This window comes from Dendrobates tinctorius, unplaced genomic scaffold (assembly GCF_039654945.1).
Source record: "Dendrobates tinctorius isolate UK_male_01 unplaced genomic scaffold, ASM3965494v1 ptg000155l, whole genome shotgun sequence".
NCBI lineage: Eukaryota > Metazoa > Chordata > Amphibia > Anura > Dendrobatidae > Dendrobates > Dendrobates tinctorius.
Window position 1 is genome coordinate 21726220 of NW_027361822.1, and position 288358 is coordinate 22014577.

General features: G+C 44.9%; 4 protein-coding genes across 7 annotated transcripts in view; all 4 read left to right on the forward strand.

Moving 5' to 3' along the window:
• Positions 1-402: 402 nt before the first annotated feature.
• LOC141051015 (uncharacterized) lies at positions 403-149604 on the forward strand. Of its 2 annotated transcripts, none has more exons than XM_073547802.1 (11): positions 403-649; positions 8062-8208; positions 8338-8517; positions 58920-59043; positions 59123-59220; positions 144001-144150; positions 144278-144457; positions 144541-144664; positions 144748-144845; positions 145044-145134; positions 147427-149604. In XM_073547802.1, the coding sequence occupies exons 1-11, from the start codon at positions 623-625 to the stop codon at positions 149223-149225; spliced, it is 3018 nt and encodes a 1005-aa protein (XP_073403903.1). In that variant the 5' UTR covers positions 403-622; the 3' UTR covers positions 149226-149604. The 2 variants fall into 2 exon arrangements, with proteins under 2 accessions (XP_073403903.1, XP_073403902.1); XM_073547801.1 differs by lacking the exons at positions 403-649; positions 8062-8208; positions 8338-8517; positions 58920-59043; positions 59123-59220 and adding exons at positions 102457-102674; positions 126963-127112; positions 127242-127421; positions 127495-127618; positions 127700-127797.
• A 21836-nt stretch (positions 149605-171440) lies between these two features.
• LOC141051016 (uncharacterized) lies at positions 171441-211798 on the forward strand. 3 transcript variants are annotated; one of them, XM_073547803.1, is made up of 11 exons: positions 171441-171564; positions 187726-187833; positions 187963-188142; positions 188226-188349; positions 189047-189144; positions 202311-202460; positions 202590-202769; positions 202853-202976; positions 203060-203157; positions 203356-203446; positions 208356-211798. In XM_073547803.1, exons 1-11 carry the CDS (start codon positions 171538-171540, stop codon positions 210152-210154), a joined length of 2979 nt encoding a protein of 992 aa, XP_073403904.1. In that variant the 5' UTR covers positions 171441-171537; the 3' UTR covers positions 210155-211798. The 3 variants fall into 3 exon arrangements, with proteins under 3 accessions (XP_073403904.1, XP_073403905.1, XP_073403906.1); XM_073547804.1 differs by lacking the exon at positions 171441-171564 and adding an exon at positions 171565-171650; XM_073547805.1 differs by lacking the exon at positions 171441-171564 and adding an exon at positions 171714-171736.
• Positions 211799-246352: 34554 nt separating this feature from the next.
• Positions 246353-249768, forward strand: LOC141051153 (uncharacterized). Its single transcript, XM_073548019.1, has 2 exons — positions 246353-247101; positions 249274-249768. Exons 1-2 carry the CDS (start codon positions 246390-246392, stop codon positions 249516-249518), a joined length of 957 nt encoding a protein of 318 aa, XP_073404120.1. The 5' UTR covers positions 246353-246389; the 3' UTR covers positions 249519-249768.
• A 22468-nt stretch (positions 249769-272236) lies between these two features.
• LOC141051049 (uncharacterized) overlaps positions 272237-288358 on the forward strand; it is a 25582-nt gene continuing 9460 nt past the window's right edge. The window contains exons 1-6 of the mRNA XM_073547868.1: positions 272237-272281; positions 279466-279607; positions 282010-282159; positions 282289-282468; positions 282550-282673; positions 282757-282854. Of these exons, the coding sequence (XP_073403969.1) occupies positions 279506-279607; positions 282010-282159; positions 282289-282468; positions 282550-282673; positions 282757-282854 (654 nt within the window). The 5' untranslated portion in view covers positions 272237-272281; positions 279466-279505. The remainder of the gene's footprint in view (positions 272282-279465; positions 279608-282009; positions 282160-282288; positions 282469-282549; positions 282674-282756; positions 282855-288358) is intronic.

The following is a 288358-nucleotide window of genomic DNA, read 5'->3' on the forward strand; positions in this document are numbered from 1 at the left end:
CACCTCGTACACACACGGCTCTGCTCCGTACACACACGGCTCTGCTCCGTACACCTCGTACACACGGCTCCGCTCCAAACACCTCATACACACATGGCCCCGCTCCGTACACCTCGTACACACACGGCTCTGCTCCGTACACCTCATACACACACGGCTCTGCTCCGTACGCCTCGTACACACACGGCTCCGCTCCGTACACCTCATACACACACGGCTCTGCTCCGTACGCCTCGTACACACACGGCTCCGCTCCGTACACCTCATACACATGGCTCCGCTCCGTACACCTCATACACACACGGCTCTGCTCCGTACGCCTCGTACACACACGGCTCCGCTCCGTACACCTCATACACATGGCTCCGCTCCGTACACCTCATACACACACGGCTCTGCTCCGTACACACACGGCTCTGCTCCGTACACCCTGTACACACGCGGCTCTGCTACATCCCCCCTGTAAACCCCTCCTGACCCCACACAGAAACTTCCCCTCATCCAGCACCAATGACAACCAGCACAGCAGTCCTGCATACACTGAGGCCCCTGATCATGTGACCCCTGACTCCTCCCCTCCTGTGACCTCATCCCAGGTCCTGTGCGCACAGAGCAGCCATATATGTGGAGTGCGGCTCTGCAGGTGGAGGTAGGTGCTGGAGATTCCCCATTACTGGGAGCAGGGGGCAGTAACCCCTTCACTGCTGAGACTGTTTTGGTGCTTTTTGTTGCCGCTTTCTAAGAGTCAAAACATTTTTGTATCTTTTCCTCTGATAGATACATATGACCCAACTATGGAAAGCAGGAAGTAAGTAGTGATGAGCGACACTCATATATATATACTCGTGTATATATATTTATACTCGTTGCTCCGGTATCGTCTGAGTATTTTGGCGTGCTCGGAGATTTAGATTTCGTCGTCTCAGCTGTATGATTTGCGACTTGTAGACAGGCTGAATACATGTGGGAATTCCCTAACAAACAGGCAATCCCCACACATGTATTCAGGCTGTCCAGCAGTCGCAAATCATACAGCTGAGACGACGAAAACTAAATCTCCGAGCAAGCCAAAATACTCAGACGATACCGGAGCAACGAGTATAAATATATATACACGAGTATATATATATGAGTGTCGCTCATCACTAAAAGTAAGGTGCCACATATGACTCAGTACGGCGCCCTTTCGCAGCCCCCCTCTCGGTATAATGTACTCTCAGTCCTGTCATTCCCCCACTCACGCTCTGTGCCCATAGCCATAAGTTCCCTTAGACATTCTATTTACAATATCAATTAGTTCCTTAATAGAGCTTGAACATGTGATCTTTTGATTGCTTAGGCCTCTTTCACACATCAGTTTTTTGCCGTCAGGCGCAATCCGGCTTTTTTTTGTAAAACCGGATCCGGCAAAATGCAATGCCGGATCCAGTTTTTCCCCATTGACTTGCATTAGCGCCGGATGGCATTGCGTTTCATCCGTTTTTTGCCGGATCCGGCAACTTGTCTCATTCCGGCGTCTGGAAAAAACGGCTACTGTAACGTTTTTTGTCTACGGCGAAAAAGCCGGAAGCGCCGGATCCGACGCTTCCGGCTTTTTGCTACAATGAAAGTCTATGGGCGCTGGAATGCGCCGAATCCAGAAAAAGACGGATCCAGCCACCGGATCCGTTTTTTTAAGTCTGCGCATGCTCAGATCCAATTGGCCAGCCCCCAGGAAACAGATATAACCTGCTAGACGGATCCAGCAGAAAAACGGATCCGTTTCTACAGTTCTCCAAAATTTATGCCGGATCCGTTTTTTCTAAAAATAGCCGGATCCTGCCTGACGGCAAAAAACTGATGTGTGAAAGTAGCCTAAGCTGATACACTGCACTACTTATGTAGTGTTTTATTATCTAACGTGTCGTTATGACTGACATGTAGTCTATTGGACCTCACCTCTGGTAGGATCTGATAAGCTGGGGGGTAAGACATAAAGGCCACTGTAAAGGGTACTAGGGCATAGCGAGATCGTTAGCGAGATCGATGAAACGTCACAGGTTTTGTGCCGCAACAGCGACCTCGCCAGCGATCTCGCTACGTGTGACACATAGCGGCGACCGGCCCCCCTCTGCGATATCGCTGATCGTGCTCGAATGTCCTGGGCCATTTTTTGATAGTTGGTGTCCTGCTGGCCAGCATGCATCGCTGTGTTTGACGCCATAACAATGAGGAGCGACCTCGTTGACGCACGCCTATCGAGGTCTGAGTCATCAGAATAGCTTTTGTGTGACAAGGTCCCAACGACCGCCGGATCACTGCTGTGTCGTTGAGTAGATCTGCCTGTTTGACAGCTTACTAGCGACCATGTAGCGACGTACCAGCGATCCTTACCAGGTTGTATCGTTGTCGGGATCGCTGGAGCGTCGCTATGTGTAACGGTACCTCAGTCTCTGTATTTCCTGCTCAGTCCTGACAAACGTGATCCATACAGACAAGCAATGGCTGAAGCAGTGATGAGCATAGCAGTGGTTGAGATCATAGAGGAGCTGTCCTAATAAGATATTCAACCAGTGTTCCTGTCCATATGAGAGGAGACAATTCAACATCTACACGTTATGGCTCCTCATACACTAATGAGGAAAAAGGAGAACAATGTTTTGACTTTCAGGCGCCATATCTCACCATCCTCTTCTGCTTTGAACGTGAGACTACCATCATTTTATAGACGATCATCTTGGATATCACATACATAAATTGGACTTGCAAGTTGCAAAAATGTAGCATATGATTAGTTATGCAGACTCTTGTCATGTCACTGCATTGTTATTGTTTTGCTGCTAAAAATCTAAATTTTAATTTTTTTTTAGTATTTTGTAAATCCGCCTTTTGATTTTCAACACTACCTGATTCCTTCTGAGCATGCTGTAGATCATATGTGTCACGCTGCGCTCACCTGGAGGCGGGACTTTGGTCCCGACGGAGCCGCGCCCGCTCCGGGGGGTCCCATCGGGTGCGCATGCGCACTTCTCGTACTCAGGTTTCCATCTCCCCCATGCCGTGTATTCGCTTGCGCGCTCCTGTCTGTTCAGTCTCCAGGTCAGTCCTCTCTATGGTAAAGGAGGACCTGACCCGGAAGCTGTAGTGGTCATGTGCTATCAGGCTAGAGGACCTGACTCGGAAGCTGTAGCGGTCATGTGCTATATCAGGCTACCTCCCCCTATGGGAGGTGCCTGATTATTGTTGTGCTTCCTGGCTTGGTCTGCTGTGGCTCTGCCTGGCCGTGCGCTGTATTCAGGTCCCGTACTCTGCCTTACCCTATTGTGCTCTCTGCACCCCGGTACTCCCATCCTCGCCTGTTTCCTGCAACAGCCTCTCAGTCCTGCCTTCGGTGTTCCTGTTCCATCCTGCTCCAGTCCTGCCGTCCTGCTCCAGTCCTGCCGTCCTACTCCAGTCCTGCCCTCGGTGTTCTGTTCCATCCTGCTCCAGTCCTGCCGTCCTACTCCAATCCTGCCACCGGTGTTCCTGTTCCATCCTGCTCCAGTCCTGCCATCCTACTTCAGTCCTGCCTCCGGTGTTCCAGTTCCATCCTGCTTCAATCCTTCCGTCCTCTTCCCATCTTTTCTCCTGTGTTCCTACTCCTGTCATCCCTCCTCGTTCCAGTCTATTGTCTTACTCCATTCCTGCCTCCTGGTTCCAGCTCTGTTCTGTCATCTATACTTCAGTCCCACAGTCCTACTCCGGTCCATCCTGAGCCGCCCCTCTCGGTACCAGCTACCGTGGTACTCGAACCCCTGGGCCTGCTCCTAACGGTCCCTGTATAGGGGTCGGTTCCACCTGGCAGTTCGCCCGGGGCCCCTCAGTGCCACGGTCCAGAGGGTCCACTCCTGGAGTTTCCGGCTTCAGACCACCCACTCCAACAATATGCAAGCATGTGTGGGCTGAAATCTGAGCCCAGATCTCTTCTACACGTTCCGAAACTTGGTGCATACAGGTCAACTCACTTGGGTATTTATACAGTTTTTTCTACAACTCTACCCACAAGTATTCGATTGGGTTGAGGTCTGGGGAAAGTGGGGGCAAATCCAGCTCTACTTCATTGGCATTGAACCATTTCTTCGCTAATCTTGATGTTTCGCATCGGCTTCTTCAAAAGGGCCTATCCCATGAAGAAGCCAACATAAAATGTGTTGGAGCTCATCAGGGTGCACACAAGCACTGACATACTCTATGGGTGAGTTACTCTTGCTGCCTTATATAGCCATCTTCACTTCACAGGTTGGGTGCTTTTCTTTGCCCGTTGGCATCCATCACTGATTATATGTGAGCCTCTCTAAGTCCTATTGGACTTAACATCATCTACTTTGGCTTTATACCTGAAGGTCACACAGTGTTTGGTTAAACCCCTCCCTTTATACCTTACAACTTGTGTTATTTCCCTGCAATATGTATGTAACTTGTGGTGCAATATATGCACCCCTGTACTTCTATGGAGTATTGACTACCTGCATGCTCTTTAACATTTTGTGTCTTCACCATTTTCCTGACACTTCACTTTTCTATTTTAAGATATTCAATAAAATGTATTCTCTATACACTGCTGGGGCAGCACATACCCAAATGGAGATCTTGGGAGATGAGATCTCCATCTGCGCAAGTGCAGCCCCGGCAGCCATATTCCCGGAGTCCACCTCATAGTTAACCATGGAAGTGTGGGGGCTCCGGGCTTTCACAAAATGTTGGCGAAGCCCCCGTACCACCGAGCTCCCGCAGCATGGCACATCCGAACACCCTTTCTCCCAGTCTGGGGTCCGCAGCATCGCCCCACTCCCGCCTCCGCTAGCAGCGACTCTGGGAACCTGCTTCACCGCAGCCACCACCCCTGGTAAGCAGTATGACGCATGGATTATAAGAAGCACCACCATGTTATTAAAAAAATATTTTTTTCCTATTTTTCTTCTCAAAAGTTGGGGTGTGTCTTATAATCCGGTGCGTCTTATAATCCACAAAATACGGTATACTTGTAAATGAGATCTCCTCTGAGGTGTCTTTTTCCTAAGCTAAAACAAGTCCAACTTTTTCAACCTCTCATCATGTGAGGCCTTCCATCCCTTGTAATAATCTAGTTGCCCACCTTTGAACTGACTCTAAGTTCTGAATGACTTTTTTAAATGTGGAGCGCAAAACTGGATCCCATATTTTAGATGTGGCCTCAAGAGCGATTTATAAAGGGGTAACAATACGTTGGGATTGCGGGAATTTCTCTCTCTTTTTAGACACCCTAAAATCTTGCTTGCTTTTGTGGCTGCTGCTTGACATTGAGTGCTGCTGCTCAGCTTACTTGTAACCAGAATACGCAAGTCCTTCTTCTGTAAGCTCAAGTATGGTCCCATTTAATGTATATGCAGCAATAGCATTGCTCCGTCCTGGGTTCATTACTTTACATTTATCTACAATAAACCTCATTTGCCAACTGTTTCCTATTCAGACATCTTATCCAGACCGTTTTGCAAAGTTGTAATGTCAAGGACAGATTTTAGTATCCTACATAGCTTGGTGTTGTCAGCAAAGACTGACACTTTACTCTCAATCCCATCCACAATGTCATAAATAAAGAGGTTAAAAAGAATCGGTCCTAGTACAGATCCCTGCGGTCCCCACTGCTGACTGTGTCCCATTTAGAGAACGTACCATTTATGATGACTCTTTGTTTCCTGTGATTTAGCCAACCTTACCCATCTGCATATAGTTTCCCCCAGTCCCTGTGTATGGAGCTTCAGTATAAGGCTGTTCATAGAATGGTAGGGTTGGAAGGGACCTCCTGGGTCATCTGGTCCGACCCCCTGCTCAAAGCAGGATTCACTAAATCATCCCAGTCAGATGTCTGTCCAGCCTCTGTTTGAATATTTCCATTGAAGGAGAACTCGCCACCTCTCGTGGCAGCCTGTTCTACCCTCACTGAATCCATGCTGGTAGTCAGTTATATTATTCTCTGCAATATATCTCTGCAGGACATCTATTATAATGCCCTCAAAAATTTTGCACACTACTGATTTCAGGCTTACTGCATGGTAGTGAACACCAAAACATTGGAGCAATCAACACGATAATACCGGTAATGCTGGATATTAAAGGAGTCTTTAATTCAATCATATAAATATTAAAATACAGACATATAATGCAGCATATACGAAACATAGAGATATTTGTTCATAGGCCGAGAATGCCAGGTAACAGAGAATCCTGCACAATGGGGTAGGTATACATGGGATAGGGAGTGAATTCGAATGAATTAAAAAGTAGGGGAATAGATCATGTTAAGATGGGGATCCGTGGTGGCGACAGTATCCGTATCCTCACGCAGAAGGAGTGTCGCTGGATTGTGACATTGGATACCATGGTTCCTGCAGAGCTCAATGAACAGCTTAGAACAACAATCACTTTTTATATGTTTTTAATTTTGTGTGTCTTTCTTTTATTTAAACAGTAATGAATTATCTTAGAGATTCTGCCATCATTCCCCGCTATGTGGACGCATATTTCATGTGGACTATCAATGAAACTCTCTGGACATCATCGTCATCTTAGTTCCTATCAATGATGTAATAATATCTGATAATCATGATGTGCTTTTGTACACCTTATTTATTAGTTTTCTGTGGTTAGGTTGCAATATTTTTTTAATGATGCATTCCTATGGGTGCGGAATCGCCACTATTCCGCAAAAAGAATGGGCATGCTGCAACATTAGCACAGCATGTGCAGAATGCCATGGGATTGCAAGGGATGCTTTTTCTTGTTTTTGCTGCAAAATCGCAAAAAACGCTACGTGTGCATACAGCCTGAAAATTACATTGAAATTTACCATATTATGGTCACTGCATCCCAAATGCTCCCTGACCTGTAGATTTATTTCACAGAACCAGATCCAGCAGATTACCTCCCCTGGTTGGTTCTTAAGCCCCCGTTACATACAGCGAGATCGCTAGCGAGAGCGCTGCTGAGTCACAAGTTTTGTGACGCAACAGCGATCTTGCTGTGTGTAACACCTATCAGCAATCGGCCCCCCCGCCGGGTATTGCTGATCGTGCAAGAATGTCCTGGGCCTTTTTTTGATAGTTGGTCTCCTGCTGGCCAGCACGCATCGCTGCGTGTGGCAGCGGGAGACCAACGATCACTGAGCTCTCAGCGCTGTAAGCAGAAGCTGGGAGCTGGTATCCAAGGTAAAGGTAACAAGAGCGCGTGTCGCTTAGTTACCCGCTGTGTTCCTTGGTTATCAGCTCCCAGCGCGAGCATGCTGGTTTCCAAGGTACACAGCGAGTAACTAAGCGACGCGCGCTCTTGTTACCCACATCGTCACTGGTCCTGATCGCTGGTGAGACCTGCCTGTTTGACAGCTCTCCAGCGATCATGTAGCGACACACCAGGTCATATCGTTGTCGGGATCGCTGGTGCGTCGCTATGTGTGACAGGGGCTTTAGAGTTGTGCCTATTTGCGCAACAGCACAAGGTGAGCAAATTTCCTTATTTGCTACCAGTAATGAAATAATCTTTTACTACACTTAAATATATCTCGGTTATCGAGGTTACACCCTGCAGCAATGATGCAGATTGCCAATTTTCTTGGCCGAAAGACCACTATCGAAAAGCTAGATGATGCTGTTTCTCTTTTCTTGGGAAATCTTCTTCATGGCTGCCCCTTGATTCGAACCAGTGACCTTTCTCTTGTGAATCAACCTGATAGCACATTCAGCAATTAAGAAATGTGAGAACAGATTGTACTTTGTGCTATACAGGAAGAAAAATTACAGTGACAAGACAATAATCTGCATAACTAATTATATGCAAAAGAGTTGTAGGTCCAATTTATGTATGAGATGGCCAAGATGATTGTCTATATAAAATGATGGTAGTCACATGTTGTAAGCAGTAGTGGAGGGTGAAATATGGAGCCTGAAAGTCAAAAGGTCACAACTTTACGCTTTTGCTCATCAGTATATATTAACTTCATTTTCTCCAGTAATTGTATTATTCCATAGGATCCTTTATGATGTTACATTGGCTCATCTTCTTCCCATTCAGGTCCCTACAATATTGGATCCTTTCAGTGGAGATCTTCATAAGAGAATTTTCTTGATTGACCCATTAAGGATGGATAGGGAGAGGGACAAGATGGCGGAGAGGATATTACACCTCACCCTAGAGATTCTTTTCTGGCTTACTGGAGAGGTGAGAGATTCTGATGACGTCACATTACATCACTCATATCTATGGGAATAACAGATGGACAGAACTGGAGAGGTGAGGACTCTGGAAATGTCTGTAGAGAGATTTATTAATGTGTCTCTCCATAACCAGGATTACACAGTAGTGAAGAAGACCTCTAGTGAGCGCTGTCAGGCCCCTGTGCTTGAGGGATGGGGAAGACCCCTGAGCCCAAACTTGGGGACTCCACCTCACACCTTGATAAATGAAGACATCAATGACCAGAAGGTCCTAGAACTCACCTACAAGATGACTGAGCTGCTCACTGGAGAGGTGACACTGCTGGGAATGCTGGGACATAATACAGTAACATTATGAAGGGATCGGGGGGATGACGGTATCACTGTATGTGTCAGGTTCCTATGAGGTGTGAGGATGTCGCCGTCTATTTCTCCATGGAGGAATGGGAGTATTTAAAAGGACAAGAAGATCAGGGCAAGGACGTCATGATGGAGGTTCCCCAGCCCCTCACATCAGCAGGTAATAGACAGGACGAAATACATATGGCCTATAATTATCTGTATGTAAAGAATTCAGTCCCTGTATGTGTTTCCTCCAGTTCTATCCAGTGAGAGGACAACACCAGAGAGATGTCCCTGTCCTCTTTTTCTACAGGACTGTAAACCAGAAAATCCCAATGTTCCTCAGGATCATCAGGTAGATGGAGAGAAGGTGTCATGAGATCTCCCCTATGATGTGTAGACGGCTGTGAAGGTCTTGTGCTTAGTCTTGTTTTATCCACCAGTATTATATGTTTTATACTTGTGTAATGAGAACGGTGGAGATGGCAGGATTAGAGCTGATCACAGATGTGACTTCTCCATCTGTCTGTAACTTGTACAATATTTATTTCAGGGTGTAGATCTGACCGATATTACAGAGATATACGTGACGGGTGATGAGCAGTATAAAGAGGAGATTCCTACATGTGACTACCCAGGTGAGTAGTAATCACTAAATGCAGAGAAGTCACAGATTCTTCTCAGTCACTGGTTGTGGCTGCTTTGTTGGCGGTGATGTCCCACCATATCGCAATGAAGTGCCATACTGCCACTAGACCACTGCATACTCCTCTATCCAAAACTGTCATTATTACTTTGGGCACTGCTCATGTGTCCCTACTTCTTGGTAGGGACATAAAATGGCATTTGTTTTTTTACTACATCTTTTTTTCTAGAGGTTTGCTGTGTAGGATATGTTTGTGGTGTGATTGGCCTGCCTTTCCTTTGTGAATCTGCAATTCCAAGTAGACTTTTAAAAATTGTTTCCCTTGTCTCTGCCTAATGTCTGAGACCTAAATTCAACATACGGTATATTAGCTTTTGACTATGTCATGGAGTTTTCTGTAAATGTCTAATATGTTTTCAAGAAGCTTTACTGACAGAAAGATTTGGCCTTTAAGATAGTTTAGATGTCCAAGGGCCACCAAGCCACATACTCCAGGGATGTTTCACCACTAGTTACTAAATCACTCATGATGAAAGCTGTCGGGGATGAATGTGATCAGTGTATTATTGTTGTCTACAGTACTTAATGCCCAATATTCTGATTTAACCCCTTCCCTTGGCATCCAGTTTTGGTGGTCCTAACTAGACCCTATTTCTCAAATCTGCCATATGAGATTGCTTGGGTTTTTTTGTGACACGTTATATTTTTGGTTGATTTATGAAAATGATGTGTTTATTTATGAAAATATCTGAAATTTGCTACAGATTTAGAAGAATTGGAAATGATCAAAGTTCAAATTGTTATGCCCTTAAAACAGTTAGTTGTGCCACACAACATAGCCTTGTGGTCCTAAGAAGGCCATATTTCTCATGTCTGCTATACAAGATTGGTTTGTTTTTACTGTGACGCACTGTTCTTTTTGTTTAGAATAATTGGAAATTACTAACCTTTGATTTCTTAGTTAGTTAATAAATAACTTTCACCATATTTTTACTTTAGCCAATTTTTTTATATGATGTTAGAAGACTTAAAAGTTTAGCAGCAAGTTTTCATATGAATAGTCTTCATTATAGGAAATTTAAACAGCATTTTTCTTGAGACTAGATAATTTTTAAAGTGACCGAGAGGCCTACAGTACCAGTCAAAGTTTGGGCACCTGTTCATGCAATGCTTTTCCTTAATTTTAATGGAAACCACAAAGGAAAACAAATGGAAACAAGGTGTAAAGAAAAACATGTGAAACAAATCAGAATGTGTATTAAACATTAAATTTCTCAAAGTACCACCCCCCTTTTTTCCTTTGATGCCAATTTTATATCCCCTTGTCATTCTTACAAGCAGCTTCATCAGTCATCACCTGAAATGGTTTTACAACAGTATTGAAGGAGTTCCTGGAGATTCAGAGAACTTGTTGGATGCTTTGCCCTTCACTCTATGTCGCTGTGTCTAATTCATCTCAAACCAACTGAGTTGTGTTGAGTATTGGTGATTGTGGTGGTTCTGTCATCTGATGTTGTCTCTATACCTCCTGTTCTTGGTCACATAGCTTTTACAACGCCTGGAAAGTTTTGGGTCATAGTCCTGTTGCAACACAAATTATGGTATCACTAAGTGCAAACCTGTTTGTATGGCGGTCTCAGTAGAACACTACGGCAGTCATGCTTGGTAAGTGTGCCTTAAATTTTTAATAAGTTACCTACAATGTCACCAGCAAAGCATGCCCATACGACTTTATCTCACCCTCCATGCTTCACGGTGGGCAACACACATTTAAAAATGTTCTACTCAACATGAATGCTGGCACCAAAAACTCACATTTTGACTCCAAAAATCACAGTGCAGATTTCTTCTGATACAATGTCCAGTCATTGTGTTGCTTGGCCCAAACAAGTCTTCTTCTTGTTTGTGGTGCTTAGTAGTGGCCTATTTTTATCAATTTGTAAATACAGTGAAAGAAATAATTATTTGATCCCTTGCTGATTTTGTAAGTTTGCCCACTGACAAAGACATGAACAGCCTATAATTTTAAGGGTAGGTTAATTTTAACATTGAGAGTTAGAATATCAAAAATAAAATTCAGAAAATCACATTGTATAAATTATTTAAATTTATTCACATTTTGCAGTGACAAATAAGTATTTGATCCCCTACCAACCATTAAAAGTTCTGGCTCCTACAGACCAGTTAGAAGCTCTTAATCAACTCGTTACCTGCATTAAAGACCGCTGTCTTACATAGTCACACTTATAAAAGGCTCCTGTTCACAGACTCAATTAATCCATCAGACTCTAACCTCTACAACTTGGGCAAGACCAAAGCGCTTTCTGTGGATGTCAGGGACAAGATCATAGACCTGCACAAAGCTGGAATGGGCTACAAAACCATACGTAAGGCACTGGGTGAGAAGGAGACAACTCTTAGTGCAATAGTAAGAAAATGGAAGAAATACAAAATGACAGTCGATATCGATCTGGGGCACCATGCAAAATCTCACCTCGTGAGCTATCCTTGATCATGAGGAAGGTGAGAGATCAACCAAAAACTACACAGGGGAACTTGTTAATGATCTTAAGGCAGCTGGGACCACAGTCACCAAGAAAACCATTGGTAACACATTACACTGTAAAAGTTTAAAATCCTGCAGTGCCCACAAGGTCCCCTGCTCAAGAAAGCACATGTGCAGGCCTATCTGAAGTGTGCCAATGAACATCTGAATGATTCTGTGAGTGTTTGGGAGAAGGTGCTGTGGTCAGATGAGAAAAAAAAATTGAGCTCTTTGGCATTAACTCAACTCGCTGTTTTTGGAGGAAGAGAAATGCTTCCTATGACCCAAAGAACACCGTCCCCACTGTCAAGCATGGAGGTGGAAACATTATGTTTTGGGGTGTTTCTCTGCTAAGGGCACAGGACTACTTCATCGCATCAATGAGAGAATGGATGGAGCCATTTACCTTAAAATCCTGAGTGACAACCTCCTTCTCTCTACCCGTTCATTAAAAATGGGTCATGGATGGGTGTTATGAATGAGTCACCGTAGGAGGCAAAAGCAGAAATACAAGCTAAGTCCAGAAAACCAGAGAAGTTGGCAACTATCAGATTGCAGACCCCTGAACCTATCAACACAACTAGCAGTAGCCGTGGGGGGTTCCTACGATGCCCTAGACCCCTCGATCACATCCGGAGAATTACATAGGCCTAAAGAAAGAAAGGGGAAATCTAAACTGCCCCAGAGCAGACCCCAAAGCAATAGGCAGCCCCCAACATATAATGACGGTGAAGCAAGATGAAAATACTAACACAGACAGAAAGATAGATTGAGCAAAGACGGGGCCCAAAACTACCTAGATAGGAAAGGACAGGAAGGCTGCTGTCTGCAATCTGCCAAAACCCTATCAAAGACATAAGCCAACAAGCTGATATGAAAAAGGCCCTGAAGCAGCTAGGCTTCAAAAACTAAATCAGCACTCAGGTATTTTCAGAAGACAGAGCTAAATGAATTCAGCACACCCCAGCAGGGAATGGCAGAAATCCAGAAAAACAAAGCAAAACAAAGACAAAGCACCAAAGCAAAAGGCCGAGCAGCAAACTTAGCTTTAGAGGAGCAGGAATTCAGACGGGTCTCCAAGGATCCCACAGAGAAATCACCCGCAGGGCAGAAGGGCGTCGGCAGCCTTATATCCAGTCAGTAACTCCACTCAGCCAGTCATCATCATCAGCCTCAGGTGTTTGATAATCAGGCTCACTACCTTTCTTTACCAGAAGAGGGAGTTCCTCGGGCCTCAGTAATGAAGGGGAAAATGAACTCACAACAGATGGGTCTTCTAGCAAGACAATGACCCAAAACATACAGCTAAGGCAACAAAGTAGTGGCTCAAAAAGAAGCACATTAAGGTGATGGAGTGGCCTAGCTAGTCTCCAGACCTTAATCCCATAGAAAACTTATGGAGGGAGTTGAAGCTCAGAGATGCCAGGTAACAGCCTCAAAATCTCAATGATTTAGAGATGATCTGCAAAGAGGAGTGGACCACAATTCCTCCTGACATGTGCACAAACCTCATCATCAACTAGAAAAAATGTCTAACTGCAGTGCTTGCCAACAAGGGTTTTGCCACCATGTATTAAGTCTTGTTTACCAGAGGGATCAAATACTTATTTCTCACTGCAAAATGCAAATACATTTATATAATTTCAATACAGTATGATTTTCTGGATTTTATTTTTAATATATTATCAATGTTAAAATTAACCTACCCTTAAAATTATAGACTGTTCATGTCTTTGACAGTGGGCAAACTTACAAAATCAGCAAGGGATCAAATAATTATTTCCTTCACTGTACCAACCAGCCAGAATTAAGAAGCCGTCCTACTCTGCACTCAATACCTGTATTAATTACACCTGTTTTGACTCGTTACCTATATAAAAGACACCTGTCCACACACTCGATCATACTTCAACCTCTCCACCAGGGCAAAGACCAAATAGCTGTGTAAGTGCACCAGGACAATAGGCAAGCAGCTTGGTGAGGAGGCAACAACTGTTGGCAGAATTATTAGATAATGAAGGAAACACTAGATGACTCTCAGTCAGGGGTTCCTTGCAAGATTTTGCCTCGTGGGGTAAGAATGATTCTGAGAAAGGTCAGGAATCCGCCCAGAACAACATGGTAGCACCTGGTCAATGATGTGAAGAGATCTGGGACCACTGTCTCAAACATTAGCAATAGTTACACACTGCGCCGTCATGGATTAAAATCCTGCAGAGCACTCATGGTCCCCCTGCTCATACCTTAAAATCCTCCAGAGCACTCGTGGTCCCCCTGCTCACACCAGAACATGTCCAGGCCCATTTGAAGTTCACCATTGACCATCTTGATGATCCAGAGAAGGCATGGTCATGTGGTCAATCGAGACCAAAATAGAACTTTTTTTGTATCAACTCCACTCATTGTGTTTGGAGAAACAAGAAGGATGAGTACAACCCCAAGAACACGTCCCAACCATGAAGCAAGGTGGGGGAAACATCATACTCTGGGGTTGCTTTTCTGCAAACGGACAGAACAACAGTATCATATTGAAGGGAGGATGTATTGGGTCATGTATCACGATATTTTGTTCAACAACCTCCTTCCCTCAGTAAGAGCATTGAAGATGAGTCTTGGATGGGTCTTTCAGCATTGCAGTGACCCAAAACACACAATCAGGGCATCGAAGGAGTGGCTCCGCAAGAAGCATTTCAAAGTCCTGGAATGGCCTAGCCAGCTTCCAGACCTAAACCCAACAGAAAATCTTTGGAGGGAGCTGAAAGGCAATGTTACTTAGCGACAACCCCGAAACCTGAAAGTTCTTGAGAAGATCTGTATGGAGGAGTGGGACAAAATCCCTGGTGCAGCGTGTGCAAAATTGGTCAAGAACTACAGGAAACGTCTGACTTTTGTAAATGCAAACAAAGGTTTCTGCACCAAATATTAAGTTCTGTTTTTCTATTGTATCAAATACTTATTTCATGCAATAAAATGCAAATTAATTATGTAAAAATCATACAATTTGATTTTCTGGATATTTTTAAGATTCTGTCTCTCACAGTTTAAGTTTACCTACGATAAAATTACAGACCTCGCCATTATTTGTAGTTGGGAAAACTTTCAAAATCGGCAGTGTATCAAATACTCAGTTTCTCCTGTGTGTTGTAAATACACCAGTCCCAGTGTATCCTTTGTGATGTATATGCACAAGTCTCAGTGTCTGCTGTGTAATGTATTGTGGTGTTAGGGCACACAAAATGCGTGTGTTCTTGCCTTAGTTGTCTGCCGACAAATTATATAGGAGGTTTACGGCCGGAGAAATCACAGGACGTGGACAATAAGTTGTGTCTCAAATGAATTCTGGTTTATTGGTTGAAATGTACAATAATTTATAGGAAAAATAAGAGGCTTTACCATGTTACCTCATTGTCTTATCTCACCCTTACTGCTAGTCATTGCTGATTTCTGTCGCCCACATGTCATTATCCATATTACACTAATGGTTAATGGATTAGGTCAAGCTAACATCTAGTCTGGCACGTAGCATGTCGATCTTTGATCGAGATGAGAGGAGTGGGGACTGGTACACCTTGGTACAGGCTTATTCAGTATTATTCATTCTTGATTAGCTCCGTGGATCACACCATTATATAAGAGTCCACTTGAGTGTTGTATAACCTGTTGACAGGAATGACTTAGAGCATGTACACATTTTAAGTAATATCTGTGATTCTTATACATATTCAGTAAAGCGTACATTTTGAATATCTTCATAATTAAATAATATCCTTAACAGTGGTAGATCGACTTATTTAACTTTTTAAAGAAGTAGACACAGTATTCACGTATGTAAATTGTAGTAAGCGATTGATAATACCTACGATGAATGTTAATATGAACCATTTTTTATTTGGTTTGCAGTAACTTATTTTCTTTGTTTTTTATTTAGTTTTGATTGTTTCTAAAAACAAAATTAAAATGTGAATTTATTTTGATATCTTTTACAATAAAAATGATCTGATTGAAAAAAAAAAAGAGGTAGACACTGGAATGCTTTGTTTAAGTTTTCAACTGGTTTAATAAAATTGTATTGCATAAACCAATCCATAATTAGTAAAACAAACACGGCCCTTCTGGTATAACGGGAATGCAAAAAATGGCAGACAGTACGCTCTGTGTGGCTGTGGGGATCCACCCGCTCAGAGGAACAAAGCAAGGTTCTGTTCTCTTTAACACGAGGACAGCTCTGGAGTTCTCCTCTCCAGACACACTGAATGTGTCCAGAGGATCTGTATTTACTTTCTGGACCAGACCCTTGGGGTGGAGATATGGGGAAGAGCCTCCCACCCACTCTTTACTGTTCACAAAAACCCAGTGCTTAATATGGCCGATTAACCCCCTCAGCATTTAGTAAGCCGGAGCTTTTTTCCAGGTTCATCACTGAGGCTAACATTCTGAGTGGCACATATCTCCCCTCCAGTATTTTACCAGTGACCGTCTTACAGTATATACAGCATTCTCTGTGTCTCCTATGTGTAGCACAGTATATACACCAGTCTTGGTGGCTCCTATGTGGTGTATATAAATCAGTCTCGGTGTCTAAGGTTGAAACATTACATGGGCATTAATGAATTTCCCAGTTTGAAGAGACATGTGGTTTGTATACATCCATGTTCGTAAGAATGTACTGCTATGATCAGTTCTGTTTAAAACTTATCATTGCTAAGAGTCAACCGACGCAGATGCGGAAAAGCAGTTGCAAGTAGCAACATCATTCAAGGGAACCTGTCACCCCCCCCAGGGCATTTTTCAGTTAAAGAGCCACCTTCAGCAACACTAAGGCTGCAGTCTGTGAAGGTGGCTCTTCTTTTTCTGACCCCTAGTAACGCTGAAATAGCGACTTTTATAAATAGCTCCTCATACCTGTAATGTGTCCCATAGGTAATAATCTTTATTTACATAGCGCCAACATATTCCGCAGCCCTTTACAGTTGTACAGTTTCAAACACAACAGTCATAAGTAATAACGTTAACAATACAATAATTAAAGCGTATAATGTGTCCCCCTGTATCAGCCGCCTACCATCCGTCTATCATGCCTGTCCGGTGTCTCGGCGCCGCCCACCATCTGTCCATCATGATGCCCCTGTGCATCACTGCCGCCTCCTGTTTTGAATGCAGGCGCCTGCGCTGTGACAAGAGTTCTCGGCCATGCGCAGTGCGCGCTGCCCAAGAACCGACATGAGGCTATTGCACTTGCATGTTGCGGAGGCCCCAGCCCCGCAGTGTGAATACATCATAACACACTGCGGGGCGGGATCTGGGGCCTCCACAACACGCAGGCGCAATAGCCTGATGTCGGTTCTCGGGCAGCGTGCGCTGCGCATGCCCGAGAACTTTTGTCACAGCGCAGGCGCCTGCATTCAAAACAGGAGGCGGCAGCAACGTATAGGGGCATCATGATGGACAGATGGTGGGCGGTGCCGAGACACTGGACAGGCATGATGGACGGATGGTAGGCGGCTGATACAGGGGGACACATCATACCTATGGGACACATTACAGGTATGAGGAGCTATATTTAAAAGTCGGTATTTCAGCATTACTAGTGGTCAGAAAAAGAAGAGCCACCTTCACAAAATGCAGCCTTAGTGTTGCTGAAGGTGGCTCTTTACCTAAAAAACGCCCTGGGGGGTGACAGGTTCCCTTTAATACCACCTAACATAGCACATCTCATCAATCTGCTACAGCCATCACATTTGGGAGAGTTAAGTAAATGTTTGACCAAATATAGTAGGATCATTTTCAAGCCTATAATTTTGAACAGTCCATGAATTATGGAATAAATATCTAAATGGGCCCTTGGCAGAAAAGAGTTCCCCTCCCCTGTTTTTACAGTAATGATGGACTGTCATTTCTCTTTACCTATTTGAGTGGTTCTTACCATACTCTGGCTTTAAACTGTTGTGAAACAAGATTCAACACTACATGGTACTGTGTACTAACACTGCCTCTGCAAAACACATTGAGTGGTCATAAACACTTTCTGAAGGCCAGTAATTTGATAAATGAGCTCTTGACAAGGCAGCTTGTTCAATGGCGGTCATTCCAGGTGACTTCCTGATTAAATCTGCTTCAGAGAAAGCCAAGGGTGTATAGTTGTCATCAGAGTAAAGGTGGATGGTTTGAGAAATCTAAGGATGAACACATACTTGTTTCATAGATGCTTCCTTAATCATTGTTTCTAAATGTGTTTTATTCATAGTTTTTCTTCCTTCAGTCTTATTCTACAATATGCACATTCCAATAAGAACAAGTAACTATTGCATGAACAGGTGTGTTAATTTTTTTGACTGGTACAGGAAGTTTATTAACCTTTTAGGTACTTCACAGGAATTAACACATTGGAACACAATAATTTTTTTTTTTTTTTGTTTGCTAAAATGTTTATGTAGCCCCAATATTTCTCATTTTCACAATGGGAAAGTCTATTGTAGGATTGGGGACTGTTTTTTCCTTAGGTAATAATTGAAACGTGCTACATAACTTGCAGTTTCTATAGACATTTATATAGAAATGTTGTAAGAATATACATTTTAAGCATGTTTTATCCAAAATAATTAGTTTTATTTTTGGCAGATGACTCTACCAATGGATCAGAAGGACAGCTGACATCTTCTGTTTTTAAATCAAATCACCTTTTTCTCACACAAGATGAAACTGAAGTGAATGGCATTATTCCAGATATACCATCATCCCTTGACAGCAAAGATTTATCATCTGATTCTTTTAAGCAGATCCTGTCTCCTGATTCATCACAGACTATTGAGAATAATAAAAGTCACAAAAGGGTAGTTAAAAATCAAAGCAATTTTACAAGAAAAAAAACATTTTCATGTTCGGAATGTGGAAAATGTTTTTCCCTGAAAACGAACTTTGTTACACATCAAAAAATACACAGACAGGAGAAAAGATTTTCTTGTTTAGAGTGTGGGAAATATTTTAGCCAGAAAGTACATCTTGCTACACATCAGAGAAGTCACACAGGGGAGAAGCCATTTTCATGTTCAGAGTGTAGGAAATGTTTTACACAGAAATCAAATCTTGTTAGACACCAGAAAGTTCACACAGGAGAGAAACCATATTCATGTTCAGAATGTGGGAAATGTTTTGCAGATAAATTACAACTTACTACACATCGGAGAACTCACACAGGCGAGAAGCCATTTTCATGTTCAGAATGTGGAAAATGTTTTGCAAAGAAGTCAAATCTTGTTAATCACCAGAGACTTCACACAGGGGATAAGCCATATTCATGTTCAGAATGTGGGAAATGTTTTCCAACTCTATTACAACTTGTTACACATAAGAGGAGTCACACAGGGGAGAAGCCATATTCATGTTCTGAATGTGGGAAGTGTTTTGCAAATAGATCACATCTTGCTACACATCAGAGAACTCACACAGGGGAGAGGCCATTTTCATGTTTAGTATGTGGGAAATATTTTAACCAAGCATCACATCTCTCTACACATCAGAGAAGTCACATAGAGGAGAAACCATTTTCATGTTCAGAATGTGGGAAATGTTTTGCACAGAAGGTAGGTCTTGCTACACATCAGAGAATTCACACAGGGGAGAGGCCATTTTCATGTGTAGAATGTGGGAAATGTTTTTCAAAGAAGTCAAATCTTGTTAATCACCAGAGAATTCACACAGGGGAGAAGCCATATTCATGTTCAGAATGTGGGAAATGTTTTACAGAGAAATCACATCTTGTTGCACATCAGAAAGTTCACACAGGGGAGAAGCCGTTTTCATGTTCAGAATGTGGCAAATATTTTACTCAGAAGTGTAGTCTGCTTAAACATCAAAAATATCACATGGGATAAGCCATTATCAAACCATGAAAGTGCGTGTTTTTTTTACTTTCAGATCATATTTTGTTGGCCATCAAAAAAACTCATATATGGGTAGAAGCAATATATTTAAATTACAGATTATACAAAAATCATGTAAAAGAAAGTCCTAGTGTAGACAAGTAAATGATAGAGCAAAATCAATTTAGAACCTATGAAAGTGAAAAAATTTAGTTATTAACAGACATCTTTATCTAAAAAGCAATACTCCATGTGCACTGAATATTTCACTTAAACATTTATATATAGAATATATAGAGAGAAGTATTGCAACCCCTCGCTACAAAAAAACAACATATCCTCCTGTCTCTTCTATCTAACTTCCAATCTCAGCCATTTGCCATTCATTACTTTTTCGTTTGGTCTACAATCTCCATATCTGTACAAATTTCTTTCACTTATCTGACAATAATAAAGTTCATATTGCAAATTGCTATTTATATGCAGTATATATGATCTTGTCCTTCTTTGTAGGAACAATTGGTGGGACCATTTTTTTTTTAACCACCTTCAGTGCTAAGTATAGTTGTTTTTTCCCCACCATTGGGAAAGAAGTTCCTTCTCTGTACAACAATACACATATTATTTGTATATGTATATATTGTATATTATTTGGTACTCAAGAACATGCGCACGCATGCGTTCGATACGCAAGCATTCTTCAGAATGAGCAGGTCCACGAAGTGTTAAACATTGTATTTATTTTTGTTAAAACAAACCCCAAACTATTCTTTAATTATATAAACAGTAAAAAGATTAAAATTGATGGTGTCGGCCCTTTAAAGAACAATGAGGGTGAAATCATAGAGAGCGATGTGGGAAAAGCAAATGTTTTAAATACTTTTTTCTCAACAGTGTTCACACAGGAAAAGGATTTGCCAGGGGAAATGCAGAGTGATAATGTAAACTCCCCATTAAGTATTACCTGCCTAACCCAGGAAGAAGTGCAGAACCGCCTTAGTAAGATTAAAATTGACAAATCACCAGGCCCTGATGGCATTCATCCTCGGGTATTAAGGGAGTTAAGTAATGTGATAGACAGGCCTCTATTCCTTATATTTAAAGACTCTATAGAAACAGGGTCTGTTCCTTTTGATTGGCGGCAAGCAAATGTGGTACCAATATTCAAAAAGGGGTGTAAAAGGGAACCTGGAAACTATAGGCCGGTAAGCTTAACATCTGTTGTGGGTAAAATTTTTGAAGGGTTTCTAAGAGATACCATTATGGAATATCTCAATGTTAATAAATGTTTAACTCTATATCAACATGGATTTATGAAGGATCGCTCCTGTCAAACTAACCTGATCAGCTTCTATGAGGATGTAAGCTCTCAAATGGACCAAGGAGAATCATTGGATGTCATTTATCTCGACTTCTCTAAAGCATTTGACACTGTCCCACATAAAAGATTGGTAAGTAAGATGAGAAAGCTTGGGCTAGGGGAAAATGTGTGTAGATGGGTAGGTAGCTGGCTTAGGCTACTTTCACACTTGCGTTTTTTTGCTGCGCGCTTTTTGCGCACACAAACGCATGAAAAAAGCATCATGCATTTGTGTGCGTTATTTTTAAAAAACGCGTGCGTTTTTTTGCGCTTACGTGCGCATTGTAATGCGCACGTATGCTCACCCATAGACTATAATGGGTGTTTTGCTGTTAAAAAAAAAACGCATTGTGTGCGCATGCGTTTTTTGGGGGCAAGTCGGACGGACAAAAAATGCAACAGGATGCATTTTGTGTGCCCGAGCGCACACTACAAAAAAACGCATGCGCATACAAACGCATGTGTATGCGCACCTATGTGCACCCATGTAAAAGGGGAAACCGGCCTTAGTGATAGAAAACAAAGAGTGGTTATTAATGGTGCATACTCAGATTGGGCCAGGGTTACTAGTGGGGTACCACAGGGTTCTGTATTGGGCCCCCTACTATTTAATATATTTATTAATGATCTAGTAGATGGCTTACACAGTAAAATATCAGTATTTGCAGATGATACAAAACTATGTAAGGTAGTTAACACAAAGGAGGACAGTTTGCAACTACAGACAGATTTGAGTAAATTGGAGAATTGGGCTGAAAAATGGCAAATGAGGTTTAACACAGATAAGTGTAAGGTTATGCACATGGGAAGGAGAAACAGGTGCTATAATTACTTACTAAATGGGAAACTGCTGGGGAAATCAGACATGGAAAAAGACTTGGGCATCTTAGTCAATAAGAAGCTAAATTGGAGTGCACAGTGTCAGGCAGCTGCCACCAAAGCAAATAGGGTCATGGGATGCATTAGAAGAGGTCTGGGGACATGAGATAAAAGCATAATTCTCCCTCTGTACAAATCACTCGTCAGACCACACTTGGAGTATTGTGTGCAATTTTGGACGCCGGTGCTCAAGAAAGACATTAGTGAACTTGAAAGGGTTCAAAGGCGAGCTACTAAAATGATAAATGGAGTTGGTTCACTACAATACCCAGAAAGGTTATCAAAATTAGGTCTATTTACTCTACAAAAGAGAAGACTTAGGGGAGACTTAATATATATCTACAAGTATGTCAGAGGGCAATACAGAGATCTCTCCAATGAACTGTTTGTACCAAGGACTGTGACCAGAACAAGGGGGCATTCTCTTCGTTTGGAGGAAAGACAATTTCTGCACCAGCATAGAAGAGGGTTCTTCACGGTAAGAGCAGTGAGGCTCTGGAATTCTCTTCTTGAGGAAGTGGTGATGGCCAACTCACTGAATGAATTTAAGAAAGGTATGGATGCTTTTCTTGTGAGTAACAGTATAGAAGTTTACGAATAACAGAATATTATAGGTAGATAGTTGACCCAGCTTAGGGGGAAGCAATTTTTTTCCCTATGGAGAAAATTGGCTTTTTTCAGTACAGTACTATTAATAGTGGGCACTACAACAAATGGTTGAATAACATTCCTAACAATCAATTTCACCGGATTAGAAAAAACTGCTCATTGGATACTGACTTTAAAGATCAGTCCAATATTTTAAAGAAAAGATTTTTTGCCCAAAAATACCCTTCACACTTAATTAAGAATGCCTTTAAAAACTCAAAGTAAATCAGAGAGCATTGCTGGAGCCTAAAGAGCAAGTAATTACTGATAAGAACTTTTCAATGAATTTTATAACGCAATTCACCATTGAACATAATGAAATCCGTGGAATTTTTCATAAGAATTGGCATATATTACTGAACGATCCCATTCTGAACAATATCCTTCCTAGGAATCCCGGGGTTACATTCCGTAGAGCCCCCACAATCAAGGATCTAATAGCCCCCAGCCGCCTGAGAGCTCATGCTAGCCCCATTAACGGTTACACCCTGAATTCAACTAAAGGAATCTTTAAATGTGGCACGAGGAACTGCTTATGCTGTTCTAATATAAATCATAAAGCTAATTATATAATTTCATTTTCTACTAAAGAGAAATTTATGATCCCTTTTGTTCTAAATTGTAACTCTGACTTTGTCATTTATGTCATTGAATGTCCCTGTGGTAAGCAATATGTAGGGAGGACCACACAACCCCTACACCTCAGACTGAACTCCCATCGGCATAATATTAAAAAAGGCCTGCTTACTCATGGGCTGTCCAGACATTACGCTTTGGTACATGATAAGAATTTGAAATTATTAAAAATTAGCCCTATCGATCATATACCTAAATGTGCACCGAACAGATCTACGAAATTAAATAGAAAGGAAGCCTATTGGATCTACAAATTAGGGAGTCTGAAACCACAGGGTTTAAATGAAATAACTGAGGTTTTTACCTAGACAGTGGAATTTTTGTTCACACCCATATTCACATGCTCTGTAACCTAAAAAAAAAAAAAAAAACCCTCATGTGTATAGATGGCTTCTGAGTTCTTTGCGATAATTTCTCTTTGTTCTATTTAAATTTAAAATTTTATATGCACTATTTGTGTCAGTTTCCCTTGTTGATAATGTTAACCTAGTTATGCAGTCCCCGCCTTGTGGTTTTTATATATTTTTTTATAGATTTGTTTGCACTTAATGCAATACCTAATTGCAATTTTATATTTATATTTATAATTAATTTTACAATACTGTGCCTCCTTGGTCTAATGAAAAAAACTATTTATGTATTTACTTAAATATTGCTTGTGCGTTAGCTCTAAAAGAGTGTTATATATATGAAGATCCTGTATAGCCTGCTATCAGGTTCAGCTCCTTTTGCCCTTGGGAGCAATCACTTTCATACCTCTGTCTTAAACATTATCTCTGTTAGTTGCATTTTTTGAAGAATTTTTTGAAGTGTTTTTTTTTTCTTCTTTAATTAAGCCCGGGTAAGCGCTACTAATTCTACTAGTCTGACATGAAAGAATGACCCCGGCTGATAATAGTATCTCATTTCTCCTTTAACTCAGCTCCCATGCATATATTGCCTAGCCATAGAGATTAGTGAACAGTGCAAGAATGTTACTGCCACTCCTTCACAGTGAAAAGACTTATGTGTCACATGTTGAACACAAAAGCTGCCTGCGATCTTATTAATGAAGCCACCCATTCACTCTGCTGCTTTATCCTGCGTTTTTACTTTGAGCAGTAGTTGGCTCCTGCACAGCGTCCTGTGTGTTGCTGCATCTGATATTAACCCCCTTTTTTTATGTGCTTCGTGTTAAATCTAAAATTTGCCCATGATCTTTGTATTAGTGAAGTAATGAATCCATGCTGTCTGCGTTCTCATTCTGAGCAGCGCTGACTGCTGTGCAGCTTCTCGTGTGTTGCTGCTTTTAGCATCCTTTATTATTTTTTAAACCCATTTCCTCTATACTAAAAAATAACTTTATATTTAATTTTTTAGAATTTAACTAAAATTATATATTTTTATTGGTAAAGAATTAAAATTATGTTTTTACTTTTTTCCCCTTTTTATATAAAGATTGTAATGCTTTCAATGAAAAAAAGCGGTTTGCTGTTTCCATACGATAGTCCACTTGTAAGGTATCCACCTCTAAACAGGAATAAACTCCCCCCTTCCCTTTTTTTTTTTTTTTTGGTTAAATCGTAAATTTGACTTTATTATCTGTTTTGTAAACGAAAATTTAATCAAAAAATCTTTTAAAATACGTATTCTTTTGTAATATATCTTAGGTTAACTGTTAATCATGTGGTGTCATTGAACTTTGACACTGCACCATCTGACTTGTTGGCACTCATTTTTTTTGAAATCCAGCATCCTTTCAAACCTATTTATGTCTGTGATACCTGTATGTATTTGTGGTATTTCCTGATGAAGGGGGCATGAGACCCCTGAAACGCGTAGAATAAAACCACTGCAATCATACAGCATTCTCCTGGAATTTGTCTAAAGCGGCAGCGCGGAATATAGCTAAAAACTCCCTTTGGATTCATGATTTCTTTGGTCGCTGAAGACCTGTGGATCTGCAGCAGCCGCTACCTACACGCTCTTATCTCATCCTAACCAGGTGAGCATATTTCATAATATACTGTCTTTTGTAACGTGGATAAGACCCTATTGCGCTTTTTTGTCTCCCCCTTTTTTTTGCAATTGTTAATTAAGGGACGCACCACCCCCCCTGGAAAAGAAACAACCACAGCAGCTATAATATATATGTATTTAAAAAAAGAAAAGTATCCCAAAATTGACAATAGAGCCAAATTATCACAGGTAATGGTGACTAGTGCACCAGATCACCCCACCGTTATAAGTAATTTACCATTGTACCAATGCAATATGTGGACAAGTGAACAATATTACCTGTATATCCAAACAAGCGCTGCTACTCAACGTGGTCCAGAGGGGCGTGCGTGCCCACCCCAACGCGCGTTTCTGCCTTAGCCTTCGTCAGGGGGCAATAATTTGGCTCTATTGTCAATTTTTGGGATACTTTTCTCTTTTTGAGATACATATATATTATAGCTGCTATGATTGTTTCTTTTCCAGGGGGATGGTGCGTCCCTTAATTAACAGCATATTTTGCACATTGTTTTCCATCATTCCCTCATGTTCTGTCACTGTGTTGTTCTGTGTATAATTCTTTGTATGAAATTTTAACAATAAAATATTTGCATTATTTTGGAAAATTTCTCTTGGAACTAGTACACTTTTTTTCGTGCTTTTTCATGTAATATTGTAATGTGGTAGCAACAGATTCATCAAGTTCTAAGTTGGGTCGCTCTTTTGCCAGGATGTAATTGTGCAGAACAACACACCCTTTCACAACCTCATCAATTGTCTTAGTTTTTAGAATGATGGGTGTTCCCAAAATGCGCCATTTAGATGCCAGCAAACCAAAGGCACACTCCACAGTTCTTGCCCTTGTCAGTCGGTAGTTGTAAATCCGTTTGGTGTGATTCAAGTCCCGACTTGAGTACGGTTATATGAGGTTGGCACACTTTTGAAACGTCTCATCCCCAACCACAACAAACAGCATTGGTGGTCCTTCAGTGTTCGGAAGAGGTCATGGCTGTGGAAAATTGAAATTATTCCCATACAAACGTTGGCCCATGTCAGAGTTTTTGAAAGTCTGTGAGTCATTTCCTCATGCAAATGAGCCAACGTCCATGGCAACAAATCGACAGTCAACATCTGCAATTGCTATGAGAACAATAGAAAAATATTTTTTGTAATTGAAATACTCGGATTCACTTCCAGCAGGTTTCCTAATCCGAATGGGTTTGCCGTCCACAGCCCCAAACAGTTAGGAAAATTACAAATGTCCTGGAATTTTGCAGCATTTTCCAGCCTGAGTTCAGTTGTGGGTTGGGGGAAGAATTTCTTCACGCAGAACGTCACAAAAGCACGGCAGGTGTCTCCAACAATCTCAGAAAGGGTGAAAACTACATTGCGGAATTGAAAATGTAGAGATGAAAGTCTCTCCGGTAGCCAGGAATCTGCAGAACAGAAAGTGGGGAAAATAAAATCAGTACATGGCTTTTATAACAATAATATTATTGACAGGTGTTTCTTTTTCAAAATTACATACCTTAGGGTCACCAACAGACGTTCCTCAGCAGGAATTGCTTAACCTAGCTGTGTGTCCTGCCTGGTGATAGATCCTCGGACACGTTGCAGCAAGTCATCGAAGCTCTGTTCTGACATCCTCGTGTAGTCAAAAAACTTCTGAGGGTTTGCACGCAGCTCAGTGTACAACAAGTGGTAGGCTCCACGGCTTTCTTGGACTTCAACGATGGGGTGTTGCCAGTAGCGACAACGACGTCTTCTCCATCTTTCTCTTCTTTCTTCACAAGCCACAGCAAAGGCAACAGCCAATTTCAAGTCCAAATCCAGATTATGATAGAAGCTCTTCATGCCAAGATCCATCTTGCACCTGGATACAGCAGCAAAAGTTGAGGATTTCATCTGTACAAGGGTCTATATATAGAATTTCCATGAGACACGCACATTGGACGTGGCTTTTGTCAAGGAAATTCTCCTGGAAAAGCATCCTATCGAACGTATGCGCATAAGTAACGCAAACGCATGCAAACGCTGCGGGGTTTTTTGGCATCATGCGTAAGCTGATGCTGGTAAAAATGCTGTGATAGCATGCATTTTGGCATGCGTATGTGCATGCAGATGATATGCTGTGCAAATATTTGCAAATGTGAACTTAGCCTAAGTGCTAGCTGGTCTTTCACTGTCTTTTTTAAACTACAGCACTATAGCTGGACATCCAAATGAGACTATAAAGTATAGAAAGCCACAGTCAAATGGTGATAGGGCAGACAAATGAGTAAATGAAACCATCTATTACAGTAAAAAGATTGAATCAAGGATAATTGAAACTTAAAAAAAAAACAGAAAAGGTGTTTGCTGTGGCTTGGTGGACAGAGGGGCTCAGGGGCTTGAACCCAGACGCAAGATAAGTTGATTAAAGCATTTTTTTCAGCATTGGAGTGGTGCTTTTAATTTAAGGTCCCTGACTCTAGACTGATACTCACCGCTGTCTTCACCTTTCGCTCCTGTCTCACTGCGTCATCTTGTGACTGCAGCTTATGACTGGTCAGAAGTTATGTCACAAGCTCTCAGTGCAACTTATATGATGGCCAGAACGAGGCTGTCATAGACTTGCATTGAAAAAGGTCCTCCGGCTCCCACAGCAAACACTGAAACGTCAGAAAATGCTGAAGATCAAGCAGTAGTGGCAGCAATAGAAGGTGAAGACTGCAGCAGGTATGTACAGGAGAAGGGGCAAAGACCTTAGATTAGTAACACCACTTCAGCGATGCAATAAAAAAAAATGCTGGAGTGGTGCTTTAAGATTGCATACTGTTATTTATTCTGTGATCTACAAGTCCATAGACTGCACTATATTACATAAATTGGTGTAATTGGCAAAAACAGGAATATAGTAAGCACAATACCCAAACCCATTTCCCTTGAACAGGGAGTGGGCAACACTCAAAATACTAGTATATCATAGAGACCAAGTCACAAGTGACATACAGATCAGGAGTGTTACTCATAATTCAAATCAAAACAATACTTTATTTAGAAAGAATATAAAATTTGACAAAATATAAAAGCAGTTGCCTCAAACCCGTTACCACCTAGGCAAGGAGAACAACTACAGCAGCAGGAAAAAAAAAAAATATATATATATATATATATATATATATATATATATATAAATAATTAGAAAACAAAAGGACTAAAATTATTCCCTAAAATTATAATGCAACAATTCCCCGCGCTATACTGAGAGGTATACGTATGCTGGTTATAAGTGGACAGTAGTATTAATAATACTCACTATTTGGAGAAGTAGCTGTAGGGTATTCTGTGAGGGTTCCAATATCCTCAACCGCCAATTTTGAAGGTGGAGTATTCTGAGAGGATTATGTTCCTCAGCTTATGAGTGGTGCTGGTGGAGTAATAGAGGTAAAATACCGTATTTTTCGCTTTATAAGACGCTCCGGATTATAAGACGCACCACAATTTTTGAGGAGAAAAATAAGAAAAAAATATTTTTTAATAAAATGGTGGTGCCTCTTATAATCCTTGCATCTTATTGCTTACCAGGGTTGGTGGCTGCGGTGTAGCGGGGTCCCAGGCTCGCTGCTGGAGGAGGCAGGCGTGGAGTGATGCTGCAGGCCGCATTCAGGGATGAGGGGGGGCTCCGATGTGTGCCGTTGCTGCTGCAGAGTCTTGTGCTGGTGTCAGGTTTCTCCACTTGTCCGGCGGTTGGAGGCCGGTGCTGCGGGTGCCTCCGGTGCGGCGTTGTGTGCCCATCGATGCCCGGGGCTCTGCCGACATTGTTCGACAGACCAGAGCCCCAGCATTTCCTCAGTTCCCTGTATACGTGCGCTGAAGTGCCGGTAAAAAAAAAAAATGGCCGCCGGCGCGTGCGCAGATGGGATCTCGGGACCCAGTTCTCGAGAGATGAGATCTGAAATCTCATCTCTCGAGAGCTGGGTCCCGAGATCCCATCTGCGCACGCGCGGCGGCCATTTTTTTGCAGGCACCACCGCGCGCACACAGGGAACCCAGGGAAAATGGCCGCCGGCGCGTGCGCAGATGGGATCTCGGGACCCAGCTCTCGAGAGATGAGATTTCAAATCTCATCTCTCGAGAACTGGGTCCCGAGATCTCATCTGCGCACGCGCCGGCGGCCATCTTTTTACCGGCACACAGGGAACCGAGGAAATGCCGGGGCTCTGGCCTGTCGCACAATGTTGGCAGAGCCCCGGGCATCGACGGGCACACAACGCGGCACCGGACACACCCGCAGCAGCGGCCAGCAACCGCCGGACGCCCCCGATCACAGCCTAGGTAAGGCATGTCCGCTTTGTAAGACGCACCCCTGTTTTCCCCCCAAATTTTGGGGAAAAAAAGTGCGTCTTACAAAGCGGAAAATACGGTAGTTAATATTAATGGCTATACACTGCGTTTGAGAATTGTGCAGTGTGTGTTATGCACACTTTAAAGGTACCACAATCTGTAACTGTACTTACTGGTCCATCTGGCGGCTTATGATCCCTTATTGTAGACCTTTATGCATTTAGCAGCAGTGAGGCATGTGTGACTCAATGGGTACTATGCCAAAAAGGCTAGTGAGAAATAGCAGGATAGTAATTAAAGATAAAATTATATAAATAAAGCAGTCGTTGTCCAAATAGACCCTTCAGAGCAGTATGCAGTAGCCCAAAAGGAGCAGTAAGCTGGAGCACCAGATGTAAAGGTAAGTATACTGTTTAGAAGGCACTAGTAGTACGAACAAATAAAAGCTGGGCAGGCAGTCCTTGATGGGAACTGTGTGCACTTGTGCAGCTTCAAGCCGATAGCAGCAGGATGGGAGCGTTGATCGCCAGGGTAGGAGTACCGGGCGGTACAGCGTGTGGAGAGGAGTGCAGGTGCACCTCGCGTGCTCCGGCCGGAAGCGACACTGAGGACGCGGCGGATCAGGGGGCGGAACTTCTGTGATGTCACAGGCAAAACAAGGACGGGTGCGCGAGAGGCACAAACCGACGCGTTTCAAGGGTGTCTCCCCTCTTCGTCAGGGCTATCCTGAATTCCTGTCAGCCCGTCCTTAAATAGCTCTCTCAGCTGTGATTGGTGCCCTTGTTTGGTGGTGGTTATTAAGCTCCCATTTGTCCACAGTTGATCTAATGAGGCTGCATTTAGTTTAAATTGCTCCATGTCAGTGATTATTACACTCCTGTTAGTTAATTGTGCAACGCTGCTTTGGTCATTTGGGAAATGTTCCTAATGCTAATACAGTGAAGGAAAAAAAAGGGGGGGGGGGTTGCCTGTCTGAGTATATGAGATTTAAGAATACCTTTTATTCACAAAAATTCCTTTAAAAACTGGTATGTACCAAGTGGGACTGTTAAAATACTCTTTATTGAAACAAGTTTAAAAATATGGAAAATACCTAGGACTAATAGGATTAATGAACTTGTGGTCATATTGTATTAAAAAGTCCCTGTTCTTTCACCTAAAAATAAAATTATATAAAAAAGGGGGTCATGTGTAATAAATATAGACGTAAAATGTGCCTAACTAGAGGGAAGGCTTATTAACCCTCTGTTTGATCATATTGGCCTGATTATTGCCAAACTATTTTTCGGTTTCTATAAGCAGTTTTAGAAGGGCCACTTAATATGGTGGTAATAGTGGTTTCCGAAAGGAGCCACTCCTTGGCTGGGTCCTTCCCTGGAGGAAGATCTGGCTAGTCCTGTGTTTGAGACTCTTAAATGAGGTTCCACAGACTTTATTTGCATATTCGTATTTCCCAGGGAGCAATGGACCTAGGATTTCACTGATTGAGCGCCTTTGCCGGCTGCCGCAGTGTTTTCCTTGACTGGTCTCCCTGAGCTCAGTGAATGTTTCGTGATTATTTAAGGACGGGCTGACAGACATTCAGGATAGCCCTGACGAAGAGGGGAGACATCCTTGAAACGCGTCAGTTTGTGCCTCTCACGCACCGTCCTTGTTTTGGCTGTGACGTCACAGAAGTTCCGCCCCCTGATCCGCCGCGTCCTCAGTGTCGCTTCCGGCCGGAGCACGCGAGGTGCTGGCGTGCACCTGCACTCCTCTCTACATGGTGTACCGCCCAGTACTCCTACCCTGGCGATCAACGCTCCCATCCTGCTGCTATCGGCTTGAAGCTGCACAAGTGCACACAGCTCCCATCAAGGACTGCCAGCCCAGCTTTTATTTGTTTGTACTACTAGTGCCTTCTAAACAGTATACTTACCTTTACATCTGGTGCTCCAGCTTGCTGCTCCTTTTGGGCTACTGCATACTGCTCTGAAGGGTCTATTTGGACAACGACTGCTTTATATATATCATTTTATCCCCACTTCAGACATGCAAGTGTCAGCTAACTAGCAGCTTAAAACTCAATACAGGCTTATCTTTAATTACTATCCTGCCATTTCTCACTAGCCTTTTTGGCATAGTACCCATTGAGTCACGCATGCCTCACTGCTGCTAAATGCATAAAGGTCTACGATAAGGGATCATAAGCCGCCAGATGGACCAGTAAGTAAAGTTACAGATTGTGGTACCTTTAAAGTGTGCATAACACACACTGCACAATTCTCAAACGCAGTGTATAGCCATTAATATTAACTATTTTACCTCTATTACTCCACCAGCACCACTCGAAAGCTGAGGAACATAATCCTCTCAGAATACTCCACATCCAAAATTGGCGGTTGAGGATATTGGAACCCTCACAGAATACCCTACATCTACTTCTCCAAATAGTGAGTATTATTAATACTACTGTCCACTTATAACCAGCATACGTATACCTCTCAGTATAGCGCGGGGAATTGTTGCATTATAATTTTAGTTTAGTATTCCCACAGGACCTGACACAGTCCTGTTATTTCACCAGCTGCATCTGGGTTGATTCTTTCTTTTAGGCAGGTAGCGCCCGTGGTAAAATTCTATATAACCTAAAATTATTCCCTTTCGTGTATAAGGTAATCTTTTCCCTTTTGTGGCATTGTAGTTCAATAGCTTTTGCAGCTTAATGCAACCAGTGCCCAGTGCAAAACTATTTGCAAAAAATCTTATTATTGCATTGTATCCTGTGCTTATGAATAAATTCATGTACTGGATTCAACAAAAGCAATTGCAATTATACCAATATTAAATCACATATAGCAACACATATTGCACTTATTACAGCAACAATTACTGAAACCAGAATACCAAGGTACCCAGCTTTCCCTTAATTCACATGTCCAGATGGACTTATCCAATCACCAAATGCATGCTGGTTCTTATACCCAGTTCTACTAAGAACGATATTCAATCACATATTGCAGCTGCTTTCACTCAACAATAAGTAACCAGGTATCCCACTTTCCCTATTTTACTGTGTCCAAATGGGCATTTACCTGCTAACCAGGAAAGGGGTGTGAGGGGGACCATGTATACTAGGATAAGGGGGTGAGGGGACCATGCATACCAGGATTGGGGGGTGAGGGGACCATGCATACCAGGATAGGGATGAGGGAGTACCATGCATACCAGGATGGGGGGAGGGGGGTGAGGGGACCATGGATACCAGGATGGGGGGGTGAGAGGACCATGCATACCAGGATAGGGATGAGGGAGTACCATGCATACCAGGATGGGGGGGGTGAGAGGACCATGCATACCAGGAAAGGGGGGTGAGAGGACCATGCATACCAGGAAAGGGGGGTGAGAGGACCATGCATACCAGGATTGGGGGGTGAGGGGACCATGCATACCAGGATAGGGATGAGGGAGTACCATGCATACCAGGATGGGGGGGTGAGAGGACCATGCATACCAGGAAAGGGGGGGTGAGAGGACCATGCATACCAGGAAAGGGGGGGTGAGAGGACCATGCATACCAGGAAAGGGGGGTGAGGGGACCATGCATACCAGGAAAGGGGGGTGAGGGGACCATGCATACCAGGATAGGGGGTGAGACCATGTATACCAGGATAAGGGGGTGAGGATACCATGCATACCAGGATTGGGGGGGTGAGAGGACCATGCATACCAGGATTGGGGGGTGAGGGGTACCATGTATACCAGGATAGGGGGTGAGACCATGCATTCCAGGATACAGGCGTGAGAGGACCATGCATGCATACCAGAATAGGGGGATGAGGGGACCATGCATACCAAGATTGGGGGCTGAGGGGGCCATGCATACCAGGATAGGAGGGGGGCAGCACATACCAGGGTGGGAGACCATCTAATATATAAAGCTCAAAGTGTGTATGTATGTATGTATGTGTGTGTGTGTGTGTATGTCCGGGATAGGCATCCGCACCGTCGCAGCTACAGCCACAAAATTTGGTACAGTCAAACGTCTGGACCCCGAGAGCGTCCTAAGCTATGTTGTGAGGCGAAATTTTAACCCCGCGCGTTCCAATTCACCAAACAATTTTGCCCCTGTCTACATACTGGGGGAAAAGTGTGTGCGCGTCAAGCCCCGCCCCTCATTATGATGTCATAATGCCCCTATTTGCATACTGGGGAAACTGTGTGCGTGTCAAGCCCCGCCCCTCATTATGATGTCACAATGGTTGCCATGGTGACGCTGATGTTATCATAGGTTGCAGGCCCCGCCGCTCATTATGATGTCATAATGGTTGACTATGGATGGATATGGGCACTGGACTGTGGGATGGAGGATATGTATGATGGGTATATGGGCACGGGCCTATGGGATGGAGGATGTGTGATGGGTATATGGGCACGAGCCTATGGGATGGAGGATATGTATGATGGGTATATGGGCACGGGCCTATGGGATGGTGGATATGTATGATGGGTATATGGGCACGGGACTATGGGATGGAGGATAATTATAATTTGTTATAACTAACCACAGTTAGTTACTATGCCCGGGCAGCGGGCATAGTAACCAAAAATCCTCGCCACCCAGGCTTAGAATGGGTTCATAGCTAGTGTATGTGTGTATATATATGTATGTGTGTGTATATATATATATATATATATATATATATATATATATATATATATATATACACACACACACACACACACACACACACACACACATATATATATATATATATATATATATATATATATATATATATATATATATATATATATATATATAAAATTATTATTTTTTTCCTGCTGCTGTAGTTGTTCTCCCAAGGTGGTAACGGGTTTGAGGCAACCGCTTTTATATTTTGTTTGTCAAATTTTATATTCTTTCTAAATAAAGTATTGTTTTGATTTTAATTATGAGTAACACTCCTGATCTCTGTATGTCACTTAATTGTGGCTTGGTTAATATGATATAAAAAGAGGCACATCACTATTAATCCCATCTTCTACATAGTTAATCAAATTGAATAATAGCGGGGACAGAACTTAAAGTTGGGGTCACCACTTGCGACCAGAGAGCATTCACTTTTTTAGCCAGTTTTCAATCCAATTAAAAACGTTACTGTTTAATCCAATAGACTTTAATTTACCCCTTAGGGGTCTATGTGAGACAGTGTGAAATGCCTGTGCAAAGTCAAAAAACTATATCCACAGCTCCCCCCGTCCAGAATTCAGCTCCACTCCATGCACCTCAAAAACAGCCCCACTCTGTGTACTTCATACAGTACACGGCTCCAATCCGTACACCTCGTACACACGCGCCTCTGCTCTGTACACCTCGTACACACATGGCTCTGCTGTGTACCTAGTACACACGTGCCTCGGCTCCGTACACCTCATAGACACACGGCTCCGCTCCATACACATTGTACACACACGGCTCCGCTCCGTACACCTTGTAAAAACTTGACTCTTCTCTGTACACCTCGCACACACGGGTACACCCCATACACAACACGGCTTTGCTCCGTACACCCCGTGCACACGCGGCTCAGCTCCGTACACCTCATACACACGCGGCTCAGCTCCGTACACCTCGTACATACAAGGCTCAGCTTCGTACACCTCGTACACAGGTGGCTCCGCTTCATACACCTCGTACACAGGCGGCTCCGCTCCGTGCACCTCGTACACACGCGGCTCCGCTACGTACACCTCGTACACGCTCGGCTCCGTACACCTCGTACACGCGCGGCTCTGCTCCGTACACCTCATACACAAGCGGCTCAGCTCCGTACAACTCGTACACACGCGGGCTCAGCTCTGTACACCTCGCACACACGTGGCTCTGCTCCGTACACCTCGCACACACGCGGCTCCACTCCGTACACACGCGGCTCCGCTCTGTACACCTCGTACACACGCGGCTCCGCTACGTACACCTTGTACACGCGCGGCACAGCTACTTACACCTCGTACACACGCGGCTCTGCTTCGTACACCTCGTACACACGCGGCTCAGCTCCGTACACCTCGTACACACGCGGCACAGCTACGTACACCTCGTACACAGGTGGCTCCGCTTCGTACACCTCGTACACAGGCGGCTCCGCTCCGTACACCTCGTACAAACATGGCTCCGTACACCTCGTACAAGCGCGGCTCCGCTACGTACACCTCGTACACGCGCGACTCCGCTACGTACACCTCGTACACGCGCGGCTCAGCTCCGTACACCTCGTACACAGGCGGCTCCGCTCTGTACACCTCGTACACATGCGGCTCCGCTCCGTACACCTCGTACACGCTTGGCTCCGTACACCTCGTACAAACACGGCTCCGTACACCTCGCACACGCGCGGCTCAGCTCCGTACACCTCGCACACGCGCGGCTCAGCTCCGTACACCTCGCACACTCGGCTCTGCTCCGTACACACTCGGCTCTGCTCCGTACACCTCGTACACACACGGCTCCGCTCCGTACACCTCGTACACACACGGCTCCGCTCCATACACCTCGTACACACACGGCTCCGCTCCGTACACCTCGTACACACTCGGCTCTGCTCCGTACACCTCGTACACACTCGGCTCTGCTCCGTACACACACGGCTCCGCTCCGTACACCTCGTACACACTGCTCCGCTCCGTACACCTCGTACACACACGGCTCCACTCCGTACACCTCGTACACACACGGCTCCACTCCGTACACCTCGTACACCTCGTACACACACGGCTCCGCTCCGTACACCTCGTACACACACGGCTCCGCTCCGTACACCCCGTACACACTCGGCTCTGCACCGTACACCTCATACACACGCGGCTCCGCTCCGTACACACTCGGCTCTGCTCCGTACACCTCGTACACACTCGGCTCTGCTCCGTACACACATGGCTCCGCTCGGTACACCTCGTACACACACGGCTCCGCTCCGTACACCTCGTACACACACGGCTCCGCTCCGTACACCTCGTACACACACGGCTCCGTTCCGTACACCTCGTACACACTCGGCTCTGCTCCGTACACACACGGCTCCGTTCCGTACACCTCGTACACACTCGGCTCTGCTCCGTACACACACGGCTCCGCTCCGTACACCTCGTACACACACGGCTCCGCTCCGTACACCTCGTACACACACGGCTCCGCTCCGTACACCTCGTACACACACGGCTCCGCTCCGTACACCTCGTACACACTCGGCTCTGCTCCGTACACCTCGTACACACTCGGCTCTGCTCCGTACACCTCGTACACACACACGGCTCCGCTCCGTACACCTCGTACACATGGCTCCGCTCCGTACACCTCGTACACACTCGGCTCCGCTCCGTACACCTTGTACACACTCGGCTCCGCTCCGTACACACTCGGCTCCGCTCCGTACACACTCGGCTCCGCTCCGTACACACGCGGCTCTGCTCCGGACACACACGGATCTGCTCCGTACACCTCGTACACACACGGCTCCGCTCCGTACACCTCGTACACACACACGGCTCCGCTCCGTACACCTCGTACACATGGCTCCGCTCCGTACACCTCGTACACACTCGGCTCCGCTCCGTACACCTCGTACACACTCGGCTCTGCTCCGTACACCTTGTACACACTCGGCTCCGCTCCGTACACACTCGGCTCCGCTCCGTACACACTCGGCTCCGCTCCGTACACACTCGGCTCCGCTCCGGACACACACGGCTCCGCTCCGGACACACACGGCTCCGCTCCGGACACACACGGCTCTGCTCCGGACACACACGGCTCTGCTACATCCACCCTGTAAACCCCTTCTGACCCCACACAAACTTCCCATCATCCAGCACCATGACAACCAGCACAGTCCTGTACAGTATATAGACTGAGGCCCCTGATCATGTGACCCCTGACTCCTCCCCTCCTGTGACCTCATCCCAGGTCCTGTGCGCACAGAGCAGCCATATATGTGGAGTGCGGCTCTGCAGGTGGAGGTAGGTGCTGGAGATTCCCCATTACTGGGCTGCACAGGGGGCAGTAACCCCTCCATTCCCGGAGATAGCGCCCCCTGCAGGTGGAGGTAGGTGCTGGAGATTCCCCATTACTGGGCTGCACAGGGGGCAGTAACCCCTCCATTCCCGGAGATAGCGCCCCCTGCAGGTGGAGGTAGGTGCTGGAGATTCCCCATTACTGGGCTGCACAGGGGGCAGTAACCCCTCCATTCCCGGAGATAGCGCCCCCTGCAGGTGGAGGTAGGTGCTGGAGATTCCCCATTACTGGGCGCAGGGGGCAGTAACCCCTTCAGCGCTGAGACTTTGTTGGTGCTTTTTTGTTGCCACTTTCTAAGAATTACAAGTTTTTGGTTCCTTTTCCACTGATAGACACATACTAATATTTATTATTATAGCGCCATTTATTTCATGGCGCTTTACATGTGAGGGGGGTATACATAGTAAAAGCATGTACAGTAATCATGAACAATACAAGTCACGACTGGTACAGAAGGAGAGAGGACCCTGCCCGTGAGGGCTCACAATCTACAAGGGATGGTGAGGATACAGTAGGCGAGGGTAGAGCTGGTCGTGCAGCGGTTTGGTGGTTACTGCAGGTTGTAGGCTTGTTGGAAGAGGTGGATCTTCAGGTTCCTTTTGAAGGTTTCCATGGTAGGCGAGCAGGGCCGGACTGGGACTAAAATTCAGCCCTGGCATTTGAAGTTACACAGGCCCACTAGTCACATGGTGACTATATAATATCTTTGTACACTTGTAGTTTACAAGAAGTGAGAGGAGATTAACACGACTATATAACATGTAGTCACAGCTGTGCCCAGTATTTCAGCTCAGTCCTATTTATTGCTTTTAGGTACAGTACTCCTCCCAAATCTCTGTCCCCTTTTGTATGCATGATTACAGAATTCCTGGCAGAACTGCTCTCTACTGGGCAACCAGACCCCCTGGTCATAGCTACCCCTATCATACCTCCCAACTTTTGAAGAAGGGTAAGATGGACAAAGACTGCAGCGCGCACAGCGCGCCGTTGCAAATTTTGGCCACGCCCAGCCACACCCTTTTCACAACTAGTCACACCCATGTCCACACCTAATCGCACCCATTTAGCACTGCTGATCACACTGACTGGTACTGAGGGCACAGTGGCTGGCATTATGGGCACACTGACTGGCACTAAGGAAGAGAGAAAACAGAGAGAGAGAGAAAAAAGAAAACAGAGAGCGAGAAAGATAGGGGAAAGAAAGAAAGAACAGTGAGAGACAAAGAAAGAACAGTGAGAGACAGAGAAAGAACAGAGAGAAAGAAAGAGGGGAGAGAAAGAAAGAACAGAGACAGAAAGAACAGAGAGAAAGAGAGGAATGAAAAAGAAAGAAAGAGGGGAAGAAAGAACAGAGAGAAAAGAGAAAGAAAGAACAGAGAGAGAAAGAAAGAACAGAGAGAGAAAGAAAATGAGGGAAAGACAGAACAGAGAAAGAAAGAAAAAGAGAGAAAGAAATAAAGAAAGATTCTACAAAGATACTATAGCAGCCCGGCTCCCATTGTAGTGCCCACCTGAGCCTCCCGGTGCAGGACCTATCATGATCCGCTCACATGACATCCTGCTGTCTGCGCTGTCGGAGGAGGACACGGTGATGGATCTGAAGCATTCCTGGTTCCGTCACAATCTCCTCAAGAAATTATCTCATTTCCGGTCAGCTTCCAGCACATCACTTCAGGTGGAACGTCATGTGTGTGTTTTAAAATGCTCCTCGGGGCTCCGCCGTGTACTCCTGTGTCCGTGGGAAAAGCCCGCTTTGTATGCTTCGTACACACTTGGCTCCGCTCCGTACATCCCGTACACATATGGCTCCACTCCATACACACACGGCTCCACTCCGTCCACCTCGTACACGCGTGGCTCCTCTCCGTACACCTCGTACACGCGTGGCTACTCTCCGTACACCTCGTACATGCGCGGCTCCGTTCCGTCCACCTCGTACACACGGCTCCTCTCCGTACACCTCATACACACACGGCTCCACCTCGTACACACACACGGCTCCGCTCCGTACACCTCGTACACACGGCTCCTCTCCGTACACCTCGTACACACGGCTCCTCTCCGTACACCACGTACACGCGCGGCTCCTCTCCGTACACCTCGTACACGTGCGGCTCCTCTCCGTACACGCGTGGCTCCGCTCCGTACACCTCATACACACGGCTCCTCTCCGTACACCTCGTACACGCGGCTCCTCTCCGTACACGCGGCTCCGCTCCGTACACCTCATACACGCGGCTCCGCTCCGTACATCTCGTACACACACGGCTCCGCTCCGTACACCTCGTACACGCGGCTCCGCTCCGTACACCTCGTACACACGCGGCTCCGCTCCGTACACCTCGTACACACGCGGCTCCTCTCCGTACACCTCGTACACACGCGGCTCCTCTCCGTACACCTCGTACACACGCGGCTCCTCTCCGTACACCTCGTACACGCGGCTCCTCTCCGTACACCTCGTACACGCGGCTCCTCTCCGTACACCCCGTACACGCGGCTCCGCTCCGTACACCCCGTACACACGCGGCTCCGCTCCGTACACCCCGTACACACGCGGCTCCGCTCCGTACACCTCGTACACACGCGGCTCCGCTCCGTACACCTCGTACACACACGGCTCCGCTCCGTACACCCCGTACACACGCGGTTCCGCTCCGTACACCTCGTACACCCACGGCTCCGCTCCGTACACCTCGTACACCCACGGCTCCGCTCCGTACACCTCGTACACGCGGCTCCGCTCCGTACACCTCGTACACACGCGGCTCCGCTCCGTACACCTCGTACACGCGCGGCTCCGCTCCGTACACCTCGTACACGCGCGGCTCCGCTCCGTACACCTCGTACACACGGCTCCGCTCCGTACACCTCGTACACACACGGCTCTGCTACATCCACACTGTAAATCCTGACCCCACACATACTTACCTCAACCAGTACCATGACAACAGCAAAGCAGAGTCTTGCAGACGGTAGAGGCAAGGCTGTGCGCACAGGACCTGTGATGAGGTCACAGGAGGGGCGGAGTCAGGGGTGACATGAAGGGTCTGGACAAAGGCTCCTGATCATGTGACCCCCTGACTCCTCCCCTCTTGTGACCTCATCACAGGTCCTGCGAACAGAGCGAGCAGGCAAGCGAGTGCGACGCTGTGAGTGGCTGTGGCTGTGGCGGGTCTCACGCTAAGGCCAGGATGGGGTGCGTGGGGGGGTGTGGCGGCTTATCTCCCTGCAGTGCGGGAGGAACTTTAAACTATCACCGCCGTGCTGCAGAGGGCCGGCGGCAGGAGCAACAGTGGCCGCAGCAGCTGGCAAGGGGCCAGATGATCGGGAGCTGCCGCCCGCGGCCCACATGACAGCGGCCCAGCGGGAAAATGCCCGGTTGGTTATATTGCCAATCCGGCCCTGTAGGCGAGAGTCTGATATGTTGGGGTAGAGAGTTCCAGAGTAGAGGGGATGCGCTGGAGAAATCTTGTATGTGATTGTGGGAAGAGGAGATAAGAGGGGAGTAGAGCAGGAGATCTTGTGAGGATCGGAGGTTGCATGCAGATAAGTACCACAAGACGAGGTCACAGATTATGGAGGAGACAGGTTGTGATTGGCTGTATGCCAAGTCTCTGGGCAATGAGTAGCCAAGAAAGGGATAGAGGGGAGAGGGTGGGGAATAGTGGGGAGACAGGTGGATTAGTCGGCAGCCGGGTTTTTGGATAGATTGAAGGGGTGTGAGACAGAGGGGAGGCCACAAATCAGGAAGTTGCAATTGTCGATGCGGGAGATAGAGTGCATGCACTAGTGTTTTTGCAGATTTTTGATTAAGGAATGTACAAATACAGGAAATATTTTTGAGTTTGTGTCGGCAAGAAGTGGAAAGGGCTTGGATATGTGGTTTGAAGGAGATACTGGAGTCCAGGATTACCCCGAGACAGCAAGAAATCAAACAGAGAAGGATGAAACAGCAGACAGACACTGTGGGATTCTGATTAGTACGGAGGTGAGATCGGGTCTAGAGAGGTAGATCTGTGTGTCATCAGCATAGAGATGATACTGAAAGCTGTGGACCTCTATGAAATGTCCTAGGCCAAAGGTGTAAATGGAGAAGAGCAGAGGTCCTAGAACTGAACCTTCGGGGACACCAACAGATAGGGGACAAGCTGAAGAGGTGGTGTGGGAGATGCTAAATGTCCGGTTTGTAAAGCCCCCGTTACACACTGCGATATCGCTAGCAATATCGCTGTAAAGTCACCGATTTTGTGGCGTTGCAGCGATATTGCTAGCGATATCGCTGCATGTGATACTTACCTCCGACCGGCTCCCCCGCTGCTCATCGCTGACCGCGCAAGAACTCCCTGGACCATTTCTCGTCGTCAGCTTCCTGCTGGGCTTCCTGTGGCGCCGATGAGCGACTCGTGGACGCGGGCGGGAGGACGCAGGATCGCCGCATCTGACAGGTAAGTAGCGATCCCCGACCCCTGCGATGTCGCTGGTGAGATCTGCCTGTGTGGCAGCTCACTAGCGACCACCTAGCGATGCACCAGCGATCCTGACCGCGTCATATCGCTGGTCGTGATCGCTGGTGCATCGCTAGGTGTAACGGTACCCTTAGGTATGAAGAGATCCAAGATAGGGCTAAGTCTGTGATGCCAAGAGATAAGAGAATCTGTAGTAAGAGGGAATGGTCGACTGTGTCAAAAGCAGAAGACGGGTCCAGGAGGAGGAGGACAGAGTAGTGTTGCTTGGATATGGCGGTTAGTAGGTCATTAGAGACTTTTAGGGCAGTTTCAGTGGAATTATACAGTCATAAGCCAAATTTTAAGTTGTCAGAGAGGAAGCAGGAGGAGAGGTGGAAGGACAGTTCAAGATGGATATGTTCCAATAGTTTTGAGGCCTAGAGGAGAAGTGATATTGAGCTGTAGCTAGACAGAGGATTGGTCAAAGGAGGGCTTTTTGAGGATGGGTGTGATGGAGGCTTGTTTGAAGCATGAGGGGAAAACACCAGTTGTTAGTGATGGGTTGGGGATGGGATGAAGACGGGATTGGGTCGAGTGCACAAGTGGTGAGAAGTGATATGGAGAGTAGAGAGGAAAGGTGATATTCGGTAATGGAGGAAAAGCTGGTTATGGAGGAGGATGGCTGAGTAGTTATGAGGAGTGGTTGTAGGCCAAAGCTAACTCTGACGTTATAGATCTTCTGCTTGAAGAAAGAGGCAAAGTCTACAGCTGAGATAAGAGGAGAGGGGGTGATGCTGGGGATCAGAGGAGAGAATTGAAAGTGTTGAATAGCTGTTTAGGGTTGTGAGACAGGGAGGATGTGAGAGTTGAGAAGTAGGTTTGTTTTGCTGCAATGAGTGTGGACTTGAAAGTTGTGAGGGACTGTTTGAATGAGATGAATTGCTCGTTGGAGTGGGATCTTTTCCATCTCCGCTGAGCAACCTTGGACGCCCACCGCAGTTCTTTAGTCAGGTGTGCCTGGGTTGCCTGTTCGTTATATGAGCTTTGGTATGTGTGAAGGGGTGACTGATTCAAGAGCTGCATCTGTTGTGGTGTTATATAAAGTGGTGACGTGACAGAATCTACATCATGTAAGGCACCTATGTCTGCAAGAGGGAGAAGGAATTCAGAAAGTGAGTGTAATTCGAGGCGTTTGAGATTTCTGTGAGGGTGTGCAAGTTTGTGGAGGGAGGATTGCGCACCAGGAGAGGTGAGTTACAGAGGATAGATAGGGAACACAGGCGGTTGAAGATGAGGTCCATTGTGTGGCTGTCTTTGAGTGGCTGCAGAAGACCATTGAGCAAGGCCTAATGAGGAAGTGAGAGATATAAGCTTGGAGACAGCAGAGTGGGAAGTGTCAATTGGGATGTTCAAGTCTCCCATGATGATAGTGGGGATGTCAGAAGGAAATTAAGTAGCTATGTGGTGAAGTGGTAAAAAAAATATTGTGGTTGGCTATTGGGGGCGTTAAATGACAGCTAGTTGGAGGGGGGGTAGATGCGCACAGAGTGCACCTCTGCACATACTACCCAACTATAAAAAATTAAGGAAACACGTATTGCTCACATAGTAGAGTGCCCATTTGTTGAGTGCACACAGTGTAATGCTCCAACAGTATAACCAATCCTTCATGTAGTATCATGTTAATGCGTTCTGGCCATGCCCCAACACATAGTGTAATGTTCCCGCCTTCGGTAGGATCTGATAAGCTGGGGAGTATGCCAGACATGGAGGCCATTGTAAGTCTCTGTATTTCCTGGTCAGTTCTAACAAACGTGATCCATACAGTCAATCAATGGTCTAAGCAGTAACTAATAGCAGTGATTGGGAGCATGGAGGAGCTGTCTTAGTAAGATATTCCATTTATGTTCCTGTCCATTCGAGATGAGAGAATGCAACATCTCCTCATATGTGTCCCTCATTATATTTTTTTTCTTAATTAGTTTATTAACCACAAAATAAAATATACAATATACACATTTGCATACAGTATTAAGCACGATACAGAGCACACATACTTATATATATTATTAAACATAGAACAAAATGTGCACTCTTATTTATATCCAAGGTGATACATGCGTAGCTTACGGGTTATTTGCAAAAGGACAATAAGCCGTATACAATGAAACATTTATGGGGGGCGTGGCCTGAGCTGGCGATGGTGTAACACGCACGGCTCAGGATCTCTGAGGAGGCATCTCCTAAAGCGACATATAAAGCAAAAGAAAATCGCTCTCTTCGATAACCCACGGAAGGATTGTTTTCTCGTTACTCAGAGGTACATTCTGATACCCCTTGTCTGAGCTTTGGGCATTAAAAAAGACATTTTTGAAATCTGAGGCCTTTTCCCGCCATTTTACTGCAAGGTGACACCATTTTGAACTGTGAGTGAAAAAATCCTTTCCCTGCTCCCTCCATTACCTACCGGCTGTCCTTGTCCTCAGAAAAAGTATCTCCACGCTTGTCAACCACATTTTAAAGATTTTTATTGTCTTTTGGAGATATTTTTTTACAAAAATCCTGTCATATACCAGCTGATTGGCGGAAGGATACAAAATAGTCCCCACCCTGTGCCTAATCTGACAGGATTTCTCTCGTTGCATAATTAAAAGACATTGACTTTTTTTTTTTGGAATCTCCTCTTGTCTGTTTTAGACCCTTTGGAAGTCCCAGGGTGTCCTAATTTAGCTATATTCCCCTGCTTTGTGCGAGGCTGCGGGAGCTATAACGGCTGTGGAGGGATCTCTTTCATCTCAACGTCCTATCTCAAGTACGCCATTTTCCTGTCATAACAGATCTGTGAGGTGGAAGGACACAAAATAGTCCGTGATTTGTGCCTATTTCTATGTTACCTCCGCTCCCCACCGCTCCTGTGCGGCTCCACTGTGGTGATCTGCCTTTCTTCAGCGGTGCCTTGTATCAGCTGGCGGCTCCCTTGTTGCATATTTTATGAGCGGGGACTGACGTCACTGAGCCCTGTGTGAAGACTAGCCGCCTGTCACAGCTGCATTTAAAGTCACAGGGAGCGCGTCTATATCGGCGCACAGTTAATAAAGGATTTTACTGTATGCATCATACAATATTAAAAGTGCCATCTGATTCTGTAGTGTAGACACAAGAATTTTCTATATTTTTTGAATGTTTATTCAGTATCAACATCACCAATAATATCAATTCTCTCTAATATAATCCCTGCAAGGCAGGATTCAAAAAAGGGCACAAGATGAGTCACAAGGCTACTCCAGTGTCCAAATCAACGAACCACTACCGAGGACCAGCTGACGGTGCTGGAACCTGGTTACTAAGCAGAAGGTACCTGTGCTAGAAAGCACTACCAAGGACCAGCAGACGTTGCTGGAACTCGAATACCGAGAAGGAGGCACCTCAGCCAAAGGCACTGCCGAGAACCAGCTGACGGTGCTGGAACCCAGATGGGTAGCAGAAGGTACCCATGAAAAACAAAGTTGCAAGGCTGCGAGCCGGCTGCAGTTACCAAAACCCACAGTCCTACAGGGGGTGCTTGTCCTCTTGGCACTATGGAACCAGCCTTTGTTGCCAGATCCCGCAGCCCACATAGGAAGCCCATAAACTGCAGGCACCATAGACTCGGCTAACCCGACCGCAACACGACAGGACAACGTATTGGTGGCAAAGTGACGTTGACACTACCCAGAAACAGCAGGCGTGCTGGAACCAGGCTGGGCAGGAGGGAGTACCCGTGCCAAAGACACTGCTGAGAACCAGCTGACGGTGCTGGAACCCGGAGGGGCAGCAGAAGGAACAAGAGCCAATGGCACTACCGAGGACCAGCTGACGGTGCTGGAACCTGGTTACTAAGCAGGAGGTACCTGTGCTAGATAGCACTACCAAGGACCAGCAGACATTGCTGGAACTCGGATACCGAGAAGGAGGCACCTAAGCCAAAGGCACGGCCGAGAACCAGCTGACGGTGCTGGAACCCGGATGGGTAGCAGAAGCTGCAAGAGCCAGTGGAACTAGCGAGGACCAGCTGGCGGTGCTGGAACCAGAGGGGCAGCAGAAGGAACAAGAGCCAATGGCACTACCGAGGACCAGCTGACGGTGCTGGAGCCCGGTTACTAAGCAGGAGGTACCTGTGCTAGAAAGCACTACCAAGGACCAGCAGACGTTGCTGGAACTCGGATACCAAGAAGGAGGCACCTCAGCCAAAGGCACTGCCGAGAACCAGCTGAAGGTACTGGAACCCGGATGAGTAGCAGAAGCTGCAAGAGCCAATGGAACAAGCGAGGACCAGCTGAGGGTGCTGGAACCCGGAGGGGCAGCAGAAGGAACAAGAGCCAATGGCACTACCGAGGACCAGCTGATGGTGCTGGAACCCGGTTACTAAGCAGGAGGTACCTGTGCTAGAAAGCACTACCAAGGACCAGCAGACGTTGCTGGAACTCGGATACCAAGAAGGAGGCACCTCAGCCAAAGGCACTGCCGAGAACCAGCTGACGGTGCTGGAACCCGGATGGGTAGCAGAAGGTACCCATGAAAAACAAAGTTGCAAGGCCGCGAGCCGGCCGCAGTTATCGAAACCCACAGTCCTACAGGGGGTGCTTGTCCTATTGGCACTACGGAACCAGCTTTTGTTGCCAGATCCCGCAGCCCACATAGGAAGCCCATAAACTGCAGGCACCATAGACTCAGCTAACCTTACCGCAACACGACAGGACAACGTATTGGTGGCAAAGTGACATTGACACTGTAGTTGTGTGAGTGTGGACAGAGCAGGAGAAATTGCCGGACACACAGCTGGGGATCAGATGACATTTCTGAACCCCAATAACACTGGATCATATGTTGACTGTGCAGAGAGCACTTCTGAGCAGCAACTGGCGATGTTGGAGCCCAGGGTCAATCAGGGTGTAGGCTGAGGCCTAATTTCATCAAGTTTAATATCTGTTGTAGACTACTACTGATTTTAAACGTGCTCCAATTAGGCCTCTGGCTCCACTCTGTCTCTAGTATTTACCCTGGCCTCCAACACCGCCAGTTCCTGCTGAGAAGTACCGTCTGCACAATCAACACTTGTTCCTGTGTTACTGGGGTTCAGTAACGTCAGCTGAATCCCTGATGTGTGTCCGGCAATGTCTCCTGCTCTGTCCACATTCCCACTACTATGTTGTGGGAATGTGGACAGAGCAGGAGACATTGCCGGACACACATCAGGGGATCAGCTGACGTTACTGAACCCCAGTAACACAGGAACAAGTGTTGATTGTGCAGACGGCACTTCTGAGCAGCAACTGGCGGTGTTGGAGGCCAGGGTAAATACTAGAGACAGAGTGGAGCCAGAGGCCTAATTGGAGCAAGTTTGAAATCAGTAGTAGTGTGAATGTGGAGGCAGCAGTAGACATTGCCAGACACACAGCAGGGGAGCAGCTGGCATTAATGAACCCCACTAACACAGGAGCTAGTGTTTTTCTCTGTGCAGACGGCACTTCTGAGCAACAACTGGCGGTGTTGGAGCCCAGGGTCAATCATGGAGTAGGCTGAGGCCTATTTGGAGCAAGTGTAAAATCTGACGTAGTTTGAATGTGGAGGGAGCAGGAGATATTGCCGGACACACAGCAGGGGAGCAGCTGGCGTTACTGAACCCCACTAACACAGGAGCTAGTGTTTTTCTCAGACGGCACTTCTGAGCAGCAACTGGCAGTGTTGGAGCCCAGGGTGTTGTGAGTTCATTCTCTGGTTTACCAGTTGTGAGTTCTCCTTCCAGACTCCCTCTGGTGGTAACAGGAGGTAGTGAGGCTGATTTGATCGGTGGAGATCAGACACCTGAGAATGAGGATGACGATTGGACCTCAGGAGGCTCAGATTGGATTTAAGACAGCTGACGCCCTATTCAGTTGCTGGTGATTCCTTCTGCTTGTCAGGTCTTGGTTCTCAGCTCTGTTCCAGTCAGCTCAAGATAAGTTTTTTGCTAATGTTCACACTTGATTTTGTTGTTCTATTCAGTTTTTTGTGTGGTCAGCCAGCCCCAGCTTGGGCTGTGCTGAATTTCTACTCTTATTTATCTGTATTTGCCAATTTGCATTTTGTCTCTTATTAGATTGGCCTCTTTTTGCTCTGTCTCAGAATATTTCAGAGTGCTGATATAGCGGGAGAAGTCTAGTGACTTCAGGGTTAATTTTGCTATCAGAAGTGTTGGACATTATTTTGTAGGGTTTGGGGCAGATTGCAGACAGTGTCTTTCCTTTCCTATCCTCTCTAGTTAGTTTGGGCCCCATCGTTTGCTCAGCCTATTTTCCTACTTGTGTTTGTGTTTTCATCTTTTTTCACCGTCAATACATGTGTGGGGGCTGTCTATTCCTTTGGGGTCTGCTCTGGGGCAGTTAGTTTTCCCTTTTCTTGCTTTATGTTTATTTAGTCCTCCGGCCACGACGAGGCGTCTAGGTTCATCGTAGGCACGCTCCACGGCTGCTGCTAGTTGTGTGGTAGGATCAGGGATCTGCAATCTGCATAGTTACCAACCTCTCTGGTTTTTCTGGGCTTAGCATGTTTAGGTTTTTTCCTCCTCGGTGACCCATTCATAACACCAGGGTCAATCATGGAGTAAGCTGAGGCCTACTTGGAGCAAGTTTGATATCTGATGTAGTTTGAATGTGGAGGCAGCAGGAGACTTTGCCGGACACACAGCAGGGGAGCAGCTGGCATTACTGAACCCCACTAACACAGGAGCTAGTGTTTTTCTCTGTGCAGATGGCACTTCTGAGCAACATCTGGCGGTGTTGGAGCCCAGGTATTACAATTCAGGTGGTAGAAACATGAACACAACAGGAGACCTGGATACTGTTGCCAACCAATTATTTATTCTGGAAGAGGACTGGCAAATTCCAGCGAGATCCAGGCCTTGTTCATTTTCAGAAAAGTAAGCCGGTCAACGTTATCGGAGGATAGTCGCGTGCGACGGTCTGTTAGTACACCACCTGCGGCACTAAAGACGCGTTCCGATAATACACTAGCAGCAGGGCAAGCCAGCACCTCCAATGCATACTGGCTAAGCTCTGGCCATGTATCCAGCTTAGAGACCCAAAACTTGAAGGGGGAAGAGCCGTCTGGGAGTACACTGATAGGGCAAGACATGTAGTCTGTCACCATCTGACGGAAACGTTGCCTCCTGCTGACTGGAGCCGTCTGTGATGGTGTAGACATTTGTGGCGGGCACACAAAACTTTGCCACATTTGGGCCATACTGGTCTTGCCTTGTGCTGAGGTGCTGCCTCTGCTCCCTCTTTGTGCAGAGCTTCCTCCACTGCCTCGTCGCACAGAGCTGCTTTGTAAAGCACTAGCAGCACTATTCTCGGGTGGAATGGAGAACATGATGGAATGCACCAGTGTGTCTTGGTACTCCCGCATTTTACGCTCCCGGCTCAACGGTGTTATGAGGCTTTGTAAGTTGTCCCGGTAGCAAGGATCTAGGAGGGTATACACCCAATAATCAGCCGTGTTGAGAATGTGGACGATGCGGCGGTCATTTCTCAGGCACTGCAGCATGAAATCAACCATGTGCTGCAGACTCCCAACTGCCCAAGAAATGCTGTCCCCTGCTTGAGGCGTCATCTCTGCCTGCTCTGCATCACCCCACCCTTGCTGTACATACTGACTACTAGAGCATTGTGTACCTTCCTCCTCTGGAGAGATGTCTTCCTCCTCCATTGACTCCTCCTCATCCTCCTCACAAAGTGTCCCCTGCCTAGGCCTTTGTGAGGAACCACGTTGCGCAGACTGTCCAGAAGCAGATGGCATTTGTGACTCCTCATCCTCCACCTCTTCCAAAACCTCCCTTAGTGTTTGCAGTGTTTTTTGAAGCAGGCAGATAAGGAGGACAGTCATGCTGACTAGTGCCTCATCTGCACTCGCTATCCGTGTGGAATCATCGAAGGCACGCAAAACGTGGCAGATGTTCTTCATAGAGGCCCACTCAGTGGTGCTGAAGTGTGACCGGCGCACAGTGCGACTTGTTTGCGCCTGATGCAGCTGGTACTCCATTACTGCTGCCTGCTGCTCACACAACCGCTCCAACATATGTAACGTTGAATTCCACCTGGTGGGTAGGTCACATATGATGCGATGTTCCGGAAGGCGAAATCAGCGCTGCAGAGCTGCAATGCGCGATTTTGCCATGCTGGAACGCCGCAAGTGAGCACACTCTATGCGGACCTTGTGCAGCAGTGCATCAAGATCCGGATAGTCCCTCAGAAAGCTCTGCACGACCAAGTTGAGCACATGTGCCAGACATGGGATATGAGTGAGGTTGCCTAGGCCCAGAGTTGCCACCAGATTTCAGCCATTGTCACACACTACCAAGCCTGGCTGGAGATTCGCTGGCACAAACCAGACGTCGCTCTCCTGCTTGATGGCATTCCAGAGCTCCTGCGCTGTGTGGCTTCGATTCCCCAAATAAATTAATTTCAGTACGGCCTATTGACGTTTGGCCACGGCTATGCTCATATCGGTTGTAACAGACTCCTGCAGCGCTGATTCTGAGGAACTGGAGTATGAGGAGGAGCCAATGTGTACAGACTGGATTCCTGCAATCCTTGGAGTTGGCAGAACACGTACAGCGCCACTCTCAAGATCTGTATCCGGCTCCACAACATTGACCCAATGGGCAGTGATGGAAAGGTATCGTCCCTGTCCATGGTTACTGGTCCACGCATCGGTGGTCAGGTGGACCTTGCTACTGACGGCGTTTAGTAGTGCATGTTTAATTTTTCCCTCCACATGCTTTTGCAGAGCACGGACGGCTTGCCTGCTAAAATAAAAGCGGCTGGGCACGTTGTATTGTGGGACTGTCAATGCCATGAAGTTACGGAAAGTGTCAGTCTCCACCAGCCTGAATGAGAGCATTTCAAGGGCCAGTAGTTTGGCAATGCCAGCATTCAGCGCCTATGCTCGGGGATGGTTTGCCGAGTATGGCCGCCTTTTCTCCCATGCCTGTGCTACCGATGGCTGTAGAGCGGCCTGGGAGTGTGAGGATGACAGAGAACGTGGTGCTGAGGGTGGAATGTCACTGGATCTCTGGACAACAGTGCCAGAGGTTCTTCCATGGCGATCCTGTGAGGAAGCCGAACCAGCTGTGTGCGAGCTGGAGGAAGAGGCTATAACACGAGCTGAAGAGGTGGTAGGTGGTGCTGCAGGTTGGCCTACGTCTTCAGTGTGTCTTTGTAACTCCACCACGTGCTTGGTCCGCACATGTTTCCACATATTTGTGGTATTCAGGTTGCTGACACTTTTCCCTCTTTTGACTTTCTGATTACACAGCTTGCATTTGACAAAGCAAATGTCATCTGCAACTGTGTCAAAAAAGGACCACGCACTGCAAGTCCTGGGAGCACCCGTTTTGGGTTTTGGAAGAGGAATGCTCCTAACGGGTGCCGAAGTGGAGGCTACAGGCAACAAGTCTGCCCCCTCCCTCTCCCTCCTGTTTTGGCCGTTCGGGGAATCTCTTCCTCAGAGCTGCTCCCACCACCTTCCTGTTCCTCACGCCATGATGGGTCAAGGACCTCATCATCTACACTCCCCTCTTCAAACGCCTGCTTCTCCTGGGTAGTTTCGCCACCACAGTGCGCACCAGAAAGTGGCACCTGAGTCTCATCATCTGATGCGTACTGAGGTGTGCTGACCATAGGCACTGGCCCACCCGCCTCTTCAGATTCAGAGGGACAAAGCAGTTGCACATCACTGCATACTCCCTCTTCTTCACATTCTAGAATGCTGCTTGGCTGGCCCCCGTTTCCAAGCGAAGAGATTCAGAGAACAAACGTAGAGATGGCTCCTGTCCAGGGCACTCTGACTGCCTGGGCAGTTTGGCAGGTGGTGAAGAGACAGATGGTTGCTCTTCAGTGCTTTGGCCCTGAGAGGATGTGGAAATCATTGAAGTCGATGCATTAGCTGCCATCCATCTGACAACGGCTTCAATTTGTTTGTCCCGCAGCAGTGGGGTACAGCGAGGTGCTACAAAGCTACACATAAAGGACTGTTGCCTGGTAAAACTGGGGAATGCTGAGTCACTGGTGCCTGCAGCAGGCACAGAATCCCCACATCCTCTCCCTGCTGAAACTCCACGCCCACGACCACGTGCCTTACTCCCTGCCTTCTTCATCTTGGTAGACTAATAAAGATAGGCAGAAAAGTACAAAGGGGGGCTTAGTGTGCTTATTCCTGAACAGCTGCTAACAGGTATAAGAAACACTAATTTTATAAAGTGTGTGACTGTTGACTGGTAAAACTGGGGAATGCTGAGTCACTGGTGCCTGCAGCAGGCACAGAATCCCCACATCCTCTCCCTGCTGAAACTCCACGCCCACGACCACGTGCCTTACTCCCTGCCTTCTTCATCTTGGTAGACTGATAAAGATAGGCAGAAAAGTACAAAGGGGGGGCTTAGTGTGCTTATTCCTGAACAGCTGCTAACAGGTATAAGAAACACTAATTTTATAGTGTGTGGACTACACTTTAATATGAGCTAATGTGGCCTACACAACTCTCAAGTGGAGTGTTTGGTGAACTTTATTTACATGTTTTTTTTTTCAAAAAAACAAAAAGGATGTGACCAAAGATGTAAAAGCGATAGTATCACAAACTTTTTGGAGCTATTACAATGCAGGAAGGTAACCTACAATGCAATAGATGAGGCTCCAAAAAATAGGCTAATACTAATCTGGCTGTGGCTGCAGGGCACAAGCCAGAAAAAAGGCTCCTCTATCCACTCCTATATAGTGTTTGCAACCAACCAATGTAGATAGATACGGATGGAAGCACACTAATAGGAGAAAACAATCAGGAAGAATGAGCTGCAATAAAACAAAAGAAGGACTATATATGAGGCAGTGACGCAAGCTGAGCGGACTTCAACCAGAGGTGGCTGCAGAACACACTACAACTTGAGCTGCACTCACACACAGAGACCTCACAGACAGCCGTGAACAGTGCAGAGAACTGGGCACTAGCACTGAAAGGCTGCAGAAAGGCTCCGCTGTCTACTCCTATAGTGTTTGCAACCAATGTATATGGATACGGATGGATGCACATTAATAGGAGAATTAATGAAAAATGAGCAGCAATAAAACAAAAATATGTATGAGGCAGTGACGCACGCTGAGCGGCCTACAACCAGAGGGGGCTGCAGGACACACTACAGCGTGAGCTGCACTCACACAGACCTTGCAGACAGCTGTGAACAGCGCTGCAAGGCAAATGAAAACTACAGTGATTGATAATGTAGCCTGGGTAAAGCACAATATTATTTAGCAAATCGCTATCTCTAACTGTCCCTCAGAGTCTTGAACAGCAGCCTGTCCCTAACTGAATTCACAGCAGAGTGAACCCAAAATGGCAGCGGCGGCTTTTATAGTGCATCATGACATCATTTCAGCAGCCAATCACAGCCATGCCATTATTTAACATGCCTAACAGGATGTGCCCACACTTCTGAGGATTCCTCATTGGCTGAATCAAATCAAACTGGCTCATAGCATTATGGGAACTTCCGATTCCGGTATTCGATATGCAAAAAGTATTGGAACTCGGTATCGGAATTCCGATACCGCGAATATCGGCCGATACCCGATATTTGCGGTATCGGAATGCTCACCACTACTCCTGACCCCACACAGAAACTTCCCCTCATCCAGCACCATGACAACCAGTAGGAGCAGAGTTCTGCATACACTGAGGCCCCTGATCATGTGACCCCTGACTCCTCCCCTCCTGTGACCTCATCCCAGGTCCTGTGCGCACAGAACAGCCATATATGTGGTGTGCAGTTCTGCAGGAGGAGGTAGGTGCTGGAGATTCCCCATTACTGGGAAGAGCAGGAGGCAGTAACCCCTTCACTGCTGAGACTATTTTGGCGCTTTTTTGTTGCTACCGTCTGAGAATCCCAGCATTTTCTTCCTATTCTTCTGATAGATGCATATGACTGAACTATGGAAGACAGGAAGTAAGGAAACACGTATGGCTCATACAGTACAGTGCCCTTTTATTGGACCCTATACACAGTATAATGTTCCCCCCACACACAGTATAATATCCCCACAGTACCGCCTTCCCCCCACACACAGTATAATGTCCCCACAGTACTGCCATCCTCCCACACAGTATAATGTTCCCACAGTACCGTCATCCCCCACACACAGTATAATGTTCCCACAGTACCGCCATCCCCCCACACACAGTATAATGTTTCCACAGTACCGCCATGCCCCCACACACAGTATAATGTTCCCACAGTACCGCCATCCCCCACACACAGTATAATGTTCCCACAGTACCGCCATCCCCCCACACACAGTATAATGTTCCCACAGTACCACCATCCCCCACACACAGTATAATGTTCCCACAGTACCGCCATCCCCCCACACACAGTATAATGTTCCCACAGTACCGCCATCCCCCCAAACACAGTATAATGTTCCCATAGTACCACTATCTCCCTCCAGTATAATGTTCCCACAGTGCCGCCATCCCCCCACACACAGTATAATGTTCTCACAGTACCGCCATCCTCCCAAACAGTATAATGTATCCCCAGTACCGCCATCCCCCACACACAGTATAATGTTCCCCCAGTACCGCCATCCCCCCACATACAGTATAATGTTCCCACAGTACCGCCATCCCCCACACACAGTATAATGTTCCCATAGTACCACTATCCCCCTCCAGTATAATGTTCCCACAGTGCCGCCATCCCCCCACACACAGTATAATGTCCCCACAGTACCGCCATCCTCCCAAACAGTATAATGTTCCCCCAGTACTGCCATCCCCCCACACACAGTATAATGTTCCCACAGTACTACCATCCCCCACACACAGTATAATGTTCCCACAGTACCGCTATCCCCCCCACACACAGTATAATGTTCTCACAGTACCCCCATCCCCCACACACAGTATAATGTTCCCCCAGTACTGCCATCCCCCCACACAGAGTATAAGGTTCTTAAAGTACAGCAATCACCTCTCACACACAGTATAATGTTCCCACAGTACCGTCATCCCCCACACACAGTATAATGTTCCCACAGTACCGCCATCCCCCCACACACAGTATAATGTTCCCACAGTACCGCCATCCCACACACACAGTATAATGTTCCCACAGTACCGCCATCCCCCACACACAGTATAATGTTCCCACAGTACCACCATCCCCCACACACAGTATAATGTTCCCACAGTACCGCCATCCCCCCACACACAGTATAATGTTCCCACAGTACCGCCATCCCCCCACACACAGTATAATGTTCCCACAGTACCGCCATCCCCCCACACACAGTATAATGTTCCCACAGTACTGCCATCCCCCCAAACACAGTATAATGTTCCCCCCCGTACCGCCATCGCCCACACACACTGTATAATGTTCCCACAGTACCGCCATCCCCCACACACAGTATAATGTTCTCACAGTACCGCCATTCTCCCACACACAGTATAATGTTCCCACAGTACCGCCATCCCCCCACACACAGTATAATGTGCCCACTGTACTGCCATTCCCCACACACAGTATAATGTTCCCACAGTACCGCCATCCCCCCACAAACACTGTATAATGTTCCCACAGTACCGCCTTTTTCCCCACTCACAGTATAATGTTCCCACAGTACCGCCATCCCCCACACACAGTATAATGTTCCCATAGTACCACTATCCCCCTCCAGTATAATGTTCCCACAGTGCCGCCATCCCCCCACACACAGTATAATGTTCTCACAGTACCGCCATCCTCCCAAACAGTATAATGTTTCCCCAGTACCGCCATCCCCCACACACAGTATAATGTTCCCCCAGTACCGCCATCCCCCCACATACAGTATAATGTTCCCACAGTACCGCCATCCCCCACACACATTATAATGTTCCCATAGTACCACTATCCCCCTCCAGTATAGTGTTCCCACAGTGCCGCCATCCTCCCAAACAGTATAATGTTCCCCCAGTACTGCCATCCCCCCCACACACAGTATAATGTTCCCACAGTACTACCATCCCCCACACACAGTATAATGTTCCCACAGTACCGCTATCCCCCCCACACACAGTATAATGTTCTCACAGTACCCCCATCCCCCACACACAGTATAATGTTCCCCCAGTACCGCCATCCCCCCACACAGAGTATAAGGTTCTTAAAGTACAGCAATCACCTCTCACACACAGTATAATGTTCCCACAGAAAATTCATCCCATTCCCTACACACGTACAACTGGGACACAGCACCGACCTCCTGGATCAGTTTCCCAAGTCTGGAAATGTGCATCTGGGCCAGTGGGCCGGTGCTACAGATACATGAGCAGTTGTTATCTGCGGCATGAGATGTACATTTTAATGAAGACATTCTGGGGACAGATTATTGCTGAGGTAGAATATTGTATCTCAAGAGATCACAAGAATCATAATACTTTTTATTTCTATAGTGCCACGTATTTCGCAGCACTTTATATTTCATTGGGACTTGTACAGACAATAAAGACATAACAAAGTATGTACATTATTCGACAGACACCAAAAGGAGTGAGGTTCCTGCTCGCAAGCTACAAAGTATGAGGAAATAGGGGAAACACAAAACGTGAATGGCAAAAAGTGCTTTATTGTACGGTCCAGCCATCAATATTATAATTAGGGTATTCAAATAACGATGCAAGAACCGGTCTGACAGTGTGGACCTCAAAAGAAGGGAATATAAGTGAGGGTACTGGGTGGGATCACCTGAAGAGCACATTTTGTTGATCGGCACTGTTCTCAAAGAGCAAATAATTATCCGGTCATGCTCATCACCAGAGAATGGGAATCATTCACAGTGGAGCTACTCTATATGAAACCAGGCAATTCATGCAGATCTTGAAGCAAAACAAACGTGGCTTTTCGATCACTCTTTCTATGTTCTGCCAGCCCAAACAAACCAATTAATTTTTGCATTCTTTTCCATTTTTTGTTTTTACAGCGTTCAATGTTCGAGATAAATAAATAGTTTTATAGTACAGACGGTTATGGACGTCGTGAAAACAAATATATGCACGGTTTCTACTTTAAGAAAAATAAACAGTATTTTATCTCTAAATTTGGGATTTTTTTTAATCTAAGGGTATGTGCACACCAATTTTTATCCAAGCAAGCAGCTTCAACAAGCATCCAAGCAAGCATCTTTTTTAGTGATGAGCGAGTATATTCATTGCTCGGGTTTTCCCGAGCATGCTCGGGTGACCTCCGAGTATTTTGGCGCGCTCGGAGATTTCGTTTTTGTCAAAGTAGCTGCATGATTTACGGCTGCTAGACAGCCTGAATACATGTGGGGATTCCCTAACAAACAGGCATTCCACACATGTATTCAGCCTGTCTAGCAGCCACAAATCATGCAACTGAGACGACGAAATCTAAATCTCCGAGCCCGTCAAAATACTCGGACACCCGAGCATGCTCGGAAAAACCCGAGCAACGAGTATACTCGCTCATCACTAGTTTTTTTTCTGAAGCAGCTTCTCTGGTGGCTGTACTATCGTCTTTTGCTGCATGACTGGCATTTTTCTCTGTATCTTCCATTACAGTGTCAGACGGCTTCCTAGCAGAAGCCACCTGAAGAATAAAGATGTTACGTCTTAAAACTGTTTCAAAGTTTCCCAATCATAAAGCTGTAAAAAGAAGTGAAGTGTTCTTCACTACGTTCTTTTTTTTACAGTTATTCTTCAGGTGGATTCTTGGAGAATATCCAAAAGAAAAAGACATTCATAAGTACCCTTAGACATGTTATGTTTAAATTATTTTCTTTACAATTTCAATTTGTTTCTTGACAGGACTTGAAGACATAATCGTTTAAATCAGTGGTTCCCAAACTCCAGTCCTCGAGGACCCCAACAGGTCATATTTTCAGGATTTTCATAGTGTTTCAGATGTGAGAGAATTCCTGATGCCTTGATGATACTTCCATCACCTGTGAAATACTAAGGAAATCCTGAAAACATGACCTGTTGGGGTCCGCGAGGACTGGAGTTTGGGAAACACTGGTTTAGATGATACACTGCACTACTTATGTGTTTAACTGATGTGTAGCCTATCGGACCTCACATCTGGTAGGTTCTGATTAGCTGGGGAGTAAGCCAGATATTGAGGCCATTGTTAGTTTTTTGTATTTGCTGCTCAGTCCTGACAAACATGATCCATACAGACGACAAGCAATGGCTGAAGCAGTGATTAATATAGCAGCGATTGAGATCATGGAGGAGCCATGTAAGATATTCAACTTGTGTTCCTGTCTGTACAAGATGGGAGAATACAACATAAACACATTATATCTCCTCATATCTTCTCATAATCTCCAGTAAGTGTTTTATTACAAGGGATTCTTTATGATGTTACATCAGTTAATCTTCTCCCCTTTCAGGTCCGTACAATATCCTCTCAGTGGAGATCTTCTATATAAGAAAATTTGGCTGATTGACCTATAAAGGATGGATAGGGACAGGGACAAGGTGGTGGAGAAGATATTACACCTTACCTTAGAGATCCTCTTCCGGCTTACTGGAGAGGTGAGAGATTCTGATGACGTCACATTACATCATTCTTATCTATGGGAATAACAGATGGACAGAAATGGAGAGGTGAGGACTCTGGAAATGTCTGTAGTGAGATTTATTAATGTGTCTCTCCATAACCAGGATTACACAGTAGTGAAGAAGACCTCTAGTGAGCGCTGTCAGACCCCTGTGTCTGAGGGATGGAGAAGAACCCTGAGCACGGGGCCTCCACCTCACCCCCTGATACATGAGGACATCAATGACCAGAAAATCCTAGAACTCATCTACAAGATGATTGAGCTGCTGACTGGAGAGGTGACACTGCTGGGAATGCTGGGACATTATACAGTAAAGCTATAAAGGGATCGGGGGATGACGGTATCATTGTATGTGTCAGGTTCCTATAAGGTGTCAGGATGTTGCCGTCTATTTCTCCATGGAGGAGTGGGAGTATTTAGAAGGACACAAAGATCTGTACAAGGACGTCATGATGGAGGTTCCCCAGCCCCTCACATCACCAGGTAATAGGACTAAATGCACATGGCCTATAATTATCTGTATGTAAAGAATGAATTCAGTCCCTGTATGTGTTTCCTCCAGATCTATCCAGTAAGAGGACAACGCCAGAGAGATGTCCCTGTCCACTTCTTCCACAGGACTGTAAACAAGAAGATCACAATGTTCCTCAGGATCATCAGGTAGATGGAGAGAAGGTGTCATGAGATCTCCCCTATGATGTGTAGACGGCTGTGAAGGTCTTGTGCTCAGTCTTGTTTTATCCACCAGTATTATATGTTTTATACTTGTGTAATGAGAACGGTGGAGATGGCAGGATTAGAGCTGATCATAGATGTGACTTCTCTGTGTCTTTTACAATATTTGTTTCAGGGTAAAGATCTGAACCATATTAATACTACAGAGAAATATGCGAGGGGTGATGAGCGGTGCAAAGAGGGGATTCCTACAGATGACTACACAGGCGAGTAGTATCGACTAAATGCAGGGAAGTCACAGATTCTTCTCAGTCACTGGCCATGGCTGCTTTATTGGTGGTTTTGTCACAATTAAGTGATCACCATACTGCCACTAGACCACTGCATACTCCTATATTTTTACTTTACGTTGGCAGCATTTTTGAAACTTCCAGTGTTGTTTTAGGATGTTAGAAGGCTTAACATTTCATGTTATAGTAAACTTAAACAACATTTTTCTTCTGACCAAATCACTTTTAAAGTGACTAAGGGGCCTTCAATACCAGTCAAAATTTTGGGCACACCTGTTCATACAATGCCTTTCCTTGATGTTCTTGGAATTTGCATTTAGTAGATTCAGACTGATGGGAGCAAAACCACCAAGGAACACAATTGGAAACAAGGAGTAAAGAAATACTTGTCAAACCAACCAGAGTTTACAGCTCTAGGAAAAATTAAGAGACCACAGCACAGTTTTATAAAAATCAGCTTCTCTACATGTCTGACAGCCATTCCAGTGTCAGTTGAATTCCAATCAGAGTACACCTCATTCTACTTAATGTGCTTCTGATTAGGTGATCACCCCAACCAAATCTTATTTAATGTAGGAAATTATAAAAAAAAAACCCTGCTGTGGTGTTCACAATCCTCTTGCAATAGGACAAGCTGGATGGCAAAACAAATGCTAGTAATATCCCAAAAGTAATAGGAATGAAAAATAACTTTTAACCATGACAAAGGAGTTGAAAAGAAAAGTCTTGAGTGCCGGAAATGAAGGGCTAAATTCCGACTTTACTAGCAGAGGGATACAGTAAGCGTTATGTTGCCTCCATCCTTAAAATTTATAAGACAGCAATCCCTTACAACAAGGTCAAGCAACAGACATTGGGGACAACAAAGTTACAGACCGGCAGAGGATGAAAACGACTCTCCACTGACTAGGATGACCGTCATCTTATTCGAATGTCACTCAGCAACTGCAGGATGACATCAAGTGACCTACAAAAGGAATGGAAAATGGCAGCTGGGGTGAAGTGCACGGCAAGAACAGTTCATAACAGGCTCCTAGAGGCAGGGCTCAAGTCATGTAAAACTAGAAAAAAGCCTTTCATCACTGATAAGCAAAAGAGAGCCGGGTTGAAGTTTGCCAAAGACCATAAGGATTGAACCATAGAGGACTGGAGTAAGGTGATCTTCTCTGATGAGTCTAATTTTCAGCTTTGCCCAACACATGGTCGTCTAATGGTTAGACGTGGAGAGGCGTACAAGGCACTGTGTCTTGCACCCACTGTGAAATTTGGTGGAGGATCGGAGATGATCTGGAAATGCTTCAGCAAGGCTGGAATTGGACAAGTTAATCTTTGCGAAGGATGGATGAATCAAGCCACATACAAGGTTATCCTGGAAAAACAGTTGATTCCTTCTGCTCAGGCAATGTTCCCCAACTCTGAGGACTGGTTTTTCCAGCAGGATAATGCGCCATGCCTCACAGCTAGGTCAATCAATGTGTGGATGAAGGACCACCACATCAAAACCCTGTCATGGCCAGTCCAATCTTCAGACCTGAACCCCATTGAAAACCTCTGGATGTAATCAAGAGGAAGATGGATTGTCACAAGCCATCAAACAAGAACTGCTTACATTTTTGTACCAGGAGTGGCATAAGGTCACCCAAAAGCAGTGTGAAAGACAGGTGGAAAGCATGCCAAGACGCATGAAAGCTGTGACTAAAAATCATGGTTATTCCACAAAATATTGATTTCTGAACTCTTCCTGAGATAAAACATTAGTATTGTTGTTACTAAATGATTATGAACTTGTTTTCTTAGCATTATTTGAGGTCTGCAAGCACTGCATTTTTTTGTTCTTTTGACCATTTCTCATTTTCTGAAAATAAATACAAAATTTAGTGCTTGGAAATTCGGAGACATGTTGTCAGTAGTTTATAGAATTAAAGCGCAATTTATATTTTACTCAAAAATATACCTATAAAGAGAAAAATCAGACAAACTGAAAATTTTGCAGTGGTCTCTTAATTTTTGTTAAATCTTTCATTTACCAATGTACCTCCCTTTTCCTCTGATGACAGCCTTGCTTCCCCTTGTCATTCAAGCAGCTTCATCAGTCGTCACCTGAAATAACCTTACAACAGGCTTGAGCGAGTTTCTAGAGATGCAGAGAACTTTTTGGATGTTTTTCCTTCCCTCTGAGCCCAACTCATCCCAAACCAGCTCAGTTTGGTTCAGGATTGATGATTGTGAAGCTTATGTTATCTGTCACAGGCTCTGTCCCTCCCCTTCTTGTCCACATAGCCCACACAAAACCTTTAGTGTTTTGAGTCATTGCCCTGTTGCAACATAAATAATGGTTCCACTGAGTACAAACGTAATTGTATGACGGTTGCTGTAGAACACTGTGGCAGCCATGCTTGGTAAGTGTGTCTAGAATTTGGAATAAATTGCCTACAATGTCATCATCTAAGCAACACCATACCATCACAACTCAGTCAGGACACATGTAAAATTGTATTTAAAGTCTGCTTAGAAAAGAGCATTGTGCTGACAGATAGAACTCTGTAAAAAGTGTTACTGGTAACTAGTGTTGAGCGATACCATCCAATATCGTGAAATATTGGATCGGACCGATACCCAAAAAGTATCGGATACCACTGATTCCGATACCGTAAACCAATGCAAGTCAATGGGACAGAAATATCGGAATTAAAAAAAACCCCTTTCTTTCCTTGTAGATTAATTCTACATGAAGAAAAACAACTAAGAATAATGTAGAATGTATTGGGGGAGGTGGAGGAGACATTAAAGGCATAGAGGTTTAGCCCAATCAAATGGAATAGCAGGAATTAATTTTTTTTTTTTAAGACGTTCGGAGTTACAAAGATATTGATTATGTTAAGCTTTTTTATATTTTGTCAGATATGTATGTTTCACTACTTCCATGCTCTTCACCTTCTTTTTTAGTTCTCCCACACTTTCTCCTTCATGATCCTCAGCAACAGCAGCATCTTTTTCATCAACTTCTTCTTCACCTTATTCATCTTCTTCTTCACCTTCTTCCTATTATTCTTTTTTTTTACATTCTTCATATTCTTCTTATTCAACTATTATTCTTCTTCATATTCTACTTCTTCATCTTCTTCCTATTCTTCTTCTTCATCATATTCTTATTTGTGACAGTCATTCCTGTAGTTGTTATCTATAAAAGTTTGAAGATTACACCTTCCGTTCTGCCTGTCACAAAAGATTTACAACAGGATTTGTCCACGTTCAGTTTGGCCTGCAGAAGCAGGCATTTTCCAGGGGCACCACGAGGAGGAACGGACTCACCCCCATACACTGCTTAGTCTTCTTCTGCTTATAATTTAGATAATATCTTTTGCTCTGATTTTTAGTCTTCTGCTTTTTGTTCTTCTGCTTTTTGTTCTTCTACTTCTTGGTCTTCTGTCTCTTGTTCTGTATCTTGGTGGTAGTCTTCATGTTCTTTGTCCTTTTGGACATCTTCTTCAGGGTCATCTTTTTGGTCTTCTTCGGGGTGGTCTTCCGGGTCGTCGTCTTCAGGGTCATCGTTCTCGTGGTCGTCGTCTTCTTCGGGGTGGTCTTCAGGGTCGCCGTCTTCAGGGTCGTCGTCAGGGAGATCCAGAGTGATAACAAAAGCCATTTCCAATAGCTTGAACTTGGAAATGTAGCAGAAGGTACAAGAAGGCTGAGGAACTGCCGAGAACCAGCTGACGGTACTGGAACCAGGATGGGTAGCAGAAGCTGCAAGAGCCAATGGAACTAACGAGGACCAGCTGACAGTGCTGGAACCCGGAGTGGCAGCAGAAGGAACAAGAGCCAATGGCACTACCGAGGACCAGCTGACTGTACTGGAACCTGGTTACTAAGCAGGAGGTACCTGTGCTAGAAAGCACTACCAAGGACCAGCAGACGTTGCTGGAACTCGGATACCGAGAAGGAGGCACCTAAGCCAAAGGCACTGCCGAGAACCAGCTGACGGTGCTGGAACTCAGATATCGAGAAGGAGGCACCTCAGCCAAAGGCACTGCCGAGAACCAGCTGACGGTGCTGGAACCCGGATGGGTAGCAGAAGCTGCAAGAGTCAACGGAACAAGCGAGGACCAGCTGACGGTGCTGGAACCCGGAGGGGCAGCAGAAGGAACAAGAGCCAATGGCACTACCGAGGACCAGCTGACGGTGCTGGAACCCGGTTACTAAGCAGGAGGTACCTGTGCTAGAAAGCACTACCAAGGACCAGCAGACGTTGCTGGAACTCGGATACCGAGAAGGAGGCACCTCAGCCAAAGGCACTGCCGAGAAACAGCTGACGGTCCTGGAACCCGAATGGGTAGCAGAAGGTACCCATGAAAAACAAAGTTGCAAGGCCGCGAGCCGGCCGCAGTTATCGAAACCCACAGTCCTACAGGGGGTGCTTGTCCTATTGGCACTACGGAACCAGCCTTTGTTGCCAGATCCCGCAGCCCACATAGGAAGCCCATAAACTGCAGGCACCGTAGACTCGGCTAACCTGACCGCAACACGACAGGACAACGTATTGTTGGCAAAGTGACATTGACACTTCCCGGAAACAGCAGGCGTGCTGGAACCAGGCTGGGCAGGAGGGAATACCTGTGCCAAAGACAAAGCCGGGAAACAGCTGGCAATGCTGGAACCCAGGGAAAATACTACAAACAGAGTGGAGACAGAGGCCTAATTGGAGCAAGTTTAAAATCTGTAGTTGTGTGAGTGTGGACAGAGCAGGAGAAATTGCCAGACACACAGCTGGGGATCAGATGACATTTCGGAACCCCAATAACACTGGAGCATATGTTGACTGTGCAGACGGCACTTCTGAGCAGCAGCTGGCGATGTTGGAGCCCAGGGTCAATCAAGGTGTAGGCTGAGGCCTAATTTCATCAAGTTTAATATCTGTTGTAGACTACTACTGATTTTAAACGTGCTCCAATTAGGCCTCTGTCTCCACTCTATCTCTAGTATTTACCCTGGCCTCCAACACCGCCAGTTGCTGCTCAGAAGTGCCATCTGCACAATCAACACTTGTTCCTGTGTTACAGGGGTTCAGTAACGTCAGCTGATCCCCTGATGTGTGTCCGGCAATGTCTCCTGCTCTGTCCACATTCCCACTACTAGTTGCTTGCGTTGAGAAACATGTGATGGTGTCTCCGTGGCTTGTGTTTTGCATATTTTTACATATTTCCCATAAGGGATGGGGGCTTTGCTCTAGAATCACTGCGTTGAGAAACATGTGATGGTGTCTCCGCAGTGTTGGATGTTGATCTCCATGAGTTCTTTCATCCTCATTTTTCATAGTCTTCTACTAGGCATTGCTCCTACTGGCCAGTTTCCTACTCCACACTGATGAGGGGCAATACCCCCGAAACAGCTGTCGGTGGATAGATACCATGTTTTGGCATAGGTGGTTTCCTTCATTGGAGACTGCCCTTCCCGTGGTTGTTCCTTCCCGGGGAAAGACCTGGCTAGTCATTGCTTGCGTTGAGAAACATGTGATGGTGTCTCCGCTGCTTGTGTTTTGCATATTTTTACATATTTCCCATAAGGGATGGGGGCTTTGCTCTAGAATCACTGCGTTGAGAAACATGTGATGGTGTCTCCGCAGTGTTGGATGTTGATCTCCATGAGTTCATTCATCCTCATTTTTCACAGTCTTCTACTAGGCATTGCTCCTACTGGCCAGTTTCCTACTCCACACTGATGAGGGGCAATACCCCAAAACAGCTGTTTGTGGATGGATACCATGTTTTGGCATAGGTGGTTTCCTTCATTGGAGACTGCCCTTCCCGCGGTTGTTCCTTCCCGGGGAAAGGGGAAAGACCTGGCTAGTCATTGCTTGCGTTGAGAAACATGTGATGGTGTCTCCGTGGCTTGTGTTTTGCTCTCCTGCTTGATGGCATTCCAGAGCTCCTGCGCTGTGTGGCTTCGATTCCCCAAAGAAATTAATTTCAGTACGGCCTGTTGACGTTTGGCCACGGCTGTGCTCATATCGGTCGTAACAGGCTCCTGCAGCACTGATTCTGAGGAACTGGAGTATGAGGAGGAGTCAATGTGTACAGACTGGATTTCTGCAATCGTTGGAGTTGGCAGAACACGTACGGCGCCACTGTCAAGATCTGTACCCGGCTCCACAACATTGACCCAATGGGCAGTGAGGGAAAGGTATCGTCCCTGTCCATGGTTACTGGACCAAGCATCGGTGGTCAGGTGAACCTTGCTACTGACGGCGTTTAGTAGCACATGTTTAATTTTTCCCTCCACATGCTTTTGCAGGGCAGGGACGGCTTGCCTGCTGAAATAAAAGCGGCTGGGCACGGTGTATTGTGGAACTGCCAATGCCATGAAGTTACGGAAGGTGTCAGTCTCCACCAGCCTGAATGAGAGCATTTCAAGGGCCAGTAGTTTGGCAATGCCGGCATTCAGAGCCTGTGCTCGGGGATGGTTTGCCGAGTATGGCCGCCTTTTCTCCCATGCCTGTGCTACCGATGGCTGTAAAGTGGCCTGGGATTGTGAGGATGACAGGGAACGTGGTGCTGTGGGTGGAATGTCACTGGGTCTCTGGACAACAGTGCCAGAGGTTCTTCCATGGCGATCCTGTGAGGAAGCTGAACCAGCTGTGTGTGAGCTGGAGGAAGAGGCTACAACATGAGCTGAAGAGGTGGTAGGTGGTGCTGTAGGTTGGCCTACGTCTTCAGTGTGTCTTTGTAATTCCACCACATGCTTGGTCTGCACATGTTTCCACATACTTGTGGTATTCAGGGTGCTGACACTTTTCCCTCTTTTGACTTTATGATTACACAGCTTGCATTTGACAAAGCAAATGTCATCTGCAACTGTGTCAAAAAAGGACCACGCACTGCAAGTCCTGGGAGCACCCGTTTTGGGTTTTGGAAGAGGAATGCTCCTAACGGGGGCCGAAGTGGAGGCTACAGGCAACCAAGTCTGCCCCCTCCCTCTCCCTCCTGTTTTGGCCGTTCGGGGAATCTCTTCCTCAGAGCTGCTCCCACCACCTTCCTGTTCCTCACGCCATGATGGGTCAAGGACCTCATCATCTACACTCCCCTCTTCAAACGCCTGCTTCTCCTAGGTAGTCTCGCCAGCACAGTACGCACCAGAAAGTGGCACCTGAGTCTCATCATCTGATGCATACTGAGGTGTGCTGACCATAGGCACTGGCCCACCCGCCTCTTCAGATTCAGAGGGACAAAGCAGTTGCGCATCACTGCATACTCCCTCTTCTTCACATTCTAGAATGCTGCTTGGCTGGGCCCCTGTTTCCAAGCCAAGAGATTCGGAGAACAGAAGTAGAGATGGCTCCTGTCCAGGGCTCTCTGACTGCCTGGGCAATTTGGCAGATGGTGAAGAGACAGATGGTTGCTCTTCAGTGCTCTGGCCCTGCGAGGATGTGGAAGTCATTGAAGTTTATGCGTTAGCTGCCATCCATCCGACAACGGCTTCAATTTGTTCGTCCCGCAGCAGTGGGGTACGGCTAGGTCCTACAAAGCTGCGCATAAAGGACTGTTGCCTGGTAAAACTGGGGGATGCTGAGTCACTGGTGCCCGCAGCAGGCACAGAATCCCCACGTCCTCTCCCTACTGAAACTCCACGCCCACGACCACGTGCCTTGCTCCCTGCCTTCTTCATCTTGGTAGACTGATAAAGATAGGCAGAAAAGTACAGAGGGGGGCTTAGTGTGCTTATTCCTGAACAGCTGCTAACAGGTATAAGAAACACTAATTTTATAAAGTGTGTGGACTACACTTTAATATGAGCTAATGTGGCCTACACAACTGTCAAGTGGAGTGTTTGGTGAACTTTATTTACGTGTTTTTTTTATCACAAACTTTTTGGAGCTATTACAATGCATGAAGGTAACCTACAATGCAATAGATGAGGCTCCAAAAAATAGGCTAATACTAATCTGGCTGCGGCTGCAGGGCACAAGCCAGCAAAAAGGCTCATCTATCTCCTATATAGTGTTTGCAACCAACCAATGTAGATAGATACAGATGGAAGCACACTAAGAGGAGAAAACAGGAAAAATGAGCTGCAATAAAACAAAAAAAAGACTATGTATGAGGCAGTGATGCACGCTGAGCAGACTACAACCAGAGGTGGCTGCAGAACACACTACAACGTGAGCTGCACTCACACACAGAGACCTCACAGACAGCCGTGAATAGTGCAGAGAACTGGGCACTAGCACTGAAAGGCTGCAGAAAGGCTCCGCTGTCTACTCCTATAGTATTTGCAACCAATGTATATGGATACGGATGGATGCACACTAATAGGAGAATTAATGAAAAATGAGCAGCAATAAAACAAAAATATGTATGAGGCAGTGACGCACGCTGAGCGGCCTACAACCAGAGGTGGCTGCAGGACACACTACAGCGTGAGCTGTACTCACACAGACCTTGCAGACAGCTGTGAACAGCGCTGCAAGGCAAAAGAAAGCTGCAGTGATTGATAATGTAGCCTGGGTAAAGCACAATATTATTTAGCAAATCGCTATCTCTAACTGTCCCTCAGAGTCTTGAACAGCAGCCTGTCCCTAACTGAATTCACAGCAGAGTGAACCCGAAATGGCGGCGGCTTTTATAGTGCATCATGACATCATTTCAGCAGCCAATCACAGCCATGCCATTAGTTAACATGCCTACATGCCTAACAGGATGTGCCCACACTTCTGAGGATTCCTCATTGGCTGAATCAAATCAAACTGGCTCATAGCATTATGGGAACTTCCGATTCCGGTATTCAATATGCAAAAAGTATCGGAACTCAGTATCGGAAATTCTGATACCGCGAATATCGGACCCGATATTTGCGGTATCGGAATGCTCAACACTACTGGTAACACAATAGTGTCCATATAAATCAACACTAAATATACAAACAGGGGTCTTACAGAGGCTGAAACAGAAATTACCAAGCAGAACAAAGTAAGGGATAACATATAAGTGGCCGACAAATTTGCCTAAAAGGACCGTATCAACCACCCCAACGCGCTTTTCGGCGCAGTGCCTTTTACATGTGTCCTGACTGTTTGTCATTTTTGTGGCCGTGTCTCTAATTAAGTCGAGTTCACCACTGCCATCCTTGTCTTTTTACAACTTTTTATTTTGAGTTTCATTATTACTTCAATAAAGTTTAGTATTTTTATGGATTTGTATGAGCTGTGCTTTTTTTTCTCATCAGATTTTTCTTAACAGTTGATGTTGAGATGTGTCTGCTGATTGATGTCTTTGCTTTATTTATGAGGGTTGTTATCTAAGGTGCTATAAACTTGCATTTTTTGAGGCTTTAAACTGTAATAAACTTATCCTCTGCATCAGAGGTAATTTTTGTCTTTCCTTTCCATGAGCGGTCTTCATCACATCCAGTTTCATCACAGTGACTGATGGGTTTTCATAAATGCACATGAGGATACCTTCAAGGTTCTAGCAATTTTACAAATTGATAGTTCTTCATCTCTTATCACTAAGGTGGAAAATCTCTGACTCATGGGCTGTTGGCCTTTTAATCGCCTTGGTGACATTTCCTCCTTCTACTGGGCTTATCATTGCAAACAGTCGACTACGCTCTAGACCAATGCAGATGCGAGTAGCAACATCATTAATACCACCTAACATAGAACATCTCACCAAGATGCTCCAGCTATCAAATTCGGGGAGAGTTAATTAAATGTCTGAAAAAATATAGCAGAATAATATTTAAGTTGATCATTTTGTATGGTCCGCGAATGATGGTATAAATATTCAAATGGGCCCTTTTCAGAAAAAACACTCAGTCATTTCTCTTTACTAATTTGAGTGGTTTTTGACATACTCTGGCTTTAGACTGTTGTGGACCAGGGCTCAAAACTACTGTGTACCAACACTGCCTCTGCGAAACACAATCAGTGGTCACAAACGCTTTCTGAAGGCCCATGATTTGACAAATGAACTCTTGACAAGGCAACCTCTTCATTGGAAGTCATTCCAAGTGACTGTGTAATTAAGCTGCTTGAGAGAAACTGGAGGGCGTATAGTTGTCTTTAGAGTAAAAGGGGGAGTGTTTGAAAAATCTAAGGTTTGATACATATTCTGGTTTGTTTCATACATGTTTCTTTTATCATAGTTTCTAAATGTGTCATTTCATTGTTTTACTGCCTTCAATCTGATTCTACAATATGCACATTCCATTAGGAACAAGTACAGCCATTGCATGAACAGGTGTGTCCAAAATTGTGACTCGTACTGTATCTTTTAGAGCATTTCACTGCTCCTAATATCAATAACTGCATTCAGGAAGTTTATTAGCCTTTAGGGGCTTCACATGTATTGACATAAATGCGAATGCAAAAATGAATTTTTTTTTTTTTTTTGTAAAATGTTTATGAAGCCCCAGTAATTTTCATTTCTCATGGGGAAAGTCTACGGTTGGATTGTAATTTGTGAACTGTTTTTTTTTCCTTGTGGAATAATTCAATTATGCTACATAACTTGCAATTGTTTGTAGAAATGTAAGAATATCATTTCTAAGAATATTTTATCCAAAATAATTATTTTGTTTTGGCAGATGACTGTACTAATGGATCAGAGGGACAGCTGACATCTTCTGTTTTTAAATCCGATGACTTTTATGTCACAGAAGATTCAATTGAAGTGAATTCCATTATTCCAAATATACCATCATCCCTTTACAGCAAAGATCTATCATCTGATCCTTTTAAACAAATGCTATCTTCTGATTCATCACAGACTATTGAGAAAAATAAATGTCGCAAAAGAGTAGTTAAAAATCAAAGTGATTTTACAGGAAAGAAAACATTTTCTTGTTTAGAGTGTGGGAAATATTTTAACCAGAAATCACATCTTGCTACACATCAGAGACGTCACACAGGGGAGAAACCATTTTCATGTTCAGAATGTGGCAAATGCTTTGCACAGAAACCAAATCTGGTTAGACACCAGAAACTTCACACAGGGGAGAAGCCTTATTCATGTTCCGAATGTGGGAAGTGTTTCGCAATTAAATTACATCTTATTACACATGAAAGAAGCCACACAGGGGAGAAGCCATATTCATGTTCAGAATGTGGGAAATGTTTTCAAGATAAATCACATCTTCCATCACACCAGAGAAGTCACACAGGGGAGAAACCATTTTCATGTTCAGAATGTGGGAAATGTTTTGCACAGAAACCAAATCTGGTTAGACACCTGAAACTTCACACAGGGGAGAAGCCATATTCATGTTCAGAATGTGGGAAAGGTTTTCCAACTAGTTTACATCTTGTCACACATAAGAGAAGTCACACAGGGGAGAGGCCATTTTCTTGTTCAGAATGTGGGAAATGTTTTGCAGACAAATCACATCTTACTACACATCAGAGAACTCACACAGGGGAGAGGCCATTTTCTTGTTTAGAATGTGGGAAATGTTTTGCAAAGAAGTCAAATCTGGTTAATCACCAGAGAATTCACACAGGGGAGAAGCCATTTTCATGTTCAGAATGTGGGAAATGTTTTACAGATAAATCACATCTTGCTACACATCAGAAAATTCACACAGGGGAGAAGCCGTTTTCGTGTTCAGAATGTGGAAAATATTTTGCTCACAAATGTAATCTTCTAAAACATCAAAAATCTCACAAGGGATAAGGCATTATCATATCTAGAAAGTGAGAGGATCATATTTTGTTGGCCATATAACAAAACTCACACGGTTAGAGGCAATATAATTGAATTACAAATTATACAATAAACAAGGTTATTTTTTGCCTCTGCGAGGTTGTGTGTAATTTAATAGCAACAAGAAACAAACACAACATTTTACATTCAATATATGAAAAAATACAGTGCTTACAAAATTAATCAAAAGATGAAATAAAAAGACATACACCTAAGTTAAAAACAATATAAAACAAAAAGGCTAAATAAAGTGAGCCCTTATAGAATATAATGATATTTGGACTGGCTTCTACCTTTGTACACGTACCTTGAGGACCCAGAGCATTCTAATGAAAATCCTAGTGCCTATTGTACAGGATAATGCAATTAATAACTGACAAAACTGGCCTACAAAATGTTACATTTTTGTGTTAAATGCATGAAATAGGCTGTTTCTTATGGTAATGTGTCCCCTGATTCCAAATCTGCTTTCAGAATTTTTCTATAGGGAAGGAATTTTGAGTAACATGGTTTACTTTTTTGAAAATGTTTTATTTTTAACAGAAATTACTTATTACAAATTTTAGTTTTTATAATTATTTTAAAAATTTGTTAAATGATCTTGAATATTTAGCTGCATGCGCGTCCTTTTTCAGTCCCCAACAGGAGTCTGTGAGCATTATTAAGCTCCATTTTCCTTTATATCGGCCTTCAAGTAGCGCCATGTCCTGATGAGACCGCCCTCGTGCTCATCACTGACATTTTTAAGGTTATCAGGGAAAAAATCTAAATGGGAGTCCAGGAAATGCGTTTTGAAAGACAGATTGCATCCCAGTTCTTTGTAGCGTTGTAGTAACACTGTCACAAGATCTCTATAGTTTGGGGCTTTATAGTTGCCCAGGAAGTTCAGCACTACATTTTTGAACAAGTCCCACGCTGGTGCCTCAGTTTCGCTTAGTTGCGTGGCAAAATCAGTTTCTTTCAGAATTTAAATAATTAAAATTTGCGCTTAATAATTAACCCCTTTGGCTTGTAGTGAACTATAAAATACACACAAATAAATTGGATTGCTCCTAATTAGGTAGTTATTACCTTAAGGTGTAATCTGAGTAGATGTCACGACTCCAGAGGACCAGTAAAGTAGTGAGAGCTGTATATCTTGATGTGAAGTCAGATTAAATGATATTTGCCAGATAAACGTGGGTTAATACCACGGCTCTTCAGGAGTGCTGTCCCGGACAGACACTCCACGCTCCCCTCTTCCAGCGGCGCGCCGGCATGCAGTGGGCACGATGTGAATCTGTGGCATGAGATGAGCCAACAGGACCTTCGTGATGTCACCGGTCACGTGATAGATTACAGAGAGCGCAGTGGACCTATTCTCCGACTAGTTTTGGAAAAAACGATGAAGGATGCACCAGACCATAAGACGCACCTAGGTTTTAGAGGAGGAAATTAGGGAAAAAAATCTGGTCAATTCTGTACTTATTATTCCCTATTCAGGTATGTATAGTTCCCTCATCCCTATTCTGGTATGCATGGCCCCGTCATCCCTATCCTGTATGCATAGATCCCTCATCCCTATCCTGGCAGGAATGATCGCCTGCATCCCTATACTAGTATGCATGGCCCCATCCCTATCCTGGTATGTATGGCCCCATCCCCATATTCATGAATATTCATTTCTCTTAAGTAGCGGCACACGTGACTGCGGGCAGTAGCAGGAAGCCGGTGGCTGATACTGCGTGCTACTGAAGAGCAATGAATACTCACTGCTCTATGCGCGCACATTCCCAGCGATTATTCCGGCAGCTGTGCTCTGCTTGTGAGCAGTTCATGACGTCCCTGCCATGTGCTGCTTACAAGCATTAAGCAGTTGCTGCCACCAGAGCAAGACGCTGCGAGGGAGCACCTGGTAGGTAGGTGTAATGGTTTGGGTTTTTTTAATGTTTTCTGATGGGGCCATGCATATCAGTATGGTGATGGGGGCTAATTATAAGGATGGGGCCATGTATACCAGCACCAGGGTTATAATAATAATTTTATTTCTATAGTGCCAACATATTACACAGCACTTTACATTATAGAGAGGACTTGTACAGACAATAGACATTACAGCATAACAAACAGATCAAAACAGATGCCAAGAGGAATGAGGGCCCTGCTTGCAAGCTTACAATCTGAGGTAAAAGGGGAGACACGAATGGTGGATGGTAACAAATTGCTTTCTTTTGGACCAGCCATAGTGTAAGAATCGGGTGTTCATGTAATGATGCATGAACCAGTTATCGGCCTAAGTATGTAACAGTACAGACAAGAGGGCTATTAAATGCATAAAGCATATGAGAACATGATACGAGGAGCCTGGTTATGGTAAAAATTTTGAATGGGTCACACAGGGATAGGTTAATGCGTTGAGGCGGTAGGCCAGTCTGAACAAATGCGTTTTTAGGGCACGCTTAAAACTGTGGGGATTGGGGATTAATCGTATTAACCTGGGTAGTGCATTCCATAGAATTGGGGCATCACTTGAAAAGTCTTGGAGACAGGAGTGGGAGGTTCTGATTATTGAGGATGTTAACATCAGGTCATTAGCAGAACGAAGGGCACAGGTTGGTTGGTAGACTGAGACGAGGGAGGAGATGTAGGGTGGTGCTGAGCCATGGAGTGCTTTGTGGGTGAGGGTAATAAGTTTGTACTGGATTCTGGAGTGGATGGGTTACCAGTGCAATGACTGGCACAAGGTAAAGGCATCGGTATAACGATTGGTGAGGAATATGATCCTGGCTGCAGCATTCAAGACAGAATGGAGAGGGGAGAGTTTGGTAAGAGTGAGACCGATTAGTAAAGAGTTACAATAGTCCAGACGAGAATGAATAAGAGAAACAGTAAGAGTTTTTGCAGAGTTGAAAGTAAGAAAAGGTCGAATTCTAGAAATGTTTTTGCGCTGCAGATAACAAGAGCGAGCCAGTGATTGGATGTGGGGGGTGAATGAAACCTTGGAATCAAGTATATCCCCAAGACAGCGGACATGTTGCTGGGGAGTAATAATTGGAACTACACACAAAAATGGCAATGTCGGGCATAGGTAGGTTAGTAGAGGGAAGAAACACGAGTTCAGTTTTTGACGGGTTCAGTTTCAGACAGGGAGGACAATCACTTGTTTTCTAAAAAGGCAGGTGTGATATCAGGAGAAGTGTATAATTGGGTGTCATCAGCATAGAGATGGTACTGGAAACCAAATCTACTGATTGTTTGTCCAATAGGGGCAGTGTACAAGGAGAAGAGGAGGGGGCCTAGGACTGATCCTTGAGGAACCCCAACAGTAAGGGGAAGGTGAGAGGAGGAGGAATCGGCAAAAGATACAGTAAAGGAGCGGTCAGAGAGATAGGAGGAGAACCAGGAGAGAACGGTGTCCTTGAGGCCGATGGAGTGGAGCATAGTGAGGAGCAGCTGATGATCCACAGTGTCGAATGCTGCGGAGAGATCCAAGAGAATTAGCATGGAGTAGTGACCATTAGATTTAGCTGTTAGTAGATCATTAGAGACTTTAGTGAGGGCAGTTTCAGTAGAGTGTTAAGAGCGAAAACCAGATAATAGACGGACGTGGACCAGGTGTTCCAGGAGTTTAGAGATGAAGGGAAGGTTAGAGACAGGTCTATAGTTAGCGGCACAGTTTTGGTCGAGTAGTGAACATATATTTCCCTTAAAAACAATTATTTAATTTTTACTTTAGTAAAAACACCTGACCCCATGTAAAGGGTAATAAAAAACCCAAAAATAAACTATACAATAATCCTGCCTGCCAAGACCCTACAATATACCTGAACTGGCTCCTTCCTTGTCGTGGAGATTGGCACCCTAAGAAACGATTGTTTGGCGCCCCCACTCAACGTGGACTATCCCTCTCTCCCCTGATATAACCCTATAAATATGGGTGGGAAAACAATATAGCAAAGAAATGAAAGGAATAGAGCCTTATATAATATAACACATTTCATAAGGTAGGATTGCCACCTAGGACTGGCAGACAAGAACAGCAAAAACAAAAAAAAAACAAAACACACAAAAAAAGCCACCAAATGCATCAATGGCAAATGTCTAGTAAAATAGTCCTAGAGACACAGCAGCATAATCATATCAGTGAGTAACACTATACCTCAATAATCAATATACCATCATCCTATTAGAGGGTATCCAAAAAAGTAACTCCTAAGCCATAAAAACACCAAAGCTTTAGATAAAGCAATATACATATATATAGCAGAGCAAATAATTAGAACTTAGCATGTGTTGAGGCCACACCGACACGTTTCCCTGTTAGCACGGCTCATCAGGAGGAATGGATGATAAAGATGCCGGATGCCATGATGATGCTGGGCATGGCCGGCGGTCTAAAAAGGGGGATTTAAATAATCCCTGTTTGATCAATCGCCATAATATGCTCCGCCCACCTAATGGTCAGCGGTATCACATTCAAGTCATATGATTACTTCATTCCCCACTTCCCTCTCACCTGCGGTCCATGCTGGCGTGCATTCCACAACCCAGCCCTATGCGCTCCATGGACTCACAGGAAACGCTCAGATCATGTGACTTACGTCACTTCCGGTTTCGGGAATCCAAAGCTCCGATCATGTGACTATCGTCGCTTCTATTTTTAGTGATTTACAACTCCATAAAAATAGCAATCATACGCAATAGAAGTCTCTCACCTGATCAAGCTTATTTATAAGCCCCGGACTTTAAATATCGTTAGTAAAAATACGGCGCATACATATAGATAGTAACCATAGTAATGTATAACCACATCAGAATACTCATGCGCAATAAGGGTCTCTTTTGGTCGAGGGATGGTTTTTTAAGCAATGGATGTACTGTATGATGGCATGCTTAAATGAGGAGGGAAAGGTACTGGAAGAGAGCGAGAGGTTGACTATTTTTGCTAGGTGAGTGGTGACAGCAGGGGAAAGGGACTGGAGGAGATGTGACAGAATAGGGTCACTGGTGCAAGTGGTAGGACGAGAAGATGCAAGGAGCCTGATTACTTCTGTGACTGGTTCAAAATCATAGAGTGAGGTAAATACAGTGGGGGAGGGAGGACAGTGCATGGTATGAGGGGATTGGGAGATAATTTCCTGTCGGATATGGTCAATTTTTTCTTTGAAATAATTGGCCAGATCATCAGCGTGGAGATCTGTGGTTGGGGCCTGCACTCATGGGTTGAGTAGGGAATGAAAAGTGTCAAAGAGACGTTTAGGGTTATTGGATAGTGAGGTGATGAGGGTGTTGAAATAGGTTTGTTTGGAGAGGTAAAGGCCAGTGTTGTATGTTTTAAGCATAAACTTATAATGGATGAAATCTTCGGGTAGATTGGATTTTCTCCACAGACGTTCGGTGCACCTAGAGCACCGCTGCAGGAAACGTGTATGTAGCGTGTGCCACGGTTGTTGCTGACTGTGCTGTGTTGTTCTATGTATAGGAGGTGTAGTTTCATCCAGGGCACTTTGATGTGTTTCATTGTAGTGCTTTAGGGCAGCATGGTGGCTCAGTGGTTAGCACTGCAGCCTTGCAGTGCTGGAGTCCTGGGTTCATATCCCACCAAGGACAACATCTGCAAGGAGTTTGTATGTTCTCCCCGTGTTTACGTGGGTTTCCTCCGAGTATTCCGGTTTCCTCCCACATTCCAAAGACATTCTGATGGGGATTTTAGATTGTGAGCCCCATCAGGGACAGCAATGATAATGTGTGCAAACTGTAAAGCGCTGCGAAATATGTCAGTGCTATATAAAAATAAAGATTATTATTTTATTATTATTAATGCTTCAGTGCATGAATCAGGACTTCATAAGTTTCTGGGTGTTGATGGCCTGTATCTATTATATAAAGCTCAAGTGTGTGTATGTATGTATGTATGTTCGGGATTGGCATCCGCACCGTCGCAGCTACAACCACAAAATTTGGCACAGTCACACGTCTGGACCCCGAGAGCATCCTAGGCTATGTTGTGAGGCGAAATTTTAACCCCACGCGTTCCAATTCACCAAACAATTTTGCCCCTATCTACATAATGGGGAAAAAGTGTGTGCGCATCAAGCCCCGCCCCTCATTATGATGTCACAATGGTTGCCATAGCGACGCTGATTCATCATAGGTTGCAAGCCCTGCCACTCATTATGATGTCATAATGGTTGACTATGGGATGGAGGGTGTGTGATGGGTATTTGGGCACTGGACTATGGGATGGAGGATATGTATGATGGGTATATGGGCACGGGACTGTGGGATGGATGATGTGTGATGGGTATATGGGCACGGGACTATGGAATGGAGGATATGTATGATGGGTATATGGGCATGGGACTATGAGATGACGGATGTGTGATGGGTATACGGGCACTCGACTATGGGATGGCGAATATGAATGATGGGTATATGGGCATGGGACTATGTGATGGAGGAGTGTGTGATGGGTATATGGGCATGGGACTATGGGATGGGGGATGTGTGATGGGTATATGGGCACGGGACTATGAGATGAAGGATGTGTGATGGGTATATGGGCATGGGACTATGGGATGGAGGATATGTATGATGGGTATATGGGCACGGGACTATGAGATGAAGGATGTGTGATGGGTATATGGGCATGGGACTATGGGATGGAGGATATGTATGATGGGTATATGGGCACGGGACTATGAGATGAAGGATGTGTGATGGGTATATGGACACTCGACTATGGGATGGTGAATATGTATGATGGGTATATGGGCATGGGACTATGGGATGGAAAATATGTATGATGGGTATATGGGCATGGGACTATGGGATGGAGGATGTGTGATGGGTATATGGGCACTCGACTATGGGATGGAGGATAGATATGTTGGGTATATGGGCACGGGACTATGGGATGGAGGATAATTATAATATGTTATAACTATCCACAGTTAGTTACTATGCCCGGGTAGCGCCGGGCTCTTCTGCTAGTGTTTCTATAAGTGTGGAAAGTGGGAGTGACCTGAGTGGGATGGCAGTTCTTGATAGAGAATGAAAGAAGGTTGTGGTCAGAGAACAGGAGAGGGGAGTTTGTGAAATCATCCACTAAGCAGAGTTGGGAGAAGACTAAGTTGAGGGAGTTTCCGTCTTCATGCGTAGGCGTTAGTAAGCTGCGAAAGGTTGAAGGAGGAGGTTAGAGATAAAAGGTGAGTAGCAGATGGGGAGTGGGGAAAAGAAACAGGGATCTTGAAATCACACATGATGAGGGTGGGGATGTCACAGGAGAGAAAATGTGGAAGCCAGGTGGCAAAGTGTTAGCTTTGTACTGGGCAAGGCGGACTTCCTGAAGTGGACCCTCTGGACCGTGACACCGAGGGACCCCGGACGAGCAACCAGGTGGAACCGACCCCTATACAGGGATAGTTAGGAGCAGGTCCAGGGGTTCGAATGCCATGGCAGCCGGAACCAAGAGGGGCGGCTCGGAGTGGAGTGCGGGGACTAACACGGGAAGGCAGGTCTGGAGTAGAACAGTAGATACAAACACGGGTAGGCTGGACTGGAACAGGACTGCAGGTGCGGACATAGACAGGCAGGACCGGAGTAGGACAGCAGGTACGGACACAGGTAGGCTGGACTGGAACAGGACTGCAGGTGCAGACACAGACAGGCAGGACCGGAGTAGGACAGCAGGTATGCAGGACTGCAAGGAAGCACAAGGCAGTGAGAGGGTGTGGAAGCTGCAAGGCAATCCACAGGACCTGGATGGATGTTAGAAACAACAACGATCAGGCCCCTCCATTAAGGGAGGGCGGCCTGATATAGCTGCAGATGTGCTCCTATTGGTCCGGCGGTGCTACCGGGTCAGGGCACCGCCGGCCGATAAGATCATAGGCAGAGGGCCGGCCGCGGCCTATTGCGCATGCGCAGAGCACGCAATGACGTCACAGGCCGCGGGCCGGTCAGAGGAGGACAGCGACGCTGGAGCAGGGGAGAGCGAGGCTGCGGCGCCGGGTAAGAATGAGCGCTCGCGACGGGGGGCGGCGTGGCGCATGGCTGGAGGCATGGGGGCCGTGACACAAATTGATCCAGGAACTGATGGGAGGGGCCCGGAGGACGATACTCCACCGCCAGTTGCATGGAGAAGGGGATGTAGAGTCTGACAGCATGGACCTCAAAGGAAGGGAAGACAAGTGAAGGTACTTGAGGGATAACCTGAAAGGTACATTTGGGTGATAGGAGCATACCATCGCCTCCACCTGCTCTGTTGCCACATCTAGGGGTATGAGAAAAGTGTAGTTCACCATATGAGAGAGCAGCAGCAATGGTGGTGTCTGACTGCTGGATCCAGGTTTCAGTAAGGGCCAGAAGGTTAAGAGAATCAGAAATTAAGTAATGGATGAAGGGGAGTTTATTACACACTGAGGGCACAACTAAAAGAGGCAGAAGGCATGCAGGGAATATTAATAAAATTAGAAGGGTTTCTGAGTAGCAGTTGGGTGGTTTGATTTGCTATAACATGGGGGGCTGGGGTTGGGAGAGATATCCTGCTACTAGGAGGATAGAAAGAGTGAGCAGATGGTTAAGTGATTTGTGAGAGCGTGTCTCGCGTGTTGGATGGTGCGACTGACTGGATCTATGCTGTTTAGCAATGTGATAAGTGTGAGTGCTATACATAGGAGAGGAAAGGATAGAGGGGCTAATATGGATGGAGTGTAAAAACTTAATGCAAGGGCGGTGGATGTGAGTGAATGCAGCAGCCAAGGTCTAAATTATACAAATGCATATGGTGAAAACGTGTAATCCAAGCGTACTGGGAATAAATTTGTTTAATTGTCTTACCTAACTGCCATGGTATAACTGCCAGTACTTTGATGAATGTACTTCGATTAAATGTACATAAATGCAACCCTGCATAAATGCTTCCCCAGACTATGTCTGAATATTGTAGCGCAGCGCTCACTGCACGTATTGGGAAGCACTCACTTGGCAGCGGATTAACGTAGTCAGGCACAGGTTTTTCATACTAAACAGTCCATACAGTTTATTTAAGCACCATAAACCGTGCCGTAAGCCAGGTTGCACATCACCAGCTTACACATAGTCCATTACTTTATCACATAAGCTTTACCAAGCATTCACTAGTCACGCCTAACTTTCTCCAGTCACCGGGTGACTGCACAGTTCAATAACTGACCTTTACCTGTGAACGCAGTTCTTTCCTCATGCCGGGGTTACCTCTCAGTAGCTCCTGCTCCACAGACTGACCTCCTGTCAGCCCTGGTTCCTGGGGAAGCTGCCGAACTGGGATCACGTCCTTTTGTCCAGTGCACTACCGACAGTCCAGGTCCTCAGACGGAAGGTATCTCCCCCAAATGCAGTGCCTTCACAGACTCCACAAACAATCATGGCCTGTCCGGGTGCTATTCAGGACATTCATCCAACACCCAGGGTCTCACCGGGTGCCATTTAGGGCTCCAATCCTACTCCCAGGATCTCCCAACACACCAGTCTCCAGGTCCAAGGTCTCACCACATGATCCAGGAATCCGATCCTACTCCGAGGATCTTCCAACACAGACCTTCCAGGACCTTGCACCCTGAACCATTCAGGTACACACGCTCTCTCCCATGTGACCCGCCTTGGTCACATTATATGGTTGTAACCACCCCCATGGATGGGCGGTGCATGTGTGGTTAGTCAATTCCCACCCAGCTCTCTGACTAACCCTATAAGCCCCCTTATAAGTAATACACAACAAACACTTGTGGAACTATAAGTCCCAGCATAACCATATCATTTTGGGCTTACAGCGCAGAGACCCTCTGCGACAAATACCGGCCATTTGAAATAATGCCAGACCCCAATTCACCATCATAATTATGCCTCCAAGCGCATCCTGAAGTGTACATACAGCGCTCCCTAGTTGTAACAGGGGTCACTGCGTCACAATATATAGGAGGCTAGTTCTTAGAGCTCTCACTTTTTTTTTCTCGTTAGCAATCAATCAAACTAAGTTGAGACAGCTGGACACAATAATGTAGTGAACAGATAAATAAGTGTCCAGGCCTACATGGATCATAAACCACTTTGAAAAAGTTACTTGACCTCACAGCATAAGGGGACAAGGAGAGTAAGTTAAAATAACTATATACCATTTCATATGCTTGCTAAGATGAATAATTATGGCTGACACAAGCAGGATTCAGTGCAGGACATTGAATGAATTAAATACCATTTTATATCCTTGCTAAGGTGGGGGGGAATCATACCAAGATACCTTTATTAAAGAGAAATTAATATTCATTGCCCTTCACGACCATGGGCGTGGAATGCAGTCAATATTCTTTTCTCTTTAGCAGGGGGAAGAGAAGTTAGCCACAGCTGCCGGCTCCAGCCTACTGTTACCCGCTGATGCCATTCCCCCCACCTCCCCAACACAGCCAGAGCCAGTACATCCGGACTGACGCATCCCCATTTTCCTCCACATTTTTGGAGGAAAAAAGTGCGTCTTATAGTTTGAAAAATACGGTAAATGGTCAAGGAATGTTTAAATATTTCAAGGAATTCCTTGTTTTACTTGTTATTCCTGCTATATTTGTCATAGAGAAATAGCAATCTGTAGAATGGTCTCTTGGCTCCCTCAATATCATTGAAACAGCAAATGTCATGTGCCATGGTTTACCATTGAGCCAGCTTGTGAAAAGTGTAACACAAGATAACCTCCAATTTTTCATTGAAAATACAGGAAATAACTTTTCTTCACCAATAGCGTTATGCTTCTTCTCTGTGATTTTAGCCCCTTTACCCTCCAAGCCTGTTTTTATATTCATGATCAGGTCAATTTTTACAATTCTGACCAGTGTCATTTTATGTGGTAATAACAATTCAGTGGATCTCACTGATTCTGAGTGTTTTTGCTTGACATATTGTCACAGGGTTACCACGACAGTGTGGAGCCAGAAGACAACAGTGTCTGATTGCTCCTACTCCGGTGCTGAGAAGAAGCACTTCTCCTTCATTTTAAATGTGTTTATTTGTTCTGGCAGAACAGAGGTTAATCGGCCATATTGGAAAGCCCTGTGCTCAGCTGTGCTTGGTTAGCCACTCCTTTTCCCTTTATAATCTGGGTCCGGTTACTAACCCTCGACAGAGCTAACATTTGCTGCATGGCTATTGCTGGGAGAGGAGTACATATGTAAAGGAGACTTTAAGGAGCTATTAGTGACTGTTGCTTGGTTTGTATGCATGGTAATTCCTTATCCTTCTCTGCTTTTGTTTATTCCCCTACCTTCACACCCCGGTGCATTCCTCTGTTACATGTGAGTGAACATTTTTTATGCCTGGAGTTTTCTGTTAACCCTTCTCTGTGTAGCCTTGTTTGTCGAGTTGGTGTACTACGGTGCACAGAAGCACACCCTCTTCCCTAGGTGGGGGAAGAGAACAAACGGAGGGCTAACTTAGGAGATAAAGCAAGGGCGGAAGCCCCGACATCTTCGCCATCTAAAGTATCCCGGGTCACCCAACAGCTGTGTCGGGACAATTGTACTTCATGATTGTGGTAAAATTTCTTCAATATGACTTGAGTTTATTTGTGCAACAATCAGAAATTTGGGAAATTTTTTTGCCCTTAATCAAGGGAGTTATATCACACAAAATAGTTAATAAATAACATTTCCCATATGTCTGCTTTACATCAGCACAAATTTTTGAAGCATCATTTTTGTATTGTTGGGAAGTTAGAAAGGTTAAAAGTTGATCAGCGATTTCTCATTTTTCCAACATTTACAAAGCCATTTTTTGAAGTGGCCTATTTGCCAGAAAATACCCAGAAGTGACACCATTCTAAAAACCTCACCCTTAAGGTGCTCAAAACCACATTCAAGAAGTTAATTAACCCTTCAGGTGCGTCACAGGAACTGAAGCAATGTGGAATAAAAAAAATGAACATTTAACTTTTTTTCAAAAACTTTAGACCTACTTATTTTATTTTTATAAGGGCAACATGAGAAAATGGATCCCAGAATAGTTTTTCAATTTCTCCCAAGTACTATCTATATGTGGGAGAAAACTACTGTTTGGACATATATCAGGGCTCGGAAGGGAAGAAGCACCGCTTGAATGCCATGTCACGTTTGGAGAGCCGCTGATGTGCCTCAACAGTGGATACCCCCCAAAAGTGACCCCATTTTAACTAGACCCTTCAAGGAACTTATCTAAATGCGTGGTTAGCATGTTGAATCCCCAGTTGCTTAACAGAAATTTATGACGATGTCATGATCCATGCTGGCTCATGACAAATAAAATGCACTAGTAACCTTTTTTTTTCCTTAAGCTGTGGTGCTTAAAGATAGTTTTGCCCCCGGTGGCCATTAGGGTCATTGCACTGTGGTGGTTTCAGTTCTAGTTTTGCCCCCGGTGGCCGTTAGGGTCATTGCACTCTGATTTCTTTAGTGTATGTGATTATAAAGCAGGTGTGATTGCTCTGGTTCTGCTATAAAAGAGTGTCAGGTGTTGCAATCACTGTTGGTGATAGTGGTCATTTCCAACCATCCTTGGTGGAGGAAGGAGCTAGAGAGAGTTCCTTGCAGCACAGTCAGAGTTCTGGTGTGGAAGGAGTCACAGAGGGGATTTCCTTGCAGCTCTGACAGAGCTTGTGGTAGCTATTCAGGAGGAAAGCTGCGTTCTGGTGGTGGACTCTGTTGCTGGGAGCAAGAGCAACAGAGCAAAGCTAAGTGGTGTTACCCCTGTTTTGTAACTTTCCTTTTGTGTGTTTCAGTGCAGTGGTGGGTAGGAGGAGGAGCGCCGAGAGATGGCTGCTCTGGCATGAGGCTCCTGAGTTTTTTAGTTTTTTACCCCGTTTAATTGTTAATTCTCCCTTTGGTTCACTCTCCATTGCGTAGCTACAGGATTCGGCAGAGCTGGGAGTAGTGTGGAGACTGCGATCAGCTGGGACCGGTGTCTTTCTGTCCTCGTGGAGCTCCGTGCCTGGATTCAGCTGGGAGAGAGTGAAGCTGCTGGCTGCCTGCCTTGTACCCATTTCCAGCATGCAGATGATCCCAGGATAGGAAACCTGGTGGAGTGTGCGGTGCTGGAGTTGTTCTGGAGATCTTGTGGTCCACATGGAGCTGTAGGGCTACAGGATTCGGCAGAGCTGGGAGTAGTGTGGAGACTGCGACCAGCTGGGACCGGTGTCTTTCTGTCCTCGTGGAGCTCCGTGCCTGGTTTCAGCTGGGAGAGAGTGAAGCTGCTGGCTACCTGCCTTGTACCCATTTCCAGCATGCAGATGATCCCGGGATAGGAAAGCTGGTGGAGTGTGCGGTGCTGGAGATGTTCTGGAGATCTTGTGATCCAGGTGGAGCTGAAAGGGTGAGCTGGGCAGGTTTGGACTGACTGTTGGCGTGTCCCCTGATGTCCCTGTCTTGTTGCACCCATGCCCTCCCCCCCAGCAGTGCTGGGAGCACCCTTTATGGAAAGTTGTACATTTTACATTTAACATTTAAGTTGTACATTTTACATTTAGTTGTACATTTAACTCTGCTAAGCTGTGACTGTTCAGTCTTTATAGCTACAAGCTGAGTGTAGTCATGGCCACTGCACTCTGTAAACCTACTCTTATGATTTCAAGGGACGATTTATTATTCTGGAATCATCCGCAATTTCTCATGGACTCCCCTTCTTGGAGCATGATTGCTAATTCAACAATTGAGTACATAAAATCCATTACTTCTGTGAAACTTGTGGAGGTGTACTGCAAGAGAGGTAGGAGAGGAGGCATCCTGGCACGCCTTCGGAGGAGAGGGTTCAGAACAGCTCTTCCTTCACTCCACTTGGCTAATGTCCGTTCCTTATCTAACAAAATGGAGGATCTGAACTTACTTTGTAACATGAGATCTGATATGGCCAATTCAGCTGCTCTTTGTTTTACTGAGACCTGGTTGAATGACACCATCCCTGATTGTAGTCTGGATCTACCTGGTTTTGTTATCTACAGAGCTGACCGTGATTGTGTAGCTTCAGGTAAACAAAGGGGGGTGGGGTATGTCTCTACATCAACACTAGCTGGTGCTGTGATGTTAACATACTGGGAAAAGGTTGCTCTCCAGATCTAGAGTACCTTGCACTCAATTGTAGACCATTTTACGCTCCAAGAGAGTTTTCATCTATGGTTCTGGTTGCAGTATATATTCCCCCTCAAGCATCTGTTAAAGCTGCTATTGGTGAATTAGCTTGCAAAATATCAGAATGGGAGAAAGGATCTCCTGAAGCATTTGTGATCGTAATGGGGGACTTTAACAAAGGAAAACTCAACCTGGATCTCCCCAAATTTACTCAACATATAAACTGCTTCACGAGAGAGAACAATACGCTTGATCACTGCTATACTGTCTTAACCCTCCGTCAGGCGCAATATAGATTCTCCTCAGTTCATGCGCAATGTGCCTGACAAGCACAGGTCAGAAAACCACCTATAGTAGCTACATATTTCAATTTCAGGACTATAGAAGTAGTCAGTGACCTTCATAGGAATGTATTAAAAGAGATTACACCAAATCAGATGCAAAAAAAAACATTTATTAACCATAAACTTATTAAAACTAAAAGTACCACTTTTCGGTAGTACCACCAAATAGGCTCCAGTTATCTTTACTTAACTATTGCTTAAATATAAAATTATGGAAAAAAACTTAAAGGATATTGCACTTAGATGTTACTTAATTATTTTCTACTCATCTTCAGTGGTTTCAATTGCAGCAGAAGCAGCACAGGTACACTTAGAAAAGCAAGGCTGGCAGACGAAAGTTGCATGGGAAAGGCAGATTGATTCTTTAAATATTTTGCAGTCATATTTAGAAAGCCTTCTGAAACCAGATACAAATGAGCAGGTAGTACAACTGCGTCTTTTAGAAGGTGGTAGAGTCGGTGTTTGTTCTGGAACGTCCTTGGGACGTCCTTTGTATTTTTATCTTTGCCCAAATAATAAGCTAGATCTGTGTCTGTTTCCTCTGTATCAGTGTCATCACCATCCTGCTCTGTTCCAGAATCAGTGTTACATTCTGCTGCCTCATCTTCAGATGAAATGTCACTAGATTCCTCTAAATCCTCAGTTACTGCTGGTTCTTCCTCATCATCTTCTAACAAAAAAATCTTCATTTCTTCTAAATGAAGGGGTTTAGATGAATCATACTGTTTTCTGGCCATTGCAGCAGAAAATCTGAAGCAAGAGAGAGAGAGAGTATGTGTTAGGGCGCAATGTGCCTTAGAAGCCACCCTCCTTTTGTCTAAGAAAACAGTACTTATGTACACTAACTTAGCATTAATCCTTCATAAAACAAGCTAAATACACAATCGTGATGAATAAAAAAAGAAAATACTAACCTTTCAATTTGTGTTGAAATCAGGCGCAATGTGCCTGAGAAGCCAAAGTGTTGATATCTGCTCACTAGAAGGTCTGCTGAGTCACTGTGATATCAGGTTTCACAGAGCCTGTAGTCAGGAGATAACTAGGAGGGGTGGGGTTTTCTGATAAGTGGGCAAGGAGAGAGAAGTGAAACTAATTACTGTGTGCCTGTCAGATCTATTGCGCCTGACGGAGGGTTAGAAGGGGCCTACAGGGCAGTGAGGAGAGCAGCAGTGGGCTTTTCAGATCATTGTCTAATTCATTTAATTCCAGCCTACAGGCAAAGGTTGAAAACATCCAAACCTACAGTTTATACAAAGAAGACATGGTCTGAGGAGGCAAAATTGCAACTACAAGCATGCTTTGAATGCACGGACTGGGAGGTATTCCAGGAAACATGCTCGGGTCTGGATGAATGGGTTGATGCAGTGTCCTCATATATCCGTTTTTGTGAAGACACGTTTATTCCATCCAAATCTGTCCACTTTCGGGGAAACAACAAGCCATGGTTTACAAATAAAGTCAGGTTGATCCGTAAGAGAAAAGAGGAGGCTTATAAAGCAGGCGATATTACTGAATTCAAGAAACTTAGGAACTCGCTATCTAAAGAGATCAAGTTAGCCAAACACGAGTATGCAAAGATTCTGGAGGAAAGGTTCTCATCAAAAGATATTAGATCTGCATGGAGAGGATTAAGAGAGGTCACCAATTATAAAAGCCACCCCACTATAGTGAACCCCAGCAGAAGTCTGGCAGCAGAGTTAAATGAATTCTACTGCAGATTTGAGGCAAGCTCTACACACAGTGGCTATTCATCTCTAAGCTCCTCAGTCTGTTCATATAAAGATCATTCATTGTGCAACACCCAAGTAGTGATCTCCGAGGCAGAGGTGATACGCATCCTGAAGGGACTTAAGGTCAAAAAGGCACCTGGCCCTGATGGTGTATCTCCAATGTGTCTGAAAGTATGTGCTACCCAGCTTGCCCCTATACTGACAAATATATACAATGTGTCACTGAAAGAGTGCGTTGTACCTCAGTGTTGGAAAAATTCCACAATTATCCCTGTCCCCAAGAAAGTGGGATCCTCTGAGTTGAACGACTATAGACCAGTAGCACTCACATCTGTAGCTATGAAAGTCTTCGAAAGAATTATGATGTCCCACCTGATAAAATTCACGCAGAAGCTATGGGACCCGCTTCAGTTTGCCTATAAGGAGAATCGTTCGGCAAACGACACTGTCAATCTGGCACTGAAGTACATTTTGGATCATACAGATGAACGGCACTCATATGTCCGGATTCTTTTCATGGACTTTAGCTCAGCGTTCAATACCATTGATCCGAATTTACTGCATAAGAAAATGGTAGCTCTTGGAGTCCCTCTCAACTTATGCTTGTGGATTTATAACTTCCTGACAGCCAGGATACAGAGTGTAAAAGTTGGACCATTCACTTCGGACACCTTGGTCACAAACATCGGGGGACCTCAGGGGTGTGTTTTGTCCCCGTTACTGTTTTCTCTCTATACGAATGATTGCATCTCTTCAGCAGACTCAGTAAAAATCTTGAAATTTGCCGATGATATGACACTGATTGGTCTCATCAGGGGAAATGCTGAAGACTTGTATCGGAGTGAGGTGGAAAGAATATGTGACTGGTGTAAAGCCAATAATCTTGTACTCAACACTAAAAAAACTGCTGAGATGGTTGTGGATTTTAGGAAAGATCAACATGAGATACTTCCAATCTACATCCATGACGAAGTGGTTCTTAGGGTCACAGAGACCAAATTCCTTGGTGTTATCATCTCTCATGATCTTAAATGGGGGAAAAACGTGGATGCTGTTATAAGAAAAGCACAACAGAGGATGTTCTTCCTGCGTCAGCTGAAAAGATATGGTTTGTCTAAGAATCTGCTGATCTTATTCTTTAATGCTGTCATCAGATCTGTGATTTGTTCCTCTCTGATAGTCTGGTATGGGGGAGCCACTGCGCATGACAAACTCCGCTTACAAAGGACTTTCAGAACAGCAGAGAGAATTATAGGCTCCCCCCTGCCTAAAATCCAGGATCTTTATGATAAGAGTATTCGATCCCACGCATTGAAAATTTCATCCGATCCCTCTCACCCGGGACACTCCTCATTCCAACTACTCCCTTCAGGACGTCGCTTCAGAGTCCCCAAATGCAGCACCAACCGCCATATGAACAGCTTCTATCCACTCTCTGTTCAACAATTAAATCGTCATGTGTAGACTATATACTGTATCTGTCTTGTTAGATGTTACTTGTTGTATCTGTTGTTATATATTATGTTGCCTCTTTGCCACAAAGAATTCCTTGTATATATGTAATATGTACTTGGCGATAATAAATTTGATTGATTAGTTTCTGCGCTGTCCATTTCACTGGAGAGGGCTAGGTGCTGGGCTAGCTAGGGTTTTTAGGCTCCTGATCGGCGCCGGGTGCGGAACCGGCCTAGGGATCGTTGGGAGTGAGGGACACTGACTCAGGGGAGTGCAGGAGGTCTCCATATCCCCGTTCCCTATCACAGGGCCCACCATTGTGGCTGTTTCCCCTTCCCCCGTGTCTTGTTGTTTTAGTTGCCGGCCTGCAGGTCGTGTCACATAGGACAGTTGCACGTGCCGTGTCTTGTTTTAGTTACCGGCCTGCGGGTCGTGTCACACAGGATGGGTTCACGTGACAGTTGAGCTGTGAAAATAAATAGCATTTTTTTCCACAAAAAAAGTCTGAGGCTCCATCACTGCTAGCGCAGATGAATCATCTGTGCTAGCACAGATGATTCATCTGCGTTAGCGGGTATAGCATAACGTCATCGCGTTATGCTATACCGTTAATGCAGCCCGTCAATGCTATGCATTGAACGGGCTGCTACACGTAATGTGAACCTAGCCTAAGACCCAAATTTTATTTTCACAAGGATAACAGGAGAAAATGGACCCCCTAAAATTGTTGTGCAATTAGTCCTGAGTATGCCAATACCCCATATGTCAGGGAACACTACTTTGTGAGCACACAGCAGGGCTCCAAAAGTGACAGTTTGGAACGCAGACTTTGATGGCATGGTCTGCGGCATCCTGTTTCATTTGGAGAGCTCCTGAATGCTTAAACAGTATATACCCACCACAAGTGACAATATATTGGAATTGATCTAGTGTTTTCCTGGTATATGAATTTTATAATGAGATGGCATATGTGAGTTGTGTAGAGTGAAGCAGGTTGATTTACATGAGAAGTGTAAAGTGGATAAGATTGGCACGTGAGCCCATTTTGGAAATTAGACCCCTCGAGGAATTTTACTAGATGTGTGGTGAGCACCTTGATACCACAGATGCTTTCCAGAATTTTAAAACTTTGAACTGTAAAAATGAAAAAAACATATACTGGAATTGATCTAGTGTTTTCCTGGTATGTGAATTTATAATGAGGTGGCATATTTAAGTTGTGTAGACTGCATAAGCTTGGCATACGCGAGTTGTGTAGAGTGCATCAGGTTGGCATACGTGAGTTGTGTAGGGCACATCAAGTTGGTTTACATGAGTAACGCAGAGCACATAAAGTTGGCATGAGTGACTTATGTGGATTGCATGAGTTGTGTAGTGTATGTCAGGTTGGCATACGTGAGTTGCGTAAGTCAGAAATTAATTTAGTAGTCCATGGATGTATGGCACAGTTCGAAGCATTCTTTTATACACAGACCAGATTTGTTGGGGCAGGTGTCACATTGCCAAATGGTCTCCTTTCTTATCCCTCCTCTAACCCAATCTGCATTTTTTTTACCTTCCTTTCCTTGAGGTTTGAGGGACCTCACTGGGAAAATGTTGGCCTGGTATGATACGAGCACCTTCAGTTTCGGAAGTAATGGGGCCCACTCCTTCCTGACTGCCAAATATTAGGACCTTGATCAATAACTCCCGAAACTGAAGGTCCAGCCTGCCCATAGTGATAGTACGTAAGTGTTGTACATTGCCATCTGTACGATGTGCACTGCCAGCTTCTTGTACCATAGCTTGGCTTTTTTCATGGCTCTGTATGGCTGGAGGTCTTGATCTTGAGTTCAACTCCCCCCAATTTTCTTCTTGCACCCCAGTACACAGTTTGGTTTGTGGACCTGTGTAGCGGTACCTCATACAGTGGTGGAGGTGCTGCCATGACCATGTATAGTGGTCAAGAAAAGGACATATCTTTTCTCCTTGTACTTGACCACCAGCATGTTGTTGCTACATTGGGCTCTGCTCTTAGGGAGGCCTTTCTGATTTTTGCTGACAGTTCTGCAGGCTGAGGTAGCTCATGCAGAGAGGGACTTGAAGACTCTCTTCAAGAGGGATCTTACTATAAAAATTATCTACGTAAAGGTGATAACCTTGATACAGCAATGGATGCATCAAATCCCACACAATTTTCCCACTCACTCCTGGGACAGGGGGACATTCAGGGGATTGAATCCAGTTGTCATTCCCTTCATAAATTCTAAACCTAGGAATTTCAGAGCCCCATACTAGGAAAATTTTTGTGCCCCCCTTGAGACTCCACCTAGGCTCAACCCCAGCTCCACCTTCACCCCTCGAACCTTCCACAGTCCCACTTCCCATTCTTGGAAAAACTCCACTTCTGCACTACGCCCTCACCAATCACATATTAACAGTTCTCATCGAACACCAGATCACATGCATTGTCAGCAGCTTTTCCTCTGCCAAAAAGATTTTCTAAGCCGCCCCCATGACATGGTAGACTCTTTTGGCCGGGCCTTACTATAACCTATTAAACATTTATTAAAATATTCAATATTCTTTTTAGGTATATTTTTATTTATTTTTCTTCAACCCCTTCTCCCCAAAGCCTGTTTTCACCTCACCCCGAAGCCTATTTCATCTCACCCCAAAGCCTATTTCCTCCTTCCTGAGCAGGCCAATTTTTTCAATTCTAACCACTGTCACTTTATGAGATCATAACTTGGGAATGCTTCAATAGATCCCACTGACTTTGAGATAGTTTTTTTAGTGACTGACTTATTATACTCCATGATAGTAAAAATTTATTTGATATGACTTGCGTTTATTTGTGAAAAAAATCAGAAATTTGGCCAAAATTTTGCAATTTTCAAATTTTTAAGTTTTATACCCCTAAAGAGTCATGTCACACAAAGTAGTTAATAAATAACATAACGCCATGTCATGTTTGGAGAGTCCCTGATGTGCCAAAACAGTGGAAACCACCCACAATGACACCATTTTGGAAACTAGACGCCTGGGGGAACTTATATAGATGTGTATTGAGCACCTTGAACCTCCAGGTGCTTCACAGAAGTTTATAACATTTTCCAGGAGGCACGCACGCCATAAATTATGGTTATTCCTCCAACAGCAATGCTAAACATGTGGACACTAACTGTGGGTGGGCACATTGCAAGGCTCAGAAAGGATGGAGAAATGGCTTTGGGAAGGAGATTTTCCTGGATTGGTTTCTGGAAGCCATGTTACTAGTAGCTCAAAGCCCATAGAGCCTTTGAGCCAGTAGTAATGTGGAGACCCTATATTTTGGCATTGACAGATGACTGACCTTATTGGAGGCTTGTTTTTTTGTGGGATAAATAGAAGTTTCTATTGAGCTCATTTTAGGCTATAAACTTTTTTGATGGGTGTTTGTTTAGTTCAATATTTAGAGGAATAGTGAGTAAAACAACTCAAACATGCTCTACATGTCCTTGCTCTGACCTGAAGACTACAGTTATTTTGTGATCTGTTTTTTTTTCTTATGGAATAATTGAATTATGCTACATAACTTACAATTTCTATGGACATTTTATGTAGGAATGTTGTAAGAATAGAACTTAAGGATAGTTTATTCAAAATAATTGGTTTTATGATTGGCAGTTGACTGTAGACTGGAGATCAGAGGGACCGCAGCCATCTTAAGTTTTTAAAGGGAACCTGTCAGCAGGATTGTGCTGAGTAACCTACAGACAGTGTCATGTCGGCGCCGGTATGCTAATTACAATGATACCTGGGTTGATAAAATCCATCTTGTGGTTGCTGTTTTATCTTTATCTGTAGTTTTGAGTTAATGATATGCTCGTGCTTCGGAGCGGCCTGTGGGGGGTCTGCTTGTGGTGCTCTACTTACATAGTAATCTGTATGGCTTTTGACAGGTCACTGAGCCTTCAGTGACCTACCCACTATTTTACATACTGTATATCTTATTGTTTTGAAAAAAAACAAACATTCATCATGGATATGACTACGCTGTAGCATGACCGAATCTATAATATCCATTTAATTATTTTATTTAGTGATCTAAATTTCTTCAGAAAAAAATTCTCAAAATGGCGCCGGCTGCGCCAGCGCAGTAGACTATGAAATGCAAGAGATGCTACTGTGCAGGCACCACCGCCTGCGCCATTTTGCTAGAAGAAAAAAAATGTCTCCACCAAATGGAGCCGGCTGCGGCACCGCATCGGCATCTATCACCTATTGATGCTACTGAGCAGGCGCCGCCGACGCCATCTTGCCAGTTGCAGTACCCCCTTCCTTTCTTATTCTGCAGATTAATAGTTCTTATGTTAAAAAAGCGTTGTCTTCTCTGGAGATTTAACCTGTCTTTTGCCAATGGATGGATTGTCCCTTTTCTTCTGAGAAGATTTTACACGAAACAGCTTTTGACTGTTCTTTTTGTATGTGCAATTTATGCACTTGTACAAGTTAGTCATGTCCCCGACCCCTCTTCTTAAAATTAAAATTTAATTGTTTTAATTATAGCCAGGTCCTCTATGCCTCTAAACAGTTGTACATTTTGTAGCTCCAGGTCCTTCTTTCTATGAACTGGTGCCCAGAATCAAAGTGCATATTCCAGATGAGGATCCAACAACGCTTTGTAAAGTGAAAGCATAAACTTCTGTCTCATGATTTCATACTTCTTTTAATATATGACAATATCTTGCTAGTATTAGGAGCCACTGATTGGCATTGCATGCTGTTATTTATTGTGGGATTTACAAGTACACCCAGATTCTTCTCTACAAGTAACTCTCCTAGTTTTACTCCCACTAAAACATATGGTGTCTATATATCATTAGTGCCCATGTGCAGAACTTCACATTTCTCTAAATTAAACCTCATCTGCAAAGTGAATGTTCAAACACTCAGTTTGTTCAAGTCAGCCTGTAAACTTTTGAACATCCTCCATATACTGCACTACAGTACAGTTAGGTGTCATCTGCACAAATAGGAACAATGCAAATAATCCCATCTTGTAGATCAGTAATAAACAAGTGGAATAATAGCAGACCCAACACTTGGGGTCACCACTTACAAAAGGAGACCATTCAGAGTAGCAGTCATTGATGTTTGAGATGCTTTTCCCTACTCTTTTGCCTGGTGGGAAGAGCTGGGCTCTGATTTCTTGGTGCTGCTGTGATCTTTTTCAATCACAGCTGTGAAAACTTCTGTGTGGCAGCGTTGTAAATGTCTTTTTAGATTGGAAGCTCTTGAAGGAACATTTTTATTACTGCCTGAGTATGCAGTGATTTTGGCATCACAGCATTTGTTCTCATCTGAGTCACTTATACACTGGCACACAAAATGTTTTTTTATCTTGAGTCACTGTGAAATGGTCAAATACAGCTGACTTCATAAGATGCTTCTTAGATATTTTGTAATTACATAAATTCGCACTAAAAATAATTGTCCTGTAAAAAAAAGATATATTGAAATGCATTGTATAATTTAGAATAGAAATAAAACAATCTTTGCATAAATCAATAGGACAGATGATAAGTATAAAGTTTGTAAAATATGTTGTTAGATAACTTTACTCTGAACTTTCATTGTCATGCTTGTCTCAGGGTACAGCTCTCTAAATGATTTACATCATATTTCTTCATAGTCTATGAAGAGGGGAGGAGGATTGAAGACCTCTAATCCTAACAACACAACTAGCAGTAGCCGTGGAACATACCTACGATGTCCTAGACGCCTCGGCACAGCCAGAGAGCTAACTAAGCCTAAAGCAAGAAAGGTGAAATCTAAACTGCCCCGGAGTAGAACCCAAAGGAATAGATAGCCCCCAAACATATATTATCGGTGAGACAAGATGAAACACAAACGCAGCCAGAAAATAGACTGAGGAAATGATGGGGGCCAAACTGACTAGATAGGATAGGAAAGGAAAGACACTGTCTGCAATCACGCAAAAACCCTAAAAAATCCAACACGTCTGATGTACAAAAAAACACCAAGGTCTCACGACCTCGCCCCCAATATATCAGCATTCAGGTATGAACTGGCAGCAAAGCAAAAGAGACTAATATAACAGGGGACTGAACAAACTGACACAAGCTGTAACATATGGAGTGGGGTCCAGCACGGCCCCAGCAGGGAGCACGCTGAACCCTCACAACAAGCAGAGAGAGACAAAACCAGATCAGATGCAAAGGATTAGCAAATGAACAACTTAACTGAACAAATGCAGGATCAGGGCAGGAGACATCAGACCTCAGAATGCACAGGAAATCAATCACCAGCAGGGATTGAAGGAAGCCTGCTGACTTAAATACTCCAATCAGTAACCCCAGATCTCCAATCATCATCATCATCATCATCAGGTGGCAGACCTCTGTCAATCCGGCCAGCTCCACTACCCCCAGTGGTTAACCAGAGGGAGCCCTGACCCGGAAGTAAGAGAATTCACAAAAGGAGGGAGAATGTTTGTGCTGAATCATATTCCAGAACACAGACACAAATATGTATGTCCTCATCAATCCTGTTACTGTATTTCTGAATTTGAGATGTTAGAAAACAGTTTTTCCCCGTATATTCTTTGTATAGTGTATATAAGTCATCAGAGCAGCTAATTTCTCCAAACAGGAGCTAAGAGGAAAAACAAAATAAAACATCATGCACACAGAGACAACATATACTGGACTATTAATTTATGCACAGTTTATTGAAAGTTTAGATATGCTTTAACCCCTTCACCCCCAAGGGTGGTTTGCACGTTCATGACCGGGCCAATTTTTACAATTCTGACCACTGTACCTTTATGAGGTCATAACTCTGGAACGCTTCCATGGATCCCGGTGATTCTGACATTGTTTTCTCGTGACATATTGTACTTCATGTTAGTGGTAAAATTTCATTCAAATAACTTGCGTTTATTTGTGAGAAAAACGGAAATTTGGCGAAAATTTTGAAAATTTCGCAATTTTCCAACTTTGAATTTTTATGCCCTTAAATCACAGAGATACGGCACACAAAAAACTTGATAACTAACATTTCCCACATGTTTACTTTACATAAGCACAATTTTGGAACCAAAATTTTTTTTTGTTAGGAAGTTATAAGGGTTAAAAGTTGACCAGCGATTTCTCATTTTTACAACACCATTTTATTTTTAGGACCACATCACATTTGAAGCCACTTTGAGGGGTCTATATGATAGAAAATACTCAAAAGTGACACCATTCTAAAAACTGCACCCCTTAAGGTGCTCAAAACCACACTCAAGAAGTTTATTAACCCTTTAGGTGCGTCACAGGAATTTTTTTGAATATTTAAAAAAAAATGAACATCTAACTTTTTTTCATAAAAAAAATAATTCAGGTTCAATTTTTTTTATTTTACCAAGGGTAACAGGAGAAATTGGACTGCAAAAGTTATTGTGCAATTTGTCCTGAGTACGCAGATACCTGATATGTGGGGGGAACGACTGTTTCGGCGCATGGCAGAGCTCAGAATGGAAGGAGCGCCGTTTGACTTTTTCAATGCAAAATTGGCTGGAATTCAGATTGGACGCCATGTCACGTTTGGAGAGTCCCTGATGTACCTAAACAGTGGAAACCCCCTACAAGTGACCCCATTTTGGAAACTAGACCCCCCAAGGAACTTATCTAGATATGTGGTGAGAACTTTGAACCCACAAGGGCTTTACAAAAGTTTATAACGTACAGCGGTACAATTAAAAAATCATATTTTTTCCACAAAAATGATCTTTTCACCCCAATTTTTATTTTCCCAAGGGTAACAGGACCTAAAAGTTATTGTGCAATTTGTCCTGAGTACGTTGATACCCCACATGTGGGGGTAAACCACTATTTGGGCGCATGGCAGAGCTCGGAAGGGAAGCAGCGCCATTTGACGTTTTTGGCTGGAATTGAGATCCGACACCATGTCGCGTTTGGAAAACCCCTGATGTACCAAAACAGTGGAAACCCCCCACAAATGACACCATTTTGGAAACTAGACCCCCTAAGGAACTTATCTATATGTGTGGTGAGAACTTTGAACCCCCATGGGCTTCACAGAAGTTTATAACATAAAGCCATAAAATTAAAAAATCATATTTTTTCCACAAAAATGATCTTTTCACCCTCAATTCTTATTTTTCCAAGGGTAACAGGACCCTAAAAGTTATTGTGCAATTTGTCCTGAGTACACTGATACCCCACATGTGGGGGTAAAACACTATTTGGGCGCATGGCAGAGCTCGGAAGGGAAGCAGCGCCATTTGACGTTTTTGGCTGGAATTGAGATCGGACACCATGTCGCGTTTGGAAAACCCCTGATGTACCAAAACAGTGGAAACCCCCCACAAATGACACCATTTTGGAAAATAGACCCCCTAAGGAACTTATCTAGATGTGTGGTGAGCACTTTGACCCCCCCCAGTGCTTCACAGAAGTTTATAACGCCCGGGCGTGAAAATAAAAAATTCGTATTTTTTCCACAAACATGATCTTTTAGTCACCATTTTTTTATTTTCCCAAGGGTACCAGGAGAAATTGGACCCCAAAAGTTGTTGTCCAATTTGTCCTGAGTATGCTGATACCCCATATGTGGGAGAAAACTACTGTATGGGCACACGTCGGGGCTCGGAAGGGAAGTAGTGACGTTTTGGAATGCAGACTTTGATGGAATGGTCTGCGGGTGTCATGTTGCCTTTGGAGAGCCCCTAATGTACCTAAACAGTGGAAACCCCCCACAAATGACACCATTTTGTAAACTAGACCCCCCAAGGAACTTATCTAGATGTGTGGTGAGCACTTTGAACCCCCCAGTGCTTCACAGAAGTTTATAACGCCCGGGCGTGAAAATAAAAAATTCGTATTTTTTCCACAAACATGATCTTTTAGTCACCATTTTTTTATTTTCCCAAGGGTACCAGGAGAAAATGGACCTTAAAAGTTGTTGTCCAATTTGTCCTGAGTATGCTGATACCCCATATGTGGGAGAAAACTACTGTATGGGCACACGTCGGGGCTCGGAAGGGAAGTAGTGACGTTTTGGAATGCAGACTTTGATGGAATGGTCTGCGGGTGTCATGTGCGTTTGGAGAGCCCCTGATGTACCTAAACTATTGAAACTCCCCACAAGTGACCCCATTTTGGACACTAGACCCCCCACGGAACTTATCTAGATGTGTGGTGAGCACTTTGAACCCCCAAGTGCTTCACAGAAGTTTATAACACTCGGACGTGAAAATAAAAAAATCATTTTTTTCCACAAAAATGATATTTTTGCCCCCAATTTTTTATTTTCCTAAGGGTAACAGGAGAAATTGGACCCCAAAAATTGTTTTGCAATTTGTCCTGAGTAGGCTGATACCCTACATGTGGGGGTAAAACACTGTTTGGGCACATGGCAGAGCTTGGAAGGGAAGGAGCACCATTTGACTTTTTCAACTCAGAATTGGCTGGAATTGAGATCAGACGCCATGTTGCATTTGGAGAGCCCCTGATGTGCCCAAACAGTGGAAACCCCCAATTCTAACTCCAACCCGAACCCCAACATGCCCCTAGCCCTAACCCTAACCCTAGCCCTAACACTAGCCCTAACCCTAGCCCTAACCCTACCCTAACCCTAGCCCTAACCCTAACCCTAGCCCTAACCCTAGCCCTAACCCTACCCCAACACACCCCTAGCCCTAACCCTAATGGAAAAATGGAAATAAATACATTTTTTTTATTTTATTATTTTTCCCTAACTAAGGGGGTGATAACAGGGGGTTTGATTTACTATTTATGGCGGTTTTTATTTTTGGCAGCTGTCGCATGCTAAAAGACGCTTTTTATTGTAAAAATAGTTTTTGCATCACCACATACTGAGAGCTATAATTTTTCCGTATTTTGACCCACCGGGTCATGTGAGGTCTTATTTTTTGCGGGACGAGTTGACGTTTTTATTGGTACCATTTTCGGGCACGTGAAATTTTTTGATCACTTTTTATTCCGATTTTTGGGACGCAGAATGAAGAAAAACCAGCGTTTCATGAATTTCTTTTGGGGGGGTGCGTTTACACCGTTCCGCGTGCGGTAAAATTGATAAAGCGGTTTTATTCTTCGGGTCAGTACGGTTACAGCGATACCTCATTTAGGTCGTTTTTTTATGTTTTTGTCGGTTTTATGCAATGAAAACTATTTTATATAAAAAATAATTATTTTTGCATCGCTTTATTCTGCGAGCTATAACTTTTTTATTTTTTCGCTGATGATGCTGTGTGGCGGCTCGTTTTTTGCGGGACAAGATGACATTTTCAGCGGTACCATGGATATTTATATGCGTCTTTTTGATCGCGCGTTATTACACTTTTTGTTTGGCAGTAAGATAATAAATCATTATTTTTTGCTTCGTTTTTTATTTTTATTTTTTAAGGGATTCGCTAAAGGGGTTAACTAATGGGACAGTTTTATAGGGCGGGTCGTTACGGACGCGGTGATACCTAATATGTGTACTTTTATTGTTTTTTTTTTTATTATTTCCAAAAAATGGATTTATTGGGGGAATATTTTTTTTTTTTTTCTAATTTATTTGGCGAGTTTTTTAAAATTATTTTTACACTTTTTTTTATTTTTTTTTTTACTTTATTAAATAGTCCCAGGTGGGACATCACTGTCCTGTGACAGATCGCTGATCTGTCACATCACAGATCACTGTGACAGATCAGCAATCTGTCACAGGCATTGAAGAAGACTTCCTCTTGCCTGCGCTTTGCAGGCACTGAGGAAGCCAGCTTCCTCAGGCTCCCGAAGGCCCCCGTCGCCATCTTGGATTCGGGGGCCTGGAGGAAAGGAGTCCCCCGCAGCAGCGCTGCACATTGCGCTGCCGTGGGGGGCTCAGGGAAGCACGGAGGGAGCCCCCTCCCTGCCGATGCTTCCCTTTAACTCCCGGTACACCGCGATCATGTTTGATCACGGTGTGCAAGGGGTTAACGTGTCGGGGGCGGTCCGTGACCGCCCCTGACACATTGTGCCGGGTGTCAGCTGTGATAATCAGCTGACACCCGGCCGCGATCAGCGGCGCTCACCACGTGGGCGCCGCTGATCGCGCCCGACGTACTATCCCGTCCATGGGCATAGGGGCCCAGGTCCCATGGACGGGATATACCGTCGGATGTCGGGAAGGGGTTAAGAAGCACTTACCTTAATCCTGCTCTCCTGTTCACTCCAGAAGTTCTGAGATTAATGCAGGCATTCCTTCCATGTAAGTTTATTTTTTCCCCTTATCTGTAGAGGAGGAGCTTCACAACTTATCATGAACATAAACTGCAGCACAGATTCATCTCAGCTAAAAGTCTAGACCTTATATCAGGAATAGGACAGACATTTATAGGACATTTCATAATATTCCAAACAAACTGCATTGAACTACTGTACCCAATTTATTATATATTTTAAGAGTGGAAGTCAGTTAATTTTATGCAAACTCCAACTCCGCCAAAATGGGCTCCGACTCCATGACTCCGACTCCACAGCCCTGGATATGAAGTATGTTTCTGTTTTTTCTAGGTTAGATGGTAGGGAGGAATCAATTTTTTTATTTTTTTTTAAGCAGAGATGAATTCTGGCATTAGGGAGATGGGCCTGGAGTGGTAATGCAGGTGGAAACCATAAGCCCCTTTTAACTCTTTCTCCTACACTATTACTTTCATCAGCTGCTATTAGCTATAGATGTTCCTGGGAAAGTTGGGTTGCAATCTTTCCCAGGAACAAATGTAAGTAATAGCAGATATAACAAAGCAAGAGGCATTAGAAAGGAGGGAGATGTAGTTTGCACCTCCAACACTGTTCGTGGTGACCACTCACTGAGACTCACAGTGATTAGAGTGGAGCTGTCATGTCTTTGCTGATTGCTCCACATTGAACACAGTGATTACTAGTGAGCAATGACAGAAGGTCGGGGCACCATTGCTTTTTGCAGGGACTTCATCTAATTACCACTGGCTGAGATGACCACCACAGGCCTGGTGCCCAAACTTGTGTTCATTAGTAATCACTGTGATCTGGGCGCTGAAGCAGGCAAATATTTGACTACTCTGCTCTAATCACAATACAGTATATAGCATTGACAGATGGAAATTGCATAGTGCTGACTACAATAAATTACTATCGGGCTCCATCTACAGTTGTGAATTGTGCATGACAGCGAATGTGCAAAGATCATGGCTGATGTGGACACAGTATAGCATTGGTATGCAAAATCTGATGTGTGAATGAGCTTTTTTTTTGAGTTTTTGCTCCTTCCTGCGTATACATTGGATGACTACTATTTGATTTTTTTTTATCGGATAGCACTCGGGCCAATATTATTCAATGGAACAGTGTTGATGCCCAATGTTTTTCAATGACAGACTTAGTCAGTGAAAAAAATGACAGCATGTTGCGATTACACTTTAAAATCCCATTCAAGTCCATGGAAGCATGGAAAACATCGGACATCTGAGAACAGTCCGATTTTCTCTGACTCACAGAATGGAGAAGATGGAGAAATTTTGTTCGCCATCTTCTCCTCACCTCATCCAAGAGAATTAGATCACACTAAGATGACACTTGGATCAAATTCTTATCAGAGGTTTATCAGAGTGTCATTTGCATGTTTATCCTGACCATATCCTTCATTCAGATTTCAGTGAAAAACCTGCATGGTCTATCCATGCGCTCCATGTCCTGTCAGGTTGACTGAACAGAGGAATGCTCTTTCATGGTTCCTGACAGGATGCTGTTCTGACCTGTTCTCTTGTCTCGAATTGATGTTCTTCATGCAGCCCATCCTACTGTGTGTCATCTTAAATCTACAATGGGCTGCACACCTCGTACACGCGCGGCTCCGCTCCGTACACCTCGTACACGCGCGGCTCCGCTCCGTACACCTCGTACACGCGCGGCTCCGCTCCGTTCACCTCGTACACGCGCGGCTCCGCTCCGTTCACCTCATACACACACGGCTCAGTACACCTCGTACACATGCGGCTCAGTACACCTCGTACACACGCACGGCTCCGCTCTGTACACCTCATACACACGCGGCTCAGTACACCTCGTACACACGCACGGCTCCGCTCTGTACACCTCGTACACACGCACGGCTCCGCTCTGTACACCTCGTACACGCACGGCTCCGCTCTGTACACCTCGTACACGCACGGCTCCGCTCTGTACACCTCGTACACGCACGGCTCCGCTCTGTACACCTCGTACACGCACGGCTCAGTACACCTCGTACACACGCACGGCTCCGCTCTGTACACCTCATACACACGCGGCTCAGTACACCTCGTACACACGCGGCTCCGCTCTGTACACCTCGTACACACGCACGGCTCCGCTCCGTACACCTCGTACACACACGGCTCCGCTCTGTACACCTCGTACACGCACGGCTCCGCTCTGTACACCTCGTACACGCACGGCTCCGCTCTGTACACCTCGTACACGCACGGCTCCGCTCCGAACACCTCGTACACACGCGGCTCTGCTCCGTACACCTCGTACACACGCGGCTCAGCCCCGTACACCTCGTACACACGCGGCTCCGCTCTGAACACTTCGTACACACGGCTCCACTCTGTACACATGTGGCTCTGCTACATCCACCCTGTAAACCCCTCCTGACCCCACACAGAAACTTCCCCTCATCCAGCACCATGACAACCAGCACAGCAGAGTCCTGCATACACTGAGGCCCCTGATCATGTGACCCCTGACTCCTCCCCTCCTGTGACCTCATCCCAGGTCCTGTGCGCACAGAGCAGCCATATATGTGGAGTGCGGCTCTGCAGGTGGAGGTAGGTGCTGGAGATTCCCCATTACTGGGCGCAGGGGCAGTAACCCCTTCGACGCTGAGACTATTTTTGGTGTTTTATTGACACTTTCTGAGAATCACGGCGTTTTTGTCCCTTTCCTTCCCCCTCCGACACAATATGCCCCCCCTCCTAATAAATAAATCCCCCCTTCCCCCACTCCTGGTGCAGATACAGATGACCCCGGGACACAGCACCGACCTCCTCGATCAGGTTCCCAGGTCTGGAGATGTGGCCCCGGTCCGGTGCTATAGATGTATGAGGGGCTGTTATCTGCGGTGTGAGCTGTACATGGAATGGAGACATTCTGGGGACAGATTATTCCAGAAGTAGAACTATGTATCTTTTTTTAGACAATATGGCTGTATTTTAGCTTTTTTTTTTTCACTTTAACTGTTTAATGACTTTGTTCTAGGATTGTTAGACCCCTGTGTGTCCTGGTGATATCTCGGAATGTGTCGATAAGGAGTAGAGCCTTCTCCCTCTCTTTATATCTCAGATAAAATGGAGGAGACTCTATCTCTCTCTTCAGGCAAGTCTCAAACGATCACTCAGCTGGCGGCTACCTCTCCCATACACACACACTTTCAGCTCGGCTAATCTTTGGTCTCCAAGGCTATGTTCATACGTTGCGTTTTTTATGCAGCAAAACCTGCTTTCTTGGCAGTAAGAAACTTGCTTAAAAAAAAACTAGATTTCTTACCAGTAATTGTGTTTTATGGAGTCCACGATAGCACCCATTTGAGAGAGAGGGGATCCGACCATAGGACCAGGAAACCTACAGATAAAAAGGAGCGGCCCCCCTCACCTCCTCAGTTGGATTACAGAGCATGAGAGGAACTGCAAAAAAATTTAGACAATCTCCATAATAACTAATCAGTATTCATAAACATATACAACCACCACCAGGAGTGAATCACATACACCTATATATTTGTTGTCCCCCCCCCCCCCTTTTTTTAATGTAACTAAGGGAGGGAAGTGAGTGAGTGCTGTCATGGACGCCATAAAACACAATTAACGGTAAGTAAACTAGTTTTTTTTCTTCTCGCCACAACTTCACTTGGGAGGTACCACCATATTGAGGACAGATCTGCCGAAAACCAAGTCAGAGAATGATGATAAATCAAGCCTATAGTGGTTGTAAAAGATAGATGGTGAAGACCATGTAGCTACCTTACATATCAGATCGATCGAGATGTCCGCCTTCTCAGCCCAGGAGGATGTCATAACTCGTGCCATGCTGAATGGGCTCTTACTCCGTCTGGGCGATTTTTCACCTTTCGCTGAGTAGGCCAGACAGATTGCATCTCTGATCCATCGTGATAAAGTGCTCTTTGTGACTCCAAACCCCTTCGTGTGGCCCTGAAAGGACACAAACAGAGCCCTGCTCTGCCTCCAGGGATGAGTTCTTTCTATATAATGAAGGACAGTTCTCAAATCTAAAGTGTGGAATCTCTTTTCCTCAGGAGTAGAAGGGTTAGCAAAAAGGGAAGAAAAATCTCCTGACCTCTGTGAAATTTAGCAACTACTTTAGGGAGGTGTTACGCTGCGGATGACGGTAGCGAGTGGACCCTCTGGACCGTGACGCCGAACCCTCCCTGAGCGAGCGCACCGAGTGGACCGACCCCTATACAGGGACCGTTAGGGAACAGACTCGGGGAGTTCAAGCGCCACGGCAGCCAGGACCAGGGGTCGGCTCAGGAGGGTGAGCAGAGGATGAGGAGCAGCGGAAGATCCGGAGAGGACACAGGATGACCAGGGTCCAGAGGCGGAGGGAGGTGCAGAAGGTCGGAGGCGGATGGCGGGAACCAGGAAGAGGCAAACTGAAAAGGGAAGGAGACAAAGAGGGTTACCAGGAGGCACAGGCAGGAGAAACAGGGATAAGCAGAAGAGGCGAAGACTCAAGGGGTAACCAGAGAGCGAGCTGCTAGCAAGCAGCTAGTAGCAGCGAGCGCGGCCTAGACAACAGAGAGGTAACTCAATAGTCAGGCGCCTCCACTAAGGGAGGGTGGCCTGAAATACTTGGTGGTGGCGTCTGATGGGTCAGGAGGCTGGTCCGGGTCAGGTCACGCAGGGCAGGCGGCTGACGGCAGAGGCGCGTGGCCTAACCCTCCGGCGCGTGCGCAGAGGCACAGTGCGCGCGGCCGAGGGAAGTGGAGGAGTGCGTCGGGACGACGGCTGCCGAAAAGCGAGAGGAGCAGGGGCGCGCATCCAGGCTGCGTCAGAGGAGGGAGTCGGACCTGGAGCGGAGGCGGTGAGTATGGCAGCGGGGGCAGCGGAACGGGGAGCGGTGCTGACAGGAGGTAGGAAGGGTCCCGTTTCAGCACTATCCTAGCAAAATAAATTAAAAGAAAAAAAGGATCTATAGATAGAAGAGTTAGTGACATACAGGCTATCTGATGTTAAAGCGACTAACAGCGGTTTTTAGCGATAGGCATTTTAAAAGAGCTGACCCTAAAGGCTCAAATGGAGGACATGTCAGGGCATCAAGGACCAAGTTCAGGTCCCAAGGAGGTAAACGAGCAATGTGTACAGGTTCACCACTGTCACACACTGTAATAAACCGTGAAACCCATCTATCACTGGCAATATTATAACTATATAGGGCTCCCAAAGCTGATATCTGATCCTTTAATGTGCTAACCGAAAGGCCCAGCTCCTGACCCTTCTGCAGAAACTCAAGGATTGCTGTTATGAATGAGTCACCGTAGGAGGCAAAAGCAGAAATACAAGCTAAGTCCAGAAAACCAGAGAAGTTGGCAACTATCAGATTGCAGACCCCTGAACCTATCAACACAACTAGCAGTAGCCGTGGGGGGTTCCTACGATGCCCTAGACCCCTCGATCACAGCCGGAGAATTACATAGGCCTAAAGAAAGAAAGGGGAAATCTAAACTGCCCCAGAGCAGACCCCAAAGCAATAGGCAGTCCCCAACATATAATGACGGTGAAGCAAGATGAAAATACTAACACAGACAGAAAGATAGACTGAGCAAAGACGGGGCCCAAAACTACCTAGATAGGAAAGGACAGGAAGGCTGCTGTCTGCAATCTGCCAAAACCCTATCAAAGACATAAGCCAACAAGCTGATATGAAAAAGGCCCTGAAGCAGCTAGGCTTCAAAAACTAAATCAGCACTCAGGTATTTTCAGAAGACAGAGCTAAATGAATTCAGCACACCCCAGCAGGAAATGGCAGAAATCCAGAAAAACAAAGTAAAACAAAGTCAAAGCACCAAAGCAAAAGGCCGAGCAGCAAACTTAGCTTTAGAGGAGCAGGAATTCAGACTGGTCTCCAAGGATCCCACAGAGAAATCACCCGCAGGGCAGAAGGGCGTCGGCAGCCTTATATCCAGTCAGTAACTCCACTCAGCCAGTCATCATCATCAGCCTCAGGTGTTTGATAATCAGGCTCACTACCTTTCTTTACCAGAAGAGGGAGTTCCTCGGGCCTCAGTAATGAAGGGGAAAATGAACTCACAACAGATTGAAGAAACTGGTACTTCATTAGAGAAGGGCCCAGTATGGAACTCAAGGATTTTTCTGCACACCCTACTGTATATCTTAGTTGTGGATTCCTTTCTACTATGGATAAGAGTGCTGATCAGGTTGTCCAGAAAAAAACCTTAACTTCAACAGATGCCTGTCATTTTCCACGCCGTCAAGTGGAGACCTGAGGATGACTGAGTGGACCCTGAGAGAGCAGGCCCAGATATGATGGGAGGATCCAGGGGTTGGATATGGACATGGCCCTGAGCCATGAAAAAAACGGTCTCTTGGGCCAGAAAGGAGCGATGAGGATCACCCTTGCTCCTTCCTTCCTGATGACTGATGGAAGCACAATCATTGGAGGGAACACCTAGGCCAGACTGAACTGCCAAGGAGACTGGAGGAAGTCGACCATCTCTGGCTGGTCTGCCCTGTTCAGGGAGGCAAACCTTTGGACTTGTCTGTTGGCTCTGGTAGCGAACAGGTCTATCTCTGGAAGCCCCCACAAGTCCCATTCTCCTAGATGTAAAGTATGGCAACTGAGGAAGTCCGCTCTGAGATTGTCCACTCCCCTAATGTGAAGGCCTGAGAAGGACAGGAGGATTTCCACCGCAGTAGACATAAGAATCTTTGACCGAGTTCCGGGTTGCCGATTTCTATATGCGACTGATGTGGTATTGTCTGATAGAATCCTCACATGAGACCCCCCTGCAGCTGTGAGAGAAAGTGATGTATGGCATGACTGACTGCCTTTAAAGGGAAGGTGCCATCCAAAAATTTTTTTTTCAGCAATTGAAAAAATGTAAAGAATTAATGTTTACATTTTCTTAAAAAATATTATCATTTGTTTTTAATTTTGCAAAATATGAAAAATAATTTTAAAAAGTTTGGCATTTCCACTTGTTAACACTAGGGGGAGCAGCTACTGAAATCTGGCACAAAAACCTATGACATCTAGGAACACAGTGAGCAACCATTTTGATGGGGCCTGCAAAGTTACTGACTGTCTTTGCATGTAAAGTCTGGATCAGAACAGGCCATCAATCAGCAGAAATGTTTCCTGGATTTCTGTGGAGCAGACAAGCAGACGGTCCATCCATGTGTATAATACACAGCGCTTTATGTACAATCCCAGGCACCGAACACTGTGCCCCCCATAGACCAGCACACTGCTCTCCTGAAATACTCTGTGCTGCTGTCGCCCTGCTCCTTCCACCATACATCAGGCCCCTGTCGCCTCGGTTTCACACATCGCCAGGACAGGATCTGAGGAGAGGAATGGGGTCTTCGGTCACCGAGGATGGCAGGCAGCAAGGATTCTGGGAGCAGGGTGACAGCAGCACAGAGTATTTCAGGAGAGCAGTGTGCTGGTCTATGGGGGGCACAGAGGGAGATATATGAGGAGGAGCAGGGTGACAGCAGCACAGAGTATTTCAGGAGAGCAGTGTGCTGGTCTATGGGGGGCACAGAGGGAGATATATGGGAGAGGAGCAGGGTGACAGCAGCACAGAAATCCAGGAAACATTCCTGCTGATTGATGGCCTGTTCTGATCCAGACTTTGCAGGCAAAGACCCCATTCCCCTCCTCAGATTCTGTCCTGGCGATGTGTGAAAGCGAGGTGACAGGCGCAGTCCGGGGTGACGCTGGGAAGCAGGCTGGGGGAAATGTAGCCATACAGTAACGATAAAAATGAGACCCCTCTCTTCAGCTGCCTCACCAGCCCTCCCCTGACTGCACCTATTACCCCTGACCCGTGTGCAGGTGCTCAGCCAGAACCACCCTAAAATGCTTTTAGCAGATAATACTGCCATAGTGTTCTCACATAATACCGCCATATACTTCACACATAATGCCGCCATATAGTTCATACCACCATGTAGATCACACATAAAACCAGCAGGGTGACAGCAGCACAGAGTATTTCAGGAGAGCAGTATCACACGGGATAGGATTAGATACACGGCTCAGCAGGCAGCATCACACAGGAGAGGATTAGATACACGGCTCAGCAGGCAGCATCACACAGGAGAGGATTAGATACACGGCTCAGCAGTCAGTATCACACAGGATAGGATTAGATACACGGCTCAGCAGGGAGCATCACACAGGAGAGGATTAGATACACGGCTCAGCAGGCAGTATCACACAGAATAGGATTAGATACACAGCTCAGCAGTCTGTATCACACAGGAGAGGATTAGATACACGGCTCAGCAGGCAGTATCACACAGGATAGGATTAGATACACGGCTCAGCAGACAGTATCACACAGGAGAGGATTAGATACACGGCTCAGCAGGCAGTATCACACAGGATAGGATTAGATACACAGCTCAGCAGTCAGTATCACACAGGAGAGGATTAGATACACGGCTCAGCAGTCAGTATTACACAGGATAGGATTAGATACATGGCTCAGCAGTCAGTATCACACAGGAGAGGATTAGATACACGGCTCAGCAGTCAGTATGACAAAGGGGAGGATTAGATACACGGCTCAGCAGTCAGTATCACACAGAATAGGATTGGATACACGGCTCAGCAGACAGTATCACACAGGATAGGATTAGATACACGGCTCAGCAGACAGTATCACACAGGAGAGGATTAGATACACGGCTCAGCAGGCAGTATCACACAGGAGAGGATTAGATACACGGCTCAGCAGGCAGTATCACACAGGAGAGGATTAGATACACGGCTCAGCAGGCAGTATCACACAGGAGAGGATTAGATACACGGCTCAGCAGGCAGTATCACACAGGAGAGGATTAGATACACGGCTCAGCAGGCAGTATCACACAGGATAGGATTAGATACACGGCTCAGCAGTCAGTATGACAAAGGGGAGGATTAGATACACGGCTCAGCAGGCAGTATCACACAGAATAGGATTAGATACACGGCTCAGCAGGCAGTATCACACAGGATAGGATTAGATACACAGCTCAGCAGTCAATATGACAAAGGGGAGGATTAGATACACGGCTCAGCAGGCAGTATCACACAGAATAGGATTAGATACACTGCTCAGCAGGCAGTATCACACAGGATAGGATTAGATACACGGCTCAGCAGACAGTATCACACAGGATAGGATTAGATACACGGCTCAGCAGGCAGTATCACACAGGATAGGATTAGATACACGGCTCAGCAGGCAGTATCACACAGGATAGGATTAGATACACGGCTCAGCAGGCAGTATCACACAGGAGAGGATTAGATACACAGCTCAGCAGTCAGTATCACACAGGAGAGGATTAGATACACGGCTCAGCAGTCAGTATCACACAGGAGAGGATTAGATACACGGCTCAGCAGGCAGTATCACAGGAGACAGTATTACAGATATGCCCACACTGGTGAAACTTCCAGCCCCCCCCAATTATACACAAGACTATGGGCTGTATAAGTCACTGTCCTCCTCAGACAGCCATAAAAGCTCTCATAAAAGAGAAGGTGCCAGATTACCGGAGATCACTGGGGCTGTGTGTGAGGAGGCAGAGACAGAGCAGGAGGACGCTGGAGCAGGAAGCACAGGGCTGAGCCTGGAGTAGCAGGACAGAGGAGCATAGAGGAAAGTCACCCGCACTCACCACTCTCCATCCTCCGGCTCCAGTGAGCGCTTCTCTCCTCTGCTGACCACCTTCTCCATATCTACAGCCTCTCCTCACAACACAGGACCCGTTATGCCACAAGTGGTCCTGTGATAGAGGGTAAGTGGAGCTCAGCAGATAGCACTGGGCTACAGTAAAATGGCGCCCAGCCACACCTACAGCAGTGAATGGTGCAGCCCACAGGGGCGTGCCCAGTTCTCTGCTAAGGAGGCTGCAATGTGGGGTCGGAACCGACCAGTCTCCTATGTCCAGGGACGGCCATATTTGCAGACTGTATGAGTCCTCCACAGATCTGCAAATCAAGATGTCAGCGCCCAGTGGCTACATTAAAACATTATTACAAACAAACCATAAATCCTGGTTAGTACAACATTTGCTGAAACAACATGTTTTGTTACTTACTATTTTTTTTGCAAACCATATAAAATTGCGGCACCTTCCCTTTAACTCCCTTAAGTATGAAGAGTCATCAGCTTCTTCTATGGACCACCGCCCCTGGGTCAGGTCTTCACCCAGTCCATCGGGACTAGCATCAGTACTAACTACCCTAGAAGGTCTCATTACCCATGGAACCCCCCTAGAAAGATGATCATGATCTAACCACTAGGACAGAGAGTATACTACTTCTAACGACAGAGTCATTCTGCCATTGAGGTAACCTTGCAGTCGATCTTCCACACAGAGGATCTCTGGCTGCAGACACCTGGTATGAAATTGACCCCATTGAACAGCTGAAATACAGGACATAAGGGACCCCAGGAGGAACATAGCATCTCTCAGGGACTTATGAGGCTTATCAATTGCTGTCTTAACCTTATTCATTATAATTAGCATCTTTTCCCCCGGGAGGAGACACCTTTGACTTACTGAATCTAGGTGTAGACCCAGGAAGGACTGAAGAGTTCCCGGAACCAGTCTGGATTTGTCCAGGTTGATTATCCAGCCCAACGCCTGTAAGGATAAAATCATGTCAGCAAGGCGACCCCCTACAATGGGAGGTAGACTTCCCTATTATCAAGAAATCAGCCAAGTATGGAATTATAAGTGTGTCCTGCAGAGGCAAATAAGCCATCGCCTCCAATATCAATTTTGTGAAGATTCGAGGGGCCATGGAAAGACCAAATGGCATCGCTATGAATTGGGAGGTCATGTCCAACATTTCCATCATGACCACCACTCTGAAGTACTGTTGGAACTCGACATGTATGGCCAAATGGTAATGGCATCCTTCAGGTCCAGGACAGTCATGAAGCATCTGGGGAATAAAAGTTTAATAGCCTATTTTATAGATTCCATCTTGAAGGAGTGAAATTGAAGGAAGGTATTCAATCTCTTCAAATTAATGATAGTTCTATAAAAATCATCTGGTTTGGAGACCAGAAGCAAAGGTGTGAAATCGAAGGAAGGTATTCCATCTCTTCAAATTCTGGTTTGGAGACCAGAAACAAAGGGGAATAAAATCCCCTTCCCTCCTGGTCGCCCAGGACCTCTACCAGGACATGTTTAGACAACAGTCTCAGGACCTCCGGCTCAAGAGCCTGCTGTTGTGCAGGGGATTTAAAAGAGGTCACTGTAAAGGAATCTGGGGATCTGACGAAACTCCAGCTTTAATCCAGATGATATTAGGTTCAGGGTCCAGGGATTAGATGTAAACCCCCCCATTTGTGGCAAAAGAATTTTAATCTGCCAGCCACAGGAGGATCAGGGTTAATGGAATTTGTTTCCGCTCTTGGAAGAGGTTCCACTAAAAAGGGCACCTTTTGTTTGGAATCCTTGGCCTCCCGCGATCTTGGTCTCTATTGGACTTCCTTTTACCGAATGATCGCTTCTTAAAGGCCCTCCTTTAGGAAGGAACAAATTGGTTAAGGAACCTCTTCTTTCTCTTTCCAGCCTTAGTGAGGATTTCATCTACCACCTTGCCAAACAGGTGTACTCACCCTGGCATGGAATTGCGCACAGCTTAGATTTTGACTGTGCGTCCCCCTTCCAGCCCTTCAGTCATAAGGCACGGCGAGCAGAATTTGTGAGACCAGCTGGTCTAGTCGCCAGGCATTGGGAGTCCACAGAAGCATCAGCTAGATATACCGTAGCTCCCCTGATCAATGGGATAGAAAACCACAACTTCTCTCTAAGAACTCTTTTCCTGATCTGTTCTTCTAGTTGATCCACCAAGACCAACATTGACCTTGCTGTACATGTGCCAGATACAGCCGGTCTAAAAGCCCCACTACAGGATTCCCATGATCTTTTGAGCAACATCTCCGCCTTGCAGTCCAGAGGGTCAGATAGAACTCCAGACTCTTCTATGGGTAGGGCAGAACGTTTAGATGTCAAAGCCACTGCAGCGTCCAGCTTGGGAACTTTAGAACCTTGGGAAATCTTCATCGTCAAAGGGATACTTTATCTTGGAAGATGAAGGGAGGTACCTTCACCCTTGTTTGTCCCACTCCCTCCTGACCAGATCTTTTACCGCTGTGATAACTGGAAATAATCGTTACTTTTTTTTGCAAGAGGCCCGCAAACATTATCTCTTGTGTAGTCATGGCTTCTTTTGTTTCTGAAACTCACATGGTATTCCTAACTGATTTTACCAGGTTATCAATTCTTTCTATGGGGAAACAGGATCGTCCCTCCTCATCACTATCGGAAGACGAGCTGGAGACGGGGGTAACACTCTTTGTTCTGGTCAATTGTCCTTTAGATTTGTCTGGGCTTTTTAGGGATTGGAGCTCTTGCTTTATCATTGCCCATATATCAGTGGGCCTGACAGATGATTTCTCCTGTAAAGTCTGGCTGATACACTTCTGACACAGTCTCTGATTATAGGTGTCAGGAAGGGGCTGTGAGCACAAGGCACATACTTTCTAGAAAGCTACAAAATCTAAAGTTGGTACACAGAAAGAAAGGGTAATCTGCTTATTAGGCAGAGCCATGTAACACCCAGTGAAGCTTGTCAATGTGGTACTCGTTTTGGAGGTGGAGGCACAGTATGAGTTGTAGATGGCTCTGATTTCTTGCTCCATTCACTCTTATCAGTGGAGCCGCCCTCTCTGGAGCACCCACTGGATTTGGGTGCACCTCAGATTCTCCTGGAGAGGACTGCCCGCCCATCCACCTCTCCACACTGAATACACCTCTCTGGATCCCTGGAAGTGTAACAGGTCCGTATCCAGCTCCTCCCATCTTCTTGATCGCCGTCCTCCTGCTTGAATCATGGCTCCCCGGCATCACACTCCTGTGCAGGCGTACTTATCTACCCTGTTGAGGGCAGAGGAAAGCACTGCAGTGCACAGGCATCAGGAAAGGTCAGAGAGGCTCAGCGCCTGCACACTGCAGTGCTTTGCTCTGCCCTCAACAGGGCAGATAAGTATGCCTGCGCAGGAGTGCGCGGGGAGCCATGATTCAAGCAGGAGGGCGGCGATCATAAGATGGGAGGCGCCGGACCTAGACCTGTGACACCCATCGGACTGGACCGCCCCCCTGGGTGAGTATAATAATAGGTATTTTTCTTACAGTTAGGTCCATATATATTTGGACAGAGACAACATTTTCCTAATTTTGGTTCTAGACATTACCACAATGAATTTTAAACAAAACAATTCACATTAAAATTGGATGAAGGGTTTAGGAGTTTCAGCTCCTTAACATGTGCCACCCTGTTTTTAAAGGGACCAAAAGTAATTGGACAATTGACTCCAAGGCTATTTCATTGACAGGTGTGGGCAATCCTTTCGTTATGTCATTCTCAGTTAAGCAGATAAAAGGCCTGGAGTTGATTTGAGGTGTGGTGCTTGGATTTGGAAGGTTTTGCTGTGAAGGAAACAAGCGGTCAAAGGAGCCAAAATTAGAAAATGTTGTCTCTGTCCAAATATATATGGACCTAACTGTATCTTTCAGGTCGGATCTGGGGCTTATCTACATCATTGCAGAATGCTATACATAAGCCCTGAAAGGCGGTTGCCGTATCTAATATCGGCCAAACCTGGTGACAGGTTCCCTTTAAAGGTGACCAGTGCCAAAGTGATACCTCATGCCCAGTGGGAAAGATGTAGATCAGGGGTGAGCAATTAATTTTCCCGAGAGGCCACATGTGAGACCATGACTGTTGTGGAGGGCCGAACCAATAGGCTGAAATTACTTCTCAATATTAATAATTTTAATTATTATATTATTGATAATATTAATTGTATCACTTAATATTGCACAGAATTAAGTATGCTGACATCCCGCTATATATCATTTGAGTACAGCCCCTCCCTATATATACTGCAGGAGCCCCACACAGCCTCCCTCTATATACTGCATGAGCCCCACACAGCCTCCCTATATATACTGCATGAGCCCCACACAGCTTTCCCATATACACTGCATGAGCCCCACACAGCCTCCCCTTATACACTGCATGAGCCCCACACAGCCTCCCCATATACACTGCATGAGCCCCACACAGCCTCCCCATATACACTGCATGAGCCCCACACAGCCTCCTCATATACACTGCATGAGCCCCACACAGCCTACCCATATACACTGCATGAGCCCCACACAGCCTTCCCATATACACTGCATGAGCCACACACAGCCTTCCCATATACACTGCATGAGCCACACACAGCCTCCCCATATACACTGCATGAGCCACACACAGCCTCCCCATATACACTGCATGAGCCACACACAGCCTCCCCATATACACTGCATGAGCCACACACAGCCTCCCCATATACACTGCATGAGCCCCACACAGCCTCCCCATGTATAGCATGAGCCCCACACAGCCTCCTATATATACTGCATGAGCCCCACACAGCCTCCCTATATATACTGCATGTGCCCCACAGCCTCACTATATACAGCATGAGGCCCCCACAGCCTCCCCAGTGCCTCCACATGTGCAACATATCACCCCCATAGCCTCCCCATGTTCTGCACGACACTGCCATAGTCTCCCCATGTGCAGCATGTCATCCCCATAGCCTCCCCATGTGCTGCATGTCACCCCAATAGCCACCCCATATGCAGCATATCACCCTCATAGCCTCCCCATGTGCAGCATGTATCCCCCGTAGCCTCCCTGTGTTCTGCACGACACCCCCATAGCCTGCCCGTCTGAACGACACCCCCATAGCCTCCCTGTGTTCTGCACGACACACCCATAGCCTGCCCGTCTGAACGACACCCCCATAGCCTCCCTGTGTTCTGCACGACACACCCATAGCCTGCCCGTGTGTGTTGCACGACACCCCCATGGTATCCACATGTTCTGCACGACACCTCCATAGCATCCCTATGTTCTGCAAGACACCCCATAGCCTCCCCATGCCCACCTAAACATCCCATACATATGAAAAAAAGAACACCACATACTCACCTCAGTCCTGTTCCCAGGAATTCTGCTTCTCTCCATGCCTCCGGTGCGCTGTCTCTCCGCAGTACATAGCTCACACGATGAAATTACGTCATCACGTCAGCTATTTCACACGCTGATTGGTGGAGAAGTGGTTGAAGGCCCCTCCTCCACCAACACAGTCGGCGCAGATGATGGAGCGATCGGGCATGGTGCAGCCCGTGGACCTGTGGTTTTCAGCCCCATTGCTGTCTCCCACTTTACCCAAGTCTAATCTAGATGTTCCAAAGCACCCATGCAGCCAAGCAAAGCCCCCATGTCGCCATGTCACGCCAAGCCAAAGTTATGGCTCAGCTGCAACACAGCATTAATTCCAACAGAAAACAATCCTTCTATATGAGCTCAGACCTAAAGCTGAGAGAGAAATAGGCCGTACCACTCTGTTTTGGTACCAAGTAAAAGAAGAAAGGACGTGGGATGGTGACCAAAATGGAACAACTGTAGAAAGTAAACATTGACCACAAATTAAAAAATTCACTCATTGATGTATTGCAGCTAAACTAAAATTTACAAAACTGAACACGAGGTTCTTAGTTAACATTCTGTTCAGACAATGTGAAGTCCACTGCCACGTAACGGCAACATCAAAGTGATTCTGCATCAGCAAGGAGAGTCACCCTGATGCCACACAGCACCCATACTGCCAGTCAAAGCCCCCACAATTCCAGGTCAGAACAACTCATACAAGCTAGTGCAGTATTGCCACACCGCTGGTTGGTGCATCACCTTCACCATCAGGGATATACTAAGAGTTCTGCCATGATGTTGCAGTGGGGTTCATAAAGTATAATCAAAATGCTAAGTAAGAGCCTCATGCTCAGTTTTGTAAAAGTTGACTTAACAGCAATAGATCAATATCTAACTTTTGGATGCTTGGGCCATGTGTTTTCCTACAGAAAGTATTCAGACCCCTTTAAATTTGTCACTCTTTGTTTTAGTGCAGCCATTTGGTAAATTCAAAAAAGTTAATTTTTTTCTCATTAATGTACACTCTGCACCCCATCTTGACTGAAAAAAAACAGAAATGTAGAAATGTTTGCAAATGTACTGTATTAAAAAAGAAAAACTGAAATATTACATGGTCACAAATATTCAGACTATTTGTTCAGTATTGAGTAGAAGCACCCTTTTGAGCTTGCACAGTCATGAGTCTTCTTGGGAATGATGCAACAAGTTTTTCACGCCTAGATTTGGGGATCCTCTGCCATTCTTCCTTTCAGGTTGTGATGGTGTGATATGTTATGTGGGTATCATTTTGTATATATTTTACGGATTTCCATAGTGTTCTCTTGCTGCCCTGTATCATTCTGTGTATTCCCCATATTGTCTAGAGTCTCAATTACCTTCCAAAAGTCTGATAATTGAATTAGCTCACTTACTGTCTGCATCCTGCCTGTATCTATGCCTCTTGCTGAACCCCCTGTAGGGCCTTAATCACCAAGGCACCTTTGTCAGGTCTGGGAGGCCTGAAAACCGCCCCAACCTGTCTAACTACCCCTGGACATAAGGATGGGGCTGGGGAGGACAGGAACTGTACAAGTCAGACCTTGGTGTGGTGATGATCGTGTGAAGACAGTATGACAGAGAGGAGGGGAAGCATATGGACCCATTTTTATCCTCTGTCTGCTGGATTATTGGACTCTCATCTCCTTGGACATTCATCCTGTTACTGAACTGCATTTGTGTTCTGGACTATTGTATCCTCAGTGTGGTGGATTGTTTATGGACCTTTTAGTTTTGCCTATAATAAAGGTCTTGGAATTGTTCACACTTCCCTTGCTCTGTTGATTGTGTGGTATCGGAGAAGGACCCTGTGACACAGATCCTCTCCAGTTCCATCAGGTTGGATGATGAACGTTGGTGGACAGCCATTTTCAGGTGTCTCCAGAGTTGCTCAATTGGGTTTAGGTCAGGGCTCTGGCTGGGCCAATCAAGAATGGTCACAGAGTTGTTCTGATGCCACTCCTTAGTTATTTTAGCTGTGTGCTTAGCATCGTTGTCTTGTTGGAAGGTGAACCTTCGGCCAAGTCTGAGGTCCAGAACTCTGTGAAAGAGGTTTTCACCAGGATATCTTTGTACTTGGCCACATTCATGTTTCCTTCAATTGCAACTATTCATCCTGTTCCTGCAGCTGAAAAAGACCCCAATAGCATGATGTTGCCACCAACATGTTTCACTGTTGGGATTGTATTGGGCAAGTGATGAGCAGCACCTGGTTTTCTCCACACAAACCGCTTAGAATTATCACCAAAAAGTTGTATCTTCGTCTCATCAGACCAGAGACTCTTATTTCTCATAGTCTGAGAGTCCTTCATGTGTTTTTTAGAAAACTCTGTGTGGGCTTTCATATGTCTGGCATTGAGGAGAGGCTTCTTTCGGGCCACTCTGCCATAAAAGCCCGACTGGTGAAGGGCTGCAGTGATAGTTGACTTTGTGGAACTTTCTCCCATCTGCCTACTGCATCTGTGGAGCTCAGCCACAGTGATCTTGGGGTTCTTCTTTATCTCTCTCACCAAGGATCCTCTCCCACGATTGCTCATTTTGGCTGGACTGCCAGGTCTAGGAAGACTTCTGGTGGTCCCAAACTTCTTCCATTTAAGGACTATGGAGACCACTGTGCTCTTAGGAACCTTGAGTACTGCAGAAATTATTTTGTAACCTTGGAAAGATGTGTGTGCCTTGCCACAATTCTGTCTCTGAGCTCCATGGCCAGTTCCTTTGACATCATGATACTCATTTGGTGATAACTTAGCTTGGGGTGCTGCGTGAGGAACACAAAAGCTGCAAATAAAAAGACAATACCACCTCTTTGTCTAAACAATAGAATAATAATTATAAATATATAAATATTTTAAAGTGGAAGCAGCTACTCTGCGCATTTAGCCTTGCATTGGGACTACAGAGCACCGTCTGAAATGGTCCTGGTGTTGAAAGGTACTTGTCTGGTTAATATAATTGTGTGCTCCTTTTTTTTTTTTTTTTTTTTAATTATCCTGAGTTTATTTCTCTAGGCACATTAGTGCTCTATCTTTGTTTACTATATTTTTATGGGCCTTGCATGTTATATTTTAGGACGTTTATCTTCGGACTTTAGGACACATTTTTTAGCGCAAATATCTATATATTTATAATTATGATTCTCATTTGGTCTGACAGGCGCTGTGAGGTCTTATATACACAGGTGTGTGCCTTTACAAATGAAGTCCTATCAGTTTTATTAAACACAGCTGGACTCCTATGAAGGAGTAGAACCATCTCAAGGAGGATCATAAGGAAGTGGACAGCATGTGACTTAAATATGAGTGTCTGAGCAAAGGGTCTGAATACTTATGACCGTGTGATATTTCAGTTTTTCTTTAATGCAAAAATTTCTACATTTCTGTTTTTTTCAGTCAAGATGGGGTGCAGAGTGTACATTAATGGGAAAAAAAATGAACTTTTATGAATTTACCCCATGACTACAATGAAACAGTGAAAAACTTAAAGGGGTCTGAATACTTTCCATACCCACTGTATATTATGGGACTAATCTGCACCCAATTTGGCATCTAGGTAAATCAGGTGCTTCCATAGGTTTTAGACTGGATTTCAGCTCTCTCTCAAACCAACCTTTCTTGACCTATTCATCTTCATTAAGGAAGAGGGGCCTATAACTCTCCCTGTATCTGGGACCTTAACCATCTCTGTCCCTGGGGTCTTCTTTAAGGTAGAGAGGCTTGAGTCTCCGACCTTACTATGCTCAATTAAAAACCCTAATCTGCCCCCTCCCCCATCCCATGAGCCATGGGATAGAAATGAAAGGTAAGCCAGATACAAAGACAAAACAGGGATAACAGAAAACATCTATTATACAAAAGCACTAACCAACACTAAGGAGGAGGATAGGAACTGGGAGGAATAAACTAAATGGGAAAATGGTGCTAGGAGATAAACACACATGTACAACAGCAAACTACAGAACACCACAACTCCAAACTTCAACTACTTAGCTTTATCACACAGCACTGCATCTCATGGTAGCAGAGATTTCATCAGCAGGACAGAGAGGGTTTGGCCATTTTATAGGAGGAGTTAACGACCAGATGCTGTTAAAATGGAGCTGCTAGTTTCTGACCAGAGTAGAAAGGGTCATTAACCTCTTCAGCACCAAAGGAAACAAAATTAAATTAATATGGTATCCAAATACACAGGCTAAATGGTAGATCTGCGATTCAAAATAGGCAGTGATCTTCTACCCCCAGATCTCCCAGGTTGGCGTGACATCTTCCCTAAATTTACCACCTAGGTAAATCTGGCACTTAAACTGGGGTTCATATTTATAGGATCAATTTGTTTTCTTTGTTGCAGTAACAAAAGAAGTTATTAACCACCAAATAGACCAATGCAAAGCTGGGTATTTCTACTAGTCCCTCCAAAATCAGCAGTTTCATCTGACTTTAGTCTAATCTGTATGAGACTAGACTCAGAGACCATTATTATGCATCCAGGTACCATAGTAATCCATCAGCACCTCACCATCGAGTAATTGGGTGAGTGTTAGGCTAATGAGCTGTATGATGGAGTCCTGCACTTCTGTCAACCTTTTTAGATATTGTGACTACCTTTGATAGATGCAAGTAATTGATTCCTTGTGACGTACATGCATCACCACAACACCGTGTGTGTGTGTGTGTATGTATACACACATATGTATTGTAAGGTAGCGCTGTCATTCGGGTAGGGGATACTCGCTTGGCAGCCAAATAACCACATCCGGCATGGGTTTTCCACAAAACCAAAACAGTCCATGCGGTTTATTCATGCATCAAAATCATCAAAGCAATAGAAAACAGCATAGCGTCCATGACAGAGCTTTCCTCTGTTAAGCCTGTGGTCACACAGGGTATGCAATGTTCCATACGCAGGCTCGTCAGCCTCACAGTTAGCTCACCCGTCATGGTTCCCTCATGGCTGCTTCTCCATGCTGCAGACGTCCCTTCCCTCCAGGGAACTATCAGGCACGTGCAGCCATTAACACAGCATTCACTTGCTGTCAGAAGGCAGCCCCATCTTTCTAAGATGGGACCTTCCAAAACGGACCAACCAGGTCCCTGCATTCACTCATGTGACCTACCCTGGCCACCTTATATGGTCCGTAGCCACACCCACCGGGTCACATGGCTATGACCTCATCACAGGTCCTTCACACACTCACATAGTCTTTTATTACAGGCGTTTTCAGACACACCCCTGGGTGGATTTGTAGGTAACTAGTGCCTGACACATTGAAACAGCACCTCAGCAGTATCACTGCTGATCAACACACACATATGTCTCCATCTCAAGGCCACCCACCTTGAGATACATAACGGTCATTCAGCTTGAGACACATTACAATCATTCAGGACACTGGAAATGCTTATACTCTCGTCCTGGGACATCCACACAGCACCCCCTAGCGGACACAGTGGTCACTACACCACAATATATTTATTGAGCCACCGTGACACCCGTGTTGCGCCACCTTTTGCTGCGATTACAGCTGCAAGTCTATTGGGGTATGTCTCTATCAGTTTTGTACATTGAGAGACTGAAATTCTTGCCCATTCTTCCTTGGCAAACAGCTCGAGCTCAGTGAGGTTGGATGGAGATCGTTTGTGAACACCAGTTTTCAGCTTTTTCCACAGATTCTCGATTGGATTCAGGTCTGGACTTTGACTTGGCCATTCTAACACCTGGATATGTTTATTTGTAGATTTTGCTTTATGTTTGGGATCATTGTCTTGTTGGAAGACAAATCTCCATCCCAGTCTCAGGTCTTTTGCAGACTCCAACAGGTTTTCTTCAAGAATGATCCTGTATTTGGCTCCATCCATATTCCCATCAATTTTGACCATCTTCCCTTTCCCTGCTGAAGAAAAGCAGGCCCAAACCATGATGCTGCCACCAACCATTTGACAGTGGGGATGGTGTGTTCAGGGTGATGAGCTGTGTTGCCTTTACGCCAAACATATCGTTTGGCATTGTTGCCAAAAATTTCAATTTTGGTTTCATCTGACCAAAGCACCTTCTTCCACAAGTTTGGTGTGTCTCCCAGGTGGCTTGTTGCAAACTTTAAACAACAATTTTTATGGATATCTTTAAGGAAGAGTGGCAAGAAGAAAGCCATTTCTCAAAGGCCAGATTTGTGCAGTGTATAACTGATTGTTGTCCTATGGACAGACTATCCCACCTCAGCTGTAGATCTCTGCAGTTCATCCAGCGTGATCATGGGCCTCTTGGCTGCATCTTTGATCAGTCTTCTCCTTGTTTGAGATGAAAGTTTAGAGGGACGGCCGGGTCTTGGTAGATTTTTAGTGGTATGATACTCCTTCCATTTCAATATGATCGCTTGTACTGTGCTCCTTGGGATGTTTAACCCCTTAATGTCCAATGACGGACACAGTCCGTCATTAGACATCTCCTCTACTTTGATGAGGGCTCCGGCGCTGAGCCCGCATCCAAGCCGGGACATGTCAGCTGTTTTAAACAGCTGACATGTGCCCGCAATAGGCGCGAGCGGAATCGCCGTCCGCCCGCACCTATTAACTAGTTAAATCCCGCTGTCAAAGCTGACAGCGGGCATTTAGATAGCACTTAAGGCCGCCGGGCCGGAAGTGAGCTCATCGCCGACCCCGTCACGTGATCGGGGGTCGGCGTCATGTTGCCTGGACAACCAGAGGTCTCATAGAGACCTCTATGGTTGTTCCAGGCTGATGGCTTTCAGCGCCGACCACTGGCACAGTGGTCACTACACTACTATATATATATAGTATATATATATATATATATATATATATATATATATATATATATATATATTATATATATACACACACACATACACACACAGTGCCTTGCGGAGTATTCGGCCCCCTGGAACTTTTCAACCTTTTCCCACATATCATGCTTCAAACAAAGATACCAAATGTAAATTTTTGGTGAAGAATCAACAACAAGTAAGACACAATTGTGACGTTGAATTAAATTTATTGGTTATTTTAAATTTTTGTGAAAATTCAAAAACTGAAAAGTGGGGCGTGCAATATTATTCGGCCCCTTTACTTTCAGTGCAGCAAACTCACTCCAGAAGTTCATTGTGGATCTCTGAATGATCCAATGTTGTCCTAAATGACTAATGAGGATAATTATAATCGACCTGTGTGTAATCAAGTCTCTATATAAATGCACCTGATCTGTGATAGTCTCAGGGTTCTGTCTGAAGCACAGAGAGCATCATGAAGACCAAGGAACACAACAAGCAGGTTCGTGATACTGTTGTGGAGAAGTTTAAAGCCGGATTTGGATACAAAATGATTTCCAAAACTTTAACCCTTTAAGGACCGGGGTTATTTTCGTTGTTGCATTTTTGATTTTCGCTCCCTTTCTTCCCAGAGCCATAACTTTTTTTATTTTTCCGTCGATATGGCCATGTGAGGGCTTGTTTTTTGCGGGACGAGTTGTACTTTTGAACAACACCATTGATTTTACCATGTCGTGTACTACAAAATGGGAAAAAAATTCCAAGTGCGGTGAAATTGCAAAAAAAGTGCAATCCCACACTTGTTTTTTGCTTGGCTTTTTTGCTAGGTTCACTAAATGTTAAAACTGACTCACCATAATGATTCGCCAGGTCATTACGAGTTCATAGACACCAAACATGTCTAGGTTCTTTTTTATCTAAGTGGTGAAAAAAAAATCCAAAGTTTGCTAAAAAAAAACAAAAGAAAACAACACCATATTCAGAGACCCGTAGCGTCTCCATTTTTCGTGATCTGGGGTCGGGTGAGGGCTTATTTTTTGTGTGCCGAGCTGACGTTTTTAATGATACCACTTTTATGCAGACACGTTCTTTTGATCACCCGTTATTGCATTTTAATGCATTGTCACAGAGATAAAAAAAAACGTAATTATGGGGTTTTGACTTTTTTTCTCGATACGCCGTTTAGTGATCAGGTTAATGCTTTTTTTTATTGATAGATCGGGCGATTCTGAATGCGGCGATACCCAATATGTGTATATGGGATTTTTTTACTGTTTTATTTTGATTGGGGCGAAAGGGGGGTGATTTGAACTTTTAGGTTTTTTTAATTTTTTTTTACTTTTGGCATGCTTCAATAGCCTCCATAGGAGGCTTGAAGCATGCACAACTCGATCGGCTCTGCTACATATGGGTGATGAGCAGATCGCCCATATGTAGCAGATTTACTCCTGTGCTTTCAGCGCCGACTATGCAGCCTCAGTAGTAAAAGATAAAATGTAAAAAATAATTAAAAATATTGTTATTCTCACCTTCCGACGTCCCACGCAGCCTGCCTGCCTCTCTCCACACTCCTGGTCCCAGTAATCCTTTGCGCGAATGACCGCGAGACGTCGCGCTCCCACAAGATCTCGACATCATCGCGGTCATTCTCGCAAAGGATTACTGGGACCAGGAGCATGGAGAGAGGCGAGAAGGCTGCGCGGGACGTCGGAAGGTGAGAATAACAATATTTTTTATTTTATTTCTATTTTTTACAGGGATATGGTACCCAGAGCCCGGAGGACAGTCTCCTCTCCTCCGGACCGTGGGTACCATCCGCAAATGTTCTTCTTACTTTTCGCATGGTGTTCACAGCCACATGCGGGAAGTAAGAGGAACAATGTAATCCTATGGGTGTGGGATCGCTGCTATTCCGCTAAATTAATGAGCATGCTGCGTTTTTTACCGCGAAGCGATTCCGCCATGGAAAAAACTGCAGCATTAGCACAGCATTGTGGAATCCCATAGGATTGAATGGGTTTCTTATTTTTCGCTGCAAAATTGCGCGTTTAAAACCGCCGCGAAAGAAACGCAACGTGTGAACTCAGCCTTAGGCAGACTGGATGTCTTTACCATCATTAGGCACCATGTAAATGCAATATTTCCATGCCATAGCTATAATAATCTGATATCGTTGCCATCCATGGATATATCTGTGATCAGTGGGTTCAAGCGCCACTTGATCACAGAAACCACAGAAAGGTAGCATTAACCCAAATTATGGGTATATTGGTGCGTCTAGTGTAGTGTGATGTTCAGAAATATAGCAGTTATATTATTCCACTAGGAGGTTCCAGTGGGAAAACATGACATTGATTGTGATCATGTCCTTACACCATCTTTCTATGCCTACAGTTAGCCATCCTCCTCTCACCTGACCAGGAGAAGGGCTAATGTGGGTGGATGAGACCTTTTATAATATCCTTAATATCAACTCATTTGTCAGATCCAGAAGAGACAACGTAAAGTGTAGTTAAAAAAGTATCAGAGGTTACCACGCTTTATAGGTTGAAAGTCCTTGGGAGGAAAGCTGGTTGGTGTCATAGCTCCAGCTGGGGTGGATCAACAGCGGGAAAAGTGAAGAGAGCAACACATCTACAGGTGAAATAGAAGCACTGAAGAATGAAACACACTGGCGCTCTCAGAAAGGTGGTGGGCTTAAGCAGCTGGTAGCTAGACAGATTCAGTGCTTGTTCTGTCAGTGAGCACAAAGCAAAATTTTTAAGTAAGAAGATAATGTGCCACAGTCCTGATTGTCAGGTTTCTACTCTGTATGCACATGATGGATGGGCATACAAAGTGATGTCATATAACGAGATAACAATGCCACACTCCAACACTACGTGTCTAATGTTAGTCCCGTGTGTAAGCGGTCACCGATAAGTAGATGAATGAAAGATAATCATAAACTACTTACTAGGGTGGCGGTGATCGCGATGCACTTGTTGAGAGTCTGGTGATGGTACAGGCTCCCATTCCAGCCATAAGCGCCGCCGTGTAGTGGCGAGGTTAGTGGTGGGAGGGGTCTGAGTTAGGTAACCAGAACTCAGTGACGGGTGCGCGAGAAGGCCCCGGAGGGAACCAGCTGCTACAGGAGGATTCTCCCCATGCCTCTTACCCTCCGCATGGAGCCTGTACCATCACCGGACCCTCAACATGTGCATCCTGACCTAGAATCGGCAAAACGACCTGTTTTACTCCTAGATGAAATACCAGTCCCATCATTCTGTAAGCTAGAAGAGCTCACAGAAGATGTATCTTGTTCTTCACCTATAAACAGTACTCAAGATGATAGTGATTTTGAAGGGACCTCATCAGTGCCACAAGACTTTAATCAGCCGGAGCTCAATATTTTCATTATAGAGCTAAATCTCCCAAAGAAATCAGCAAAATTGTTGGCGACTAGACTAGCAGAGAGGAATTTATTACATTCGGAAATCAAAATCACATGCTATCGCAACATAGAAAAGGATTTACTGCCATTCTTCTCAGAGCAACGTGATTTTCTTTATTGAAACAATGTTCACGAAAAAGGACTTATCACAATATCGACCAATGCGAACGATGGATATTCATAGACAGTTCGAAGCGGAACCTAAAATGTGTGCTTTTACACAATGGAAACAAATATGGATCAATCTCAATAGGTCACTCAACAAGATGACAATATTTCTCTAGTCCTACAGAAAATATCATGCAACAATCACCAGTGGCCAATCTGAGTGGATCTAAATGTGGTGAATATTCTCCTGAGACAGCAGGGTGGAAACACTAAGTATCCCTGATTTATCTGTCTCTGGGATAGTAGTTCAGAAAATGAGCACTGGGTGAGAAAACTCATCTCTGAGAACACATGGTAGTAGGAGAAAATAATGGAATTGCAGAACCATTTGTTCACAGATTATTTTACTACCACTGTGCATCAAATTAGGTTTGATGAAGCAGTTTGTAAAGGTTCTAAACCAAGAGGGAAGATGTTTCAGCTACATCTGCAGAAAATTTCCATCATTGACCGTGGAAAAGCCAAAGGTGGGGATTTTTGAAGGTCCTCAAATCAGAGTACTTGTGTAAGATCCACTCTTCAAAGATTCATTGAACAATGCTGAGGCAGATGCATGGTCTTCTTTCACTATTGCTTTTCAGAATTTTCTTGAACTGTAAAGCAGATAATTACACTGAACTAGTAGAGAGAACGCTATCTTCTTTACATAATTTTGGCGGTACAATGAGTATCAAGGTGCATTATCTCCAAAGCCACTTGGATCTTTTCCCAGAAAATCTTGGTGACCTAACTGAAGAACACGGTAAACGATCTCACCAAGATTTCAGAACTATAGAATCAAGATACACCACAAGAAATCTATAAAGCTCTGTTTTTGAGAGATATCTCAGTAAATGAAGAGTATCAATGACAACTTCTTATGCATGTTTAATACGTATTTCTGTGAAGTAGATTCTTCATAAATAAAACAAATGTACATGTATGGATTTGATTTAATTACCAAAGAGGCAAAAATAATAATGTCCAGTAGACACCAGTCCTAGTGTTTGATCGGTCTTATTCATAGGGTTTATCACATCTCATTAACTAGCGCTTATGGAAAAAAAAAGGTCAGGTTTAGAATTGGTGACAAAAACAGACCTAAAAACAGGTTAAATATCGTACACCAGATTTCTTGTTCTACAGTTTATTATCAACATATTGTGATAGATGAGTGGATGAGTGAGTGTGAAAAGTGGAATCCCCTTTGCAGTTCCATTTGAATGAAGCATGCAGCGAGTGTGGGGTTAGTTTCATTCCAGTGTATATAAGCTAAGAATACAACATCTACACATTATATCTCCTCATATATTTCCTCTAATATCTCCAGTGATTGTTTTATTACATGGGATTCTTTATGGTTTTACACTGGCTCATGTTCTTCCCATACAGGTTCCTACAATCTCAGATCCTCTCAGTGTAGCTCTTCTACGTAAGAGAATTTCCCTGATTTACCCGTCAAGAATGGTTAAGAACATGGACAACTTGTCAGAGAAGATATTACACCTCACAATAGAGGTCCTCTTCCGGCTTACTGGAGAGGTGAGAAATTCTGATGATGTCACATTACATCATTATTATATATGGGAATAACAGATGGACAGAACTGGAGAGGTGAGGACTCTGGAAATGTCTGTAGTGAGATTTATGAACGTGTCTCTCCATAACCAGGATTACACAGTAGTGAAGAAGACCTCTAGTGAGCGCTGTCAGGCCCCTGTGTTTGAGAGATGGCGAAGACCCCTAACCCCAATCACTGGGCTTCAACTTCACTCCCTGATACATGAGGACATCAAAGACCAGAAGATCCAAGAACTCACCTACAAGATGATTGAGCTGCTGACCGGAGAGGTGACACTGCAGGGAGATTATACAGGAATGATATCAAGGGATTGGGGGATAACGGTATCATTGTATGTTTCAGGTTCCTATAAGGTGTCAGGACGTCACCCTCTATTTCACTATGGAGGAGTGGGAGTATTTAGAAGGACACAAAGATCTGTACAAGGACGTCATAGTGGAGGTTCCCCAGTCCCTCATATCACCAGGTAATAGACAGGCCTAAATTCACACTGCCTATAATAAACTATGTAAATAATGAATTCAGTCCCTGTATGTGTTTCCTCCAGTTCTATCCAGTACGAGAACAACACCAGAGAGATGTCCCGGTCCTCTTCTTCCACAGGACTGTAAACAAGAAGATCCCAGTTTTCCTCAGTATCATCAGGTAAATGGAGAGAAGGTGTCATGAGATCTCCCCTATGATGTGTAGATGGCTGTGAAGGTCTTGTTCTTAGTCTTGTTTTATCTTCCGGTATTATATGTTTTATACTTGTTTATTGAGAACGGTGGAGATGGCAGGATGAGAGCTGATCATAGATGTGACTTTTCCATCTGTCTGCGAGGGGTGTACATGTATATGTGTATACACGTGGATGCATATGAAAATAGTTTCCTCCTTTAGATGTCATTCAGTGGCTTTTGTCGTCCAATGTATAGAAAAGTAAATGTATGTGATGTATGTGTCTTTTACAAAATACTGCTGTATGCAGTAGTGCAGTTTACTACACTATTCTAACTTCTACTAGTGGTATGCTATCAATTTCTATACATTGAACCTCATCTGGAAACACTGTATGTCCAGTTCAGCCTGTAACTTAAGAACATCCTCCATAGTCAACACTATATTACATAACTTGGTTTCATCTGCAAATTCTGAAACAGCACAATAAATCCCTTCTATATCATAAATTAATACCCGTATATACTCGAGTATAAGCCGACCCGAGTATAAGCAGAGGCCCCTAATTTTCCCACAAAAAAAATGGGAAAACTTATTGACTCAAGTATAAGTCTAGGGTGGGGAATGCAGCAGCTACTGGTAAATTTCAAAATAAAAGTAAAATTAATTGAGACATCAGTAGGTTAAATATTTTTGAATATCCATATTGAATCAGGAGCCCCATATAATGCTCCATATAGTTCATGATGGGCCCCATAAGATGCTCCATACAAAAAATATGCTCCATTTAATGCTGCACAAAGGTTAATAATGGTCCCATTAGATGCTCCATATTAAAATATGCCCCATATAATGCTGCATAAAACGTTAATGATGGCCACATGAGATACTCTATAGAATATAATGCTCCATAAAAGTTGATGGCTCCATAGAATAATATGCCCCATATGCTGCGCCATAAAGGTTGATGGCCCCATGAGATGCTCCATAGAATAATATGCCCCATATGCTGCTCCATAAAGGTTGATGGCCCCATAAGATGCTCCATAGAATAAGATGCCCCATACACTTGTGGCCAAAAGTATTGACACCCCTGCAATTCTGTCAGATAATACTCAGTTTCTTCCTGAAAATGATTGCAAGCACAAATTCTTTGGTATTATTATCTTCATTTAATTTGTCTTAAATGAAAAAACACAAAAAGAATTGTCCTAAAGCCAAATTGGATATAATTCCACACCAAACATAAAAAAGAGGGTGGACAAAAGTATTGGCACTGTTCGAAAAATCATATGATGCTTCTCTAATTTGTGTAATTAACAGCACCTGTAACTTACCTGTGGCACCTAACAGGTGTTGGCAATAACTAAATCACAATTTCAGCCAGTTGACATGGATTAAAGTTGACTCAACCTCTGTCCTGTGTCCTTGTGTGTACCACATTGAGCATGGAGAAAAGAAAGAAGACCAAAGAACTGTCTGAGGACTTGAGAAACCAAATTGTGAGGAAGCATGAGCAATCTCAAGGCTACAAGTCCATCTCCAAAGACCTGAATGTTCCTGTGTCTACCGTGCTCAGTGTCATCAAGAAGTTTAAAGCCCATGGCACTGTGGCTAACCTCCCTAGATGTGGACGGAAAACAAAAATTGACAAGAGATTTCAATGCAAGATTGTGCGGATGTTGGATAAAGAACCTCGACTAACATCCAAACAAGTTCAAGCTGCCCTGCAGTCCGAGGGTGCAACAGTGTCAACCCGTACTATCCGTCGACGTCTGAATGAAAAGGGACTGTATGGTAGACCTAGGAAGACCCCACTTCTTACCCCGAGACATAAAAAAGCCAGGCTGGAGTTTGCCAAAACTTACCTGAAAAGCCTAAAACGTTTTGGAATAATGTTCTCTGGTCAGATGAGACAAAAGTAGAGCTTTTTGGGCAAAGGCATCAACATAGAGTTTACAGGAGAAAAAAAGAGGCATTCAAAGAAAAGAACACGGTCCCTACAGTCAAACATGGCGGAGGTTCCCTGATGTTTTGGCGTTGCTTTGCTGCCTCTGGCACTGGACTGCTTGACCGTGTGCATGGCATTATGAAGTCAGAAGACTACCAACAAATTTTGCAGCATAATGTAGGGCCCAGTGTGAGAAAGCTGGGTCTCCCTCAGAGGTCATGGGTCTTCCAGCAGGACAATGACACCAAACACACTTCAAAAAGCACTAGAAAATGGTTTGAGAGAAAGCACTGGAGACTTCTAAGGTGGCCAGCAATGAGTGCAGACCTGAATCCCATAGAATACCTGTGGAGAGATCTAAAAATGGCAGTTTGGAGAAGGCACCCTTCAAATATCAGGGACCTGGAGCAGTTTGCCAAAGAAGAATGGTCTAAAATTCCAGCAGAGCATTGTAAGAAACTCATTGATGGTTACCGGAAGCGGTTGGTCGCAGTTATTTTGGCTAAAGGTTGTGCAACCTAGTATTAGGCTGAGGGTGCCAATACTTTTGTCTGGCCCATTTTTGGAGTTTTGTGTGAAATGATCAATGTTTTGCTTTTTTGCTTCATTCTCTTTTGTGTTTTTTTTCATTTAAGACAAATTAAATGAAGATAAAAATACCAAAGAATTTGTGTTTGCAATAATTTTCAGGAAGAAACTGAGTATTATCTGACAGAATTGCAGGGGTGTTAATTACTTTTGGCCACAACCGTATGTTGCTCCATAAAGGTTGATGGCCCCATAAGATACTCCATAGAATAATATGCCCCATATGCTGCTGTTGCTGCGATTAAAAAAAAAAAAGAGACATAGAGATTTAGATGGAAACCCAAAAGTAAGTGATCAGTGTAGAGCGCCGGTTAAATGTGACCCCAAACGTTATGTAAAATGTTCCTAATAAAAGCTTCAACTCAATCCACAAAAAAAGTCTCCTCTCAGGTCTGCCATCTTTTAACGGAAATATAGGGGGCTTCCACTTTACTGGGAGTACAAAGGTTCTGGAAAATCAAATCGAAATGGCTCCTCATCTACCAAAACAAATTCAGCAAATTCTGTGCTCTCAAATCCAAATGCCATATAAACAGCAGACAAAAAAGCAGCAACACTTACCTGCCCAGATCTTAGAACAAATGCACTACAGGGTGCAGCCCGCCCATAAAGCAAGATGTTAGCAACACAGCTGCAAAATACCAGATCAACAGCCACTCTCCACCTACCCATTCCTGGAGGGGGTGACTTCCCAGTATATAAATGCACAATAAAGGCCCTCATAGGGCGTTGTTCACACAAAGGTACTTCATAGTGTCTGGTTCACAGCCTATTAGTCATGCCCCTACTTTTCGATTAGGTGGGCTGGCCAGTTCACTCTCAATGCATCCCAGTGCGAACACCCCTCATGCGAGACCAGACGTGTTTGGGTTTGGCTGCACCCCAAAAAATATAGTGCAAAAAAATACAAATGCCCCCTCCCTTCTGAGCCCCACAGTATACCTAAGCCACATATAGCATCCACATGTTTAGAATTTCCTTAGCGATGAGAGCCTGTCTAACTTACAGGTGCATGCCTTCAGAAGCACGGGTTGGGCATAATGTACTAGTGACTTCAACGTAATGGTCACTACAACTGCAGTTTGCAATTTTCACTAGGCAACATTCATTGCTGCTTGTTTCTGGAAAATACCCATGGAGTCAAAATCATCACTACACCTATAGATAAATTCCCAAAGGGGTATAATTTCCAAAATGAGGTCACTTGAGCAGGAGATTCTGCTCTTCTAGCAATTAAGGGCTCTGTATTTGGAGTCTGCAAACTTTTCTAGGAAAATGTGTGCTCTAGTAGCCAAATAGCATTCTGTTCCTCCCGAGAGTCTCCGTATGGCTAAGTAGTACTGTACAGCCACATGTGAGGTATTGCCACATTCAGTAGAAATTGTGGGATACATTTTGGTGCCATTTTTACTTATTTCTTGTGTGAAAATGTAAAATACGGGGCTAATACTAATTTTTGATGGTAAAAATGTTGGGGTTTTTTCACTGCTCAATGGTATAAAGTTCTGTGACACACCTGTGGTGTCAATATGATCACTGCACCCCTAGATGAATTAATTGAAAGTTGTAGTTTTTAAAATGGGGTCACTTTTGGGGGGTTCTGCTGTTCTGGCACGTCACGGGCTCTCCCAATGGGTAATGGCACCTGTAAACCATAATTGTAAATTGTGGCACTCCTTTCCTTCTGAGCTTTGCACTGTACCTGAAAAATATTTTCAGATTACATGTAGGGTGTCATGATCCATGCTGGATCAGGACTGAGATAAAGTACAGGTAACTTTTTTTCTGTGCTTAGGTTTGGTTTTTGCCCCAGGTGGCCATTAGGATTATTGCACTGTGGTGTCGTTTGTTCTAAGTTTGCCCCCGGTGGTGGTGAGCGTCATTGCACTCTGGTTTCTTTAGTTAAGTGCACATGATTTAATGCAGGTGTGATTGCTGGCTCTTACCTATAAAAGAGTCACAGGTGTTGCAATCAGGGTTGGTGATAGTGTTCATTTCAACCATCCTTGGTGGAGGAAGGAGCCAGAGAGCGTTCCTTGCAGCTCTGTCTTAGCCCTGGTGTGGAAGGAGTCAGAGGGGATTTCCTTGTCGCTCTGACAGAGCTTGGAGGCAGCTATTCAGGAGGAGAGCTGCATTCTGGTGGTGGACTCTGTTGCCAGGAGCAAGTGCAACAGAGTAAAGCTAAGTGGTGATCCCCTGTTTGTGTTTTTACCTTAGTGTGTATTAGTACAGCGGTGGGGCCATTGCCTGCGCCACCCAGCTCCCTAGCAAGGGATAGGTGTAGGGTGTGCCAGGGCGACAGGTTCCTGAGCGGCGCCTGGTGCGGAACCGGCATAGGGAACGTTAGGAGCGTTAGGGACGCAGACTCAGGGGAGTGCAGGAGGTCTCCACCTCCCCTTTCCCTATCGCACGGCCCACCGTTGTAACTGTTTCACCTTTCCCCGTGTATTGTTGTTTTAGTTACTGGCCTGCGGGCCGCGTCACACAGGACCGTATCATGTGCCGTGTCTTGTTGTTTTAGTTACTGGCCTGCTGGTCACGTCACACAGTACGGGTCATCGTGACATAGGGTATTGAGATATTCCGGAAAAAAGGGACCTCAGTTTGTTATAAAGAAAATGTCCTATTAGCCCTTATAAAAATTAAAAACTTGGGGTTTAAACAAACATTTTTTTGTGAGGAAAATGTGATTTTATTATTTTCATGGCTCAACGATATAAACTTCTGTGAAGCACCTGTGGGTTCAAGGTGCTCACCACGCATCTAAATACATTCCTTGAGGGGTCTAGTTTCCAAAACGGTGTCACTTGTGGGAGGTTTCCACTGTTTAGGCACATCAGGGGCTCTTCAAATAGGACATAACAGCTGCTAATGTTTGCAGAAAATTTTACATTCAAAAAGTCAAATGATGCTCCTTCCCTTCCGAGCCCTGCCGTACAGCCAAACAGTAGTTTTCTCACTCATATTGGGTATTGGCGTGCTCAGGAGAAATTGCACAACAAATTGTATGGTGCAATTAATCCTGCTACCATTATGAATATGCAATATTTTGGGCTAAACACATATTGGTGGGGAAAATTAGATTTTTTTAAAAAATTTTATGGGTCCTTATAAACTTCTGTGAAGCACCTGGGGGTTCAATGTGCTCATCACATATCTAGATCAGTTCCCTGAGGGATATAGTTTCCAAAATGGTGTCACTTTGGGGGATTTTCACTGTTTAGGCATATCAGAGGCTCTCCAAATGCGACATGATGTCCTCCAATTGTTCTAGAAAATTTTGCATCCAAAAAGTCAAATGGCGCTCCTTCCCTTCTGAGCTCTGCCGTGCGTCCAAACAGTGGTTTCCTCCCTCATATGTAGTATCGGCATGCTCAGGAAAAATTACACAACACATTTTGGGGTCCATTTTTTCCTGTTACCCTTGTCGAAATAAAAAAAATTAGATCTGAAGTCAAATTTTTGTGAAAAAAGTTAAATGTTAATTATTATTTATATTAAAATTCCCGTGAAGCACTTGACGAGTTAATAAATGTCTTGAATTTGGTTTTGAGCACCCTGAGGGGTGCAGTTTTTAGAATGGTGTCACTTTTGGGTGTCTTCTATCATATAGACCCATCAAAGTGACTTCGAATGTGATTATCGTCCCTAAAAAATGTTTTTGTAAATTTGTTGCAAAAATGAAAAATCGCTGGTGATCACTTTACCCTTATAACTTCCTAACAAAAAAAATGCTTCAAAAATTGTGCTGATGTAAAGTAGACATGCAAGAAATGTTATTTATTAACTAATTTGTGTCACATATCTCTGTGATTTAAGGACATGAAAGTTCAAAGTTGTAAAATTGCGAAATTTTCCAAAGTTTTGTCAGATTTCCATTTTTTTCACTAATAAACTAATTTCATACCGAAGAAATTATACCACTATTGTGAAGTACAATATGTCACGAAAAAAAATCTCAGAATCACCGGACTCCGTTGAAGCATTTCAGAGTTATTACCTCATGAATTGACAGTGGTCAGAATTGCAAAAATTAGCCTGGTCATTAATGTGCAAACTACCTTAGTGGATAAAGGGGTTAACTGATTTCATTACTTTTTTTTATAAATTATATTAAGTTCTTTAAAGTTTTTAAATGCTCGAGCCAACCCCACCAATTTACATATTCTGAATGCCCTTTTCTTTAATCCCTCCACGACAGCACACAGGTGGTTGCCTTCCCATCCTAATTAGGGACAGGAAACAAGAGGTTTAAATAGCCCTCCCCTTCCCTCTATCCTCAGTGTTTTCCTGTCCCTAAGGGATAAAGAGGTTTATTTGTGTGCATTCCTGAGAGCTGGGCTGGCAACGCTCTCTTGTAAATACCTTTCAGCCAGGAAGCCTGAGTTGATCGTTCCGGACCTTCCTCCAGCAGCTGCTCCTGCTCCGGATGGGACCACACCAACCACCGGCGCCTGCTGGCAATGCTGGATGATGAGGAGTGGCTGGAGGCCTCCTGTAGTCCCCCAGCCTCGTAGTCTCTCTCCCTGGGTTCTCCGGCAGTCCTGGGCATGCATAGGAAGTGACGTACACCGCCAAGGAGAAGGCACAAGGTCACTTCTGGCCTGCGTTCCACGGTGGAACGCACCGCCTTTTTGGCAGGAAATTTGACATTTCAAACCGGAAAAAGGCGCCAGAAGACAGGATCTATCACAGAGTGGGAGAGATCTCATCCTTTTGAATGAGAAGAAGCGCTGGGTCTCGGTTCATGTATTAAAGGACTCTGATTGAAGACTCCATATAGTAGGACTAAAGTTCTAACGATAATGATGTTCCTTCTCTTAGATCTGCATCTGAAGAACCCAGTGCTAACCCTGGCCCAGTGAGTATACCTGGTAAGTGTAGGCCCCCCTTTGGTACAGGATCCATTTTTATGGAAATTTCCCTTCTCCTCTTTTCTACGGAGATAAAGATCCTGCACCAAAATAAAGGGAAAAAACTGCAAATCGCAAATGCACCATCTGCAGTAAAAATATTCCATCCAGCCATAAAAAAGCTTTATGTCAGCTATGTACGGATAAAATTGTACGGAAAGAACAGCCATCCCTGATGGATGAAATGTGAGGGATGGTGCGACAGGAGATCCAGTTGTCCCTAGCTACCTTCTCCCAGTCCTTTTTAGGGAGCCCCTCTGTAAACAAAAAGAGGAAATACGCCCCTGAGGACAGCTCTGACTCAGGAGCTGAAATATCAGGTCCGGAAGACTGGTTGGAAGAAGGTGAACTTACTCCGAGTCATACAGAGGATAATAAAAAATTATTCTTTTCCTCTGAGCATATAGAGGAACTACTGCTGGCAGTCAGGAATACGATGGGAGTTGAAGCCAAGGCAAACAGGATCATGGGGTGCATTAAAAGAACTCTGGTTACACATGATGAGAGCATTATACTGCCTCTGTACAAATCCCTGGTTAGACCACACATGAAGTACTGTGTACAGTTTTGAGTACCTGTGATCAGGAAGGATATAATGGAATTAAAGCGAGTGCAAAGGAGGGCAACAAAATTAATAAAGAGGATGGGGGAACTACAATACCCAGAGATTAGCAAAATTAGGATTATTTAGTCTAGAAAAAAGACGACCGAGGGGCAACCTAATAACCATGTATAAGTATATAAGGGGACAATACAAATATCTCTCCGAGGATCTGTTTATACCAATGAAGGTGATGGTCACAAGGGGGCATTCTCTGTGTCTGGAGGAGAGAAGGTTTTTCCACCAACATAGAAGAGGATTCTTTACTGTTAAGGCAGTTATAATCTGGAATTCCTTGCCTGAGGGGTGGTGATGGCGAACTCAGTTGAGGGGTTCAAGAGAGGCTTGGATGTCTTCCTGGAGCGTAACAATATTGTATCCTACAGTTATTAGGTTCTTTAGAAGGACGTAGATCTGGGGATTTATTCTGACGGAATATAGGCTGAACTGGATGGACAAATGTATTTTTTTAGGCCTTGCTAACTGTTACTATGTTACCATGAAGCGGAGAAACCAATCCTGAACAGTCCAAGATGAGATGTTCAATGGTCTGAAATCAAGAAGGAAGGTGGTTTTTCCCATCCATGACAACGTTCAAAATTTAATCCTGGATGAATGGGAATTCCCAGAATGGAAACTGAATGCACTAAGTGATATGAAGGATCGCTTCCCTCTAGATGAAGATGTCTCAAAGTGCTGGACTCAAATCCCCAAAGTGAATATCCAGGAGGCTAGAGTAGCCAAGAAAACTATGTTACCCTTTGAGGTCTCCTCACAACTTAAAGATCCACTTGACCACAAGATGGACAGCTTATTGAGGAAGTCTTTAGAAGCCTCGTCAACCACCTTAAAGACAAATGTCGCATCCGCATGCGTCACGAGAACCCTATTTCTCCAGTTGCAACAATTGAAAGACCATATTGAGGGCGGTACCCCCAGAAAAGACCACCTGGCCTCATTACCTCTCCTACAGAAAGCTGCTGGTTTCCTTGCAGACACCTTGGCCGAGTCAGTTCGCATTGCTGCGAGGATGTCGGTATTCTCCAACACCACCTGAAGGGCACTATGGTTAAAGATGTGGAGCGGAGACATCCTATCCAAGTCTACATTTTGCTCTATTCCCTTCAAAGGAGAATATGTGTTTGGTCCTGCGCTGGATGAATTATTGGAGAAGGTGACCGACAAAAAGAAAAATCTTCCTGAACCAAAAACCCTCAAAAAGAGGCCATTTCACCCACCTCAGATGCAAACCCCTCAATACAGAAGGAAAGGTAAAACTGGGCGGTGGAGCTACCCGAAGTGGGTAAAGGAAGAAATATTTTTCAAATCCCGCATTCACATAGGAAATGACGCCAAATGATTAGGGGGCAGGATTTCAAACTAATTCTCAAAATGGCGGGAAGTAACATCAGACTGCAAAATCCTGGACTCAGTCAGAAGAGGAGTAAAAATAGAATTTTCCTCCTTTCCCCCACAAAGACTAGAAGTGACATCTCTTCCATCATCAAGGCTACAGAATATCCTGTACACAGAACTCCAACAAATGCTATCCTCTGCAGCAATCTCACCGGTTCTGGAAACAGAGCAAGGCCAAGGTCATTACTCCTGGGTGTTCCTTATAAAGAAGCAGAGTGGAGATTACTGGGTTATCCTCAACAAGAAACGGCTGAATCAATACATCGTGTATCAACGATTCAGAATAGTCGGTAAAATCTACAATCCCGTTGATCGGGAAGGGCTTCGCCATGGCCACCATAATATACCTCCACGAGGCATACTACCATGTACCCATTCATCCAAGCTACCATCAGTATCTGAGGTTTGCGGTCACTCTAGGTCAGGAGGTGTGTCACTTCTAGTTCCCTTTTGGCATGTCATCTGGCTCCCAGAACTTTCACAAATCTGGCAAAAGGAATACCTTGGATCCAATATCCAGTGCCTTCAGTAACAACAGACGCCAGCAAACACGGTTGCGGAGTGGTGACATCTCAGGGAATCAGGCCCAAAAAGATGGACAACCGATCCTCCTGATTTCAGAGAATTGAGAGTAGTAGACGAAGCCCTGAGAGCAGCAAAACCAATACTCCAGGGAATCCATGTCCGAGTTTACTCCCGACAACATGACCACTGTGGCCCATCTATGTCATCAGGTTAGCACAAAATTCAAGAGTCTGGAGCAGGTATCGGTAAGAATTTTCATTTGGGCTGACGTAACCTCCTGTTTTTATCGGCTCTTCACCTAAAAGGATCTGACAACATCTAAGCAGTCTGTTTGAGCAGAACGGATTTAGACCCAGGGGAATGGAGCCTCAGTACAAGAATATTCCAGTTAATAACCAAAAAATGGGGTCTCCCGGAGGTGGGCCTGTTTGCGAACCGGGAAAATGCAAAAGTAGAGCACTATTTCTCCATAGGTCCAAACGAAACTCAATCAAAGGTGGATGTCTTCTCTCACCCGGGGAGTTTCAGGTTGGCCTACGCGTTCCCTCCAATTCCACTGTTGCCAAGAACTCTGCAAAAGGTCAGAACGGACAGGGTCAAAACCATCCTGATCGCTCCTCTCTGGCCAAAGAGGTGCTGGTTCGGGGCTCTGAAACTCCTGAGCTCATAAGAACCTCTGACCCTGCCGCTAGACCACGACCTTCTACATCAAGGTCCCATTTTTCACCCTGCTCCCCACAGCCTACGCTTGTCAGCCTGGCTTCTAAAGCCACAATCCTGAGAGCCATATCCATTAGTGAACCTTGTTTAAGAATTCTGGATGACAGATTAATATTCCGCCTAGAACCCGTCATTTTTGCCAAAAGTATCATCTGACTTCGACAGATCCCAAGAAATAATTCTCCCCTCCTTCTGTGACAGCCTAAAGGACAAGAAAGAAGCAGGATTCCATTCTCTGGACGTTTGACGGACTATTCTCTTCTACTTGAGTCAAACAAAACCTTAAAGGAAGGATCAGAATCTTTTCGTCCAGTACGGTGGACCAAACAAAAGAAATAAAGCCTTCAAGAGCTCTAGCAAATTGGATCAAAAAAGCAATCATGGACACGTATAGAAATCAGGCCCTATATCCTCCAGAATTGCTAAAGACCCAGTCCACTAGAGGCGTCACCGTCTCCTGGACCAAAAGGGCCAATGTGTCCATCGAGCAGATCTGCAGAGCTGATACCTGGTCCTCGGTCCATACCTTCACTAAACACTACAGATGAGATCTAATGTCTATAATAGATCTAGCCTTTGGCAGGAAAGTCCTCCAGGCTGTTGTCCCTCCCTCACCATTATTCTTTGGTATTTCTCCTGTGTGCTGTCATGGAAGGGATTATAGAAAATAGAATTACACTTACCGGTAATTTGGTTTCTAAGATCCTCCACAACAGCACGGGTAATTCCCTCCCTAATAAAGTTATGTTCATTTGATTCCTTAGTGTAAATAATAAAACTCAAGCATTCATTCTGTTTGGTCCTTGGAAAACACTGAGTGTATCGGAAAGGGGAGGGATATTTAAACCTCTTGTTTCCTGTCCCTAATTAGGATGGGGAGACAACCTCCTGTGTTCTGTCGTGGAGGGTCTTAGAAACCAAATTACCGTTAAGTGTAATTCTATTTTTTGGCATTAATGGCATTTCTAACCATAGGAGTCATGGAGGATGTAAATTTTGCTGTCTATAGGAATATATTTTACAGTCTGATTAACAAATATAGACTTAAATCACCCATTTATCAATAGTATCCCCATCACTATCTGACAGAAGCTGCTCTTAGTCAATGATCTGAAGCACAGCCTTCAACTAATAAAAATTTGCCTTTTTTAAAAAATTTTGTGTTTGTGCCCTCTACATTCATGTATGAGTTTAATGATATAAGCGAAAATAATTTCTATTGTGGCCACTGGTACCAAGGTTTCTGTGAACAGTAAAATTTGCATCAAGCTGTGCATTGCTTGAAATGACCGAATCGAGTAGATCATTGCCTCTTTATATTCTATTAACCGTACTACAATTATCCTACGACAAGACTTGCATTTGAAGCAGAGCTATGATCCCTGTCAATACCCAGGTAATTAAAATCTCACATAGTTACTACTCTAACAGCCAGTGCAGCCAGCGCCTTCTGATTATGTGCCGACCTTCCAACGCCTCATTAATGTTGGGGGATCTATAGATGGCCTTCTATAAATTCAGAGCTAGCCTGGGGAAGGCATTTATGCAGGGGGGCATTTATGTACATGTAATTGAAGTACATGTATCAAAGTACGCTGGCAGTTATAACATGGCAGTTAGACAGGTCAGGTGACAGGTAAGACAAATAAATAAATCTACTCCCTGTACATTTGGACTACCAGAAATATTTACCATATGCATTTATATAATTTATATCCTGGCCGCTGCATTTACACACATCCACCGCCCTGGTATTAACTCTACACTCCATCCATATTGTCCCCTCACTCCTTTCCTCTCCTATGTATAGCACTCACGCTCTTTTCACATTGCTACACAGCACAGATCCATTCAGTCCCACCATTCAACATCAGAGATGCTCTCACAAATCACTTAACCATCTGCTCACTCTTTCTATCCTCCTTCTCCTAGTCGCAGGAGACATTGCTCCCAACCCTGGTCCCCCATGTTATAGAAAGTCAAACCCCCCACCTGCTACACTCAGAAACCCCTCTAATCTTATTAATATTCCCTGCCTGCCATCTGTCTCTCTTAATTGTGCACTTTGGAATTCTCGCTCAGTGTGTAACAAACTCTCCTTCATTCATGACTTTTTCCTTTCTAATGCTCTTAACCTTCTGGCTCTTACTGAAACCTGGATCTAGCAATCAGACACTACCGCTGCTGCTGCTCTTTCATATGGTGGACTACATTTCTCTCATACCCCAAGATCAGACAATAGAGCAGGTGGAGGCGTTGGTCTGTTCCTATCATCAAAATGTACCTTTCAGGTTATCCCTCAACTACCCTCACTAGTCTTCCCTTCTTTTGAGGTCCATGCCGTCAGACTCTACACCCCCTTCTCCATGCGAGTGGAGGTGGTATATCGTCCTCCCGGCCCCTCCCATCAGTTTCTGGATCATTTTGCCACTTGGCTTCCACATTTTCTCTCCTGTGACATCCCTACCCTCATCATGGGAGATTTCAACATCCCCATTGCTCTTCCCCTCTCCCCATCTGCTACTCACCTTTTATCTCTACCTCCTCGTTTGGCCTTTTGCAGCTTACTAATTCTCCAACGCATGAAGACGGAAACTCCCTCGACTTGGTCTTCTCTCGGCTTTGTGCAGTGGATGATTTTGCAAACTCCCCTCTCCCGCTCTCTGACCACAACCTTCTTTCATTCTCTATCAAGAACTGCCAGGCTGCTCAGGTCACCCCCACTGTCCATATTTATAGAAACATACAGGCCATTAACACCCAGAAACTTATGAAGAACTTGCAGTCTTCATTGACCCCTATCTCCTCCTTCTCATGTCCTGATTCTGCATTGAAGCATTACAATGAAACACTTCAAAGTGCCCTGGATAAATTTGCTCCTCCTATACATAGAACACCACAACCCTGGCACACCCTGCAAACAAGTTTCCTGCAGCGGTGCTCCAGGTGCGCCGAACGTCTGTGGAGAAAATCCAACCTACCCGAAGATTTCATCCATTAGAAGTTTATGCTTCGAACATACAACACTGCCCTTCACCTCTCAAAACAAACCTATTTCAACACCCTCATCACCTCACTGTCCAATAACCCGAAATGTCTCTTTGACACTTTTCATTGTCTACTCAACCTAAGAGTACAGGCCCCCAACCACAGAGCTTCGAGCTGACGATCTGGCGAATTACTTCAAAGAAAAAATTGACCGGATCCGACAGGAAATTATCTCCCAATCACCTCATAACATGCACTGTCCTCCCTCCCTCACTGCATCTAGCTCACTCTTTGATTTTAAACCAGTCACAGAAGAAGAAGTAAGCAGGCTCCTTGCATCTTTTCGCCCAACCACTTGCACCAGTGACCCATTTCCGTCACATCTACTCCATCCCCTTTCCCCTACTGTCACCCCTCACCTAACTAAAATATTTAACCTCTCTCTTCTGGATCCTTTCCCTCCTCATTTAAGCATGCCGTCTTACATCCACTACTTAAAAAACCATCCCTCAACCAAAACTGTGCCGCTAACTATAGACCTGTCTCTAATCTTCCCTTCATCTCTAAACTCCTAGAACGCCTGGTCCACTCCCGTCTTATCCGCTGTCTCTTTGATAACTCTCATCTCGACCCTCTCCAAACCGGTTTCCGCCCTTTACACTCTACTGAAACTGCCGTCACTAAAGTCTCTTATGATCTACTAACAGCTAAATCAAATAGTCATTACTCCATGCTAATTCTCTTGGATCTCTCTGCAGCATTCGACACTGTGGATCATCAGGTCCTCCTCACTATGCTCCGTTCCACTGGCCTCAAGGACACCGTTCTCTCCTGGTTCTCCTCCTATCTCTCTGACCGCTCCTTTACTGTATCTTTTGCTGGTTCCTCCTCCTCTCATCTTCCCCTTACTGTTGGGGTTCCTCAAGGATCAGTCCTAGGCCCCCTCCTCTTCTCCTTGTATACTGCCCCTATAGGTCAAACAATCAGTAGATTTGGTTTCCAGTACCATCTCTATCACTAGCTCGCTCTTGTTATCTGCACCTCAAAAACATTTCTAGAATTCGACCTTTTCTTACTTTTGACTCTGCAAAAACTCTTACTGTTTCTCTTATTCATTCTCGTCTCGACTATTGTAACTGTCTTCTAATCGGTCTCCCTCTTACCAAACTCTCCCCCCTCCAGTCTGTCTTGAATGGTGCTGCCAGGATCATATTCCTCGCCAATCATTACACCGATGCCTCTACCTTGTGCCAGTCATTACACTGGCTACCCATCCACTCCAGAATCCAGTACAAACTTATTACCCTCACCCACAAAGCTCTTCATGGCTCAGCATATACCACCCTACATCTCCTCCCTTGTTTCAGTGTACCACCCTACCCGCAACCTCCGTTCTGCTGATGACCTGAGGTTAGCATCCTCAATAATCAGAACCTCCCACTCCCGTCTCCAAGACTATACACGTGCTGCGCCAATTCTTTGGAATGCACTTCCCAGGTCAATATGATTAGTCCCCAATCCCCACAATTTTTAGCGTGCCCTGAAAGCTCATTTATTCAGACTGGCCTACTGCCTCAACACATTAACCTAATTTATCCCTATGTGGCACAGCCAAAAGTTTTTACCATAACCAGGTTCCCCGCATCATGTTCCCACATGCTTTATGCATCCATTAGCCCTCTGTGTCTGTACTGTTACACACTTAACATTATGGCTGGTCCATACAATCAGGGCAACTGTTACCACCCACCTTTCGTATCTCCCTTTTTTTTTTTTTTCCTCATAGATTGTAAGCTTGCGAGCAGGGCCCTCATTCCTCTTGGTATTTTTTATGATCTATGTGATTATTGTTATGCTGTAATGTCTGCTGTCTGTACAAGTCCCCTCTGAAATGTAAAGTGCTGCGGAATATGTCGGCGCTATAGAAATAAAATGTATTATTATTATTATTATCACTTCAAAAACAACCTTGTCATTATCTAATTCCCTTTTTAATTTAACCAACAAGGTTTTCATTCCCTTGCAATTTTTTTCCCCAATTGCCTCCGTTGCACTTGCTTTCATATCACTACTAACATACAGACATAAAATGTCTTCTTTCCTATTTGACTATTTGAACTATTTGAACTGTCTTTCTATAAAATCATGAAACCAAAATTTACAACTCAATCATTAGAAGAGTCCAACCATGTCTCAGCAACAGCAACTACATCAGTGTGTTCCTCCAGGACCAAGACTTTAAACTCTTCCATTTTAATTATATTTGTTAATGTACATTTTAGGTTTCCATCCATTTTCCCACATTTACTTTTAGAAATGCTAATTCCTGATTTGTTTGTGGCATATTTATCTTCATTATCATCATTTATTAAAGGACTTCAAAATTCAGCTTTTGAATTCCTTCAATCAACGTCATGTAATAATGCATAAAGGTGTGCAAACTGCCTGAGCGTAGGTTTATACCTGCTTATCTTCTTCCCACTCAGGTCCATGCAATATTGGATCCTCTCAGTGGAGATCTTCTATATAAGAGATTTTTGCTGATTGACCCGTCAAGGATGGATAGGGACAGGGACAAGATGGCAGAGAGGATATTGCACCTCACCCTAGAGATCCTCTTCCGGCTTACTGGAGAGGTGAGAGAATCTGATGACGTCACATTACATCATTCTTATCTATGGGAATAACAGATGGACGGAACTGGAGAGGTGAGGACTCTGGAAATGTCTGTAGTGAGATTTATTAATGTGTCTCCATAACCAGGATTACACAGTAGTGAAGAAGACCTCTCATGAGCGCTGTCACGCCCCTGTGTCTGAGGGATGGGGAAGACAACTGAGCCCAACCACGGAGCCTTCACCTTGCCCCCTAATACATGAGGACATCAATGACCAGATGGTCCTAGAACTCACCTACAAGATGATTGAGCTGCTGACCGGAGAGGTGACACTGCTGGGAATGCTGTGACATTATACAGTAATGCTATGAAGGGATCAGGGGGGTGATGATATCATTGTATGTGTCAGGTTCCTATAAGGTGTCAGGATGTCACCGTCTATTTTTCCATGGAGGAGTGGGAGTATTTAGAAGGACACAAAGATCTGTACTCGGATGTCATGATGGAGGTTTCCCAGTCCCTCACATCACCAGGTACTAGATAGAGCTAAATACACACGGCCTATAATTATCTGTATGTAAATAATTAATTCAGTCCCTGTATGTGTTTCCTCCAGTTCTATCCAGTAAGAGGACAACACCAGAGAGATGTCTATGTTTTCTTCTTCCAAAGAATTGTAAACACGAATTTCCCGATGTTCCTCAGGATCATCAGGTAGATGGAGAGAAGGTGTCATGAGATCTCCCCTATGATGTGTAGATGGCTGTGAAGGTCTTGTGCTCAGTCTTGTTTTATCCACCATTATTATATGTTTTATACTTGTGTAATGAGAACGGTGGAGATGGCAGGATTAGAGCTGATCATAGATGTGACTTCTCCATCTGTATGTGACTTTTACAATATTTGTTTCAGGGTGAAGATCTGACCAATATTAATACTACAGAGGCATATGTGAGGGGTGATGAATGGTGTAAAGAGGAGATTCTTACATATGACTACCCAGGTGAGTAGTAACCATTAAATGCAGAGAACTCACAGATTCTCTTCAATCACTGCCTGTGGCTGCTTTATCAGCAGTGTAATATGGCTATATCACAATTATATGGTCACCATTCAGCTGCTAAAGCACTACATGCTTCTCCACCGAAAACTGTTCCCATTACTTTGGTCTCTGAAAGTCCCTCTTTCAGAGTTTTTGTCATGACACTTTGTACTTTGTTAGTGATAAAATGAAGTTGATTTGTTTTGTGTTTATTTATGAAAAATCAGAAATATTTCAAAAATGTAATAGAATTGGAATTTTTCAAACATAGAATCTGTAATCCCTTAAAACAGAAAGTGATACCTCACGTAACAGTTGATAATTGACATTCATCATATTTTACATTGGCAGCATTTTTCAAATATCCTTTTATATTCTTTTTTTAGGATGTTAGAAGGTGTAAAATTTAGCTACCAGTTATATGTTCAAGGAAATTTTCAAAACCTATTTTTTTTGGAGACCAATTCACTTTAGAAGGGACTTGGAGATGCCTATTTTTTAGAAAATTGCACTCCGTCCTCATGCTATCAAAACTGCATTAACCCCTTAAAATGAGTATCACAATAATTACCAAGAAAACCTATTAGATCTTAATAACTGAACTTCACACATCTTGTGTTTCGGATATCGCTGTGCAGCTTCTTCCCAACACTGCTATACTTAGAAAATAGAAGCGATACAGCAATACTTCTTTTATCAAATGTCATTAAGTATAAATGTACATCCACAATTAACTAACAAGGACTATTATCACTCTGATCACGATGTAACAAAGTCAATAAATACAAGGTGCAGACGATGTGAAAACTCTTTTTCAATTACAGCAGAGATGCTGCATGATAGGCAAGAAGTGCGCACCTTTGGCGTTGTGTCTGGGGTCCAGGTGTTTGAGAAAAATATACCTCTAATTTATTTTGCCACCTATCCTGAATCCAACAATATCTGTTATGTCAGATGGCAGGGCTCAGAAAGGAAGGTACAGCATTTGGCTATTAGAATGCCGAATTGTTTGAAATACTTTGCCTGCACCATTTGCAGAGCACCTAAGGTGCTAGAATGCCAGAAAACCAAGACAGTAGAAAACACAACAAATTGACTCAATTTCCTTCAGTGAAATGATCTATAGGAGTAGTGGCTATTTTGACTCCACAGGCACTTTCTGGAAATTGGCGAAAAACTGCAAATATGACATTTTAGAGCGCTACACATAGTGACCAGCTTGTGCTTGTGGAGACACGCACATCGTAAGTTTTTAAGTGGATTCTTTCCACTGCAGCCATGCAAAATATGTGGACGCTAACCGTATTTGAAGAAACTGCAAAGCTGAGAAGAGAGGGGGACATTAAGGTTTGGGAGTAAGGATTTTGCTGGATTGGTTTATGAAGCCATGTTGCTTTTCAAGAGTCTTTCAGCTACTAATAGTATGGAAACGTCTATTGACCAATGACGGACACAAGTGGGGTCTTGTTTAGGAATGGAGTAGAAGTTTTTATTGGTATAATTTTGTCCTACATAACTTTTTGGTGGCTAATTATTCCAATACTTGTGAGACAGGGCAAGCTAATAAGGTCGAACATCTTGCAATAGTGCAGGGGTCCCCAAAATGTAGCCTTGGAGCCACATGTGGCTCGCGGTCCCATGAATTGTGGCTCATTGCTGTCTGCCATCTTCGTGCATTAGCGCCAGGTCTAGCAAACAGGTGTGAAGAGCACATCTCAAAATGGTGAATTTTGTGAGCAGATCTGGATGCACATATACTGGTCAAAGGGATTTAGACATAATTTAAGTATGGAACACTTGAGACAGGATGGTACTACCTGTTAGAGGAGGTGCTGGAAGCTGGATGTTACAGTGTATAGGGAGTGCTTGATGGAAAAATACTGAATGGTATTTTGTGTGAACCCTTCAATCTTCGTATACTGCTTCGGGGTGATTTCTGTGGAAAAGCGTTGGCTGTCATTATACCTATAATGGGGGCTTTGATTGGAACTCCTGTGAAAGGGGTGGGAGATGAATATGGCTCGTGACTCTCTCTCTCATTGCTGAATGTGGCTCTCAAGGTCAGAAAAGTTGGTGACCTCTGCTCTAGTGGTTCCTGCTTTAAGGTCTGATGTTAGATTATGAACTGTTTTTGTCTCCATAAATAATTGAATTTTGATACATAACTTGCAATTTCTGTGGATATTTTAGAAATGTTATAAAAATATAATTTTTATGGTTATTTTATTCAAAAATAATCTTTATTCTTGGCAGATGATTGTACTTGGAGACCAGAGGGACACCTGACACCTTCAATTTTTAAATCGGATGACCTTGATCTCAGACAAGATACAAGTGAAGTGTATGTCATTACTCCAGAAATAACCTCATTCCTTCACAGCAAAGATCTATCATTTGATCCATTTAAACAGGTCCTATCATCTGATTCGTCTCAGTCTTTTAAGAAAAATAAAAGTCACAAAAGAGACATTAATAATGAAACTGCTCTTACTGCAAACAAGAGGTTTTCAAGAACAGAATATGGAAAAAGTTTTTCCCACGAAATGTCTTTTCTTACTCATCAAAACATTCACATAGAGGAGAAAAGAGGTTCATCTTCTGAGTTTGATGAATATTTTAACCAGAAATCAGGGCTTGTTAGACATGAGAGAGCTCATGTAGAGGAGAAGCCATATTCATGTTCTGAATGTGGGAAATATTTTTCAGATAGAACACATTTTGTAATACATCAGAGAACTCACACAGGGGAGAGGCCATTTTCATGTTCAGAATGCGGGAAATATTATACAGCTAAATCATGCCTTGTTACACATCAGAGAACTCACACAGGGGAGAAGCCTTTCTCATGTTTAGAATGTGGTAAATGTTTTTCAAATAAATCACATTATTTTAGACATCACAGAACTCACACAAGGGAAATGCCATACTCCTGTTCAGAATGTGGGAAATGTTATGCAGATAAACCACAGCTTGTTACACATCAAAGAACGCACACAGGGGAGAAGCCATATTCATGCTCAGAATGTGGGAAATGCTATGCAGATAAATATCAGCTTGTTCTACATCAGAGAACTCACACAGGGGAGAAACACTTTTCATGTTCAGAATGTGGGAAATGTTTTGTAAAGAAATCGAATCTTGTTAAACACCATAGAATTCATACAGGGGAGAAACCTTTTTCCTGTTCAGAATGTGGGAAGTATTTTGCAGATAAATCACATTTAGTTACACACCAGAGAACTCATACAGGAGAGAGGCCATATTCATGTGCAGATTGTGGGAAATGTTTTGTAGATAAATCATCTCTCGTTAGACACCAGAGAATACATACAGGGGAGAAGCTATATTCATGTTCAGAATGTGGGAATTGTTTTGTAGATAAATCATCTTTCATTAAACACCAGAGAATTCACACAGGTGAGAAGCCATATTCATGTTCAGAATGTGGAAATTGTTTTGTAGATAAATCCTCTCTCATTAGACACCAGAGAATTCACACAGGTGAGAAGCCATATTCATGTTCAGAATGTGGAAATTGTTTTACAGATAAATCATCTCTTGTTAACCACCAGAGAATTCACACTGAGGAAAAGCCTTATTTGTGTTCAGAATGTGGGGAGGGTTTTGCAGATAAATTATATCTTATTAGACACCAAAAAATTCACACAGGGAAGACTCAATATTCATGTTCAGAATGTGGGAAATGGTTTGCAAAGAAATCAAATCTTGTTAAACACCATAGAATTCACACAGGGCAGAAGCCTTTCTCCTGTTCAGAATGTGGGAAATGTTTTGCAGATAAATCACATTTTGTTTCACACCAGAGAAATCACACAGGGGAGAAGCCATATCCATGTTTACAATGTGGCAAATGTTTTGCAGATAAATCATCTCTCTTTAGACACCAGAGAATTCACACAGGGGAGAAGCCATATTTATGTTCAGAATGTGGGAAGGGTTTTGCAGACAAATCATCTTTCATTAAACACCAGAGGATTCACACAAGGAAGAAGACCTTTTCATATTCCGAAAGCGGGAATTGTTTTACTTGATTATTAACAAAATATGATTTTCAAGTAAAACCTCCCATCATGGAAAAAACATGTATTTTAACAAACTGTACAAGAAAAAACATAATAGAGACAGTCAAGTAAGGATAAATTAGTAAAAGAAAAAAGACATCAATTTAGATCTTACATTAGAATTAAAATATTGCTAATAGGCATCCATTATGTGAAAAGCAATATTCTATGTGAATTGTTGTCTATATAGTGAATATATAAATGTGTACTGCAACCCTTGCCCCTACGACACCCAAAAATACCCAATATTTCCTCCTCCCACTTCTTCTCTTCCAATCTTAGTGATCTGCCATTCATTAGTTACTTTTAGCATACAATCTTCATGTCTGAATAAATGTTTTTAACTTTTCTTGTTCTTTTTACAAGTTACTATTTTTACATCTACGATCCTTCTACGTAGCAACATCGGATGGGATCCTTGTAAGTATAGTATATTAACTAAGTATAGTCATTTTTTCACCAACACGGAGAACTGCTTCCCTTCTTTTTACCCCAATACACATATTATTGGATATGAGGAGACTTTGATTATAAAATGAAACTGTCATCAGGTTTTTATAACCCAAACTAGCTCCATCTATGTATAGGTGCTGTACTACCGATTACAGCCATATGTTTATTTTAGAAATCTCTGTTTACTCCTTAACAGAAATTTATTGATATGTTATGCCAATGAATCGCAAGTGTAGTTTTGGGGACTGCCATTAAAGTTCCACCACCTTTTTCCTTTATTTTTCACCCACTGCCTGTCTCCTGTCAGTGATTGACAGGTAATTCTTCTTGTAGTCACCTGCCTCTGCTGCCTGAGATCTAGTGCAAGCACCGTCCTTCCACGGGCAGTGCATGCTCAATAAGATCCTGATGAAGAATTTTAGGATCTTCATAAACATCACACCAGACATTGCCAGTCCTCTTCACCAGAGCTGTGGAGTAAGCCAAACCTCCCTCTCTGACTCCTCAACTTCCTTGTCTCCAACTCCCTACTCTGACTTCCTCAAACATGGCTCATGTTTAAGTGATACATTTACTGTAGTAAAATAGTAACATCAGGCTTTTCATCAAAATTATGATACTATATAATCAAGCTTGTTGTTACTTGTTTTAGTTTTATTTTCCTGTTCATTCCAGCAGTTCTAAGATGAGTGCAGGCATTCATTTTCAGTGCCTTTTTTTCTGATCTGTAGAGGAGGCGCCTTACTACTGAGCATGTACTTAAAATGCAGCACAGATTCATCTCCTCTAAAAGCCGAAATACCTGTATCAGGAACTTAACAGAGATTTATAGTACTTTTTTTATCTTTCCCAAATTCTTATGAAAAAATTTACAGCACATCCTGGATTGTACTACTTGTTTCGGGCTGGCGGAACGCACCAAATAATAAAGAAGGGGTTTAGGTGCGTTCGCAGCCCGGGGTCCACCGTGCAGAGATGGTAACTGCTGCTCGGTAATGGCGGACGCTATATGGCGGTAAAAAGGAAGAACACACGCGGGTTAACGTCATCCGGTGTGTACAGGGCAAACTCTGTTACCTCACAGAGCCGCACTACCGCAGAACATAAATGCCGAAGCCTGTTTAGTTCACAGAGCTCGGCAACGGAGCGCACAGAATGCGGTCAGAGTCCCTCTAGACCTTCTGAGCACGTGGTGTCGCACCTGCGGATGCCACTATAGATGGTGACTATGGTGAGTGTTGAGCACATGCACCGTGGCGTGCAGAGCCACCGGTAGACACTGATGCCAGTCTCAGACTCTGCCTCTACCTACACCTAAGCCTGGGCGCTTAACAGGCTAGGCTGCACAACACATGCGTACCAAGGGTAGGGGTTTCTTAATGAGTCATTCATCCGAGATATTCATACGTGCATACAACACTCACTCCTCATAGTCTGGTAATGCAGTCTATACTAGCGCATGGCCGGGCGGCCATGCGAACCTTTTATAGCCGCGTCCTTCCGGGACCTTCCTGACCTTCCTGATGGTCCAATCTGAGCTGGAGAAGGACTTGAGCATGCGACCTCCGATCTCCTATGAGAGATCGTCCCGCGGGCATGCTCAGTGGACCGAAAGGAGGACTTAGTCCCTGGATTAGCTCGCTGCTAACCAGCATGCGTTGCTATAGCTGGACCAGAGGTGGCAGCAGTAACCAAACCTACAGAGCGCCTGGATCGACGAGTCTGCTGAGCAGCCTCTGCGGCCAGAGAGGAATGGGAGACCGCCGAATGCAAGGCTCGGGATTCCTGCTGTGCAGCGACAGGAACCCGACGCCTAACATTACCCCCCTTCCCTCTGAGCCTCGCTACGCTCAAATGCCGCAATGAGAAGCTGAGCGCGGATGTTCTCCACTGGTCCCCAGGTCCGAGCCTCTGGACCATGACCCTTCGAATTCACCAAGTAATACTTTTTATCATGCACCATCCTGCATCCCACGATGGCATTAACCTCAAACTTATCCGAGGACAGGTCTGAGGTCCCGGCAGATGAGAGCTGGTACATGTGGACAGGCTTAAGGAGGGACACGTGGAAGGTGTCAGAGATAGCCAAGTGTGGTGGCAAGGCCAGACGGTAGACCACAGGGTTGATCTGCTCAAGGACCTTGAAGGGGCCAATGTAGCGAGGTGCGAATTTTGCGGACTCGGCCCACAGCCTGATGTTACGGGCAGAGAGTCACACTAAATCACCAGGAACAAAGGTCAGAGCGGGGAGCCGGTGCGTCGGCGGAGGCCCTCATTCTCTCCTTGGAGGCCCGGATAGCATCCTGAGTGTGATCCCAAATGTCACGTGCCTCCACCGCCCAGTCTGCCACCCTGGAATCGGTGGACGACACGGGCATGGGCACAGGGACGTGCGGATGCTGGCCGTAATTTAGGAGGAATGGGTTCTGGCCGGTGGAGTTGGCCATAGCGTTGTTCAAAGCAAACTCCGCCCACGGCAGCAAGGATGACCAGTCCTGGCCGAGACAAAATGTCATAGATATGTCACCAGGGTCTGGTTGGCTCTGTCTACCAACCCGTTTGTCTCGGGATGATAGGCCGAGGAGAGATTTAGCTCAATGCTGAGCAGGCTACAGAGCTCTCTCCAGAACCGAGATGCAAACTGGGGGTCCCGGTCGCTGACAATCTTGTCCGGCATGCTATGCAGTCGGAAAACGTGCTTAATAAACAACGCTGCCAGGCCCCGTGCAGAAGGTAACCGGGAGAGAGGTACCAGGTGCACCATCTTGGAGAAGTGGTCGGTGACAACCCAAATGACTGTGCTGCCACTGGACTTGGGCAGTCCCACCACAAAGTCCATACCGACCATCTCCCAGGGCCTTTCCGCTACCGGCAGAGGGTAAAGTAGCCTAGCGGGCCACTGCTGAGAGGATTTATTCTGGGCGCAAGAGACGCATGCCTGAATATAGTCCCAGAAGTCACGGGCCATATGCGGCCACCAGTACGTCCTTGCCAGAAGCTCAGAGGTCTGTTTTGTCCCGAAATGTCCACCCACTCTGGACGTATGAGCCCAAGAGAGGACCTCCGGTCGCAGATGGGCAGGGACAAATCTCTTGCCTGGAGGTAATGACTCAAGCGCGACCGGAGCCACGGTCCTCAGGCTCTCGGACGGGACGAACAGCCGAGGCTCCTCCTCCTCTGATGACATCACGGAGCGGGAAAGAGCATCGGCCCTGACGTTCTTCTCACCGGATAGGAAATGGAGGGTGAAATGGTATCGGGAGAAGAACAAGGACTGGTGAGAATTTAGCCGCTCGGCCGTCTGCAAATACACAGGGTTCTTGTGGTCAGTGAACACCTGGAAAGGGTGGCGAGCCCCCTCCAGGAGGTGTCTCCACTCCGAGAAGGCCAACTTCAACTCCATGTCCCCGATGGAATAATGCCTATCCGCAGGTGTGAAGGTCTTGGAGAAGAAGAAGCATGGGTGCTTGCGACCTTGACAGAATGAAGGGTTTATCTACATCTGGGCGATGTAGAATGGGAGCGCTAGCGAAATGGGTCTTAATAGAGGAGAAGGCCATGGAGACAGGTTCTGACCACAACTTGGGATTTGCACCCTTCTTGGTGAGGGCCACCAAGGGGGCTACCAAAGTCGAGAAGTGGGAATGAATTGGCGATAATAATTTATGAACCCCATAAAGCGCTGCACCGCTTTAAGCGAATGGGGCTCCTGCCAATCCATCACCGCCTGTAGTTTGTCAGGATCCATGGCCAATCCCTGGGCCGAGGTGATATAGCCCAGGAAAGGCAAGGACTCCTGCTCAAACACACACTTCTCCAATTTGGTATAGAGGGAGTTTGCCCGTAGAAGGTCGAAAACTTTGGAAACATCTCTCCGGTGGGAGTCAATATCTGGAGAGTAGATGAGGATATCATCCAGATAGACTACAACTGAGGAGGTGAGCATACCCCGGAATATGTCGTTCGCAAAGTCTTGGAAGATGGCAGGAGCATTACAGAGCCCGAAGGGCATCACCAGGTATTCATAGTGCCTGGTGTTAAAGGCCGTCTTCCTTCATCCCCCGCATGGATGCGAATCAGGTTATAAGCCCCCCGCAGATCAAGTTTAGTAAACACTCACTCCCCGTAGTCTATCGAAAAGTTCCGATATCAGGGGAAGAGGATACTTGTCCTTAACGGTAATAGCGTTAAGACCCCTGTAATCGATGCAGGGACGCAGTTCTCCATTCTTCTGGATGAAGAAGAATCCCGCCCCCGCTGATGACACTGACTTCCTAATGAATCCTCTTGCGAGATTCTTCCTGATGTATTGAGACATCGCTGCGTTAAAAGTCCAATCTATCAAAATATAAAATTAAATTAATGCAATCAATAAACGGCGTACCGAGAAAAAAAACAAACAAGCAAAACGCCAATGTTATATTTTTGGCCGCTGCAATATTGCGACAGAAGGCAATAAGAGGCGATCAAAACACCCTATCTTTTTCTACCCCAAAATGGTCGGACTAAAATGTCAGCTTAGGGTGCAAATATAAGCCCTTACACAGCCCCATATCCCGAAAATCGAAAACATTACGTGTTTCAGAAAGTAGCGACACAAGCCAAAACTACACGTTTGGGATCAACGTAATTGTACTCACTTGTGGAGAATCATATTGCCAGTTAAGTTTTACCATATAGTGAACATGGTAAATAAAAAAACAAAAAAAAATCATTTGTGGAATTGCTCTTTTTGCAATTTTAATGCACCTGGAATTTTTTTCCCGCTTTCCAGTGTATCATATGATAAAATGAATGGTGTCATTAAAAAGTACAATTCCTACTGCAAAAAAATAAGACAACATATGATGATGGAAAAATTTAAAAGTTATGACTCTTGGCAAAGGGGGAGGAAACAATGGAAAATGGTTGCGGTGTGAAGGGATTAAAACTGTTGATAATGAAAATTAACTGTATTGTCTGGGGTAGCACATTCGAGAGAACTCACAGCACGAGAACTGCCCAATACAAACCCAACATTGAAATATGGTGGTGGCAGCCTCATGCTATGGGGGTGTTTTTCAGCTGCAGGGACAGGACGACTGGTTGCAATTGAAAGAAACATGAATGTGGCTAAGTACAGAAATATTCTGGATGAAAACCTCTTCCAGAGTGCTCTGGACCACAGACTTGGCTGAAGATTCACCTTCCAACAAGACAATGACCCTAAGCACACAGCTAAAATAACAAAGGAGTGGCTTCAGAACAACTCTGTGACCATTCTTGACTGGCCCAGCCAGAGCCCTGACCTAAACCTTATTGAGCATCTCTCGAGAGACCTGAAAATGGCTGTCCACCGACGTTCACCATCCAACCTGACGGAACTGGAGAGGGCCTGCAAGGAAGAATGGCAGAGGATCCCCAAAACCAAGTGTGAAAAACTTGTTGCATCATTCCCAAGAAGACTCATGGCTGTACTAGCTCAAAAGGGTGCATCTATTCAATACTGAGCAAAGGGTCTGAATACTTATGATCATGTGATATTTGTTTTTCTTTTGTAATTAATTTGCAAAAATTTCTACATTTCTGTTTTTTCAGTCAAGATGTGGTGCAGAGTGTACATTAATGAGAAAAAAATGATCTTTTTTGAATTTACCAAATGGTTGAATACTTTCCGTACCCACTGTAGATCAGATGAGAAACTGGGTCTGAGCAGAAAAAGTAAATTAATGTGCATGCAAAATGTAATTGCATATGAACACATGACCTTTACACACAGAAAACCAAAAACAAAACACAAAACAAATATCCTGGAATTATAAAAGTAAAAAAAATATTGCAAAAATTGCATGAAGGTAGTAATAATAGTAATAATAAGGGTATTTAGTTAACATAATTTTGATCAAAATAATGTAGAAGCCATCCCACCACGTCACGGCAACCCTTGTGGGACAGTCCTAACTCTTGTATTTAAAAGCTTTCCACTTGTCAAGTAACGTAAATATGAACAAGGACAGAGGGACTGAACCACCAGTAATAGTGTAGGCCAGACAGGATGGATTTTCCAACTCAGAAACAGGGCGGTCACACCCTTATATGCACAGAATGCACAATGAAACAAATGAGAAACTGGGTCTGAGCAGAAAAAGTAAATTAATGTGCATGCAAAATGTAATTGCATATGAACACATGACCTTTACACACAGAAAACCAAAAACAAAACACAAAACAAATATCCTGGAATAAAAAAGTAAAAAAATATATTGCAAAAATTGCATGAAGGTAGTAATAATAGTAATAATAAGGGTATTTAGTTAACATAATTTTGATCAAAATAATGTAGAAGCCATCCCGCCACGTCATGGCAACCCTTGTGGGACAGTCCTAACTCTTGTATTTAAAAGCTTTCCACTTGTCAAGTGACGTAAATGTGAACAAGGACAGAGGGACTGAACCACCAGTAATAGTGTAGGCCAGACAGGATGGATTAAAGGGTGTGACTGCCCTGTTTCTGAGTTGGAAAATCCATCCTGTCTGGCCTATACTATTACTGGTGGTTCAGTCCCTCTGTCCTTGTTCACATTTACGTCACTTGACAAGTGGAAAGCTTTTAAATACAAGAGTTAGGACTGTCCCACAAGGGTTGCCATGACGTGGCGGGATGGCTTCTACATTATTTTGATCAAAATTATGTTAACTAAATACCCTTATTATTACTATTATTACTACCTTCATGCAATTTTTGCAATATATTTTTTTACTTTTTTATTCCAGGATATTTGTTTTGTGTTTTGTTTTTGGTTTTCCACTGTAGATCAGACAAGGTCCTCGTATTTAGGCAGTTTCTATTATTATTCTCACACGCTCTTTATATGAACAAGATCAGCGAGTCTCATTATACCGAGTAGAGAACCTCCTGGGACAAAGACCCCATCTGGTACTAACACACTGGTGGCCATGTCCAAAGTATCCAGCCACGGGGCCCGGATTCTCTAATCTTTGGCTCTGGAGTTTCTTTTAGAATAAATCACTTTCTCATACAGTGCTGTAGTCATGACTTTGTTAATCGCGTTTTATAAGAGGTTTCGTCTAACTCCATCAATTTATGTGCAAGAAACAATAAATGTCCTGTCGCACTTTGTCCAGTGTCAGATCTACATACCCAAAGAAAAGAAACCTTGGTTTCTCCGACCAAATCTGCTGATTATGATTCTACAATTGTAATAACTTTCCTCCAAAAAGAATCTTCAAAAATTGCGAACAGCCAAAATGAGTTGCAAATATAAATTTATTGAGATAAATACAGATAATACGAAAAATACACATTTTTACTATATAGGAAACACTAGAGGGCAACAAAGCAGCAACAGGACTTGATAAATACAAAGTTGTGGTATGAACAACATGTGAAGAGAACTATAGAATGAGAGAAGATGACAGTTGGGCCAAACGACACAACAGTAAAATAATAATAATAATAATAATCTTTTTATATAGCGCTAACATATTCCGCAGCGCTTTACAGTTTACACACATTATCATCACTGTCCCCGAAGAGGCTCACAATCTAAATTCCCTATCAGTATGTTTTTGGAGTGTGGGAGGAAACCCACGTAAACACGGGGAGAACATACAAACTCCTTGCAGATGTTGTTCTTGGTGGGATTCAAACCCAGGACTCCAGCACTGCAAGGCTGCAGCGCTAACTACTGAGCCACCGTGCTGCCCAAAAAAAATTGAGGGACTGAAAAAAAAGTAATATGCAGCAAAGTAAATGAATAAGACTGAAGTCCGTGAATAAAGCTGACTATATAATGAGAAAAATCAAGAGTTCATCCTTACCTATATGCTCCTCCTGCTGGAATGGCACCAGCCCTAACGCTCGTTTTGGCATGGCCCTTCATAACGGAGTCATTGCTTTTGTTCATTAGTCCAAAACAGGATTATTAATGCCGTATAAGTGTATAAGATAAACAGGTTTTGCAAAATATTTTGGACTTTTGACCTCTGTACATATGCTGACTTTGTGGAGAAACAGATGAGTAATCTATCCTCCATGGATGATTTATAATTATGACTGTCTACAGTACAACGTTCCAATCTAGGGATATAGATCTGACCTCTGCAAGGATGCCTGTCCAGTAGTCATCAGTAATGGCCCAATTTCCGTTTACCATAATGTTTTATTAAATAATGTCTGTAAAGCGCTGTGGAATTAATGGCGCTATATAAACGAGGAAAATAAATTAAGTTCAGAAATCATACCAGACGTTCTCCCTGATTTTGCTATTGTGTTCAGCATCATGTCTGACTGCAATTTAGGGGTTTTTTTTATCCCGTATTGTGCATCAAAAGTGTCATGTCGTGACTATTTTGATAACACATCTAAGTTCTTGAAGTTTGCCGAAGATAACAGGATTATTGGACAATAAACGACTAAGTCTCGTAATACCTGATGAAATCAAACTTTCATACCCAACTAGTTGTGGGAATTCAGGGACGACCCAGTTGTTGCACACAGATATATACAAAGTGAGGCTTTCATCTCTCTCTAATTGGTTTAGTTGATCACACAATTTATGGATCAGCCCAGTATCGGACTCGGGTGCCAAGGGGCCACCAGTAAAATCAACTCCAGGACCCCACTTTTCAGCTACATGCAAATATGACTTTATCCTCATTTACAAAATGCTATAGCAATAAATAGCGTTGATTGTTAATTGAATAAGATGCTTCATTTGTCTGTACATAGTGATGTAAGTATATTGTGCCAAGTACTGTTCATATAAACGTGTAATAGCCCATTCCTGCACAGTGGCCCACCGGTGGATTCCCTGTGGGCCAGTCCAAGCCTGAGCCCAACAATCAACGGTATGGATCTCCCTTCATTTAATGTGCCATTATCCAAACCAGCTAATGCTGTGGCTGTGCTGGTTTGCCATGGGTCTTAACTGCCTATATTTATCATCTAAAATGCGAGGAGAATTGATCAAAGGTTCCCAAACTGCATAATTCCTGCCTGGAATTCCTCAATGTACATATGCTAATTTCTTACATGATAACGAAAACTTTATGCAGGTTATCTACTGGCAAACGATGCAGCATTTTCACTCATACATAATCGAGCAATATACAGTGGGGCAAAAAAGTATTTAGTCAGTCAGCAATAGTGCAAGTTCCACCACTTAAAAAGATGAGAGGCGTCTGTAATTTACATCATAGGTAGACCTCAACTATGGGAGACAAACTGAGAAAAAAAAATCCAGAAAATCACATTGTCTGTTTTTTTTTCATTTTATTTGCATATTATGGTGGAAAATAAGTATTTGGTCAGAAACAAGCAATCAAGATTTCTGGCTCTCACAGACCTGTAACTTCTTCTTTAAGAGTCTCCTCTTTCCTCCACTCATTACCTGTAGTAATGGCACCTGTTTAAACTTGTTATCAGTATAAAAAGACACCTGTGCACACCCTCAAACAGTCTGACTCCAAACTCCACTATGGTGAAGACCAAAGAGCTGTCAAAGGACACCAGAAACAAAATTGTAGCCCTGCACCAGGCTGGGAAGACTGAATCTGCAATAGCCAACCAGCTTGGAGTGAAGAAATCAACTGTGGGAGCAATAATTAGAAAATGGAAGACATACAAGACCACTGATAATCTCCCTCGATCTGGTGCTCCACGCAAAATCCCACCCCGTGGGGTCAGAATGATCACAAGAACGGTGAGCAAAAATCCCAGAACCACGCGGGGGGACCTAGTGAATGAACTGCAGAGAGCTGGGACCAATGTAACAAGGCCTACCATAAGTAACACACTACGCCACCATGGACTCAGATCCTGCAGTGCCAGACGTGTCCCACTGCTTAAGCCTGTACATGTCCGGGCCCGTCTGAAGTTTGCTAGAGAGCGTATGGATGATCCAGAGGAGTTTTGGGAGAATGTCCTATGGTCTGATGAAACCAAACTGGAACTGTTTGGTAGAAACACAACTTGTCGTGTTTGGAGGAAAAAGAATACTGAGTTGCATCCATCAAACACCATACCTACTGTAAAGCATGGTGGTGGAAACATCATGCTTTGGGGCTGTTTCTCTGCAAAGGGGCCAGGACGACTGATCCGGGTACATGAAAGAATGAATGGGGCCATGAATCGTGAGATTTTGAGTGCAAACCTCCTTCCATCAGCAAGGGCATTGAATATGAAACGTGGCTGGGTCTTTCAACATGACAATGATCCAAAGCACACCACCAGGGCAACGAAGGAGTGGCTTCGTAAGAAGCATTTCAAGGTCCTGGAGTGGCCTAGCCAGTCTCCAGATCTCAACCCTATAGAAAACCTTTGGAGGGAGTTGAAAGTCCGTGTTGCCAAGCGAAAAGCCAAAAACATCACTGCTCTAGAGGAGATCTGCATGGAGGAATGGGCCAACATACCAACAGTGTGTGGCAACCTTGTGAAGACTTACAGAAAACGTTTGACCTCTGTCATTGCCAACAAAGGATATATCACAAAGTATTGAGATGAAATTTTGTTTCTGACCAAATACTTATTTTCCACCATAATATAAAATGAAAAAAAAACAGACAATGTGATTTTCTGGATATTTTTTTTCTCAGTTTGTCTCCCATAGTTGAGGTCTACCTATGATGTAAATTACAGACGCCTCTCATCTTTTTAAGTGGTGGAACTTGCACTATTGCTGACTGACTAAATACTTTTTTGCCCCACTGTATTCTTTGCTCGGAAATATGGTCTCGCATAAGAAGGTGAAATTAGCTTCTGATAAGTGAGCCAGGTGAAAAAGTCCCAGTAAGCAGCATCTAGGGTCTAATGGCACTGTGGAACTCATGAGGTAATTTAGAAACTGAATAACTAGCTTAGAAGCCCTAGATGTGTGGGAAGTTCCACAGCACATGATGAAAGGTACCCGATGTTTAACCACATTTCAGCCAGATGTCTCTATATCAATGAGAGAAATGGGCTAGTCTCCTTTTTGAGACATATGCTCTATGTATACTATATACACTGATGAGTAAAAGGTTAACAATGTTTTGAACTTTTAACATTCAGGCTACATATCTCTCCATCCACTTCTGCTTTGATCGTGAGACTACCATCATTTTGTAGAAAATCATCTTGGCTATCTCATACTTAAATTTGACATGCAACTATTCAGCATATGATTAGTTATGCAGATTCTTATCTTGTAACTGCATTATTACGGTTTTCCTCCAGGTGGTGGAAAAATCTTTTTCTTCCTGTATGCTACTATCATGATCTCAGTGCGGGTTTGACTCGCACACGTGGGGTTAATGTCTGGAACCAGTACTGATGACTGGCATTTCTGGGGTTAAAGGTTGTGATCCCGGTGCAGGCTTACCTGCACACCTGGGGCCTATTATTGTGGCCTCTCCCTGGGTCTGGGAAAGCTTCTTATAGCCTCAGGACGCTCCTATCCCCGTCAGTTATACTTTCGCCCTTGGCATAGTATGGTGACCCCTGAGTGTGTTTTTGCTGTGTTCTGGTTGCTTGATAATCTGTGTATGACTCGGTCTGTTCTCTGGATATTGCTTTGGATTCTGCTTGGTACCTTCTATGTCTGTTTGGTTTTGACTGCTGCTTGGCCCTGACTATCCGCTCTGTCTCATCCTTGGTACGTTACGGCTATCTCTGTGTATGAACCCTGTTTTGCCTGACTCTGAGTAATTCTGTATAGTGTCTTTCCATCTCACTAAGCAGGACGTTAAGCCCCGCCCCCTTGCAGTCACATGACCGTAGGTCCCGTGTCTGCTTGCTAAACTTCAGCATCCACACGTCCTGTGCATCGGTACTTTCTGGCTGTACCTGACCCCGGTACCCCTACAGTGCGGGTGAGTCCCTGCTCAGCGGAGGCTGCACGCCAGCGCTGACAGGATCCTGACACTCAGGACATGCGCACTGGCTCAGTGAGCAAGTACAGTGCGGTGTTCCTGACATTATAACTGACCATTAAGTTTTTTTGTTTTTTTTCTCTGCTGAGAAATATGGATCCCATACAATCTCTTGCTGAGCAAATGAAAAATCTGAGTCAGATGTTTCAGGGTTTATCTCTGGAGCAGCAAGCTCTGGCTCGTTCTCAGCAGCAGGTTTCTGAGACAGTGCGGGGGGCTTTAGCTGCTGGGTCTCTGGGGGCTGGGGCGAGTGATGTTGTTTTGGTGTCCCCCAGAACCACCTGTTAAACTGCCTGATTTCTTTTCTGGGAACAAAAAGGAGTTCAGGGTCTTCATGGAGGGGTGCAAACTCTTCTTTAGTTTGAGGCCACGTTCCTCTGGGGACAAAAGTCAGAAGGTTGGGGTTATTATGTCTCTGTTAAGAGTGTCCCCACAAGCTTGGGCTTTCTTCCTTCCTCCCACTGCCCCTGAGAGAGTGTCTGTGAATACGTTTTTTGAGGCCCTTGGGCACATATATGATGAGCCGGACCGAGTGCGATTGGCAGAGGACATGGTGATGAGTGTCTGTCAGGGAAACACTCGGCTGAGTGGTTTTGCACAGAATTCCACCGCTGGGCCGCAGAGGTCTCTTGGGACGCCGCCGCACTCTGAGGACTCTTTCGCAGAGGCTTGTCCGAGTGGTTACAGGATGCTTTGGCATTACATCCCCCACCTAACTCTCTCGAGGACGCCATGACCCAGGCCGTCCGGATGGACCGCAGGCTGCGGGCCAGGGGGGTGATGCAGCTGGAGACTCCTTTGTTCCCTAGTGGAAAAGAGACTGTTTCTGTACCCATGGACGTAGGGGCTCTCTCCCTGAAGGAAAAGGAGAGACAACGCCGGAGAAAAGCAGTTATGCTTCTACTGTGGTAAAACGGGACATTGGAAAAGGGAGTGTCCTGATTGTCCATCCTCAACCTGGTCGATGGGAAACGACTAGGTCTGGGTAGTCAGCGGGGAGACTACTCAGACCCTCAGGTACCCTCTTCCTCGTTTTCTAAGGTGTTGCTTCATGTGGAACTGTTAGTGGACGATTGTTGTTTTCCCTCTACAGCTTTCGTGGACTGCGGATCATCCATCAATCTCATTAACTCCCAATTGGTCACACGCTGTAAGATAGGGACAGTTAGACATAGGGTGCCGTTACACCTAGCGATGCACCAGCGATCCAGACGATATGACGCGGTCAGGATCGCTGGTGCATCGCTAGGTGGTCGCTAGTGAGCTGCCACACAGGCAGATCTCACCAGCGACATAGCGGGGGTCGGGGATCGCTACTTACCTGTCAGACGCGGCGATGCTGGCGTCCTCCCGCCTGGCTCCACGCCTCGCCCGTCGGCGCCACAGGAAGCCCAGCAGGAAGTGGCCGACGAGAAACAGTCCAGGAGCTTCTCGCGCGACCAGCGATAATCAGCGGGGGAGCCGGTCGGAGGTAAGTATCACATGCAGCGATATCGTTAGCAATATCGTTGCAACGTCACAAAATCGGTGACTTTACAGCGATATTGCTAGCGATATCGCAGTGTGTAACGGGGGCTTTAAGGTTCCGATCAAAGTGGTGGCCATTGACTCCTCCCCCCTCACTAAAAATTCTCTTTGTCTGACTTGTTTTCACTCAAAGTGGGCGCTACCCATGTGGAAAAATTAAGTTGTTTGGTTCTGGACAATCTACCAGCAGGATTGGTGTTGGGCATGCCCTGGTTACAACGTCATAACCCAGTCATTAACTGGAAAACTGGGGAGATTGTTCAGTGGGGGTTTAATGATTCGATGTTATGTGATAAGTCTGCACTATTGGTTGAACCTGTATCTGTGTCATCTGTCGAGCTGGAAGGTATTCCAGAGTACCTGAAAGAATTCGAAGATGTGTTCTCTGAAAGCGAGGCCGAGACGCCACCACATAGACCCTTTGACTGCGCTATCGAGTTAGTCCCGGGGTCTAAATTGCCTAAAGCCTGTCTGTTTAATTTATCTGGCCCTGAGCGCTTGGCCATGAAAGATTACATTGCTGAGAGTCTTCGCAAAGGACACACATCCCTCAGTCTCACCTGTGGCGGCAGGGTTTTTTTTTCATTAAGAAAAAAGATGGTGGTTTACTTCCTTGCCTCGATTTTCATGAGCTGAACAAGATTACTGTACGAAATACGTACCCCCTTCCGTTGATTCCCGATTTGTGTAACCAACTTTCAGGGGCAAAATGGTTCTCCAAACTGGATCTTCGGGGGGCATATAATTTGATAAGGGTCCGGGAGGGGGATGAATGGAAAACCGCGCTCCTCACGACCGAGGGACTGTTTGAAAATTTAGTCATGCCGTTTGGTCTTACCAATGCCCCAGCCATATTTCAGAATTTCATCAATGTGGTATTCTCGGATCTCATTGGTCGTTTTGTTGCCATTTACTTAGACGATATTCTGATATACTCACACGACAGTCAATCTCATCTGAATCATGTACGAACCGTTCTCCAAAGACTGAGGGAAAGTCATCTGTATGCCAAATTGGAGAAATGTGTTTTTTGTTCAAGAATTGTCTTTTTTGGGATTGTGTCCTATGAGGGTTTTCGCATGGACCCCAAGAAGGTGCAGGCCATTGCGGATTGGGTGCAACCCCGAGACCTTAAGGGTCTTCAGCGCTTCTTGGGGTTCGCCAATTATTACCGCAAATTTATTCGGGGGTTTTCACAGGTGGTCAAACCACTCACAGATCTTACTTGTAAAGGTGCGGATGTGAGAAACGTCCTCGCTCGCAAAAGAGGCCTTTGCGACCCTGAAAAGAAGCTTTATGTCTGCTCCTGTGTTAGTACAGCCAGATCCGTCCAAACCATTCGTCGTGGAAGTGGACGCCTCTGAGGTGGGGGTGGGGGCGGTGTTGTCCCAAGGGCCTGCCACTCTAACCAACCTCAGGCCATGTGCATTCTTTTCCAAGAAGTTCTCTGCTGCGGAAAGAAATTACGACGTAGACAATAGAGAGCTTCTTGCGGTCAAATTGGCGTTTGAAGAATGGAGGCACTTTTTGGAGGGGGCCAGTAACCCAGTTACGGTGAGCACTGATCACAAAAATTTGTCATACATTGAGTCTGCTAAAAGACTAACGCCCAGACAGGCCCGTTGGTCACTTTTTTTTTTTCCCGTTTTCAGTTTACGATTACATTTTGTCCAGGGTCTAAGAATGTCAAGGCTGATGCCTTATCGCGCAATTTTTAGCCGGTGTCACCCCCTGAGCCACCGTCCTCCATTCTTCACCCTGGGGTTGTGATAGCAGAGGTCTCCTCTGAATTGGAACGGGAGATTCGGGGGGCCCAGTCGTGGGCACCGGCGGCCAAGCCGGTGGGGAAGTTGTTTGTCCCAGAGCAACTTCGCCTGAAACTCTTGCAGGAGTTCCATGAATCCAAGCTGAGTGCTCACCCTGGTCAGGGACTAAGTCGTCTCCCTCAGCCGAAGCCAAGGGAGCCATAGTCGCGCATGCAGCATCTGCCCAGGATGCCACGCAAGTGACAGCTGAGAACCTTCAACTGTTGACTCCCCTCCCGAAAGAGGAGAGTCAGGGGGGAGAGGAACCTGATGACCACCCACTCCCCCCAGACCTATCAGAAGTTAATACATAAGGGAACTGCATCCGTCAAATTGAAGCTGACACGTGAAAAAAGTGAACACACTAACAGTGAAAAAAGTAAGTTAAAGTAAAGGTTTCCACAACATAATGTTGGCCGGACCTTCCACCGGGAATTTAAAAGTTCCCCTATCCTTGCCAGAAGGCCAAGATTAAGGGTGTATGCTTAAAAAAGTATGAAAATTGAAGTGCCGTGCAAAACCTGCCAGAATGCGTGGGTTTCCCAAGCCAGGGAACCCCAGGGTCACCACTCCTGGCGCACTTCGCACCTCGGGCTTTCAAACTTACATGGCCTAATGGCTTCGATCATGGGGGGCCATGCTTTCCACTAAATTACTATATGAGCCACCTGGCGTACTAACAAGTGCCAAACCCCTGTGTGCATTGTATCAATCTACTAGGGCAGGCTGGGCCAAAGGCCGCCTTTTCGAAAGATACTACACTTGCTCTTAGCCAAAAGGCTGAGAAGCCTTGTTACATGACTTTTTTTGATTTAAACAACATCCAAGGCTCTGAAAAATGTGACCGAAGTCACCCCAAAACAGCACAGAATGTGAGGAATCATGTAGAGCCTTCCTGGAGGAGAGGGTCCCCAGTAAATCATCACCGTCCCTTCAAGCCAGAAGGCCACAGCGAGGGTCCGGGATCTTCAATGCTCTCCCTAGCTGAGGTCGGGGGAGAGCCGCTTTCATACTCCTAGCATCCAACCAGACTCTCAACCTAGTGGAGCTGAGAGCCCTGTTTCATGTTGGATTCTCAGCCCAATGCTTCGGCTTTGATACATGATTTAAGATACAGCCTCTCATCAGTGCAAAGTGTGAGCCCTGATTTGGCTGTGTGAGAGGCATCTGACCCGGTTCCAAGGGGTATCATTTATCCTGGCGGAGAGTGACATGTTAAGCATGCGGAGATGAGGAGACTTTTAAGCCACAATGCCCCTTTGGGAAATATGCAAATTGTCTCTGCAGAGAAGAAGAGGACTAGAACTCAGATTTTTTGGGAGAATTTTAACATCTATGGGCAAAAAAAGAGCAGCTCGATGACGTTATAACTGTTATCCAGGAAGTGATTCAGCCACAGAACAGTAGATGTGACTGGAGCAGCTGTGGTGGTCAACAAGCATGGAGCTCCAGACAGAAAATTGCAGAGGCCACGTGATCACAGAATAGCTGAGAGGAATCTGCAGGGTGATACTGAAAGAACTTCCTGAAATAAATGGCACCCTCTAATGGTGAAGACTGAAAACTCACATTAAAACTGTTTAGAAAAGGCAGCATGGGGTATTTATTAGGGAGGAGCAAATAACACAGGTCTACAAAAAATATTTTTGTAATCATCGCAGGTGACTGTACTTTTCTGAATCATATTTTTGTCTTGATTTCAAAGATGTATATAGTTTTTCTGTAGCACGTATAGTTTCCATGGAGCAGCATCATTATTACAAGGTATAGGAAATATACTGGTGACATTAAGAAAACAGTAATCTACATATTAGAAAAAAAATGCTTCACCTTACAAAACAGTTTTTATTGAACCAACATAATTTCACATGCAAAATAGAAACCAAAATATGAGCAGATATTAAAATATTAAAAGTGCTTGACACCAGACTGTCATTGATACGATTTTTCAGGGTTGTCCCTATATAACATCCAACATTAATCTGGCATCATTGAGTCATTTCAAAAACCCTGGTAGCGGTGTTCCATTACTTTAATGTTGCGGTGAAACCGCTCGCCTTGTTCATCGCTTACATCCCCAAAATTTTGAGGGAATAAATCTAAATATGAATGCAAAAAGTGCATTTTGAGAGACATGCGACATCCAAGACACTGGTATGCATTTAGCAGTTCCTCAACACCTTCAACATATTCTGGAGATTTTTTTTTTCCTAAGGTCATTGTCAGATTTGTGTATGGCATCTGATGTGAGAGCATCGGATGCGATATGCTAATGACCCTAGGCTCCTGCTCTGATGCGAGCCTCTTGCACAGAGCAGATTGGAGAACAGCTGCGGAGGAGGCGGAGAAAGGAATTTCTCTATCTCCTCCAATGTTGGGGTCAGCATATATCGCACATCACTCGGATATTTGAGTCATGTGCGTTGTCTCACTTGCACCCATAGGCCAAGAAAAAAAACGCTGATGGGAGCTGCCCCATAGATGAATACTGGTCCGAGTGCTTATGCAATGTTTTATTGCATAGCACTCGTCCGTAGTCATTGCAAGTGTGACCCGGCCTAAGAAGTTTTCACAGATCCACTTAAGGCTGTGTGCACACGCTGCGGATTTTGCTGCGGTTCCGCAGCGGTTTTGGCCGCTGCGGACCCGCAGCAGTTTTTGCTGCGGTGTACAGTACAATGATTCCCTATGGGAATCAAAAACCGCAGTGCAGACGGTGCGGAATTTTCCGCGCGGATTATCTGCGGTTTTCAATCCGCAGAAAGAATTGACATGTCAATTCTTTCTGCGGATTCTCCTGCGGTTTGCCATCTCCTCCATTGAGGAGATGAAAAACCGCAGGGCAAAACCGCAGAGCAATCCGCAGGTAAAACCGCAGGTCTTTTGACCTGCGGTTTCACCTGCGGATTGTACAAAATCCGCGCGGATGAATCCGCACCTTTTCCGCAGCGTGTGCACACAGCCATGGGGGCCAAGCTAACTAAATAGGACAGAATAGAAAAGCTGCTGTCTGCAATCTGCCAAAACCCTCTCAAAAACAAGAGCCAAGAGACTGATAGGGAAAAAAGCCATGAAGAAGCTAGGCTTCAAAAAGACTATATCAGTACTCAGGTATTATCTGAAGACAGAGCAAAAAGGAATTCAGCTCACCCAGCAAGGAAAGGCAGAAATCCAGAAAAACAAGGCAAAACAAAACCAAAACACAAATGCAAAAAGTAGAGCAGAAAACTTAGCTTTTGAGGAGCAGGAATCAGACTGGTCTCCAAGAATCCCTCAGAGTAATCACTCGCAAGGCAGAAGGGCGTCGGCTGCCTTATATCCAGTCAGCAATCCCAGTCACCCAGTCATCATCATTCTGCTCAGGTGCTTTGTAATCAGCCTCACTACCTTCCTTCACCAGAAGAGGGAGTTCATCAGACCTCAATGGTGAAGGGGAAAATGAACTCACAACAGATTATGCTGAACATTTTCTCTATCTGGAGCAGAGATGTTTGTCTGTCCCCAATCATGCTGAACATAATGCTCTACTGTATTTCTACTGTCCCATAAACATAAGAAGCAGCAATATTTTGTGAAACCTCCTTGCATTTCCATAGCAGACCAATTACTTTCAAATCTCCACAGATATTCCATTGATGATGCTTATATTGTATAGCATCCAAAACAACTGACAGATTTTCATAACTTTCCTTTAGATGAGATGAGTGAGCAAAAGGGATTGATGGTTTCATATTTCTATTGTGAAGCAACACTGCTTTCAAACTTCTCTGGGATGAGTCAATAAATCGCCAATCTGCAACAAAATACTCGATTCAGTTCTTCGAAGAGGCCATTCACATTGTTACAGTGCACCATTGGTCCATCAACTGTGAAAAATTGTGTTAAAGTGTTACTTCTGTGTCGGTAATAACACACTTTGGCATCATCATGAAGAAGATTCTTCTGTTTTAACCCCAGATGCAAGAAGTTCAGCTTTATCTTTTGACAATGAAAGGTCTCTGATGAGATCATTTAATTCATGTTGAGTAAAGTGTTCTGGCTGCTCGGCTGCTCCTTCAGGTACATACTCATCTTGAGTTGAGATCTCCATGTCTTCGCCAATAGCTTCAGCTCCATAGTCTTCATATTCTACTTCATCTTCATCCAATCCAGACAACGGTGGTACAGGAACTGGCAAGGTACCATCATGTGGAACTGGCCTAATCGCAGATTCACTTTCAGGGTAATTAATCTTATGTTTGTTCTTTGTAGAAAAGCCCTTCAGTTTGACAAAACAAAAATCATGGGAACAGCAAATAATATAGCCACTTTCCTCTTATTCAACCAGTCACGAAGACCATTTAAACAACTTGAGCATATCACATGAGGGACCCAGATTTTGTCTTGATCACCAAGCTGTCACTACATACGATACATCTTTTTAATATCATGAGTGATTGAACGTACTTGGCCTTTTGGTGGAAAAGAACCACACACATAGCAGAATCTGTTCGGATGATTGATACACTGTCGGGGCATTTTTCTCCTTTAAATCAGATAAAACAGTGGAGTAAGTTCAGTTCAATGGTGGTGACAAACTAAAAAAAAAAAATGCAATGAGCCGACCGACTGTATGTAGATATTTCCCCAGAGATGACAGCGGCAGCTTGTATTTAGAACTGATTTTGCTGGAGGTAATCTGGTAGATAACTATATACAGTTGTGAGGTAAACTGGTCAGCCTATTCCTTACAGATGAACATTTGCAGACAGTTTCTCAGTGTGACATTGGCTGCTTTCAGGTTCTCTCTCTGTGCAGACCCTCACTCAGTTACACCTCAGTGGTTGAGCTGTTTTCCTCCCAGAAATGCAGTGAAAATCCTCTCACAATGGCGGCTGTCCGCTGCCTTCCCTTCTATCTCCCCATGGCAGGGCTCAGATCCCTGTAGAGGCCGGTCTCCTGTCAGAGTCTCACCAGTCCTTGCTGCCATCACCATCCTTTTCTGACTGACTCAAGTCTTACCGCCTCATAACAGTTAGCTCCTCCCATAACATGTGACTTTCCGAGTAGTCATTGGTTGACCGCACTGTCAATACTCCTTCACATAAAACTCCCTAAAACCTTTACTGATGTCCCTGTAAGAAAATTCACATTTAAGTAAGACAAGCAAAGAAATGGGAATAACACAGGAAAAACCTCATACATTAAAAATGCAGAAATAACGTAATAACAAAAATACTTCTATCTCAAAAACTTTGTGATCGAGCAAAACTAAGCACATTTTGGAATCAGCACATCAAACTCCATAAAACAGACATATTACCTTTGCTGGATGATTTTTTTGTGTTGACCAGTGTGATACTACAAACATGATCAAGAATCAGTGCATAAAGGGCATGTCACACTAAGAGATATCGCTAGCAATATCGCTATAACTAGTGACGTTATAGCGATATTGCTAGCGATATCTCTGTGTCTGATACTTACCAGCGACCAGCTCCCCCGCTGCTTATCGCTGATCGCGCGAGAACGTCCTGGACTGTTTCTCGTCGTCAGCTTCCTGTGGCGCTTCCTGCTGTGAGGACGAGCGACGCGTGGAGCCGGGCGGGAGGACGCAGGATCGCCTGGTGTGACAGGTAAGTAGCGACCCCCGTCCCCAGCGATGTCGCTAGTGAGATCTGCCTGTGTGGCAGCTCACTAGCGACCACTTAGCGATGTACCAGCGATCCTGACCGCGTCATATCGCTGGTCGGGATCGCTGGTACATCGCTAAGTGTGACAGTACCTTAAGAGACCGTGAGACTTCTATCAAGATGCCCCCAATCTGTAACAGAGAGTGCTCTGGACCCCCGAGACTGAGCTCAGGGCAGAGAAACAGGCTGTAAGCAGGAAACTGGGTGTGCCAAGGGGAGACAATTATATACACACGGCTCCGCTCCGTATGCCTTGTCCACACACACACGGCTGCGCTCCGTACACCTCGTACACACACGGCTCCGCTCCGTACACTCGGCTCGGCTCCGTACACCTCGTACACACACGGCTCCACTCCATACACCTCGTACACACGCGGCTCCGCTCCGTACACCACGTACACACGGCTCGGCTCCGTACACCTCGTACACACGCGGCTCCGCTCCGTACACCTCGTACACACGCGGCTCCGCTCCGTACACCTCGTACACAGGTGGCTCCGCTCCGTACACCTCGTACACACGGCTCCGCTCCGTACACCTCGTACACACACGGCTCCGCTCCGTACACCTCGTACACAGGTGGCTCCGCTCCGTACACCTCGTACACACACGGCTCCGCTCCGTACACCTCGTACACACACGGCTCCGCTCCGTACACCTCGTACAGACGCGCCTCCGCTCCGTACACCTCGTACACACATGGCTCCGCTCCGTACACCTCGTACACACACGGCTCTGCTACATCCACCCTGTAAACCCCTCCTGACCCCACACAGAAACTTCCCCTCATCCAGCACCATGACAACCAGCACAGCAGGGTCCTGCATACACTGAGGCCCCTGATCATGTGACCCCTGACTCCTCCCCTCCTGTGACCTCATCCCAGGTCCTGTGCGCACAGAGCAGCCATATATGTGGAGTGCGGCTCTGCAGGTGGAGGTAGGTGCTGGAGATTCCCCATTACTGGGCTGCACAGGGGGCAGTAACCCCTCCATTCCCGGAGATAGCGCCCCCTGCAGGTGGAGGTAGGTGCTGGAGATTCCCCATTACTGGGCTGCACAGGGGGCAGTAACCCCTCCATTCCCAGAGATAGCGCCCCCTGCAGGTGGAGGTAGGTGCTGGAGATTCCCCATTACTGGGCTGCACAGGGGGCAGTAACCCCTTCACTGCTGAGACTAGTTCAGTGCTTTTCTGTTGCCAGGTTTTAAGAGTCATCTTGCCTTTTCCTCTGATTGATACATACCACCCAACTATGAAACAAAACATGGAAACACGTATTGCTCACATAGTACAGTGATACTTTCTTGCTCCTCAGTGTTCCCCCTATATAGTATGTATAATATCTCCACATGTATCTATAATATAACCGGCTAAGCGTCACTCTGTCCGAAGCCTGTATAAACTGTGCAAGCGCGACACACCTGCGCAGTCTGGCTCCAGACAGAATGAGGCAGCAAGCGGTGAGGAGTGTGTATGGCACTGGAGATGGCAGGACTGTACACACTGCATACCGCCATCTCCGACGCCATACTTAAATCTGACATTTCCCTCTCCGTGGGTGGTACCACAATAACTCTCCGGCAGCAGGTGCGCTGTCTGGGTGTTATGTTTGACACCAATCTCTCCTTCACATCCCATATACAATCTCTTGCCCGCTCTTGCCGCTTACACCTAAAGAACATCTCTAGAATCCGCCCTTTTCTCACCATGGAAACAACAAAAACCCTCACTGTAGCATTGATCCACTCCCGCCTGGATTACTGCAGCGCCCTATTAATTGACGTCCCCGTCACTCGACTATCCCCTCTCCAGTCCATACTTAATGCAGCAGCCAGGGTCGTCCATCTGGCTAATCGGTACTCGGACATGTCAGCTCTTCGTCAGTCATTACACTGGCTGCCCATTCATTATAGGATCCAATTCAAAGTACTTGTTCTCACCCACAAAGCTCTCCACAGTGCGGCACCCCCTTACATCTCCTCCCTCATTTCTGTCTATCGGCCTAGCCGACCGCTGCGCTCTGCAAACGACTTTCGACTAACCTCAGCACTAATCCGTACCTCCCACTCCCGACTCCAAGACTTCTCCCGTGCTGCGCCAATCCTCTGGAATGCTCTACCCCAAGAAATTTGGACTATCCACAATTTGCATAGTTTTAGGCGCTCCCTCAAAACATATTTGTTCAGAGCGGCCTATCACGTTCACTAATCAAAGTCATTCTATGTGTAATGGTGCGTGTGTAGCCCATTCACTATCTCCATCCATTCTTCATTCCCTCAAGATGGCTGGACCTTCATTGTAAATATACAAATTGTAAATACACACCTGTACTTTGTATCTCCCCCACCTCAGTGTAGATTGTAAGCTCTCACCAGCAGGGGCGGCTTATTTCATTTTATTTTGCTTTAATGTATTGTGTTTTGAAACTGTTAAACTGTAAAGCGCTGCGGAATATGTTGGCGCTATATAAATAAAGATTATTATTATTACATACTTACCTGACCAGGAAGAGCGTTGCCATGGCGCTTCTCTTCGGGGCCGGAGACCGAGGCAGGAGTGCGGCCAGAATCGCACATGCACATAGCGCGATCCGGCGACATTTTACTGAAGACACATTTGCAGTGTGTCTTCAGCAATATGGCACCGGACAGCGCTATGGGCATGCGCATACTCCGGCGCCAGACTCCTCCCCCCAGCCTCCAGCAGAACGTGACAGCGCTGGAGCACAGGAAAGAAGGGCAAGTATAAATGTTTTTGTTTTTTTTTTCAATGTGTGTCGTTTAATAGGGGTGAGGGGAACCATGCATACCAGTACTGGGGGGTGAGGGGACCATGCATACCAGGATAGGGGAGGTGAGAGGACCATGCATACCAGGATAGGGGAGGTGAGAGGACCATGCATACCAGGATAGGGGAGGTGAGAGGACCATGCATACCAGGATAGGGGAGGTGAGAGGACCATGCATACCAGGATAGGGGAGGTGAGAGGACCATGCATACCAGGATAGGGGAGGTGAGAGGACCATGCATACCAGGATAGGGGAGGTGAGAGGACCATGCATACCAGGATAGGGGAGGTGAGAGGACCATGCATACCAGGATTGGGGGGTGAGGGGACCATGCATACCAGGCTAGGGGGGTGAGAGGACCATGCATACCAGGGCTGGGGGGTGAGGGGACCATGCATACCAGGATTGGGGGATTGAGGGGTGAGGGGGAGCATGCATACCAGGATTGGAGGGTGAGGGGGACCATGCATACCAGTACTGGGGGGGGTGAAGGGGACCATGCATACCAGGATAGGGGAGGGGAGGTGAGGTGAGAGGACCATGCATACCATGATTGGGGGGGTGAGGGGACTATGCATACCAGTACTGGGGTGTGAGGGGACTATGCATACCAGTACTGGGGGGGTGAGGGGACCATGCATACCAGTACTGGGGGGTGAGAGGACCATGCATACCAATACTGGGAGGTGAGAGGACCATGCATACCAGAGCTGGGGGATGAGGGGACCGTGCATACCAGTATTGGGTGGTGAGGGGACCGTGCATACCAGTACTGGGGGGTGAGGGGACCGTGCATACCAGTACTGGGGGGTGAGGGGACCGTGCATACCAGTACTGGGGGGTGAGGGGACCGTGCATACCAGTACTGGGGGGTGAGGGGACCGTGCATACCAGTACTGGGGGGTGAGGGGACCGTGCATACCAGTACTGGGGGGTGAGGGGACCGTGCATACCAGTACTGGGGGGTGAGGGGACCATGCATACCACGATTGGGGGGTGAGGGGACCATGCATACCAGTACTGGGGGGTGAGGGGACCGTGCATACCAGGATTGGGGGGTGAGGGGTAGCATGCATACCATGATAGGGGAGGTAAGAGGACCATGCATACCAGGATTGGGGGAGAGGGGACTATGCATACCAGTGCTGGGGGGTGAGAGGACCATGCATACCAGTGCTGGGGGGTGAGAGGACCATGCATACCAGGATAGGGGAGGTGAGAGGACCATGCATACCAGGATTGAGGGATGAGGGGACCATGCATACCAGTTCTGGGGGGGTGAGAGGACCATGCATACCAGGATTGAGGGATGAGGGGACCATGCATACCAGTACTGGGGGGGTGAGGGGACTATGCATACCAGTACTAGGGGTGAGGGGACCATGCATACCAGTACTAGGGGTGAGGGGACCATGCATACCAATACTGGGAGGTGAGGGGACCATGCATACCAGGGCTGGGGGGTGAGGGGACCATGCATACCAGTATTGGAGGGTGAGGGGATCATGCATACCAGGATTGGGGGTTGAGGGGTAGCATGCATACCAGGATAGGGGGTTTAGGGGTAGCATGCATACCAGGATAGGGGGGTGAGGGGACCATGCATACCAGGATAGGGGAGGTGAGAGGACCATGCATACCTGGATTGGGAGGGTGAGGGGACTATGCATACCAGTACTGGGGGGTGAGGGGACCATGCATACCAGTACTGGGGGGTGAGAGGACCATGCATACCAATACTGGGAGGTGAGGGGATCGTGCATACCAGTCCTGGGGGGTGAGGGGACTACGCACACCAGTACTGGGGGGTGAGGGGACCATGCATACCAGTACTGGGGGGTGAGAGGACCATGCATACCAGTGCTGGGGGGTAAGGGGACCATGCATACCAGTATTGGGTGGTGAGTGGACCGTGCATACCAGTACTGGGGGGGTGAGGGGACCGTGCATACCAGGATTGGGGGGTGAGAGGACCATGCATACCAGTATTGGGGGGTGAGAGGACCGTGCATACCAGTATTGGGGGGTGAGAGGACCATGCATGCCAGTACTGGGGGGTGAGAGGACCATGCATGCCAGTACTGGGGGATGAGGGGACCATGCATACCAGGATAGGGGAGGTGAGAGGACCATGCATACCAGGATTGGGGGATGAGGGGACCATGCATACCAGTACTGGGGGGGGTGAGGGGACTATGCATACCAGTACTAGGGGTGAGGGGACCATGCATACTAGTACTGGGGGTGAGAGGACCATGCATACCAATACTTGGAGGTGAGGGGACCATGCATACCAGGGCTGGGGGGTAAGGGGACCATGCATACCAGTATTGGGGGGTGAGGGGATCATGCATACCAGGATTGGGGGTTGAGGGGTAGCATGCATACCAGGATAGGGGGGTGAGGGGACCATGCATACCAGGATAGGGGAGGTGAGAGGACCATGCATACCAGGATTGGGGGATGAGGGGACCATGCATACCAGTACTGGGGGGTGAGGGGACTATGCATACCAGTACTGGGGGGGTGAGGGGACCATGCATACCAATACTGGGAGGTGAGGGGACCGTGCATACCAGTCCTGGGGGGTGAGGGGACTACGCACATCAGTACTGGGGGGTGAGGGGACCATGCATACCAGTACTGGGGGGTGAGAGGACCATGCATACCAGTGCTGGGGGGTGAGGGGACCATGCATACCAGTATTGGGTGGTGAGTGGACCGTGCATACCAGTACTGGGGGGGTGAGTGGACCGTGCATACCAGTACTGGGGGGGTGAGGGGACCGTGCATACCAGTACTGGGGGGGTGAGGGGACCGTGCATACCAGTACTGGGGGGGTGAGTGGACCGTGCATACCAGTACTGGGGGGGTGAGGGGACCGTGCATACCAGGATTGGGGGGTGAGAGGACCGTGCATACCAGTACTGGGGGGTGAGAGGACCGTGCATACCAGTACTGGGGGGTGAGAGGACCGTGCATACCAGTACTGGGGGGTGAGAGGACCGTGCATACCAGTACTGGGGGGTGAGAGGACCGTGCATACCAGTACTGGGGGGTGAGAGGACCGTGCATGCCAGTACTGGGGGGTGAGAGGACCGTGCATGCCAGTACTGGGGGGTGAGAGGACCGTGCATGCCAGTACTGGGGGGTGAGAGGACCATGCATGCCAGTACTGGGGGGTGAGAGGACCATGCATGCCAGTACTGGGGGGTGAGAGGACCATGCATGCCAGTATTGGGGGGTGAGAGGACCATGCATGCCAGTATTGGGGGGTGAGAGGACCATGCATGCCAGTACTGGGGGGTGAGAGGACCATGCATGCCAGTACTGGGGGGTGAGAGGACCATGCATGCCAGTACTGGGGGGTGAGGGGTAGCATGCATACCAGGATAGGGGGGGCAAGAGGACCATGCATACCAGGATTGGGGGGTGAGGGGTAGCATGCATACCAGGATAGGAGAGGTGAGAGGACCATGCATACCAGGATAGGGGGGTGAGGGAACCATGCATACCAGGATGAGGAATAGGGTGCCATGCTTACCAGGATTGGAGGGGGGGTGATGGTACCATGCATACCAGGATAGGTGCATACCAGGATAGGGATGAGGGGTGTCATGCACACCAGGATAGGAGGGAGCAGCACATACCAGGATTGGAGACCATATACCAATAAAAATGCTCACCACCCGGGCGTAGAACGGGTTCATAGCTAGTACAGTATAATGTTCCAAATGTCCTGACACCCCGACTCCCCCTACACACAGTGTAATGTTTATATAATGAGGGTGTCAGCAGCGCAAGCGTGTTTCCGGGCATACAACCGGTGGGTTGCCTCTCGCAGCTATCTCGTTGCAAAGGTTGAGGTGTCACCTTTAGGAGGTGGGACGGTTTGGGTCCCCGCCGTGCACGTTTGGTTGGGAGGCAAAACACCTTCACCCTCAACACTGACCCTATTCAGGGGTCCAGAGAGAGGCCCAGAGGGTGAAAGGCGCATTGGGGTGCTTTGTGTCCCCCACAGTGTCTCTCCTTGGCATAGATACACGTTACATCAAGTTATCATTAATTCAATCAAAATACTCAGCACTTAGCACTATCTGCACTTTATGGGTCTGTTGAGCATTTTTCTCTTCATCTCTTCTCTAGCTGATTATTCTTCCATGTGCTCATGATCTGTGTGTATCTACATTATATATACAGGAACTGACCGTTTACATTGTTTTTCTGTTTCTAACATGTAAACTGATGGACGGAATTATATTATGCTGTTGGTACTATAGTAGACCTGGGAAAAACATCCAATCTGTGCATTTTTTTGCATAATATGATCCCACTGACCTGATTACACAGGTTTGTTAGTATTAGTTCTATGGTTCTATAGGTTATTAAGTATATGCGATTTGGTGTCCTTTAGTTAGACATATATAAGCACTTCTCACTAAATTAGTATATCACCAAAAAGTTAATTTATTTCAGTTCTTAAACACAAAAAGTGAAACTCATATATTATATAGAGTCCTTACAGAGTGATCTATTTCAAGTCTTTATTTCTGTTAATGTTGATGATTATGGCTTACAGCCAATGAAAACCCAAAAGTCATTATCTCAGTAAATTAGAATACTTTATAACACCAGCTTGAAAAATGATATTAAAATCTGAAATGCTGGCCTACTGAAATGTATGTTCAGTAAATGTACTCAGTACTTGGTCGGGGCCCCTTTTGTATCAGTTATTGCATCAATGCGACGTGGCATGGAGGCGATCAGCCTGTGGCACTGCTGAGGTGTTATGGAAGCCCAGGTTGGTTTGATAGCAGCCTTCAGCTCATCTGTATTGTTTGGTCTGGTGTCTCATCTTCCTCTTGACAATACCCCATAGATTCTCTATGGGGATATGGTCAGGCGAGTTTGCTGTCCAATCAAGCACAGTGATACTGTTGTTTTGGTGTTTTTAAACCAGGTATTGGTACTTTTGGCAGTGTGGACAGGTGCCAGGTCCTGCTGGAGAATAAAATTTTCATCTCCAAAACGCTTGTCAGCAGGGGGAAGCATAAAATGCAATAAAATTTCCTGGTAGATGGCAGCGCTGACTTTGGTCCTGATAAAACACAGTGGACCTACACCAGCAGATGACATGGCTCCCCAAACCATCACTGATTGTGGAAACATCACACTAGATCTCAAGCAGCTTGGATTGTGACCTCTCCACTCTTCCTCCAGACTATGGGACCTTGATTTCCAAATGAAATGCAAAATTTACTTTAATCTGAAAGCAACAGTCCAGTTCTTTTTCTCCTTGGCCCAGGTAAGACGCTTCTGGCGTTGTCTATTGGTCATGAGTGACTTGACACAAGGAATGTGACACTTGTAGCCCATGTCCTGGATATAGCTGTGTGTGGTGGCTCTTGAAGCAATGACTCCAGCAGCAGTCCACTCCTTGTGAATCTGCCCCAAATTTTTTAATGGACTTTTCTTAACAATCTTTTCAAGGATGCGGTTATCCCGGTTGCTTGTGCACCTTTTTCTACCACACTTTCCTTTCACTCAACTTTTCATTAATATGCTTGGATACAGCACTCGGTGAACAGCTAGCTTCTTCAACAATGCCTCTTTGTGGCTTACCATCCTTGTTGAGGGCGTCAATGACTGCCTGCTGTACATCTGTCAGCAGTCTTCCCCATGATTGTGGAGCCTACTGAAACAGACTACGGAACCTTTTTAAATGCTTAGGAGCCTTTGCAGGTGCTTTTTGGTAATTATTATAATTTACTGAGATAATGACTTTTGGGTTTTCATTGGCTGTAAGCCATAATCATCAACATTAACAGAAATAAACACGTGAAGTAGATCACTCTGTGTGTAATGACTCTATTTAATATGAGTTTCATTTTTTGTATTGAAGAAATGAAATAAATTAACTTTTTGATGATATTCTAATTTAGTGAGAAGCACTTGTTTTTTGTCTGATACCATACCATATCTGTCTGCAGTAAATAGAGAAGTTGATTATGTACTTGTTTATCCATATAGTTATCAATCTAATTGTATTTGGTCAGACATATTAATGCTGTTGCCATCTTATAGATCTTCAGTTATACTGTATTGGCAATTTTCGGAGAGGCAATATAATGGGGTGATTTATAGTATCTTTATATCTTTTTTAGCAGATTGTCCACGATGTATATATTGTTTAGTTGAAATTTTGAATAAAGAAATTATTATTATATCACCCTTTTCTGATCTCTCATTGGTTAAGATCTACTGTAGATATTATTTTACGCGATGGCTTTTATGATGAGTTCCCTTTTCGCTCCAGTAATACTAATTCATGATAAGCATGGGGGGGACAACTATATATTACATGAGGACTTGTATAGGTTGTTCTGCCCTTAAACATAGTGTCATGCAAATTGGTAAGGTTCATTAAAGGGTCAATATGAACTTTTAGGATTGTTACTTCCAATAGATACAGTGAAGGAAATAATTACTTGATCACTTACTGACTTTGTAAGTTTGCCCACTGACAAAGACATGAACAGTCTATAATTTTAAGAGTAGGTTAATTTTAACATTGTGAGATAAAATATCAAAAATAAAATCCCAAAAATCACATTGTATAAATTATATACATTTATTTTCATTTTGCAGTGAGAAAAAAGTATTTGATCCATCTGGCAAACAAGACTTTTATACTTGGTGGCAAAACCCTTGTTGGCAAGGACAGCACTCAGACGTTTTTGTAGTTGATGATGAGGTTTGTGCTCATGTCAGCAGGAGTTTTGGTCCACTTCTCTTTGCAGATCATCTCTAAATCATTAAGATTTTGAAGCTATGAACATAAGGATGAGTGACCTCATGGAGATCAACATCCAACACTGCGGAGACACCATCACATGTTTCTCAACGCAGTGATCTAGAGCAATGCCCCCATCCCTTATGGGAAATATGCAAAAGCATGTAAATCAACAGCCGCGGAGACACCATCACATGTTTCTCAACGCAAGCAATGACTAGCCAGGTCTTTCCCCGGGAAGGAACAACCACGGGAAGGGTAGTCTCCAATGAAGGAAACCACCTATGCCAAAACATGGTATCCATCCACAGACAGCTGTTTCGGGGTATTGCCCCTCATCAGTGTGGAGTAGGAAACTGGCTAGTAGGAGCAATGCCTAGTGAAAGGCTATGAACATAAGGATGAGTGACCTCATGGAGATCAACATCCAACACTGCGGAGACACCATCACATGTTTCTCAACGCAGTGATCTAGAGCAATGCCCCCATCCCTTATGGGAAATATGCAAAAGCATGTAAATCAACAGCCGCGGAGACACCATCACATGTTTCTCAACGCAAGCAATGACTAGCCAGGTCTTTCCCCGGGAAGGAACAACCACGGGAAGGGTAGTCTCCAATGAAGGAAACCACCTATGCCAAAACATGGTATCCATCCACAGACTGTGGATGGATACCATGTTTTGGCATAGGTGGTTTCCTTCATTGGAGACTACCCTTCCCGTGGTTGTTCCTTCCCGGGGAAAGACCTGGCTAGTCATTGCTTGCGTTGAGAAACATGTGATGGTGTCTCCGCGGCTGTTGATTTACATGCTTTTGCATATTTCCCATAAGGGATGGGGGCATTGCTCTAGATCACTGCGTTGAGAAACATGTGATGGTGTCTCCGCAGTGTTGGATGTTGATCTCCATGAGGTCACTCATCCTTATGTTCATAGCCTTTCACTAGGCATTGCTCCTACTAGCCAGTTTCCTACTCCACACTGATGAGGGGCAATACCCCGAAACAGCTGTCTGTGGATGGATACCATGTTTTGGCATAGGTGGTTTCCTTCATTGGAGACTACCCTTCCCGTGGTTGTTCCTTCCCGGGGAAAGACCTGGCTAGTCATTGCTTGCGTTGAGAAACATGTGATGGTGTCTCCGCGGCTGTTGATTTATAAGATTTTGAAGCTGTCGCTTGTCAACTCGGAGCTTCAACTCCATCCATAAGTTTTCTATGGGATTATGGTCTGGAGACTGGCTAGGCCACTCCATGATCTTAATGTGTTTCTTTTTGAGCCACTCCTTTGTTGCCTTGGCTGTATGTTTTGGGTCATTGTCTTGCTGGAAGACCCAGCCACGACCCATTTTTATTGTCTTGGCGGATGGCACTCAGAAGTTTATGGTACATGGCTCCAGGGGCGTATTTCCCATTAGGCACTCGTGGGCCTGTGCCTAGGGCGGGGCGCTGGGGAGGGGCGCACCTCAGCAATGTTTTCTCTAGCAACCTTCCACGACAGCATAGGAGGTTGTCTCCACGCCCTAATAGGGGACAGGAAGTACAAAGAGGTTAAAAGGTCCCTCCCACCTCCCTCTCACCAGTGTCTTTCCTGTCCTCCATGGGGCATGGAGAGGTTAGAGGTAGGCTGCGTGGCCGGCTGCTGCAGTGTACCTGATGGATCTCAAAAGCCAGGCAGTGGTGGTTGGTGGCTATGCCCTCCCTCCTCCGTGCTGCTCCCGTCTTCCTTTGAATTTGGGACCTTCCTGGCCCACCTGCGCTCCCTTGGGGAGTAAAGCGGACCAGTGATCCCCGACCGGAGGCCTCCTGCAGCTCTCCGGTCTCTCCTCCTCCTGCACGCGCGGCTGCTGGCGTCCCAGAAGTGGCACACTTCCGGGGTATGCTTTCTACCCTGGAGCGCAAGGGACTTCCGGTCCGGCTTATGGCGGCCCCTGGATAGCTGACAGCATGCAGAGCTCGCCAGAAACGACTGTGCCTGCTCCGGACCCTGGGAGGAGGAGGGGGAAAAAATGAAACAAGCGCTGAGAGCGGGTGTAACCCTTTTACAAACCTGCCGGAAGACGCCGACAGGTAAGACAGAGATCCCCTGTCAGCATGGATAGTTCTTCCTGCTCTGCACATGCAGAGCCCAGCGCTGCCCCAGCCACAGTGAGTATCTATTGGGGTGGGTCCTAGCGGTGCTGTCCTGGGATACGGATCTAAATTTGCAAAATACTTCTCTCCTCTCTTGTAGGGAGACAAATCCTCCCATAAAGGCACCAATACCACCAAAAAATCTGTTAAGTGCGCCATATGTAACATAAAACTCCCCTCAGCATTGGGGAAAAAAATTGTCAGGCATGCACAGACGGAGTGGTCAGGGCGCAGTGGAGAGCACTGGCGCTTTGCAGCATGAGTGGATGACAACTGCAAGGAGTTTGTATGTTCTCCCTGTGCTCAGGTGGGCACCACCTATCCTCCAAAGATCTCAACTCCTCCACCTCCTTCACCTGTGGGCTCACCTCCCTCAAAAAAAAAAGATGAGAGGAGTCGAGAGCCCCTAGAACCTCTGAAGCCAGAAGATATCTTTTTTCTTCGGAGTATGCGGAGGAGCTGGTTAGTGCAGTTTGTGCACCATGGGACTAGAGGATGAACCAGTCCCTTAGTCAGCACAGGATAGGATGTTTGGAGGGAACCAAACAGGCGGGTTTCCCAGTGCATAGGTTCATAGTGGATATGATTTCCCAGGAGTGAGTACCTGGAAACTATTCCGCTCCATCAGAACTTAAACATACAAATGTGGCCAAAAGTATTGCACCCCTGCAATTTTGTCAGATAATACTCAGTTTCTTCCTGAAAATGATTGCAAACACAAATTCTTTGGTATTCTTATCTTCATTTAATTTGTCTTAAATGAGAAAAACACACAAGAGAATGAATCAAAAAGCAAAACATTGATCATTTCACACACAACTCCAAAAATGGGCCAGACAAAAGTATTGGCACCCTCAGCTTAATACTTCGTTGCACAGCCTTTAGCCAAAATAACTGCGACCAACCGCTTCTGGTAACCATCAATGAGTGGAATTTTAGACCATTCTTCTTTGGCAATCTGCTCCAGGTCCCTGATATTTGAAGGGTGCCTTCTCCAAACTGCCATTTTTAGATCTCTCCACAGGTGTTCTATGGGATTCAGGTCTGGACTCATTGCTGGCCACCTTAGAAGTCTCCAGTGCTTTCTCTCAAACCATTTTTTGAGGTGTGTTTTGGGTCATTGTTCTGCTGGAAGACCCATGACCTCTGAGGGAGACCCAGCTTTCTCACACTGGGCCCTACATTATGCTCTACTTTTGTCTCATCTGACCAGAGAACATTCTTCCAAAACGTTTTAGGCTTTTTCAGGTAAGTTTTGGCAAACTCCAGCCTTTTATGTCTCGGGGTAAGAAGTGGGGTCTTCCTGGGTCTCCTACTATACAGTCCCTTTTCATTCAGACGCCGATGGATAGTACGGGTTGACACTGTTGTACCCTCGGACTGCAGGGCAGCTTGAACTTGTTTGGATGTTAGTCGAGGTTCTTTATCCAAGATCCGCACAATCTTGCGTTGAAATCTCTTATCAATTTTTCTTTTCCGTCCACATCTAGGGAGGTTAGCCACAGTGCCATGGGCATTAAATTTCTTGATGACACTGCGCACAGTAGACACAGGAATATTCAGGTCTTTGGAGATGGACTTGTAGCCTTGAGATTGCTCATGCTTCCTCACAATTTGGTTTCTCAAGTCCTCAGACAGTTCTTTGGTCTTCGTTCTTTTCTCCATGCTCAATGTGGTACACACAAGGACACAGGACAGAGGTTGAGTCAACTTTAATCCATGTCAACTGGCTGCCAGTGTGATTTAGTTATTGCCAGCACCTGTTAGGTGCCACAGGTAAGTTACTGGTGCTGTTAATTATACAAATTAGAGAAGCATCACATGATTTTTCGAACAGTGCCAATACTTTTGTCCACCCTCTTTTTTATGTTTGGTGTGGAATTATACCCAATTTGGCTTTAGGACAATTCTTTTTGTGTTTTTTCATTTAAGACAAATTGAATGAAGATAATAATACCAAAGAATTTGTGTTTGCAATCATTTTCAGGAAGAAACTGAGTATTATCTGACAGAATTGCAGGGGTGTCAACACTTTTGGCCACAACTGTATGTGTGTGCATATATATATATATATATATATATATATCTCAAAGTGTGTGTGTGTATGTCCGGGATAGGCATCCGCACCGTGGCAGCTACAGCCACAAAATTTGGCACAGTCACACGTCTGGACCCCGAGAGCGTCCTAAGCTATGTTGTGAGGTGAAATTTTAACCCCGCGCGTTCCAATTCACCAGACAAATTTGCCCCTATCTACATACTGGGGGGAAAAATTGTGTGCGTGTCAAGCCCCGCCCCTTATTATGACGTCATAATGCCCCTATTTGCATACTGGGGAAACAGTGTGTGCGTATCAAGCCCCGCCCCTCATTATGATGTCACAATGGTTGCCATGGCGACACTGATGTCATCATGGGTTGCAAGCCCCGCCGCTCATTATGATGTCATAATGGTTGACTATGGGATGGAGGATGTGTGATGGGTATCTTAAAGGATTATCTTATCTTATATGGGCACTGGACTATGGGATGGAGGATGTATGACGGGTATATGGGCACAGGACTATGGGATGGCGGATATGTATATGGGCACGGGACTATGAGATGGAGGATGTGTGATGGGTATATGGGCACTGGTCTATGAGATGGCAGATATGTATGATGGTATATGGGCATGGGACTATGGGATGGAGGATATGTATGATGGGTATATGGGCATGGGACTATGGGATGGAGGATATGTATGATGGGTATATGGGCATGGGACTATGAGATGAAGGATGTGTGATGGGTATATGGGCACTCGACTATGGGATGGCGAATATGTATGATGGGTATATGGGCATGGGACTATGGGATAGAGAATATGTATGATGGGTATATGGGCATGGGACTATGGGATGGAGAATATGTATGATGGGTATATGGGCATGGGACTATGGGATGGAGGATATGTATGATGGGTATATGGGCACGGGCCTATGGTATTTTGGATATGTATGATGGGTATATGGGCACGGGACTATGGGATGGAGGATAATTATAATTTGCTATAATTAACCACAGTTAGTTACTATGCCCGGGCAGCGCCGGGCTCTTCAGCTAGTGTATATATATATATAATATATAAAGCTCAATGTGAGTGTGTATATATGTATGTGTGTATGTCCGGGATTGGCATCCGCACCGTCGCAGCTACAGCCACAAAATTTGGCACAGTCACACATCTGGACCCCGAGAGCATCATAGGTTATGTTGTGAGGCAAAGTTTTAACCCCGCGCGTTCCAATTCAACAAACAATTTTGCCCCTATCTACATAATGGGGAAAAAGTGTATGTATTGGAATCTGCACCGTCGTAGGTACAGCCACAAAATTTTGCACAGTCACACGTCTGAACCCCGAGAGCGTCATAGGCTATGTTGTGAGGCGAAATTTTAACCCTGCGCATTCCAATTCACCAAACAATTTTGCCCCATCTACATAATGGGGAAAAAGTGAAAGGAAAAGTGTTGGAGGCAAATTGACGGCTGCCAGATGTGAACAAGGGGGACTTAAAGAATGAGAGTGATGGCGCCAAAGAGTATATACCGTACAGTTGCTAAGGTGGGGCCCTGACATGGGATACTCACCACACACAGGGATATGAACTCACACACAAAATGCACCACACACTACCACGTGCTTCAACACATATACCAACCTCAGCACACATTTCACCACACACCAACCTCGCCATATAAAAGTCGAAACACAAAAGTCGCCACTCAAATCTCGCCACGCTGTCCCAGAGCTGTTTAAAAGATGAAAAATGAGCTGTGATTGGTTGCTATCAGCAACAGTTTTCTTTGTAGACAGTTGTGGTAACTGAGGCCTATTATTCTTATCATTTCTATGGTGTTATCGTCCTTCTGTAAAGCTGGAAATAGCACAATTTATTACCGTGCCAACACAGACCACCCTCTGACACAGACTGCAGGGGGAGCCCAGTATCACACAGGATAGGATTAGACACACGGCTCAGCAGTCAGTATCACACAGGATAGGATTAGATACACAGCTCAGCAGTCAGTATCGCACAGGATAGGATTAGATACACGGCTCAGCAGGCAGTATCACACAGGATAGGATTAGATACACGGCTCAGCAGACAGTATCACACAGGATAGGATTAGATACGCAGCTCAGCACACAGTATCACACAGAATAGTATTAGATACATGGCTCAGCAGTCAGTATCACACAGGGTAGGATTAGATACACGGTTTTTATGCGCAATATAATCATTATAATTTGTTATAACTAACCACAGTTGGTTACTATGCCCAGGCAACGCCGGGCTCTTCAGCTAGTATATATATAACACTATGACTTATCTCAGCTAAGGCAAACCCTAGATCCTCAGGCTACATTCACACCATGGGCGTAGCCAGGATTAAACCTGGGAGGGGGCAGAACCTCATACTGTTCCACAGAACCTCATACTGCACACCTCAGCTGCTGCAGAACCTCATACTGCCCACCCCTACACTTGAAAATAAAGCCTGCACCTTATGAAGATGTGGTGGTGATCTATTTATTCCAACTATCAATTGATGTTGATGTGTTACTAAGGACGAGCAATGCCTGTCCTGGGCATCCTTTTGGGCAGCTATGAGGTGTCCCTGACTGGTGCTATAAAAAAGAGTGCTAGTCAGTGTGCTACCCGGCTTTCATTCTTTTTGGTACAGATAAGATATGGATAGACAGATATGGATAAATGGATAGATTGCTATTGAAAACATTATCTATGAGCTCAAAAACCTTTCAGATGATGCGGTTTTTTTAAAAAGCTGATCTGCTTTTGCAGATGAAAAACGTATTTTCAAAAAACGCAGGAAAAATGCTGTGTATGAATGTAGCCTTAGATCAGGAATAGAACAGTCATTTATAGGACATTTCATAACTTTCCCATGAAAAAATATTCAGCACATTCTGCATTGAACTACTGTACCCAATTTATTATATATTTTAGGAGTCGGAGTCGGTCCATTTTATACCGACTCCGACTCCACCAAAATGAGCTCCGACTCCACAGCACATTACATCTGTGAACTTGCTGCGGGGTGTTTCGCTCATTGTCAACCTTGAATGGACAGGAGGTGAGTGCATTAAATGGAGTCCCCCTTTACCATCACATCCAAGTAACGAGCACAGCGATTGGGCAGTATTTGTGGCATTCCACAAAATATATAACTTAGAATAAACCAGCTACACCTTAAATATAATTTCTTTTCATCTCCATTAACTATTTTGTTACATATATTATTACATAGCAATTTTTATGATTTACATTGCTTCAACTTCTTGCTATTCAGGTCAATACAATTTTGGAAATTTTTTGTAGAAGAGAATATTCCCGTTTGACCCATCAAGGATGGATAGGGACAGGAACAAGATGGTGAAGATGATATTACACCTCACCCTAGAGATCCTCTTCCGGCTTACTGGAGAGGTGAGAGATTCTGATGATGTCACATTACATCATTCTTATCTATGGGAACAACAGATGGACAGAACTGGAGAGATGAGGAGTCTGGAAATGTCTGTAGTGAGATTTATTAATGTGTCTCTCCATAACCAGGATTACACAGTAGTGAAGAAGACCTCTAGTGAGCGCTGTCAGGACCCTGTGTCTGAGGGATGGGGAAGACCCTTGAGCCCGATAACGGAGCCTCCACCTCACCCTCTGATACATGAGGAAATCAATGACCAGAAGATCCTAGAACTCACCTACAAGATGATTGAGCTGCTAACTGGAGAGGTGACACTGCTGGGAATGCTGGGACATTATACAGTAAAGCTATAAAGGGATTGGGGAGATGACTGTATCATTGTATGTGTCAGGTTCCTATAAGGTGTCAGAATGTCGCTGTCTATTTCTCCATGGAGGAGTGGGAGTATTTAGAAGCACACAAAGATCTGTACAAGGATGTCATGACAGAAATTCCTCAACTCCTCACATCACCAGGTAATAGACAGGAATAAATACATTAACAACACAGCCCTAAATATAAAGTTTTTTAGGGAAAAGCCATTTCGCCCCTTTTAAAAAGCATCTGGCGAAACGGCATCATCGCGGTGGTGACACGTTATAATCTACCTCGCTAGCTCTGGGCACTTTGTAAATACAGTATATCAACCTTTTTAGGATAGACCTTTTTTTTCCTTGCACTTTTTTAGACATCCTTTTGCTTCAGCAATGCAATGAGTATGTCCAAAGATTTCTAATATAAGCACAAACACTTTATAAGTTGAAGCTGTTGATTTAATTATGTTTCGATCCTGAAGTGGGGAGTCCAAGGCTATAGGATATTTTTGGTCACTTCATTTTCCTTTTTATGCCTGTGATGATGACTCTAAACAGGATATACTCATCGTGCTACAAATATGTACGTGCCACTTTTTGTTCATCCTGCTTGAACGTTTATATCCTTTTAATAACATGAATTAAAATGTATTGGTTTTTAAAATACTTTCTGCAATGGATCCTCTTTTCCCCAAGCAACTTTATATTTAGGGCTGTGTTATTGTATTGCTATTTATAGAGGAAATTCTTGCCTCAAAAAGTTATTTAAGACTGCGTCTCAAAAAAAAAGGAATAAGTACATAAGGTGTATAATTATCTGTATGTAAATTAATTCAGTCCCTGTATGTGTTTCCTCCAGTTCTATCCAGTAAGAAGACAACACCAGAGAGATGTCCCCGTCCTCTTCTTCCAAAGGACAGGAATCTAGAAAATCCCAGTTTTCCTCAGGATCATCAGGTAGATGGAGAGATTATTATTATTTAACTGTCTTCGGCTCGATCTCGAGCAATGACAACTTGATTTATGAACAATCTGTAGGAAGATCGTTCTTGTCCAAACCTATATAGGTCTACTAGAGTCTTCTCTGCTGTTATCTTAATTGTATCAAGCCATCAGGTTCCTGGTCTTCCTTTTCAATTTGTTCCTTCTATTCTTCCGACCATGTTGTCCTTCTCCAGTAATTGCTCTCTTCTTATGATATGTCCAAAGTAGGCAAGTCGTAGTTTGGTGATCTTTTTTTTTCGAGTGACATGTCTGAATTCGTTACCGTCCATCTCAAATGTGTCCCAGTCATACCTAGCAGTTGTCAATATGTTTTGTCGTCTTTGTATTGAGTAGCAGTCCTATGTTCAAGCTTTCCATCTTGACACTCCGTAGCAAGTTCTTCATTCCATCTTCGCTTGTTGATATTAATATTGTATCATCTGATTATTTAAGATTGTTGATGATTCGTCCAGAAATTTTGATTCCTTCTTTTTCAGCAAATCCAGCCTTCCTGAAAATGGCTTCTGCATTTAAATTGTAGAGAATTGGTGACAGGATGCGCCCTTGCTTTGAACCATGCCGTGTTCTGTTGCTACTTGGTCAATGTAAAGGTTCCTAATAAGACTGAACAGATGGTTCGGCACACCCATATCCTTCATGGTATTCAAGAGTTTCTGATGATAACACAGCTAAAGACTTTGCTGTAATTGATGAAGTACAAATAGATCTCCTTGTTGTATTCTTTGGTCTTTTCCATTATGCATCTAATGTTAGTAATTACTGTACAATTCTTGTTCCTCTGCCTTTTCTGAATCCTGTTTGTTCCTCTGGCAGCTCTTTGTCAAAGTAATGATGTAACTGTCTTTTTAGGATCTTCAGTAGTATTTTGTTTGCATGAGGTATGAGCACAATAGTTCAATAGATTCCACAGTCGGTAGCATTTCCCTTTTTCAGAATAAGAATAAACTCAGTTCTTGTCCAGTCCTTGGGCCAATGTACCAGTTGTCCACATCTTTTGACACAGGCTGCTTCAGGAGACTTTATTAGCAAGCGTTCATGATCAGTTCCATAGTCAGCTCATGGCCTTTTTTTCATGGTAGAGATTGATAACCTTCATCTTTTGGCGAACCCATATGTAATCAATCTGATTCTTATAGGCCCCATTTGGTGATTTCCATGTGTAGAGTCTCCGTTTGTAATTTTGGAAGAAATGATGGACAGTTGATTTATCATACAAAAGTCAATGAATCTTCCTACAGCCTCCATTCATCAAGTCCATAGTTTCCTACAACAGTTCCATGTCTGCCATGGCCCACTTTGGCATTCAAGTTTCCCATGATAATGAGTAAATCTTGTTTTGGCATCTTATTGATTTCTTCTTGAACCTGATCTTAGAATAGTTCAAGGTCCTCCAAATCGACATCTGTTGTTGGTGAGTAGATTTGCATAACTGTCACATGGATTGGCGCTCCTTGTAGTCATATTGAGATGACTGTATCACTGACTGCATTATACTTCAGGACAGTGCCGGCCAATCTTCGTTTGAGAATAAAAGTGGCATCGTTTTGTCTGCAGTTATCGTTGCCAATCGTAGACCCAATGGTTGTTGACTGGAAATGTCTAAATTGAGCCCATCTTAGTTTAAAAGTCGAGTACTGTTCTGTCCATTTTGGCTGCAATGATGTTGAGTTTAGCTTGGTTCATGGTTCATACATTCCAAGTTCCGAACTTGGATATCTCTGCAGCTTTTGATCTTTCTTTTCGACCAAGCAGTATCAGCACCAAGACATCCTGGTGCATCATGAGCATTGATCATACTCAGGCCGACCATCGTCTCTTCTCCAGTATGCTAAGTTTGGTACCTCAGTTGAAACCTGTCTGCATGGGGTGTCCCTCATGGCAAAATACACTGCCGACTTCTTTGAGAACTGTTTATGTCCCAAAAAATTGAGAAAAGTATTAAAGGATCCCTGAAATATTGTTCTTTAGCCCAATCCACCCTAGTCCACCCAGTATTGCGGTATTACATGAAGCCTAGGTGGGTCATCCACAGAAACAATTCAGCAGAAAATCAGAAGTATCTTAAAGCAACATGATCCTATTATTCAGCAAAGCGTCTATATAATGGTACAATTTTGATTCTTGTATATATTCATATGCCATATATTCTCCCCTTAACAGTCCCTCCTTTGGAGATATGCAAAATCAAAATCCTAATCTCGTCGAACCTATCGATCTGTCCTCCCGGCCTACCTATCTCAATAATGCTGGAACCTAGCTAACTAATCTTCACCGTATATACGAGACGACCCATCTCTAGTAGATGGACCCCCTCCTAACGGACTTTGCACAGGAGGAAGTCAGATCCTGGACTTTCCCTCGTTGGCTTGCTTCAAGCAGGCATATTCCGGAGGTGGTGCTTGCATGTTTTTCATTGGGACATCTTTCATACAGGGGATCTTCAAAAATGGCATGCATGGTCATCACTGTGGTTTCCATGGTCATCGTCATCATTTTCTTAAGGCATGGAGCTATGCAGCATAGAATTAAAGAAGATATGATCAAAGAACATAAAATAACTTTTGCAAACTTAATGGGTCAATAATTGCCTTTATGGCATCCCCAGTGTATTTTATAAACCGTTGTTGATTATTGTATAAATAGTTTATCCGCTTTGCATTCTTATTTACGGTGATGGTACATTTAAACACAACTATTGTCTCGTTCTTGACTCTGAATTTGTCAAGTGCTCCCTGTGTGCCCCCACTGGTATCTATACTTCTTAGCCAAAATTTACCTTTTGTGTCACCATTTTCCCTCCCAAGTTTAGTACTTGAGCCTAGTACATATAACCCTTGCTCATTCTCTGAGGGGTTCTCAATGGTGAGGTACAGAACTATGCATCCCTCCTTGGGGCAGTGAGCGGTAGTGACGGGGAGCATTGAATCTGGAAGGCCACTCTGACCCTTAAAATGGGCTTTGGACAGGGTCATGCGACTTTATAGGCTTATTCCCCATTTGTCCCTTCGCTGTAGGGCCTGGGCTGGTTGATGTCTCCAGTCACTTTCACCAGTGTGCCACCCAACAAGAGACTAATCCTCCCAGTTTGAACCTTCCTCTATTTCAGCAGTAGTGACACAGATGAATTGTGTATTTAACCCGATATGAAACTGTACCATGGGGCCTGGACATTCTTATTGTGGGACAGTAGTCAAGTTGATATGTTACTCTTGGGGTGGAGACATTATACCAGAAAGTCCGTATGCCCTTCTCATGAGTGACTACCCCTAGGTGACTGACTACCCCTTGAGCTAGGAGAAGGATAAGTGCAGACGGATGAAGAGTGGCAGCCGCTACTGGACTCTGGATCCGGCATCTCCTTGCAGTGGAAGCGTGGACCCATGGACTGCTGCGATAGCTGACAGGACTTGGAACAGGCTGTCATCTCTAGGTTCAAGGGTACGTCTGTTGAACCTCTTGGTGATGAGGACTCAGTCACCGGGCAGGATCTGGTGGGCTCCTATGTCCTCAGGATCTGGGATGGATGAAAAGACTCGAAAATGCATTTTAGTCACATGTTTTTAAACTTAGTCTACATATAGGCAATTATAAAGAACAAAATATAATCCTAAACTGTGAATATTTACAAGTAGGATCTTATAGGGCTGAGTTTTGTTGGACCTGCTATTATGTGTGTGTATTTGTGCGTGTATGTGACCCAAGGGAAAGCCTAAACTCTTATGCTATGACCCCTGTTTCCTGTATAGCATCAAGTATGTAGAGTTTTGTTCGAGGCCTTAAATTTTCCTTGTTCATCCTTAGGCATATTTCATCCTGTATAACTTCATCTTAGGTCCATTTCTTCTTTTCTTCCTTGGATACTTGTTTCTGGAGTGTCAGAACATCTTTTTCCAGGGTTATCCCTTTTCCTCTGTTTCCGTGTCAACCGGTATTACTGCTGCTTCTTTTGCTGTTACTTCAGCTAGTCTGTTGCCCACTGCTTCCCTTGAAGTGTCTCCAGTGTGTGTGCTTTTACTTTTACCACCGCAACTCTTCCTGGCATCAACAAGGACTCCATTAATTCTTGTATGGCTTTGTGGTGTCAGACTGGCGTTCCGTTAGCCGTGATGAAGCCTCTTTCCCTCCAGATTGATCTTGACAGCTTCATGTTGAGTGGCCCTCTCGTATGCTTCTGTCGAGGCCTGCGGTCCTGCCTTTTGGATATAGGCAGTGGTTTTGCTGGCAGCATGTATCTTCTGTGGCTACTGCTATACCAGTGTGCAATCGGCCTTCTTAGTCTGCATACCTTGGTCTATCCACAAAGAGCATCAGGTCAGGATCTTCCAGGTGTTCTCTTGCCTCATGACAGCAAGACAATCGCGTTCAGCCATTTCAGAGTCGACTACCTCTTCCACTAATGTGTCAGAGATGTGGTTTTCATCCTCCATCTTCCTCCCCCCTTTGGCAGAGGTAGAAGAGTAGCTGGATTATGGACAGCACATCTGGAGATGGTGACGTTGTCCGGGAGCAGAGTAGGGCATTGCAGACAGGTGCTTTGGGCCAGGATCTTCAACTGGTGACCCATAAAAATATCAGAAGCTTTGTCCAGCACAGGTGGGTTGCAAACACGGTTCTCATGCAGGTTTGGACTTCACGAGTCACTTGGTCAAGTCTTGGAGAGTAGAAGCCAGGAGGGCATTGTCTTCCTCCGTGAAGCTGTGTTAGGACTCCATTTACATGGTCAGGCTTCTTCATGACAAACAGACAAAACAGTTCGGTATAGCCTGGCAGTCCTAGAGCTGTGAAAAATGTGATTGCAATTTAGTATATAAAACACACTGATTACCTTCTTGGAAAGTCTTGAAATAATTATAAAAAGGTTGCATGTGTAGAAGAGCAGTATTGGCTTGGCTGTCTTCAGTCAGGGGAAGAGGTCATCCATATATATTGTAAAACGAAGTGGCTGTGGGATGTATCCTCTTCCAGGGCTCCAGGACCGTGGTCATGGCTCGGGTGAACATAGAGAGGCTATACTGTGCCCCTTGAGGCATCATAGTCCAAATATATTGCTGGCCCTCGTGTGAAAACAAACAGGTACTGGCTTGCAGCATGTAGAAATAAACTGAAGAAAGCATTGGCCAGGTCAATCACCGTGAACCATAGAAAAATAAATAGAATTGATAAAAACAAAACATAGTGTGTGGGTTTGGTACCATAGATGTGTTCAGTACTATAACTTCATTGACAGCACATAAGTCATGTATCATCCATAACTTCATAGAAATAATTGCAAATTATGAAATGGAGGGTGAAATAGGATGAATATTGCAATTTCCTTGGCAGCAGGGCTACTGGCTTCGGCCCCACCTTTACAAACTGGATTTTCAGCCTGCCAATATTGAGTCTGGAATCAGTGCCATTAGTTCAACGCCCACATGATCTACAGATGTGTCCTGTAAAAAAGAAAAGAATACATACTTCTTCAGCAAGTAGATCAATATCCCTGATTACTCTTCTGATTGCATCAGGACCCACCAGGAATTTGAGAGGAGTATCCTCAACCTCTGTCTGGGTGAGAGATGTTGTTTCTCTACTGTATTTTTGTGGGGGGGGGCGAGCTGTAAGAGAATACGTACTTTCATGGGTTGTGGACTCAGTATGCCAATACCCTATTAAAATCTGGAGCTCGATGTTGGTGGGTGTCAAGCTTCTTCCAACTGGGAACTAATTTGCATTTCAAATCTGAGATCCAGAAACTTTTTGTTACATTGGTGGAAGAAATTATCCACAGGTTCTCCTTTTCCCTGCATGACATCCTGGAGAATGGGGGTCTGACCAGCTGCTTACTAGGGTATCTGTCTCCTGGTATTTCTGGAGTCCTTGTGTGGAGTAGATTGTGTACAAAAGAATGAGCTTTGAGGCTTAAAAGATGATGATGATGATAATTATGTCCCCTCACCATATAACGATAAATACTGTAGATTATCAGTCTGAGCTATTTATTTCCTGTCTCCTTCGGTTCTGTTTAATTATATACCTCCATGTCATATTCATCTTTTTCTTCATTATTCTTTTCATAAACTACATTAATTAATAAAACTATAATGGATGCTGGACAGGATGTAGCATAAGACGTGCCGTCTATATAAATAGTTGGAAAGAAGGTACGGCTCTTTGGGTTGGTCATCTGACAGTCAGAACAAGTCTCACGATATTCTGCATTCTGCGTTTGACAGCTGGCACACGTCCAGTCATCGGGAATGTATATAGAAGTATAAATGAATGTAATGCAGATATTGCAACTGACATCTTCCTGTGTAAATATTTGTTTTGCACAAAATTCAGCAATCTTGTTATATTCCTCTCCTCATGCCCTTTTTTTTTTTTTTTTTTTTTCCTAACTTCCTCTGCCATCTTATAAAATGCTTCAGGGTCCTGTAACACCTCATAATACCTGAGGCTGGGACGCTGCTCTCCACTCATTAACACATTCTTCTATCCCTTCTTATCTAATGCTCCTCCCCTCGTGATCAGAGGGTTTCTTAACGTACATTTTCTTTCTCACTCCACTATGGGTCATATCTGTCTTATAGATATTGACTGACTGCTCCCACCCATTCTATCATCTGAATTCTGAGTATATCTGAAAAACATATGTATGTGTGCGTCTTGAAACAAATTCTCACGGGGTTATGAACAGTTGGATATGTGACTGTAAAAGCTGTATGTACTCCTTATGTCTGAGTAAAGGGTTCTTCAATGAACATAGTGATGTCTAGCTATCTTGAACACAGTAATATAGGGAATTAACCAACAACTAACACCAGAGTATTTCACAAATCTTGTGTATCCAGAAACTGCATAGTATAAAAATACCTTATAAATTGTTTAAATTTCTGTTTCCTCAAAACTTTCGCTCTAAAACATTGCAAAGAAAACATCTCACAGAGAAATGTAGTGACATTAGTAAAACAATAACTAAAAAGTAACAATAGACCTCGGATCTCAGAGATATCTGTACAAATCAAGCAATTACCATTCAAGTAATTCTCTTTCTACCTGAACACAGTTTTTAACAACTAACCTTATAATTATAGTATGCAGAACAAAACTAGTTTAACCAATTCTCTAATTTCACAACATATATATATATGTATACACACATAGAATGCATTCAAAAATTTTTAACCACATGCTAGTACGCCTCCTGCCGGCAAATCATACACACTACAAAAGACAATGAATTTAAAACTGGTACTGACATCAAATACTGTGAATCCTTGACACCAAAACAATTCACAATTTACCTATCCATATGCCAGCCTGATTTGTAGAGGTGAAAAATCTACACCTGGGCAAACCATACTTTTCAGGGAGAGAGCAATCACTGTCACATCAACACGGTAATTGTAATTAGCATAATTACCCTTCCACCCGTATAACTTATGAACCTATGCTGCAGCTAAAACACCATCATCTTAGCCAGATGATGTCCGGTGGGAAACCCGCAAGAAGTCACCAACCACTTAGAGGTTGGAAAATCACTCAGAGTAATCAAGCCCCTACTCCCACTTGCCCACTGGGAGAGACACAGTTCAGACTTCTGCGATCATCGGTCAAGCCGAGAGCAGGACCGGAACCAGAGTGACAGTGAATTTGCTCAGTACGTCTCCCTATCTATATTTTTTTTTCCTTTTCAGGCTGGCTGAGGTAACAATCACGTATGCAAACAACCAAAACAGCAAAGCAGAGAGGCAAAGCAGATAAGGCAGACAATTAAACTTTTAGATTACCGTAATTATAAATATGCTTGAAGGGTTACTGTGTGTATACTATAAAACAACTTATTACACTCTATATTTTATATCCTCCGGACGGAATACAGATAATGTAGCGTGATTGTTAAACACTTTGGATTCAGGAAATGCAGCTGAAATAGCAGTCTAACCAGTATGGCAGTATATTCAATATGAGAGCTGCGGACAGGCGTGTCTCAACAATGCATCAATACTTCAAAACATAAAAACTATTATGAATGTATTCCTTATCCCTTTCACTGTTCTTTGTTACCAAGGCAACTAGGGCTGGGCTTTTTGTCACTTTAGGTGTAGTAAATAGTGGTAATCACCTATAAATAGGTGGTTGATATTTCAGCAGAGGGGGAAAAATTAGTAATCACCTCTTTCCTTAAAAATGTATATACCGTGTCATTCACTTCACCGGGCCCAGTTTATACCGTGGGCGTATGGCCGGACGTGAGCACCTATATGTATATATCTGATATATATACCTATATATAACTTCTTCGACCGTCTAAGGTCGGAACGAGGGTGATAACCCAGTGTGAACACCCCCTTTGTACTCTGCTCTGTTTTGTTTCTAGTAGCCCTAGTGCAGTATGAAATAGTTTTTATCAGATACTAGATGGGTTCTAGATACACCCTCCGAATTGGTTAGACCGGATAATACACACAGACAATTAAGGAATTATATACCTGACCGGGTCCGTAGGCTCAGGACTTTCAAACGTGGTCAGTTTAAGGGTTCAGAGAAGACGGCCAACTATCTCATCCCAGCCGGACGTGAATACAGAAGGGTAGGTAAGATGATATATTTTCTCACCAGGTCTCGAGCTGCAGCCTCGTCCTGCTGGAAAGACGTCCGTCCTGGGGGAGATTTTGTTGCGGCTGTGATCGTCTGGTATCGTCCTGAGCCCCACGTTGGGCGCCAACTGTTGATTCTGCCGCACTAGGGTGTGGCCCGTCTTAATTGTCTGTGGCCAAATTGGATCTTTGGTAGAGATTTTACGTGCACGGAGAAAAGAATACACAAGACAAGGTGTATCATGTCAGTATGATTCTTCTCTGTCTTTAATCCAAAGTGAGCAGCTTTTATACAGATATTGTGCTATCTCCTTGTGTTACATCAACAGTGCATTTCCAAGGTACTGTTTACTAGTCATTGTCTCTACGCGACCCTTGATCATAACCTTTATTCTTTTGTATATACTTTGGTTATGCATATTTTAGTTTTCCATTTTCTATTTGTTTTCATTAGTATTATTTTGTTCTATTGTAGTACACTGATGAAGGTCTTGAAAGACCGAAATGTTTGTTGTGACTACTGTATGTATTGCACATTAAATCCTTTCACTGCATCTAACAGAGTGTGCCAAGTTTTCTATACTACAATTAATGGTTTGGGAACCTACTTGAGGCACCTCCCCCATCGGCTATGCTAGCAGTGTTATTATCCACCCTCTGTTTGAAGACTTCTATCGAAGGAGAACTCGCCACCTCTCGTGGCAGCCTGTTCCACTCATTGATCACCCTGTCAAGTTTTTTCTAATATCTAATCTGTGTCTCCTCCCATTCAGTTTCATCCCATTGCTTCTAGTCTTTCCTTGTGCAAATGAGAATAAAGTTGATCCTTCTACAATGTGACAGCCCTTGAAATATTTGTAGATAGGTATTAAGTCTCCTCTCAGTCTTCTCTTTTGCAAGATAAACATTCCCAAATCCTGCAACCTTTCCTCATAAGACATTGTTTGCAGATCGGTCACCATTCTGGTCGCTCTTCACTGAACTTGCTCCAGCGCAGGAGCGAGGAAGCCTTCTGTACTGCATGTGACAGATTGCTGATCTGTCATAGCGATCTGTGATGTGACAGATCAGCGATCTGGCACATAACAGTGATGTCCCCACTGGGACAATGTAATAAAGTTAAAAAAAAAAAGTTTAAAAATAATTTTTAAAAAATCGCTAAATAAATTAAAAAAAAAAAATATTCCCTAATTCATTTTTTTGAAGAAAAAAGCAAAACCAAACAATAAAAGTACATATATTTGGTATCGCCGTGTCCGTAATGACCCGCCCTATAAAACTGTCCTGCTAATTTACCCCTTAATTGAACCCCGTAAAAAACAAAGCAAAAAAACAATGCTTTATTATCATACCGCAAGTGCAATAACGCGCGATCAAAAAGATGGATATAAATAGTCATGGTACTGCTGAAAACGTCATCTTGTCCCGCAAAAAACAAGCCACCACACAGCGTCATCAGCGAAAAAATAAAAAAGTTATAGCTCGCAGAATAAAGCGATGCAAAAATAATTATTTTTATATAAAATTGTTTTCATTGCATAAAACCGACAAAACATCCGCAGTGTTGGATGTTGATCTCCATGAGTTCATTCATCCTCATTTTTGAGTCTTCTACTAGGCATTGCCCCTACTGGCCAGTTTCCTACTCCACACTGATGAGGGGCAATACCCCGAAACAGTTGTCTGTGGATGGATACCATGTTTTGGCATAGGTGGTTTCCTTCATTGGAGACTGCCCTTCCCGTGGTTGTTCCTTCCCGGTGAAAGACCTGGCTAGTCATTGCTTGCGTTGAGAAACATGTGATGGTGTCTCCGCGGCTTGTGTTTTGCATGTTTTTACATATTTCCCATAAGGGATGGGGGCATTGCTCTAGAATCACTGCGTTGAGAAACATGTGATGGTGTCTCCGCAGTCTTGGATGTTAATCTCCATGAGTTCATTCATCCTCATTTTTCAAAAACATAAAAAAAGACATAAATGAGGTATCGCTGTAACCGTACTGACCCGAAGAATAAAACCGCTTTATCAATTTTATCGCACGCGGAACGGTGTAAACGCACCCCCCCAAAAGAAATTCATGAAACGCTGGTTTTTGTTCATTCTGCGTCCCAAAAATCGGAATAAAAAGCGATCAAAAAATGTCACGTGCCCGAAAATGGTACCAATGAAAACGACAACTCGTCCCGCAAAAAATAAGACCTCACATGACTCGGTGGGTCAAAATACGGAAAAATTATAGCTCTCAATATGTGGTGATACAAAAACTATTTTTACAATAAAAAGCGTCTTTTAGCGTGTGACAGCTGCCAAACATAAAAACCGCCATAAATAGTAAATCAAACCCCACCGTTATCACCCCCTTAGTTAGGGAAAAATAATAAAATAAAAAAAATATTTATTTCCATTTTCCCATTAGGGTTAGGGCTAGGGCTGAGATTAGGGTTAGGGGTGTGTTGGGGTTCGGGTTGGAGTTAGAATTGGGGGGTTTCCAATGTTTTGGCACATCAGGGGCTTTCCAAACGCGACATGGTGTCTGATCTAAATTCCAGCCAAAAAAGTCAAATGGCGCTGCTTCCCTTCCAAGCTCTGCCATGCGCCCAAATAGTTGTTTACCCCCACATATTGGGTATCAGCGTACTCAGGACAAATTGCACAATAACTTTTTGGGGTCCTGTTACCCTTGGGAAAATAACAATTTTTGTGGAAAAAATGATTTTTTAATTGTACGGCTGTACGTTATAAACTTCTGTGAAGCACTTGGGGGTTCAAAGTGCTCAACACATATCTAGATAAGTTCCTTGGGGGGGTCTAGTTTCCAAAATGGGGTCACTTGTGGGGGGTTTCCACTGTTTAGGTACATCAGGAGTTCTCCAAACGTGACATGGCGTCCGATCTGAATTCCAGCCAATTTTGCAGTGAAAAAGTCAAACAGCGCTCCTTCCCTTCCGAGCTCTGCCATGCGCCTAAACAGTGGTTTCCCCCCACATATCAGGTATCTGCGTACTCAGGACAAATTGCACAATAACTTTGGCAGTCCAATTTCTCCCGTTACCGTTGGTAAAATAAAAAAACTGAACCTGAATTAATTTTTTTTGTGAAAAAAAGTTAAATGTTCATTTTTTTTTTTTTTTTAAACATTCAAAAAATTCCTGTGAAGCACCTGAAGGGTTAATAAACTTCTTGAATGTGGTTTTGAGCACCTTGAGGGGTGCAGTTTTTAGAATGGTGTCACTTTTGAGTATTTTCTATCATATAGACCCCTCAAAGTGACTTCAAATGTGATGTGGTCCCTGAAAATAAAATGGTGTTGTAAAAATGAGAAATCGCTGGTCAACTTTTAACCCTTATAACTTCCTAACAGAAAAAAAATTTGGTTCCCAAATTGTGCTTATGTAAAGTAAACATGTGGGAAATGTTACTTATTAAGTATTTTGAGTGCCACATCTCTGTAATTTAAGGGCATAAAAATTCAAAGTTGGAAAATTGCAAAATTTTCAAAATTTTCGCCAAATCTCCCGTTTTTTTCACAAATAAACGCAAGTTATATGAATGAAATTTTACCACTAACACAAAGTACGATATGTCACGAGAAAACGATGTCAGAATCACCGGGATCCATGGAAGCGTTCCAGAGTTATTACCTCATAAAGGGACAGTGGTCAGAATTGTAAAAATTGGCACGGGAGTTAACATGCAAACCATCCTTGGTAGTAAAGGGGTTAAAGCAGAACCATGACACCAGCCAATAACCAGATAGTTAAAATCTCCCATAATCATTACTGTAGCAGCCTATGCTGCCAACCTTCCAACTGCTCAGTGATTTTGGGGTGTTTATAGATTACACCAAAAATTACTTTGTTCAGCATTTAATTCCCTATGGAATGCCCCCCACAACTGCATCTGTCACACTTTCTTTTATATCACGCCTAATATATTCCTATTTGACCGGTGTGTCCAAAGGAACAAACCAATAAAGATTTACATTCCAATAATGGGAAGAGGCCAATCAAGTCTCAGCAAGACCAACTACATCAATGTGTTCCTCCAGGACCAAGGCCTCAAACGCTCCCATTTTACTTGCATTTGTGAATAAACATTTTAGGTTTCCTACCATTTTCTATGTTTGGCATGCTTGTCACTGGAGATACCTGGACTTGTTGAAGGGGGGTTGCTGCTTGATAGAAGCATGGGGTAATTATTTAATTTATGATTTAAAATCTAGAGAATTTAAGTATTCAAATAAGGAAATGACAGACAATCATAGTGCTGGCCCACGTTACAGTTACTTGTTGTAGGTGAAAAAAATATGGATTTTTATTTTCCATTTCTGCCTACAGCATTACAATATTTAGTCCTGGCTTAGACAGTACGAGTTGTATTTTATCACCATTTTGTGACAGTGGCTATTGATCTCAGCATATAAAGAGTTAAAATCCAGCATTTGATCTCCTGCTATCGACGTCCTGGAATAACACATCAAGGTACTCAATATACCTCAGCATTGGTTTATATCGGCTCATCTTCTTCCCATTCAGGTCCCGACCAGATCGGCTCCTCTCAGTGGAGATCTTCTGTATAAGAGAATTTTCCTGATTGACCCATCAAGGATGAATAAGGACAGGGACAAGTTGGCGGAGAGGATATTACACCTCACCCTAGAGATCCTCTTCCAGCTTACTGGAGAGGTGAGAGATTCTGATGATGTCACGTTACATCATTCTTATCTATGGGAATAACAGATGGACAGAACTGGAGAGGTGAGGACTCTGGAAATGTCTGTAGTGAGATTTATTAATGTGTCTCTCCATAACCAGGATTACACAATAGTGAAGAAGACCTCTAGTGAGCGCTGTCAAGCCCCTGCGTCTGAAGGATGGGGAAGACCCCTGAAACCAATGACAGGGCCTCTACTTCACCCCCTGAAAAATGAGGGCATCAATGACCAGAAGATTCTAGAACTCACCTACAAGATGATTGAGCTGCTGACTGGAGAGGTGACACTGCTGGGAATGCTGGGTCTTTATAGAGTAATGCTATGAAGGTATCGGGGGGATGACTGTATCATTGTATGTGTCAGGTTCCTATAAGGTGTCAGGATGTCACCGTCTATTTCTCCATGGAGGAGTGGGAGTATTTAGAAGGACACAAAGATCTGTATGAGGATGTCATGATGGAGGTTCCCCAGCCCCTCACATCACCAGGTAATAGAAAGGACTAAATACACACGGCCTATAATTATCTGTATGTAAAGAATGAATTCGGTCCCTGTATGTGTTTCCTCCAGTTCTATCCAGTAAGAGGACAACACCAGAGAGATGTCCCCGTCCTCTTCTTCCACAGGACTGTAAAGAAGAAAATCCCAATGTTCCTCAGGATCATCAGGTAGATGGAGAGAAGGTGTTATGAGACCTCCCCTATGATGTGTAGATGGCTGTGAAGGTCTTGTGCTCAGTCTTGTTTTATCCACCAGTATTATATGTTTTATACTTGTGTAATGAGAACGGTGGAGATGGCAGGATTAGAGCTGATCATAGATGTAACTTCTCCATCTGTCTGTGACTTTTACAATATTTGTTTCAGGGTAAAGATCTGACCCATATTAATACTACATTGACATCTGTGATGTGTGATGAACAGCGTAAAGAGGAGATTACTACAGATAACTGCCCAGGTGAGTAGTAAGCATTAATTGCAGAAATGTCACAAATTCTTCTGGCTGAAGCTGCTTTATCGGTGGTGTAGTTTGGCTATATCACAATTAAGTTTTCACAATCTTGCATTTAGGCAACCGCATGTTCAGGGGCGTAACTAGAACTGATTGGGCCCCATAGCAAACTTTTAAACGGGGCCCCCTTCAAGACGCACCCCCTTCAAGACGCACCCCCTTCAAGACGCACCTTCTTACCGATAATGCATACTAGAGTCACATTAGGATCGCGGCGGAGCTGCTTACCTGACCTCTGCCGCGAACCCTGGCCTGAATTCCGCTGTGTACTGAGTGGCGGGGCCTTTGAGAGGACTATGTAATAAAGGAGGACACTGTAAATAACAAGAATACACTATGTAAGAGACAGCACTATACATAACAGCAGAGGAAGCTATATAATAAGGGACGGCACCATATATAACTAGAGAGGTTGGTACGTAATAAGGGATGGTGTTATACATAATAAAAGAGGAAACTATGTAACTAAGGATGGTGTTATACAGAATTAGTGAGTACACTATATACTAAGGGACTGTGTTAGACATAGTGAGTACACTATATACTAAGGGACTGTGTTAGACATAGTGAGTACACTATATACTAAGGGACTGTGTTAGACATAGTGAGTACACTATATACTAAGGAACTGTGTTAGACATAGAAAGCGATAAGAATGTCTTCCTCCACCTCCCCCTGTTCCTAAGTCCATTATAAGTCCCCCTTCCTCCAATCCCAATCCTCCACACCCCTCATTGTCTTCCTCCCCTCGCATCCCATTATTGTCCTTTTCACCACCTCCATCATTTCCTCCTCCTCCACCACCGCCATCATTGCATTCTCCCCCACCACCCCATCATCATTTCTTTTTCCCCCATCACCCCATCATTGCCCACCCCATCATTGCCCTCTCCATCACCCCCATCACTGCCTTCTCCCCATCACTCCCATCATTGCCTGCTCCATCACCCTATCACTCTCATCATTGCCTGCTCCATCACCCCAACACTCCCATCTTTGCCTTCTCCATCACCCCATCACTGCCTTCTCCCCATCACTCCCATCATTACCTGCTCCATCACCCTATCACTCATCATTGCCTGCTCCATCACCCCAACACTCCCATCACTGCCTTCTCCATCACCCCATCACTGCCTTCTCCCCATCACTCCCATCATTGCCTGCTCCATCACCCCATCACTCCCATCATGGCCTTCTCCCCTTACCCCCTCATGGCCTTCTCCCATTACCCCCTCATGGCCTTCTCCCATTAACCCCTCATTGCCTTCTCCCATTACCCCCTCATTGCCTTCTCCCATTACCCCCTCATTGCCTTCTCCCATTACCCCCTCATGGCCTTCTCCCATTACCCCAACATGGCCTTCTCCCATTAACCCCTCATGGCCTTCTCCCATCACCCCAGGCATCATCATGGCCTTCTCTCCCCATCGCGGTCTTCTCCTCATGTCCCCATCTTCTCCTGGGCCAGGCTAACCTGCACACACACAGACATACATACATACATACACACACAGACAGACATACACACACATAGACACATACACACACACAGACATACATACATACACATATACAACACCTCTCTCCTTTCACTTGTCCACAGCATCGCCCGCGCTTCCTCGCTTATACAGCAGCGGCCGCTGAATGATGACGTCATTCAGCGGTGCTCCTGTGTCAGACAGGAAGCGCGGCCTCCGGGCAGGAAGCAGGACGGACCCTTGCAGCTCCGCTCCTGGCTCCTGCTATTCCCTCTTGGATCGCGGCATTGGTTGAACAGGCCGCAGCAGTATGTCCGCCCATTTGCACTACCGGGTAGCGATTGGAGTCGGGGACCCGGGCCCCTGGATGGGCCGGTCCCCAAAGCAACCGCTTCGGCTGCTACCCCGGTAGTTACGCCCCTGCGCATGTTCCTACACCTAAAACTGTCCCCATTACTTTGGGCACTACACAGGTGTAGTGTTAGATCTTTCTCCAAAAACAAAAAGTAACAAGTTGCTTTGTGTTTTTTTTACGTCTTGTATGTCTTAACACTAGTTGCTAAATCATTGACGATAAAGACTGCCAGGGTTGATTGTGATAAGTATGTTATTGTCTGTTGTCAGGTTTTTTTTTCTATAGTAGTTAGTGCCCAAGATGCTCAGATTAAACCGCTTTCTGCAGCTAATGTAGGTGGCCACAACTAGGCCTTAATTTTCAAATCTAACATGTCACTATATGTTGTCATAAGTTTGAAGTGTTTCTTCTGTTTCTCATTATTCTGAGATTTCTTTTCCATGACGCATTTGTGGTAAAGTTTGGTGGATATTTTTTACTTTTATTTCTTAAATTTTGCAAAAAAAAGTTAATAGTAATTTTCATGTTTTGAATGCCCTTAAAACACAGAGTCATACCAGAAAAAAATTCATAAATAACATTTACGATACTTTTGCTTTACGTTGATGTCATTTTTCAAATACGTTTTAATTTTTTTAGGATGTTAGATGATCTAAAGTTTAGCAGCAAGTTTCATTTGTTGAATTAAATTTAAACCTTTTTGCACTAAGTGACCATAAGTGAACCTATATGGAAACAAGGAGTAAAGAAACACATGAAACAAATCAGAATGTATTAAATTTTAGATTCCTCAAAGTACCCCAAATTTCCTTTGGTGACAGCTTTACACCCCCTTGGCATTCTGACATGCAGCCTAATTAATCGCCTGGAATGAGTTTTTTCAACTGTCTTGAAGGAGTTCATTGAGGTGCTAAGTAATAATTGACTGCTTTGCCTTCGTTCTGAAGTCCAACTCCTCCCAAAACCTTCTCCATTGAGTTGAGGTCAAGTGATTATGTAGACTATGTCACGTGTCTGTTACTTCATCTCTGAGGATCATTTATGAGAGCTGTTATCTGAGGTGCTGTCAATTTGCATTTTTGAGACTGCATACTGGGATTAATTTATCCTCTGTAGCAGAGGTAATTCTTGGTCTTCCTTTAGGGTACCGTTACACCTAGCGACTCACCAGCGATCCCGACCAGCGATATGACGCGGTCAGGATCGCTGGTGCATCGCTCAGTGGTCGCTAGTGAGCTGCCACACAGGCAGATCTCACCAGCGACATCGCTGGGGACGGGGATCGCTACTTACCTGTCAGACGCGGCGATCCTGCGTCCTCCCGCCCGGCTCCACGCGTCGCTCGTCGTCACAGCAGGAAGCGCCGCAGGAAGTGACCGACGAGAAATGATCCAGGAGCTTCTCGCCCGATCAGCGATAACCAGCGGGGGGAGCCGGTCGTAGGTAAGTATCACATGCAGCGATATCGCTAGCAATATCGCAGTGTGTAACGGGGGATTTACTGTGAAGGTCCTCATAAAACAGTTTCATCATAATTATTGATGGTTTTCGTAACTGCACTTGAGGATACATTTAAGGTTCTAGCAATTTTATGGATTAACAAATCTTCATATCGTAAGGCAATCATGGACTGTTGTTTTTCTTTATTTAGTTTGGTGGTTCTTGCCATATTCTGCCTTAGAACAGTTGTGTTATATAGGACTAAACACTGTTTGGCGATGTGTAACATTACTTCCTCTGCAAAACACACTTAACTAACAATTACAAACACTTTCTGAAAGCCATGAACTCCACAAATAAACTCCTGAAAAGGCATACCTGTTCATTGGAAGCCATCAACCATGATGAACTTGCTTGATAGATTGCCAAAGACGGGAATACAGCTGTTTTCAGAGAAAAAGAGAAGGAACTTGAGGAATCTATCGTTTTACAACTATTTTGGCTTGTTTCTTACATACTATCTTCAGTGTGACTCTACAATGGTCACATCCCAATAAGAACAAAGAAAACCTTTACATGAAGAAATGTATCCAAACTTTTGTCTGCTACTTTAAATTTTAGAAAATTACACTCTTCATACTAATAAAAATTGTAATCAGGATGTTTGTTAACCTTTGGTATGTGCACGTAATGTCTTTATCAGGCAAGAAGCAACCTGACCATTCTTCATGTGGCTTCTGCTTAGAAGCTTCTCACTAGTTTGTACAGTGCAAGTAAAAAAAAATATTTGCACCCAAAGACATTGTAAAAAAAACAGTCAAAAAGATACTGCAAAAGAAACATTGTGAAAAAAAATTGCTGCTGTTTTCCTGAAGTGTCTTTGGCTTGAAAAATAAGAACAGAAGAAAACCCCATTAAGTTACCATTTTGGAAATTATACCACTCAGTAAGTTAATCTAAATGTTATATATATGAATCGAATTCAAAAAATTAAAATGCAGTGGGTGTTGCAGAGTGAAAGTTTGCAAATGTGCCATACTATTTATTGCCCAACCCATTGAGACCAGCTTGTGCTTCTGGAGATACTCATATTGCAGATTGTGTGTTCTTACCATTACAGCAATGCCAAATATGTGGGCACTGACTGTGGTTTACACTGCAAGGCCCAGGAGGGGAGGGATATGTGGTTTTAGAAGTGTGGGTTTTGCTGGATTGGCTTATAGAAGCCATGTTGCTTTTTTAAGAGCCTTGGAGCTTCTATTAAGTTGAAAACCCTCTATTTTTTGATTGACCAATGCTGGACCTGATAAGGGGTCTTGTTTTATTGTTTTTTTTGCTGGCTTAGTAGAAGTTTTTATTGGCGCAATTTTGAGCTACATCATATTTTTGTTGACTTATTTTTCCAATCTTTGGAAGGCAGAATGAACAGAGAGTTGTATATCATGCCCTATTGGTCCTTGCTCTACGGTCTATTCTTTCTACATAACTTGCAATTTCTATGGATATTTTATATGAAAGTGTTGCAAAATATATACAGTAATTCTTTAGAATACTAAAAAATAATTGCTTTTATTCTTGGCAGATGACTGGACCAGGAGATCAGAGGGACATCAGACAGATGTCACACAGGATATAGTTAAAGAGTATGCTACTATCCCAGATATATCATCATCCCTTCACAGTAAAGAGCCATCATCGGCTCCTGTTAAACGGGTCCTATCCTCTGATTCACCACATATTATTAAGAAAAATAAACATCACAAAAGGAAAGTTAAAAAAGTAAATAAGCCATATTCCTGTTCAGAGTGTGGGAAATACTTTAACAATAAATCAGGTCTTGTTAGACATAAGAGAACTCACACAGGAGAGAGGCCATATTCATGCTCAGAATGTGGAAACTGTTTTAACCACAAATCAAATCTTGTTACACATCTGAGAACTCACACAGGGGAGAAGCCACATTCATGTTCAGAATGTGGGAAATATTTTATCCAGAGATCGCATCTTAAAAAACACCAGAGAATTCACACAAGGGAGAAGCTTTTTTTATGTTCAGAATGTGGAAATTATTTTAAAAATAAATCAAATCTTGTTAAACATCAGAGATCTCACATAGGGGAGAAGCCATTTTCATGTTCAGAGTGTGATAAATGTTTTGCTGGTAAATTAAGTCTTGCTAGACACCAGAGAATTCACACAGGGAAGAACCCTTTTTCATGTTCAGAATGTGCTAAATGTTTTAATCAGAAATCACATCATAAAAGACACCAGAAAATTCACAGAAGGAAGAAGTTACATTCATGTTCAGAGTGTGAAAAATGTTTTGTAATCAAATCAAGTCTTGTTAAACACCAGAGAATTCACACAGGTGAGAAGCCATATTCAACTCCAGAATGTGAGAAAAGGTTTACAATGTTTTCAAATCTTTATAAACACCGGAAACTTCACACAGGCGAGATGCCTTACTCATGTTCAGAATGTGGGAAATGTTTTGCAGATAAACCACATCTTGTTTCACATCAGAGAACTCACACAGGGAAGAAGCCATTTTCATGTTCAGAGAGTGATAAATATTTTGCTGATAGATCGAGTCGTTTAAAACACCAAAAAATTCATGTAGGAGAGGAGCCTTATTCATGTCCAGAATGTGGTAAATGTTTTGCAAAGAAATCACAACTTGATAAACATCAACAAACTCACACAGGAGAGAAGCCTTTTGCCTGCTCAGAATGTGAGAAATGTTTTGCAAATAAGTATCAACTTGCTTCACATCATAGAACTCACGCAAGTGAGAAGCCATATTCATGTCCAGAATGTGACAAAACTTTTACAATGTTTTCAAATCTTTGTAAACACCAGAAACTTCACACAGGGGAGATGCCGTATTCATGTTCAGAATGTGGGAAATGTTTTGCAGATAAAACACATCTAGTTACACATCAGAGAACTCACACAGGGGTAAAACCTTTTTCTTGCTCAGAATGTGAGAAAAGTTTTATAGATAAACCACATCTTGTTTCACATCAGAGAACTCACACAGGGGAGAAGCCATTTTCATGTTCAGAGTGTGATAAATGTTTTGCTGATAGATCGAGTCGTTTAAAACACCAAAAAATTCACATAGGGGAGAAGCCTTATTCATGTTCAGAATGTGAGAAATGTTTTGCAAAGAAATCACAACTTGATAAACATAATCAAACTCACACAGGAGAGAAGCCTTTTTCCTGTTCAGAATGTGGGAAATGTTTTGCAAATAAATATCATCTGGCTTCACATCATAGAACTCACACAGGGGAGAAGCCATATTCATGTTCAGAATGTAGAAAATCTTTTAGTCACAAATGGCGTCTTCTTGAACATGAAAAATCTCACACAGAGTAGAAGCCATTATTATCCCTAGAAAGTGAGAAATATTTTAATTGAACATCATATTTTGTTGACCATCAAAAAAGCCTCATACAAAGAGAAACCATATATGTTGTTGGCAAACTGTACAAGAAAACATTTAACATCTAGCGAAATATAGACATAAGCAGATGAGAGAGAATTTTAAAAAATATGCAGTTACTAATAGACTATATCTATGTGTCTGAACTAACTTCTTTCACTTTTTTATAATACAATAAAAATCAACTATTAAAATAATATGCAGTTTAAAGCACAACATATGATAGCCATGCCCCAATTTAATCTTACATTTAGAACACTACGGGTCCTTTTTCTTATTCATTTTTCACAAAACCTCCGGTGTCAAATGCATTCTATGTATAAAGAACAATAGCTAAATTCTATCTCCTGCATTTTTAGGCAGCAAAAGTACCTGTCCAAGTAATCTAGACTATTGTTCTTCATTTATTTGCAATGCTTATTACTATTACTTACTATTTGCTGGCGCAGAGGTTGGCCCCTCCTGTTCCCTCATTATGCCATTATGTAACCTTCCTCTAGGCTGAATATGAACCCCAGCTCTTCCATCAGCCTTATACTTCCATTCTCCAACAACTATTTTATTTATATTCATATATATTCATTATTCTAAAATTCATATTCTGTCAAGAAAAATATGTTCTGAGAAGTACAGTTATCCCATATTGGATTGAAATCTAGTATTACTTGTAATCTTCAGATTCTATCAAATCATACTAAAAGTTTCAGTGTTGCGTTTTCAGAAATGGGATTTATCCCAAGTCTTTCTGTTCCCAAAATTTCAAGCCCATTATAAGTGACAAGTCATAAAACTATAGGGGTCGCCCATTTCATAAAAACCTCCTGATTCTTAAGTTTCCAAGCTCCCAGTTGCCAAGCTGTGAAATAAACAAGTTGTCAATCCTCCCTGTTTTGTAGACGATTGGAGATGAAGCACCTTTAGCCTCGATTCTTTATCTCTTTAAACAAGGTCCTTGTACAGATTTTGTATATATTCAAATACTTTATTTTATATCCAATTTGTGCTATATGAGAGCACATACAAAATGGTGGCAAGAAGTTTTTTTTTTAATCAGATTTTATTACAAATATTTTCAAAGAGAAATATCCCCACCCCCAAATAGCCCCTTCCATGTGTTTTCTGCCAATCCGGAATAATGGGTTAATATTATCTATACGGATATACATATACAGAAATATTAGTGCTACAACAACATCACATATTTTATACAGAAGAATAGCGCTATCTCCCTAGTTCTTACACAGATCAGACAAGCGCTCATATTCAGGCAGTTTCTATTTTACTCAAACGCTCTTTATATGAACAATATCAGTGAGTCTCATTATACCAAGAAGCTCCAGGAACAAAGACCCCTTCTCGTTCTTGTATACTGGAAGCCAGGTCCAACGTATCCGGCCACAGGGCGGCCCGAATTCTCTCATTTTAGGCTCTAGCTTTTATTTTAGAATAAATCCCTTTCTCATACAGTCCTGTAGTAATGACTTTGTTAATCATGTTATGTAGGAGGGTTCGTCTGAATCCATCTAAATGTTATCAACTTATGTGCAAGAAACAATAAATGACCTACCGCAGTTTTACCATGTGAGTCCAGTGTCAGTTCTTCTACATACTCTTATAAATACTTTTGAGTCTCTGACCAAACCTTCTCATTATGATTTCTTTCCAATTCTAGTTAGGTCATTCAGTACTATCAAATGCTTATGCAGTGTCCAACGAGAATATGGCCCTACCTCCAAAGTTATCCGATGGGATCTGAAGTATTAAGGGCCCGTTAGACATAGCGATCACTGATTTTGTGACGCAGCAGCGATATTGCTAGCGATATCGCTACATGTGATACTTACCTCCGACCGGCTCCCCCCGCTGATTATCACTGATCGAGCGAGAACGTCCTGGACCATTTCTCGTCGGGCGCTCCCTGTGGCGCCGACGAGCAACGCGTGGACACGGGCGGGAGGACGTCAGGATCGCCGCGTCTGACAGGAAAGAAGCGACCCCCAACCTCTGCTATGTTGCTGGTGACATCTGCCTGTGTGGCAGCTCACTAGCCACCACTTAGCGATGCACCAGCCATCCATATCGTTGTCGGGATCGCTGGTGCATCGCTAAGTATAACGGTGCCCTTACTGTATTTTTATCTGATGGCCAGTTCTTTTACCAATATCTTGATATCAGCTGTCATAAGAAATAGGCAAGTATGAATCTGGTAAAGTTGTCTTGCTTAAGCCTTCCCGACATGGACTATTTCCATCTTTGTGTTTTCATTTTTTCCTACCAAACTTGTGAACTTTTAAAAATATTTTAGTGGTGAAAAAAAATTTAGAATTTAAAAAAAAAAAAAAAACTCTGTCGCCATTTTCTGAGACCCTTAACAATTTACTTTTTGGTCAATGGAGCTACAGTATGTCAGGGTTGGTTTTTGGTGGGGAAGAGGACATTTTATTGATTCCATTTTGGGATAGATAAGTAGCCTTGATAGATTGCTTTTTAATTCATTTTTTTGTATCATTTTGGTAAAAAAAAACAATTTTGTCAGTTTGAATTTTGATAGATCGGACTTTTATGGATGCAGCAATATCACATATAATAAAGATATTAAAAAATACACATCTTAATATATATTTGATATTGGCTCCTCTGCAATACAAATGTCCTTAATAAAGACCTTTATTGGTAGGAACGTTGGACCTTTTCTTGCTAGATCAAAATAAAATATTAACTTATTGCTTGTTTGAGAGTCCAGCTCACCCACGTCTGACCTCACCGTACATCAGACTCGGATCCGGCCCTGCCCTGGCCGCACAGCAGTAATAAAAGAAGAAATGATCCAGCTGAAGTGCTCTGGTGATTTATTGAGTGCTGTTCAGACAACAGAACATTGTTTACGCGTTTCTGGCTAGACGCCCTTAATCATAAGAGCACTTCAGAGCACTTCAGCTGGATCATTTCTTCTTTTATTACCATTAACTTATTGCATCAAGATGTTAAATCTATCATCATTTTTGTGTTGAGTTTTTTTGCTTACATGAAGCATCCATTGAGTCACAAACATGTGGAATGTGGATAACAACCTGTCTAAAATAGATCCAGCAGGAAAAAGTGTCCATATATTTTAGGCTTTCTTTCCAACTACTATTGTGAACACAGAGGCTGGAATACTAGGGCTTAACAAAAACATGCTTGTATCACCCAGTAGCATGAAGTGCTGCACCACCTAGAGACAGAGGTAGATGTGGGAGGATCGCATTTATACACAGGTGTTAGTTTTCCTCCCTTGTAGGATTTAGAGGCTCCTCTTACATCTCAAAGTCTGGATCATGGCCCAAATCTGGCCCACGACACCAGAACCACCACACCTATGTGGAACCATTATTCTGTGTGGAGGCCCATTATACTGTACAGAAGGCAATGTTGGGCCCAAAATACTATAAGGAGGACTATGTGAGGCCCATTATAATGTACGAAGAACTATGTGGGGTCCATTCTACAGTTTGGATGACTTTTTCATTTTGGCCCTCTGTGTGTTTGAGTTTGACATGCCTGCTTTAAACCCTTAGGACCATGCTTTATTCGGTCGTCCATGACAGCACCACCTGAGAGAGGTCGCGGGAGGGTCCCGGGTGGGAGGTGCCCTCGGCCAGAACCCTGCTGACCCGGATATCAGGAGGCATTATAAGGCAGGCCGGTACGCTGCAGGGGTGCTTCTGAAGGCCCATTGCAGCAATGGATACAACGGAAGTCCTCATAGACCAGCAGGACGAGGTGCAGGAGCGCCCACAGAAACAGGCCACAGTGAAGCCTCATACAAGTGGTCAGCAAAAGAAGCAAGGATGAACGAGTGGACAGAGCCGCAGAAGCTCCTCCAGACTGAAGGATCCCCCTGCCTCCCTCCGTGATCTGGTACCTGCTTCAACTGCGTGGGTAAGAGATCTCTGTGAAAGTACCCTGATGCAGTGTTCCCTCTCCTGGGTTCCCCAAGATCGATTTAAGGTCACCCCACTCAGGTCTTCCCCATTAGAACAAGCTGCCCTGGAGGCCGAGGTTCATGATCTATGCCGCAAGTAGGTCCTGACAGAGGTTCCAGAGGGAGAAAGGGGAAAAGGTTTCTACTCCCCTCTGTTCCTAGTCAGTAAGCCAGACAGCTCCTTCAGGACTATAATAAATCTTAAGGCCCTCAACGAGTTCCTGGTCATACGTCCGTTCAAAATGGAAACAATCAATTCCACAATAAAATTGCTGTTTCAAAATTGCTTTATGGTGGTGTTAGATTTAAAAGACGCCTACTACCATATACCCATTCATGCAGCTCATCAGCGTTTTCTCAGAGTGGCGGTTCAGTTAGATGGGTCAGTTCAACAGTTTCAATATGCGGCCCTCCCCTTTGGGGTGGCAGTCGCTCCCCGGGTGTTTACTAAAGTTATAGCAGAGGTTATGGCCCATCTACGTGAATCAGACATTCTAGTAGTCCCCTACCTGGATGACTTCCTTACTGTAGGCAAAACGGCAGAACATTGTTTGGAACAGCTACAAAGGGCATTGTCTGCCCTAGAGCGGTTAGGATGGTTGCTTAACATCAAAAAATCTCGGTTACAGCCGATGAGAGTCCAGCAATTCTTAGACCTAATCCTAGATTCTGAGAAACAGGAATGCCGTCTGCCTCCGGAGAAGCTTGTTCGCCTACACTATCAGGTCCTGAACGCTTCCAATAACCCCACCATGTCCCTCAGGAAAGCCCTGTCCCTTCTGGGTTCTCTCCTGTATCCCCGCGGTCCAGTGGGCCCAGTTTCATGCAAGGAAACTACAGGGCGAGGTTTTATTACATCAAAGAGTTCTTGGGGGGGTTACTTGGAGGGCCAGCTAACTTTGTCCCGAAACACAAGGGAGTCCTTAGAGTGGTGGCTAGAGAAGTATAATTTATCCAGCGGGGTGCCCTGGGAGTATAACATAACCCGCATAATCACCACAGATGCAAGCCCCTCCGGTTGGGGGGCCCATATGGGTGAGATTCTGGTCCAGGGCCCATGGGAGCATCATCAGATAGAAATGTCATCTAACCTGAAAGAATTGACAGCAGTGGAGCAGGCAGCTAAAAAGCTCCTTGTGTATCTACAGGGCCATCACGTGCGAGTGTTCTCCGACAATCAGGTCACCGTGGCTTATATCAATCACCAAGGCGGGACTCTTTCCAAACCCCTGATGAATAGCAGAGCGTTTGTTCCAACTAGCAGAGCAGCATTTTCTATCTTTAACAGCTCTAAATATAAAAGGGAAAGAAAACATCATGGCAGATTTCTTAAGCCGCGATCTGCTAAGGCAGGGAGAATGGTCCCTAAAAACCTCCATCTTCAGCCTGATTGTACAAAGGTGGGGACAACCAGAGGTAGATCTCTTCGCCACCAAGGAAAACAGGAAAATAAGAAAATTCTGCTCCCTAAATCCCAGAGAGAATCCTCTGGCGGTAGATGCCTTTTTGATAAAATGGGACTTCAGGCTAGCCTACGCCTTCCCTCCCCTATCTCTACTACCCCTAGTGATGAGGAAAATCAGAAAAGACAGGGCAAGGGTTATAGTTATCGCTCCATTTTGGCCCAGGAGGGCATGGTTCTCATGCCTCAGGACCATGTCAGTGTCCGATCCTTGGGTTCTTCCGGACATCCCGAATCTCCTATCCCAGGGCCCAGTCTTCCATCCTCAGGTGGCTGGCCTACATCTGATGACGTGGAGTTTGAACGGTCACTGCTAAAAGATAAAGGTTTCTCCCCAGACCTGATTAACACCCTACTTAAAAATAGGAAAATCATTACGACCAAAATTTACGTCAAAATTTGGAAAAAATTCCTTCAGAACTCATGAGTAGTCGCTGGCGATTCAGTGCCTATAATTCAAATCTTAGAATTTCTACAGAAAGATCTGGACATAGGGTTTACCACCAGTACCCTTAAAGTACAAGTATCAGCCTTGGGGGCCCTCTTTAGCTGTAACATCGCGGGTAATTACTGGGTCAGTAGATTCATTAAAGTGGCAGGTAGAGCCAGACCAGTAGTGAAGGATAGATTCATGCCATGGGACTTGAACCTATTCCTCGCAGCTATGACAGAAGCTCCTTTTGAACCTTTCTCATCAGCTTCCATAAAAACCTGTCCCTCAAAGTAGCCTTCCTGGTAGCCCTGACGTCTGTTATGAATGAGTCACCGAGGAGGAAAAAACAAAAAGCTATCACAAATCACCCAGATAAGTCATTCTCTGAGAGACAGGAAGATAAAATCCATTGAAATATGGGTCCATGGCCTCTTAGGCATCGGCAAGGGCATCAACAACCCACTAGAGCGAGAACATGGTTTAGACCGGGAACAAGTCCCACAGGACTGCACAAAATTCCTGACATCACGAGATAAGGCGGGCCACCAAAAAGACCGACTCACCAAATCTCTGGTACCAAAAATACCTGGATGACCAGGCAATGCGGAGCAATGAACTTCATACATCACTCTCTTCCTCCACTGGTCAGGAGCATTCAATTTTCCCATAGGACAGCGCTCAGGTTTGTCCTCCTGGAATTCCTCCAGAGCACGTCTCAAATCAGACGAGATGGCAGAAAGAACTACCCCCTTACCTAGGATGGTAGTAGGCTTGGTCACAATAGGAGAATCAGCAAAGAAACTCCTAGAAAGGGCGTCTGCCTTAACATTCTTAGTGCCTGGAAGAAAGGAGACCACAAAATCAAAACGCGTAAAAAACAAGGCCCACCTAGCCTGTCTCAGATACAAGTGTTTGGCCGACTCAAGGTAAATCAAATTCTTGTGGTCAGTGAGGACCATAACTTGATGTCTAGCTCCCTCCAACCAATTTCTCCACTCCTCAAATGTCCATTTCATGGCTAACAATTCCCGATTCCCCACATCATAGTTGCGTTCAGATGGGGAGAGCTTTCGGGAAAAGAAGGCACAGGGATTCATTTTGGACTTCACCGGATCTTTTTGGGACAAAACAGCTCCTGCACCAATCTCTGAAGCGTCTACCTCCACCTGAAAAGGAAGTGAGGCATCAGGTTGCCGCAAAACCGGAGCAGAAGTGAACCTCCGCTTCAGCTCCTGAAAGGCCGAAACAGCCTCTGAAGACCAATTCAGCACATCAGCACCCTTCTTAGTTAAATCAGTCAGTGGTTTAGCAATACCAGAAAAATTAGCTATAAATTTACGATAAAAATTAGCAAAACCCAAAAACTTCTGGAGAGCCTTCAAAGAAGTGGGTTGAACCCAATCATAAATGGCCTGTACCTTGGCCGGGTCCATTTCAATAGTTGACGGAGACAAAATAAATCCCAAAAATGAAATCCTCTGTACACCAAAAAGGCACTTCGATCCCTTAACATACAAGGAATTCTCCCTCAAAATCCGGAACACAGTCCGAACATATTCCACATGAGAATCCCAATCCCTGGAAAAGATCAAAATATCATCCAGATAGATGATCAAAAACTTATCCACAAAGTCCCGGAAAATATCATTCATGAAGGATTGGAAAACAGAAGGGGCATTAGTGAGCCCAAAAGGCATCACCAGGTACTCAAAATGTCCCTCTGGAGTATTAAACGCCGTCTTTTATTCATCCCCATGCTTGATGCGAATAAGATTATACGCCCCCCTTAGGTCAAGCTTAGTAAACCAGCAAGCACGTTTAACTCTGGAGAATAAATCAGAAATCAAGGGTAACGGATACTGAAATGTAACCGTAATTTTGTTGAGAGAACGGTAGTCAATACAAGGCCTTAATGAACTATCCTTCTTGGCCACGAAAAAAAAACCAGCACCTAAAGGTGAAGAGGATGGTCTAATATGACCCTTCTCCAACGACTCCTTAATATAAGATCGCATAGCCTCGTGTTCGGGTACAGATAAATTGAAAAGTCGACCCTTGGGAAATTTACACCCAGGTCTCAACTCAATTGCACAGTCATAACTCCTATGAGGAGGCAAAGACGCAGACTTGCTCTCACTAAATACATCATAAAAATCAGCCAAATAGTCAGGAACATCATGCGACTGGGGAGAGGTGGAGAAAACAGGAGTGTCACCAAGAGCACACCGACAACCCCAACTCACCACAGACACAGATTTCCAATCCAAAACCAGATTATGGATTTGCAACCAGGGAAAACCCAGAACATTGGTATCATGTAAATTATGCAACACCAAAAATCTGCAATTTTCTTGGTGGTCTGAGGCGACCCGCATTATCACCTGGGTCCAAAACTGAGGTTTAGTCTTCGCCAAAGGAGTAGCATCAATACCCCTCAAAGGAATAGGCATCCGCAGAGGTGTCATAGGAAAACCACAACGTTTAGCAAAATCCAAGTCCATTAGATTCAAGGCCGCTCCTGAATCCACAAAAGCCTTCTCGGAAAATGTGGATAAGGAGCAGATCAGAGTAATTGCCAAAAGAAACTTAGGTTGTACACCACCCACAGCAAATGTGTGTGCAAAACGTTTCTCTCGTTTAGGGCAGACAGAAATAACATGAGAGGCATCTCCACAGAAAAATCACAGCTTATTACGCCTTCTAAACTGACGTTGCGCCCTAGGCAAAACTCCATCACATTGCATAGGTTCAGACATTTGTTCAAAATGTGGCAGCGCCTCCCATGTAGTCTTGCGTTCACGTAAACGCCGATCAACTTGAATGGCTAATGACATAGAATCGTCAAGACCAGAGGGAACAGGAAATCCCACCATAGTATCTTTTAAAGACTCAGACAAACCCTTACGAAAGAGAGCTGCCAATGCACTATCATTCCATGTAGTAAGGACCGCCCACTTTTGGAATTTCTGACAGTATAACTCTGCAGGATCCTGACCCTGGTTCAATGCCAATAGGGCTCTCTCAGCTTGATCAATAGCATTAGGTTCATCATATAACAACCCCAAGGCTTGAAAAAATGCATCCACATTAGTCAAAACAGGATCTTCAGGTGTCAAAGAAAACGCCCAATCCTGGGGATCGCCGCGCAGCAAGGAGATGACAATTTTAACCGGCTGCGCAGAGCTCCCCGATGAGTTAGGCTTCAAGGCAAGAAATAATTTACAATTATTCTTAAAATTCAAAAATTTAGACCGATCCCCAGAAAACACATCAGGAGCAGGGATCCTTGGTTCAACAGCATGTAAATGAGTGAGATAGGCGGAAATTCCCCGCACTTCAGCAGCGAGCTGCTCCACACGATCAGACAATTGCTTAATCTCCATCAAGGAGAAAAAGAAAAAAAAAAAAGAATCCTCCTACGGCCCCAGAGAAAAAGAGGAGAAAATATGCATATATAAAAAAAAAAATCTGACACTTTTTTTTTTTTTTTCACAATTCTCTCCTGCTTTTGAGTACCCTAGAATCTGCGGTATGGCTGGTGATTCTGTTATGAATGAGTCACCGAGGAGGAAAAAGCAAGCTAAGCCCAGAAAACCAGAGAGCTTGGTAACTAGCGGATTGCAGACCCCTGAACCCATCCACAACAACTAGCAGTAGCCGTGGAGCGTGCCTACGGTGGTCCTAGATGCCTCGTCACGGCCGGAGAACTAAATAAGCCTAAAGAAAGAAAGGGAAAATCTAAACTGCCCCAGAGCAGACCCCAAAGCAATAGACAGCCCCCAACATATATTGTCGGAGAACCAAGATGAAAACACAGACACAGGTAGAAAGATAGGCTGAGCAAACAATGGGGCCCTCGCTAACTAGAAAGGACAGGAAAGAAAAGCTTCTGTCTGCAATCACGCAAAAAACCCTGCCAAAAAGAATGTCCAACACGTCTGATAGAAAAAGGCCCTGAAGTCGCAAGACTTCAAAATCACTATATCAGCACTCGGGTATATTCTGAAGACAGAGCCAAAGAGATCAACTGATCAGAGACAAAAATGAGGATTCAGCCCAGTCCCAGCCAGGGCTGTCTGAACACAAAAACTAAGTAAACCAGACAAAAACTCATATGAACAATAGCAGAGAAAACTTGGCTTTAGGAAGGCAGGAACTAAACTGGAAACCAGGAGCCACAGTCAGGAAAAATCACCAGCAAGAAACTAGGGAGTCGGCTGCCTTAAATCCAATCAGAAACTCCTGATATCCAATCGCAGTCCTCTTCCTCAGGTGGCTGGTCTCTGCCATTGCCATTTAGATCAGCTTCATTATCTCCCTTCACCAACAGAGGGAGTCCAGATAGAGAACTCACTACTCGTCTGTCAGCACAGCCAGCTCCATAACCCTCACCAGAAGCCAGAGGCAAACCCGAAAATGAGCTCACAACAGACGTCAGCTCGTAGAGTAAACGACATCCAGGCATTATCTATGCGTCCTCCATATATACAGTTCAGAGACGATAGGGTAATACTTAGGCCTGATCCAGCGTACTTACCTAAGGTAGTTTCTAGCTTTCATAGGACACAGGAAATAGTCCTTCCATCCATCCTCCCCATCCAGCTAACGAGAAGGAAAAGAAACTGCACACCCTAGATGTTAGGAGATGTCTCATAGAATATCTGGCAGTTACCGATCCCTGGAAGAAAGAGAATGCCCTGTTTGTCTCCCATCAAGGCCCTAGGAAAGGTCTTAGAGCGTCAAAAAATACGCTAGCCAGGTGGATTAGAGAGGCTATTTCACTAGCATACACCTCAAAAGGCAGGTCGGCACCTGGGAAGCTGAGGGCGCATTCCACCAGAACCATGGCGACCTCGTGGGCCAAAAGATCGGAAGTCTCCATTGACCAGATATGTAAGGCGGCTACGTGGTCCTCTCCGAGCACCTTTTATAGTCATTATAGGCTAGACCTGGGTGCTTCCGCAGATCTCTCCTTTGGTGTAAGGGTGCTGCAGGCTATAGACCCTCCCTAAAGTAGTTATTACTCTCTGTAATTCTCTCAGGTGGTGCTGTCATGAACGACCGAATAAAGTCTTAGTTACTCACCGGTTAACGGTATTTTTCGGAGTCCATGACAGCACCCGTATATTCCCTTCCCTTAGTTAATTTGGGTGTGCACGTCTTCCTCTTGTATATGTCCACTGGTGATAAATAATTAAGTAGTAATAGTATAGTACATAAATCATGCCATTAACCTTGGAGGTCCTCTTGTGCTCTGTAATCCAACTGATGCATGGGAGAGGTGCCGCCCTTTTTGTATCTGTAGGTTTCCTGTTCCTGAAGGGTGGATCCCCTTTCTCAGGTGGTGCTGTCATGGACTCCGAAAAATACTGTTAACCGGTGAGTAAATAAGACTTTTAATCAACCATAACCTCTCCAGTGTGTGAGATACTGGAAGGATCCTCGCACCACATGAGAATCCAGAATTTCTCTCATCATCCATATTGCCCTCAATCGTAATTAGAGGATAATCTCTGACAAAGTGAACAGGAAAACGAAATACCTTGAGCAGGGAATAGTAAAGTACATTAGGTATCTTAAATAAAGAGGTAAACTTTAAAAGAAAGACTATACGGTTAATGACCTCAGCAATTTTATGTGGACCTATGAACTACTACTTTGGTTTTACATCACTAACGCCATCATGCACAGTGACACGTATCTCCCCTCCATCGCTTCACCAGTGACTCTGTCACATATTCGCCCCTCTGCCCAAAGCCAAGGGTTTTGACACCTTCACTGGCGACTCTGGACAGGGCATCTGCATTCCCATGGAACCTCCCTGGCTTGTGCTCAACATTGAAAATGAAGTCCTGGAGCGCCAGAAACCACCTTGTTACCCGGGCATTCTTCGCCTTCTTTTCTGTCATCCATCTCATCCATGATCAGATATTAGCTTGAACATTCTGCCTATCAGGTAATATCTTCTCTTAGGGTGTCGATTGCCCAATTGATGGCCAAGCACTCTTTCTCCATGATGACATAGTTCTTCTCACAGCAGGAGAGTTTCCTACTCAGGTATAGGACTGTGTGTCCGTCACCATTTAAGTAAGCGGCGTACTTCTTGTGTGGGACTAGTATCCAGTCCATAGCCCTCTGGAAAGTAGATGGGGTTCTTGGCAGTCCAAGTGACATCTGGGTATATTGAAAGCACCCATCAGGTGTAGAGAAGGCCGTCTTCTTGGCACTTGGATACAGGAGAATTTGCCAATACCCCTTCGTTAGGTCCAGGGTGGTGATGTACCTGGCTGACCCTATTCTCTCAATAAGCTCATCGACCCAGGGAATCAGCTACACATCAAACTTGGACACCTCATTGAGTTTCCTGTAATCATTAGAGAAGCCCATTCTCCATTTGGCTTTGGCACCATGACGATAGGGCTGGACAAGCCGCAGTTTGACTCCTCAATGACACCCAGTCTCAACATTCTTTTCACGACCTGGGAGATCACCTCGTGGCGAGCTTCAGGAATCTGTTATGGCCTTTGGTTCACCCTCACATGTGGTTCAGTCAGGATCTCGTTCACCACTTGTGTACAATCTGGTAACTCAGAAAACAGGTCTCGGTTCCGCTGAAGCAGCTCACGGTACTGTTGTTTCTGGGCCAGTAACAGTGTCTCTGCTACTGTGACATCCTCAACCTGGACTTCAGGATGGGCCATAGGCATGTTGCTTCTACCGGATCCCTGTCTTGCCACCGTTTTAACAGGTTAATGTGGTTCACATGGTATGGCTTCCTTCTCCCTGGTTGGTGGACTTTATAGTTGACATCACTCAACTTCTCAACCACCTCGTATAGCCTTTGCCACTTGGCCAGGAATTTGCTTTCCATGGTGGGGATCAACATGAGCACCCGGTCCACAGGGCTAAACTGTCTCAGACTCACGGCCCAGTTGGAGACCCTCACCTGGGCTTCTTGTGCTTGAAGGAGACTCTCCACAATCAGTCTGTATAACAGATAGAACGGTGAGAACTCCGTAGAGGCCTGGATAACAGTAGATATGGTAAGAGGCAATCCCAATCTCGGCCATCCTTCTCCACGACCTTCTTCAGTATGGACTTCAAGGTCTTATTGAACTTCTCCACCAGGCTGTCTGTCTGCAGATGGTACACCGACGTCCTAAGTTGGGTAATCTGGAGGGCCTTTCACAACTCCCTCATTACCTTGGACATAAATGGTGGCCCATGGTCCATCAGTATCTCCTATGGCAGGTACACGTAGTGTAGTCCATTACCACCAGGATGTACTGCATTTATGACCACTGGCAAACTTAACTAAAGGCTCAACCAGGTTCATGGCAATCTGGTCAAACAGGACTTCTATTATGAGTAACGGAACTAGGGGACTGTGGAAGTGGGATACAGGGGCAGTTAGCTGACAGGTATGGCAGGATCGGCAGAAATAAACAATGTCCCTGTGACACCCAGGCCAGTGAAACCTCTGAAGGACTTGTTCTTGGGTCTTATCTACACCTAGGTGCCCCCAAGACCTGAACATGGGCCAGATCTAGCCCCCTATATCTATAGGGTCGCGGGACTAGCAGCTGCTCTAATACTTCCCCTCTCTGTTTAGTCACCTGATATAGCAACTCCACATTGACCGCAAAGTTCAGGAACCTGGTGTCAGCCTCCAGCTCTTGGGCAACCCCATTTATCACAGTCACATTTTCCAGTACATTTTTCAAGGTCAAGTCCTGCATTTGGGCAGTCCCAAAATTGCCTTCAGAAACCCCCAGGAATTTCAGTCTCACTGGTCACCATCTCGTCCTCGTCACTAGCCAGGACACAAAAAGAAGACTTATCTATCTTCGACTGTGATGGGGTTATGACAGGGTTGAGATGGCTCCTGTCTGCGTCCTTTGATATCTCCGTCTTCCCCCACAAGTCCCAGAAAAGTCTGAAGTCCCCTCCGATCATCATGGGATGCAGCAAGCCTTCAACCACCCCAACCTCATGGAGCTTTGTACACCGGCTTGTTTTAACAAACACTTTGGTGATGGGATAGTCTTTGGGGTCCCCGTGTTTAATGAATGAAAGCGGAGGCAGAGATGGTGAAGTTCACATTCGTTTTTTGTTTATAAAGTGAAACCTCGGGACCACGGTTCGGGGGCTCCGAAGGGGGCGTAGCTAGTGAGCCCTGGGTACCCGTAGTAAAGTCCCTCACACAGGACCAGAATGGAATACCCGGAGGACACAGGTGCTACCTCCAGTTAGACCACGGACACGTGGCAGCTGTCCCAGCGGGACCAAAAGGGATAACAGAAATGACAGCAGAGTCCGTAATGAGACGGGTCCTGGATCCGGGTAGTTGGTGAGTAGCTGGCTCCAGTGACCTTGACACAGTTCTTGGACTCGGATGGCTGTTGGCGGAACGGGATGGCTTTCACCCAGATGGTTGCAGGTATAACCAGAGTTAGCAGGATGCGGATATTTCTGTGGAGTCAGACAGCATAAGAAAATGCACAGAGACTGCTAGGCAGCGCAGACAGGTTAGCAACAGAACCGGATGTAGCAATGATTGATACTTGTTGCTCCGGCACTCACCCTATGAAGGAGATACCAGAAATAGCAGCCAGAGCTCTGCCATTACATAACTGAACATTCTGAAAAATGCACGCTGTCCCTTTAAGAAGCCTGGAGAGCACGCGTGCGTGTCCTAAAAGCTTTGGCTGATGACCTGCCGACAGGACGCCAGGAGGTGGGGGAAGGGGAGAGACCTGAACGCTGAGAAGCAACATGGGACACACAGGGAGCCGGAGGCTGCACAGGGACAGTGCGCAAGGCGCGAGGTGAGTGCCCTGGACGGGGGGCAGCGGCAGACCGGGGCACAGAGCCAGGACAGGGACCGGGTGTAACATTATCCCCCTCTTTACGTCCCCTCTTTTTCAAGCCTGCGTGAAATCTTTTAAGAAGAAGAGGAGCCTGGATGTTCTCTTTAGGCTCCCAAGATCTCTCCTCAGGACCAAAGCTCTTCCAGTCCACCAGGTAATAGGTCTTACCCCTTACTTTCTTAACGGCCAGGATATGTTTTACCTCAAATACATCATCCTCCGAGACAAGGTCAGGAGTGGTACCAGGATCCTTAAAGAAGGGGCTCAAAACTACTGGTTTGTGGAGAGAAACATGAAAGGAGTTAGGCACACGTAAAGAAGAAGGCAACTTCAGCTTATAAGAGACTGGGTTGTTTTGTTTCAAGACATCAAATGGTCCAATGAACCGGGGGCCCAACTTGTAGGATGGCAACTTCAGATGGATATACTTGGAGGAGAACCATACCTTTTCTCCGGGGCGAAAGGCAGGCGCATCCAGACATCTCTTGTCTGCTTGCCTTTTCATGCACTGGGAGGCTTTCTCCAGTGCAGTTTTGGTGTCCCTCCAAACCTTAGAAAAATCTTCGGAGAAAGTATCAGCAGCCGGAAGGCCAGATGATCCGGAGATGGGAAGAGGTATTCCGGGTTGCAGTCCAAAGACAATCTGAAAGGGAGACTTTCCAGAAGATTCACTTACTTGATTGTTGAAGGAAAATTCAGCCCAGGACAGTAAGTCTATCCAGTCGTCATGATGCGCGTTGACAAAGTGACACAGGAATCCAGCCAGGATTTGATTAGTCCTCTCCACTTGTCCATTGGATTGGGGATGGTATGCTGAGGAAAAATCCAGTTCACTTCTTATCAGTTTACAAACTGCTCTCCAGAATTTTGAGGTGAACTGTACTCCTCTGTCGGACACAATATGGAGAGGGAAACCATGGAGACGGAAGATGTGCCGGATGAACAGATCCGCCATTTCAGGAGCAGTTGGAAGACCGGGTAGCGGAATGAAGTGGGCCATCTTAGAGAAGCTGTCCACCGCTACCCACACCACAGAATAGCCAGATGAGATTGGAAGATCTGTGAAGAAGTCCATCGCGATGTGCTGCTAGAGAGCGGACGGAATTGGAAGAGGCTGAAGCCTACCTGCAGGTAGGTGTTTGGCCGTCTTGTTACGTGCACAGGAAGGACAGGCTGCGACGTACTCCTGGATGTCCTTTGCCATAGCAGGCCACCAGTAGCATTGAGTTATGAGTTGCAGAGTCTTCCTCTGACCGGCGTGACCAGCCAACTTGGAAGAGTGACCCCACCGAAGGACACGAGTACGTTCAGGAGCAGACACAAAAGTTTTCCCAGGGGGAAGCCGGGTAAGATCCGCAGAAGCGACAGCGACTAACCTTGAGGGTTCAATAATGTGCTGCGGTTCTTCTTCTTGATCAAGAGGTAAAATATCTCTAGAAAGTGTGTCTGCAATTACATTTTTGTCAGCTGGACGAAAATGAAGAACAAAATTAAATCGAGCAAAAAACAAAGTCCAGCGGGCTTGACGGGGATTCAGCCTTTGCGCAGATTGGATGTAAGCAAGGTTTTTGTGATCGATGTATATGACTACTTGATGAAGAGCTCCTTCAAGAAGATGCCTCCACTCCTGTAGAGTCAATTTGATAGCCAACAGTTCCCGATCTCCAACGGAATAATTCCTCTCTGCGGAAGAAAAAACCTTGGAAAAAACCACATGAGTTCATTCGCCCGGTGGATGATTTCTGGGTAAGTACTTCTCCCGCACCTATGGAGGAAGCATCGACCTCAAGAAAAAATTGTTGATTAGAGTTAGGACGATGGAGGACAGGTGCGACAGCAAAAGCCTTTTTGAGAGAAACGAAAGCCTCCTCTGCATCAGGAGGCCAATCCTTGGGATTTGTGCCTTTCCTGGTCAGAGCTGAGATGGGCGCCACTTGGGTGGAAAAGTTAGGAATGAATTGTCTGTAGAAGTTGGCGAAGCCCAGAAACTGCTGTATGGCCTTCAGCCCAGACGGACGAGGCCACCTGAGTACAGCCAACAACTTCTCTGGATCCATTTTCAATCCTGTGGAGGAAACAATGTAACCGAGGAAAGGCAAAGAGGATTGTTCAAAGAGGCATTTCTCAAACTTAGCATACAGTCTGTTCTCTCTGAGCCTCTGTAAGACTAGGTGTACTTGCCTCCGGTGCGTGACCAAGTCAGTGGAAAAAATCAGAATGTTGTCCAGGTAGACAACAACACAGGTATAAAGCAGATCCCTGAAAATGTCATTGTCGAACTATTAGAAAACAGCGGGTGCATTACTTAGGCCAAACGGCATTGCCAGGTACTCGTAGTGACCATCACGGGTGTTGAAGGCTGTTTTTCATTCGTCTCCTTCCCGGATTCGGATCAAATTGTAGGCACCTCTGAGATCTAGCTTGGTGAAGATTTTGGCCCCTCGGAGACAGTCGAACAGTTCTGAAATGAGAGGCAAAGGGTACCTGTTTTTTATCGTGATCTGGTTCAGTCCCCGGTAATCAATACAGGGCCGCAAGGATCCGTCCTTTTTCTTCACGAAGAAGAATCCTGCTCCTGCCGGTGATGATGATTTTCGGATAAATCCTCTGGCCAAATTCTCCTGGATGTAGTCCGACATAGCTTGAGTCTCTGCCTGGGAAAGAGGGTAAACTCTCCCATGGGGAAGAGATGTTCCAGGAAGAAGATCTATTGGATAGTCATAAGACCTGTGGGGGGGAGTCTTTCGGCCTTTTTCCCGAAGATATCCGAGAACAGCCAGTAAGCAGGCTGGACAGGGGGTGAAACTGGTTCAATCCGGGTTAAGCAATGGTCCGAGCAGGAATCTCCCCAACGCAGAATTTCGCCTGTTATCCAATTAAGAACTGGTTCGTGTTTCTGGAACCATGGCAAACCTAAAAGCAAGAGGTGAGACAAACCAGGGTACTAGAGTTGAGCGACTTTTGTTTTTTTAGGGTCGAGTTTCGTTTCGTGAAACCCGACTTTTCCAAAAGTCGGGTCGAGCAAGATCGTCCGATTATAGGGAAAAGTCGGGGTCGTCCCGAAACATGAAAACCCAATGTAAGTCAATGGGGAATAAAAGTCGGCAGTGAGAGGAGGACAGGAAACACACCTACAGTGCCCATTTGAATGCCAAAAGCATCAATTCTTCTTACTTAAGCTTGTCAACCTTAATAAACTTCATAATACAAGTTACGCACTGAAAAATGGGGGTTATTTGGCTAAAGTTGTGGGGGGGGGGAGGGCTGGCTCCAGGTTTTCATGTGCCCTGGGCGAAAGAGCGCCCCTTTAACACATACCACAACTCATCATGCTCCGATACGGCAGAGAAATAGCGGTATAGTACAATGAAAAATACTTCACTTTTTACATCTCATGACAAGGCCCATCTATTTCTCCATACAGAATCATTGGTCCCATATAATGTTTGAAACAGTATATGATGAGCTCCACATAATGCTACAGTATATGTTGGTCCCCATGGATGAAGCTCCACTGTCTTATGGGCCCAAATAATGCTCCAAACATAATGGGCCCCATTTCTAATGCTCTAGTGTATAATGGGCCCTGTAAATGCTGCTCCAGTGTCTGATGTCCACCTTTGGAATGTTCCAGTGTATGGTGGGCCCCATCTATCATTCTCCAGAGTATAGTGCTCCCCAAAAATTGCTGTCCCAACATTGAAAACAATCAAATAAGTCTTCTCGCTAGGGAATCCCTGTACTAGTCTGGACTCCTCGTCGTCCCCATCTTCCATCTCACTGCACAGTATTTCAACCTTGCAAGTGCTGTGATCCTGAGCAAGCAGGGGGGGCCCACTCATTGGCGACGGCACTGGCACAGGGCCTCTGATAGTACGGTGGTGTGTCTGATGGCGGGTGGGCCGAACCTGCACTTTCATCTGCAGCTTCCTCTTTGTCACCGTGTAAGATGGAACTGTATATGGGAAGGGTAACCTGAGTTTCATCAGGGTCAGATTCAGGCCGTGTAGCGTGCGAGGGGAATGTAGTGGTCTGGGTCAATGTACCAGCAGATTCATCGAGCAGTGGCTGGGCATCAGTGCACTTGTGTCGCCCCCAGGAGTACGGTCGCCACAGTGGCATTACCTTCTTCCTAGGGAGTGTGATGTCATGCTTGGGAGCAACGAACGATCTCTCTAGCAGGTTAACTGATTGGGCGGTGTTATTCCCACGAGTCATGACCCTCCAAACAGCGTTCATGAAGGCAAAGTGTTTGTTTTACGTGGGCAGTATGGTTGCAAAGCTGAACCTTAAAGGAATGTCCAGAAGGGCACCACCAGGAGTGGAGCCTACGGTTAAATTCGACTCCACCTGGGAAACCTCAACCATGCCAGCTACAGAACAGATGCACACATTGCAAGCTTAATTCCGTTAACGAACGAGACTCCGTCATGCCCCGCGGTCCGAGTCCGGCTTACTAGAGGGACACGTGAGGCTCTGGCACATGAGATTGGCCAATAACTGGTGTGTCATGCCCTTACATGTCCGTGGCTGCATGTGCACGGCCTGTGCATGTGCATGGTTTACACTGAAAAGGCCAGCGTTTGTCGCTTACAGGTGCAGATAACCCTCTGAACAACGTTAGTGATGGGGATCACTGATTACAATTATTACCCGCGAACAATGATTTCCCAGTAAGTGCAGGTCAACCGCAGTTCCGGAATTAGGCCTAACTGTCATTCCTGAAAAAATGAAAAACTTACGTATGCAAACCACAGGTGCTGTAGCTTGCTTAACAGCTCGCCAGCCGTTCTCACGCCCAGTATGGATTACACGTGATTGCACAAAGGTGAGAAAGGGTACCGTATCCCCAGATAACATGTATGGATAGTGTACACATTCAAAATATATGTCTATACATCAGGAGGCAGGCTCAGACGGTGTTAGGCCCAGTATGGATTGCACGTGATTGCACAAAGGTGAGAAAGGGTACCGTATCCCCAGATAACATGTATGGATAGCGTACACATTCAAAATATATGTCTATACATCAGGAGGCAGGCTCAAACGGTGTCAGGCACAGTATGGATTTGACGGCCCAGACTACACAGCGGAGGAGCAGGGAGAGGTAAAGATTGCAAATGCTGGGGCCCTGCCCAAGCAAGGGGGGCCCACTCATGGGCGTCGGTACTGGCACTGGGCCCCTCATAGTACGGCGGTGTGTCTGACGGCGGGTGTGCACCACCACCGTCAGAGACACTTGATTGCACTATGAGGGACCCTGTGCCAGTGCCCGCGCCCAAGAGTCGGCCTACCCACCTGTCCAGGGCAACGGCACTCGCACGGTGTCGTGCGCTAGGTGGTGACCCCGGCCATGGGGGGGGAGGCAGCACAGTTAGGGAGTTTTAGAAAGTGGCATATGTTGATGTTGGACATTCAGCTGATGCAAAAGGTGAAATAGGTCAAGTCCCAGGAAGAGGTGGACCAAAGCAAGCCATTTTTCTGTCACCCTATGTGTCATCAGGGGAAGGTGGGACAAAATCCTTGGAAACCCATGCATGGTTCATTTTAATGAAGGTTAGATCATCCACATTTTGGGTTGACAGACGGGTCCTTTTTTCTGTCAGGATTGATCCAGCTGCACTGAAGACTCTTTCCGATAGCACACTTGCAGCTGGGCAAGCGAGCTCCTGTAAGGCATATTGTGCCAATTCAGGCCAGGTGTCCAGTTTAGCGGCCCAATAGTCAAAGGGGAATGACCTGTGTGGGAGAACATCGATATGGGAGGAAAAGTAGTTTGTAACCATAGTTGACAACTGCTGTCTCCTGTCACTTTCCATCGATGCAGTATTACCAGTTGTGTGAGCGGTACTTGAAAAATCAGTCCACAACATTGTCATGAAACCCCTGTCTCCAACGCCACTTCTGCTGTGTGCACCACGAACACCTCTGCCAAGCTGCCCCCGGCCCGTACGGCTCGTGTGAGAACCATCACCGCTGCTGTGTGCTGGGAATGCCTCAAGCAACCGATTTACCAGAGTTGCTTGTTTATTAGCCAATATCAGGTCAAGGTTCTCCTGTGGCATGATGTTTTGTAATTTGCCTTTATAGCGTGGATCCAGGATGCTGGCCAACCAGTAGTCGTCATCGTTCATCATTTTGGCAATGCGGGGGTCCCTTTTTAGGATCTGCAAGGCATAATCTGACATGTGGGCCAATGTTCCCGGTGTCAATGATGCACTGCGAGTGCTGGTTGGAGGAGCACTTTCTGGCAAATCCACATCCCTCCAGTCACGCACAAACCCTGTACCAGACCTTGCCACGCCAACATTTTCACTTGCCCCACGAGATGCATCCTCCTCCCCTAAGTAATCATCCCCATCATCCTCCTCCTCCTCTTCTTCCTCCACCTCGTCCAGGAGAGGTCCCTGAGCAGACAATGGCTGAATGTCATCAAGGAATCCCTCCTCCTCATCAACATTGGCTGCAGAAGCCTGCTCCTTAAGGTGCGTCAAAGTTTGCATGAGCAGACGCATAAGTGGGATGCTCATGCTTAGGATGGCGTCGTCTGCGCTTACCAGCCGTGTGCATTCCTCAAAACACTGAAGGACTTTACAGAGGTCTTTCAGCTTCGACCACTGCACACCTGTCAACTCCATGTCTGCTCTCAAAGTGCCTGGCCGTGTATCCTCCCACAAATGCATTATGGCCTGCCTCTGCTCGCACAGCCGCTCCACCATGTGCAGGGTGGAGTTCCACCTTGTTGCAATGTCGATAATGAGGCGGTGGTTGGGAAGGTGGAGCAATCGCTGCAGCTTCTGCATACGAACGGAGTGTACAGGCGACCGGCGGATGTGCGCGCACAGTCTTCGCACCTTCTGGAGCAGGGCTGTTAACTCCGGATAATTTTTGAGGAAGCACTGCACCACCAGGTTCAAGGTGTGAGCCAAGCAAGGTATGTGGCTGAGTTTTGAAAGGGCTATGACTGCCACAAAATTACGGCCGTTATCACTAACTACCTTGCCTGCCTCAAGATGTACACTGCCCAGCCATGACTCAGTTTGTCGCTGAAAGTACTCGGTCAGCACCTCGGCGGTGTGTCTGTCGCCCAAACACATCATCTGCAACACAGCCTGCTGACGCTTTCCACTAGCTGCTCGATAGGGGGACACATCGTGTGCAACAGTGGCAGCTGCAGATGGAGTGCTCGTACGACTGCGCTCTGTGGACGAGCTTTCGCTTCTGGAGGAGGAGGAGGGTCGAACGCCTACAGCCAACTGTTTCCTATACCGTGGGCTAGGCAGCACTGTCCCACCACCGCTGTCCCCTGTGGACCCTGCATCCACCACATTAACCCAGTGCGCAGTGATGGACACGTAACGGCCCTGGCCATGCCGACTGGACCATGCGTCAGTTGTGAGGTGCACCTTTCCGCTCACTGACTGCTTGAGTGCATGGACAATTCGGTCTTTCACATGATGGTGGAGGGCTGGGATGGCTTTGCGAGAGAAGAAGTGGCGACTGGGTAGGTCATAGCGTGGTACTGCATAGGCCATGAGTTCGCGGAAAGCTGCGCTTTCCACCAACCGAAAGGGCATCATCTCAAACGAGATTAGTTTGGCAATGTGGGCGTTCAAACCCAGTGTACGCGGATGAGAGACTGAGTACTTTCTTGACCTACTCATAGTGTCTGGGAGGGTGAGCTGGACTTGAGAGCTGCATATGGTGGAAGTAGCGGTGGACAGGGCGGTCTGAGAGAGGGTTGATGATGGTGATGGAGTTGTTGTTCTTTCTGATGGCCTAGAATCAGTCTTTCGTTGATATAACAGTGGGATTCCCTGACTGCTGTGGCACTGCAACGACACCTCAACATTTGCTGCTGTGCTAACCGGTGGGCTTACAGTGGGGGAAACAATGTAGCGTTGCTGACTACCTTCGTTGTGATCAGTTGCACATGTGGCACTTGAGGTTTGGTGTTGTGTCCACGCTTGCACGTGCATGCTGGTTAAATGTCCAAGCATGCAACTGGTATTCAAATTTTTCAGATTTTTCCCTCGGCTAAAGGTCTTTGCGCACTTCTTACAGATAACCTTGGCCTGATCATGAGGATTTTGTTCAAAAAAGTGCCACACTGCACTCTTCCTACTTTGGCAGACATTTTGCGGCCTAGCACGCTGTGATCTTTTGACCCTCTGGACAAGCTGTCCAGCAACTCTTTTGATGTTTGGAACCTGTCTTTGGAGTGCTCCGGGCCTGCCAGATAACAGCTGTTGCGATGTCGATGTCTGCTGTGGATGCTCCTCATCTGAGCTATTGGAAGCAGCACCCTCTTCCCCCAATGGATGCCAATCTGGGTCAACAACTGGGTCATCCATCACCTCCTCTTCTATGTCATGTGCACCTTCCTCTGTGTCACCGTGTATGGTGGTATAGTGTGCGGGAAGGTGCACCTGAGTCTCATCAGGGTCAGAATCTGGCTCTGTACACTGCGAGGACAATGTAGTGCTCTGAGTGAATGTACCAGCAGAATCATCCATCAGCGGCTGTGCATCAGTGCACTCCATGTCAGATTCATCTTGGCCTGGGTAATTCACCATTTCACTTGATAATCCAGGCATGGTATGTGAAAACAGCTCCATGGAGTAATCAGTAGTATGGCCTGCGTCATCCTTCAATCTTGGTTGGGGTGAAGGACACAAGGAAAGGTGTGGTTCATGAACATGAGCCTCCAATGACGACTCAGTGCTTTTACTTTTTACAACTGAAGAAGAGGAGGCGATAGAGCTGGAGGCTGAGTCAGCAATGTAAGACAAAACTTTTTCCTGATGCTCTGGCTTTAAAAGCGGTTTGCCAACTCCTAGAAAACTAAGCGTTCGAGGCCTTATGTAGCCAGACGATGATGCAGGCTCAACACCTCCTGCATTCGGTCCTATTTTGCTCTTGCCACTACCATCAGATCCACCACCAACACCATCATTACCAGCTGCCAACCCCCGCCCAATTCCACGGCCTCTTCCACCAGCCTTCCTCATTTTTGGTAGAAATGTAGACAAAATCCAACAAACTATATAGTAATGTAAAACAAGGTACAAGGTGTCTATAGGACAGGGGAGATTATGAATTTCTGCAGACACTTGTGGACACTGGACACTTATGGATTGTGTGAGGCCCACTGAGTATCTGAGCGCTCTGTCACAGGCTCGATGGCAGAGCTGTGACCAAAGTGACTAGAGGATAAGGGAGATTTTTAATTTCTGCACACACTTGTGGACACTGGACACTTATGGATTGTGTGAGGTCCACTGAGTATCTGAGCGCTCTGTCACAGGCTCGATGGCAGAGCTGTGACCAAAGTGACTAGAGGATAAGGGAGATTTTTAATTTCTGCACACACTTGTGGACACTGGACACTTATGGATTGTGTGAGGCCCACTGAGTATCTGAGCGCTCTGTCACAGGCTCGATGGCAGAGCTGTGACCAAAGTGACTAGAGGATAAGGGAGATTTTTAATTTCTGCACACACTTGTGGACACTGGACACTTATGGATTGTGTGAGGCCCACTGAGTATCTGAGCGCTCTGTCACAGGCTCGATGGCAGAGCTGTGACCAAAGTGACTAGAGGATAAGGGAGATTTTTAATTTCTGCAGACACTTGTGGACACTGGACACTTATGGATTGTGTGAGGCCCACTGAGTATCTGAGCGCTCTGTCACAGGCTCGATGGCAGAGCTGTGACCAAAGTGACTAGAGGATAAGGGAGATTTTTAATTTCTGCACACACTTGTGGACACTGGACACTTATGGATTGTGTGAGGCCCACTGAGTATCTGAGCGCTCTGTCACAGGCTCGATGGCAGAGCTGTGACCAAAGTGACTAGAGGATAAGGGAGATTTTTAATTTCTGCACACACTTGTGGACACTGGACACTTATGGATTGTGTGAGGCCCACTGAGTATCTGAGCGCTCTGTCACAGGCTCGATGGCAGAGCTGTGACCAAAGTGACTAGAGGATAAGGGAGATTTTTAATTTCTGCACACACTTGTGGACACTGGACACTTATGGATTGTGTGAGGCCCACTGAGTATCTGAGCGCTCTGTCACAGGCTCGATGGCAGAGCTGTGACCAAAGTGACTAGAGGATAAGGGAGATTTTTAATTTCTGCACACACTTGTGGACACTGGACACTTATGGATTGTGTGAGGCCCACTGAGTATCTGAGCGCTCTGTCACAGGCTCGATGGCAGAGCTGTGACCAAAGTGACTAGAGGATAAGGGAGATTTTTAATTTCTGCACACACTTGTGGACACTGGACACTTATGGATTGTGTGAGGCCCACTGAGTATCTGAGCGCTCTGTCACAGGCTCGATGGCAGAGCTGTGACCAAAGTGACTAGAGGATAAGGGAGATTTTTAATTTCTGCACACACTTGTGGACACTGGACACTTATGGATTGTGTGAGGCCCACTGAGTATCTGAGCGCTCTGTCACAGGCTCGATGGCAGAGCTGTGACCAAAGTGACTAGAGGATAAGGGAGATTTTTAATTTCTGCACACACTTGTGGACACTGGACACTTATGGATTGTGTGAGGCCCACTGAATATCTGAGCGCTATGTCACAGGCAGAAATTGGCTAGTGTATCACAAACTACAAGGTGTATGTAGAATTGGGCGGAATTGGAATCTCCCTAGAGTGCAGTTCTGTAAGAACGGAACATGTCCTCGACTTATTCTCACAGAGTGACTCACTGATAGCTTCACTGTGGCTGTGATAACAGCCGTTACACGGTACTGTGTGAGGAGCGTACACCGCTGTATGGTGTGAAAAAATGCACACTCAGTACCTCAGCAGGACAAAAAAAAAAATTGTGATTGCTTTTAAAAAAGCAGTTTGCGGAGCAGTGGGTAAACAGCAATGCAGGAATGTCAGGAAGCCTTAGAAGGCAGCCCAACAACCAACACCACTGATACACCACTATATAGCCTCCACTTGCACTGCACAGTGACTGGTGTGTTGTACAGGCAAAATCGCTAGCAGCAGAAGCAGTTTTTTTTTCTTCTTCTCAGCAGGACAAAAAAAAAAATTGTGATTGCTTTTAAAAAAGCAGTTTGCGGAGCAGTGGGTAAACAGCAATGCAGGAATGTCAGGAAGCCTTAGAAGGCAGCCCAACAACCAACACCACTGATACACCACTATATAGCCTCCACTTGCACTGCACAGTGACTGGTGTGTTGTACAGGCAAAATCGCTAGCAGCAGAAGCAGTTTTTTTTTCTTCTTCTCAGCAGGACAAAAAAAAAAATTGTGATTGCTTTTAAAAAAGCAGTTTGCGGAGCAGTGGGTAAACAGCAATGCAGGAATGTCAGGAAGCCTTAGAAGGCAGCCCAACAACCAACACCACTGATACACCACTATATAGCCTCCCCTTGCACTGCACAGTGACTGGTGTGTTGTACAGGCAAAATCGCTAGCAGCAGAAGCAGTTTTTTTTTCTTCTTCTCAGCAGGACAAAAAAAAAATTGGGATTGCTTTTAAAAAAGCAGTTTGCGGAGCAGTGGGTAAACAGCAATGCAGGAATGTCAGGAAGCCTTAGAAGGCAGCCCAACAACCAACACCACTGATACACCACTATATAGCCTCCCCTTGCACTGCACAGTGACTGGTGTGTTGTACAGGCAAAATCGCTAGCAGCAGAAGCAGTTTTTTTTTCTTCTCAGCAGGACAAAAAAAAAAATTGGGATTGCTTTTAAAAAAGCAGTTTGCGGAGCAGTGGGTAAACAGCAATGCAGGAATGTCAGGAAGCCTTAGAAGGCAGCCCAACAACCAACACCACTGATACACCACTATATAGCCTCCCCTTGCACTGCACAGTGACTGGTGTGTTGTACAGGCAAAATCGCTAGCAGCAGAAGCAGTTTTTTTTTCTTCTCAGCAGGACAAAAAAAAAAATTGGGATTGCTTTTAAAAAAGCAGTTTGCGGAGCAGTGGGTAAACAGCAATGCAGGAATGTCAGGAAGCCTTAGAAGGCAGCCCAACAACCAACACCACTGATACACCACTATATAGCCTCCACTTGTACTGCACACACAGTGACTGGTGTGTTGTACAGGCAAAATCGCTAGCAGCAGAAGCAGTTTTTGGTGTCTTCTTCCCTGCCTAACGCTCTCCCTACAGAATCAGCAGCAGCTCTCTCTATTCTGAGATCAGCATGAGTAACATGGCGGTCGGCGTGCACGCCCTTTTATACCCCCTGTGACGCCCACCAAAGCAAGCCAATCACTTGCATACCCTTCTGAAAGATGGTGGTGACCCGTGCCTATGTCATCACGTTGCCCACAGTGTCCGTGGATCCTGATTGGCTGAAAAAGAGCGCAAAACAAACTTTTGAAACGCGACTTTGGCGCGTAAGTCGCCGACCTCGTGGCCGACCTCATCCTAGGGTCGGGTTTCGTTTCATGAAACCCGTCTTTGCCAAAAGTCGGCGACTTTTGAATTTTTTCGACCCGTTTCGCTCAACTCTACAGGGTACACATAAAAATGGATTTTTTCAGAATGCATGAGACCTACCCGGAGTTCCACTGGTTCAGTCTGGAACTGGATGGTTTGGTCAGTGGCCTGCCATCGACAGCGGTCACCCGCAACGAATTGGGAAGAGCCTGGACTGGTAAGCGGTAATGATCCACAAGCGTCTGCTGGATAAAATTCCCGGCGGCTCCGGAATCCAACAGACAGAGTCCAGAAAATTTTATTCCTCCGCAGCTCACGGAGACCGAGATCTGCAATGAAGGAGAGGAATATTCTCTACCTACAGTGGCCTCTCCTACCGAGCCTAGGTACTGGAGTTTCCTGACTTCTTTGGACAGGAGCGAATCAGGTGTTCGGAACTACCACAATATAGACAGCTTCCATCTTTGCGACGCGCCACCTGGCGGCGGCAGGCCAGACTTACTCAATCAACTTCCATAGCTTCGGGAGAAGAAGATGGGGTAGCCATTTGGAAGAACTAGAGTCCAGGTGGTAGGACCTCTTGTCTCGCTTGATCTCCATGGAACGCTTCTGAAAACGCAGGTCAATCCGGAACGGGATGGCTTTCACCCAGATGGTTGCAGGTATAACCAGAGTTAGCAGGATGCGGATATTTCTGTGGAGACAGCATAAGAAAATTCACAGTGACTGCTATGCAGCGCAGACAGGTTAGCAACAGAACCAGATGTAGCAATGATTGATACTCGTTGCTCCGGCACTCACCCTATGGAGGAGAGGCTAGAAATAGCAGCCAGTGCGCTGCCATTGGATAATTGAACATTTTGAAAAATGCACGCTGTCCCTTTAAGAAGCCTGGAGAGCGCGCGCGTGCCCTAATAGCTTTGGCTGATGACCTGCAGACAGGACGCCAGGCGGTGGGGGAGAGACCTGAACACTGAGACGTGGGACACACAGGGAGCCAGAGGCTGCACAGGGACAGCGTGCAAGGCACGAGGTGAGTGCCCTGGACGGGGGGCAGTGGCAGACCGGGCGCAGAGCCAGGACAGGGACCGGGTGTAACACCGTGGATACAACATATATCCATGGTTTTCACTGGGACCAACTGATGGGGAAGTGTGGTCCTTTCACCCGCACCCCATTTATTGACACGGGATATGCCTGCGGCCCCTCACTGGGCTGATAGTCCACACTGCAGGTGGGGTAGGCATAGTAGGAGCAGCGCTTCACTAGGCTACAATCCAGGACAAGGGACTAAGGTGGCTAAATGTCCAAGACCATGACATCTCCAGCAAATCAAGTCTTTACCCATGGCCTGTGACAACCCCTCAGTGACCCCTTGGGATCTAGGACTCCCCCCAATGGTGGCTTTACTACCTCTCTTTTGGGGCTCAGGTTCTCGCTGAGTGCCCCAGTATAAGAGTGCACCATACCTTGGCTTCCTTAGGGACCTCTCAACCACCTGGAACTGTTCCACTAGGCCCACCAGTTCGTCTGCATTTTGGGGATCTCCTTGGGCAACCAAGGTCTGCACCAGCCTAGGAAGGAAGTGCACAAACCTGTTCATGACAACGCACTCGACCATCTGGGTTGGAGTGGAGGATTCCGGCTGCAGCCATTTTTGCACTAGATGCAGTAGGTCAAACATTTGGGATCACCACAATAGGCCCAGTGGTCAACTGTTGCAGCTGTGCTTGTAACAGATGTTTGAGCAGGTTTTCCATCTTTCCTGACATCTACGCTGGCTTGTGGCCGCCACATGTATTCGCTGGGAAACTGCCCGCATTTCTAACACCACCTTTGGTAAAGAGGCCGGACACAGAGGTATGACTGGAACACTGTAATGGGTTTACCACAACAGAGCGGAGCCAGAAGACTGCAGTATCTGGTTGCTCCTACTACGCTGAGAAGAAGCACTTCTGTGTATTAAACGTATTTATTTCTTTCAGCAGAACAGGGGTTAATCGGCCATATTGGAAAATTCATACATTCAGCTGTGCTCGGTTAGCCTTCTTTTTCCCCATAAAATCTAGGCTCAATTACCAAGTCATCGTCAGAGTTAGCTTTTGCTACATGATATTGGAGTGGGAGAAGTTGGTTTTGTGAAGGAAAGCTGGAGGAGTTTCTTAGAGACTGTTCTCTGGTTTGTACGCTTGGAAATTCCTTATCCTTCCCTGTTTTGCTTTCCTCCCCTTCCCTACACATTCTGGTGAATATCTCTGTTATATGTTATATGTGAGTGTATATTTTGTGTATGTGGAGTTTTCAGTTTACCCTTGTCTTTGTTACCCTGTCTGTCGGGTTGGTGTACTGCGGTGCACAGTAGCGCCTCTCTTCCCCGGGTGGGAGAAGGGGACAAATGAAGGGCTGTTCTAGGAGATAGGGCAAGGGTGAAGGGGAACAGGGCGAGCTAGGGCGTGCCCTACTGTTAGGGCCAGGAAAGGTGCCCCTGGTCCCAGATCACTCAGCAGTCGAATTGTGACAGTCTTTTTAAGAAAGGGCTTGGTTTATTCTAGACAGCATAAACCAAGCTTGGGAAAGTAAACCTGGTCCTCTGGCTGAAAAACAATCAAAAAGAAAACAGTCCTTTTCCTAGCGGGGATCCATCCGCTCACAGGCAGCAATGCCCACAGTTCAGGTATAGCACACACTTTTCTGGAGTGTTCTCTCTCAACATCAACACTGAAAGCTCTGGCCTTCAGCCATTTAAGACCAGACTTTGTGACTCCTCCATCCTGTGACTGATCACATGATTCTGACACATGTCCTGTCAGAACTCTGCAGGTGGCGATATGTAGGACCCCCTCCCACCCACTCTATGGAGGTCCACTAAAACTAGCCCATAACATAACTCTCATTTAATCCTCTCAACACGTAGTGTTCTTAAGGAAACCTCTGTCGAAACTCATTGTGGTTTAACCCCATCTCTTGTCTGAGTCTCTTTCCTGCACTCCTAAGACCGTTTCCATTTTCTCATTGCTCCTATCCTCCATTGGAGGTTTTCGGCTGGAGCTGCGGTGGAGACTTGACATTTTTGTCTGCCCCTGGGTGGCTTCCTAAGCGCTCCTCTATGACCGCTTATCACTGACTCTTAGCCATCATGCACAATGACACGTATCTCCCCTCCAAAAAGACAGCCGACAGCACAGCAAGGATGATACGGATGCACGCTCCAAGTTCACGAACCCAGATGAACAAAAATATCCATGTAGATCAAAAAGAGAGAGAAACATCCAATCCGGGTGAAAAAAATATTTAAAGATTTATTCTGCCAATACCAAATACAACGTTTCGGCCATATTGTGTGTTCTTGAAAAAGGCCACAATCAGAAAACTGTCACCGCCGCAAGTGAGTACACTGATAACAGCTGATCGCAAGGGGTGGTGGGTGGCGCACTCCTACCGATCAGACATTGATAACCTATCCTAAAGGATAAATTATCAATGCAAAAGTAGTGGACAACCTCTTTAATCCCTTCACGACATGCGCCGTACATGTACGGTGCATGTCGAGTCCCTCCCTTTGATGTGGGCTGTGGCACTGAGTCCACATCTTTCCTGACACATGTCAGCTGTTTTGGACAGTATGGAGAGTATTGAAGCAAGTGAAAAGTAAAAAAAAGTTTTAAAAATATGAAAAAAAATTAAAACGTTCAAAGCACTCCCCATTCGCCCCATTCAAAACAAAACAAAAAAAATACACATATTTGGTATTGCCACATTCACAATCACCCGATCTATCAAGTTCTAAAAAGAATCAATATGATCGGTAAACGGCATAGCGGAAAAAATCAAAATGCCAGAATTACGTTTTTTTGGTCCCTGCAACATTGCAATAAAATGCAATTACGGGCAATCAAAAGATTGTATCCACACCAAAATAGTCTTATCTATTGCATTTTTTCTAGGCTGTATTGTGCATAAATATGTGACTTCAGATTTTGTATTAGTCTAGCCTGATGAAGAGACCTGAGTAGTCTCGAAAGCTTGCAATGTATTACCATCTTTTCAGTTAGCCATTAAAAGGTATCAACTACTGAGGACTCTCAATCCTGAATATTAGTCTTCCAATTAGGAATCGTCCAGACCTGAATAAGTAAGATCCTTTATTTGGTCATGCCAGCATGGAGAGAAAATGACAGCCACACCAGGTGTGGGCCGTCCTCTGCCTGTCTCAATACATATTCTTACAGTTTAAATAATAAAAGAGGAGGGCCTTGAAACATACTTCGTTTGCAAAATAGTACATACAATATGCTTAGCTGTTAGTAATCCTTATCTACGTTACCAGAGAAGCAGAGGTATGACTTTTATTTTGTACATTAGATAAGGTTTGCAAACCAAGCACTACACCCATGTCTTCATATTACATCAGCTGAAAAGAGTGACTACAGTCATGGCCAAAAGTTTTGAGAATGACACAAATATTATAATTTCACATGATCTGCTGGCCTCTGGTTTTTATGTGTGTTTGTCAGATGTTTTTATCACATACAGAAATATAATTGCAATCATATTATGAGTAGCAAAAGGTTATATTGACAGTTAGAATGAGTTAATGCAGCAAGTCAATATTTGCAGTGTTGACCCTTCTTCTTCAGGACCTTAGCAATTCTCCCTGGCATGCTCTCAATCAACTTCTGGATCAAATCCTGACTGATAGCAGTCCATTCTTGCAAAATCAATGCTTTTATTTTGTCTGAATTTGAAGGTTTTTGTTTGTCCACCCGTCTCTTGATGATTGACCACAAGTTCTCAATGGGTTTAAGATCTGGGGAGTTTCCAGGCCATGGTCCCAAAATCTCTATGTTTTGTTCCCTGAGCCATTTAGTTATCACCTTTGCTTTATGGCAAGGTGCTCCATCATGTTGAAAAAGGCATTGTTGATCGCCAAACTGCTCTTGGACGGTTGGGAGAAGTTGCTCTTGGAGGACATTCTGGTACCATTCTTTATTCATGGCTGTGTTTTTAGGCAAGACTGAGAGAGAGCCCATTCCCTTGGCTGAGAAGCAACCCCACACATGACTGGTTTCAGGATGCTTGACAGTTGGCATGAGACAAGACTGGTAGTAGTGCTCACCTGGTCTTCTCCGAATAAGCCGTTTTCCAGATGTCCCAAACAATCGAAAAGGGGATTCATCAGAGAAAATGACTTTACCTCAGTCCTCAGCAGTCCACTCCCTGTACCTCTTGCAGAATATCAGTCTGTCCATGATGTTTTTCCTGGAGAGAAGTGGCTTCTTTGCTGCCCTCCTTGAGACCAGGCCTTGCTCCAAGAGTCTCCGCCTCACAGTGCGTGCAGATGCACTCACACCTGCCTGCTGCCATTCCTGAGCAAGCTCTGCACTGCTGGTAGCCCAATCCCGCAGCTGAAACACTTTTAAGAGACGGTTCTGGCGCTTGCTGGTCTTTCTTGGGCGCCCTGGAGCCATTTTGGCAACAAGGGAACCTCTCTCCTTGAAGTTCTTGATGATGCGATAGATTGTTGACTGAGGTGCAATCTTTCTAGCTGCGATACTCTTCCCTGTTAGGCCATTTTTGTGCAGTGCAATGATGACTGCACGTGTTTCTTTAGAGATAACCATGGTTAACAGAAGAGAAACAATGATGCCAAGCACCAGCCTCCTTTTAAAGTGTCCAGTGGTGTCATTCTTACTTAATCATGACAGATTACATCCAGCCCTGTCCTCATCAACACCCACACCTGTGTTAATGGAGCAATCACTGAAACGATGTTAGCTGGTCCTTTTAAGGCAGGGCTGCAATGATGTTGAAGTGTGTTTTGGGGGATAAAGTTCATCTTCTAGGCAAATATTGACTTTGCAAGTAATTGCTGTAAAGCTGATCACTCTTTATAACATTCTGGAGTATATGCAAATTGCCATTAGAAAAATGAAGCAGTAGACTTTGTAAAAATTAATATTTGTGTCATTCTCAAAACTTTTGGCCATGACTGTAGGCATAATAATGGCATACATACAATCATGTATATACTGTGGATATATATATATACTCACACATATGTATATAGATATATATATATACACACATGCACATAAAAGAAAGGACTTTAATACAATTATTATAACATTTATAGACCTACATAGAAGACGGAGTATGACGCCATGGAGTCAATAACAAAAATTGATTATGATGTCAGAAATTATTCGCTCTTTATTAATACAGGTGCATAAAAAGTGTACATTACAGAATACAATTATATGATCAGATATCGGATATGACACTACAAAGAAAAGGGGATGGATGCACCGCACATGTATGGTAAATGCAATAGTACAAAAAATAAGTTTTCAAAGCCCCAAGAAAATGCATGAAAACTAGTGCCCACGCAAAAAAAGTCTCACACTTAAACATCTAGTGTTGCTATCGGAATAAAGTGCATGGCACAAGGCATGGGGAATTCATGCAAATACTTTGCAATAAAGTGCTGTGTGCAAAAAAAGCATGGGGGATTTTGCAGAAAAGTGATCATGCTTACCCATAAAGAAAGTACATGTGCGTAGCGTCCAATCCCAAAGCCCCTACGCACGTTTCGCGCTAGGCTTCATCGGGGGGCATGTGTGGTACTGCTAGAGGTGCGGGGTATAAATGACTAAAGACCAGGTGTCCGAAATTAGCATCACTGCGGGAGGAAGTGAGCGCATGAGAGGCGGGCCCCGATCGCGGTGCGTCACATCCGGCCGTCATTGCCTGTGGGAGGGACAGGGAGAGATACAGCTCTCCTGACGTCATTGTCCCGCAACCACTTTTAAGGCGGCTGATGGTAGTATGGAATACCACATTACAAATTATATCTCCTGCAGCACCACATATGTGGTGTACTATGCTGTATGTGGATGTAACCTGATCTACGTGGGCCTCACCTCCAGGGAGCTTCGTACTAGAGTTAGGGAACATGTTAGGGATATAAGGGTGGCTAAGGAGACTTTGGATGTTACAACATTGAAGACTATCCCTCGGCACTTCAAGCAAGTCCATAATTGTGACCCACGGTCATTTAAAGTCAAGGGGATCGATCGAGTACACTTGGGGACTAGGGGTGGAGATTATAAGAAGATCTTAGCCCAACTTGAGTGCCGATGGATAGTCACTTTGGGTTCCATGACACCTCATGGACTCAATGAAAAACTATCTTTTGCCCCCTTTCTTTAGTCTCATTATGTCCTTCTGTCTGTTATATACACTTTCGTGTATAAATTGCTTTTGTTCTTGTTTTTAATTGTTGTTTTTATTCATCCTTCCTCAGTGTACAGTCAGTTTGAGCTATTGGATGCTTTATGCGGGGTTACTCTTGACCATATGTCCTTATCAAGCTTATCTGGAATGTTGGAGGAAATTGTGGATATTCAATTGCGTGGAACCTCATTTTCTTGCGCAGAAGGATATGTTGTTATTTTCCTTGCTTTTTATATAAATTTTGGAATTATATTTCAATATTGTATCTTTTTGATTTTACAAAGTATCTCAGTTTTGTATTCTTCTGTTTAGTTTTATAATACACTAAGCGAGATTTTTGATAGCAGGATATATTGCACCCCTTAGATACTATGATCTATGATAGACTGACTATTATGTTTAATCTTAAGTGGGCTGTGTCCCAGTTTAATGATGACATTACATTGAAAGAATAAGAGGGTGCTATAATCACTATCAGACATCATCTATACAGAAGATTTGCTTAGATATTTTTGTGATTTCATTTCTCTATATTGCGCTTGTTCCGCGCTTTTATTTCCACCTGCCCTCTCTTCTGGCCAGTACTTAAAATGGCCGCTGCGTGGTTGCGCATGCGCGGCTGGTCCCATGGTCAGTGGGCGTCTCTGAAGGCGTCAGTTCTGCCTGGGGCGGGACAATGACGTCAGGAGAGCTGTACCTCTCCCTGTCCCTCCCACAGGCAATGACGGCCGGATGTGACGCACCGCGATCGGGGCCCGCCTCTCATGCGCTCACTTCCTCCCGCAGTGATGCTAATTTCGGACACCTGGTCTTTAGTCATTTATACCCCGCACCTCTAGCAGTACCACACATGCCCCCCGATGAAGCCTAGCGCGAAACGTGCGTAGGGGCTTTGGGATTGGACGCTACGCACATGTACTTTCTTTATGGGTAAGCATGATCACTTTTCTGCAAAATCCCCCATGCTTTTTTTGCACACAGCACTTTATTGCAAAGTATTTGCATGAATTCCCCATGCCTTGTGCCATGCACTTTATTCCGATAGCAACACTAGATGTTTAAGTGTGAGACTTTTTTTGCGTGGGCACTAGTTTTCATGCATTTTCTTGGGGCTTTGAAAACTTATTTTTTGTACTATTGCATTTACCATACATGTGCGGTGCATCCATCCCCTTTTCTTTGTAGTGTCATATCCGACATCTGATCATATAATTGTATTCTGTAATGTACACTTTTTATGCACCTGTATTAATAAAGAGCGAATAATTTCTGACATCATAATCAATTTTTGTTATTGACTCCATGGCGTCATACTCCGTCTTCTATGTAGGTCTATATATTTCTAAGGGAGTTGCCTTTTTGTTCATTCCATTATGAACGTCCTTTTTTCTAGATAGGAAAAAGTACTATGTTCATTGCTATGTTGGACTATGTTAAACTGTCTATTTTTCTGTGTGTATTCACAGCTTCATCCAGCAGCATGGATTACAAGGCACGTGAAAAGATGTGGCTTTCTAAACTTGATCAGGTTTTTGGTGATGACACTAGTGTGGTTTTAAATACAAGAATAACGGATGAATCAGTATCTAGACTCAAATACCTATGTAATAAGAAAATACGTTTGTGGTAGAATAAGGCATTCCTAGAAAGATACCTGGATAAGGGCCTGATTCCAAGAGGCCTCCGTGTACAAGTTTTTCCTTCTTTTTCTATTGAAGATGAAGCATTGAAAAAACAGTGGGAGGAATTGTCCTCGGGCTGTTCACAGGGATATATGGGGTTACTCATAAAATCCAATACAACCTCCCTTCAAGAAATTGAATTGGAGATTAATAATCTGCAGGAATCCCTTAATAGCACACTTTCCACAGAAGAATCTTCACAATTATTAAAACAGCTCGAAAATGATTTTTCGAAGTGGGAGAAGGAGATTGTGGCTTCAAAAACTAAAAAGTATCAGCGGGATCAGTTAGATTATAAGAACAATCAGGTATATCGATGGAGAAAGAAACAAATGCCAGTTCAATCCATGCCCAGAACTCATCACAATTCATTCTCGTCAGCTTCATCTATGGACGAGGAGCCACAAAGTAGTGGCCATCGTGTTAATATTCATCAAGAAAGATTTGCTATGGGAAGACAAGGGCATTTTAGGGGTAAATCCTCTAATAAACGTAAAATGACTCCACCACAATCACTGGAGAAAAAAACTAAATCTGGGAATGCCTTAGAGGTAATTAACCTTTCCACCCACTCTTTGACTAAAAATCAACTTGAGGTTTTGAGTCTGGGTCTGAATTTTGTTCCTACTAATGATTTTAACTTTTTTTCAGCCATGAAGGACATACAATTATTCCTAAGAAAAGTCTTACTACGCAAACTTCACACGAAATCGGTTGATAGTACCACCTTATGTTCGTCGGCAGAACAGGAAGCTTTGGGCATATTGGAGGAATTAGAACAGGAGGGATCACTCAACCCTTCAGGTATTTTTCCTACTTCTGTTGTGCCAAAGTCCACCACATTCCCCCCTTTTTCCCTCTGTCCATCGATCGAGATCTTCAATAAATTGGTAGTTGAGGATATAAAAGCTTTGACAAGGACACATAAGGGGGATAATTTGACAAGGGCCCATAGAGTTGCCCTAAAAGAGCTTAAATCCTTAAAGGATATTGTTATAAAATCAGCGGATAAAGGGGGGAATGTGGTCATTTGGCCAACATTAAAGTACGAAAAAGAAGCCTTTCGGCAGTTGAGAGATCGAGAGTCGTATGCCATTCTTCCGCATAATCCCACTAGTTCATTCAGTGCAGCCATTTATGATATTTTGGATCTTGCACTTCACCAGGGTATTATTCCTAAAAAAATTTTTGACGGATTGTTTGTCAAGAATCCGGTGGTCCCCACCTTCTATCTTCTGCCGAAGATACATAAGGATCCAGTGGATCCCCCTGGACGTCCGATTGTCTCTGGCATGGGAGGGCTTTGCGATCCCATTTGTAAGTTCATTGAATATTATCTTCATCCTTTAGTGGATACGCTGCCCTCCTATGTCAGAGACACTACGGACGTCCTGAAGAAATTAGATGGTCTCCATCTTGAATCAGATATGCTGTTCGCTACGATTGATGTAGAATCTCTGTATACATGTATTGGACATAAAGATGGATTGGAAGCTGTGGGGTTCTTCCTTGGCATGAGTAATCTAGACCTGGCCCTACGATCATTGATCCTAGAACTGCTTGAGTTTATTTTAACTCACAACTATTTTACCTTTAAAGACAAATTCTATCTACAGCGACGCGGCACTGCAATGGGCGCGGCCTGTGCGCCATCTTACGCTAACCTCTTCCTGGGACACTGGGAGCGGGAGGTTTTCGGAGATGGTGCATGTGCCGCGTCCCATGTGCAGTGCTGGTATCGCTACATCGACGATGTCTTCATAATCTGGCAGGGAACCGAGTCTGGCCTCCTCGATTTCATCGGTGGTTTAAACCAAAATTGTCGTAATATTAAACTGACCCACAGGGTGGCGGCGGGTGAGATTGATTTTTTGGATGTTAAGATCAAATTATGTGGGGATGGTGCAATTCAAACTGATGTATTTCGGAAGGACACGTCTGTCAATTCCTTACTACATGCATCATCTGCCCATGATATTTCAACCATTCGAGCCATTCCTGTGGGTCAGTTTTTGAGAATGAAGCGAATATGCTCCACTGATGGGATCTTTGAGGATCAGGCTCGGGACCTTGCCCAGCGATTCAGAGATCGTGGATATAGTATGAGAAACATTAAGTCGGGCTATTCTCGTGCCAGGAGGACCCCCCGCCAACAACTCCTTGATTCTAAACAGCGTGCCAATACATCTAGAGAACAACCACTGAGGTGCATCATGACTTACAATAATCAGTGGCACAGGATTAGAGAGATCATGGGTAAACACTGGTCTGTCTTACAAACAGACATGACATTAAAGGGAATTCTACCTGATAGACCCCTTTTGACTGCTAGAAGGGGCAGGAATTTGAAAGACTTTCTTGTGAGAAGTCATTATGTGGCTAAACCCACTAACCCTTTCGGTGCTAGGCCCCAGAGGTGGGGGTGTTACCCATGTGGCTCATGTGTGGCTTGCCAAAACATCATTAGGGCAACCACTTTTAAGGCGGCTGATGGTAGTATGGAATACCACATTACAAATTATATCTCCTGCAGCACCACATATGTGGTGTACTATGCTGTATGTGGATGTAACCTGATCTACGTGGGCCTCACCTCCAGGGAGCTTCGTACTAGAGTTAGGGAACATGTTAGGGATATAAGGGTGGCTAAGGAGACTTTGGATGTTACAACATTGAAGACTATCCCTCGGCACTTCAAGCAAGTCCATAATTGTGACCCACGGTCATTTAAAGTCAAGGGGATCGATCGAGTACACTTGGGGACTAGGGGTGGAGATTATAAGAAGATCTTAGCCCAACTTGAGTGCCGATGGATAGTCACTTTGGGTTCCATGACACCTCATGGACTCAATGAAAAGCTATCTTTTGCCCCCTTTCTTTAGTCTCATTATGTCCTTCTGTCTGTTATATACACTTTCGTGTATAAATTGCTTTTGTTCTTGTTTTTAATTGTTGTTTTTATTCATCCTTCCTCAGTGTACAGTCAGTTTGAGCTATTGGATGCTTTATGCGGGGTTACTCTTGACCATATGTCCTTATCAAGCTTATCTGGAATGTTGGAGGAAATTGTGGATATTCAATTGCGTGGAACCTCATTTTCTTGCGCAGAAGGATATGTTATTGTTATTTTCCTTGCTTTTTATATAAATTTTGGAATTATATTTCAATATTGTATCTTTTTGATTTTACAAAGTATCTCAGTTTTGTATTCTTCTGTTTAGTTTTATAATACACCAAGCGAGATTTTTGATAGCAGGATATATTGCACCCCTTAGATACTATGATCTATGATAGACTGACTATTATGTTTAATCTTAAGTGGGCTGTGTCCCAGTTTAATGATGACATTACATTGAAAGAATAAGAGGGTGCTATAATCACTATCAGACATCATCTATACAGAAGATTTGCTTAGATATTTTTGTGATTTCATTTCTCTATATTGCGCTTGTTCTGCGCTTTTATTTCCACCTGCCCTCTCTTCTGGCCAGTACTTAAAATGGCCGCTGCGTGGTTGCGCATGCGCGGCTGGTCCCATGGTCAGTGGGCGTCTCTGAAGGCGTCAGTTCTGCCTGGGGCGGGACAATGACGTCAGGAGAGCTGTATCTCTCCCTGTCCCTCCCACAGGCAATGACGGCCGGATGTGACGCACCGCGATCGGGGCCCGCCTCTCATGCGCTCACTTCCTCCCGCAGTGATGCTAATTTCGGACACCTGGTCTTTAGTCATTTATACCCCGCACCTCTAGCAGTACCACACATGCCCCCCGATGAAGCCTAGCGCGAAACGTGCGTAGGGGCTTTGGGATTGGACGCTACGCACATGTACTTTCTTTATGGGTAAGCATGATCACTTTTCTGCAAAATCCCCCATGCTTTTTTTGCACACAGCACTTTATTGCAAAGTATTTGCATGAATTCCCCATGCCTTGTGCCATGCACTTTATTCCGATAGCAACACTAGATGTTTAAGTGTGAGACTTTTTTTGCGTGGGCACTAGTTTTCATGCATTTTCTTGGGGCTTTGAAAACTTATTTTTTGTACTATTGCATTTACCATACATGTGCGGTGCATCCATCCCCTTTTCTTTGTAGTGTCATATCCGACATCTGATCATATAATTGTATTCTGTAATGTACACTTTTTATGCACCTGTATTAATAAAGAGCGAATAATTTCTGACATCATAATCAATTTTTGTTATTGACTCCATGGCGTCATACTCCGTCTTCTATGTAGGTCTATATATTTCTAAGGGAGTTGCCTTTTTGTTCATTCCATTATGAACGTCCTTTTTTCTAGATAGGAAAAAGTACTATGTTCATTGCTATGTTGGACTATGTTAAACTAATTATTATAACATTCCCTCATCTTGTAATAAAATCATTTATCTGTACACATTGGAGACAGATTTCTTTTTGTCAGATTTCACAGAAGATCTTCATATAATCTAGAGGGAGAGTAATATGTTCAGTATATTTATCATTAAGTCCCAAAATTTTCATTCTTTCGTTGGATTCCAAGGTCTCCATTCCTTGATGCATAGTTTTTGTTATGGCAGAGTCAATCAGTCTTTGAACAAGTCCTCTAATGCATAGAATAGCACAGCATCCACAAACAATCTTCACTCCGGCCACGATGGTAAGAGATGTCAACACAGAAGTGAATAATCCGGACCATTTCCCAAACCACCCTTCAATCCAGGAAGTAAATATGTCGTCATATCCAGAGTTCTCAGCTAATTCATTAGACAGGGCAGTCAGTCCATCAAGAGCTTTGGAGGTACTCCCATCAGGATCTGTATTAGGGATAAAGGGTGCAACAAAATCCTCCAAACATTTTATATACACCTCCCTTTTCTGCTAAGAGCTTGTCTAATGCCATCTTATTCTACCAAGCCATGAGAGAAGTTGGTCCTAATTGCTCAGCTATCCATGTAAATGCATCTCGGGTATAATTAACAAATCTCTGCTGGTTATAGTATAAGTAGTTTATCCAATCTACATTCATTTTTATAATAACCCACCAAATTATGGATTCCCACCCAGCTGCTACCTGGTTCCTAGCCTTGTACTCGTTGGTCACTCCCCTGGGAACTCCAATGTCATCTCTGTAGATACTAGAATGGAAGGATCCTTGCAGTTTCACGCTTCTGTCTCTTCCACTACGTACCTTTGGCCATATCCCTGTTGACAACAGGTGGAACGGCATGTTTAGCTGGATCACCTCACAATCCCCTCGGGAACCATGTGGTAGTTTGGCTCTTATCTTTTTATCACTGCTTAACCACCATATATCCACTCTCAGGGTAGTGTGGTTTGACCATATGGCTGAGTACTTGGCCCTGTGGGAGACAATGATCCGTTCTCTACAAGAGTCGCCTTGGAGCTCTCCGAAGTCGTGCCCATGCCCTGGAAGACTCAAACAAGTACAGTTACCAGGATTAGCAATCACCTGTGGTGGGATATCCGGTTTCTCAAGTGGAGGATGTAAAAATTATAACATTTTACATTTTCCTTCCCTTTCTGAGGAGACATAAGTTTTACTTAATAACTTAATTTTTTAAACCTTTTGCAGTATATTTAAGCCATTCTAACTATTCATTCTTCTCACAGCCTCTCTCTAGAGCTAGTTTATCTTCATAGGTTAGGTTAGACAATCAAACTATGAGCCCTATGGACTCTGTTATGGATTCTCTCTGGCATACCTTCCTTGTGTCTATGTATGCTATTATTCTGAACTTCTATGTAGAAATGTCCTATTGGGTCTGTTCCTGACATATCAGCTCCTATAACCTTTGATCCCTCATCTTAGGGTTTTTTAAAAGTTCTCAGTAGCTGATTACAATTATTCTTATTTGTGTAAGGGGATCTCCTTTTTCCTAATTGAGAATCAGGTTTTAAAATCTATGTAGCCATAAGGCTTAAACCTATAGTCTTGGGCTGCAGTTGTGCATGCTGCTTTACTCCAGTCACACACATTCGTCCCCTCTGCTATTAGAGCTCATTACACAAACATACTTATCAGACTCTGCTAGTTTCACAGCTTGTTCCCTATCTCTGCATCATGTATACAACAGACAGAAATTCACTAACATAGCAGCCTCCTGCCCAATTTCAAAAGTAGGATTTAAAGTCCTAAATCTGAAACCATTCTACCACCCTGGACTTTCCTCTCCTGCTGGGTCTATTACTCTCCAATCTCCCATCACCATGGTCAGGAAGAATATACCTGTGACTAACCCTGATGTACACATCTTAGATCTGACCGTCTTATCCAGGTAGGGGGATGAATGGGAGACTTCACCAGTTTGAGACAAGCTTTCCCTTGTGGAAAACCTCCCTTTGTAGCTGGACTTTGACAAGCAAGTCAGATCCTACTCTGTCCCTACCTGTCTGACAAGTTTACAGTATGAGAGATGGATCCAGGAGCTGCGCTCAGCAATCTTGACCGCAGTAGGAGTATGTAGTGTCGTGATGTCGGCGATAAAGAATTCAGAGACGTACACTGATGTGCTGGTGCTTGGCTGCTAGGCCGTGCTTTTTTTTTTTTATTCCTTACTTCCTCCTTCCTCTCCACGTCCCTGCCCCCTACTCCTCCTCTCCCCTACATCACTGTTACTAGGCAAAGAATGCAAACAAGGGCAACAGCCTACAAACAACAGATGTGACAACATCACACCTCTTCTTTTCTCACAACAAAAAAAACTGAAACATTTGAAGAATATTGTCGTTCAAACATTAAGTCTCACTGCAGAACATAGTCTGTAAGGTGGGCAGGTGGTCTGCGATAGGTCCTAGTCGGATAGCGGTGAGACGGCCCATCACCAGATAAGCCCTGAGTATCCCCGGAGACATCCCCTGTTAGGCTTACGGCATCTCCAGTCTCTGGCAGGAAGTCGTCGCTCTCCGCTTCCTCAATAGGCGTGGTTTTTGGGACGTGGCCCCGGAGTTTTTTAAAGTGGGACACATTTCGTGTGACCTGACGACTTTGATTCTGGGCAGTAACCATGGTGCCCTTAACGCCTATAACTTGAAAGGGTTCCGGATAGTACGGTGACGCAAACTTGCTAGTCGCTTTTAACCTTTGTGCCAGGACCCAATCGCCCACCTGTATTGCCGGCTGTCTGCCTCGATGGTTGCGCTTATCTGCATACCGTTTCATCTTTTCCTTTGATATGGAGTCATTAATAGAAATCGGGGTCTGGACGGAGATTGCTGGAATGCTTGGAAGTTTGACCCGTAAGGGCCTGTTGAACAGTGCCGTTGCAGGTGGTATTCCCGTTTTAGAGTGGGGTGTAGCCCTGTACTGTCTGAGGAATGCGTTCAACTCTTGCTGTAAGTCCTTGTGCTCCATGGTAGCAATCCTTAGGGTCTTGTTGAGCGATTGCATGAATCGTTCGACTTCACCGTTGGCCTGAGGCCAGCAAGGAGTTATTTTCCGGTGAGTGAAACCCAGGTAGGTTGCGAAGGACTGAAAGTCTGTGCTATTAAAAGGCGGTCCATTGTCAGATTTCACGATCTCCGGTATGCCATATGCCGAGAAGATCTTGTCTAATTTTGGTAAAACAGCCTTGGCCGAGGTTGTAGAAACATGTTCGATGACTGGAAACCTTGAAAAGTTATCCATGATCACCAGCAGATAGGAGCTATCCGGTAGACTGCAGAAATCGATGCTAACAGCTATCCATGGGCCGGCTGGCAGGGGTGTCATTTGTAATGGTGCACGTCTATGGGCAACTGTAGTGGCTTGGCACGGTATGCATGTTTCAACGAGTGCCTCCACCTTTTTGTCAAGTCCGGGAAACCACACTTTCTCCCGCAGTAGCTGCTTCGTTTTCACGACCCCTTGATGAGATTCATGCGCCAGATCCACTACCCTGCTCTGAAGTTTCTGAGGTATCACCAGGCGATTATCTCTTAAGAGCATATTTGAGTCTGATACTGATAGTGAATGTCTCGCGTTAAAGAAAACCTCCAGGTACCCAGCTTGATCAGTAGGGTGAAGGCGGGCCTCAGCGAGAAAACTGCTCCAGTTCTTAGACCGAACCGTCTCTATCACAAATTGAAGTTGGTGATCGGCATCCAGCGCTTGCTTAATTTCCTGTATGGTCATAGCTTTCGGTACCGAATGGGCGACGACAAAGTTGACATGCTCCTCCGCCAGAATCGTCGCGGGGATGTCGTCTGTGGTGGGCTGTGGTGCTGGGTGTCTCGAGAAATAGTCTGCGGGATTTCCAGCTCCCGCCTCGTATCTCAACTGGAGATGATAGTTCTGTAAGCGGAGCAACCAGCGTTCAAGACGCGGGGGAGGCTTTGAAGAGGGCTTATTGAAAATTGGGACGAGTGGCTTGTAGTCAGTTATCACTGTGAATTGATGTCCAAAAAGGTATAAATGGAAATGAAGGCACCCCCACACAACTGCCAGGGCTTCTCTCTCAGTTTGTGAATATCGCTGCTCTGTATCCATTAGTGTCTTGCTGGCATATGAGATTGTGGATATGTCGCCTGCGCTAGACACTTGTGTGAGAATTGCCCCTAGGCCTACTGGACTAGCATCCACCAGTAGCTGTGTGGGTTTTGACGGGTCAAAATAGGCCATGACAGTGTCGCTGGTTAGGTTGGTTTTCAATGCGTCAAAAGCTGCTTGCTGCTCAGTGCCCCATGTCCACGGAGAGTCTTTCTTTGTGAGCTTTCGCAGAGGTTCAGAAACAGTGGCTAGGTCAGGTATAAATCGCCCACAGTATGTGACCAGTCCTAGGAAGCTGCGAACATCTGACACATTTTGCGGTGGGCTAGCCAATTTTATGGCAGCCACTTTCTGTGGGTCAGCTGAAACTCCTTGTTCAGAAAATATGTATCCAAAAAAAGTTAATGATTTTTGGTTAAATTCACATTTTGACGGATTGACAGTGAGATTGCAGGCTTGGAGTCTTTGAAATACTTGTTCTAGGCGATTGTCATGTTCCTCTTGGGTTGTGCCATAAATGAGAATGTCATCACTGACGTTGAGGACTCCTGCAATGCCAGACAGAACCTGGCTGACGATATTCTGAAACATTTCTGCGGCCGATGAGATGCCAAAGTTCAATCTCTTAAATCTGCGCAGGCCCACATGCGTGCTAAAAGTTGTAATGTACCTGGAGTCTGGATGCAATTCAAGTTGATGATAGCCTGAGTTTAGGTCAATTTTTGAAAATACCTTCGCTCCATTCAGGTCTGCGAGAATGTCATCAATAGTGGGCGTGATGTGCCTTTCTCTTTGGATCGCCCGATTGGCGTGGCGCATATCCACACATAGTCGGATTTTACCTGGCTGCTTCGGTTTAGGTGCAACAACGATTGGTGAAACCCAGGGGGTCGGGCCTTCAACGCGTTCGACGACATCGGACGCCTCCAGGTCTTGCAGTTCTTGCTCCACAAGCTTGCGGACATGGAATGGAATGCGCCTGTGGGGCTGAATAGAGGGTTGTACTGACGGATCTATATGCAATTTTATTTGAACATCCTTTAGCTTACCTAGGCCTTTAAAGAGATTTGGGTACTTCTGCATAATGTGGTGGGCCGAAGGACCTGTAATGCGGTTGACAAGGTTCACAAGGCCCAGAGATATTGCACTGGTACAGCTGAGAAGTGTGTCCGCAGGGCATTCTACCACATAGAAGGTGTCAGTGATGGACTTTCCTTCAGCTGCTACTTCTGACTGAAATTTTCCGCACAGGGGCAGTGCAGCTGCTGAGCCATAAGGAAAAATCTTTATGTTAGTACTTTGTAGAGTAGGTTTGTTTAGGAGCTGGTTGTAGACTGTATGACTGATGACGTTGACTGATGCCCCCGTGTCCACCAGGGCTTCTATTGGATTGCCATTCACTAGGATTACTCGTTTTGGATTAGTAACTGCGTGCACAGTATTAGATCCCTCTTCCGTCACAGAGAATAAATAGGTGCTGTGGGACTCGTCATTAATCTGCAGTGTTTGGATCTTCGGTGACCTAGGTTGTGCGGTGGTATGAGGAGATTGTGGCTTGGATCTACACACCTTTGCAAAATGATTTTGCTTTCCGCAATTATGACAAGTTCCTCCCTTTGCTGGGCAGACATTCTGGTGAGGATACGATCCACCGCAGTTGTAACATGTGGCTGCCTGCGTGCGAGGCACATTTGGTTTCTGTGTAAGCTTTGCTATAGAAGATGTCGCGTCTGGCTCATGCTCGATGTTCTCTATCAGTTTAGCTTGTTTGTCTGCAGCATCATTTATACGCGCTGTATCTAGCAACTTCGCTAACGTCATGGTGGGGTCTCTGAGTGCTTGTCTCCTTAACTTGGAGGAAATACATTCTTGTACGATCTACATTTGGATTTCTTTGTCTACCTCCGCAAATTCACAGTGCGCTGCAAGGTGTCGTAGCCGGACATGATACTCAGCCATGCTTTCTGTTGGCGACTGCTTTGACTGCCTGAACTTAAAAATTTCACATGCCGGATTTCTGTGAGGGGAGAAGTGCTTGCTTAACGCAGCTTTGCTGAGCTCATAGTCCTTGTCCTCCCCTGTATTCGGCAGAGTAGTGAATATATCGTAAACCTGCTCCCCTGCGTAGTGCAATAGCATGGCTTTTTTCCGGGTATCATCAGAGACATTCATGGCTTGCAGAAATATCTCGAATCGCTTTAGCCATTTATCCCAAGATACTGCCAGGTTTGCTTGGGACTGATGCACATCAAAAGCGGGAAATGCGGGTAGACAAGCCATAGTGAGTGCTGATAGCCTTGTAGACTGTTCGTGGGACTGAAATACCTGTGGCTGATAAATGAACGCTTCCTCGTCGCCAGTTGTAGTGTCGTGATGTCGGCGATAAAGAATTCAGAGACGTACACTGATGTGCTGGTGCTTGGCTGCTAGGCCATGCTTTTTTTTTTTTTATTCCTTACTTCCTCCTTCCTCTCCACGTCCCTGCCCCCGACTCCTCCTCTCCCCTACATCACTGTTACTAGGCAAAGAATGCAAACAAGGGCAACAGCCTACAAACAACAGATGTGACAACATCACAGAGTAGTCAACAGGACTTGGTAAGGACCTTCCCACTTAGGATGGTGCTGGTGTCTCTTCTTTATCACTTTCACAAGGACCCAGTCTGCAGGTTTCACGATCTCAGGTTTTGTTAGTGGGTTTCCTGGAACAAAACTAAGAGTAGAAACTTCTTTGTGAGTTAATATCTTAGCCATATATTCTGCTAATGTACAATCAACTTCCTCATCTATCCTTTTAAAGGGTTTTAGTTAAGGTAATAGAAAAGGTCTCCCGTATATGACTTCAAAGGCTGTCAGCACTACCGATGTCTGTGTGACATACATATCTAGTACAACCAATAGGAGACAGTGCAACCAATTTTTCCTGTTTCCTGCATGGTCTTTGTCAACCTATTTTTCAAGATCACACTGTGTCCTTCAACCAGTCCGGCTGACTGAGGATGACAGGCACAGTGGTTTCCCAACTCAATTGACAATGTTTTAGGTAATAATAACATTAGTTAGTTTACTATATATTTTCTGGAACCCCAAATCTGGGTATGATTTCCTTTAGAAGGGCCTTCGGTACCATTAATGCATCAGGGTGGACTTCAATCCACCTGCTGAAAGCATCCATATTAACAAGGCTGGACTTTTTCCCTCACACTTGTTCAATAAAATCCATACAAATGTGTTGGAATAAGTATTCAGGGTGAGGAAATTGTCCTCTCTTTGGTCTCAGATTCCCTTAGGAATTATTTTTTACACAAGTAATGCAGATTAAACAAAAATTTTTAATAGTTAGTAAAACCATACATCCTAAATACCTAAGATATGACCTCTACCATCCCTCCTGTTGAGACATAGCTTATGCCATGGCTCAATACTGTGACATATCTTAGGAGGTTAATGGGCAGTTTATACATATAGGTCATCTTTAAAAATAACCCCTTTTGTTACCAATTTTTTTTTTTTTTTTTAATGACAATAGCATGTCATCCACATATAAGAGCATCTGGCTACCTTCTGGTGACTCACATTGAGCTAGGTTAGCCAACATTACCTGGGAAACAATAGTAGGTGATTCACAGTACCCTTGTGGGATTCCGGTGAATGTATACCTGCTCCCCTTATATATGAATACAAACCAAACCTGGCTATCTGGATGTACCAGGATGCTGAAGAAGACATTACTGATATCACTGTAAAGACCTTATGTTCCGGCCTCCAGTCATTCAGCAGACTATGGGGGTCTGGCACTGTGGGGGCTCTTGGAATGACAGCCTCGTTTACAGATGGGGGCGCCTTCCCTCCTGCAGGCTGGCCTATTCAGTTAACTTTATCCTGTACTAACAGGATAGGACAGATCAAGTCATTTACTGTAAGCCATTACTGCAATCTAATGACCATATCATAAATAACACATTTTATGATAAAATACAGTTACACAGATTCAGAGGGGAGTGGGAATGCCAGACCACTCTCACACACACAGTTCCACTCTGTACACATTCTACATGCACGGCTCCATTCCATACGCATGTCAGCAGGTTAGAGAATGCAGTAATGCAGGGAATGCAGAGCAAGGGTTAACAACAATGCAGTTTAATTGGCACCCAATAAACTTGCAGGGAGATAATGGTAAGATTATGGTATGCAAACAGTTAACAGTTATGATTAACAATTGAACTATGGTAGGATGCAATTGTCTTGTTATTAAACTCCACTTAGGGTGACTCCTCCGTTCCTCGGTTGATTGGTTTCCGATGTGAGTTTTAGTACCGGCAATGGTCGCCACGATGTCCTCAGGCGTCACACTCCAACACACAATCAAGTTTCTGGCAGCAACGGACGGTCACCAGTTTCGCCCGTTGAGCCTCTAGTCCAGCAATCTGTAAAGTTGCAGTAGGCAATGCTGTGGAAGTCTCCTTCCGGCACGTGCTATGCTGCACGCCTCTCAGCAAGCCTGAGTACAGCTCACGCTCCAATACCTGGCACTCGCTTCTCAATGTGAGTACCGCATACTGCCTGGCTGTGCGCCCGACGCTCTCCACGCTCCCTGGTTCTGTAGGGCTCTTGCGTGTCCCCTGTTGGGTCTCGGCTCCGCACTGTCCCTCTGCCTGCGTGCACCTGTCTCTACTCGCTGCTGGCAGGAAACTGAGTTCTCTTCCTGCACTTCCTGTTCTCCCTCAAGTCTCGCCACGCCCCCTCTTAACAGGTCCTGTACGGTTCCCCATTCTTTCCCCCAGCGACACCGGACACAGACTCGGCAGTTCCAGACTCGGTATCGTGCAGGGACCCGCGGCCCGATTTTCCTCCTTACTCTCCCGCCCTTCTTTCCTCATACATTCGCATTCTTGTACTCACTGAACTATTCGCTGTCAGATGAATTGGTCTTGTTCATAGTGAATGGGAGGCACTCCCGCTGTCGCCAGCTCTGACCGACGTAATTCAGGTTGACTGATAGGAGGCGAGAGAACATTTTGGTCTGATGAACTTACTGGCTCTGTTACTTCAGGCCTGGGCACTTCCCTGGGGCTGAGAGACGGTGCACTATCCGGATCTGGGAGCGAAGCAAGTGTCTCTTCTCCAGTACAGTTAGGAACTGTTGGAGTAGGCATCTCTGTAGTGTCTTGCGCTCCTTCTTCTTCCTCAGGAACCGGTGACAGACAAGGCCGCAACATGTTGCGATGAGCTATACGAGTGGGCGCTCCTTCTCGTTCAGGTTAGACTTCATATACTGGCAGTCCGAACCCACTCGGCGTTTCACCTGATATGGGGTCTATTACTATTGAGGTTCCAGTTTTCTCCGGGGCCGTTTGTCCTGGACCGACCCTCGATCTCCTGCTCTCAGAGCTGTCCCTTGAATAGGCAACGTTTTATGATGTTGGAGTTCTCAAAACCTTGTCTGCACCTGCCGGTGAAGAGCTTGCAGCCGATGTCTATGTTCCCAGACCCAGGAAGACAACCCTGTGCATGGGTAATTGTCTTCTGGGTCTAACTCAAGCTTAGTGATCTCTCGTCTCTTTGGGCTGAACAGCAAGGTATACAGGGTGTTTCCTGTTGTACTGTGCACTCAATTATTGTACACCCACACCAGTTCAGCCACGAGCTCAGGCCACCGCACCTTCTGATCTTTCTCCAAAGGTCATAACATCTGAATCAACATTCTATTGAAATACTCACAGGCTCCATTCCCCTAAGGATGATAGGGCGTAGTCCTTGACTTCTCAATTTGGTACAAACATTGTAGCTCCTCCATCACCCAACCTTGGAAGCAAGCACCTTGATCCAAATGGATTCTCTTCAGGCATCTGTACACCCAGATGAAGTCTCGGCAGATGGCCTGCACAGCTGACTCGGCACTTTGGTCCCAGGTCAGGGTCACTATAGCGAACTTCGTGAAGTGATCGGTCATCACCAGACTGCGACGCGAGTCACTATAGTAGTAATTAGTCCCAGAAGTGGAGAGAAAGAGTAAAATAAAAGACAGTAATATAATACTACTTACTGGATAAGTAAAAGGAGGTCAAACGATCCGAGGTCAGGTCCAGGAAATTGTGCAGTACAACAAGGGGTAATCACAAACAAAATCCAATTCACGAGCAGAGGTAAGAAAAACCAGAAAGACAAGACAGTTTACAGGGAGCAGGCAGAAGGGAAGTCATGTCACAGGCAAAGAGTCTAAGTCCAGAAAGGGAATAACGTTAGGCTGGGTCAGGCACAGAGGGATCAGTGTTACACAGGTAGCAGCAAGTGTTTTGATTAGGTCACAGAGGAGGATAGCCGGGAAATAAGCTAGGCAACCAAAAAGGTTGGTAACTTAGCAGATTGCAGACCCCTAAACCGAACAACACAACTAGAATTAGCCGTGGGAAGTACCTACGATGCCCTAGACACCTCGGTACAGCCAAAGAGTTAACTAAGCCTAAAGAGAGAAAGGGGAAAGCTAAACTGCCCCGAAGCAGAACCCCAAAGGAATAGCTAGCCCCCAAACATATATTGCTGGTGAGACAAGATGAGGCACAAACACAGGCAGAAAATAGAGTAAGCAAATGATGGGGGCCAAACTCAGGGCTGCCACTAGGAATTTCGGGGCCCCATACTGGCAAAATTTTCGGGGCCCCTTGAAACTCCGCCCAGGCTCCACCCAGCCCCGTCTCCACCCCTCGAACCTTCCAAAGTCCCACCGCTCTCTTGGAACAACTCCACTTCTGCACCATGTCCTCACAAATCACACATTAACAGTTCCCATCACCACATACATAGCCAGCAGCTTTTGTTTTAGCCAAAAGATTTTTTAATCCACCACCACGACAAAGTAGACTCTTTTGGCCGGGCCCTACTCTACTGTAACTTACTAAACATTTGCTAAAATATCCAATACAATTTATGTATATTTTTATTTATTTTTCCATTTTTAAAATTACCAATAATGCCACATACAAGGGACAAATACCACCGCACCATGACCAGCCACCATATTACCACCACATGGTGAACTAAAATCCCATATACAAGGAACAAATACCATCACGCCATGACCAGACCACATTTTACCACCACATAGTGACCGGGGCCCCACTCCGGTCATTGGACCCTATCCAGTAAGGGCAGTAATGCCCTGATAGCGCCCCTGCTTAGGTCAGTGGGTTTGGGAAGAAGGATACTTATATTATAAAGTTTTCGGGAATATAAGGAATAATTAAGGTATATAAAATAATTGTCCAGCTGAAAAAAGTGTATGGCCGGGGTCACACGAGTGATGATTCTCTCATGTGAGAGAATCAGCTTAATTATGCTACTGACACTCAGCTCAAACTCTCATCCAAGTGTCATCTGATTCTCTTGCATGAGATAATCAGAGCACATTGAGAAGACAGGGAACTTAATTTCTCCATCTTCTCCATTGTCTGAGGTCGTGGATTCAGACTGCACTCAGCTGACAGCTGCACGGCATGCTGCAGATTATTTTTCCACAGACGAATTCGGTCTGTAGAAAAAATCACAGATCTGCGATGCCCCATAGTATAACACTGTGCTGAGTGTTATGCAATAAAACATCACATAGCACTCAGCCGTGTTATACGCTTGTGTGAGCGAGGACTGAGACCCTTCATTTCCCCTGCAGATCTTCTCATCAGCCTCTCATGCTGGAGTCCGGCCTCAGTTACTTTTCTGTTAGGCTGGTTTCACATTTGCGTTAAAACAACGCTGCGCCCTGCGTCGTTAAGCCCCGCCCCGAGCCGGCTCCCTGCCCGCCCCATCCGGGATCACCGCCTACTTTCGCATTTGCACGCATGCGATCGGCGCACCCTATCTTTAGCATAGGGTGCGCAGATCATGCGCTGCCAGTGTGAAAGTAGCGTGCTGCGCACTTTTGACGGTGCGCCGTGCGCGCCGAAATGCAGCATGTTGCCGAAAGTAGGCGGTGATCCCGGATGGGGTGGGCAGGGAGCCGGCTCGGGGCGGGGCTTAACGACGCAGGGCGCAGCGTTGTTTTAACGCAAATGTGAAACCAGCCTAATACTGTGGAATTTTTGCATACTTTTAGGGTGTGTGCACTTGTTGCGGATTCTGCTGCGGATTTTTCCACACAAATTTCACTGAATCCACCAGTAAAATGACCTGCGTTTTACCTGAGAATTTTCTGCAGATTTTGTGCAGATTTCCACAGCGTTTTTACACTTGTGGATTCCTATAATAAAAGAGGTGTAAAAATGCTGCGGATCCGCACAAATAATTGACATGCTGCAGATTTAAAGCCGCAACATGTGCACAACAGTTTTGGTTTTAGATAGACTTTTGGGCTATGTGCACACGTAGTGAAACGTGCTGCGGATTTTTCTGTGCGGATTTGGAAAAATCCACAGGTCAAAAGACTTGCGGTTTACCTGCGGATTAGCCCTGCGGTTTCACACCTCACAATGGAGAAGGTGTGAAACCGCTGTGGATTCCGCACAAAGAATTGACATGCTGCGGATTGTAACCCACGGACAAATCCACAGCATGTGCACTGCGTTTTTCATTTTCCATTGAAAACAATGGTACTGTACACCGCAGCTCAGCTGCGGTTCCACAGAGCCAAAACCGCTGCGGATCCGCAGCAGAATCCGCAACATGTGCACATGGCCTAAGGGTACAACGCAGCAGAATCTGCCATGTGTGCATATACCCTAACTTATACTTTGTTTGTGATTATAGTGTGTGGTTAGGGTTACATAACATCTCTGGGAGATGCTATAAATCCTGATGAGCAGTGTCCTGGCCACCTGTCCCCTCCAGAGAAGGATAAGGCTGCTGTGCCCCCTTTGCCCCTGACAGGACACCACAGCTCCATTCTGAAGACTGAAGTTTTTTTACATAAGATTAGAGAGTAAATGCAGGGAATCCGGAGAGGGGGCTGCTGTGTCCTGTCAGGGGGCAGGCTGTGCTCAGCGGTCTTATGCTTCTCTGTAGGAGGTGAGGGGGGCACTCAGCTCTGCTGTTATCTTGGTCTATAGCTGATACAGGCAGGGGTCAGACTCAGGACATAGCAGCGTCCTTCCTTGGTGAGTGGCTGCTGTGCTGATAGTGTGACTGATGCTGTCACTGAGCACACAGCCCACTAACTGAGGATCCAACTGCTACAGGGACTGGACTACAGTAGATCCTGGCAAGACACTGGCCATACACTTAAACAACACAGGCTCAGACACTCACCGGGGGACTGAGGGCTGCACTGCTGCTCAGTGACTCGCTCCAGACTGTGTGATGGGAGAATACTATAACTGCACTGCACTAAGCCCGTGCTCAGCCAGGATTGGATGCTGGAAAGTCCCGCCCTCCTGTTGCTCAGCACTGGCTGCCTCTCCCAGCTGTCTGTCACAGTGACTCCTGCTTCCTCCTCACACTCAGCACTCCGGTTTATGAAAATTCTGAGCGTGGGGCCCCTCCAGCTCCCGGGGCCCCTTACACCAGTAAGGCTAGTAATGCCCTGATGGCGGCCCTGTAGATAGGACAGGAAAGATACTGTCTGCAATCACACAAAAAAACCTAAAAAATCCAACACGTCTGATATGCAAAAATACTGAGGCCACACGACCTCTCCCCCGCTAGATCAGCTTTCTGGTGTGAACTGGAAGCAAAACAAAAGATACTGATATAACAGAGGATTAGCAGTACTGAACAGACTGACATAAGCTGTGGCATATGGAACGCGGTCCAGCACTGGTCCCAGCAGTGAACAATGCTGAACCCACACAGCAAAGCAGAGAAAGGCAAAACTGGATCAAATGCAAAAAGATTCCAGCAAACAGCAAACAAATAACTTATCTGAACGATGCAGGACCAAGCAGGGGATAAGCGGACTTCAAGATGCACAGGAAGAAAATCAAATCACCAGCAGCAACTGAGGGAAGCTTGCTCACTTAAATCTTATTAATAATAATAATAATTTTTATTTATATAGCGCCAACATATTCTGCAGCACTTTACAATTAAGCGGGGACATGTACAGACAATAAATTCAATACAAGTTAAGACAATTTAAACAGTGACATTAGGAGTGAGGTCCCTGCTCGCAAGCTTACAATCTGCAAGGAAATGGGGGGGACACAGTAGGTGAGAAGTGCTTGCTATTTCAGGTCTGGCAATTATAATAAATAGGGATTTTCATTTAAAGTTGCATGATCCGGTCATCAGCCCGTGTGTTTAAGTGCAATAGTCAAGTATCAAGTGCAGTTATCGTGTGCATGGAGGGTGTGGAGACAGATGAACAGTAAGGTGCAGATTCAGAATAATATTTGGAAGGAGGGAACAGGGCAAAGTTAGTTTACTGAGTAGTTGATGTGGTAGGCTTGTTTGAAGAGATGGGTTTTCAAAGCGCGCTTGAATAGGTCAGGGCTAGGTATCAGTCTGATCGTCTGGGGAAGTGCATTCCAGAGAGCTGGAGCAGCACGAGAAAAGTCTTGGAGATGGAGGTGCGAGGTTCGGATTACGGGGGATGTTAGTCTTAGGTCATTTGTAGAACGGAGGGCACGTGTAGGGCGATAGACAGAGATGAGAGAGGAGATATAAGGCGGTGCAGAACAGTGGAGAGCTTTGTGGGTGAGAGAGATGAGATTATACTGGACCCTGTAGCGAATAGGTAGCCAGTGTAATGACTGGCACAAGATGGAGGCATCGGTGAAGCGGCTGGACAGAAATATGACTCTGGCTGTCGCATTCAAGATGGATTGGAGAGGAGAAAGTTTGGTAAGAGGGAGACCGATCAGAAGAGAGTTGCAGTAGTCCAGACGAGAATGAATAAGAGCGACAGTAAGAGTCTTAGCAGTTTCAAAGGTGAGAAAAGGTCGGATTCTGGAGATGTTTTTAAGATGCAGGTGACAAGAGCGAGTGAGTGATCGGATAAAAGGAGTAAAGAAAATCTTTTGTTAGGAACGATGGAACGCACTAAATAAAAATAAAGTGCGTTCGCCGCTCGGGGTCCACTGTGCAGTAGGTGATATAACCGCTACTAAGTGGTGGCAGGAGCAATATGGCGGAAATGCACACAGGGTTAAACTTCACCCAGGTGCGCAGAGCAATCTCAGTTAAAACACAGAGATGCCAAAAAGTACAAACATAAATGACTGAGCCTGTTGTAGTCACAGTACTCAGTAAAAAACGCACACACAGTATAAGGTCACAGGAGTAGCCCAAGACGGCGGCACTACGTCCGTCTAGACCTACCGTGTGCGCGGCGTTGCAACTGCGAACGCAAAGGAGGCTGCTACTGCAGCGCGGCGTGGACACTGCCGCTAAACGACAAAGGCAAGGCGCAAGTGCAATGTCGGACGCTAGCAGCTGTGGATGTTGCAGCAGAGGAGTGCTGGCGCTGATTCTAACTCAGTCCCTATCCACATGTGTAATATCAGAGGGAAGGGGTTTCAAATGAGTCAGTCACCAGAATCATGCATCCGTACTCATACACACAGCAGCAAGTAAGTCTATACTAGCACATGGCGGAACAGCCATGCGCGCCTTTTATAGCAGCCGGGACCTTCTGCACGCTTCCAGATCTCTGAGATGGACCAATGAGAACTGGAGCGGGACCTGAGCACATGACTCCCGATCTCCATGAGCATGCCCAGTAAGAGGACAGAAGGACTTAGCCTCAGGAGAGCTTTGCTGCAAGGCAATCTCCTCTGCAATCTCCACTGCAGTGGAAAAATAGGAGGAGAGTGCAGAATGTGAGGATCTGCATCCCTGCTGAGTAAACGCAGAAATCCGTCTCCTAACATCTTCCCAGTCTGTAACACCTGACCTCAACTCATTGTCTTCAGGTGATTGACTTCTGTCAACCCGACCAACTCCACTACCCGCAGCAACCACCAGAGGGAGCCCAAACTCAGAAGTCAGGTCAAGAGTGTTCACAACAAGCAAGTGTACGATTGACACTGGATGGAGGAGCTAGCATGCTTAAGTAAAGGACTAATCAAGTGAAGAGAACACAGATGATTTCAGCACAGACCCAGCACAACCAAAACAGACTGACAGCCACCACACAGTAGTAACATAGCAGACAATGAAAGTGTGGAGATCATGACACAGACAATGTTCATACCTGAGATGTTCCGAGCCTACGGTCCAGTAGTCAATCATCAATAGCTCTAGGGGAGCAGAAGTCACCATGGTCTGTGTCGGAGTTCGTTGCTATGAAAGTTTAGCTAGTTCACAGCTCCGGCATTTTAGACAGGTCTCGTCTACTGCAGTTCTCAGTCGAGGGTGATACACCAGCTTCTGTAACCACTGGAACGTCTTCTCCGGGCCAAAGTGTGCCCCTTTCTCATTGGCCTCCGTGACCACCACACGGATCAACTTTTCTGGGAGCACTGCTTGCCAAGTGACTCCCAATTCTCGTACTAGCTGTACCCTTCTGTATAGCAGTCCATCTTCCAACCGAAGACTCTCCTATTGTCTCAGGATCTGGAGGGCCCCTGGGAACAGAGTGTCCCTCTCTCGCCGGCTGGGAAGTTGCTTCAGGGCCACCCACTGTCTTAACTGGGCAAGTTCTTTATCTGCTTGCTAAAGATGCACCCAGTCATCCCGAGGTCATCCCAGCACCCATTCTCCTGACGTCTCTTGGATCTGTCCCTTGTTTGCCACCAATGACCTAGCAAAGTCCCAAAGACCAGGAATCTCTTCTGCCTCCAATTCTTCATCTCGGTCATGTGCAGGCCGTTCGTGGGTCACTCTCGAGAGGGCATCAGCATGGGTATTCTCAGCCCCAGACCGGTAGGTGATCTTGTACCGATACTTTGCCATGCGGCCACCCATCATTGTTCCAAGGCTCCCAATTTTGAATTCTCCAGGTGGGCAAAGGGATTGTTGTCGGTACGCACCAAGACTTCGGACCCCGACAGATATCCTGCGAACTTCTCGGTCATCGCCCACACCAACACCAGCAGTTCCAGCTTGAAGGAGCTGTAATTGTTCAGATTCCATTCCGAGTCATGAAGAGAACGGCTCCCATAGGCTATTAGTCGCTCCTTTCCCTCCTGCATTTGCGATAGAACGGCCCCCAGACCATGTAGACTTCCATCAGTGCGAAGAAATAAAGGTTAAGAGAAATCCGCATAGGCAAGTATTGAGGCCTCTGTCAAGGCCATTTTCAAGGCTTTAAAGGCTTCATCCTGGCTGCTTCCCCATTGAATAGCTTGATTCTTGAAACCAGATGGCACTCCCTTTAATATCTCCAGCAGCGGATTAGCGAGGCGGGTGAAATTCTTTACAAAGCTTCAGTAGCCCCCAATGAAACCGGCACAGCTGCACTATTCTGGGATAATTAGACAGCTCCAATTCCAGGGACTTACAGGTGCTGAGTCAATGAAATGACCAAAGAAATGTCCAAATCCAATATACAAAGGGAGGTAAGGCACTCACCATCCCATCCAATGTCCTTTATTGTGGTTTACATTTAAAGGACCCGTATCATCGAAATACATGAGTTTTGCCTCGAGAATCACATCACCCAAGCATCTTTCCATTAATTGCTGAAACATCCCAGGAGCGTTAGTCAGGCCAAAGGGCATTCTGTATAACTCGAACAATCCCATGGGCAGTATGAACTCTGTCTTTGACCAGTGTTGTTCAGCCATGGGCAACTGCCAATATCTGCTAGCCAGATCCAAGGATGAAAAATACTTCACCTTTCCCAAGGAGGACAACGATTCCTTGATTATGGGCAATTGGTAGGAGTCCCACACCATTCAAGGATTCAGCCGCCTGTAGTCGACACAGAAACATAGGGTCCTCATCTTTCTTCCGAACTAGAACAATGGGAGCTACCCACGAGCTCTGACTCTTCCGTATGACTCCGCTCTGCAGCATGTGTGCCAGCATTTCTTTTACTTCCTTATATATCTGGGGCGGAATCTGCTGGTATCTCTCTCGGATTGGTGTAGCACTTCCTGTGGGTATTTCGTGGGTTATAGCTGTAGTGCACCTGAAGTAATCTTCATGACAAGTGAAAACATCCTGCTAACGCTCCAGTACAGCTTCCTCCTGTTGCGGTGAGAGTCCTGTCCGTTCATCCCGCATCTGCTCCAAGATTCTACGGCCCTCCTTCATACTTTCAGGTGGGTGTTCGGGTGTCATTATATCGGCTAGGGCCCACGGATCTCCTTGCATTACTGCCAACTGTACGGCCTCCGGTTGTATCAATTCTTCCGGCATTCCCAGTACCTGAGTCACCTCTCTTAGGCGAGAGGGTGAGATTATCTTCTCCCAGGTTGACGCACAGCACCACAATGTTACCATCGTGGACTGTAGCTAATGACCAAGCAATGAGGAGTCCTGGGGGTTCTTCATGCATCGATGTCATCTCTATCTGCACTTCCACCCCCTCGAGGGGCGTACAGGCTGGTACTGGTAATGTGAGCACTGTCTGACCAGGCGGTACAGTAAGTTTAGCAGCTGCAGGAATCATCACCTTCCTAGAACTTTTCCCTCGCTTGGCGTTTCCTGGGTCTGGGCAGCTCGTATCAGTTACTGAAACACCTTCCTCTGGGGAGTTTGCGGACTCCAACGGTTCAGAAAAGCCTCCTGCGGCTCACTAATCAGGAGAGTTCCAAATTTTTCAGTACACTCATCCCTAGGGTCACTGCCGGACCATTGCCGAAATCTCCGGTGGCCAGCACAACTCCTTTTTGGCCTAGATCCTTGCTGCTTGACGATTCGCCCATTCACTTCTGCCCAGACGGTAGGAATAGTAGAGATCAAACTTTCGGGACTACCCTCTCTACTCCTAGGTCTTTCAGGCTCCGGGTGGCATCCCCCAGCCACGGAGCCCACTAGCTTAACGGCTGCCGAGGTAGGGACCTCTCCATCTCGCACACACTCAGGCGTAGGGTTGGGTATTCCCATATCTGAAACAAGTCGGGTTCAGTTCCGTACGGGATTGTTTCATTTCCAGGTGATGTTCGGCGAGCAAGCGGTACTCGGAGTCATTCCTGTCTCTAGGTGTATTTGGAGCTACAGTGGGGACTCTTCTGAGGCTTGACCACTCTTCCCACATTTCCCTCCAGATCTCTTGGGCCCATCCTGGTTCAGCCGCGGGTGAGGCAGACACCTCACTGCTCCGAACCATCCCTGCCAAAGCTGCCGCCCCTTGCTCCTGCTCTCGCACGTGCGCTTCTGCCCCAATTTCTAAAAAGGTAATGTGCCCGTTGATACGTAGGTGCTCCCGCAAAGCTTGCTTATGTGACGTGCCTCTGAGGCCCGCAACAAATTGGTCCCTCAGAAGTACATCAGGGGATCCTACGCCTATTGCCCCCACATCATCCCGTTTGGCGATCGCTGCGTGCACCTCTTGTAGCGCATTAATGTCCTGGGTCACTGATTCCCCCTCCCTCTGAACACGGCTAAATAATCGCATATGTAATTCTCCAACATTGGTGGGATCCCCATGCATTTCTTCTAAAATTTGAAACACCTTGGTTAGAGTGTTCCATTTGTGAGGGGCCCGAAACATTACAGAACATCTAGCCTGCCCGTCCAGGGCCGTCTCAGCAATCTCAGCTTGCATAGCGGGGGTTCATAGGGTGCATCCTCAACATACCCTTGACCCACTCAGTCGAGTCCCACAGTACTGAATTGCTTCCCGTAAATTTTGGGAGATTGTGGAGCATGGCCCCCAGCGGCAAGCTAGCTCTCAGGGCACCCATGACCGATTGGTCTGCTGCCTTTGTGTTTGTTGACTGCATCCTGCCGACTACGTCAAATGTAAGCAGGTTAGAGAATGCAGTAACACAGGGAATACCGAGCAAGAGTTAACAAAAATGCAGCTTAATTGGTACCCAATGAACTCCTCGCAGGGAGATAATGGTAAGATTGTGGTACGCAAACAGTTATGATTAACAATTGAACTCTGGTAGGATGCAATCGTCTTATTAAAATCCACTTATTGTAACTCCTCCTTCCTCGGTCGCGTAGGATCCGATGAGAGTTGTAGTACCGGCAACGGTCAGCACGATGTCCTCAGACGTCACACTTCAACACACAATCAAGTTTCTGGCAGCAACAGGCGGTCACAGGTACAGCTCACGCTCGAATACCTGGCACTCGCTACTCAATGCGAGTACCGCACACTGTCTGACTGTGCGCCCGATGTGCTGCATGCTCCCTGGTTCTGCGGGGCCCCTGCGTGTCCCCTGCCGGGTCCCGACTCAGCACTGTCCCTCTGCCTGCAGAGCGAGACGCACCCCTGTCACTACTTGCTGCAGCGGGAAACTGAACTCTTCTCGTGCTTCCTGTTTTCCCTCTCGTCTCGCCACATCCCCTCTTAACAGGTCAGGGGTCCAGTACTGTTCCCCATTCTTTCCCCCTGCAACACCGGATGCAACTTCGACAGTTCCGGACCCAGCATCGTGCAGGTACCCACGGCCCGGTCTTCCTTCTTACACAGGCATGGCTTTGCTCCGCACATGTCCTACATGCACGGCTTCACTCTGTACACACACTGCTTCGCTCCGCACACACACGTCATGCACACACGGCTGTGCTCTGTTCATGTCCTAGATGCACGGCTCCACTCTGTACACACATGGATTCATTACCCACACGTCATACACACACGGCTCCGCTCTGTACATTTCTTATCCACATGGCTCCTCTCCGTACATGCAAGGCTTCGCTCTGTACACACACGGCTCCGCTCTGTACATCTCCTAGACGCGTGGCTCCACTCCATACACGCACGTCTTTGCTCAGGACACACACGTATTCACTCCACACACATGGCTCTGCTCCATACACCTCGTACACACATGGCTCCGGTCCGCACACACACGGCTCGCCTCGTGCACACTCGGCTCCGCTCAGTACAACTTGTACACACATGGCTCCGCTCCATACACCTCAAACACGCGGCTCCGCTCCGTACACACATGGCTCCGCTCCGTACACCTCATACACACACGGCTCTGCACCGTACACCTCATACACACGCGGCTCTGCTCCGTACACCTCGTACACACGCAGCTCCGCTCCGTACACCTCATACACACGCGGCTCTGCTCCGTACACCTCGTACACACGCGGCTCTGCTCCGTACACCTCGTACACACGCGGCTCCGCTCCGTACACCTCGTACACACACGGCTCCGCTCCGTACACCTCATACACACACGGCTCCGCTCCGTACACCTCGTACACACGCGGCTCCGCTCCGTACACCTCGTACACACACGGCTCCGCTCCGTACACCTCGTACACACGCGGCTCCGCTCCGTACACCTCGCACACACACGGCTCTGCTACATCCACCCTGTAAACCCCTCCTGACCCCACACAGAAACTTCCCCTCATCCAGCACCATGACAACCAGCACAGCAGAGTCCTGCATACACTGAGGCCCCTGATCATGTGACCCCTGACTCCTCCCCTCCTGTGACCTCATCCCAGGTCCTGTGCGCACAGAGCAGCCATATATGTGGTGTGTGGCTCTGCAGGTGGAGGTAGGTGCTGGAGATTCCCCATTACTGGGCTGCACAGGGGGCAGTAACCCCTTCACTGCCAAGACTTTAGATGATTCCATGTCCACTTTCAGAATCCTATCTGTTTTGTTCCTTTTCCTCATACTATAAATGACAATAACATGGAAACACACATTACTCTCAGTGGATGGTCCATTATTAGGCCCCTGCTGTCAGTGATACATTGGGATGTGTCACTGGGGAACAGAGGCCTCCCCCTCTCTTCCATCTTATACAAAATGGAGGATGCTGTCTTTCCTTTTCCTCAGATATATAGGAGATGCCTTCTCTCTCTGTCTTCATGGAGAATGTTATGGTATTTGTTTTGCTAAAACTGATATTTGTGTTTTTTCTTCACTTACAACCTATTTTTTCCTATTTTCCACACCCCTCATTAGTGCGATCATACAACATACAAGCCTCTGATTGCTCCGGCGATGCCCTGTACTACTGTAGTGCGGTATACAGTGTGGGCCATTTGTATGGCTACACCTAAATAAAATGGGAATGGTTGGTGATATCAACTTCCTGTTTGTGGCACATTAGTATATGGGAGGGAGGAAACTTTTCAACATGGGTGGAGACCATGGCGGCCATTTTGAAGTCAGCCATTTTGGGTCCAACTTTATTTTTTCCAACGGAAAGAGGGTCATGTGACACATCAAACTTATTGAGAATTTCACAAGAAAAACAATGGTGTGCTTGGTTTTAACGTAACATTATTCTTTCAGGAGTTATTTACAAGTTTATGACCATATATATATATACGTGTGTGTGTGTAGATCAGCTCACTCGGCTTCACACGGAGGTAGTCAATGGAACATTGCACCTTTAAGGATGCACTTGGTTTATTATTAAAGCATAAACCAAAGTCTTAAGCACAAAAATAAAAAAATAAATATGGCCCTTTGGGTAAGACAACAAAACAGTCCTTGCACTAGTGGGGGTCAGCCCACTCAGGGTTGACAATGGCCTTACACAAACTATGTGCACCAACACTCTCTCTCCAACACCAACAGTCTTCCTCAACAGCCCCGACTTACCCTGGAGCTCAGCTATTTAAAGCCAGACCATGCGACTCTCCATCATGTGATTGATCACATGATCCTGACATCACACAGGTCCTGAAATGACACTACAGGGGAGATACATAGACATTCTCCCTCCTCCTCTATGAATGCCCACTAAAACCAGCCCCTAATGTAACTTGCAGTAAACCAACCCAACACATAGTATGCTGGAGGAAACTATTCTGGTTTTACATCACTGACGCCATCATGCGCAGTGACACGTAGTCACTTCACCAGTGACTCTGTCACAATATATGTATATATGTGTATATCTGTACTTAGCCACCAATTGTGCAAGCTATCCCTCCTGTAATTGACATCATAGGTAGACCACAACTATTAGAGTCAAAATGAGAAAACAAATCCAGAAGATCACCTTGTCTGATTTGTCAAGATTTATTTTGCAAATTATGGTGGAAAATAAGTATTTGGTCATTAACAAAAGTTCATCTCAATATTTTGTTATATATCCTTTGTTGGCAATGTGTAGTCTTCACAAGGTTGGTGCACACTGTTGGTGGTATGTTGGCCTATTCCATGCATATCTCCTCTAGAGCAGTGATGTTTTGGGGCTGTCGCTGGGTAACACAGACTTTCAAATCCCTCCAAAGGTTTTCTATGGGGTTGAAATCTGGAGACTGGCTAGGCCACTCCAGGATCTTCACATGCTCTTAAGAAGCTACTCCTTCATTGCCCTGGTGGTGTGTTTGGGATCATTATCATACTGAAAGACCCATCTACATTTCATCTTCAATGCCCTTGCTGATGGAAGGAGATTTGCACTCAAAATCTCACTATAAATAGCACCATTCATTCTTTTATGTACATGGATCAGTCGTCCTGGTCCCTTTACAGAGAAACAGCCCCAAAGCATGATGTTGCCACTCCCATGCTTCACAGTAGGTATGGTGTTCTTTGAATGCAACTCGGCATTCTGTCTCTTCCAAACACGAGGAATTGTGTTTCTACCAAACAGTTCTGCTTTTGTTTCATTAGACCACATGACATTCTACCAATACTCTTCTGGATAGTCCAAATGCTCTCTAGTAAACTTCAGACGGGCCCGGACATGTACTAGCTTAAGCAGGGGGACAGTCTAGCACTGCAGGATCCGAGTCCCTGGCGGCGTAGTGTGTTACTGATGGTAGCCTTTGTTATGGTGGTCCCAGCTCTATGCACGTCATTCACTAGGTCCCCCCCGTGTGGTACTGGGATTTTTGCTCACCGTTCTTGTGATCATTTTGACCCCACGGGATGAGATCTTGCATGGAGCCCCAGATCGAAGTGGTCGTGTATGTCTTCCATTTTAGACTTTCCAGCCTGGTGCAGGGCTACAATTTTGTTTCTGGTGTCTTTCGACAGCTCTTTGGCCTTCGCCATAGTGGAGTTTGGAGTGTAACTGTTTGAGGTTGTGCACAGGTGTCTTTTATACTGGTAACAAGTCCAAACAGGTGCCATTACTACAGGTAATGAGTGGCGGACAGAGGAGCCTTTTGAAGAAGTAGTTACAGGTCTATGAGAGCCAGAAATCTCGCATGCTTTTAGGTGACCAAATACTTATTTTCCACCATAATTTGCAAAATAAATCTTGCCAAATCAGACAAGGTGATTTTCTGGATTTGTTTTCTCATTTTGACTCTCATAGTTGTGATCTACCTCTGATGTCAATTACAGGCCTCTCTCATCTTTATAAGTGCGAGTTTGCACAATTGGTGGCTGACTAAATACTTTTTATGCAGCTCCTATCTCCTGTGACCCCCTGCTCCGCCGCTGCCGCTCTCCTAACTCCCCACCTCAGCCAGAGCAGGTTTCTTCAGCTGTCGGCACCAAACTACCGTATATACTCGTGTATAAGCCGAGTTTTTCAGCCCCTATTTTGGGCTGAAAAAGTCCCTCTTGGCTTATACACGAGTCATACACCTGAAAGCCAGCGAGGGAGCAGGAGACATGATACTCAAGCCTTCTGGCGTCTGCATATCCGGCTCTGCTACATCTCAGTCCCGTCGTCTGTATCTCCCTTCCTGTCTTCCTCCTGTGCGGTCACATGGTACCGTTCATTAAAGTCATGAATATGGACGTGACTCCACTCTCATAGGTCCTTGTTATGGGGGACTTTAACTACCCGGATAGTAACTGGGAAACAGAGATCTGCGAAACCCATAAAGGCAACAGGTTTCTGCTAATAGCCAAGAATAATTATCTTTCACAATTGGTGCAGAATCCAACCAGAGGAGCAGCACTTTTAGACCTAATACTATCTAACAGACCTGACAGAATAACAAATCTGCAGGTTGTTGGGCATCTAGGAAATAGCGACCACAATATTGTACAGTTTCACTTGTCTTTCACTAGAGGGACATGTCAGAGAGTCACAAAAACACTGAACTTTAGGAAGGCAAAGTTTGACCAGCTTAGAGATGCCCTTAATCTGGTTGTCTAGGACAATGTCGTCAGAAATAAGAATACAGAAAATAAATGGGAAATGTTTAAGAACATCCTTAATAGGCACTGTAAGTGGTTTATACCTTGTGGGAATAAAAGGACAAGAAATAGGAAAAACCCAATGTGGCTAAACAAAAAAGTAAGAGGGGCAATTAACAGTAAAAAGTAAGCATTTAAACTACTAAAGGAGGATGGCACCGTTGAAGCTCTAAAAAACTATAAGGAGAAAAATTCTTTATCTAAAAAAATAATTAAAGCTGACAAAAAGGAAACAGAGAAGCACATTGCTAAGGAGAGTAAAACTAATCCCAAGCTGTTCTTCAACTATATCAATAGTAAAAGAATCAAAAGTGAAAGTGTAGGCCCATTAAAAAATTGTGAGGAAAGTATGGTTGTAGATGATGAGGAAAAAGCTAATATATTAAACACCTTCTCCACGGTATTCACGGTGGAAAATGAAATGCTAGGTGAAATGCCAAGAGACAAAGAAAACCCTATATTAAGGGTCACCAATCTAACCCAAGAAGAGGTGCAAAACCGGCTAAATAAGACTAAAATAGATAAATCTCAGAGTCTGGATGGCATACACCCATGAGTACTAAGAGAACTAAGTAATGTAATAGACAAACCATTATTTCTTATATTTAGAGACTCTATAGCGACGGGGTCTGTTCCACAGGACTGGGGCATAGCAAATGTGGTACCAATATTCAAAAAGGGCTCTAAAAGTGAACCTGGAAATTATAGGCCAGTAAGTCTAACCTCTATTGTTGGTAAAATATTTGAAAGGTTTCTGAGGGATGTTAATCTGGATTATCTCAATGAGAATTACTGTTTAACGCCATATCAGCATGGGTTTATGAGGAATCGCTCCTGTCAAACCAATCTAATCAGTTTTTAAGAACAGGTAAGCTATAGACTGGACCAAGGTGAGTCATTGGATGTCGTATATCTTGATTTTTCCAAAGTGTTTGATACCGTGCAACACAAGAGGTTGGTACACAAAATGAGAATGCTGGGTCTGGGGGAAAATATGTGTAAATGGTTAAGTAACTGGCTTAGTGATAGAAAGCAGAGGGTGGTTATAAATGGTATATTCTCTAACTGGGTCGCTGTGACCAGTGGGGTACCGCAGGGGTCGGTGTTGGGACCTATTCTCTTCAACATATTTATTAATGATCTGGTAGAAGGTTTGCACAGTAAAATATCGATATTTGCAGATGATACAAAACTATGTAAAGCAGTCAATACAAGAGAAGATAGTATTCTGCCACAGATGGATCTGGATAAGTTGGGAACTTGGGCCGAAAGGTGGCAGATGCAGTTTAACAATGATAAATGTAAGGTTATACACATAGGAAGAAGGAATCAATATCACCATTGCACACTGAACAGTAAACCACTGGGTAAATCTGACATGGAGAAGGACTTGGGGATCCTAGTTAATGATAAACTTACCTGGAGCAGCCAGTGCCAGGCAGAGGCTGCCAAGGCAAACAGGATCATGGGGTGCATTAAAAGAGGTCTGGATACACATGATGACAGCATTATACTGCCTCTGTACATGGAGTACTGTGTACAGTTTTGGGCACCGGTGCTCAGGAAGGATATAATGGAACTAGAGCAGGTACAAAGGAGGGCAACAACATTAATAAAGGGGATGGGGGAACTACAATACCTAGAGAGATTAGAAAAATTAGGATTATTTAGTCTAGAAAAAAGACGACTGAGGGTCGATCTAATAACCGTGTATAAGTATCTAAGGGGACAATACAAATATCTCTCCGAGGATCTGTTTATACCAGGGAAGGTGACGGTCACAAGGGGGCATTCTCTGCGTCTGGTGAACAGGTTTTCCACCAACATAGAAGAGGATTCTTTACTGTTAGGGCAGTGAGAACCTGGAATTCCCTGCCTGAGGAGGTGGTGATGGCGAACTCAGTCGAAGGGTTCAAGAGAAGCCTGGATGTCTTCCTGGAGCGTAACAATATTGTATCTTATTCTTACAGTTATTGTTAGGTTCTTTAGAAGGACGTAGATCTGGGGATTTATTCTGACATAATTTTATAAGCTGAACTGGATGGACTAATGTCTTTTTTCGGCCTTACTAACTATGTTACTATTTCACTATGTTAATGAGCGGTACCATGTGACCGCACAGGAAGAAGATAGGAAGGGAGATATAGACGCCGGGACTGAGATGTAGCAGAGCCAGATATGCAGATGCCAGGAGGGTGAGTAGCACTGGGGGAGAGTGAGCCAGCCATGCCATAAGGAGAGGTGAGTATGTCATTTTTTTTTTTTTAAATCGCAGCAGCATTATTATATGGGGCATATATGGAGCATGTTATGAGCCACCAATAACCTTTGTGCAGCATTATATGGGGCATATATTAATATGGAGCATGTTGCATTTCCCACCCTCGGCTTATACTCGAGTCAATACGTTTTCTCAGTTTTTGTGGCAAAATTAGGGGGGGTCGGCTTATACACGAGTATATACGGTACGTAATAACAATCCTCTTATTGCAGCATTTATATGCCTGGGATAGCTTGGATTCTGCACTGAAAAAAAGTAACTGCAGTTTTTTACATGTTTTTTTAGGCTCCAAATAAAAGCCTCCAGAGAAAAACAAGCACAAAACCACACAGTTCAGTTGCTTCTTTAAATCTTAGGGGTCGCAGTTTTCATGAAATCACATCCACTTTACTTGGACAGTTCAACACAGCAGAATTTCTGTGCAAAAAAAGAAAAGCAACAAAAATTACGCTGCATTTACACTGCATGTGAACATGGTCTAAGCAATGTGGATGTGATTAGCTGAAATCTCCACTATCAGGGTTGTACTATGCGGTTTTGGTGCATTTTTTCTGCATAGGTTTTTTCTGTAGTATAAAAAAAACTGCTTCATATCTGCCCCAAAATCGCATCAAATAAGGGGGAAATTGCATAAAAGAAACATAGCAAACACAATAATCAGAGAAGATTACTTTTGGTCCCTTTAAAAACAGGGTGGCACATGTTAAGGAGCTGAAACTCCTAAACCCTTCATCCAATTTTAATGTGGATACCCGCAAATGAAAGCTGAAAGTCTGAACTTCATCTGCATCTGAATTGTTTTGTTTAAAATTCATTGTGGTAATGTCTAGAACCAAAATTAGAAAAATGTTGTCTCTGTCCAAATATATATGGACCTAACTGTAGAGATACATTATACATAGCAGTGTATCAGTATAATCTGCTTGTGGACTCAGAGCCTTCAATATAGATCAAGAACATAAAAGTCTCCCAGTTGACATCACCAGAGCCTGTGGCTCAGAAGCTTTAACTCCTACATGTAATATTGAAGGTTTTGGGTTCAATTACCGGGAGGACTTAAAAATAAAAGAGAATTACATTTTTGTAATTGACTTTTTATTATTTTTTAGTATTTTTAAAGGAACAAGAAAATCTGACTTTGTCTTCACCTCAGTATACAAGTACAAAGCTGTATACAATGCACATGTATAATCTGTTTCTGCCTGCAATACATCTCATGATTACCAAATTCATGGACTGTGGCTCATAGCTAGAGCTGCTGCCTACAAACTTGGAGACTTGAGTTTGAGTCTCAACCGATCACAGAAAAAGTAAATAATTTAATTTATGCACAGATATGCAGCCCCACCCCTGAGGAGGAGGAGCAACAAAGCAATGACGACGTTGTTGCGAGAGGCAAGTATTAGAAGTGGGGACAAAGCCCTGACATGTCGGGACTCAGCCCTCAAATCGGGACAGCTGCTGAATTCAGAACAGGTGGGAGTTATGCATGCCATATATTCTGCATGGCCGAGCATTCAATGTTTAAAATTTGTTACACAGGAGCACCATGTGTCTCATGATTTTTCAGTGTTTTACAGGCATTGTTTTTTGCCAGTTTTATTTTTCATCCATTTTAACACCTGTTTTTTTCCTGACATTCTTCATTTAATATACGGAAGCCTTAGGGGAAAATGTTAGAATAAAATTATCAGAACCAGAGAAAAATAGAAAATAGAACACTGTACATGTAGACTTTGGCATCAAATAATTCCGGTCCGCAGTGTTCTTTCACATAGAGAATATTGAGGCTTTTTTTCTTCTTACAGCTTTATTGTTTGTAACAGACATGAGATCTAACACAATAGAAGATTACAGTCTGGGGAAGACAGGAACCATTCATATAGGCGACCGGTGGTGATGGAGTCAGTGACGGACTCTGTCCAGATATGTTTCTAGACAGATTATATAATAAAAATAGTAAAAAATAATAAAACAAATAATAAAAAATGAAAATAAATAAAAACTTAAAAAACAATGAAGGGATGAACCCCTTCAAAACAAGGAGCAGATGTTTGTCAAGTCTGTATCACAAAATACAGAGGAAAATTGAGGTGGGTTGTACAGGGGAACAGAAACACTCCATAAATAAATCACTTGAACAAATCAGTGGTTTCATTGAGTCCATGGGGATTTATAGTGTTCAGCTTGTGAATCCAGAAGATCTCTTTCCTGTTAAGAGTCTGTACTTGGTTGGGGTTTTCAAGGGGAACATGGTCAATAGGGATCACCCTGAAGGAAATCCTTTTGTTATGATATACCGCATAATGCCTGGAAAGGCCATGCTGTAGAAATCCTTCTTTTATATTATGCCTATGCGAGTTTATTCTTTTATGTAGCTGTTGCGTTGTCCTGCCCACATATAATTTCTTACATTCACATATGATGACATAGATGACGAAACTGGATTGGCAGGTCAAATGGTATTTGATTTGAAACTCATCTGAATTTCCACTGTCTGATGAAAAAGTTTTTGCATCATGTATGATGCTAGAGCAGCGTAAGCATCTTAGGATGCCACATCTATAGGAGCCTTGTCTGAGCTTTTTTGCAGAGTAATTGAAGTCCTCTTTTTTCTTTAGCCGGTTTGGAGCCAACGTGTTTTTTAATGTCGGGGCCCTTCGGAAGGTTATCAGGGGATTGTTGGGAAGACGCTTCCCCAATATGGGGTCATTAGGAAGTATACCCCAATGTTTTTTCAGAACCAGACGAATTTTTCTGTTCTGAGCTGAAAAAGTGGTAATAAAATTGAAGTTAAACTTAGTATCAGATGCTAGTTTTTTTGTTTTATTGAAGATTAAGTCTGTCCGTTCTATTTTTTTGCTTTCAGAGAAGGCTCTATGGATTTTTAAATGTATGAACAATGGTTTTAAGTGATATACTCCATTATATTTTATGATTGTTTGTGGTGTTTACAATGTATATATGTGCTTAAGTCTGATTCCTCGCCCATTGGGTGTGGCCTTTTTTTTTTTTTTTGAAAGGAGGCATCTCCATCTGCCTCCTTTGCTATAAATAGCAGATCCTGAATATGTATGTGTATAGACTGTCCTGAGGAAGTGGTGTGATCACCATGAAACGCGTAGAAATAAAGTCTATTTTCTATTACATCCACTTGGACTCCTCTGATCCATCATCCTGACAGGCGAGCAGCACAGACTGATGCCCCATTCTCTTCACCTAGCAAAGAATCATCTAGAGAGCCGTAGTAGAAGATGAAGATGTCGTCCTCATCATGAAGTAGTTATTTCTCCTGTCACGTGTAATGAATATCTCCTGCAGTATTGCTAATGCCGATTCCAGTGTTGGTAAATGAGACGAGAATTAGCGTTATGGAAGATGAGTCTATGAGAAACGTATTCAGCTGCCGACTCCGAGGAAGAAACGGCTTGTTGTGTGTGGTCTAAAATAAATAGGATTATTAGAAGGAAAGAAAAACTTACGACTGTAAAATAATAAAAATAGTAATAGATTAATGATACCCCACTCCTCCTGTGTCTTCACTTCTTGGGTCCCCCACCAATCTCTGTTCCCGAAGCAGTGGCTGTCATAACCAGAGATTGGGAGCATAGAGAAGTCTTATTCAGCAATTCAACTTATGTTCTAGTGTATACAATCCTCAAATACAACATCTTCACATTACATCTCATCATATCTTCCTTTTATTTTCCCCAGTAATTCTATTATTACATGGAATTTTTATGACGTTACATCAGCGAATCTTTTCTCCATTTAGGTCCCTACAACATCGGATCCTCCTAATCGAGATCTAATAATGCATAAAGGTGTGCAAACTGCCTGAGCATAGGTTTATACCTGCTTATCTTCTTCCCACTCAGGTCCATACAATATCGGATCCTCTCAGTGGAGATCTTTTATATAAGAGCATTTTCCTGACTGACTCATCAAAGATGGATATCGACAGGGACAAGATGGGTGAAAAGATATTACACCTCACCCTAGAGATCCTCTTCCGGCTTACTGGAGAGGTGAGAGATTCTGATGACGTCACATTACATCATTCTTATCTATGGGAATAAAATATTGACATAACTAGAGAGTTGAAGACTCTGGAAATGTCTGTAGTGAGATTTATTACTGTGTCTCTCCATAACCAGGATTACACAGTAGTGAAGAAGATCTCTAGTGAGCGCTGTCAGGCCCCTGTGTCTGAGGGATGGGGAAGTCCCCGGAGCCCAATCACGGGGCCTCCACCTCGCCCCCTGATATATGAGGAAATCAATGACCAGAAAATCCTAGAACTCACCTACAAGATGATTGAACTGCTGACTGGAGAGGTGACTGCTGGGAATGCTGGGACATTATACAGTAACACTATGAAGGGATCATGGTGATGACGGTATCATTGTATGTGTCAGGTTCCTATAAGGTGTCAGGATGTCACCGTTCATTTTTCCATGGAAGAGTGGGAGTATTTAGAAGGACACAAAGATTTGTACAAAGACGTCATGATGGAGATTCCCACGTCCCTCATATCACCAGGTAATAGACCTGACTAAATATAGGCTGACTATTATTATCTGTATGTAAAGCGTGAATTCAGTCCCTGTATGTGTTCCCTCCAGTTCCATGCAGCAAGAGGACAACACCAGAGAGATGTGCCCGTCCTCTTCTTCCACAGGACTGTAAACAAGAAGATCCCAATGTTCCTCAGGATCATCAGGTAGATGGAGAGAAGGTGTCATGAGATCTCCCCTATGATGTGTATACGGCTGTGAAGGTCTTCTGCTCAGTCTTGTTTTATGCACCAGTATTATTTGCTTTATACTTGTTTAATGAGAATGGTGGAGATGGCAGGATTATAATAATACTTTATTTATATAATGCCAGCATATTCAGCAGCAATGTATAGTTAAACAGTTCATACACAAGTCATAAGAAACAACGTTAAAGCAAAATAAGACATACAATCTACAAAGAAGTGAGGGGAGACATAAAGCACAGGTGTGCATTTACAATGATGGTCCAGCCATCTTGAGTGAGTGGGGGATAGATAAAGGCTGCATGAAGTTGTCACCATCCAGTATTTGTGGTGCTATTGGGTGCGGTTGAGTTTGATGGAGGGTTATTCTCAGATAGTGAGTGGGATACATACATATACATACATAAAAGGACTTTGATTAGGAAACGTTAGAGGCCGCTCTGAACAGATGTGTTTTGAGAGAGCGCTTAAAACTGTGAAAGTTGTGGATAGTCCTAATTTCTTGAGATAGAGCATTCCAGAGGACTCGGGAGAAGTCTTGGAGCTGGGAGTTGGAGGCACGGAATAGTGCAGAGGTTAGTTGAACGTTGCTTGCAGAGCATAATGAGTGGGTAGGCATATAAACAGAAATGAGGGAGGAGATGTAGGGGAGTGCCGCACTGTGGAGAGCTTGTGGGTAAGAACAGTTTATATTGGATCCTATAATGAATGGGCAGCCAGTGCAATGACTGACAGAGCAGACGCGTCCGAGTACTGATTAGGCAGATAGACGACCCTGGCTGCTGCATTACTGATGGACTGGAGAGGGGAAAGTCGAGTGAGTGGGAGGCCAATTAATAGAGCATTACAGTAGTCCAGGTGGGAGTGGATCAGGGCAATAGTGAGGGTTTTTGTGTCCATGGTGAGAAAGGGGCGGATTCTAGAGATGTTCTTTAGGTGTGAACGGCAGGAGCGGGCAAGAGATTGTATATGGGGGTGAAGGAAAGATTGGTGTCAAACATAACACCCAGACAGCGTGCCCGCTGCCTAAGCGTAAATATGGTGCCACCCACGGAGACGGATATGTCAGATTTAGGGAGGTTACTAGATGGTGGGAGCTGAAGAAGTTCCGTTTTGGAAAGGTTGAGTTTCAGATAGCGAGCGGACATGATGTTGGAGACTGCAGACAGACAGTCACTGGTGTTCTTTAGTACAGCAGGGGTAAGTTCAGGGAATGACGTGTGTAGTTGTGTTATCACCATAAAGATGGTACTGAAAGCCAAATCTGCTGATGGTCTGTCCAATTGGGGCATTGTAGAGAGAGACAAGAAGGGGGAAAGGACTGAGCCCTGAGGGACCCCCACAGTAAGAGGAAGAGGAGACAAAGTGGAGCCAGAAAACGATACACTAAAGGAGCGGTCAGAAAGATAGGAAGAGATCAAGGAGAGGGCAGTGTCCTTTATGCCTTTTGATTGGAGCATAGAGTAGGAGATGGTGGTCAACAGTATCGATAGCTGCAGAGAGGTCAAGAAGAATGAGCAGAGAGTAGTCACCATTATGTTTTGCTGTCAGAAGGTCATTGGTCACTTTGCAGTTTCTGTCAAATGTACGGGGCAGAAGCCGGACTTTGATGGATCTAGGAGAGAGTGAGTGGAAAGGTTAGGCCGGGGTCACACTGGCGAGGAATACGGCCGAGTGAGAGGCGCTAAAAGCACGCATTAGACACGGACCAATGATTTTCTATGGGGTCCCTCGCACCAGCCGTATATTTCTCATCCGTATTCTACAGTCCTTGCCAATCACAGCATGCTGCGATTGTCAGCGTACTACGGCCGTAGTACACCAATGCAAGTCTATGGGTGCGCAAAAAATACGGATTACACACGGAGCACACATGTGACTTGCGAGAAATACGCACCCGGTGTCTTTTAGCAAAGCCGGCAATTCAGTGCGCTATACAGTAAACTCACACTGACAGTTTTAATAAAGAAACGAAAGAATAGATATATACACATAGAATACATATATATATATATATATATATATATATATCTATATATATGCATTCTATGTGTCTATATCTATTCTTTGGTTTCTGTTATAATGGAGCCCTATGACAGGGTTTCTAACAGAAACCAAAAAATAGATATAGACACATAGAATGCATATATATAGATATATATACATATATATATATATGTATTCTATGTGTATATATCTATTCTTTCGTTTCTTTATTAAAACTGTCAGTGTGAGTTTACTGTATAGCGCACTGAATTGCCGGCTTTGCTAAAAGACACCGGGTGCGTCTTTCTCGAAAGTCACATGTGTGGTCCGTGTGTAATCCGTATGGCATCCGTATTGCGAGATTTTCTCGCAGGCTTGCAAAATGGACCTATAATGGAGCCCTATGACAGGGTTTCTATGTCCATTTTGCAAGCCTGCGAGAAAATCTCGCAATACGGATGCCATACGGATTACATACGGATGCTTACATGCGCAGAATACGCGACCACACCTTGCTTACGGATGATATACGGAGCACTGTTTAGGGGCCATTCATCCGTATTACGCCTGTAAAATACTGACCGTATTTTGAGTCGGTTAGTGTGACCCCGGCCTAATGGGTAAGGCAGGCGTAGACCAGGCGCTCCAAGAGTTTAGAGATCAAGGGGAGGTTGGAGACTGGTCTGTAGTTATTTGTGCAGGATGGATCGAGAGATTTTTTTTTAATAATAGAGTAAAGATAGTGTTTGAAGGAGGAGGGGAAAATGCCAGAGGAAAGGGAGAAATTGAAGATTGTAGTAGGGTGAGTAGTGACCACTGGACGAGATGTGAGGGAATGGGGTTGGTAGTGCATGTAGTCGGACGAGAAGAAGAGAGGAGCCTGGAGACTTCTTCTGTGATGAGATCAAATGTGGAGAGTGAGCCAGGGGAGATGCAGGAGTGATGGGAGTCACAGCAATTTTTTAGCTTGGTGTATTAGGGCGTCTGTCCCTGTGTGGTGTGGAGTCATCAATAGGCTGTAAGCCAGACACAGTGCATCACACATACCTGTATGACTGGCGTCCTATACAAGCCTTATTAGTGTGCAATTTTTTTCTACTAGGCAGCCAACCCCTCCATGATCTGGTAGGTGTTTGGGTGGCTGTTTTTATCAGTAGTTTGCATCTGTGCTGCCCCTTGCCTTTATTAGTGAAGGCTGGCTGCATCCTGTTAGAAGTGCATTTGTCATCAGACAGGTTTTGGGAATGCTCTATCTTTATGGTACGTAAGTCACAGCACTTGGTAGCTGGGAGTGGATTTCCTGATGGATATTCTCTTTTTTCTCTATAAAGTGGGAGGCCAGGTCATCAGCACACATTTCTGTGATAGGGGCCTGTGTTTTCAGACTGAGAAGGAAGTGAAAGGTGTCAAAAAGTTTTTTGAGTTGTTATAGTGAGGAGATCAGGGTGGTGAAGTAGGTCTGTATGGTGAGGTGAAGGGTAGAGTTATAGGTCCTTAACATAAATTTGTAGTGGATGAAGTTTTCTGGTGTGTGATTTTCCCTCCATAGGTGTTTCGCATTCCTAGAGCATTGCTGGAGAAATCGAGTTTGCGATGTGAGCCAGGGCTGTTTTACTCTGTGTTGGAGGTTCTGAGCGTGAAGGGCGCTACTTGGTCCAGGGTTCTTCTGAGAGTGTCATTGTAGTGGTGTACAGGAAAGGAAAAAGAGAAAATTGGGGACGATGATGAGCGTAGAGAATCTGTAAGTGAATGAGGGTTAATGGATCACCCGCCAGGGCAGTGGGGTTACTCGGTACCAGGCCGGTGCCTCAGAGGGACGTGTCACAGTGGCGGTGACCCGGTCTGTGGCCCTGGGCGTCCATGCAAAAGGGGTGAAACGTGGCTGAATAAAGTTTATAGATGGATGATACGTGACGCCACCTGTGGTGCTCGGCAGTGAAGGGGTTAAGCCGACGCTGCAGGCAGATCCTCTGGGACAGATGGCATAAGGCAGCAAGATGTAATAGCTCCCCAGGCACAGAGATGTAGCAGTGCTGAAGGGTTGCAGGATGAAAGCAATGTCACAACAGGGTGCAGTTTCCTTTACCTTTACTGTGCTTTGTAAGTGCAGTCCAGGATCCAGATTACAGATGGAACAGGAGTTGATTATCCTGGAAGCAACTCAGGAATCTCTCTATGCAGATGGGTTGTGTAGTCTCCTTCCTAGCGCTTATCTGAGGTACTTGCAGTACTGACTTACACTGAAGTTCCCCCTTGCTTGCTCTCTTTTAGAACCCCCTCGTATGGCAGACAGCTGTAGCCTCCTTCTTCTGGCTCACACTCGTTGCTGCTGTGCCTCCGAGTCTTATGTGGGAACAGAGCATTTACAGCCCCTTGTTCCTCCGGTTTCTGCTGCAGGACCATCAGTATCCATACAACCTCGGAGACCGGACTCGGGACCATGCGCCACAGCTAGAAGTGAACCCGAACTCTGCTCAATCCTCCAGCTCTTCTTTTCCCTCCTCACACGAACTGACTAACTTCCCTTTCCTGGCCACAGAGAGCAGCCCCTCCCCCAGTTTGGTTCAGGGCTCCCTCTGCTGGCCTGGAGTGGGAACTGTGCTGTGTGCTGTATTTGTCTGATAGAGAGACCCTTTCATTGCTTCCAAGCATGACATCACACTCCCAAGGAGGAAGGTAATGCCACTGTGGCGACCATACTCCTGGGGGTGCCACATTCCCCCTAGTGCAATTCAGTACTCCCGGACTGAGGAAAAACATGCAAACATATAAACAAATGAACAATAGTAACTGTTACAAGATTTAAAAAAAAATGAAAAATTACAAAAACCATAGCTCAAAAATAGTCCCTGTGACGATTAGTCCATGCGTCAATGTCCATGGTCCAATTCCTGAGCAGTTGGTAACTATGTACAAGTAGAGTTTTGGCCACACATAGTCCTGTGGCCCAATTGTCCATTAAAACAAAATAAGATATTCAAAAAGTTCTTACAGAGTCTCTAGGCACATAAGCTTGAAAAGTTGCATATTTACATTTTACCATTTACATTAATTATTTTTATACGAAACCTTATGGGTGGTATACCTTGGGTACTACGGACAGACCTACGTAGCACTGGTGTTGTTGGGGACCTTACTGGATGCCTTGTGTTAACTACTACTGGTGTAGTGTGTGTTGTACTGGCTACACTACTGGTGGTTCTGCGTAGCACAGGGATACTAGATTTCCTAGGACCACTTCTACTCACTGTGGGCATGACAGATTCACCACTGGCAGGTCGAGGATTCTCTTGCTCCACTGCTGGTGTGGCATCCGCTGCCTGTACTTGCTGGTTTTCAGGGTGGTCTTGAGTCACTTCTTCTTGCACTACCAGTTGGGGAAAGGTCAAAACTGGCACCACTATGGCCTGATTCGCTCTAGTCCAATTTGCAAGGAATTCTCCGAGTACAGTCCTGATCTTTTCTTCTTCTTCCTCTAT

Coding starts and splice junctions, on each gene's coding strand:
- LOC141051153 (XM_073548019.1), top strand. CDS start 246,390: ATGGGGTTACTCATAAAATCCAATACAACCTCCCTTCAAGAAATTGAA. Junction 247,102..249,273: donor GGGATCACTCAACCCTTCAG/GTATTTTTCCTA, acceptor ATCCTTCCTCAG/TGTACAGTCAGTTTGAGCTA.
- LOC141051016 (XM_073547803.1), top strand. CDS start 171,538: ATGTGGAGTGCGGCTCTGCAGGTGGAG. Junction 171,565..187,725: donor GTGCGGCTCTGCAGGTGGAG/GTAGGTGCTGGA, acceptor AATTTTTTGTAG/AAGAGAATATTCCCGTTTGA. Junction 188,143..188,225: donor TTGAGCTGCTAACTGGAGAG/GTGACACTGCTG, acceptor TGTATGTGTCAG/GTTCCTATAAGGTGTCAGAA.
- LOC141051015 (XM_073547801.1), top strand. CDS start 102,648: ATGTGGAGTGCGGCTCTGCAGGTGGAG. Junction 127,619..127,699: donor CCAGTCCCTCATATCACCAG/GTAATAGACAGG, acceptor TGTTTCCTCCAG/TTCTATCCAGTACGAGAACA. Junction 144,665..144,747: donor CCAGTCCCTCACATCACCAG/GTACTAGATAGA, acceptor TGTTTCCTCCAG/TTCTATCCAGTAAGAGGACA.